The sequence below is a fragment of the Ovis aries genome, chromosome 9 (assembly GCF_016772045.2).
Source record: "Ovis aries strain OAR_USU_Benz2616 breed Rambouillet chromosome 9, ARS-UI_Ramb_v3.0, whole genome shotgun sequence".
NCBI classification, from domain to species: Eukaryota; Metazoa; Chordata; class Mammalia; order Artiodactyla; family Bovidae; genus Ovis; species Ovis aries.
Genome location: NC_056062.1, coordinates 51,679,697 through 51,968,054, shown reverse-complemented (window position 1 = coordinate 51,968,054; position 288,358 = coordinate 51,679,697). Strand labels below are relative to the sequence as shown.

Sequence of the window (288,358 nt, the reverse complement as noted above, 5' to 3'; positions counted from 1 at the left end):
AATTTTGATTTCTTTTAAAGAATATAGGTTTCTAAAAGAGGTCAACTCTAAGATTTGAAACATAAGAATATTCTTACCCATTCATATCCCACACAACTCTGTAGGCTTTTTTCATATCCCTGTCTTTCTTTCTCTTGTTTATATAGAAGTAGTTTTAAAAAATCTATGAATTATTAGTTATTAACTTTTCACAAGTTGCTAGGTGTTGATATATATCTACCACAGACTGCAGATGAAATGTTCAGAGCCATATCTATTAAAAAGTTTTGTGTCATAAATTTTGCGTAAAATAGAACAGTATCAAATCAGAAAGACTCTCTGTAGCCTGTCTCCTCTTATCTACAATCATTCCTTTATGAAGTTGTCAGCCTGAAGAAAATTGTCAAAAGAATACAGTAAGAATCAGCCCTCACTGTCTCCTATAGAGACCCATTTAAAACAAAGTTCAGATCACTACTTTTCTTTCAGATAAAGGTAAAGGAAATAGACTATTTGAATAAAAAGAACTTTGAGGTCTTCATAATCAAGATGAAGGGGGTGTATCGGAAGATAATATGATGTAATTTTTAAAATATCAAAAGGAAACATATTATCAAGATTAGTCTGCAATTCATTTTGCCCAACACAATTACAGAGCTCCAAATCAGCCATCCTTAATTTGAATGAGTTTACTTTCATTTAACTTCACAGATTCAACATTGAGAACAGTGACAGCTCACCTTCAGTATTTAGTCCCTACTACAGTTTGTAACATTAATGTTTTAATGCTGGGAACAGTTGCCCCATCCCAGAAGCTAGATCTTACATTTGATACACTAGTAATGTTTATCTTTTGATAGCAGGTTATTGCTGGGCCTCCCCCCAGTATCTCAGTGGTAAAGAACCGACCTGCAATGCAGGAGACTCAGAAGACGTGGATCATGAAGATCCCCTAGGTCATGAAGATCCCCTGAAGGAGGAAATGGCAATCCATGCCAGTATTCTTGACTTGTGAAATCCCTTAGACACAGGGGACCAGCAGGCTACAGTCCACGGGAGTCACAAAAGAGTCAGACATAACTTAGTAACTAAACAACAATGATAACATGCAGGTTATTCTTAGGGCAATATTAATATTATCACATAAGTAAAATTCAAGCCATAATGTCTTTGAAAGAGGATGACTAACAATGCATCACTTATTTCAAAGTCTACACTTGAGAGATAATGATTTTTAATTTCTTATAAAAACCACAGAAATCTCAATAATATTTCATAGCATTGTTTAGAATAATGAACACTCAGGAAAAGTTAGGATTCTCAGGCACCATTTTAAATGTTTTACATCCCTTCTTCCTTGCCACCATAGTAGCACTAAGGTAGGCGCTGCTATTATGATCATTTTACAGACAAAAAGACTTCCCATGGAAAACTTAATAATCTGTCCAATGTCATTATTTAAGTGGCAAACTAGGATTTGAACCCAGGCTGTTAAACCCCAGAGTTCTTATCGTAATTAACTTTTAAAAATTAATAAGGATTTAGCATATAAAATATGATAGTATTGTAGGCTATTAAGTTCAAAAGTCCACATGCATATCATTTGTTGAAAAACTCTATTGAGTCAAATTTTCAGCTTCAATTCAGAGAACCACCTTGAGAAAAATATGTTCAGTACATCTTCCCAAACATCTCTCCAGATTTATTTTTCAAAGTCAGATTTCCAAAAAGTAGAACTATGTCAAAATTTTAACTTAGCAAAATAAATTCCTAAGGAAAAATATCTATATAAATGCTCATTCTTGAACACAGTTTTTAAATATTTCTGACTGCTATCTTCCAGAAATATATTTTTGGCAATTTTTCTCAAGGTTATCTATTGTAGCAATCATATACAAAATAAATGACATACATAGGAAAATTGTTTTCCATTTAGTTAAAACACTAAGTAATTATTTCATTCTCTTATACCAAATCTACTCAGTAAGGCTCAACTTGATGAAGTATGTAATTTGAAATTCTTAAGTTTGTCATTTGAATGATTACTTTCTCCCATAAGCTTCTTAGGGATTTTTTTTTTTTTTCATTTGTAAAGCTAGAACATTTGGCTACCCAAACATAGCTTCAACAGAACTTGTCATGCAACCCATTGTTTATTAATCATTTTCTACTGATAATCTAAATGATGATTAGTCTTGCCTCAGTGAATTCTCTACTCTTTTAATATACATTGAGTTTAACCCTGTTACATACTCTGATTTGTCATAATTCTGAGAAGTGAAAGTGGAGAATGTTTCTTTAAAAAACAGATGAAAGCGAAAGAAAATACTCTAAATGTGAAAGAAATTGCAAAACTAATGTTTTTTATCAAGGCCAGATGTCATAGATAACACAGGAAATGCCTACATATTTTACAGTTACTAATCCAAAAGAAATCACAAGTTGAAAGCATGTTTCAACCGGGAGATTTCCTTTTAATTTAGATATACAAGCTGTTCATTTATGAACCATTTATGAATTATACTAAATAGTAATAAAACTACCAAATGAGTATGGTAAGCTATTTTTCATGCAAATGACATTTCAGAAGATTGAGGTAAACAAAACTTCCAAGAAATATATTCTGTTACATGCTTTTCAAAAAGTCACCATTGTTATTTGTTAAAAGGGCATAATAGGCAGAATTGGACAACTTTCAGACAGATATAAATTCAATCTGGCAAACCAAACTTTTCACTCTGGAGTAGACCAGCCTTGCATGTACATGGCTAAATCAGCTTTCGACTCCTCCGTTCTCAACACCCCTTTTATCTATGCAGACTCATTCATTATACTTTTAATCTCTCCAGACCAACTCTGTATTGCTTTCTATTTTTCTAGTCATGGTTGTAACAATCCATCTTCCTCTTCTCTACTTCCAGTCTATTTTTATATTCCCTTAAAAACAGTCTCTTCACAAAATCAAATTTTCTATGATTCTTGTTGGAGGCAAGGCTTAACTTCTTTTTTCATTCCGGAAAGAACGAAGTATGAGAAACAAAAGTATAGAATGACAAAATAAAAATATACAATTTTTTAAAAAAAATTTGGAAAAATCTCTGTTTTGAAGCTAATCATCTGCTTGACTAATACAACTATCCATGTCTATTTGATATCATCTCTGAGTCTCTGGAACAAGGACAAAGTACTTCAGTGCAAAGCCTAAAGTACTGGGCTCACCAGGCATTCAGCAAGTGGGAATAATGAGGACCTTGACCTTTAGAAGTTCTTTTACCTTTACTATTTGCCAGAATTCACTCCATTGCTATTACTTGCTTGAATGATTTCACTGAATTTGGAAAGGGTATATAGAAAACATTGTATTTTCAATTCTCTAACTGCCATCTCATACCATGCCTTAGTCAGCTCTAGAGAATAAATGAGTATAAATATTAAAATTTATTTCAATTTATTCTTTTTCATTCAATGAAATTATTCAGATAAAAGTTTTGGTTCCGGAAAGAGTTCTGATGTCTTAATTACACTGATGCTGGTTGCTCGATTAATTGGATCATGGTGATAATGAAGGCAAAATCTTGTGCTGAACAATGGCTTTGCTTTTCCTAAGCTGCCAGCTCTGCCCATAACAGAGGTAGATGCTTAACACACATCTCGATTAGTCAACCGAGCAACAGAGTGTGAATAGATCTGCAAAATCTGTCATCGTCATTGAGGAAATTGTTTGGTATACATGCACAACCAATAGTGAGAGAAAAGCATCTATTTGGTATAAAGATCTGGTTTGTTAGCTTTCAATTATAGTTTAGTTTGAGCAGAGCAATGCCAATGTCCTTGCCATATAGCACATAAATTGTTTAAAATTCTAAGAACCCTTACATAACAGCAAACATTTGGGACATCAATACATAAAAACATTAGGGTCATATTTCCAATTAAAATGTTTACACATCATTAAATGAAGAAGCATTTTTGTCTATTATGACCAGTAGGAATACCCTTCTGCAATTGATAATAACCAATAGTCAAATGGTCCAATAAAGATTCATTGCTTGTGCTGGTGTTGCCTGATTATTTCTAATATTATTTGTTTCACATGGTGGTGGTTTAGTCACTAAATCATGTCTGACTCTTTGCGACCCCATGGACAGTAGCCCGCCAGGATCCTCTGTCCATGGGATTTTCCAGGCAAGAATACTGGAGTGGGTTGCCATTTTTTCTCCAGGTGATCTTCTCTACCCAGGTATCAAACCTGGGTCTCCTCCATTGCATGCAATTTCTCTACCAACTGAGCCACCAGAGAACCCTATCTTTATGATTATATTATATTGATAACATTAATATAAAGGTATCTTTCACTAGTTATTTTATACCTTTGATGCAAATAAGACATAATAGTGCACCACAACCTTGAGAATATTTCTGTACAGTTTTATAATCAAGTAAAATCCTCCAAGGACTGTTTTATGTCTCACTGGGACCCTGAAGCCTAGTTCAATGCCTCACACAGAGAAAACTCATGGAGCATGCTTGTGGAATTTCACAGATCCACTGAAGCATCATTGTACGCTTACAGATCAACAGCATACCTATGAGCTGTGTGTCTGATACTTCTTTGCAGTCCTAGATCCCCAGAAATGTGAAAATTCAGCCAAATTTCTCAAATTTTCATCAGCTCACATGAGAATCATTTGGCTATAGAGAAAGAAATCATAATAAAATCCCTGCAGGGGGACAGGCAAGTAACATAAATCAATAATAGAGGAAAGAGTATGAAATAGTAGAGAATCATTGAAAATGGCCAATTGGAGAGACCAGTCTCTTTAATGTGAGTGCTTCTTAGATTTAGCCAAGCACTGTCAAATCATGAGCATCAAGAATTATCAAATAATCTGACTTCTAAGAGAATTTGGAAATCCAGAGTTCTATATGAAATCTCAGATTATTCAAGTTTGGAAACAACTAAAAATATTTAAAAGCATGAAGGTCAAACAAAGCACATTCAAGCCATAACTTTATGATCTTTTGTGAACTGCAAAGAAAATGGAGTAAGAGTTGTGAAGATCTGGTTCTAAAATATAGCCTAAATTCCTTTTTTATTATGTAAAATAAAGATTGAATTACATTATTTTTAAGATCCCTTTCTGTTGTAACAACTTACCTCTTTATTACACACAGAAAGATATATGAAATATTGACCTCAGTCATAAAATAAGGAGTGTGCCTGAATAATCCTTGGAACATCCAGAAATATACTGTGTAGTCTATCAAGGAAAAAGTCAGGGGGAAGTTATGGGGAGAATGAGAAAGAAGAATAAATAGGATGGCATTACACAAGTAAGTTCTGTGGTAAGTATTCACAAAACATGACTGAACTCGGTTTGCCTGTGGCAGGCGTAAATTTATACAGTCAGTGACAGAAGAGATAAGATTACTTGGAGGGCTGGTGAGAGTCTGTTTTGGTCATTAGACTTTAGAAAAAGAAGGTCAGAGGATTTATTTTGAAAAAGAGGTTTAGGGAATCGGCAATGAGGCTCAATAGTAAGAGATATATTGTCAACAAAAGAAGCAGGAGAGAAAAGTTAAGAACAGGATTGTTGGAAATGCTGGAGCCAAAGGAAGCATTTTAGTTATGGGATAAGAAGAGTCTTATTTAGAAGCAGTGTCCACAGATAAATCAGAGGTAGAACAAAACAATGGGAGCTAGCTAAGTGATTTTAAAAGACTCACTCAAAATTGGCAGGCCTACAAAAATAGTCTGCTTTGGCGGTTTCTTAGAAAAAAATTTGATGAATCTATATTATTTATTCCCAAATGTAATCATTTCTTACACAGGCCTGAAATATGCTGGATACTTTTCTTATGAATTTGGAATAATAGTAAGAATGATTAAGGATTGATTAAGGATAATTGGAGAACAAACAACATATTCCCTTCTTATTGGCTAGATTTTATTCTTTATAATATTATTTATCTAATTTTGATTTAAGAATGCAAAAAAAAGAGTTCACTGTAAAGATAACTATACATATTGTGGGCTCAGTTACTCGGTTGTGTCAAACTCTTTGCAACCCCATTGACTGTAGCCCACTAGGCTCCTCTGTCTATGGGATTGTCCAGGCAAGACTAGGAGTGGGTTGCCATCTCCTCCTCCAGGGGACCTTCTCAACCTAAGGATCAATATGTCTCCTGTATTGGAAGGCAGTTTCTTTACCACTAGAGCCACCTGGAAAGCTCCGAAATGTGCAAACATACTATTTGAGGATTAACAGACAAAAACATGCTGGGTTGGTAAGTAGCAGAGTTCCACGCTGCAGAAGAGGAGATGGATCTGGAAAAGGTAAAGTAAGCTTTATTCACAGCCTACATATATGCTGGGAACTCTGTTAAAAGTTCTATCACTGTTACATCTTAAACAAATGACAGAAATTACTTGATATGTATGGTGAGTGTGTGTGTGTTAAGTCACTTCAGTCTCATCCAACTCTCTGTGACCCAATGGAATGTAGCCCACCAGGCTCATCTGTCCATGGGGATTCTCCAGGCAAGAATACTAGAATGGGTTGCCATGCCTTCCTCCAAGGGATCTTCCCCACCAACGGATTGAACCCATGTCTCCTGTGGTTTCTGAATTGCAGGAGGATTCTTTACCGCTGAGCCACCAAGGAAGCCTGCTATGTAAGGCATCACCACATTTTTGAGAAGAGAACATTGAGGATTATCATTCTTACATAATCTGCCTAAGGTCCCTGGCGGCTGACCAGAATTTGAATTCAGATTAGGTGGATACCAGATTCTGTACTCAAAATTGCTCCAGTGTGTTATTTACCTCCAGTGGGTCAAGAGTAATCATTATTGCCATTCTCAGAATGTTTTTCTATTAAAATGCCTTCAGGTGGTCCACTGACTAAGACCCTGAAGTATTTTCAGGGTGGTCCACTGGCTAAGATTCTAGACTCCTAATGCAGGGGGCCTGCATTTGATCCCTGGTCAGAGGAAACTAGATCCTGTATGCCTCAATGAAGATCCTGCATGCTGCAACTAAGATCTGATGCAGCCAAATAAATACACAAATAAATATTTTAAACAAATTGCCTTCAGGCTTTTGTGCTTACTATCCCTTTTTCCTGAAATGCCAGTCCTCCAAATCCTCAAGTAGCTCATTTCTTTTTCTCAACAGGTGACAAGTCATTGGCCTCCTTCTCTGGGAACCTTCTCTATGTGAGCTATGCCAAGTGGCTTCTTTCTCCAAGTCACTTTCCCTACTCTGCACTGTTTTTTTTTCCACCATGGCACTTTCAATACCTTACATTAATTTAGTCATATTTCATCTCTGGAAACTATCTCCTTCACTTAAAATGTAATTTGTATAAGAGCAGTCTTCTCATATATAGATATACATATGTATATATTTTTAAATTTTTAATTAGAGGATAATTACTTCACAATATTGCGATGGTTTCTGCTACACATCAACATGAATTAGCCATAGGTATACATATGTCCCCTCCCTCCTGCACTCTCCTCCCACCTCCCTCCCCATTCTACACCTGTAGGCTGGCACTAAGCACCAACTTTGGGTTTCCCTGTGTCATACAGTGAATTCCCACTGGCTATCTATTTTACATATGATAATGTATGTGTTTAATTTGATCTTGTAAATCTAACACTTAAAACCATGACTTGCATATATTAGCCACTTGATAAATCTGTGCTGAATTCATGAATAAGGACTGATTGTCTAAGCTTGATTTCTGATTATTTTTGAGGAATAACTTAACTGATAGTTCTGTGAACTTTTTTTTTTTTTTAAAAAAAAGGCCTTCATCTTATCATGTCAGATCCTCAGTTCTTACAGAAGTAAACACGAATAAACAAGGTATACAGTAAATATGTAAAATAGTAAATACAGTAAAACTTCCCTGGTAGCTGAGAGGTTAAAGCATCTGCCTGCAATGCAGGAGACCTGGATTCAATCCCTGGGTAGGGAAGATCCCCTGGAGAAGGAAATGGCAGCCCACTCCAGTATTCTTGCCTGGAAAATCCCATGGATGGAGGAGCCTGGTGGGCTACAGTCCACGGGGTCGCAAAGAGTCGGACAGGACTGAGCAACTTCACTTTCTCTTTCACAGTAAATATCCTTAAGGAGCTTCCTTCCATCTACTGCCACGACTCCGCCCATCAAATGTAACGTGACATTCATGAACTGTGAGTCCACGTCCCCATAGGTCTATTGATTTTCTCAACTTCTCTCACAGCCTTTCCTTCCTAGTGCTTTGCACATCACTCTTCCTGAAATACCCCTTACTCTCCATTGGCTAAATACTACCACTAATTTATACCTTGGACTGCAAGGAGATCCAACCAGTCCACTCTAAAGGAGATCAGTCCTGAGTGTTCTTTGGAAGGAATGATGCTGAATCTTAAACTCCAGTACTGTGGCCACCTCATGCGAAGAGTTGACTCATTGGAAAAGACTCTGATGCTGGGAGGGATTGCGGGCAGGAGGAAAAGGGGACGACAGTCAATGAGATGGCTGGATGGCATCACCGACTCGATGAAGGTGAGTCTGAGTGAACTCTCTGAGTTGGTGACGGACAGGGAGGCCTGGCGTGCTGCGATTCGTGGGGTCGCAAAGAGTCGGACACGACTAAGTGACTGAACTAACTAACTAACTAATTTATACCAACAGATTCAGTTTTTCTTTCCTTTCTCCCACAACTTTGCTTTCTTTCCAACTACAGACCTTACTTCATAACACTGTATTGGTTATTTTCATTTCTACCTCTCACACCAGATTTTGGGATCTTAAAGGCTAGGAACATGAAATAATTGAATTTAAATGACTGTTTTACTATGTCATGCCATTCCTAATGACTAGTTCATTTTGTCTACATTTCAGACTGAACTGATCTCTAAGAATGGTAAGCCAATATTTGTTTCCATAATGAATTTTCTTTTTTGTGTGTCTGATGGGAATTTAAACACTTTTCTGACTGCTATTTACCCATGATTTTTAAAAAATCATGAAGATTGCTACAATCTGGGTGAAGTGAAAACAGCCAGTAGCAATGTGCAAATAACATTCATGAGATGGGTTAGTCATGGAATTTCTGGAAGCCTTTGATATACAGCAGACCACAACTCAAGATTAAAACCACAGTAGTTCTAAAATATCTACAAAAACTAATGCAGGACAACCAGAGTCCTGAATTATTGTGTGTGTGTGTGTGTGTGTGTGTGTGTGTGTGTGTGTGTGTGTAGTGTGTACATCAAATTTATAGGTACACTAATTTAGCTTTTAATTTAGAAAAGAGTTTCTCTCCTACCCCTAAAGTAGCTTTAAGAAGGATCTTGTCTGTGGCTAATAATCTTCCTATTACTTTATCTTCAAAGAATTAGAGTGACCCCTACTGTCCAAGTTAAGTAGATAAAGTCTTCCACTTTTCCTAAGGAACTTTCAAATGCAAATTTTAACTTACTGCTTACAATTTCTAATCAAAATCAGAATCCCTTATTTCACCTTAAACCCATTATTAAAGCAGAATGAAAAGAGACATTTGATGAAAGTTTTTCACCAATAAAAAATGTATGCACTTAATTTAGCCTCACTGCATATTCTACTCTTTCCAGCATGGCAAGCTTTTTTTTTTTTTTTTAATTATAATAAGCAAAGAAAAGAGGAACTGAGGTGAAATGTCAGCTTGGTAGTAGAATAGGCATTTGAACAATTGCAATTGATTTGGGATGTAAAAGAAATGCAGAAAGATCTGATTTTGTCTAAAATCGAGATTTCAGTAATTCTCTATTTTAAAAGACTAGATTAGAAGTACTGGTTTTCTTTCACACTTTTGGTTTTAATAGACATTAAAAGTTAATAGAAGGCTTGGCTGTAGATAATAAAGGTTCCTGTCATTTGTCGAAGTAGTACAAATCAATATAAAAGCTAGAGACCCGCAGTCACAACAAAGACCTCAGTATGGGGCTACCAAGAAAGATGACATCTCAAATTTTCACAGAGAAAAAAAAAATTATAAAAAGAAGTTGTTCTTTGAACTACTAGATATCCATTCTACTTTTTTAAATAATGTGTCTTAATTGAGTTTTTATTGAAGCCACCTTTGGAGACCTTAAGAATTTTTTGGAACTGAATGTATTTTTTTACAAAATGTAATGTACCACATTGACTTGCATTAAAAATTAAAATACTTTGAAAACTTTTTAACCATTTCAGTCAAAATGGGTTCCAAATGAAAACAGAAGGGCTACAAAATATTGCTGTAGAAAAGTATGTCTGTATCCATGGTATCAATAAAGTGTTGATTAATGTTCAAATGAAATTAGATTTGCAAGATCAAAAATGATTTTTATAATTATAGAAGTAACTAAAGTTTGGATGTAATTTTTCATAGTTATTTGCATCATAAGATAGTTGCACCCCAAACTCTGTGATGGTTTAACATAATGATATTGAGATTAAAAAGTATTGGTATAGAAAATTCTTAACACATAACATCTCAAGCTAACTTTCTCATAAGTATTGTTGATTTCTGCATGGGTCCTCCCTAATTAAGGAGCTGCTTTTATTTTTTCTATCTCTTAAATTTTTAGCCTTGATGTTTAGAGATCAATTTGCTTCAGAAGACAATTCTGAAAAATCCATGCCACAATGAATGGGGCCAAAGTAGGTTCTGGACTATTGAAAACACATAGCTTTAAGGAGAAAAAATGGTGACAGAGGTAGGAAATGCTGAAAGACAGAAATATTAATGTACTCTATATTACTGTTACTAAATGTGTCTGTTCAGCATGGTTCATTTGGTTTCTGCTTAAATTATATTGACTGTTATAAATATGTTATTGTACAATTCTTTTTCTTCTTACCATCACTAAATAATTTAAGACCTGTAATAAAGAAAAATGCTGACTCCTCAAACTGAAGACAGTTTTGCTTTTACAAAATTAAAATAAATTTCTTATTTAACAACATATTTTAACTAGAGGAATATCATGAAATATTACATTATTTCATGAAAGTTATCAAATGCTTTTGTTAAAATTTAGATCTATAAAAGGAGGCTCAAGAACAGGAAATTCACATACTTGCTTTCAGCATAAACTTTAGTTAAAAAAAAAATCCATAGACAATATACCATCTGTCTCCTTTACCATGTGAAAAGAAAAGCTTTGAAAATCCAGCGGCTGCTAATGTGACATGTTGAAACATTAATCACCCCCTTAGGCCAATATAATTGTAGCTCCATGTTAATTACCTAACAATTAACAGCAGTAATTTCCAAGAGGCAATCAATGAATTAGCTTGTGATTTTCCCACAGATTTCAGTCCCACACTGCCAATCTGAATGCATTTCAAATTCCTCACTGTGGTTCATCAATGACACTTCTGGTGTATGAAATAAAAATTCATTTGCACCCTTACTAATTAGGCTCAAATATGTCCCTATGTGTATTGCAAACTCTATTCACTAGCACAAAATCTCTGCCACAGGCATTTTTTCCCATTTAAAAATTCATTTTCTATTAAATTAGAAGGTCACCTAGCAGGAAAATGTACTAATCAAGATTTTATCACTAACGAATTAAAGGTTTTTAATAAGCAAGTTTAATTAAGTTATCCTAACAAGTGATAACAGCTATTTACAACTTACGGGAACATGTGTGTATGTGTACACTAGAGTATTGAGAGTTTGAAATCATATTTCTTGAATTCAGTAGATGTTATGTATTCCATACACAGAAGGAAGTTGACTAGGTACATATGTATAAGACTGAAATCGTTTCAAATATAACAATCTCTTGAATTGTTAAGAAGGGAGTTAAGAATGGGGTGCTTGCTTGAAAAAATTAGTTTTCTATATTTTAAATAATAAGAGACTGAGAATATTCAGTTCAACAGAAAATTATCTTCTTTGCTTGACCCTGTATTCGTACTGGTGTGAATTATATTTATGTGTTGTTAATTTGCCTTATATTCTAAATGCACAAATATTATAGCTGATTTTTCTCTCTTGAGATAATGATAAAATTTTTACTTCCAGCCAGTTATATATCATTTGAATAGACAAAAACATCATCTTAATGGAGATATGTTAAGAAGCACAAGTTTCTTCTTAAAGTGTGTTACTCTCCATAGAGTAAAAGTGAAACTTAGATATGATAAATAACCACCTATCTGCTCAATTTCCTAACACTTTGTTTTTACCTTTTAAAGGAAGAAAAAACACAATTGTGGAATTGCAAAACTGCCGATAGATGTCTTATGGGAACTTCACCATTGCCAGTCTTCATCACTTATTATAAAAGAGGATATTCTTTTAGAGGAAGATATCTTTTAAAAAGGAAGATATCTGTTTAATTTCTTAACACTTTGTTTTTACCTTTTTTATTGTCAGGCACATATACAAAGATTCTTGTTCTCTGAAGAATATCTCCTTTTATAATAAGTGATGAAGAGAGAGCAGAGGAAAGATTAACAATATGGCAATAGCAAAGTGCCAACAGGACACCTACATTTTTCTTACTTTAAAAGATTTGCCGATCAGATTCATCAACCCATAACTCAATTCATTCACTCATGAAGCACACACCTCTTTGAATACTATATCTAATATAAATCAAAATGAATATTTCACGTTATTTAATTGTGTCTTGAAATCTGCATGAGGCATGCGGAAAAGTTTTTTAAATGGCGAGAAGTCAGAATTAGCAGAAGAAAGACCAAATCCACTGTCTTGTATGTGGCTCACAATGATTATTAATGAACACATGCACTGGGATATAGATAATTTAAGGAGACTCAGAAAATACAGCCTAGAATATTATCAAATGCAAATCCTTTCATTCTCAGATTCTTTTTTTTTTTTTTGAGCAAGTTTTGACACAAATTATAACTAAATCTTATTACAAGGCACTCAACATTAAATCATACAATTTTTAAACTCAGAAGAACCTTAAAAGGTTAATTTAAAAATGGAAGAACTGAAGTTAAGTGATGTAAAGTGACCTATTTATGGTCACACAACCAGTTAATAGCAGACATAGATTTACTGACCTGTTAGGCCTATGCCCTTTATACCACATTATGCTGCTACACTGTTAGTAATGTCATTATTTTTGTCATTAATGTCATATTTAGCAATAATTACCACATTTTATAAAGAATTTGGGGAGTTTGCCTCTTGCCTTCCTGACCCATTCATTCTTTCCCACCATTAACTGTTAAGTGGTAATACAAAGAACACAATAATACCTCTTTAGTCCTATATGATAATAAGCACCCAAGAAACCCTCATTTACTGGCATTGAAGGCACCCATTAAACTGATTTTCAGTTCCCTATTATCCATCTCTATTTCCTACCACTCCCTAATAATCTTATATATGGGCAGAGATTTGACCCTTCAAATGAAAGAAAAAAAAATGGTACTATAGTCATTTTTAAAATTTTACATTTTACAAAACAAATATACAAAATAACAATATTGGGGATTGCCAAATCTACAGTGACAATTTTTCTATTCATTTTTTTAATTTACAAAATATCTTGTTATAATATCCAGAGGTATTTTAGCCATTCCTACATTTGCTGTCAGAAAAATTTTGCCTTCTTCCTATTCAGCTCCAACATATGATCAAGATGCATGTGCCCCCAAAATCTGCCTTCACTACACTAGGCTTTTCCTATTTTCATAAGTAACTTACAGTTTTTAATGAGTGTATGTCACAGATAAGCTTTAATTACTAAATTTTAATGTTTTCCCTTATTTTTATATAGCTGCATAGTGATATATTTGTATATGTCTCAGCTTAAATATAATTTCCTCAAAGAGATCTTATCTGATCTCATCAAACAATGTAAAATAAAAACTCCAGCCAAAATTTCTATCAATACCATGATACCCTTTTATTTTAATTACATTTCAAACTCTGAAATTGTATTCTCTATTTACTCATTTATTTCGTGCCTTCGCCTTGCATAATGTAAATTTTATTTTAAAAAGTGACCTTACCATTTAAAATAATGTTCCCCTGGATCTAAAACAGGGTCTGCTTCAAATCTTGACTCAATAGTAAAATCTGTTTTTCCTCTAAAACAAGAAGAAAAAGACATAGATATCTACTTTGATTACTTATATTCAACATAGTCACTTATCGCAAGCCTAGACAAAGCAATTATTCAAGAAAAAGAAATAAAAGCCATCTAAGTTGGAAAGAAAGTAAAATTGTCTCAGTTTGTGGATGACACAATCTTATACACAGAAATATTGACTCAGCCAAAAACTTTTAGAACTAATAAATTTATCAAAATTGCAGAATGCAAAATCAATATGTAAAAATCAGTTATTTCCATACACCAACTATATAAAAAGGAAATTAAAGGAATAATCCCATTTATGACAGTATCAAAGAACAAAATATTTAAGAATAAACTTAAATGAGGAAGTGAAAGTCCTGAGTACTGAAAAACTATAAAACACTGGTGAAAAAAATTAAATGGAAATAAATAAATGGACAGATATTTAGTATCCATGGATCATAAGATTAATATTGTTAAAATGACAATACTCCCCAAAGAGATATATAGATTTAAATTCCATCACAAGAAAAAAAACCTAAATTTCTATGGAACTATAAAAGATCTTTGATGTTATACATATCCTAAGTCATGTCCTAAATAGTCAAAAAAAAAAAAATCTGAACAAAGCTGAGAGCATCACACTTTCTGACTTCAAAATACATCACAAAGCTACAGTAAAAATAATAATAATAATAATAATATGATAACAGTTTAAAAAGAGACATATTGACCAAAGGAACAGAACAGAGAGTATAGAAATAAATCCAAATATACATGGTAATTGATCTCAACAATGGTGCCAATAATACATAAATGGAAACAAGATAGTCTCTTCAACAACTGGTGTTGGGAAAACTTCATACCCACTTGTAAAAGAATGAAACTGAACTCATATCTTACACTATGTTTGTTCATCCTAAGTTGCTTCAGTTGTATCTGACTTATTATGACGCTATGGACTGTAGTCCACCAGCCTCCTCTGTCCATGGGATTCTAAAGGCAAGAATACTGGATTGGGTTGCCATTTTCTCTTCCAGAGGATCTTCCCAACCCAGAGATCAAACCTTCTTCTCCTGAAGCTCCTGTATTGCAGGCAGATTCTTTACCACTGAACCACAGGAGAAGCCCCATTTTAATGTTATATGTGGAAATTGACTCAAAATGTATAAAAGACTTAAAAGAATATCCTTAAAATGTGCAACTTATTGAGAAAACACAGAAGAAAAATGTCTTGATATTGCTCTTGGCAATGATTTCTTGGATTTGATACCAAAACTACATGCAACAAAACAGAACATAGACAAGTGAAATATAAAAGACTAAAAACCTACATAGCAGAGAAAACATCAAAAGACAAGATAACAAACAGATTGGAGAAAAGATTTGCAAACAATCTACCTAATAATGGATTAATGTCCAAAATATGTAAGAATCTTCTACAACCTAATAGGGAAAGAAACAAATAACCTGATTAAAAAAAAAATATACAAATGACTTGGGTAGCATTTCTCCAAAGAAGACAGCTGCTGCTGCTGCTAAGTTGCTTCAGTCGTGTCCGACTCTGTGCTACCCCAGAGACGGCAGCCCACCAGGCTCCCCCATCCCTGGGATTCTCCAGGCAAGAACACTGGAGTGGGTTGTCATTTCCTTCTCCAATGCATGAAGGTGAAAAGAGAAAGTGAAGTCACTCAGTCATGTTTGACTCTTAGCGACCCCATGGACTGCAGCCTACCAGGCTCCTCCATCCATGGGATTTTCCAGTCAAGAGCACTAGAGTGGGCTATCAAATACAAAACAAAAAGATATTCAAAATGCCTAATTAATAGGGAAATTCAGAGCAAAACCACAATGAGATGTCACCTCACATCTATTAGGATAGCTCTTATCAAAAAATAGAAGATAGTGTTAGCAAGGAGGTGGGAAAAAAAAAGGAACTCTTATATACTGTTGGTGAGAATATCAAATGGTGCAGCCACTATGGAAGTAACATGAAGTTTCCTCAAAAAAATTGAAAATAGCACCACCATTTGATCCAGCAATCTCACTTCTGGGTGCATATCTAAAAGAATCAAAATCCAGATCTCAAAGGGTTATCTATGCTTCTCCATAAATGAAACTAGAAGACACTACAAAGTGAAATAAGCTACCGCTGAAGGACAAATACTGCATGATTCCATGAATATGAGGTACATAAAATAGTCAAATCCATAGAAACAAAGGATAGAATAGTGGTTATTAGGGGCAAAGAGTATGTGTAAAATGTGAAATTGCCTTCTAGTGGACGTAAATTTTCAGTTACATAAGTTCTAGAGAGCTGCTGTACAGCAAAGTACCCATAACAATACAGTATTTTGCACTTTAAAACATAGAGAGAGGATAGATTTTATGCTATGTCCTTACCAGAAATAAAGAAAAGCAAAACATAAAAGAACTCAAGGAAATTTTGGAGGTGATGGTTTGTTAGTACTTTAGTTGTGGTAATGGTATTACAAGTGTAAGCAGATAGTCAAATTCATCAAGATTTTTACATTAAATGTATGCAATTTTTGTAAATCAGTTATACCTCAATAAAGTTTAAAAAATGATGACTAGCAGATCTGGGATGTTCAAGCTCTGCACATTTTTAAGAAAAGTCTGGCCCTTGACCTGTTTCTAGAAGACAATTTCTAAGCCTTGGAATATGTTGCCTCATACAGTATCCTTGTTTAACTTAGGCCTTAATACATATCAAATAGTTTATGATGACAATGTGATCTATGGTGGGAGTCTTAGGCCATGCAAAACCAGTTTGACCTCAGGTGTGACTGGAGACTGAATACCTAACTAAGGTCAGCCAGGTATATCTGATTACTTATCTATAATCAGTAAAATCCCTGGGGAATAACTCTTGGATAAACTTCCCTGGTTGGCTATATTCCACGTGTGTTGGTATACATCACTGCTAGAATCATTAAGTACTATTCACATGACTCCAGTGGGAGATGACCACTGAAAGCTTGTGCCTGGTCTCTCCTGGACTCTACCCATATGCCTTTTTCTTTTGCTGATTTTGATCTGTATCATTTCACTGTTAGTTGTAACAACTTTTCTGAGTTCTATGAATCTTTCTAGTAAACAATTGAATGTGAGGGTGGCCTTCAGGGCCCTGAACACACTATGTTATTAGTATGGTAAACTTTGTTGTTGTTCAGTGGCTAAGTCTTGTCTGACTCTTCACCACCTCATGAACTGCAGCATAGCAGGTTTCCCTCTCCACTATCTCCTCAAACTCATGTCCATTGAGTCAGTGATGCCATCCAACCTTCTCATCTATCCTCTATTGCCCCCTTCTCCTCCTGCCATCAATCTTTCCCAGCAACAAGGTCTTTTCCAATGAGTCAGCTCTTCACATCAGGTGGTCAAAGTATTGGAGCTTCAGCTTCAGCATCAGTCCTTCCACTGAACATTCAGTGTTTATTTTCTTTAGGATTCACTGGTTTGATCTCCTTGTAGTCCAAGGGGTTCTAAAGAGTCTTCTTCAACACTATAATTCAAAATCTTTAATTCTTCCATGCTCAGCCTCCTTTATGGTCTAACTCTCACATCTGTACATGACTGCTGGAAAAACCGTAGCTTTGACTCTATGGACCTTTGTCAGCAAATGTTGTCTCTACTTTTTAATATGCTGTCTAGGTATCTTTCTAATGTTTAGGAGTATTACAGTGTTCAGTAAACTTTTGAAACTTCATAATTTTTTCCCTGCTACATATACATGCCTGAAAATAAAGTATGCAGACCCCCCCAAGAGGTCTGATGCAACGGTAGGATGGGGCTAGCCCCTCCATATCACAGGTTCTCCTTCCTGTCCTCAACTGCCTGTCACCTAGTAACATTCAAACCACCAGTGAAATCTTCTCATCCTTTTTCTTGTGTACGCTACTGTGACCTTCAATTAAGGTATTCGTCCATGGATCCTGGATCTGCTTGCACGAGCCCTATTCCTTGGCACCCCAACCCCCACCATGTTTGGTCCCTTGTGGCATGTGGTAACTCTGTTTCTCCAGGACCTAAGACTATAGTAAACTTTGTTTTCTGGTACTCTTCCTATGTTATTTCTTGTGGGCATAACTGACTGACCATCTCAAAAAAGAAGATATAAAATAGGAGCTCAGAAATGTAATCTCAAGTATTTTTATTTGCATTGTGTTGGTGGAAATTTATTTGTTTGCCTATTTTTTTTTCTGAAAAGGAATTTTAAAATCCTCACTATCGCTTTTGTTTTCACAAGAAAACAGAAGGGAATTGCTTTGAAGCAGCTTATTGTCTCTGACTGCTTATCATAATATGGCTATTTGCAATTGTTTCAAATCCTAGAGATTGTTCTTCAGCACACCCCATCTAACAATCCAAGTGCAAATACAGCCTTAGGGGAAAGAATGATAATTTAATGAGTGACATCTGAACAAATGGATAACCCTAATTTTTTGTACCCCTGCTCTTCTGTCAAAACCTAATATGAACCTATATAAGAACATAATATATGCATAAAATCTAGGCTCGTTGAACTTGTAAATGTCAATAGAGGTAGAATCACATATTTCTTTTATATACAAATTATCTCTCGGTTTAAATAAATAATTGTATTAGTATTAAACATTTAAGCCATCCAAGCTTGTGAATATCATGATGGTTAACACAATTTAAAACATGTTTAATAGAACAAGGACATTATACATCTTTAGTCTCAGTTTCTGTATACTTCAGTAGCAGTTTTTACTATTGCTATTGAGACAGGATCCCTGATTTTCAAAAAATTTATAAATCCAATTATTTTCATCATCAATTTTTAAAATCATCACTCTTTTGAAATATACCCCCAAGATGAGTCTGTTGTTTGGAGGCCAACATGCTAAATAAGTCCATATTTAGAAATGTCAAAGATGGATGAAATAAAAAAATACATATTTTATGTATTCAAATATATGTACACATTTTATATCACCTGCAGGGATTTCCATTACAATCTGATCAAAGATTACTCAATAAAGCAACACAAGTCCCCAGAGAACTTTCAGCATTGTCTTTGAAAGATGATATTGTAAGCCATGAGAGAAAAGCAGAACTAGATAGAAAGAAAACAAAAATGTAGCAACCAAAACAACCTCTTTAAAATGTAAAATGTAAGGAAAGGGGTGAGATGTATATATTAAATGAAAAATGAATCCCTCAATCGACCTTTTCCCAATTTGATTTTAATTTAATGATTCACAGAATTTCCTTCCACCCAGAAAAGTATACACTACCTCTCTCATGTGTAAAAATATTGCCAGTTCTGAAAAGTCTGTTCAACTCTCTGTTCTTTAATTTTTAAATTACAGATAAGCTCAGAAGTCCTAGTTCATCATCTCTTACTTTCAGCTAGTGGACCTGGAACATGGTTTCAGCCTTTGCATCCTGTAATAGTCACAAAATTTTGTTGCTGTTCTTGTTTAGTCACTAAGTTGTGTCCAGTTCTTTGCAAACCCATGGACTAGAGCCCACCAGGCTCCTCTGTCCATGAGTTTCCCAGGCAAGAACACTGGAGTGCGTTGCCATTTCCTTCTCCAGGGGATCTTCCCAACCCAGGCATCAAACCTGCATCTCCTGAATTGGCAGGCAGATTCTTTACCACTGAGCCACCATGAAAGTCCATGGCTTAGATTAAAAAGTTAAAAATTAGCACGTTTCATTTCCTCTCCGTTAGAAGTCCTACATAACTAGCACTCTGTCTGTAACAGAAACTGGACCTTAACACCCCAGGTAAAAATCTCTGAAGCAAATAGGGCAAGTTTCCAAATATTCTGGTAATCTCTTTCAACACCTAGGAAAAACATTCTCCTAAAAAGAACTGAGCACATTGAACCAATAGCAGTAGTGATGGGATGCATGGGTCCCTAGGATAGATTCCATCAATAGAAAAATCCTTAGAAGCAGGATAGAAGTTTACTATAAACTTCAGAAGTTATAGTAATTAAAATGGATGGTAGGAGCAGGGGGAAAGTCATTAAAAGAAGGCAAAAGAGTGCTAAGTCCACTCAAATCAGGAAATTGTATAGGACATTATGAAAATTTTTTTCTCTCAGCAGTAGATGAAAATAATTTGGCAAAACTGGGATTAAATCAGAGACTGAGGAAAATATTGTGATCCAAGAATTTTATACCTATGCAAGATATTTTCATTATTTTTTATCTTTTTTTCTTAAAAATATACATGGAGATATGAATATCTACAGTGAAAAGGCAAAGAACACTGAAATCAAATACAATTTGCATTGCTTACTGAAATAAAGATATTTTATTCTTGTAAAAATATTTAAATAATTTTATAAGACTTTTCAAAAAGGTGCCTATTTTCAACTAAGTATGTAAGAATCAATAGCTTTTTATGCCAGTAACAACTAATTTGAACATATAATAAAATAGAAAATCCATTCAGAATAGGAACAAAAATATGACATAGTTAGGAAAAAGTATAACTAGAGATACACAAAAATTTACATAAAAAGAATTACACGGCCTTACTGAGGGATGTAAAAGAATTGAATAAAGAGATAAATTATATCACTGAATAGTTATTTTAATATCATATATATATAATTTATTGATACTAATCTATATTTTAATGCAAGCATTTTAAAATGTTATATATTCCCTTACATGTTAACTTGAAATTTTTAAAAGTTTTATTCTAAGGTGCTACTTGTTACTATATATAAAGATATAGATTTACTGTATATAAGGGATAAATATAAATATACTTATTGTGGTGATTTTTACAGTAGTAAAATTACAAAAACAAATTAAATGTCTAATGATACCATACTGGGCTTCTCTGCTGGTTCAGTGGTAAATAATCCACCTGCAATGAAGGAGACACAGGTTCAGTCCCTGGGTCAGCAAGATGCCCTGGAGAAGGAAATGGCAGCCCACTCCAGCATGCACACCTGGGGAAATCCGTGGACAGAGGGGCCTGGTGGGCTACCATCCGTGGGGTCACAAGGAGTCAGACACAATTTAGCAACTAAATAACAACAACAATAGCACACTAGTTAATCTGTGATAAATCTATATACTATAATGAGCATAACCAGATAAAAATTAATAATAGTTTCTTATGTTTGAACATCATGGTCTGTCACAGTATGTATTACAAAATTCTGTATTTAAAGAGGAAATGAAAGAAGTGTCCTAGTGTTCCAGTGGTTAAGACTCTGCCAACCAATGAACGGGACAAGAGTTTGATTCCAGGTCTGGGAAGATTCCACATGCCGAGGAGCAACTAAACCCTCGCATGTAGTTGTTCCACACTGAAGTCTTCTCCTAGAACCTATGCTCCACGACAAGCGGAGCCACAGCAGTGAGAGGCCTGCGCACCCCAACTAGAGAAAGTCTGCACGCAGCAATAAAGACCAAGTGCAGACAAAATTAAAAATAATAAGTAAATAATGTTTAAAAATACAAAAAAAGGTTAAGAAAGAATTGAGTAATGACAAACTTCTTCTTTAAACTAAAGAATGTCATTTGGAATTATTTTCCTCATATAATAATCATTCTTCAGTTGAACAAAACTACTAAAATAAGTTCTCAAGTCATAAAAAATGATAAATAACCAATTGTCCATGGGAAAACTATAAAGTGGTTGTCAACCTAAACGCAGAAATTCATGGGAGATGTGAATCTGCTCTGCTTACTAGTGTATTCCGAAATGTCTTTCTCAGGTTTGGACCTAAAAGGAGCATTTTGGAGAGATGATTGAACTAAACTTGGCACCTTGTACTAGAGAATGCCTGACATTCTCAATACATTATTGACTCTAGACCAGGCAACCAGTGCCGTTTCTCTGCCCCAGATGAGTATGTGTTCTGCTGTTGACCATTTGTGCTACCATCAATAGGACAGTATATATCCAGTGTTGGCTGGTATCAACATACCATACAGATCCATCCATAAACCAGACCTCCAAATATCTTTTGTTACATGGCTGCAAGAACTAGCCAAACACCCAAGGAGAGGTCAAAGAAGGGTAACAAACCAACAAAGGAAGGTACTGTGGATGTTTGAGCCAACTATTTGTGCAATTTGCGTGTCTTCCAAATCCATTATAGTTGGACTGCGTCTTTCATATATGATCCCAATTCAATGGTAATGCATGTCTAATTTATTTATTTATTGGAACAGAAAATGTTGAGTTGGTGAAGGAAACTTAGGCCTAATATTTGGTTGATGTCTTATAGCCAGATGTTCAGTCTTTAATAGTCATTAGCTAGGAGCTGCTTCTCAAATGGAGAATTGTTACTGACAGAGAATGAAAAGACACTGCTCGAAATTATGGATCTGCCCAATGTTTCCCTTACTGGAGCTCGGCAGAGTCTCCATAAAGCATCCATAAGTGCAAAAGACACTTAGAAAGTATCATTGGTCATGATACTCAAGTCTTAGGTGGTTTACACAGCAGCCTGGACTTAAAGAACTCTCTCTTTTTATGAGTCCTACTCCAAACTGGAATCCTTGTAGTTTGCTCAGCAAAATGATCAGAACAGTGTTCCCAAATGTGGTATATGTTGCCTCCAAAATCCAAAAATCCCACTATGCCTCTTTCTTTGTGGTAGACAGTACAAAGTACAGCAATTTACCTTTACATAAGGGCTTCCCTGGTGGCTCAGAGATTAAAGCGTCTGCCTCCAATGCGGTAGACCCGGGTTTGATCCCTGGGTCAGGAAGATCCCCTGGGGAAGGAAATGGCAATCCACTCCAGTATTCTTGCCTAGAGAATCCTATGGACGGAGAACCCTAGTAGGTTACAGTCCATGGGGTCGCAAAGAGTTGGACATGACTGAGTGACTTCACCTTCACCATGGCAAGTCTATTTCAAACAAGCCCCAGAAAATGGAACGTCATTGCACTGATGTGACAGGTGCCTGGAATTTCTTTCAACTTACCATATAACCTTCTAGCATATTTGTACATTGGTGGCTGAGAGGTTAAAGCGTCTGCCTGCAATGCAGGAGACCCGGGTTCGATCCCTGGATCAGGAAGATCCCCTGGAGAAGGAAATGGCAACCCACTCCAGTATTCTTGCCTGGAGAATCCCATGGATGGGGGAGCCTGGTAGGCTACAGTCCACGGGGTCACAAAGAGTCTGACACGACTGAGCGACTTCACTAAGATATTTAAGATACTTATGAGTTCTTGTTTCTCAAGACAAATTAGCGTATTTTCATAGAAAGGATGAATGAGCTTGGAGATCTGTGACATATCAAAAGGCTCAAGATCCTACCAGTTATATGATGACCAAATACATATTGGTATGAATGTAATTTAAAATAGTGAAGATGTACTACTCTATCCAGGTGAAAGTGATCTACTTCTGATTGTCCTTATTAATATAGATAGAGAAAATGGCTTCTAAGTCAATAACTGCATACAGCATACAAGAGGCTATGGAATATCTATGCTCTCTTGGACCCATATCTGAAATGAAAATCACAGTTGAAATCACTGCCTTCCTAAAGTTTATAATAACCTGCAATCATTCCCAAGACCCACCTAGTTTTTACGCTGGCCATAAGGAGAGTGAGCACTTGAGAGATAACATCACTTTTAGCGTCCTTGTTTTGCGATGGTGGTACTACTCAATAAGTTCGTTTTGTTTTGGTATTGTATAGTGTAGGAGGAAAGGAAACCCGATGGGGATGGGGTGGAGGTGGCTTTGCAGGGTGTTTCCACTTTGGTTCTCTTCCATAACCACTCTTACTCCATGAGCCAGGGGACCATTGTTGAGTTTGTACCAGCTGCCAATTATGGTTATGCCAATGGTACATTCAGGAAATATGGAAATAATCAAAAGATGGCACTGCAGACCTACTGAAACACACTGAGGAGGAGATTCTGTCAAGGCTCGACAAATCCTCATGCTGTCCAGTGGCTCATAGATGGTATTTCAAGTCCCCAGATATCTTTGTTAACTCATACTTGTGGTTTAATATTTTAATCCAATACTCAGGGAGAATGATAAATGTGTTTTCATATTATGCCAAATAATTAATACTTTTATGGGTTGTTTAGGTTTACTTTTTTAGTTAATTTTTATATCTTAACTGTCTTCTAATAAACATATTATTTTTAAAATATAAATTTTATAAATGCATATAATTAACAGTTTTCTTTTAATTAGCCTATTCACAAATATGCTCACTTTTCTTTCTTATTCAAGTTTGAATCCTTTTCTGGATCTTAAAAATAGCCTAGTAGACATTATGTGCAAATGCAAAAATAAAATATTTAATACTAAAAACATTTTAAAAATCAATATCAGATTCACTTTAACAATATTTAGACACTCACAGAACTCGTATTTGCCTAATTTTAGGATGCCAAATTTCAAATGACAGAATAGAATAGTAATAGTGTCTGGAGTACCATGTTGAGAACAGTTCTGAAAACATATTTGGCTTCAGCTGAAAAACTCTGCTCTGATGATATAGTGCTATCTGTCATGGACACTGGACACTCTACTACTGACTGATATTCACATATTTGTCATCTAGACCTTAGAAAGTCTGACTGGAAAACTGTCTCTTATGATGTAACATTACAACTATTGTATATGCTATTCTATTTAGAATCAGAGATATTTTTTTTAATTAGAAATATTTGCATGCTTAAAATGCATCACAATATATCAAATAATTCGAGTATATAAAATGTGAGTTTGATTTTTCATTTCTTTCCTGATTTTGTCCAACTGGAGTTTTATGTAGCATCTATATGATGAGCTTCCCTGGCTGCTCAGATGGTAAAGAATCAGCCTGCAATGCAGCAGATTCCCAGTCTCTGGATTGGGAAGATCCCCTGGAGGAGGAAACAGCAACCCACTCCAGTACTCTTGCCTGGAAAATCCCATGGACAGAGGATCCTGGAGGGCTACAGTTCATGGGGTCACAAAGAGTTGGACACGACTGAGCGACTAACACACAAACAGATATGATGTGAAAAGTTTTGAAAAACGTGACTGACACAAATTTCTGGTACAGACTAGCAATGATCTGACATAAACCATTGCACAGGGCTTGAATTGAGTGCTTTTTCCCTTTTGGATCAATAATATCAACTTTCATTCTGGATTGTCTTTAAAATGTTATGTTTAGTAATATGGTTGAAATACTGGTTAGTTAGGCTGTCAAAATATCATCTATCAGCCTATGATTTAGTTTCTCACATTGTCTTATGGAAAATGGAGATTTCTTGTGCAGTTTTCAGTGTCAAAATAAATGTAGTCCTGTCTGAATGCTTCAAACACATTTCCTCAAATTAAATAATGCGCTAAACATGTTGAAATCAGGTACCATTTGAATCTGTGTATCTCCTGATTAAAAGAAGTATTTTGCTAGAAATGTTTCCAACACACTTTATTAGCATATTTTAATTTTCTTTTTTCTATGTTTGCAGAAGGTGTTGTTTGATACCCTTTCTTCATAACATACTGTGTTATCATAATTTGATTAGGATTTAACTTGACTAAATCAGAGGTTAAATGTTTATTAAATGTATAGGAATCTATAAGAATTAACTACCCACCTTTTTCACAGTCTTATCAAGGATATTTAACAAAGTGTCTTGATCAATAAATATCAAAGCTATTTTCAGGTTGAATTTATCCCCTGGTAATTTAATAAAGCCCACTTGGAAAGTTCAAATTATTTCACAAAAATCCATTATTAAAAACAATATTATTTAGATTTTTTTATTGAAGTGAGATTACTCAAAATATTAGTTTCAAGTGTACAACATGATTTGATATTTCTATTAGACACCACAACAGTTTTTTTTAATTGGCTGTATTCCCTATGCTGTAAATCACTTCTGTGTATCTTCTTTATTTATACCTTATAATTTATATATCTCACTTCCTTTCCTCACTTGCCCTTCCCCTCATCTCACTTAGTTTGCCTCCACATTTTGACTTTTGTAAATAATGCTGCTGGGCTTCCCAGGTGGCACTAGTGATAAAGAACCCACCTCCACCTGCCAATGCAGGAGAAATAAGAGATGTGGGTTCCATCCCAGGGTTGGGAAGATCCCCTGGAGGAGGACACAGCAACCCACTCCAATATTCTTGCCTGGAGAATCCCATGGACAGAGGAGCCTGGTGGGCTACAATCCATGGGTTTGCAATAGTAGGACATGACTGAAGTGATTTGGAACAGTACAGCAAATAATGCTACTATGAACATTAAAAGGGATATGTCTTTTCAAACAAGTGTTTTCATTTTCTTTGGATATAACTCCAGGAGTGGAATTGCTGGATCACATGATACTTCTATTTTTAATATTTTGAGGAAAATCTATACTATTTTCCATAGTGGCTGTATCAGTTTATATTCTATCGGTGTTCTGGAGTTTCCTTTTCTCCACATCCTTGTCAACAATTATTTGTTGTCTTTTTTATTTACTTATTTATTTACTACTATTTTGACAGATGTGAGGTGATATCTCATTGTGATTTTATTTTTTATAGATTAAGTTTACTTACTTATTATTGGCTGGGCTGGGTCTTTGTTGTTGCAAGCCAGTTTTCTCCAGTTGCAACAAGTTGGGGCTACTCTCTAGTTTTGGTGCGAGGGCCTCTCATTGAAGTGGCTTCTCTTGTTGTGGAGCGTGGGCTCTAGGGCACTTGGGCCTATGTATCTGTGGCACGTGGGCTCAGTAGCTGAAGCTCCCAGGCTTTAGAGCACAGGATCATGAGTTGTGGGGCACAGACTCTGCAGCATGTGTGCTCTTCCCAGCTCAGGGATTGAACCTGTGCCTCCTGCACTGGCAGGTGGATTCTTTACCACTGAGCCACCAGTGAAGTCCTCATTGTGGTTTTAATTTGCATTTGCCTGATGAGTAGTGATGTTGAGTATCTTCTCATGTGCTTGTTGGCCATGTGTATCTTCTTTGCAAAAATACATATTTAGGTCTCCTGCCTAGTTTTTAATCAAGTTGTTTGTTTGTTTTTGATATTGCATTATATGAGTTCTTTATATACTTTGGATAGTAACCTTTTATCAACTGTATCATTGGCAAATATCTTCTCCATTCTGTAATTTGCCTTTTTGTTTGTTGATGGTTTGCTTTGCTGTACTAAAGCTTTCTAGTTTGATTAAGTCCCATTTGTTTATTTTTGCTATTTCTTCCCTTGCCTGTGGAGACAGATCCAAAAAGATATTGCTAAGACCTATGTTAAAGAGTGTATTACCTATATTATCTTCTTTCTTTGTGCTTTCAGGTCTTGCATTTAGGCCTTTAATTCATTTTGAGTTTAGTTTTGTATACCATGTGAGAAAGTAGTCCAGTTTGATTCTTTAACATACCTGTCAGATTTCCATAGCATCATTTATCAAAGAAACTTTTCTCCATTGTATAATTTGCCTCCTTTTTTGTAAATTAATTGACCTTATGTTTGTGATTTTTTTTTTCTGGGCTGTATATTCTGCTCCATTGATCTATGACTCTGCTTTTGTGCCAGTAACATATTGTTTTGATTACCGTAACTTTGTAGTATAGTCTGAAGTCAGGGAGCATGAAACCTCTAGCTTTTTATTTTTTTCGCCCCTTCAAGATTTCTTTGGCTACTCAGGGTCTTTTGTTTCCAAATTTCCATACAAATTTTAGGATTATTTGTTATATTTCTGTGAAAGATGTCATGAGCATTTTGATAGGGACTGCATTAAATTTGTAGATTGTTTTGAGTAGTGTGGACATTTTAACAGTACTAATTCTTCTAATCCATGATCATGGATTGTCTTTCCATTTGTTTGTATTGCCTTCAATTCCCTTTATCAATGCCTCACAGTTTTCAAAGAATAGATCTTTTATCTCTACAGTTAAATTTATTCCTAGATGTTTTCTTTTTTGATGTGATTGGAAATGAGATTTTCTTGTTTCCTCTTTCTGATAGCTTATTATTAGTATACAGAAAAGCAAAATGTTTCTGTATATTAATACTTTAATCTGCAAATTTATTGAATTTATTTATTAGTTTTAATAGTCCTTGGTAGCATTTTTAATGTTTTCTATATACAGCATCATGTCATTTGCAAATAGTGACAGTTTTACTTCTTTCCTTCCAAAGTAGATCCCATTTATTTCTTTTTCTTTGTCTGATCACTGTTTCTAGCATGTACAATACAATATTAACCAGAAATGGTGAGAGTAAACATTTTTGTATTGTTTTTGATCTTTAAAAAAATATGCTTAGAATTTCACCATTGAATATGAAGTTACCTGTGGATTCCTCATAAGTAGCCTTTACTTTTTAAGATGTATTTCCTCTATACCAACTTTATCAAGAGTTTTTTTTTTATCATAAATGGATGTTGAATTTTGTCAAATGATTTTTCTGCAACTATTGAGATGATAATGTGATTTTAATCTTTCCTTTTGTTAATATAGTGTATTACATTGATTGATTTGTGAATAGAGTTTATACCTCATCAAAAATGCTAATTCTGATGGATCCCAGCTATGGCTATCATGGGTGAGAGTAACATTCTGGCTAATATTCTAATTATTCCTAATTCTCATCCCATCTGGAAAATAAAAGGCTAGTGGATTCATGGACCTTAGGGAGGCTTAAGAAATTTCGTGTTTCAGTATCAGATCTCTAAGGTTTAGTTGCAGACATACTATCTAATGCTGTTTGACTTTCTCTATTGGGAGAGAAACTCAATTGATTATCCCATCTTTTCTCCAAGAATAGTCTAACACTAAAGTGCCTCTCTTGCCATTGATGGAAAATTTGCTTTTCTGTGTAGTAAAAGAATCAAACATCATTAGAATCAAGCATCAATTAGTACAAATGATGGTGTGACCACAGATTTTTGAGGAACTAACAATATGTCTGACAAAATAGGAAGAATAAATGAAGGCCAATATTTAGCTTTTAAAAAGCTGTGTAACACATGTCCAAGTAATTTATTTACATCTTTTCTAAGTGATCTAAAATTATTTAGGATACTATTTTCTCATGCTTCAAAGAATGTTCAAATAATCATATAAAGTATTATGTTCCATGTTCTCTTAATTCATCTTCTGGAAGACAGATGGAAACTTGTCTGTTTTTCTTCAGATAGTTTAGAGAATTTTCTTTCAGATTTTAGTTTATGAATGTAAACCCTAGATTGCACTACGGCAACTATAAGTAACCTTCCAATTTATTGCATGTTTAATGAGAGGCAAATCTTATTGCAGACACTGGTTGACTACTCCAACTACTCCCCTTCTTCCTGATTTGGTTCAAAACTTTGTCCTACACATAAAGTCATATACTCCAGGGAATGTTTTCATTCTAAACCTGTATTAACTAATTATGATTGGGATGTTAAGCTGATTGTGATCAATTCATTCACTTTTAGAGAGATTAGTGAAGTAATAATAACTTGATAAAATGTTTGTCAATGAGACAGAAAGGGGAAAAAAAGATCTAGAATTCTGATACGAGTTTCCTTGCTCTTAAAGTTGCAAAGGGACAAATGACCCTTTTCTTTTGATGAACATTTTTCAGTGCTAAGTGAACAATATAGCAGGGTCTTACAGTCATTAAGAAAAAACCGATATGCTAAGGAACAAAATGAAAAGATAAAAACAACAAATGGAAAAAATAAAACCATGTATGATTGAATCACTGAATTAAATAAACCTGGAGCTGTCCCAATTTTTTACATTTTTCTTATGATTTTATGAAATTTTTTTATGATTTTCCCTAATTGTAGACAAAAGGCATTCCCGAATATTTTCAAAGTTGTATTTTCTCTAATGTCATCTACCTACTAATAAGTATGATTTGTGGAGTGAGTGTGTAAAGAAGATATGATGACCCAAATTTAACTGTAGACTGTCAGTCCTTTTATCAAATTTCTCAAAACCAGTTTCCTCTTTGACATTTTGATTAATGTAATTTTAATGTATTTACTTAAGAAATTTTGAAATTACCTATTTAAAAATTTGATGTGTTACATACTAAAATAGGTTTACTTTAGTCTTTTATACAAAAAATACAATTTGATTACTTTTTCAGTATTCTTTGTAAAATATTTTTATATAGCCATTACTCATAATGTTCTGAGAGGTAATATTATTATCTGAGCTTATTTCTCTGTTTTAACCAAAAATCTTCTGGCTTATTAAAAATGTAATTTGTTAAAACATGACAAACATGCATCTAAATTTAACCCTAATTTGTGAAAATTAGGTGTGTTGTTTGACATTCATGTATCAAGCTTTGGAAGTTTCACATTTAAAATGCAAAACTATACAAGCATCAAAATGCCATTAATCTTCTATATAATGTATATGTTTTACTTTAAAGAGATAGGTGTATGTAATTTTAATGTCAAACTCAGAATCACCAAAAAGTACCCTGGCAATCAGTGGAAAGGTTTAATAGGTTTTCTGTCTTGTTCTTAATTTGCTGAAATTACAAAATCAATACCTTCAGTTGTAGCTGCAGTTACCCGTTTTACTGCTTTAAGATAAAGTCTACCAGAAAGTAACCTTCACTTTCAATTTGTAGTTGAGAACATCAGGTTGTTCTTGGCCACTAGTTAAATAGCCAGTCCTCAGCCATCCTGGGAAAGATATTCCAGATGTTCTGTGGTTCCATTTCCAAGAGGATACATACTAAAAGGAACTGTGATTAATATAAAACAAAGAGAAATTCAGAGTTTTACACTTTCGCCCTTCCCTTTTCTCTTCACAACACTGAAAATATCTTCATTTATTTATTTAGCTTGAGCTCATCTGAATTCTCACTCTAATCTTCAACTCTGTATCTTAGATTGGCATCAAATGTCCACAGCACTCTCCACCAAAATAAGAAATAGTCTTAGTGTGTCTGAACTCTGTCTTACCTCTAAGATTGTTGTTACAAGGGCACATTTCTGCCACTTTTAAGATAAGGAAATTCTAGCAAGTAAAGTCAGGTTAATACAAAATAGACAAGTAAGTACATTTCTAAGATTTTAGTTTGGGGAAAATGTGATAGATTAAACAGTCACTTTAAATGTCAAAGATATTGGAAGTGACAAAGGGATTTTGAGTATTAAAGCTATATGTTTTTTCATTGTAAAGTCTCAGTAAACATAGGCAATATCACTACCAAAACTTCAGCTCTACAGTGTTATCACATAATCTTACATGTATACAGTGTTTACACTGTTTTCCATATTAAGATTTACCTTTTGTGTACCAGAAAAGAAGCAAGAATTTGGGCTTAACTCAAATGCAGGGCTTTTTTCAGTCTCCAAATTCAGAGGTATTCTTCAAGCTATTTAGTAGAGATGAAAAATGTCTAAGTAGAAATGAAGATCTTACCAGATTTGCTTCTATATTGATGTTTTACTGTCAACATTTTCTTTGGCTACAAACACATGAGATATTGCTGTTTCATCTCATGACCACTGTGTCTGAGCTACAATAGTAATAATTACATTCTATTTTAATTTACCTCTTTACATGTTTGTCTGTTCTAATAGATTATAGGTCTTTGAGGGAAATGATTTCTTATTCATCTAGAACAAACCCCATTAAAATAAGGCATCCAGTATATTGTCTAGAATATCAGGAAAAATTAAACAAAATGTGAACCAGAATTGAAATCACCATAAACTGCTGATGAACTCAACGTATGAGAAACAGTAACAATTTAAAGGTTGTCACTTCTAAAAGATTCATAGTATTCTGTCTAAGCAAAAGTGAAGGGGGGGAGAACTTTGTTATAGGATACATCACACAAGTAAATTGTTTTTATCTTATTTTGACACTGGTCCTTAGACTATTGGTTATAACCCAGTAGTGAGTCATGACATTGATTTAGTTGGTAGTGTCCGATATTATTTGTCTTGATAGAGTGGAAAGAATGGAAGAAAGCTAGACAGAATAGAATAGAAAAAAAATTGAATAAGAAAGAAATATAATGCAATGAATTACAATATAGTAAAAGAGAACAGAAGATACCAGAAAGTACTCACTAAATAAAATTAAAGTTTTCTAAAGATTCTTGATTATATATTTGTGTGTGTGTGTGTGTGTGTGTGCTTAGTCACTAAGTTGTGTTCGACTCTTTGTGACCCCATGGACTATACTAGCTGCAATTTTAAATGTGCTTTACAATGACAGTATTGGTCCAAATGTCTGAAAAAACACAGAGTTAGAATATGAGTTTGGCTGTTTTGCCAGACACCAAAGATAATTTTGGTTTAAATTAAAAAGAGGTTGATTTATGTCTCATGTAAGCATCCTGAGGTAAAGAATCCAAGACTAGCATGGCACCTCCACAGGATCAGTTCCTGTTCCCCTCGTACCCTGTTGCTCTGCTCTCCTTAGAGATATCTTTAATCCATGTGATTCAGGATAGCTCACTTCGCTATCCACGTTTTACTCATTAGGAGAGAGAAAAAGGAAATAAGAGAGCATGACTCGGAAGCTACCCACAGTGCTACGTCTACATCAGATGCTATACCTCATTTCAAGACAGATTGGAAATAGGATCTTAATTGTAAGCAGTCATCTATCTAGCTAAAAGCCTAGGTTTCAATTACTTTGTAAGATGGGGAGAAAGGAGATTTGGAGACAAATAGCAGTCTTGCCAGTTCTATGTTTGGTAGATATAAATCAGAAATACACAAATCACTTAACAGACATTTATTAAGCATCTACTTACTAGCTATGGACACTGTTCTAGGCACTGAGGATAGAGCAGTTAACAAAGAATGAAAGGTGTCTGCCTTCATGGAACTTATATTCTTTTATATACTAGGTTATATACTTTTTTTTGGGGGGGGTGTTATATACTTTTTAAACTTCATATTTTCCTGGAAATTCCCTGGCAGTCCATTGCGCAGTGGTAAAGAATTTGCCTGCTAATGCAGAAGACGCCTGAGATGTGAGTTCGATCCTTGGAAAGGGAAGATCCCCCTGTAAAGGAAATGGCAACCCACTCCAATATTCTTGTTTGAGAAATTCCATGGACAGAGAAGCCTGGAGGGCTACAGTCCATGGGGTTGGAAAGAGTTGGACATGACTGAGCTTAGAACTTGGTGCTCTCACTGCTGAGGCCCCAGGTTCAATCTTTGGTCAGGGAATTAAGAGCTCACAAGCAGCACAGAAAGACCAAAAAACAAAACAAAACAAAACCAAAAAAGTCTTCATATTTTCCTGATGCCTCAACACCCCTCTAAACAGATGGTAAACATCCTGTCCAGGCAACTTTGCATACCAGTGTAGCAATGATGGTCCTGTCACGTCCCCTTGCTTATCCTATGCTGACTATGACCAAGTGACATGAAAAACACCAGTGAAACCCTCTCATGTCTTTGACTGTGTGCTCCTGTGTGACCCTTAACAAAGACACTTGCCCATAGGTCCTCACTGTCTCTCTCAGCTCTGCGCCTTAGTACATGCGCTCACTCCCCACAACGCCTCCTAGTGGCCCTCTGAATGGCAAGCTGTGCCTCCCTCAAGGATCTGAAATTTCCCACTTTCATATGCTTTTCCGTGGTGTTACTCTGTGTTCACACCAAACCCAGCATCAGAATACTAGTTTTTAAGTAATTATTTCTTACAACTTAAATACCTTAAAAAATAATCACAAATGCTCATAAAGTAGGATTTATAAGGATGTCCACTGTGGTTTTATTTATAATAATGGTAACCTGGAATGCACTGAAATGTCCATCAATATAAGAAGGGCTAAACTAATTATGATTTCTCTATGTTATAGATAATAAGCTTCTGCTAGAAAGAAAGGCAGAGCTATGAATACTAGCAGAAGAAAAGCTCCAAATTATTCCATCAAGTGAAAAATGCAAGTGGCAGAATAATCAATTAAATAACTGCATGTACTTCTCAATGGAGAAGGCAATGGCACCCCACTCCAGTACTCCTGTCTGGAAAATCCCGTGGATGGAGGAGCCTGGTAGGCAGCAGTCCATGGGGTCCCTGAGGGTCAGACACGACTGAGCGACTTCACTTTCACTTTTCGCTTTCATGCATTGGAGAAGGAAATGACAACCCACTCCAGTGTTCTTGCCTGGAGAATCCCAGGGACAAGGGAGCCTGGTGGGCTGCCATCTATGGGGTCACACAGAGTCAGACATGACTGAAGTGACTTAGCAGCAGTACTTCTCAACAAATATTCTCATTTATTTTTTCAATCTTTATCTCCTTGTCCCTATATATTCATTATATTTGTATATTTTACCTTCGTAGAAAAACTCTGAATCTATACATACTAATTAGTCAGTGAGTTAGTAATGGTTATTATAGGGACAATGAGTGGGATCTGGGAAGAAGGAAAATATTACATTTTTATGACATAAATTTTATTGTATTTAAATTTTAAAGGAAAATGTCTACAAATTGTCATGCAAGCGAAGTCAAATAACCATGCAACACATACTCTCTTCCTGCTGGAACAACAGTCAATGGAGAGAATTGCCAAGAAGAGAAGACTAGCAGGTAAGTAGTTTCCCAGTTCCCATATGTATTACACTGAACAGAGTTCCATTAAAGGTCTCCATCAGACTCCAGTGAGGTACCCTAACACCTGGGGTGTGTGACTTTTTAGCTGCCAGTGTAGGGAAGCCAAAGTCCCTTACCTGGTCACTCAGGAGCCAGGATATAAGAGAAATGTGCTGTGGCAGAATCTTTAATCCAGCACTAGCCCAGAAACTAATTAATTGCAGTAAGAGTACCACTGGTCCCTCTTTGGCCTGATTGCAGGTTAGGGTTCAAGTCTCGCCATTGCCGTTAAATGACATAGCAAAGTGTAAGTCGCACAGTCGTGTCTGACTCTTTGCGACCCCATGGATTGTAGCCTGCCAGGCTCCTCTGTCCATGGGATTGTCCAGACAAGAATACTGGAGTGGGATGTCATTCCCTTCTCCAAGGGACCTTCCCATTCCAGGGATTGAACCTGGATCTCCTGCATTGGTAGGAGTACTCTTTACCATCTGGGCCACCAGGGAAGTCCAAAAATGATACAGCAAACTGGTTGCCAAATTTGCCACATCAGCATTCTTGCTTAGGGAAGCAGCAACTTCTCTGGCATAATTAAGGAGCCGTGGTCTTAACCTCGAGGTTGGTGACGTTTGATTGCCTTAAGCATGGGGATGTAGCCAGTTTCCATGGGATTTTGTAAAAGATCACATTCTTTTACAGGAAATCAGTCTTGGGCATTATTTTTCACATTTATTTCTTAAGAATCAATATATTTCAAAGTGTAATTTAGAGGTAATATGATAGTTGTTAACATATTAAATTTAGATATAGTAAGGACAATGGTAATCTTATAGAAAGTGGTAGGTTTGAGGCAAAAGACTGAGATCCTAGGAGAAAAAAACAATGGCAAATGAGTGTATAAAACTTTGTGAGAAATATGACTTTCAAAGAGGGGTAGCACACAGCTGAGTGGATGAGAGCAGATCCAGAAAGGCCATTTCAGTTGTGTGTGATGAGGGTGTGGGAGAGGCTGTAGAGAACTTCAGGGAGAGTAAAATGAGGAGGAGCCAGAATCAGAGAAGAGAGATCATGATGGGTGAGTGGTGACCATCCATGAGCACGAGAATGTAGCCAGAAGGACTGCCCCTAGGTGGGAGAATGAACTCCTTTTCCATCACACCTGGAGGAAACAGAGAAAGGATGGTGCAGAGGCCAACATTTTGTATATTTTTATGATGAAAAGTGAGGGAGGTCCTATCTTATAGTTTCCAGTTTATCTGAAAAGTTGAATGGAATTCAATTTTTTTTTCTAAGAATCAAAAGAAGAATACTCAGCTTGAAAGAAAAAAAAAAGAAGAAGGTATTTGAAACAGTTGTCATGGAGGTTAAGAGATGAATTTTTTCAGCAGTGTTCCACGTGAATACAAGTGACAACAACTTGCACTATTGTGTGATTTCCCCCAACAGGACTAAACAGGCTGGGTGCAGATGTGGAAAAGACAGATATTTGGACTGATTCAGAATTGGGAATTTTCCAGTTTAGTGTGAGGGGAAAACCATGAGCTAATGCTGTGCCTAGAGCCCAATACATATAAAACATTCAATAAATCTTGGCTATTGAAGCAATCAATGGGTTACAAAAAAGACTCTCCCAAATGATCTGAAACCCAGTGCAGTGGGAATACAAGCTAGATTAGAAATTTGGAGATGCGGAATTGGATTTCAAGAGGAGAGTGGTTTCCAATAAAAGCATAGTACAGGTGGTCATCGGATAAGTAGGAAAAATTATGTTGTGCAGAGAGTCACTGAAAAAGAGATTGACTACTCAGTACTCTTAGAACTTAACAGAAATGGACAGGAGGTCTAGCGTCCTCAGTGTGACTCTTCCCTATTTTTCCAGGTCTTGGGAATTGGTGACAAAGCATAGCAATTGCCAAGGAAATGAAGAGAAGCTCATGGTCTTGGTATTCTGGGATTACCCACTGTTTGAGGGCATTGGATGCAGAGAGGCAGGGTCCCATCTTCCGTGCCTATGTTGTTTGTTTGTTTGTTTTAATTTATTTTCATTGGAAGCTAATTACAATTTTGTGGTGGTTTTTCCTATACATTGTTTTTTTGTTCTTGGTGGTGTTGTTTTATTGGTGGAAAAGGAAAAGTAGATTTATTCAGAAAGTCAGCAACCTGGGAAGATGGTGCACCAATGCCCTAAGACCATCTCCATGTGGCTAGTTAGGAGAGAGGTTTTAAAGGCAGTGTGAGGGAGAGGGCTGCAGGGTGCTTGAACAGCTTGTGCACGATTCTCAGATTGGTTGGTATCAAGGTAAAGTCTCAGGCATCGGCAATCCTCTGACTGTAACTGGTCTGGGATCTACATGATTCTGGTTAGCAGTTTTCATCTGATGGGAGTTCTGCTTCCTGTAGAAATAACTGAGGAGTGTGTGTTAGACCCTTATCTATATCTTTCAGAGAAGTGGGAGTTCAGTGACTCTGCTATGTGGCAAGCCTTTGTAGTTTATTTTTATGATTTGTACTTTAAATTTGGTTTCCTTCTCAGAAACAGTTGCTTTCTCAGAACATTTTAAGAAGTGTTGTGCCATTTTGAATTGTTTCACATCAGAATATTATTCAGTTCAGTTCAGTTCAGTCACTCAGTCGTGTCCGACTCTTTGCGACCCCATGAATCACAGCACACCAGGTCTCCCTGTCCATCACCAACTGCCAGAGTTCACTCAGACTCACCTCCATCGAGTCAGTGATGCCATCCAGCCATCTCATCTTCTGCTGTCCCCTTCTCCTCCTGCCCCCAACCCCTCCCAGCATCAGCGTCTTTTCCAATGAGTCAATTCTTCACCTGAGGTGGCCAAAGTACTGGAGTTTCAGCTTTAGCATCATTCCTTCCAAAGAAATCCCAGGGCTGATCTCGTTTAGAATAGACTGTTTGGATCTCCTTGCAGTCCAAGGGACTCTCAAGTGTCTTCTCTAACACCACAGTTCAAAAGCATCAATTCTTCAGCACTCAGCCTTCTTCACAGTACAACTCTCACATCCATACATGACCACTGGAAAAACCAGAGCCTTGACTAGACAGACCTTTGTTGACAAAGTAATGTCTCTGCTTTTCAATATGATATCTAGGTTGGTCATAACTTGTCTTCTAAGGAATAAGCGTCTTTTAATTTCATGACTGCAATTACCATCTGTAGTGATTTTGGAGCCCCCAAAAAATAAAGTCTGACACTGTTAACACTGTTTCCCCATCTATTTCCCATGAAGTGATGGGAAATAGATGGGAAAACAGTGGAAACAGTGTCAGACTTGGGTTGGATTCTTCTGCCAAAAGTTATAGCTGTGTAGATGTGACAAAACTTAGTGTGTCCTGGAGGTATAAAAGACTGGAGTCTCTGAACACATAGTCCAGACAAGCAATAACATTTTTGATGGACATCTTTAAAGACTGGAAGTAGTTGTGTGGATTGACAAAACTAGTTTTGGACTTGAAGATGACAATACTAAAAATAGACTAAAGGATATAGCTTGGTTCACTGTGCTACAGAATTCCAGAGGGAAAGCAAGTAGCAATGACAAAGTTTATTTGTAACGCCACTTTTATTGTAACTCTAATGGAAACCAGGAATTGACTTGCTTAAGATATAAACCTGATGATTAGACTACATCATCTGGTCTTGACACCACCAAAGCCATTTGTTTCAATTCAGGCTGAGAAAAAGTCAAATCGTTTGTCTAGAGAATAAACAAATGCCAACCAGTTCAATGACCATCCTTCCAGTTTGTTGTGATTGGTCATGTTTTCAGCACACTCATCTCAGCAGGCTCAGAACCCCAAATCTATATTTAATTTAAACATTACACCATCACACAAAAATCTTCCAACAAACTCACTGCCATTTAAAGAGAAAGGACAAAAGCAACTCCTTACCAGAAGTACTTTATTGTCTCAAAAGAAATAATAATAATTACAAATATATAATTTTTAATCCAAGAAAATTGATTTAAAAAAACAATCCTTTTTCTTTCATTGTGCTTCTTAAAGGAGTTAGGAGAAGTTTGCACTGTAACTGATAACTTTAACTTCATGCAGAAAAAGCAAGGAAAATATTACATAAGATTTGAGAACTAAAAATAGACTTAGCTGGCATTTGAATTCAGATTTAAAACCTTCATCAAAAAGACTTCCCAATTATTAAGTGATCGTTTTATCTGTTGTTCATTTCTCTTTCCTGGTAAGAAGGAGCACAACTGGAAGAGATTTTAGAGAAGGGTCTATTAACAGAGGTGTAATTGGGTTTAAGAGAACAAAGAGGCCAGTCTAGTTCTGAAAAAGCAGGGGGAGAAAATTGAGTTACTGGAAGCCAGTGGGAACTGAAGGCATGAGGAGGAGCCCTAGACTAGAGAGAGACCAAGTAAGTAACACAAATTGCTGCTCAGAGCAGGAGGAACAGAGAAAAAAAACATCCAGACTTCTCTTCATCTTCTCCCTCATCCTCCCATCTCATTCTGATTCTTCCCATAAAATGAAACAACCAAAAGTCAGTAGGTGAGGGAGACTAGGTTATGCAAAACAGGTATCACACCTTAGGGAAGAAAGTAGATTCAGGGAGGGACAAGATGGGATCCAGAAGTTCTAGGAGGGGAGAAAGAGATAACCAGAGAATATCAGCCCAGATGGACCAAGTTTCCATGTACCATGAAACAGAGCCTAGCTGTTCAGTTACTGACTCTGCCACATAGTCATTTCATAGACTTGTGCAATCCACCCCCTTCTCTGACCCCTGATTTTCTTTCATAAAGATACCTGTGAGAGGGTTGCATTCTTACAGGATTTTCAAATTTTCCTAATGTTAGGTTTTAGGGGTGGGTGAGTTAGTATTTAAAAAAAGGAAAGTACTTAAATACTGACCATCTAGGGTTGGAAACTAATTTGAAAAAGAAAATAAGAAAGATAAAATGGTCTAGAGGAATTTCCCTGCTGGGCCAATGGTTGAGAATCCACCTTCCAGTGTAGGCAGGGAACACGGTTTCCATCCCTGATCAAGGAACCAAGATCCTACATGCCACTGGCCAGTTAAGCCCACACAGCAATGAGAGAAGCCTGAATGCTGCAAAGAAGACCCAGAGCAGTCCCCCCAAAACACCCCAAAAGGTCTAGAGATGAAATTAGTTGAGGCAAGCACAAATTTGTCACTGTTTGCCAAACGGCGGCATTGATGACTCCATCAACATTCATGAACACCTTGATGTAGCTACCCAGGAAAATAGAAAGAAAAAGGCCTCTCAAGAGTCCAGATTATGTACCAGAGGCATGACACGGCTCTTAAATATTGTACTCATGTTGTTTAAACCCTTTATATTATTTCTATTTTCACTTCCTGCTTTCATTTGAAATTTAATTCACTCATCTATTCACTAGCAATGGAATTAGCATTTCAGTTCAGTTCAGTTCAGTTGCTCAGTCATGTCCAACACTTTGCGACCCCATGAATTGCAGCACGCCAGGCCTCCCTGTCCATCACCAACTCCCGGAGTTCACTCAGACTCACGTCCATCGAGTCGGTGATGCCATCCAGCCATCTCATCCTCTGTCTTCCCCTTCTTCTCCTGCCTCCAATCCCTCCCAGCATCAGGGTCTTTTCCAATGAGTCAACTCTTCGCATGAGGTGGCCAAAGTATTGGAGTTTCAGCTTCAGCATCAGTTTAGTTTGAACAAAATCCTGTACTAGATTCCTAGGACACAAATATGGAAATGACATTATTTGTCACTTGAGGACTTCTTACAGATATAAACTAACTTATAGTTGCAAGGAAAAGATCTGTACTTAATCTGTAAATTCTCTGCCAGCATTAAGGGGAATGTTAATAGAAAACTCGAGTACTGTTGCATTTAAAATTTTTTTCCACTTGCCTGACATATTTCAATATAAATTATTAAATTCATTTACAGTGTGTGTTGGGACTTAAGGGACAAGTTTTTTTTTTTTAATTCTATTATAGTATCTTATCTTATTGACAGAATGGTCCAGTTATTGCTGTTTCTGGGATCTAGAAGATCTTTTGGAATATCTCACAATTTCAGAAGAAGAAAAATCTGCAAACAGTCTAGATTTTCAGCTTAACATAAAAATGAATTCTGAGATGGCAATACCTTGTCTTTAATTATAAATAATATTTTCCAGAAAGCATCTTAACTCTCTCCCCACTGTTAAGGTTTTAAAAAGTTGCCATCTGACATAATCAAATTAAATCTGTTCATATAATCCACTATGATTAAGTTGTCAATATAATAAAATTCTAGATAAATGATTGATCATTGCCCTTTTTACAAAGCATCATGATTTTGTTTATGTTTTGTTGGTTTTATTTGTTATTGTTATGTGCCTAGCTTCGCTTATTTCAGAAAACAAATAAGGCATTTGTAATGATGGCTATTTCCATGAATTTTATTTTACAACATTTTGAATTCATAAAAATAAAACCATTTTACTAGAACCTGAAAATGCAAACAAAATTTTTGTAAGCAATATGATTCTTGTGTGAATGAGATGATAAGTTGATATCTGACATTTTCATTGGATCAAGAATTTAAGTGTATGGATACAGCCAGGCCCAGACAGGGCTGTGATGCTGCATAACTTCACAGGAGCTCCATATTGAACAAGATGGTGCCCAGAAAGGGTCGAACACTACAGCTCAGAGCCAGCATCAACTAGCACAAGTCAGAAATTATACAGTATTTTCATTTTTATTAATCTATGCTTTAATACCCCAGTGATTTGGGGCAGCAAGATTTGTTATTACTGTAAAGGCTGTGACCCAAGGGTGTTTATTTGGCATCTATAGTACAATGGTTGTTACTACCTTGTACTTTTAGATCTGGTCTTAAAGAACTAGCATTCTACCTTGAATTCTTTAATTTACACTCTATTAATTAATATAATCCAGAATCAAAACATATCACCATCATACGTGATGCCATAGGGCTGTGGTGCCACCACTACCACCTTGCTATTTTTATCATTTCAACCATTATCAACATAACTAGCACTAACCCCAAAGTTCAGCAGCGACCTCCTGCTCTCATGCCTTGCCCAGTGGATTTACCTCCTGTGGCTGCTACACCCACTAATCCTATATAAATTTGTCATCACGTTGAGTTGTGTTCCTTTGGCTGCCAGTGACTAGGCTGATTTCCCCAGTACAGTTTTCTATGTGGTTTCAACTTTCTCTGCACCATAGTTCCTAACTGATCCTATTTAAATTGTAAAAGCATTAAGCACCATATCAGATTTAATAGCATTTATAAATGTAAAAAGTGAAAAATCAGGCACTGTAACCTAAAAAGAAGTAGTCTTCAAGTGAATTGGAAATATGATTGTAAAACCAGACATCCACAGACCTTCATTTTGGTCTCTGCTAAGCTCTTTTAAAATATTCCCAATCATAAACCACCTTCCTCTCACCCCTCTGCCATTCACCTCCACTGACGGCACATGCTCTTCTCTACATCCTAATTCTCTGACCTGATGAGATAGTGCCACGTCTTCTCAGACACATCCTGTGCTCCTTGCAAGCAGCTCTCCTTCCTATTTGTAAACTTATCATGTTCTTTCTGACTGTTTTTCAGAAACCCAAATTGGGCAATTGCTGTTTAATATGTTATACTCTGTAAAGGTGGAAAGTATTTTGGGGACATATATTAAGCATTTGGAATGATGTTAAACACTAAGACACAATGAAAGATGTAACATGTTAGGTAATAATTTGCCTTTGGGATGTTCTCACTCTAGTTGGGGAAATAAAACATGAAAAGTAAATAAGAATAAATTTATAATTTGTAATTAAAGATAATAAAAGAAAGATTCTCAAAAGGCTGCACAGAGTAATCTCTTCAAAGAATTAGGGAATAATTGTTGGGACAGTTGAGATGAGTACAGCTGGTAAGTAGGCTGGGAGGAGAATATTCTAGTGCATGCCATATTACAAGTGCAAGTAATGATATAGATGACCGAAAAGGATCATAATGAGTAAAATTTTTACTAAAGAGAACAATTTAAGAAGGAGGTTAGGGAGATGCCAGAAGGCATGCAGTGGGGAGAAGGCAGGATTCAAATTATTCAGAACCATCAGTAATAAGCCAAATCATCTCACCTTCATCTGAGAAACAATTAAGAGCTATGAAAGATTTTGGAAATGGATAGTAATGGATCCACTTATCTAGTGATAGTGTAAAGGATGGTTTGGGTTGCAGAAAACTAGCAGCAAGACAAATCAAGAGGCTATTACAGTAGGTTCTAGTGTGCAGTGATAATTTACAGAATCAACAGAGAAGCAATGGGAAGAGAGAGATGAGCCATCTTGAAGAACTAATAGGCACTAATTTCACTTATTCACTAAGAAAGAAGAAAAAAGGGAGTCAGAAATGATCCTAGAGTTCTTTTGAGTTGAGAAGATGATAGAGCCCTTTTTAACGCAATGGCACCCCACTCCAGTACTCTTGCCTGGAAAATCCCATGGATGGAGGAGCCTGGTGGGCTGCAGTCCATGGTGTCTCGAAGAGCCGGACATAACTGAGCGACTTCACTTTCACTTTTCACTTTCATACATTGGAGAAGGAAATGGCAACCCACTCCAGTGTTCCTGCATGGAGAATCCAAGGGATGGGGGAGCCTGGTGAGCTGCCATCTATGGCGTCACACAGAGTCGGACACGACTGAAGTGACTTAGCAGTAGCAGCAGTATAGTTGCTGGAGAAGGCAATGGCAACCCACTCCAGTACTCTTGCCTGGAAAATCCCATGGATGGAGGAGCCTGGTGGGCTCCAGTCCATGGGGTCGCTAAGAGTTGGACACAACGGAGCAACTTCACTTTCACTTTTCACTTTCATGCATTGGAGAAGGAAATGGCAACCCACTCCAGTGTTCTTGCCTGGGGAATCCCAGGGACAGGGGAACCTGGTGGGCTGCCGTCTATTGGGGTCGCACAGAGTCGGACACGACTGAAGCGACTTAGCAGCAGCAGCAGCATAGTTGCTTTACAATGTAGCTACTGTTCTACAATGTTCTACAATGTTTCTTCCAGTGTTTCTACAATGTTGTACTATAGCAAAGCAAATCAGCTATATGTGTACATATATCCTTTCTTTTTTGGATTTTCTTCCCACTTAGTGCACCATAGAGCATCGAGTAGTTTCCTGTGCTATATAGTAAGTTCTCATTAGTTATCTCTTTTGTGCATAGTATCAGTAGTGTGTTGAGTTGAGAAGATGATAGAGTTCTTTAGACGCCAGCTTTGGAAAGCCATTTTAGAGAAAAATATGAATTCAGTCTTTAAAAAGATACATATTCAGTTATACATATGCATCAAATTTACAAATGAACTCTGAAGTTTAAGAGAGTTAAACTCTCTTAAGGTGCATAGTTTGTACAGTCGACAGAGACGGAGTATTTAAAAGTACAATATGACATGCTGTAAACTCAAAGGGAAGGAACTATAGAGAGATACTCCAACTAGCGTCACAATAAGTGCAGAGTGATACTTAATATGAGTTACTTGATGATCACGCAGCAATGTGAAAACAAAGCTCTGAAAATAGTCTATCATAGATGGCTTCCTTGATAGCACAGTTGGTAAAGAATCCACCTGCATTGGAGAAGACCCCAGTTTGATTACTGAGTATGGAAGATCCCCTGGAGAACAGATAGGCTAACCACTCCAGTATTCTTGGGCTTCCCTTGTGGCTCAGCTGGTAAAGAATCTGCCTGCAATGTGCGAGACCTGGGTTCCATCCCTGGGTTGGGCAGATCCCCTGGAGAAGTGAAAGGCTACCCACTCCAGTCTTCTGACCTGGAGAATTCCATGCACTACAGTCCATGGGGTCACAAAGAGTCAGACACAACTGAGAGATTTTTACTTTCACTTTGAACAAAATCATGATCTCTGTTAGACCACAGACTATGACCTCAGATCACATATGATTTATGACAGCATCTACTACAATTTTGTATGTAGTGCAATAAGTATGCATTCTAGCTGTGGAAAGCAGGGCTTCTAATGAAAACATGGACTTCCCAGTTGGCAGTAGTGGTAAAGAGTCTGCCTGCCAATGCAGGAGACATAAGAGACGCTAGTTCAGTCCCTGATTTGGGAAGATTCCTTGGAGTAGGAAATGACAACTTGCTCCAATAGTCTTGCCTGGAAAACCCCATGGACAGAGGAGCTTGGAGGGCTATGGGCCATGAGGACACAAAAACCTGGACATGACTAAGCAACTGAACACAATGAAAATATAATTATTTATCTAATTTAAATTTGGAAAACTCAGCAGTGGCCACAGGACTGGAAAAGGTCAGTTTTCATTCCAATCCCAAAGAAAGGCAATGCCAAAGAATGCTCAAACTACCGCACAATTGCACTCATCTCACATGCTAGTAAAGTAATGCTCAAAATTCTCCAAGCCAGACTTCAGCAATACATGAACCGTGAACTCTCTGATGTTCAAGCTGGTTTTAGAAAAGGCAGAGGAACCAGAGATCAAATTGCCAACATCCGCTGGATGATGGAGAAAGCAAGAGAGTTCCAGAAAAACATCTATTTCTGCTTTATTGACTATGCCAAAGCCTTTGACTGTGTGGATCACAATAAACTGTGGAAAATTCTGAGAGAGATGGGAATACCAGACCACCTGACCTGCCTCTTGAGACATCTGTATGCAGGTCAGGAAGCAACAGTTCGAACTGGACATGAACAACAGACTGGTTCCAAATAGGAAAAGGAGTACGTCAAGGCTGTATAATGTCACCCTGCTTATTTAACTTATATGCAGAGTACATCCTGAGAAACGCTGGACTGGAAGAAACATAAGCTGGAATCAAGATTGCCGGGAGAAATACCAATAACCTCAGGTATGCAGATGACACCACCCTTATGGCAGAAAGTGAAGAAGAGCTAAAAAGCCTCTTGATGAAAGTGAAAGAGGAGAGTGAAAAAGTTGGTTTAAAGCTCAACATTCAGAAAACGAAGATCATGGCATCTGGTCCCATCACTTCATGGGAAATAGATGAGGAAACAGTAGAAACAGTGTCAGACTTTAATTTTGGGGGCTCCAAAATCACTGCAGATGGTGACTGCAGCCATGAAATTAAAAGACACTTACTCCTTGGAAGAAAAGTTATGACCAACCTAGATAGTATATTCAGAAGCAGAGACATTACTTTGCCGACTAGTGTCCGTCTAGTCGAGGCTATGGTTTTTCCTGTGGTCATGTATGGATGTGAGAGTTGGACTGTGAGGAAGGCTGAGCACTGAAGAATTGATGCTTTTGAACTGTGGTGTTGGAGAAGACTCTTGAGAGTCCCTTGGACTGCAAGGAGATCCAACCAGTCCATTCTGAAGGAGATCAGCCCTGAGATTTCTTTGGAAGGAATGATGCTAAAGCTGAAACTCCAGTACTTTGGCCACCTCATGCAAAGGGTTGACTCATTGGAAAAACCTCTGATGCTGGGAGGGATTGGGGGCAGGAGGCAAAGGGGATGACCCAGGATGAGATGGCTGGATGGCATCACTGACTCGATGGACGTGCGTCTGAGTGGACTCTGGGAGATGGTTATGGACAGGGAGGCTTGGCGTGCTGGGATTCATGGGGTCACAAAGAGTCGGACACGACTGAGCGACTGAACTGAACTGAATTCAAATAGTCAATATATACTTGTAGATGTGAGGCAGTAGAACTAATATTGTAACTGCAGCTGTAAGGTATGTTATTGAAATAACTATTCTATCATTCCCAAAGAAAAGCTGTATTTTTATAAAGATGTCATAGGGTGGTAATGGCATTGTTATCCTCTGATATGTTGATTTGAAGCATATGAAAATTGAAAACCCCAAAGAGTAGAATATTGCTAAATTTATATATTCTACTTATAGCTTACACTCATATCTTAAACAGGTTTCTACTCTTTAAAATTCAACTTTAAAACTTTATAATTATCCAGTATAAATTAGCTGATTTTGCTTTCTTTGACTTACAAATATTCTATTTTCCGTTATATTTGAATCCCAAAAAATTTCTTATATTTTATTTACAAACATAAGAAAAAGATCATACAATGATCATTCTACTACAGAACCTAAAATTAAATAAAAATCTGGTAACTATTTGACTATTTGGACAAAATACACATTTTGACAAGTAGTAAAAACAAAAAGGTATACCTTTGTCCACTTAGCATAGTGTCTGCACTGATCCTATTAACAAGATTCTTCCAAATTCTGTTTCACTTTCTATTCCTTGGAAACAAAGCCAGTTTATTTAAATGTATCAAAATGCTAAACCAAGGGTACAAAAATTACTTCTAAAATATTGATCTATTTTTAAAGTAGATTGGACAGTTCAGCATCGGTACATCATGAAGCTCAGTACAAAACGGATTTTCTTCTTTCAAGGCAGGCACTATCATAATGTACTTGCTAAATGCATGCATTTGATATAAGAAAATTATGGTAATATGACATTCCTACTACATGATGGAATATTCTTTTAGATAGTGAAACATATTAATAACACACATGATAGAGTTCTTTTTGGTTCCTGACATTTAGAACCAAATTTTTCAAAGGTTGTCTTCATTATGTATGTATACAGGAAATCTAAACCACACCACGCATACAAATGCCTCAGCCTTTGCTTCAGTAGAATTTTGCCCAAGTCAACAGGTGATCAAAATTCTCTAGTTCTTTTAAATACAGTTCTTAAAGAAAACTAAAGGAAAGCATTTCTTGAGAAATTATTTGCACTGACACAATCTTTGGAGATAAGCTTGTCTTACCTTGTGATAAAAGCATTTGGGATAAAAAAGAACATTAAATCAATGTCTCCTGTTAAAATTCTGCCAAATAACATGTCCTAGGATTCTGTATGTTTGTTTACATCTGCTCATGAATATGCAGGTGCCTTTATACACAGATCTAACTATTATGTTTACATGTATGTATAGATACGTAGTGGTGGTTTAGTCGCTAATTTGTGTCCTTGCTTTGCGACCTTATGGACTGTAGCCCACCAGGCTCCTCTGTTCATGGGATTTCCCAGGCAAGAATACTGGAGTAGGTAGCCATTTCCTTCTCCAGCAGACCTTTCCAACCCAGGGATGAAACCTCAGTCTGCTGCATTACAGGCAGTCCCTTGCATTGCAGGTGGATTCTCTACCGGCTGAGCCACCAGGAAAGCCCATGTACAGGTTTATATATATATATGTCTTCGTGGCTAAAGTTAAATAACATACTAGGGAAGTCATTGCAAAAGTTTTCATGTCATCAATCTGATCACTTTGTCTCAGATTCTAACATAGCCACTCCCCACAGATAAACCTGTGTGCGCACACCTGCAGCCTCTGTGTGCCATTTCCGGGTTCAGTACAGCTCTGGTGTCTAATCACAGAACTTCCCAGCTGCTGCTGTCACTGCTGTGACTTAGCAAACATGTCTTCGTAGATTTGTTTTAGACAACTTTGTTACTTTTTAAAGGAATAAATAAAATTGCCTCATGTAAATAATTTTGACATATTCATTATTAATACTGATTCATAATTCCCAAGAGGCAGCCATTATACAATGTCACAGAGCCCCAGTTTGGAAGTTAGACCTCATGGATATTTGAACTCCTCTCTCCCAGTGCTGGCTTTATTGATAAGGCACTTGACTTCTCTGTTCTTGGTACCTTATCCTCCAACTATGAATACTAATAATCATATAACATATTCAGCATGGAAAAGTGCCTATACAGCACTTAAATGTGCGCCTGCACTTGAAAACATTAATTATAGAGTGTTATTATTATTTTCAAAGTCTGTCTCTTAAGGCATTGATTTGCTCTGTTTTTGGTTATCATTGGACTATCCTTTTTCATATTATATGTATGAAATATGTAATAGCCTTTTTCATATTACATTATATCCATTGCACTAATTTATAGACTATTAAAATTTCCACTTGCAGTGACTGGAAAAAATTGGAGCCTTTTGGGTTTTTTTTTGCTTTGTTTTACTTTGCCAAGTATCACTCCATGAAATAAACTCATGACCTGAATGAAAGCACAGTAGAAATTGGCATTACCATCAGACTTATTCCACTGCAAAATGTGGCAAGGTGAATTGGAGGTCAAGGCCCATTCTTATACATTACTTTCACTATCCAAAAAGATAGTTATGTTTTATAATTTAAGATGAAAGACACTCTCAAACATATAACATGATGCTTATGCTTTATCTGTTTCCTGAATTTAAAACATTGGAAAGTTTAATAATACCTTTGCCAACATTTGGTAAAAACTTGAAATTGGCTACTGGGTGTTAATTACAAGAAATTAGAAAAAAAACTATCTTAATTTATTCACTTGGATTTTGTTGTAGATTCTATATGATTAGTTAGCACAATATGGAATACAATGATGCTGAAGCCAGACAATTTGGCTTCAACAATATATATCTAGGAGCATAGCACAACACAAATTAATCTATAAAATAATCATTTTCATTCAAAAAAAAATTTTAGTAATGCTGTGCTTTGATAGCACAGCAGCACAAATACTGGTACAAAGGGAGGTAAAGGAAGGAAACAGATTGGAAGATCAGGACACCAAAACCAGTTTGTTTGTTTCTTTGTTTTTCTAGGCAAGGGTTTTCATTTTTCTAAACCTCAATTTAGCACCTTCTACTACAAGATGATATAATTCGACTAGATTTGGAGAGGAAAGAGGGCCCAATGTCGACTCTGAATGGTAACTCCCTCAAGTTGTATTGAGACTCATTTTTAGACTCTATTTCTATCTTGCCAAAGGGGGAATGATGCAGTGGAAGAGGATGTAGGTGGTGACAGATCATGTATCTTTATGACTGCATAATTATATAAATAAATAAGATTCTTTATAGCTCTAAAAAAGTATTAATTACTTATGGCCACTCTGAAAATCATTTAAAATAACACTTTCAGGTGTATCCTTTTTAAAATAAATTTTAATATATAATCATGACATTCAACTGAAATGTATTTGACCTCATAAAGGAAGAAGTATGACTCTGTTTTTAAGTATAAATTTTTTAATTAAAAACATCCAAATTACTCAATATGACTTGGTTTACATCACTTGAAAAGTGTTGTATGCTTGGAAAATTGTTTGTGCTACACAACAGATGTCTGAATCTCCTTAAATAACAAAGCAGAAATGAATGTGGGTTGTGAACAGTGGAAATGCTGTAGATTCAGTAACTTCTTGAGAGCAGAGGCAATGTCTTAGTTAACTTTGTGTCCCTCCCTAGAGCCTAATGTGAATAATATGCCATAATCTTAAAAGATGATGCTGTGAAAGTGCTGCACTCATTATGCCAGCAAATTTGGAAAACTCAGCAGTGGCCACAGGACTGGAAAAGGTCAGTTTTCATTCCAATCCCAAAGAAAGGCAATGCCAAAGAATGCTCAAAACACCGCACAATTGCACTCATCTCACACGCTAGTAAAGTGATGCTTAAAATTCTCCAACCAGGCTTCAGCAATACGTGAACCGTGAACTTTCAGATGTTCAAGCTGGATTTAGAAAAGGCAGATGAACCAGAGATCAAATTGCCAACATCTGCTGGATCATCGAAAAAGCAAGAGAGTTCCAGAAAAACATCTATTTCTGCTTTATTGACTATGCCAAAACCTTTGACTGTGTGAATTACAATAAACTGTGGAAAATTCTGAAAGAGATGGGAATACCAGACCACGTGACCTGCCTCTTGAGCAACCTATATGCAGGTCAGGAAGCAACAGTTAGAACTGGACACGGAACAACAGACGGGTTCCAAATAGGAAAAGGAGTACATCACGGCTGTATATTGTCACCCTGCTTATTTAACTTATATGCAGAGTACATCATGAGAAACGCTGGGCTGGAAGAAGCGCAGGCTGGAATCAAGATTGCCGGGAGAAATATCAATAACCTCAGATATGCAGATGACACCACCCTTATGGCAGAAAGTGAAGAAGAACTAAAAAGCTTCTTGATGAAAGTGAAAGAGGAGAGTGAAAAAGTTGGCTTAAAGCTCAACATTCAGAAAACTAAGATCATGGCATCTGGTCCCATCACTTCATGGCAGATGGATGGGGAAACAGTAGAAACAGTGGCTGACTTCATTTTGGGGGGCTCCAAAATCACTGCAGATGGTGATTGCAGCCATGAAATTAAAAGATGCTTACTCCTTGGAAGGAAAGTTTTGACCAACCTAGACAGCATATTAAAAAGCAGAGACATTACTTTGTCAACAAAGGTCCATCTAGTCAAGGCTATGGTTTTTCCAGTGGTCATGTATGGATGTGAGAGTTGGACTATAAAGAAAGCTGAGCACCAAAGAATTGATGCTTTTGAACTGTGGTGTTGGAGAAAACTCTTGAGAGTCCCTTGGACTGCAAGGAGATCCAACCAGTCCATTCTGAAGGAGATCAGCCCTGGGTGTTCATTGGAAGGACTGATGTTGAAGCTGAGACTCCAATACTTTGGCTGCCTGATGCAAAGAGCCGACTCATTTGAAAAGACCCTGATTCTGGGAAAGATTGAGGGCAGGAGGAGAAGGGGACCAGGGAGGATGAGATGGTTTGATGGCATCACCGACTCAATGGACATGGGTTTGGGTAGACTCTGGGAGTTGTTGATGGACCGGGAGGCCTGGCATGCTGCGGTTCGTGGGGTTGCAAAGAGTCGGACTCGACTGAGCGACTGAACTGAACTGAAATGTGGATAAAATTATACTGTTCAACTGCTCTAACTTCCATTCAAACATTTACTGAATATTCAGCTATTCTAGTACTAAGCAGTGTTATTTGCTGATATAAAAGTTTTAATTTTTTTTCCTTAAACCAGTTATTGACGCTTTGAGATAATTTTCACAGTAAAAACTCATTTGTGAAATTTTTTACCAACATTGTGGTCTAGTTTCTGGCTATACAGCACAGAGGAGAGAACTTAACATTTCAAGATCCTCTTGACTCTAGTTTAGTATGTATTGGATCTTAGCTTTGGGCACAAATTGGATTCCCAGGAAATGGGCTTGGAGATAAAGATTAGCGTGCAAGAAGGTTCTCAGCAAATGTCCGAGGAATAAAACTCTGGAAAGGGAAAGTAGGAAAGTAGGATTGAGAAGTGGGAGAGAGAAGCTCAGATGTGACACATTCTCAATGAGGATTTCAACCATTTATAGCGGAGGTTCAGGAGCTAGGAAGATCCTTAAGCGTTGTCTCAAGTTGAGGCTAAGCTTCCCTTGTGTTTTTCACTAGGAGTGGGTCTCCCCAGAAACCCAATTTGTACTTGGGTCAGACACTTCTGTTCAGGTCCTTAGGGGCTGGGCAGCCGAGACCTGGTTCAGGTGTCATTTGCTGCCGAGAAGGAAGTAAGTCCTTCATTTCTGAAGGGACTTTGCCTCATGCACCACACTGTCTATCTCAGTACAGTGGTTCTCTCTTAAGACAGAGGAAATTGTCTAAGCACAAAACAACACAGGCATAAAGACCATCCCATCATACGTTTGGCCATCATTTCTGAGAATTCTGAGAGAAGAAATGTCAGTTAGTAGTAGGTATAACCCTAATTAATTTGGAATGTTGGCTCCGACTATGGCTTGTGCTGGGCCACGTGGCCAGGGGGGCAGGAGGCATAGAGGTTGCACTAACTTTGCCAGCCTTGCCTTGGTGAGAGGCTGCATCTGCCCAGAGGAAGGAATTGTCTTATTGCAATCTGCTTACCATCAGGTCAATGTATTCAGCTTTTACAGAGGTGCTGGGTGTTTTAGTAAGGGCTCAATCTTTATTGATATTCTCACTCACATATAAACACTGTGAACACAAATATAGCCTACTTTATTCCTTTGTTTTTCTCTTTCAGATGTAAACAATGATTGTGTTGGCAGTGGTAAAAGAATTCCATTTTTTCTCCTATGAGCCTAATGGGTTGCATATTGTCAAGAAACACTATTTTTAACATACATACGTGTCACATGATAGCCTTATTTACATTGCTACACAAAACAATGCCAGAAGAAACATGGCAGTACAAAGTAAATTGTATTACTTAAGCATTTTGAATGATTGCTTGATTTTTAGAACACCTGAACACTTCCAATACTAAATTCCATAGGATTTGAAATTTAAGAGGAGCATTTTGAAAGAAAAATATTAAGTGGTTTATTTTTATATGTAAAAAGGCAACATCTTTATGAATAGACTAAATGTCTACCTATTAATCATATTTATTGTCATAAATTTTAATCTGCATTTCTACTATTTGACATATTGCTGGCTGTATACATAAAATAATACTAAGTAATAATGACAACAAATATCCTTAGAATTTTTGAAGTTTACATCTGTGTTCTCATTTGTTTATATATGTGAGATTATATACAGAGACGACCCATTTCCACTGTTCTTCAAGTCAGATCAGAGTATTTAGGTAACAGTGCCACCTATTGCTATAAAATTGAAGTAACCCTGTTTGTCATCATTCTCGTAGTATTTCATACTACAATTCTTCTGTTTCCTTTAGCCTAAGTTTGCATTTCTATTTTAAAGTAATAGACAATTTCATGTAATTTAAATATATATGATACTTTCAGGAAAATTACATTTAGAACAGTTTTCTTTTGAAGGTTTAAGTACACAAGGGTTCAAAAACAGTATAAAAATAAATTAAGCTTGAATTTTTTGTCTGTCTTTGAAAAGCAATATTATAGCAGTATAGGTCAGAAATTTGTATTTTAATTAAATTTTATGTCATTATCAAGCATAAATAATGATCTTTTTTTAATTTGTGACAAAATATACTAAAATAATACACCAAAGACAGATCTTTAGAAACAGAAGATAAATTTACTTCACTCTGCTAAAAATGAATTTATTTTCAAAAATTTGTCCACAGTATTAATTTGTATTTAGATAAGAATATGTAAATTTGCACATTTGATTTCATGCTTCTATTTTGCAATAAGTCCAAAATTCACTACAAACATACATTCATGTAATTAATATGTAATAAAATTACCTATTCTCAATAACATGTATGTGAATATATTTTTGGATATAACTACATTTTTAACATCAGTAAAATTAAAAAGTTTGTTTGCTTGATTAATTCTTAAAGACTATGAAAGGTCATTTAGATATATTGTGAGTTTTTTGTTTATTGTTTATTTTATTTTAAAAATAACTGTGTAAGGTTTTGTAAATGATGAAATTGTCTTAAAAAATGTAAAGAGAAGTTATGAATTTTCCAGTAGCAAAATCATCAGTGAAATAAAAGAAAAGCAGAATTTCCTTTACCTCCTCAAATGGACTATGATTTAAAGTCATATTTATAGAGTTTAAAAATACTTTATATGAGCAGAAGAAGGGTTGATTTTTAATTTGCTTCTCAGTCTTTAAGGAAGATATTATAAATTATGCTTTTCTAAAACCTAATTGTACAAATTTTATGATTTTCAAAATAATCACTGCAGTTTTATATCATCTTTGTAATTAAACAAAATTTTTTTCAATCTTTCAATTATACCTTTTAATTTTTATTTTCAATTGCAATGAAATGTTTTGTTGATTGTGCAAGCTTATATAAAAACTATATTCTTGAATCACTTCAAATTGTGTCATTTAAATTAAAAGTAAACATCATGAATGCTATTTAAATTCTGAATATGCGGAAATATTGAATCAGTTTAATATCACTAAGTGGTAATACACTGCAGTATATGTTCAGAAGACACTCAAGTTTAGTAAAAATATGGCCAAATTCATATCTAAGTGACCAGGAAGTATTTGTCTCTTTTTTTGGATTCTTAAATAATTTATGCTGTTGGTAAAAATGCAATATAGTATGATATAGACCAGGAATTTTGTACATAACAGCTAGCACAGTTCTTGGCACATAGTAGGTGTTAAAGAAAGTGAAAGTGAAGTCTCTCAGTCGTGTCCAACTCTTTGTGACACCATGGATTGTAGCCTAACAGGCTACTCCATCCATGGAATTTTCCAGGCAAGAATACTGGAGTGGTTGCCATTTCCCTCTCCAGGGGATCTTCCCAACACAGGAATCGAGCCCTGATCTCCCTTATTGCAGGCAGACACTTTACCCTCTGAGCCACCAGGGAAGCCCCCTAGTAGGTGTTAAGCAACTATTTATTCAAAGTTAAAAGAATGAACACAGTTATCATTTGTCCTAGAAGGATCAAAACACATTTTTCTAAATTTTAGCTCCCTTGTGTATAATTGCTATTCTTATTCAACATAATTGATTATTTTAAGCACCATTCTATTCAAGTAGATTGTTTTCAGAAGTATTTTAACTCAGATTTTTAGAAGACAATATATATTTTAAGGTCAGAAAAAAATATTGGAAAAAACCTGACTACTGTTTCAAATATCTTTGTTTTATACAATATTTAAAAAAGACTTTAAAAATTATTGTCTATTAACATCTTCACAAACCTTTAAAAATTCCTCACTCTCAGAATAATTACTTACTGTTTGTCAACTGGAAAAAATAGAAACAAACAGCATAAAATATAAAGGATAGGCTAACAGTGAAAATATCCCAAGCAACTGTTTTGAGATAACCTCATCCTGTAATATAAGAGGGCATAAGAGATTTTGTTTATATAGAACATGCTATTGTCTATAAGAGTAAAGAATACTGATATATTGAGAACAAAAACATGTTGCTTGAGAAAAATAAGCTTACTTTAATGTATATACACTGAGCTTGATAATTCTTGGAATCTGGTTTGACTTGTTTTGTGCCATTGGAATCAAAACAAGTGTTTTGTATAAAGATCTCCAAGTTATTGAATTTAAATTTTGAGACCATGGTCTTGTTTATCAGATTATTATTAGAATATAATTCAATCTGGGATAAAAATGGGGAGGGGTGGATATTTAGGCCTAACATTTAATTATTCATCTTAGCTTCCCCACATACTTTTCTAAGAATGCAGACTTTGAATGCAAAGATAAGATGGCTATATCCCAACAGCTAACATCATCATTGCTTTTACGTCTTGGTTTTACTAGATCATTGCTTTAAATGAGCATCACAAAACCAATGGAGCTTTAGTGTCTGCATTACCTTCTCCTCATAACCGTTTTCAATTTATTTTTTCTCTTGCATGTCATCATTTTAATGTAAATCTTTCTTTTTCTTTCCAATAAACTGAAATGATTAAGTAATTCTGCCTTTTGCATGATTAAAGATGATGGATAAGCTTGGGTGGATAAATATCAAGGCTCCTAACAGAATCTGTACACCTCACATGTCAGATTTCTTCTAGCTTGCTCACTGTTAATGACAGGAAAAATTAGCATGTCTGTGGATAGCCTAAGAAGAATCCAAAGATACGGAAACTATATCACTTTTTCTTACTAAATTTTAAATCACTTTCATATTTTGCAGTAATTAATCTCTACTGTAAAGAGTAGAAATTGAATTGCATGTAAGTCCTAACCACAATGCAGGTTCACATAAAACTAAAAAATCAGTAGTTATTTAATAATGTTTTTGTAAGTACACAAGTATAAGCATATAAAGGATAAAAAGAAAATATTAATACAAGGATAGTTACTAAATCATTGATGATATGAAACACTTATAATAGCACTAGTTTGGTCACTTTTTCATTTAAATGGTAAATAACAAAATTTATATTTACCACTTTAAATATCATAACTACTTTATCTTTCATTTTTTTCATAATTTACTTAGATATATATCAAAAAGAAACTATTGCAAGAGAGCATATATTAGCTTGTCATTGCTTCTATATATAAGTTAAGTGATGTTAAGAATTAGGTTTTTGGCCCAGCACCATCTTCTTGTGATCAATTCAGATTTTTAAGAAATTCATGCTAAAGACCAAGATTACTCTTTTAACACTTCTTAAGGATACACCATATTTTCCTCAACCACTCTTAGTTTTATAATATATTGATAAAAATCACCGTGTTCTAAGCAGAGGCCTGTGACAACAGCAACACCCACCCTGCGCTAGCTTTGCCACCCAGGACCACACAACATTTCCTGACCTGAGTTTTATAGATGTCTGTATCATGGTAGCCCTGATTTTTTTCTTTTCTTTCTTTCTTTTTTTTTTTGACAGAATAATGAGTATTCTCTGATTTTTTTTTTCCTGCGTGTATTCTGGATGGCAAAATTTGGGCCACAAAATGCTAATTTCTAACCTAACACTATGACAGCAATCACAGCCTTCACAAGGATGGAATAAAGAGAGCAATCTAACATCCAGGGGTATGAGTTTCTCATCAGTGGCTGGCAGACTGCCGTGAAGGCTTACAGTAATCCCATTGGACAGCCCCGGTTGATGAAGCCTGGGAACAGGCAGCCACAATGTAGGGAGTTCACAATTGCAAGCATTTGTCCATAATTTAAAGCTATACGAGAAGTGGAGAGCATTCATCTGAACAACAAGCTGTAATTTAACTGGAGTAACATTTACACAGTTTTTAACCCATTAACTCCTCCTTCCCTCATGCACGCTGACTTTGTTGTTTTAGAAAATATATCTTCCCAAAAAAGCAATGTGCAAACACCTAACACAAGCTTATCTGTTAAGCTGTGAAAACCTGCCATAAGAATAAAAGCTTTTTGTTTGGAAACACAGCTGTGAGTGACATTTCTAAATCTCAACCTTGGCAGTTTTTTGATAGTTTCCTCTTACGCAGTGCTTTTAGTACTTGAAATTCATTTTTAGTGTATCACACGCATATCTAGGCTGGTATTTAGCTTTTTTTTTTTTTAATGTGAACTAAGTCTGACCACTTATTCCTCCAGCCCAGGATATTTCCAAATATAAATGTAATAATTCAGGTAACTCAGTTTTGCCATTCACACAGAACTCTGTGTAGTGTGTGTGTTCTTCCTTGCTATTGCCCCAAATTATAGACTTTTGCAATATATGCCTTATTTCTCACATTCCTCTAGAAATTGGACATTATTTCAAGAAAAAAAAGATGCATTTTGTTATATCAATAATACAGACTGATAGTTATGAAATATACAAAGCACTTCTTTTTTTAAGAAAGTTAATGGTTAGATTGTCTATAGGTCATTTTGCATAAAAGTCTGCGATCATCTAAAATTCAGAACTGGAAAGTTAATGCTGGTTTCTCTTCTGATAACTACTATTACAGTCTTTAACACCTTGGTCTTCTGGTCCCAATTACTTTCTCTCTCAATAAATTCTTTGAGGGGTATAATATATCTGCTTGTTTACTAATCCAATCATTTTAAGGACAAAAAAGCTCCTACTTTTAAAATCAAGATCATTACCTGTTGTGTTGAAGTAGCGTAGGTTGCACTAGTGGTAAAGAAACTGCCTGTCATTGTAAGAGACACAGGAGATTTGGGTTCAGTCACTAGGTCGGAAAGATCCCCTGGAGGAAGGCATGGTAAGCCACTCCAGTATTCTTGCCTGGAAATCCCATGGACAGAGGAGCCTGGCGGGCAAGAGTGCATGGGGTCACAAAGAGTTGGACACAGTTGAAGTGAGTTAGCACACAAAAAGAAAGAAAACCAGTAATTCTTTTAAAAATTAGACATTTTATTAGGCACAAATCAGATTCTCTACCATCTATTATTGTTTTTGTCCAGTCACTGTCTTGTCTGATTCTTTCTGACCCCATAAACAGCAGCATGCTAGGCTTCCCTGTCCTTCACCATCTCTTCACTATGCTCAGATCTATTGTTATAATAAGCCAAAGCGTACCCTGGCATTGAACCCAGTGGGGCTGGTGTGCCTAGGTTTTCCCTCTTTCCTGAGCCAGCTGGCTTTTTGTGAAACTGTCTCAGATACACTATGTTATTACACCACAATACCTGTGGTGTCTGATGAATGAGTTTCTTTTTCAAATACAATCTAGAATCCTCAAGAATAACCAAGTATTAGTGCCAGATGGCCCTATATGTGACATTTCTATTCACCTAGAAGAAGGACATCTATTCTCAGATTATCCTTTGTAATTCAGATTAAAGCCTACATTTCTCCAAAATATGTTCATTATATTAAAGACAATCAATAAGTAATTGCACGTTATCAAATTCAGACTCCTTTCCTTAGCACTCAAGGTCCCAACTTTCCTTGGTGGCTCAGATGGTAAAGAATCCGCCTACAATGCAGAATATTTCAGTTTGATCCCTGGGTCAGGAAGATCCCCTAGAGAAAAAAAAATGGCTACCCACTCCCGTATTCTTGCTTGGAGAATCCCATGGACAGAGGAGCCTGGCTGGCTACAGTCCATAGGGTCGCAAAGAGCTGGACATGACTGAGTGACTAACACTTTCACTTTTTCTAAGATATTAAAGACAATCAATAAATAACTGTACATTATCAAAATTAAATTCAGACTGCTTTCCTTAGCACTCAAGGCCCCGACCTCAGTTTATAATCTTTTTCAACTTTTTTATCGTAAAATAAAACACAGATCTGGAAAGCCACACTTACACAAATAGTATGGCTTAATGAAATATTATAAGGCAAAGGCTCTTGTGACCCCACTTAAGTCAAAAAACAGAACTCTGTCTCCCAAGCAACCTCTCCACAGGGTCCGTCCCAGTGGAAGTTTACTCTCTTTGCATTCATTTACAGTTTCATCACCTATGTGTGCAGCCCTAGTCATAAAATATACAGTCTTGCCAAAATTTTAACTTGATATCTCATCCATTAAAAAATGAATCTTTAGATTCTCCTCTCCTATCCTTTTCTTTCCATATAATTTTTCAGGTGAAGAACACACAACTGGTAGTGTCTTAAAGAACATACAAATAAATGAGCTGAGTTTGTCAGTCCAGATTTGCTGATTGCATACTCTTGGTACAATTTACAAGTTCTTCTGTCCTTTAGTTCCTGAAAATTGGCATTGCATTCAAAGTCTCAATCTCAAGACTGATGCCATGGATGGTGTGTTCTTTCATCAAGAGACACAAAATGTTTTCTGTGATGTTTACAAATGGAATGCAAAATTCCCAAATCTGTTAATTCATTAGTAATTGCAAACTCATGATACTCTGATTCTATCATTTTGTCTTTATTTATTAGATGGAACAACTTCATAAGGAGGCTCTGTAGGATAGAGTTAATCTACAGCTGGTCTTGAAAAACTCTCTCTTTATCTCCAGGGATGCCTAGATGTCTGGCTTGACTCTTGACCAAGATAAGTGCACTGAAATTTATGATGTTTGGTTTAAAATCCAAAACTCCCCCGGTGAGCCCCAAATCTCAGAGCCAGTTTGTTTATGGATAGTTTTCTACTGGCATAACTGGTTACACAGCTGGATGATTATGTAACCAGAAGGGCATAAAAGACCTCCTGGAAGCTTCTGCCCTGAGCTCTTTTAAAACCAAAATTCATTGCCCAGATCAAGTCAAAGTGAACGAAAACCATGGGGAGATTTCACCTGAATATCTTTTGGATCCCAATGCCTACCTGTGCTCGTTTTCTTTTGTTGTATTATCCTCTTGGACTTTAGATAATAGCCTTAAATGAGCATGTTCAATTGAGTCTTATAAGTCTTTTCAAATATCCCAAACTAAAAAATACTTCCAGAGACAATTCCTCTCAACTACCAATTTGTTATCCAATAGTTTAGTTCATATAAATAGGCAAGATAATGTTTATTTCTTTACTCTGATTTAACCAGTTTTTCAAAAGAATCAACTCATTTTCTGTTATCTTCAGCAGTAACCAATTATATATATTTTTTACTATACTTTTTAAAGTTGTTTGTTTCAACAAGTTTTAACAAGTTCAAACATAGCCAATAAGTTTAGATTAATTTCAATGTTTATGAAGTTCAGATTGTCCCATTTGTCCCAGTAATCTTTGACAACTTTCCTGCTTGTTATGGCAGCATGGTCTAGAGTCACCTTTTGCATTCCCACCCACCCCCAAACTGAGGTTAATAATATCCATTATTCCAGAAGCACAGTCTCATGCTGGGAATGCTCATTGCTGCAGAGTCACTCGTTGTCTTGAGACCTTTTCAGTGAACAGAACTAACTCGTAAACAAATATTTTAGAATATTTTAAGAGTTTATACTCATGTTCTGAGTTTAAATAAGCCCTATCTTGCACGCTCGCTCAGTCACATTCAACTCTGTGTGACCACGTGGACTGTGACCCACCAGGCTCCTCTGTCTGTGGGATTTCCCAGGCAAAAATACTGGAGTGGGTTGCCATTTCCTCCTCCAAGGAATCTTCCTGACCCAAGGATTGAACAAGTATCTTTTGCATCTCCTGCATTTGCAAGCAGATTCACTATCACTGGTGTTACCTGGGGAACCAACAGGATGTTTATTTAACTTCTTCTATATATCTTCTCCAGATTGAATTCACAATGAACTCGAATAGAAATTTGAGGAGGTCTATTTTTTAAAAAGGAAGTTACAAATGTTTGGCTACAGAGGTAACACAAAGGTTGGGACAATAACCTAGAGCTTATCACAGGTGAGCTGCTACCAACCTAAAGTACAAATGAATGAGTGGAACCTAGAATGATCAAGAGTTGTGTAGTCAGTCACCTTATCAGGAATCATGAGCACAGTCAGTGGACATGATTCAAGAAAAACATTGCAGGGAGGGAGCCAGAAATTAACTCTGATCTCATTCTCTTCCCTCCTTCTGATCTCCTTCTAGTGAAATTCATGTTATACATGTTGTTTTGTAACCTGTTTTTTATCTTTACTCTGTCAATAACTAGTCTTCAAGAGTAATACTTCAATTACCAAAAGATATTCTATTGCACTGTTGTTGTTGTTCAAACACTCAGTCATGTCTGACTCTTTGCGACCCCATGGACTGCAGCACACCATCTTCCCTGTCCTTTACCATCTCCTGGAGCTTGCTCAAACTCATGTACATTGACTCAGTGATGCCATCCAACCACCTCATCCTCTGCTGTCCCCTTCTCCTCCTGCCTTCAATCTTTCCCAGCTTCAGGGTTTTTTCCAATGAGTCCGTTCTTTGCATCAGATAGTCAAAGTATTGGAGCTTCAGCTTCAGCATCAGTTCTTCAAATGAAGGTGAAAGTGAAAGTTGCTCAGTCAAGTGTTGGACTCTTTGCAACCCCATGGACTATACAGTCCATGGAATTTTTCAGGCCAGAATACTGAAGTGGGTAGCCTTCCCCTTCTCCAGGGGATCTTCCCAACCCAGAGTCGAACCCAGGTCTTCCCCATTGCAGGTGGATTCTTTACCAGCTGAGCCACAAGAGAAGCCCAAAAATACAGGAGTGGGTCAGTCAGTCAGTTCAGTCACTCAGTTGTGTCCGACTCTTTGTGACCCCATGGACTGCAGCATGCCAGGCATCCTTGTCCACCAACTCCTGGAGTTTACCCAAACTCATGTCCATTGAGCTGGTGATGCCATCCAACCGTCTCATCCTCTGTCATCCCTTTCTCCTCCTGCCTTCACTCTTTCCCAGCATCAGGATCTTTTCAAATAAGTTAGCTCTTTGCATCAGGTGGCCAAAGTATCGGAGTTTCAGCTTCAGCATCAGTCCTTCCAATGAATATTCAGGACTGATTTCCTTTAGGATGGACTGGTTGGGTCTCCTTGCAGTCTGAGGGACTCTCAAGTCTTTTCCAACACCACAGTTCAAAAGCATCAATTCTTTGGTGCTCAGCTTTGTTTATAGTCCAACTCTCACATCCATACATGATTACTGGAAAAACCATGGCCTTGACTAGACAGACCTTTGTTGGCAAAGTAATGTCTCTGCTTTTTAACATGCTATCTAAGTTGGTCATAATTTTTCTTCCAAGGAGTAAGCATCTTTTTATTTCATGGCTGCAGTCACCATCCGCAGTGATTTTGGAGCCCCCCCCCACAAAAAAAAAAAAAGTCTGCCACTGTTTCCACTGTTTCCCCATCTATTTGCCATGAAGTGATGGGACCAGATGCCATGATCTTAGTTTTCTGAATGTTGAGCTTTAAGCCAACTTCTTCACTGTCCTCTTTCACTTTCATCAAGAGGCTCATCAAAGTAATGTCTCTGCTTTTTAATACATTGCCTAGGTTTGTCATTCTATTGCATACATATGCCACAAATAATGCACTCAAGTAGTAAATATTTAATTTCTCTTTTCTGTTAATTTTCTACTATTATAGAAGGATTTTTATGGAAGTTTGTGTCACATATATTGCTTGCACAGCTTTGTAGCTATATCTTGGTTGTGCTGTGCTGAGTCACTTCAGTCGTTTCTGACTCTTTGAGAGACTATGGACTGTAGCCCACCAGACTCCCCTATCCAAGGGATTCTCCAGGCAAGAATACTGGAGTAGGTTGCCATAGCCTTCTCCCAGGGATCTTCCTGACCCAGGAATGGAACCCACATCTCTTATGTGTCCTGTATTGGAGGCGTATTCTTTACCACTAGCGTAAATTTTGGGTAAATATATTTACCCAAATTGGGTAAATATATTTTTCTATAATATATAGAAATAGAAATGAAATTCTAAGTAGCAAGTATATTTTCAGTGCTCTGGGGATATTTTTTAAAAGTGCTCTCTACAAATATAGCACCACACTATATATCCTACAATGTTTTCATATTGTTTATTTAAAATGTGCTCTCTGGGGACTTCCCTAGTGGTCTAGAGGCTGAGACTCTGAGCTTCCAATGCAGGGGCTCAGGGTTCGATCCCTGGTCTGGGAACTAGATTCCACATACTGTAACTAAGAGTTTACACATGGCAACTAAAGATTCTACATGCAACTGTATATCAAAGATCCCACATGCTGCAACTAAGACCCGATGTGGCCAAATAAATAAATAAAAATACTTTAAAATAATTAAACAAAATGTACCCTCTGATGCCAGATTTTCTGGCATCAGAACCTGACTCAGCCACTGCTTAGCTTTGAGGCAAGTTGCTTAACCAGTCTCAGCGACCTTGTACTGTAACTAGAGTTGATAGTTATCTACCTACTTGTAAGTTTGTTGGAAAGATTAAACAGGATGCTGAACCTTTAAAACAGTATCTGACATATGGAAAATAATAAATGTCAGCTAAATGATGTAGGCACTGAAACTCTAAACTACACGTTTGACAATTTGATATGTATAAAAGTTATTATTGTTTAGCTTGAAATTCTTTAATAATAGCTTGAATTTTAAAACATTTCATTATAGGTGTTAATGTTTTTTCTTTATGAATTGTTTATGCTTTTCACATATTACTTTTATTTCATAGCATTTAGTTTAAATATTAAATAAGGCATACATATGTTAGATGTAGTTTGGATATTACATATGCTTTAAAGTATTCTCAGGTTGCCGTATGGATTTTAATTGTACATTATACATAACTGATTCTATCATTTTTTAAATGATTTCTGATTTTCTCATCATGATTGTAAAGGCCTTCCACAACTTAAAATAGCAGAAATAATCTTTGTATTTGGGTTCAATCCCTGGGTTGAGAAGATCCCCTGGAGGAGGGCATGGCAACCCACTCCAGTATTCTTGCCTGGAGAATCCTGGCAATGATTCTTGCCTGGACAGAGGAACCTAGTGGGGTACAGTCCATGGGATCACAAAGATTTGGACACGACTGAAGTGACTGAGCGTGCATGTATGCTCAGTCATGCTCTCTCATTATGTTTATACCGATACCTTTACCATCTTTGCAATTTTAAAATAGAGAATTTAAATATCATTTATCCATGATGACTAAAGATTATTTTAACAATATTTTGTATGTGTAATATATGATTTTATCACTAATTGCAATAGCATTCTTATTTTACATGAGATTATTCATGTAAATATAAATATAATTCAGGAATTTCTGTCATTTCACTCATATGTCTGTAGCTTTCTTATCTATGTGACTATATTATAAGGTAAAGATTCTTTTTAAAATTTATTTTGAATACTTTTTTTAAAAAAAAGGTCTTCTTTTATAGATTTTTTTATAACTCTTAATCACACAACCCACACAATCACATAATCCATACAATCACATGTTTGGTAAAGTACTATATTTTAAATATAAATGGGTCATAATTCATTTAAGGTTCTGGGAGTTAATTTATCAGAAGTCACTAATGTTTAATAAATAATAAAAATAGAGAAAATGTTAGACTTCATTACATGTATTTGTGGTAAATATTAGTTTACAAAACTATTATTGCCTCTGGGAGTGTGTATGTATATGTGTGCATATGAAATGTCCTAACTCTAAATATGATTTATACTGTATTGTTATTGTTGCTCTCTAGTCACTAAGTTGTGTCCAACTCTTTTGCAACACTATAAAGTATACCCTGCCAGGCCCCTCTGTCCATGGGATTTTCCAGGCAAGAATACTGGTGTGGATTGCCATTTCCTTCAGGCAATCTTCCTCACCCATGGATTCATGCTGTAGATTACCATAAAAAAAAAAAAGATTGAAAGTCACTGCTACAATGTAAATCCTTTAGATACTATTAGAATAATTTTTTTCAAGTTTCAATGTCCCCCACCAAAATTTTTCCATGATATTTACTGGCTTTATGTTAAACATCACTATTTCTACTTTCCATTTTAAAAGGTAATTTTGTCCAAAGTAGTCTGCAAGCTTAATCCATTTCCATTACATTTTAGTATTTATCAACATGTTAAAGAAATCTAATTTGGAACTAATATGGATTTATCTTCTGTAATTTCTTCTCTGCATCTCCCTGAATTTTATTCACTACTTGGTATTGTAACATTTACTCATACTAAATTTACAGCTTCTCTTTGCATCAAGAAAACCTTATTCCATCAGCATGAATGTGAGAGCTTTCTCCCATGCCAAATGAATGGGTAGTATGCCCTCTGCATTAAGTTGCTTCAGTTGTGTTCAACTCTTTTGTGACCCCCATGGACTATAGCCCATCAGGCATCTCTGTCCCTGGATTTCTCCAGGCAAGAATACCAATGGAGCAGGTAGCCATTTCCTTCTCCAGGGGATCTTCCCGACCCATGTCTCTTATATCTGCTCCATTGGCAGGCCAGTTCTTTACCACTAGTGCTACCGGGGAAACCCAGCATGGCCTACCCTGCACCATTTTAATCCTGGCGTTTAAAAAACAATTGCCATATCACTGAAAAGTACAGATAACAATGAAACAGTTTTGTATGCTGAGAAACTGAAGGAGTAAAGCTTTTACATGTTACCTGATGTTATATGAGCTTTGACAGGAAAACAGTAATCAGATTATAATCTTTTATAAACTAAATGAGCATTCATAAATAATTGTCTAAATGTCAAGCCTAGATCAATAACAGACAGATAGCTAGAGATATCTATATCTATCTGAAAATGTAACATTCACTGCAAATACATGTAATAAAGTCATGTTTTCTGTATGTTTATTATTTATTAAATGTTAGTGACTTCCCATAAATTAATTCCCAGAACCTTAAATGAATTATGACCTACTTATATTTAAAATATACTGCTGCTGCTGCTAAGCTTGTTTCAGTAGTGCCCGACTCTGTGCGACCCCATAGACGGCAGCCCACCAGGCTCCCCTGTCCCTGGGATTCTCCAGGCAAGAACACTGGAATGGGTTGCCATTTCCTTCTCCAATGCATGAAAGTGAAAAGTGAAAGTGAAGTTGCTCAGTCGTGTCTGACTCTTAGTAACCCCGTGGACTGCAGCCCACCAGGCTCTTCCATCCATGGGATTTTCCAGGCAAGAGTACTTTACAAAGTATTCACTTATGTTAGTAAGAGTTATAAAAGAATTGTTAGCTAATTATACATTCCTGTGTATAAGATCACATTTATACATACTGCATATCCTTATTTATAGTACCCTTACCAGATCCAAGGCTCCATGTAATATGTGCCTGGTATGGTGCCTTATTCAATTTAAATCCACCCTGTGAAGTTTAAACCCTCATTGCACAAATGGTGAAACTGAGACTTGTAGTTTCAAACTTTGTATGTTTGTGTCCAGATCCTGGGCTGGAAGTCAGAGTTTCTCACTCCGAAGCACTACAAAACAGGTAGAAAAGCTGGGAGGTTTTGTGGGTTCTATCATTTTGGGAAACCATCGGACATAATTTTTTTTTTCTTAAGTCCAGAGTCACTTGCAGCAATTAATCTTATCATTGCCACAGCCTGGATCCGCACTTTATCCCTTCCTCTCAATTTCATTTTGCAGCGGTTACCCCAGTTCTTTTCACTCTAGACATATTGGCTTTTTTTTTCTTTTTTTTTGAAATTCCATTTTTCATGTATAGAACTTTTCGAGAGAATACATGATTCATCTAGTTGAACTTCATACATAGGACAAAGCCAAACAAGTTGAATGTTTTCATTTTTCACTTTGGGGAAAAAAATAAGCTTTTAGTCAAATCAACTTAAGAAACAGCTTGAATTGCAAGATAATACTGCTTCTATAAGTAATTGCTTATGTGCTTGTCCTATTTGGAGTAGAAGAGCTGTGATTTATGAACATTTTTATTTAAAGTATAATCTTGGATTTACTCCAAATAATTGTCATCTTTGAAATGTTGTCAACCTGGGCTAGCCACAGGGATGCCAGAATTAAAGTATTATATCAGCTCACCACATGGTCCACCCATTGGGCTCAAGTATGTTTTTATCCGCCTCCCTTTTATCACATATTTCCTTACTTCACATTTACATTTAATCCATTGACTTCCGTGATTTCTTTTATACCAGAGAGCATGTAAAACACAGGGAAAATGAGTCGACATATTCACTTAGCAGGAGCTTTATTCCTGGTTCCCTTTCTCTCTCTTTCTGGATGAAACTCCATTAGGCAAAAGTGCTCCTGGTATTAATCTAAGATGATTAGCTGTGAAGTGGAATACAAAGGCCAGCCTGGAGTGGAGACATCTGACAGTGGGAAGATACTTTAGAGCAAAAGAATCAAGAAGAACATGAGTTTAAGAGGCAAAACTCAAATAATACTAGGCACAGGAAATAACATTAGCTACAGCTGCAAACCAAATGGGAAAGTACATTCACCAGTGTGGAGACTGTTACTGGCCTTCCATTAGAGGTGCATAGGGCCCAGAAAGTAACATTGGTATATTTCAGTTGTTTTCTTCTCTCTCTCATTCTCCATTTTCTTTTTAAATTTTTATTTTTTTTAATTTTTTTCAACAATTTTTTGATGTGGACCATTTTTGGAAGTCTTTATTGAACTTGTTACAACATTGCTTTGGTTTCATGCTTTGTTTTTTTGGCCATGAGGCATGAGGGATCTTAACTCCCTGAGGAGGGGTCTAACCCACACCCCCTGCATTGGAAGGGAAAGTCTTAACCAGTGGACCTCCATGGAAGTCCCTTCTTTTTGAATTTTTAATCACCTGACCTTGTTCTCCTACACCCCCCAGATCTTATTTCTTCAGCTTGTCTAACCAGCTGTGACTATAACTAGCGTTAGAGGCAGCACTCCTCATCCATAAACTCTGTACTCCCCTAAATAATTCAGCCTCCCTTGCAATTATATTAGGCCAAGGGCTTCTCCAGTGGTTCAGTTAGTAAAGAATCTGCCTACAATGCATGAGACTACCTGCAATGCAGAAGGCGCAGGTTCAAGCCCTGGGTCAGGAAGATCCCCTGGAGAAGGAAACGGCAACCCACTCCAGTATTTTTGCCTGGGAAATCCCATGGACAGAGGAGCCTGATGGGCTCCTGGAGTGCTACAGTCCATGGGGTTAGCAAAAGAGTCTGACACAACTTAGCAACTAAACACCACCACCATGAAGATAGTTCTAGTCAGTACTGATTTATCAGAGGTGACTTGCTGTACTTAGAAGCCAAATATATGAAAGATAGTATGGTACCTCCCTGGGGAAAGGGTGACTGACATCAAAACCTGTAGGGAACCTGGATCCTGGAGTCAACCGATAGAAGAGCATCGCCAGTGACTGGCATTAGACTTCCTATGAAAAATTATTAAAAGCTGTGTATTAACCTATCGAGGGCTTCCCTGGTAGCTCAGAGGTTAAAGCATCTGCCTGCAATGTGGGAGACCTGGGTTCGATCCCTGGGTCAGGAAGATCCCCTGGAGAAGGAAATCACAACCCACTCCAGTATTCTTGCCTAGAGAACCCCATGGACAGAGGAGCCTGGTGGGCTACAGTCCACGGGGGCTCAAAGAGTTGGATACGACTCTTTAACCTATCAACCAATTAACCTACTGAAACTCAGAGATTAATTTTTCCTAAAGCATAGTCTAATTTATAAATTTAGCTACATTTTAAACTAATCTATGCATTGATATCCATTACAGATATGCCAATTAAGTAGAAAGAATGAACAGACCATATATTAGGAGTCTAGAATCTTACTTCTTATCCATTCTACATTCCTTCAAACAATGTGTGGAGTTACTACAGTATTATAATCATTATTTTAGATATGCCTTGGGAATAGTAAATAAGACGGATAAGATCCCTGTTCTCAGATACAGCGGTCAGACCAAAATTAAGTAAATGAACAAATTAGGTAATTCAGAGGTTAGTAATCACTGTTAAAGTTGATACTAATACTGTGATAGACAGGTAATGGGGGGACTATTTAATTGAGTAGTTCAGGAAGACCTCTCTGTCTTAGAATTAAGACATGAATGAAATAAAGGAGCTAGGCCAAATATTTCAGAGAAAAGAACTTGGGTTTATCTATTCTTAATGTATAACGAAAAGAAAGAAATCCAAGAGAACATCACAGTAAACCTGGAAAGAGTAATATTATATGGGTCAAGAGTGATATAAAGCATATTCAATCCACAGGAAGGATTTAAAATTTTATTCTAAAGTTATGAGAAAATATTGGGGAAATTTAAGTAAGAAAGTATTTTAATGGTGTTTACATTTTCATAAGATAATTATAGGCATAGTGAAGAAAACAGACATATTTTAATGTAGAACTGACTAGACTCACTAATAAATTAGATTAGCAAAGTAAAGAAATGAAGAAACCAATAATAGCTCCTAGAATCTAGACTTGTGCAATGGGGTATGTAGCAATGATTTTTACTAAGATGAGGAGGCTGGGAGGAGGATTTCCTTCCAGGTGGGATTTTTGACGCCAATTACATGTCCAAGCAGAAGTGTTTAAAGGAAATTAGATATAAAATACTGGGGTACAGTGTAAAAAAGCTAAGAAAAAATTTGAAAATATTTTAAGCAAGTATTGAAGGCACTGTATTGGTTCAGATCACTTTGGAAGAGAGGCTAGGCAGAGAAGAGGATGAGAATAAAATACTGGAATATTCCAGTGTTTGGTAGTTCTGACCTAATTCCTCCATCTCTTATTCCTCCTCAAAGTGGATGACTCAAAGTTTCTAAGAGCTTTGCCTTGAGGGGTTCCATAAGGAGTGATTCTAGTGAAATATTCGGGTATAGTGATAAGCCATCGGGAGAAATAATATCAGGAAGAGGGCACTTTGCAAAATATCTATAAATCACAGAGCTTATGTAGTTGCTTATTCTATCTGAAACCCTGATTTAATTATGAAATAGCTAACTCACAGAATCCTCATTATATGACTCTACTAGAGAAAGTAAGCACAAACTACTTCCTTTAATATATACTGGGAATACAATCATAAATTTGAAATAAATTATCACCCTGCCACAAATCTTGATTGGATTTCCATGAATAGCCCACTAGTGAAATATTCACTTGGCTAGTCAAGGAAGTGATAAGGGGGCCACAGAAATGAGTAATTGTTCCAAGAGTGATCTGACCTAGTTTGTTCTATGGCTTGGGGACATCACTCAAATTTCCTGTGTGTGTTTTGAAGCAAGTGCTCTGAAATGACCAGCAACAGAAGTTCCATTTACCATCTTCATGGCCTATTTTCACAGGCAAACCACCACCATTGCTCACCAGGTAGCACAGATATAGTTTTTAACAGTAACAAAAGAGGCTTTAGGGATGGGAGCAAAAGATGTCTCCACAAAACAATGATATTTAGCTCTTGAAAAAGCTCTGTTGAATTCCAAAATGCCAGCCGCAGACTTCTATTTAGTACTGTGAACATGGTGTCCAGGCAAACTAGAGGAAGATAGTAAATAAAAGGCCTGTATCATGGTCCTAATCAGCAACCTCATGATCTATCTTAGTGAGAAAGAATTGTTTTAGAAGGAAAAATTAGTCACCTAAATTGTTTTGGTAAATTCCTGGATGTAACTACCAAATCTCATATGTATACACAGTGAAAGTAGATGAACAGAATCAACATGCATTGGTTTGATTACTCATGAGCTATCTCAGGGTCACAGAATAAGTATTGCTTACACTGGATCATTGTGCAAAATGCAGTTGCTACTATAAATCTGAAGAGGAGTGAAGACAAAGAGAGAAGATGGAAAGTGAAGGAGAATAAAGGGGGAGACGATTCCTTACATGAAGTCTCAGCTCTAGGATTTAACAGCTCTCAGCTGGATGCATAACAGGATCCTTGTATTCACTTTCCCTTCTCAAAAGCTTCTTTGGTCCAAACACATGCCTAATTTACCTAGTTATTAACTTTCTATTAGATCTACCAAGTTCTTTCTTCATTTCCCAGTTATACATTTCTTTGCCCAGCAGTCTATTTCACTTCTCTTTTTTTTTTTTTTTTCAGCATGAATTAAGCTGGTTAAGCACTGGATGTTTTTTTATTTTTATTTTTTTAGAGTATAGTTGATTTACAATGCTGTGTTAGTTTCAGGTGTATAGCAAAGTGAATCAGTTATACATATATATGGGTGCATGTGTGTGTGTACACGCGTGCATGCGTGCAAGCACACCGATTTAGTTGTGTCTGACTCTTTGTGATCCCATGAACTGTAGCCCATCAGCTTCCTCTGTCCATGGAATTCTCCAGGCAAGAACACTGGAGCAGGTTACCATTTCCTACTCCACAGGATCTTCCTGACCCAGAGATCAAAGCTGCGTCCCTTGCATCCCCTGCATTGGCAGGCAGATTCTTTACCGCTGTGCCAATTGGGAAGCTCTACACATACATATATCCAGTCTTTTTTATTGTTTTCCCATATAGGTCATTACAAAGTACTGAGTACAGTTCCCTGAGCTATAAGGTAGGTCCTTATTGGTTATCTATTTTATACATAGTTGAGTGTATATGTCAACCCCAGTATCCCAGTTTATCCCTCCTCCTGACTCAAGAATTGGGTTTTTGGGGTACCCCATAGTTTGCATCTGTTACCAGTGGAACTTCTGAAAAACTAAAATAATACCTGGGTTTAGGCTGATGAGTATGGTATATTTTTTATCTTGCATTTATATTTTTGTTTAATTTTTCCTGAACGTTCACATATCAAGCACTTTCATATAGTCATCAATTTATTTATTAAATATTTATTGAACATTTACGTATACTAGAGATCCCTTTATGACATACTAGATACAAAGCAGTGACCAAGATAGACGTGTTCTATGCCCTCAGACAACAGATGATCTCATATGGAAGCATGCATTCTATTAAAAATTACAATGAAATTTGATGACTTCTGTACAGAGCAATTTTGGAGCTCATGACAGCTACGACCTAGAGTATCATACAAATCATGTCTTATTTTAATCTGTAGAAGACCTCTAGGAGGAATGACCTTACACTGTCTCCTGAATTCTGATTCACAGGGATATTTCCTGACTTTCGTATAATTAGTACCATTGATTGTCTTTGTCTTTGTCTTCAAAACAATTTACTAAGGTATTTTCCTGATATACTAACATATGTATTCTGTGTTTCACATCCATGTAAATCCTGAATACATAACATCAGACACAGTAGAAATATCATAGAATAAAAGCCATAAGCTAAATCAGAGATAGTGAAGTGGTTTCAACACAAATGTTGATGTACACTGTGTTGAGAAAGATTCCGGCGTCATATCTGAGATCAGCAAGAAAAAGGACTAATGAAAGTACCTGGGACATGAAAATAAGAAGAGGAGGCATGGCTCCATTTGCTCTCTGTGCTAGACTGAGTGCACCTAGCAGCCTCTTTGACTAGACTGAGACCTCCTCCACAAAACTGAATTCCCTGAGGGCTGAAATTTCTACATTTATTTAGGGGCTGAGTCATTATAAATGAGACAGGAATTTTATGTCGCCTCCTTCTTTCTACTGAAAATTATCAGCTAGAAAAATTTTTTGTAATTTAACCCTATACCACATTTTTTAATCAATTGGAAGAGGATTTATAAGGAGTTTTCTTGGAAAATGACCTATTTCTATTCTTTATTACGGGGTATCAAACTCTGCCTTTCTAATTCATATAATGTCTTTCACATTCATATGCTGATATTATTATTTTCTAAATTCATACTCCACCCAGAAAAGATGGAAGTGCCAAATGTAAAAAAAAAAAAAAATTATATCAAATTAGCAAGGTACGACACGCAAATGACAAAAAGGGGACTTTTTTTTTCCTACTTTTCACTGTTATTCAACAACTCAAGTACTTACAGGATGAAACTTCATAGAATGAAGAAAAAAGAGTAAAAAATACATTAGTACCCTATTAACCCATGTGTAACTCCTTATGAAAATGTTTGTCTCTCAGTCATGTCCGGCTCTTTGGAACCCTATGGAGTGTAGACTGCCAGGCCCCTCGGTCCACGGAATCTTTGAGGCAAGAACACTGGAGTGGGTATCCATTCCTTTCTCCAGGGGATCTTCCCAACTCAGGGATCCAACCTGGGTCTCCTGCATTGCAGGCAGATTCTTTACTGTCTGAGTAACCAGGGAAGCCCAGAAAAACTCTCAAATTCTGTTTCCTTCAGTAAAATCAATAATATGTACCTATAATAACTGAATTTTTCACCTGCACAAAATGGCAAATTGTTGTAACATTTGTTCTAATAACATTTTCCTTTGTTTCTTAAGAAAAAGGTGTTTTCACAATTTTCTCTTTACTGGTGCGTTTCTTAGGTCTTTCTCTCCCGGAGCCGCGCCCCCACGCACCCGCCCCAGGCACTACTTGTGCTGAGTAAAAACTTGTGATTTCACATGCTTATTTGGCACTTTCCTAAGTGCTTATAAAAAGCCTTTCAAATAATCATTCAACCAGATTAAAATTTTAGAAGAGAATGAGATTGGTACTTTTGCCAGGCATAGGGTGGGCAACATTAAAAGAAAATGGTTAATGTTGTCTATACTACTTACAATGATTCATGGTGAAAAATGTGTCTTAGTTTATTGCCTCCATCTGAACAGCAAATCTATGTAGAAAATCTGATCAAAGCATACTCTTTAATAATGCATCATCTCTTACTATTGACATTCTTAAGTTGTGTTGACTTTTACAACACTGGTAATGGTGAGAGAAGCCTAACATTAATAAGTGAACTGATATTTAAAATATATATGCTCCACCTGAGTCTTTGGAAAGTCATTTGAATGCTGTCTTAGGTCAAATATATTGTGGGAAAAAAAATCTCTCCCAGTGGCTGAGGGATAAAAATGTAGCTAAATGTAGACCAGTAATCGTCTCTGTGCATTTTCTTCTCATCTAGTAGAATCTCACTGCTGTGTAGCACGTTTGCACTTTAGCTGTTGGGCACCCAGTGGATTGGTCATGAGTGTTTGATCTGTGAGTGCTGAGTTTTCTGATTTCAACACCAGCAAAGGTGTTCCAAGACTGTTGTCTCCTCCTCGGTATTCTAATGACCTTTCAGCACTGAATTGAGATAAAGCAATGGATGCCACTAATAGAATTTGCTGCAGGGAGGCTCATGGTGAATTGCTGACTTCACCATGAACTCTAGTGCTATAGGACACGAAAACAAAGCTATGGTGCAGGAAAGAACAGTGAATGGAGCATAGGAAAAAAGCACAATTTTTTTTTTTAATTAATCTGAATACTCAGAGACTGTGTAAAAACATTATGTGGTTTAACATGTAACAATTGTGTTCCTGAAATCTGAAGCCAGGCTAGTGTCTTCTTAGGTGAAATAAACCCTATGGCAATGGACATGTTTTTATGCCGTTTTGCAGGGCTGAGGATGGCATTATACATTATAATAAACAAAATGCAGGAATGTCACAGTTGGCTAAATTCCTATCAATTATGAACTTAATTTTTACACACATTTAATACTTATCTCATTTCAGACTTGGCTATACTGAGAAATTTTCTTTTAAAGAAAAATGGTTTATACAGTTCACTTCCTGCCATAATCAAGGTCTTTCTAACCTGATATCTGAAGGTTATGCTTCAGTGAATAATTCAGTAGGTTAGTGAAACTCTGGCAGCAAAGAAAGTGCTAATCTTAGATTGAAGCTGTGAGGGATATTAAGAAACAATTGCAAAAAGTGACATATTTAATAGAGAAAGATTACGCTATGCTACATCTATTTAATTTGAATTGAATAAATTTTGCCAGTATTTTATGAGATGCAGACTAGAAATTATGTGAAACTTCATAGTGTCACTTTACGAGAGAGAAGAAAGGTCTCAAATATATTTTATTGTGATTTTGAAGACGTCTCTGTCACTGAAGAAAATTTTGAGGAAACTGGAAAAAAATTCACTGTGGAACTTTATTCATTTGAATTTTAAAATGAAGAATCAGAGAAGGTGATTTACCAAGAGATAAATAAAGTGCGGAACTAAAAGGAAATCATGTCATATGAGTCCTTGAAATCAGGGAATTCCTTCTGGACTGTGACTGAGTGAGACTGGCTTCCTTCTTCATTTTTCAAGGGAAATTTAGTTGATCTGGCTGAGACAAGTCTGAAATTATGAATAATTGCAAGCGCTAAAATGATAGGGAGCAGTGTGTGACCTTAATCACTAAGTAGAACCTCATATGAACCCATATCCGACATTTACAATTATGTTTTGCAATGTGTACATCTGACCTAATCTCTGAAAAAGAAAACATAAATGCTTCTAATGCTTAACCTATCACTGCTTAAGAACTTTAAAGTGGCATCTTCATTAATAAATTCACTTGAATGATATTTATCTGTGGGGGAGATTGCAAGTATAAATATGTTTCAGAATCTGCTCTCTCTACCCAGACTGTGTTCCATGAAAAGTAGGCGTCTACTTTAAACAATCTTGGGGAAAATATATACTCTATCTTCTTCTTGGCCATTCCCTTCTTGAAGGGATCTTCCTGACCCAGGGATTGAACTCAGGTCTCTTGCACTGAAGGCAGATTCTTTACTGTCTGAGCCACCAGAGAAGCCCCATCTTCTTCTTTGCTGTTCACAATATGATTTAACACGTGAAAAATCTAAAATAGCCTTCTGGAAAACAAATTAAATTTTTCGAAGTATAAATGAACCAAAGTAACATGTTTTAATCTCGCAGTTCCAAATTCAACTTCTACAGTCTCTCCTCTTCCATATAACACCTATCTTGAAAACACACTTTTGGAAATTGTTCCTTATATTGTTAGATGGGTGAAGTCACTCAGTCATGTCCGACTCTTTGCGACCCCATGAACTGTAGCCCACCAGGCTCCTCTGTCCATGGGATTTTCCAGGAAAGAATACTGGAGTGGGTTGCCATTTCCTTCTCCATATATTGTTATAAAGGACTGAATGTTTGTGTCCTTCCAAAACTCATGTGCTGACACCCTAACCCCCAATGTGGTGGTATTGGGAGGTGAGACTTTGGGAGGAAATAAAATAAGGCTTGGACATTAAAGAAACTGCCTGCAATGCGGGAGACCTGGGTTCAATCACTGGGTCAGGAAGATCCCCTGGAGAAGAGAAGGGCTACCCACTTCAGTATTCTTGCCTGCTCCATGGACAGAGGAGCCTGGTGGGCTATAGTCCATGAGGTCGCAAAGATGTACATGATTGAGTGACTAAGGTAAAGAAGCCTTAGAGAGGAAGCCCTTTGATGCAGTCAGTGCCCTTACAAGAACAGGAAGGGCCCCAGAGTTCCCTTCCCATGTGCACAAGCACCCAGGAAACGCCATGTGAGGACACATTAGAAGTTGGTCTACGGCCTGCCAGGATGGTCTTCATCAGAACCCAGCCCATGCTAGCATCCTGATCTTGGACTTCCAGTCTCCAGAACTGAGAGAAAAAAAAATGTCTCTTGTTTAAACTCTTATGGTATGTTGTCACAGCAGCCTGAACAGACCGAGATAATCACTTTGTCACTTTCCATTTTTTATCATATCTTACTTCTACCATATCCTTGAATCACAGATTGTCCTTGGTCCTTAACTTGCAAAGGGATGTGCATCACAATCTTTTAAAAGGCAGAGGTGTGTTAACATGGAAAGGACAATGGCCCAGGTTTTGCTGCTACCTATCCTGGAGTAATTAGTCTACTCACCCAAAACAGTATTAGTAACATTACACAGCTAAAGTGACATAAAGATTAAATAAGTCACCTCATATAAAATTTTAAAACAGCTGGTGCAGTTGGTAGACAATTAGTTTCCAGCAAGACGTCATTATGATCATTGTTAAAGAAAATCTAAAAATGAAGACTACTGGACCTCTGTGGGTGTGCATACATGTGCTATAATGATATCAAAAAAACTTTGCAAACAGATTCACCTGTACCATCCAAAAAAGAGGAGATATATGTATATATATGGCTGATTTACTTTGCTGTACAGTAGAATATAACACAACACTGTAAAGCAAATACGTGCATGTGTGTGCCCTGTCCCTCAGTCTATTTGCAACCTATGGATGGTAGCCAACCAGGCTCCTCAGTCCATGGAATTTTCCAGGCAAGAATATTGAAGCAGGTTTCCATTTCCTACTCCAATCAAAATTAAAGCAACACAAAACAAAAAACAACTTTGCAACATCATGGCATAGTAGGAAGCCTTAGGAAAGAAGTGTGCGGGCTTTCTGATCTCTTTCCTTCTTAGCCTTATGGCAGATTGAGTATCAGTTCAGTTCAGTCACTCAGTCATGGCTGACTCTTTGTACCTCAAGGACTGCAGCACACCAGGCTTCCCTGTCCATCAACAACTCCCAGAACTTACTCAAACTCATATCCATTGAGCCAGTGATGCCATCCAACCATCTCATCCTCTGTCATCACCGTCTCCTCCTGCCTTCAATCTTTCCCAGCATTAAGGTCTTTGCATCAGTTGGTGAAAGTATTGGAGCTTCAGCTTCACCATCAGTTCTTTCAATGAATACTCATGACTAATTTCCTTTAGGACTGACTGGTTTGATCTCCTTGCAGTCCAAGGGACTCTCAGCACCACAGTTCAAAAGCATCAATTCTTTGGTGCTCAGATTTCTTTATGGTCTAACTCTTCCATCCATATATGACTACTGGAAAAACTTGCTTTGACTAGACAGACATTTGTTGGCAAAGTAATTTCTCTGCTTTTTAATATGCTGTTTAGGTTGGTCATAGCTTTTCTTCCCAGAAGCAAGCATCTTTTATTTCATGGCTGCAATCACCACCTGTAGTGATTTGGGAGCCCAATAGTCTTTCACTGTTTTTGTTGGTTCCCCATCTGTTTGTCTTGAAGTGATGGGACTGGATTCCATGATCTTAGTTTTCTGAATGTTGAGCTATAAGCCAGCTTTTTCACTCTCCTCTTTCACTTTCATCAAGAGGCTCTTTAGTGCCTCTTTGCTTTTTGCCATAAGGATGATGTCCACTGCATATCTGAGGTTACTGATATTTCTCCTGTCAATCTTGATTCCAGCTTGTGCTACATAGAGCCTCGGATTGTGAATGATGTACTCTGCATATAAGTTAAATAGGGAGGGTGACAATATACAGCCTTGACATACTCCTTTCCCAGTATGGAACCAGTCGGTTGTTCCGTGTCTGTTTCTAACTGTTGCTTCTTGAGCTGCATATGGATTTCTCAGGAGGCAGGTAAGGTGATCTGGTAGTCCCATCTCTTTAACAATTTTCCATGGTTTGTTTTGATCCACACAGTCAAAGGTTTTGGCGTAGTCAATTAAAAAAAAATCAGCTACAGGCCGACGGCAGACTGAGAGGGAAAATCCTGCCTGTTCAATTACTGTGGCAGATGCTATCAGTTCCTTTGCTATATCCTTGAAACTTACTTGTTTGGTGTGCTCCTGCCAACTTCCAGTTGCTAGCCTGCCCCCTGTGAGTGTTGTATGCCTGAGAGGGCAGCGATCTGGCCAGCTGGCCCACATGAAGCAAGGTGGATGGGGAAATCCATACCAACCCTACTCCCCATTCTTTAAGAAACAACTCTTGAGAGTTGGGTATAAACCTTCCAGCTCACTCGCTGTTGGGTGGGATCATTCTGAGTGCATTTTTCAGATCTGGATTAAGTTAAATCCTTACTTTGTTTTCGATGTTTCCTGCTAGTGGTTCACAGTAACAAACCTGCCTGCAATTTGGGAGAGTTGGATCCCTGGGTCAGGAACATCTGCTGGAGAAGGAAAGGGCAACCCACTCCAGTATTCTTGCCTGGAGAATCCCATGGACAGAGGAGCCTGGCAGACTGCAGTCCATGAGTTCACAGTGGTCACATGCGTCTCACACACACACACACACACACACACACACACACACACACACACACACACACACACATGCACATTGCAAATAAACTATTTGCCCTTGAAGATTTGTCTCAGAATCTGCTTATACCCTTATACCCTTTGTTGCTTAGACCCTGAAAATTTCACTATTTCCCCTAAAGTCACTGCAAGTTATTTTTTCCCCTTTAAGGAGTACTTTGGTGGCACTTCTTTATGTTTTTACTTTTTACTTTATACATATATTGCTAACAGTTTCTTTTTCTAATTATGTTAGCAACCTCCACAGTAAAGGTTTTTGTAATTACTGACCCTCCTCACTTTGCCAGAGTTAATAAAAGTGGTAAAAATTATAGAGCTCAATTCAGTGCTATGAGACAAACAGGTGAACATTGCTTATTAGTTATAAATTTATTTTATGTGAATTAGAAACAATAAAACTATAATATCAAACTCAAAGTTTCAAAGAAATCCATCATATAAGAAGAAACTACTATCATAAAATCTAATTCAAATTAAAATCAATAGAAATAAAAATATTGTAAAGAAAATACTTCTGGCATGGCCAGTTGTCCTACCAAGAATTATAAAGGTGATGTTTGACTGAATAAATGAAATTTGAGAAATATTTCCCTAGAGTAATGGTGATGTGTTTAATAAACAAATGGCTGGGAGACTGTTTGTTATCATTCAGGTCCTGTTTTATTTGTCTCAAAGTTTTATATATTTTTGGAAAATATATGCTACACTCAACTGGACTGTTAAAGTTATTTTAGCAGATCTGATACACTGATTTAAATTCATTGTGACTTGCCACTGTACCAAGTGTTCCAAGCTGAATACTGACCCTATTAAGAAAAGTGATATTGCTCTAATTGTTTTATTTAATAGTTCACACATTTTTGCACACACATACATAGCAGAAGATAGATATATATATAGATAGATAATAGATGTAAAATTATAAGTATAGGTAGTCATATTTTCAACCATGATGCTCTTTCGCTGGCTTCTCTTTAATATTCCCCTCTCAACATATAGTCTTCTACGTTCTTCCAGAGTGAGTCAGTTTCTCTAGACCACTGTGAATTTGAAATAAAAAGAATAAATTCCAGGCTAATTACTATCTCAAAGAAGTTTTTATTTATTCTATGGTTGTTCAATCCAAAATTCTTGTTCTTTGCTCCTCCCCAAATTTCAAAATGCATGACTAAAACTGATCTTCATGCCCCTAAACTAGAACTGCATTATTTAACAGTTTTGGAAACTTTATCAGTTACATTTAGATTGGTCCCTAAAATTGGGGACAGGAGAAGATGAAAGTTATAGCAACTTTCCAGAATGCCTCTGGATATCAGTGGTCTTTCTTTCACTAAATATGGATCTAACATTATGCTTAGATTAACATAAATTAAGACAAAATGAGTCTTGATGTACATCAAAATTAAATTATATTTTTTACTTGCCCAGCTTCAGAGTGAATGCAATAAAGTGCCCACATTTATACTAAATATTAAAATATTTATCTAACACTGACTGAATAGGCTACAGCCTAATTTCAAACTTTGCCATCAGTGCAACTTATTGAAAAAAAAAGAGACTAAAAAAAATAAACAAATTTGTCTCCACCTGTATTTGTTATTACCTTGTCTTTGAACAATATTTCACACTTAAAAAATATTGTCCATATATTCCTAACAAACAAATCAACTGAGTAGGTTATAGCATCACACCAGATTCATCAGTTAGGTCATAGACAGATGAGAGAAACATGTAACTCCTTAAGAATGACAAACACACTTATTTCTGTCTCCATTCCAATCCCTCCTGCTTTGATTACACACCCATCTGGTTGGCCATCTGGTTGGCCATGGACAAGTGGATCTATAATGAAAAAAGAAGTAGCTAGGGCTTCCTGGGTGCCTCAAATGGTAAAGAATCTGTCTGCACTGCAGAAGACCCAAGTTCAATGCCTGCATTGGAAGACCCCCTGGAGAAGGGCAGGGCTACCCACTCCAGTATTCTTGCCAGAGAATCCCATGGACAGAGGAGCCTGGTGGGCTACAGTCCATGGGGGTCACAAAGAATCAGACATTACTGAGTGACTAACTCACTTTCACTTCAGCAGCTAGAGAAGGGGTTATGCATTCATACATCTCAACCATCCAACGTTTACCTTAAAGCAAGTATCCGTCCGTGCCTTCATCTTGTACCTTCACCAGGTAAAACACTGAGCTCATACATTTCCCTAATCACTGCTATTGATACAAATGCAAACAGAAGAATGACCTATTGTCCAAAAATTGTGATTCAGTGGCTCTGTTTAGACACCTCATAGAAAGGACATTTGTCTTTTCAGACACCAGCCTTTCCACTTCTGCCCTAAATCCTGTAATTTTCACTTACCTTCTATTTCATTTCCTCTCCATCCATCCATCTCCTCACTTCTGCCTTCAAGCACACCCAGGACATTTGCTATTAAAAGAAAAAAAAATTCCACACTGTAGCTTCCAACTAGTATTTATTTTATTTTTCCTCCCATTGCATTTTTTTAAGCTTAACTTTCCACAACCTCTCTCTAGATAAACTTTAAACAATACATATTATAAATACTTGAATATCTATAAAAGTTTAAATCTATTAAATAGTGAAAAATCACTCTTTTGACCAGCTTCCACTAGTACCTAGCTCTCTTTCCCAGAGGCAATCATTTTCATCAGTGTGTGTTCTTCCAAAGGTGGCCTAAACATGTTTAAGCATATGTTTATGTCCTGTTTGTTTTTTACACAACTGATTAATTGCAATGCATCTTGTTCCATGTGTTGCTTTTTTTTTTTCAACCTGATGTTAATATACCTTGGAGGCTGCAAAATATCTGTACATATGAAAACACCTAGGTTTATTTTTTATTTGTTTGTTTGTTTTAAGAGCTGCTCAGCAGTCATTGCATGTGACTATTATCATTTAATTACTTGTAAATTAGCACATAGGTGTCTCAAAATTTGATATTTCAGTAATACTGCCATGAATACCCTCTACATAATTCATTTGGCAAGTTTAAGGGGGGCTTCCCAGATGGTGCAGTGGTTAAAGACTTTGCCTATAAGGCAGGAAGCACAAGAGATGAGGGCCTGATCCCCAAGTCCAGAAGATTCCCTATAGTAGGAAATAGCAACCCACTCCAGTATTCTTCCTTGAGAATTCCATGGATAGGGGAGCCTGGTGGGCAACAGTCCATGGGGTCGCAAAGAGTTGGACATAACAGAGTAACTGAGTACAACACACACACGTGAAAGATACATTTCTAGGGATGAAATTGCTCACTTAAAAACAGGATTTAAAAAGTCATTTAACCTTTTCTCTCTGAATTAGTCTATATTCTAGTCAAAATACCTCAATAATCCTTACTACCTAGTTGCTTGCCTGCCTTCTACTGCTTTTTGTGTCCATTTTGTGCACTTCTCTTTAAATGCCCTTGGCACTCTTTTTACAAACTTGTCTTCTTTTCAGTGAACCAAAATCCTTCTCCTTCATGAACCATCCTCTAATTCTTCATCTGGCAAGGACACACCCCTGTTTCTTAATACTGCCATTAAATCTCATTTACAATTAACTGTCATGCCATTTACTACTCTCAACTTGGTAATTTAGCCATTTGCTTTAGTACTTTTAGCTTCCCCCCAAGTGTCGGAGAAGGCGATGGCACCCCACTCCAGTACTCTTGCCTGGAAAATCCCATGGGCAGAGGAGCCTGGTGGGCTGCCATCTATGGGGTTGCACAGAGTCGGACACGACTGAAGCGACTTAGCTTAGCTTAGTGTCTTAGAAGGCAGTCCATCCCTTCTTGTTTGTTTCTTCCTTAGTCGCACTTAGCACAGACCTGTATATTAGTAAATGTTTGTTGCATGAGTATATTATTAAATAAATTAATGACAATGAATAAATGAACAAGTGAAAGAAATCTAAGTTTTGCAAAGAATCACAATTCAGTCTGAGGAGGCTGTGCGTATCCTTCCAGAAGTTTTTTCTTTTTATCTGCCTGATAATTTTTATTTTCAAGGCCACTGTTAGATGAATAAAATCTTACGGTACTTTGAATTCCTTCCAGATTGAGATAAACTGCAATCCCTTCAGGTTTAGCATTACCCCCACATATCTGACATCCAAACGAAGACGGCATTAAGAAAATATTTTTCTATTCTAGTTGTGTATGCAGGGTTAGATATTAATTCCTGTCACTAATAGAGAACAAACGCATAGCTCATGAAGAAGAATCTCTTCTATTCATCATTGTTTGCGGAAGTTTTGCCTTCCCTGCTTGCCTCGGTTATTTTCTTCTGGAGTCTAGATTCTACTGAAGTTTGAGGAAAAAACCTAGACCTCGTGTAAAGCAAACTACAGGGCCTCTGATTAGCTGTGAGAGACACACATTTGTGAGAATTACTATCCTAAAGCATCGCTGACCACATTTGCCACCACTCACTATACAAATAACAGAATTGGGGATTTTGTGGAATGAAACTCTGCCTTTCTCAATAAGACAGACTAAGGCAATAAATTGGCTCAAATGTTTAACTCTTATAAGTATTTGTTTTAATTTTAGATGTTCTCAAATTTTGTCGTTAAAACGGCTTAAAAATGTAGATAATGAGATATTGTGATATTTTAAAAATTACATTAGAAATGACAAGAAGGACTCCTGTCCTAACTCTGCCTCCGTCACATTGTCCGGTCGGTTATCTCTCTGTCCTCCATCTTCTCATTGAATAAATAACGATTTAGACTAGAAAATTTGAAGGTCCATTTAAGTCCTAATGATCTATTTAGGAGTGGAGCTCTGGAGATAGAAAACCTGCCTCCCAGATACAGTTCCACTGCGTCGTGCTAAGTGAGTCTTGGCAAGTTATTTAAGTCTGAGCCTCCATTGCTTTCTCTCTTTTTTTTTCATTTGGGGCTAATGATGCCTGCTTTACACAGTTATTGTGGGGAGCAAATAAAACAAAGTAAGAGAAACGAATTGCAAATTCCAGAGTCACTGCATGCAAATAGTAGTTATGAAAAGAGTATTGGTATTTCTGCCTTAATTATGAATGGAGACAATGCTCATTTTTCTTACACAGTGTTTCATTAGGTAACATGTTTGGTGAATAAGGCATGGCATGGCACACTGTCTCCATAACCTACACTCTATTTTTTCATAAGGTTCAAAACTCTGGGAAAGTCTAGTTATATCTTTTAGCCACGAGCTTTCAATACCCTAGGATACAAAAAATAATCTTTGTTTTTTTTTTTAAGAGAATGAAATAAATGCTAATATAAAAGAAGAGTGTCAAATGCCCTGCAGGAATATTTGAAAATAAGCCAACTAATATCAAGAAGTGCTTAAATATTTTTAGACTCCCTGTATTTCTAATAGTGGGTAATAGTTTACATTTAAGTTTCAGACAGTTTTTAAGGACTTCACGTGCATTAATTCAATTAATTTCAAAATGAAAAACTTATCATTTTAATTTTATACCTGAGCTTAATTGGGGAATACTTTAAATAATTTGATCAAAGTCAGATTACTAGGTAACCTAGTCACCATTTCAATTCACACAATTCAAGTCATCATCAAAGATTATGATTGTACCTGGCTCAGAAAAGGTGTTGAATAACAACAACAACAAAATGTAGCTTAGTAGTAAAAATTACTCCCCACTCAGATATCCTAGAGTCATACAAATAAAATTTAGTGTTAAGACTTATTATTCTAGCATTTTTAAATATAGTTTGAAAAGAATGGAGAGTCTATATGAGACAAGAAGTCTGTATGCAGCAAAAGGAGGTGGGAAAGACCATTTACAAGTTCATGATGATTTTTGTTTCAGGTAAATTAGCCACTGTCTTGCATTTATCATTTCTGTAGAAGATGAACATTGATATTAACTGCTATTTGAAAACCAGTATCAATACCACCTATAATAGTATCAGTATCAAAACAGGTTAGCATTAGTACACAAAAAAATATTTCTGATCATCAAAACTATAAACAAAAATGCACCATCCAATTATTTTCTTTGATTTTTCTTGCATTTCTTAAAAATATTGCCAAAACATTGAGAAGCAGTGGTAAAAAAAAAATATGAATTCTTAACACTTGGCTGCCCTTTGAAGCAACAGTAGTTATATTGTTATTATTTTTCATTTCTTTATAAAAGTATGAAGATTGACTCTATTTATGTTTTGATGATTTACTATGTTTGATTATAAAATGTAACAAGTTCAGCATCAGTAATATTTGTCTCTATTTCAATTAGAAACTAAACGAAAAGTTTAAAACCACCAAACCATTATCATTACAACAATATTACCAAATGGAAGCAACTGGAGATTTTGAGACAATAATTTGCCTTAAATGCTTTGGACTTAAAAAGCTTTTAGAATCTAAGAGCAATTATATCACTGATTTTAACAACATGAATAGGACACTGAAATTGGAAACGGTGGTATTGCTCAGAGCATGATTTATTTACTTTCCACAGATGAAATGTTATTTTATTTAAAAAAAAATAAGGTTGCTTGAAATCTTGCTAGCTAAAGTTACATTGAGCAAGGTAATATAGAATTAAAGGATCAGAAGGACAGACAATCCCAGAAAATGAGAGAATAACGTTTCATCAAACCTAAGACACTGGGTGCATTTACATACTATCAAATATATGGGCTTGATGAATCCAGATCCCTTTGTGTGTGTGTGTTTGTGTGTGTGTGTCTGTGTGTGTGTGTATTTCAACATGTCTTTGGTACAGATGCTGTCATTTACAAATGCACCTTTGTGTGCACATGTCTCAATAGTTGTGAAGAGGTATTGGCAGAAAGATCCTTAAACAGGAGGATTGTATTTCCTGGGAAGAGAGTGAGGGAGGCTATTCTCTAAGCATTAGCTACTGTGCTTGCTAACTCAGAACTTCACTTTAAGCTAGCTTTTGAAATTGTACCCCCCTACCCCCCCGTAGATTTAAGGCAGTTAATATAGGTCCTTTGTTTTATGTCTAGTTTGTTCTTAAGTGGGGAAGAATATCCTTCAGTCTTCTGTCCGAAGAGTTTAAACTCCCCAGTTACCAGAAAGGTACTTGAACAAGGTTCACAGGAAACCCTGCGTCCTCTTGCAAAACAAGAAACTAGGAGAAAATGCAGTGCTTTATTTCTAGCAATATATAATTAGCAAACCATTCTCCGTAAAGCAAGCAAATAGAATATGAAATATAGAAACAAATGGAGTCCTCTTAAAAAAGGATACTCCTCTTATTTCTTGGTTTTTAAAATGAAACCTTAACTCTTTTTTGTAGGTGATGTACACGTGGCATAAACTGCATTATAAAAAACCTCATATAAATGCATATACATATATGTGTACATGTATTTATACTCATCTAGATAGATTTGGATATCCATATGGATAGATACAAATATATATCCACCTAGATGGATAAATAAAGATTTAAATATAAATATACATTAAGAGAAGAAAGAGAACAAAAGAAAGGAAAGAGAATGGAAGGAAAGAGCAAGAACGAAGTGGGGAGGGGGGAAAGGAGAGAGAGAGAGAGAGACAGATTTTTATGAAGAGGGGATCTTGCAGGATCTGAGAACCACTTCATTTGCTTTCATACCCTTTGCTTCTTAGCAGCTATAGAGCTGAGTGGAGTATTCTCACCAGGCTTAGAGAAAAAAGGAAAATTTCTTGCCTCTTTTTCTCTAACCCCTCCAATTAAATCCCTGCCAACAACCTGTGCTTAGTCTCAAAGCATCTCTACATAATGCGGGGGATTACGCTGAACTATACTCTGAAATTGAGAATACCCATTCAGTTGTGTATTTCCATATAGAGAAGACATTATAAAAATGAAACCAATTCAATCAATAGTTTATATTTTAGAATCTATAATAAAACATAGAAACAACAACAACAACAAAGGAAATGTAGATTGATACACAAATACTATTCAGGCAAATATAGATTGACATCACAGTATTTATGAGACACCAATTAAAGGATGCATGTTCTAATTGCGACGATGAATATTCCTTTCACAGAACATCATAAATGCTCAAGTTGTCCTCAACCTAAAGAAAAAAATATAATTATATCGCCACCTAGTGGATACCACTGGCAAAGCAGGTGTAAGAAGTAAAAGCTAAAAAATTGTCACCACGTAACAAAAAGCAGCAAATCAGGCTTGTTATAAAAATCTCGAAAATGAACCCCAAATTAATTTGTGACGTTTTGCTGGCTTTCAGAAATACTAGGGTACTCCTGTTTTCAATGTTTTGTACAAAACAGCGTTATTCTGTCTCTCTGGATTTCAGAAAAAGGTGCCTGCTTCTCTTTCACAGGCAAGGTGTCTTCACTGAGCAGCATTAAGTCAACTTTATGTTATGCATTTGAACCATGCATTGAAGCTGGTCTTAGACAGAGAAATATGTACTTTAAGTGGAACTGAAGATTAATTTGTTTGATTTGCTGTGTTTTGGCAGTATATATTGCCTCTTAAATTTTTGTCTGAAGAACAATGAGCTTGATGATTATCACTAGAAGCCAAAGGATATTCCAGATAAAGAAAAAATTAAAATTATAAAGGGGTCTTTGCATTATATTAAGGACCTGCCTATTAGCAATTATTTTGACATTAATGAGGGGAAAGCTCAGACAAACTCATTCAAAACTAAAGCTATACAGAGAGGTTATTTGGTGCAACTTCATTTCTTTAAAAAAAAAAAAAAAGCTGTAGTATTTTTTAACCAACACAAACATTTTTACTGTAGGACCCAATGAAAAATTTTATTTTGTCTCTCTCCCTTAAGTGTTCAAGGGAATGTTATAAATATTTAAAAGCTGTGATTTACAGCTATAAGATCTAAAAGCAGTGGACTGAAATAATATTCACCATGTAATATGTTTAGCACAATAATGTTCATCACAAAGACGTATATCTGGTGTATGTTTTGAGGGGAGGGTGAAAATGCACTTACTGGAAAGCCAGTGAATAGATAGCAGTAAAATGCCATGATTTCTCAACATTCAAAAAGTATATTAAAATACATCGTTGCTAGTAAACCAAGATCATTGATAGTTTTAAAGAAATTGTTGGATCCAAACTAGGGATGACTTTTAAAAATCATAAATTTATTTTTTTAAAAAAGAATGTATGGAAAAAATAATTGTTTAGAGTTAAACAGTAAAAAGTAGTAGAGCTTATATATTCTCCATGGTAGACAGGGATGAGGACGTGTAATTTATGGACTAGATATTCTACGTATCTAAAAAGTATATTATTAATCCTAGAAAACATTATTCAATAATAAAGTTATACCACTAAAAATTATAGTTGCAGGTAAAAAAGTAAAATAAAATAGCAGCAGGGAAAATAAAATTTCAAAATAGTCCCTCAACTGATATGCTAAGATTGATTTCATTTGTGCTGTTTTTTGCTTGTTGTTTCTTTATATTTCTCCTTTGCTTTTGCTTTTAAGTTTTCAGATCTGAAATATCATGTATTTCTAAGTAATGGAACAGCTTTTGGATAACATTTTCACAATGCTAGCACATTTAATATCCTGCTACCTAACTCTACCATTTTCAAAACTGGTATTAAAAACAATTTTCTAATTTAGTAACAAGTAAAAGAACAAAAACTTATAAAAAATTTTTTCTTAAAGATTCTCTCTTTAAAATTTGACTGGCATGTTTCTGATCCAAAGATCAGAAATTGAATTATGTATATCAGTATTTGGTATAATATTTTAAGTCTGTATCATGGTAACTGAGAAAGCTAATTTACTAATATAGCTGCTTCCAGCATATAAAACAGAAATGAGACTCTTTTCTACAGATACATCCCTGCAAATGTTTTTGAAATTTTTCCCAGGCCTTTGTCTCCTTTCTTGTGAAACTAAATATAGATCCTATGCCTGCTGTTTTCCTTCTACTAAAGATTTAAATTTAAGAAATAATAGATGCCTGTCTAGACAACCCTAAAATTGTTTTACTTACTGATGTATGGATGACTGATAAATGTCATCTTTTCTGCCTGCAGTGCATTTTGAATCTAGTCTACTGACATTTGTCTGTAGGTTGACCTGGGTCTGCATTTTAGATTTACATGAAACATTTAAGTTTTACAACTATAAACCTCTCTATTTCATTGTTCCTACTCTACATCCAATACAATAAAACAATTAGATCCTCTACCATGTTTCTTCTTCCTCACATGGATGTTTTTAATTAAACCAGCAGGGAAGATTGTAATCAAACGAAAGGCAATGGAATTTACTTCATCCCTTACCTAGTGAAACAATTATTAAATTCCCTAGCTTCATATTTCTCATACCGATAAAATTAAATCTGCAGCTCTGCTAGGAAGAGTGGGGGAAAAAAAGAGCAGTGCCAAGTAATCAAAGCCTATAGGTCTTCAGAACAATAATGCAAAATATATAACTCTGTTGTCTGGAAAATTGTTAGCTTACTCCTGTAGATTTCATATCAGTTTTCCTTATTTTCACTTTATTGGGAAGTGTTCCTATATTTTACACATAATAACAGAACAGTAGCCCTTAGAAATGTGGTTATAAGACCTAATTAGGTTATTTCTGAACAATGTTTTTATAGAATAATGGTTTACCTTGAGTTGACCCACGGTTCTATTGAAAGAAATAGGTTTTTTGCTTATGTTATATTATAAATGTGAAATTACCAAGAACATGAATACGAAGAAGTGCTTTGCAAGCTGTGTGTCTATGAGTCTTTGTTAGACATCTCATTACCCTGATACACTGTGACATGTGACATTCCCACTTTTCACCTTTTACACTGCTTACAATGCTTGGACAAGTTTAAAAATTTATACAGAAAACAATCATCCTTACATTTTTAACCTGTAGACAAAACAATTTACATAATCCCTAGCCAATAAAGAAACAAAGAATTTGAGCAGCTAGAAAAGTGATACTTCAATAACATGAACAATGATTCCTGACAGCATTCCATCTAATTTAGGTTTGCACTAGACATTTAGCTGGCAATAACTGGTGAAAACGTTTTTCCTATGTCCATACTTCGTAGCACTTATCTCAAATATATCAGTCTCCATCACTTGACTATGAGATTAAAAGCAGAAAACATAACATTTGTCACTATCAAATGCTTCCCTCATGGTAGGCATTCAATCAATGTTAAATGGATTAATGGATTAATTAATATTAAAGGAATGAATACATATGATGACAGTTGAAATGTTTGATATTATGCCACCAGATCCAGACTCCATCCTCTTTAACATCAAAATATTAAAAAGCAATAGTTGTTGACTTTCTCCAGAATCATATAAAGGACCTTGAAAGTCACAGGTGAAGTTAACCAGCAGATAAAAGCATGAAGACCTGAAAAGAAAAAAAAAAAAAAAAATACTGTCTGACTGAATTGTGTATTTGGATAAGAGGAAGAAAAAACAATTAAGGTAAACATAGCTGCTTAATATTTTAATTGTGAACTTGAAGCTTTAAGCTACATTAATTGAAGGCCCTTAATGAAAATTAGGCTGTAATTCTAACTTCATGATGCTCCTTTATGATTTACTTTGTCTGGTTTCAAAATGAGTCCATGTTCTGTGGGGAACACAGACTCTAATTTATGAAGTGATTTATATGGACATATGCAGACGACGTTGACTGAAACTGGTGTTTGGTCAGGGATCCAGGAGATAGAGTTATATCTGCGGCAAATGTGACTATAGTCAATGCAAATTTTGCAGACAATAAAATTAGTAAGATGATAATGATTTTTGAAAGCAATTTACAAAGATAAAGTATGGTATCTGGCACTGTTTTGGACATAGATTTGGATACAGGAAGTCAAGAAGAGAGTACAGGAAACTTTAAAAAAAAAATCCTTTCAGAATAAAAAGAGAGAGAATATTACCAAAAGGAACATAATGAATGAAATTAGACAAAAGGTAGGTGACTGCATTACTATTCTTCTTAAAGAATTACTTATTATTATTGTTCCATCAATTTCTTGTTTATTTGCTGCTAGTTAATGTAAATGGAAAGTAAAAAAAAAAAAGAATTCCTTAAACTTGCAATCAGAATAGATATTTAATAAATTAGAAGATAGATTAAATGAATTTACCTGAATGCAATTCAGAAACAGAAAAACAAATATGAACCTGATTGAAATTTCAAGGCAAGAAGGCAAAGCCACTAAATATATCTAATAGATGTTGTTGAGTCTCACTTTTGATACAATGGAATAAGTTTGCAATGGACTGACCTTCTTACAGGTATATATTGCTTTAAACTCTGGCCAAAATACCATCAAACAGCTACCTTATGGGCTTGAAGAGTCAACAAAAGGAGGCCTATTTTGAATGAGACCAGATGATTGGAAATATAAACTCTAAAGAGGTGATAGCCTGTGGCTTTAGCCTCAGGGAAGGCTCAGTTTGCGACATAGCATAGGTGGACACAAGCTCCGTTAGAAAAACCTACTATATTTCAGGCCTAAAAACTAGCAAGACAGGACAACCAGGGAAGTCAGAATGTGAGGGAAACACTAGCAAAAAAGAGACAGAAAAGGGAGCCCAGTCCCTTGTGTAACGTCTAGCACATCATAGACACTGATACCAAGCTAACACCAGCAAATGCAAGAAGCAGTCTATAAACAGTCCAGCTAATAAAACCCTCAAACTGAACTGCCCACTGCAAAAAGTTTGTAGTTTGCATCATCACCATGTGAATTCAATGCTAGATCAAAAAGCATCATAACTGTTGGAGGAAGCTAACAGAATCCAGAGACTCCACAACATAATAATCAAAATTCAAGGAATACAGTGCAAACTTGCTTGTTGAACAAAGGTCATCAACATCACCAGCTGTGAGAGGACACAGACGTTGGTATGAGACAAGGATTTTAAAGAAGCTATTATAGTTATGCTCAAAGAGTGAAGGAAAATATTTTTGTAATCAAAGAAAAGATAGTAAACTTTCAGTCAGAAACAGAAACTATAAAAAGAGTTGTACAGTGAATTGAATCATGCCCCCCTCCCCTCAAGTATGTTGAAGTCCTAATCACGGGTGCTTGTGTCTCCTAATCACTGGTGCTTCCTCATTTGGAAACGGGGCTTTTGTTGATGTGTTGTTGTTCAGTTGCCAAACCGAGTTTGACTCTTTGCGAATCCATGGACTGCAGCACACCCAGCTTCCCTGTCCTTCACTATCTCCTGGAGCTTGTTCAAACTCATGCCCATTTGCTGATGTAGCTACTAAAAATGAGGTCCTCCTGGAATAGAGTGAGCTCTATATCCAGTTATTAGATTTTTATATAAAAATAGACTCAGACACAGAAGAAACAGGTGGCAGGATGCCTTGCAAAGGCAGAGGTCGAGATTGGAGTTTTGCTGCCACAAGCAAAGGAATGCTAGGGATTGCCAGAAGAGGTGAGGAAAAAACTTTCCAAAAGTCCCTAGATGGAGCATGGCCATGATGACACCTTCATTCCAGACTTTCAGCCTCCAGAACTTGGAGAGAAGACATTTCTATTGTATTAAGTCACCAGTTTGGGGTAATTAGTTATAGCAGCCCTGAGAAACAAATGCAATAATCAAATGGAAACTTTTTAACTGCAATTTAAAAATACAATTCACGTACATACACTACCATGTGTGAAATAGACAGCTGGTGGGAATCTGCTATCCACAAGAAGCTCAGCTCAGTGCTCTGTGAAGATCTGGATAAGCAGGATTGAGAGGCGGGAGGGAGGTCCAAGAGCAAGGGGATGCACGTATACGTGTAGCTGATTCACTTTGATGTGCAGCAGAAACTAACATAACACGGTAAAGCAATTATATTCCAATGCAAGATGAAATATAAAAGGGAAAAAATTTTGGATACAATATAGAAAGTTTCAAAACGCACTAGATGGGCTTCATAGCAGAATGGAGATGATAGAGTAAAAGGTCAATAACTTTGAAACAAACCAATAGAAAGTAGACAATCTGAAGAATACAGACTGACTTGCAAGAGGAGTGTAACTATTTTGAAAACAACAAAAAAAAAAACTTAAAGGCATAAAATAATCCAAATGAGTAACTTTTACTCTACCCACATATATCACTTTTAAAAAGACTGTAAGAAAGATAAATTAAGAGAAAGTGTGAGAATTTACTTATAAATTCATAAACTTTTTATAAGGGCCAAGAAACCGATGATCAAAAGAAGAATGAAAACATATTTATATAGAAATGAATGTGTGGGAAAGGTACTTAGGAAAAGAGGGTGGAGATGACACTTTCTGCACGATAACAAGGTCTCAGTTATGTATGTGCTGACAGATGATTGAAGTAGTTGAGAAAATTCACTGGAATATAAAGATTTTGGAAAATGGAAAAGTATTAATAATAAAGCATTAACATAGATATTAAAATCACAGAGATTGAGAGAATAGAGTGAAGAAAATAAAATAGGTCTGGCTCTAAATTTCTGAATAAACTCATTTAAATAACAATTATTGAGCTTTTATTAGGTACTGGTCACTGTGCAGGAGAATGTCTTAGGGATTAAATTAAACAGCTATGTGGATGTGCGTTAAATGGATGGGATAAATGTCAACAGAGTTGAGTTGCTGAGGTCTGGTGCAGCCAAGTTCTGGAAGTGGGAATGGGAGACCTCCCTGGCAGTCCAGTGCTTAAGACTCCACAGTTCCACTTCAGAGCCACAGGGTCAATCCCAGATGAGGGAACTAAGATTTCACATATCAGGCAGTGCATTCTAAAATGGCATAATAGTTGAAATGGGGAGTGAGGAATGTTCTCTTCCTGAATCTGAGGATCCAGGGGAACTGAAGAAGCAAAGACTGCAATATTAAAGCGAAGTCCTAGCATCAGAAGAACTGCAAATTAGCACTGAGGGGCAAAAAGATGGAAGGAACAATTATTAATATTTTATTTCAGAGGTGACAGGAGAGACTGACAGCAATATGTTAAAGAATACATAGAGTGGAAGGAACAATGGAAGCAAGGAATTGGTCACAGGTAGATTTTTAAAACAAGATTAAGCTGATTAACACTGAGAGAATAGGAAGCAGATATTTTAAAGTGATGACTCAGTTACCCAATGGGGTATCAGTCAGTTCAGTTCAGTTCAGTTGCTCAGTCAGGTCCAACTCTTTGCAACCCCATGAATCACAGCATGCCAGGCCTCCCTGTCCATCACCAACTCCCGGAGTTTACTCAAACTCATGTCCATTGAGTTGGTGATGCCATCCAGCCATCTCATCCTCTGCCGTCCCCTTCTCCTCCTGCCCCCAAGCCTTCCCAGCATCAGGGTCTTTTCCAATGAGTCAACTCTTTCCATGAGGCGGCCAAAGTACTGGAGGAGTTTCAGCTTCAGCATTAGTCCTTCCAATGAACACCGAGGACTGATCTCCTTTAGGATGGACTTGTTGGATCTCCTTGCAGTCCAAGAGACTCTCAAGAGCCTTCTCCAACACCACAGTTCAAAAGCATCAATTCTTCAGCGCTCAGCCTTCTTCACAGTTCAACACTCACATCCATACATGACCACTGGAAAACCATAGCCTTGACTAGATGGACCTTTGTTGACAAAGTAATGTCTCTGCTTTTGAATATGCTATCTAGATTGGTCATAACTTTCCTTCAAAGGAGTAAGGGTCCCTTAACTTCATGTCTGCAATCACCATCTGCACTGATTTTGGAGCCCCCCAAAAATAAAGTCTGACACTGTTTCTACTGTTTCCCCATCAATTTCCCATGAAGTGATGGGACCAGATGCCGTGATCTTCGTTTTCTGAATGTTGAGCTTTAAGCCAACATTTTCACTCTCCTCTTTCACTTTCATCAAGAGGCTTGTTAGTTCCTCTTCACTTTCTGCCATAAGGGTGGCGTCATCTGCATATCTGAGGTTATTGATATTTCTCCCGGCAATCTTGATTCCATCTTGTGCTTCCTCCAGCCCAGCATTTCTCATGATATATCCTGCATATAAGTTAAATAAGCAGGGTGACAATATACAGCCTTAACGCATTCCTTTTCCTATTTGAAACCAGTCTGTTGTTCCATGTCCTGTTCTAACTGTTGCTTCCTGCCCTGTATACAGATTTCTCAGGACACAGGTTAAGTGGTCTGGTATTCCCATCTCTTGAAGAACTTTCCACACTCTATTGTGATCCACACAGTCAAAGATTTTGACATAGTCAATAAAGCAGAAATAGATGTTTCTCTGGAATTCTTATTTTCGATGATCCAGCAGATGTTGGCAATTTGATCTCTGGTTCCTCTGCCTTTTCAAAAACCAGCTTGAATATCTGGAAGTTCACGGTTCACGTACTGCTGAAGCCTGGCTTGGAGAATTTTGAGCATTACTTTACTAGCATGTGAGATGAGTGCAACTGTGCAGTAGTTTAAGCATTCTTTTGCATTGCCTTTCTTTGGGATTGGAATGAAAACTGACTTTTCCAGTCCTGTGGCCACTACTGAATTTTCCAAATTTTGAGTGCAGCACTTTCACAGCATCATCTTTCAGAATTTGAAATAGCTCAACTGGAATTCCATCATCTTCACTAACTCTGTTCATAGTGATGCTTTCTAAGGCCCACTTAACTTCACATTCCAGGATGTCTGGCTCTAGGTGAGTGATCACACCATCGTGATTATCTTGGTCATGAAGATCTTTTTGTATAGTTCTTCTGTGTATTCTTGCCACCTCTTCTTAATGTCTTCTGCTTCTGTTAGGTTCATACCATTTCTGTCCTTTATCGAGCCCATCTTTGCATGAAATGTTCCCTTGGTATCTCTAATTTCCTTAAAGAGATATCTTGTCTTTCCCATTCTGGTTTGTTTTTTTTTTTTCCTCTTTTTCTTTGCATTGATCGCTGAGGAAGGCTTTCTTATCTCTTCCTGTTATTCTTTGGAACTCTGCATTCAGATGCTTATATCTCTCCTTTTCTCCTTTGCTTTTCACTTCTCTTCTTTTCACAGCTATTTGTAAGGCCTCCCCAGACAGCCATTTTGCTTTCTTGCATTTCTTTTCCATGGGGATGGTCTTGATCCCTGTCTCCTGTACAATGTCACAAACCTCCACCCATAGTTCATCAGGCACTCTATCTATCAGATCTAGTCCCTTAAATCTAATTCTCACTTCCACTGTATAATCATAAAGGATTTGATTTAGGTCATACCTGAATGGTCTAGTGATTTTCCCTACTTTCTTCAATTTAAGCCTGAATTTGGCAATAAAGAGTTCATGATCTGAGCCACAGCCAGCTTCCAGTCTTGTTTTTGCTGACTGTATAGAGCTTCTCCATCTTGACTGCAAAGAATATAATCAATCTGATTTCAGTGTTGACCATCTGGTGATGTCTATGTGTAGAGTCTTTTCTTGTGTGTAGATATATACACAATGAGGTATAGATATAGATAAATAGATGAAAAGAATCTTGTTGTAGGTGAGTGTGCATGTGACCATGAGCATGTATATGTTTGTGTGTGTATGTGTGCATAGGTACACACAACTCTGAATAGTGAGAAATAAGTGAGGTTAAGAAAGATAAAGACTGGAGAGTTAGTGTAAGAAGTACGTTTTTCTTTTAAAAATTGCTTGGGGCCTCCTGGGGCTCTGTGGTGAAGAATCCACTTGCCAATGCAGGACACGTAGGTTCAGTCCCTGGTCCAGGAAGATCCCACGTGCCATGGAGCAACTAAGCCCGTACACCACAACTACTGGTCTCTAGAGCCTGGAAACCGCAACTGCTGAGCCCATTTGCTGCAACTACTGAAGCCTGTGCAGCCTAGAGCCCGCGCTCCACAACAGGAGAAACCGCTGCAGAGAGAAGCCCACACGCAGCAACTGGAGACTAGCTTCCACTCACTGCAGCCAGAGAAAAAGCCGGTGCAGCAATGGAGACTCCGCACAGCCAAAACTAAAGAAAGAAATAGAATTATTTTCTTTTTTCCCCCTTTTTTTAAAAATCACTTTAATATATCCAGCAATTTTAATGCCATTTGTTGAAAAAATATTTTCCCCATTTGAATTATTTGACACTTTGTAGAAAGAGATTGATAATATACATGTGAGTCTATTTCAGATCTATATTCTGTTCCACTGAATAATCACCTATAATTTTCTCTGTACCAAAATACATTGATATATCTTTATATTAAGTCCTGAAATGATATAATAAAAGTCTTTCAAATTTGATTCTCTTTTTGAAAGTTGTTTTGGCTATTCCTTTTGTTTTGTTTTGTTTTCAATTTATTTTTTAATTTTTTTTATTTTTATTTTTACCTTATTTTGCTTTACAATACTATATTGGTTTTGCCATACATTGACATGAATCAGCCATGGGTGTACATGAGTTCCCAATCCTGAACCCCCCCCCCACCTCCTACCCCTTTTAAAGTGCTTGGATTTATTTAATGAAATTTGGTTGGTGTGGAATAGAAGGAGATATTTTTCTAAAAAGTGCTAAAGACAATGTAATGTTTGTATATGATAGAAAGCACTCTTGAAAGTAATTTGATTTTAAGAAGTTTTTATTTTCAACACTCAGCCAATTATATCCATCTAGTTATTTAGATTCAGTGCTTTTTACTTGTACAGTACCCCCTTGTACCAACATAATAACACTTCACAGTTATTTATATATAAAAACAGTATCTGGTTGGAATAAACTATTGTCTCTGTCTTCAGCAAGTACAATTTCACATGCCATTGTGGACTGAAAGTAAGAGCTGATGCAGTGAGATGTAGACGGAAAGGATAAGAGCAATCTCATAAATCAGTAAGCAATCAGTATCAGCACCATTGTTTTCTAAGAAGCAAAATACATTATATTTAAGTGCAATAAAACTTGTTCTTGTCATTGTTGTAGTTTTTAAATCAAGGGCTACATACACCTCAAATTCAGCAGATCCCATTTTGACACCTTTCTGCACATGGTGCTGTTGACCCCATTTCAATTACACTGATTGAAATTGTTTGATCCACTCACTCTTACTAACTTAGTATCTAGTTTCTCAAAGAAATGAAAACTTTTTTTTAAAGTTTAATTGATGCTTTAGATGCTAAGTCAAGTTCGACTCTTGTGACCCCATGGACTATAGCCTTCCAGACTCCTCTGTCCATGGGATTTCCCAAGCAAGAACACTGAACAGGATATCCAGCCATTTCCTTCCCAGGGGACCTTCCTGACCCAGGGGTTGAACCCAGGTCTCCTGCATTGCAGGCAGATTCTTTACCAAGTGAGCCACTCATGTATACTCACCTAAAAACTGGAAAAAAATATTGAAAGAAATTAATCATAATATTATTCCAAAATAAACAGTATCATGATATTTTCTCATATTTTAGACATATTTAACAATGTCTGTCTTACTACATATATGGTTTGCAAACTGATTTTTTTTCATTTTATATTATATTGCAAAGCATTTCTTGGATTTTAACCATTATCTAAACAATGGTTTCATATACCTGAATGTTCCATTACTTATTTGTAAAGGTTTTTTTTTTTTTTAATTTGGGCCCTTAATGAGAAAATTGACTACAACATACAACACTCTCAATATATGTCGATTTGAGCATAGAGAAAGCAACTTATATGCGCACAATACATAGATAAATATGTATGAACTATGGACTGATGGAATTGATCTGGTTCTCTGGTGATAACTGCTAAATCTTTTTCATAAAAATTAATAAATTTATCAGTCAATTGTAGTTCTGGTGGGTGTCTCTGTTCTGATTCTGGGCTGGGTCCTCACATTTTTTGTTCCAACTTCTGGTCATCTACTATGTGATTCTGCATGCCTCACTGGTAACAAGAGCAGTAAAATAAATTTCCAGAGGATAACTTTCTAAGTTTATAAATGTTTAAAGATAATTTTGTAGTAAAATATTTATTATAAACAATATTTTTCTTTTTAACACTGAGCTATTTCTTTCTTTTTTTTTTTTTTTAGTTTTTCATTTTTTTAATTTTAAAATCTTTAATTCTTACATGCATTCCCAACTGAACACCTCTGAGAGGTTCAAAGTTTCAGGATGTCTAGTGCAGGTGACTTTTGAACTGTGATGTTGGAGAAGACTCTTGAGAGTCCCTTGGACTCCAAGGAGATCCAACCAGTACATCCTGAAGGAGATCAACCCTGGGATTTCTTTGGAGGGAATGATGCTGAAGCTGAAACTCCAGTACTTTGGCCACCTCATGCAAAGAGTTGACTCCTTGGAAAAGACTCTGATGCTGGGAGGGATTGGGGGCAGTAGGAGAAGGGGACGACCGAGGATGAGATGGCTGGATGGCATCACGGACTCGATGGACATGAGTCTGAGTGAACTGCGGGAGATGGTGATGGACAGGGAGGCCTGGCATGCTGCGATTCATGGGGTCGCAAAGAGTCAGACACAACTGAGTGACTGAAATGAACTGAACTGAACTGAACTGAGTGCAGGTGACTGGGGTTTTATCTCCCCATGCAACCTGCTGGCTTTTAAACAACTACAGCTGGTGTCATTTGGAAAAACTCTTTCTTCCTTTTTAAAATTAATTTTTATTGGAGTATAGTTGCTTTACAATTTTGCGTTAGCTTCTACAGTATAGCAAAATGAATCGACCATATACATACATATATCCATTCCCTTTTGGACTTCCTTCCCATTCAGATCACCACAGTGCATTAAGTAGTGTTCCCTGTGTTACACAGTAGATTCTCACTAGTTATCTATTTTATACATAATATAAAGAGTGTATTATGTGCATACTCAGTCTTCCATTTCCTTCTACCTCCTTTCTTCCTTGGTATCCATACACTTGTTCTCTAACTCTGTATCCCATTTCTGCTTTGCAAATAGGACATCTATACCATTTTTCTAGATTGAACATATATGTGTTTATATATGATATTTATAGAAGAACCTTTTTTCAAATCTTGGAAATCCATTAGTTACAGTCTGTATTGCATCACCAGCATTCTTTCCAATGACTACAATGATTCTGTGAAAGAGTTCAGATGTCACTTATGGGTTTGTGTTTGAACTCTTTAACATTGTGAATGTACAAATTAATTTACTTTGCAGTGCTCAGCAAAAATATTACTAAATGTATTCCCCAGAATACTATATAAGTATTCCCACCGTTATCCAGAATCAGAAGAGTCACATATGAATTGAGCAGCAGTTAGTCTTTTAGATATTTAGTTCTCTCTGAAAGGAGAACAGGGCTTCCCTGGTGGCTCAGATGGTAAAGAATCTGCCTGCAATGCAGGAGACCTGGGTTAGATCCCTGGGCTGGGAAGATTCCCGGGAGGAAGTGATGGCAACCCACTCAAATATTCCTGCCCGGAGAATCCTCATGAACAGAGGAGCCTGGAGCCATGGGGTTGCAAAGGATAACAAACTTTTTTATAGTTTTAGGAAAAGGATAACAAACTTTTTTTATAGTTTTAGCCTGCAGTCAGTTATGGCTATAAGGGAATATCCAGTACTTAAAAGATGGATAAAATGATATATATCAGAAAGGGAAAATATTGTATACATTTTTCTTGCTGATTTTGTATGTTTTGGTTTGGAGCTTCATTGTCTGCCTGGTCTTACTATAAGTAATTATCTGAAACTATAGCATATTCTTTCAAAGTCTGTCCAGAGTCTGCAGTAAGGAGGGCTAGCTAGTCTGAGACACATGAGCACCCTAATAAGGCTCATAATTTGATATCCCTTCAAAACAAATACTGTCAAACTACAATTCGACATTTTTTAAAATCAGGGGGATGCTGGGATCTATTAAGAGGGAGAAGGGAAAACAAAGAATTGCAGATGGCCATATCATGCTGCCTTGAGGAATTCGTATCCATACTCCAAGTTACAAATAAACATGTATTTTCCACTTTGCAGAAGACTAGACAGTTATCTCCTAAGTCAAGTGTTTCACATGACAAGGAGGATCAGGGAAGTAGTCTATCTTCTAATTGTTTACAGAACTTTCCCTGAAGACAGTTTTAAGAAACACAACCTTCTTCATCCTTTTATATTTCTGGAGATGTTGCAGGTGTTCAACTGTCTAGGCTAGGACATTGAGCAGTTCTCCTTAAAACAGTTCTGATATTTTCAGTTTTATCATAGTTGTCTAATTTTGAGACAATTATTACCTCTATGTATCATAAGCATTATAGACTTGATACATTTTTTAATGTATTTACTTTGTCTAAAAATAAATGGGCAAGTCTCATTAGAGACTGAGGAGATATAAAAGCAGGACAATTCTAAACAGAAGGGGAAATAAAGCTTCTTATACTCATCAGAGGGTTTCCATTTCTCCCTTCTTCCCTCCCTCATTTCTCCTTCAGCAATCTTCCTTTTTTTCCTTACACAAAATCAAAATTTCTTTTTCTGGCTTCATTTCCACATGTTAATTCTTTCAGCTAGAATTTGTCACAGCCTTATCTATTCCCCTAAAACCTATGTTTTGATGCCACATCTTCTAAATAATACCCATGCATATGATGAATGATGACACAATGTGATACAGATGGATTTCTTGGTAATTTGTATTATTGAATTAATTAACATAAATTTAAACTGAGCCAACAATGAGGTTTTCTTTTTTTTTCTTTTCCTCCCAATGGGTAGACCATTTCAAAGCCCTTAAATACGGTCATGTAGGAAACTTACAAATACTCTAAGTAATTATTTATTTAGGTAATGAATCTAAACACCTGCTCAAACATCTCTATTTAAATCCAGGTAGATTAGGATTCAGAATCACCTGCAAACATCATTTACTGACTGCTCTGGGAAGATCATGAAGACACTTTAAGTCTCAATCTCCTCACCATAAAATAGATATTAATAGTATCTATTAATATAATTCAAACATGAGTTTGAGAGTCAAGTGAGAAACATGCAAAGTACTTAGTACAGACTGTGGGAAATAGAGGCATGTAATAACATTATCTGCTATTATTGATATTATTTATCCAAGTAATCATCAAAATAATTAGGATCCTACTGATTTACTGGCCTAATTTTATATAGTCTGTGTTCAGACATTACAGAATACATAAGTAGCAGAGTCTACATATTATATTTAAAGTATCTTTATACCCTGGGGTCTAATAAACTGATTCATACAGCTATGAATTATACTTTTCAATGTGTTCAGTAATATATAATTCTAAAATACCATATTATCAATGTACTTTTCAGCTGTCCCTTTTTTATTTTATAGATTTTTAAACAGCAACCTGGTAGAACGAAAAGCAATTCTAGTGGCAATTTTCTTAATTTTTTTTTTACTTGAGTATCCAATATAATAAATGTGGGGGGGGGGACTGTCTTATTGACTGAGTAAGTGAAACTAAAATCATCATCAAAACAAATGGAGGCTGACGATCCTTGTCATCACTTTAGATGACATAATTGTTAAAGACCAGTTCTTTGAGGATATGTTTGCTGTTGAGCCCTATTGACATCAGTGAAGATGCCTTCATTATCTGGTTGCCTTGAGTAGATGTCCATGCACTGAAACTTAGAAAATGCCAATAAACAGAAACAATTTGATGATTTTAATGTCTGTGCTCTTTCAAAACTCAGGTTGTTTTTCTAAATGGCCAAAGGCAGTAATACCAGACAGGCTGTCCGATTATTTGGTTTAAAAATCAAACTGAACTCTTAAGTCCAGTTATCATCTTTTTGACAGATTTTGAAGCAGACCACCAGAGCTATACTACAAACTGTCAAAAAACAAAACAAAACAAAACAAAAGTTGTGTTTCAATTCTATAGCTTCCCCAAGGCCTGGTTACCATTTGGTATTCTTAACTCACTTATTGAATTTTCACTCAAGTAGTTGATGTTTTCAAGAATTGTCAAGCTATTCCATTAGAAAGAAAAACTTGTTTGTAGAATGTAAATGTGGCTCAACCAGAATTATGTCAGTTCACTAATTTTCACCTCTCACATGAATATATATGAATATAATATAATATTTGAATATAATTGTGACTTGGCTCAGACTAATCAATTTCTGGAGAGATTTTGGTTCGATTGAGTACAGATAAATGAAGACGAGGTTTAATTTTATGTTAAATTTAAATATTTTGTTTCAAATGAAAATATGTATGCTAACAATTGTTTTACATCCTAGGATGTCATTTTTCTAAACAGAGGAAACTTTTAGAACACAATTTTTTCTTAAAAAAGTGAGTGACAGTTGCAATTTTGTTTTACACATTCTTGACATATTTCATTTCCATGGCATTATTTATAGTTTCTTATATTCAGTTCAAAATGGAAGCATTAAGGAACTACCAATTATTAATGGCCTTATCCCTGGGTCAGGAAGATTCCCTGGAGAAGGGCATGGCAACCCACTCCAGTATTCTTGCCTAGAGAATTCTGCGGTCAGAGGAGCCTGGTGGGATATAGTCCACGGGGTCACAAATAGTCAGATACAACGGAGAGACTAACACTTCACACTTCACTTCACTTATTCTCCCGCATTGCAGGCAGACGCTTTACCGTCTGAGCCACCAGGGAAGCCCTAGAAATTCAAGTAATTTATAGTTTGTGAATAATCTAGATATGAATAAAAGGACAAGCCACACTTCCATGTATGTGGCTAAGCATTTGATTAAAATGTTGAAATGCATTTTAGAGACTGAATGGCATATTCTTCCCATTTTACAGATATGAGGAAACTGCACAACAGAAGGTGATTATCCTATGCTCGCTCTTCCTTCTGCCCGTAGCGTTACAGCCACAGTTGTCCTGATTCCCAGTCCTGTATGGTTTGTCATACACTCATGCCACCAGCATGTAATCATTTATTAACCCTCCAGGGCAGGAGAAAATAGGACGACATATTCAAAAGGCTGAAGGAAAAAAGGGTTAACTAAGAATATATTAACAAGGCTGTCATTCAGAAATGAAGGAGAGATATCAACTTTCCCAGACAAACAAAGCTGAAGGAGTTCAGCCCCACTAGGTCCATATTAATAGAAATGCTGAAAGTAATTCACCAAGCTGAAAAGAAATGAAGCTAGTTAGTACCATAAAGGATTATGAAAATATAAAACATATTGATAAAGGTTAAGTATGTAGTCTCATTCAGAATACTCTCTCATTTTAATACAGTGATATGTTAATTGTTTAACTCTAATATAAATCTTAAAGGATAAATGTATTAAAGCATAACTATAGCTTATTAAAGCATAACTATAGCTATAAATAATTTGCTAATGTAAATGATTCTAAAAACATATAAGCTATAATGTCAAAAGCAAAAGTAATAACAGGTAAAGAAGTAAAGGGGTAGAATTTTTGTAGGTGATTTCAGTTACCAGCTTAAAATATCCTATTATTACTGTAAGATGCTTTATGTAAGAATCATGGAAACCACAAAGAAGAAACCTTTAGTAGATTAAAAGAGAAAGAAAAGGGGATCAAAACCACAGCACACAGACAATCATCAGTTTACAAGGGAGGACAGCAAAACAGGAAGAAAGAAACTATAAAATAGCCAGAAAATAATCAAGATGGCATTAGTAAGTCACTATCAATAATTTGTTACTCTAAATATAAATAGGTTAAACTCTCCAATCAAAAGACATAGAGTAGTGAAATGGATTAAAAAAAAAACAAGGCTCAAGTAACATTGTCTGTAAGAGAATCACTTTGAGCAAACATAGGCTCAAAGTGAAGGGATGGTAGAAGATATTTAATGCAAATCAAAACAAAAAGAGCAGGAGTAGCTATAGTTATATGACAAAAAAAGGCTTTAGGTCAAAAACTGTAACAAAAGACAAAGTCAATACATAATGATGAAAAAGTTAGTCCATTCAAAGGTCATAACAATTATAAATATGTATGCACTCAACACAGGAACAACTAAATACTAACATGTCAGGAGAAATGGACAATAATACGATAGTAACAGGGGATGACAATATTCTACTTATAACAATGGAGAGATCATAGAGACTAAAAAGCAGCAAGAAAATACTGGACTTGAACTCTAGTACAGACAGACATAGCAAAACTGCATAGAACATTGTATTCAACAGTAGCAGAATACATGTTCTTCTAAAGTGCACTCAGAACATCATTAGAGAAAGATTATATGTTAGATCACAAAACAAGTCTTAGAAAATTTAGGAAGATTAATATCATAAAAAGTTATATATAATGTACACAATGTGGAAAACCACTTATCAGTAACAGAAGGAAAACTGGAAAATTCACAAATAGGTAAAAATTAAATAACACCCTCCTGAACAACCAATGGGTCAAAGAAAAAAATGAAGAGAGAAGAAATTTAAAAGCATCTTGAGGCAAATGAAAATGAAAACACAACAAACTAAAACCTACTAAATGAGACACAGCAAAACAGTTCTAAAGGAAGTTTATAGTAATAAACATCCATATTACAAAAAAAAAAAAACCCTCAAGTAAACAACCTAACTATACATATAGGAAGGAACCAGGGGAAAAACGGAGAAGGCAATGGCACCCCACTCCAGTACTCTTGCCTGGAAAATCCCATGGACGGAGGAGCCTGGTAGGCTGCAGTCCGTGGGTTCACAAAGAGTCGGACACAACTGAGTGACTTCACTTTCACTTTTCACTTTCATGCACTGGAGAAGGAAATGGCAACCCACTCCAGTGTTCTTGCCTGAAGAATCCCAGGGACGGGGGAGCCTGGTGGGCTTCCGTCTATGGGGTCGCACAGAGTTGGACACGACTGAAGCGACTTAACAGCAGCAGCAGCAGCAAGGGAAAAGAAGAAGAAACTAAGACCAACGATTGCAGAAGGAAGGACATAACAAATATCAGAATAGAAATAAATGAAATAGAGGCCAGAAAAACAAAACAGAAAAAAAAAAAAAGCTGGCTTTCTGAAGATATTTTTTTTTAACTGAAAAAAATTTTTACTAGATTTATCTCATTTACTAGACTAATTCATAAAAATAAGACAATAAAATAAGACATTAAAGAGGAAACATTATAACTGAAAACAAAAATACAAAGGATGATAAGAAAATACTATGAACAGATTGGAAAACTTGGAAGAAATGGATAAATTGCTTGAAACTTAAAATCTACCAAGACTGAATCATGAAAAAATAGAAAGCCTGAACAGACCAAAAATGAATAGGGAGACTGAATCAGCAATCACAAACTTTCCAACAAAGAAAACTCTAGGATATGAATGTTTTACTAGTAAATTCTACCAAACATTTAAAGAAGAATTAAGGCCAATCATTCTAAATGTTTTCAAACATTTGAAGAGAAGGAAATAATGACAAATTCTTTTTATGAAGCCAGCGTTATCAAAGTCAGAAAAAGACACTACAAGAAACTAAAATTACAAGCCAATATCCCTAATGAATATATTAACAGATGCAAATATCTGTAACTAAATACTAGCAAACAGAATTCAACAGCATTACTCAATACTGGTCTTGGCAATTTTTTTTTGTATATGACAGCAAAAGCACAGGAAGCAAAAAAAGAAAAAGAAAAAACTAGTAGGACTACATCAAATTAAAAAGGTTCTGCAAAACAAAGGGGATAATAAAATGAAAATACAACCTATGGAATGGGTGAAAAGATTTGCAAAAATATATCTGAAAGGGGTTAATATCTGAAATATACATATGGAAATCACACAACATAAGGCCAAAAGAAATCAAAATAATCCCTTTTTGTCATGGGCAAAAGACCTGAATAGACATTTTCCCGAAGAAGACATGTAAAAGACCAATAGGTATGTCAAAAGGTGTTCAACATCATTACTCATCAGGGAAATGCAAATCAAAACTATTAAAACTATGAGATATCACCTAGCATCCATCAGGATTGCTTTTATCAAAAAGACACCAGATAATAAGTGCTGGCAAGAATGTCAAATAAAAGAAACCTTTGTATATTGCTGGTGGTAATGTAAAATGAAGCAGCCATTATGGAAAACAGTACTGAGATGTCCCAAAAAGTTAAAGTAGAATTACCATATGATCCAGCAATCTTCTTCTAAATATATATCCAAGGAAACAAAATCAGTATTTAAAAAATGTTTTTGCACTTCCATATTCATTGCAACATAATTCACAATAACCAGATAGGAAATCATAATAACCATATATGGAAATAACTCAAGTTTTCATTCATGCATAAATAGATTAAGGATTGTGATATATAAAAGTACATATATTACATATATGTATATATATATATAAATTTATTTATCACATATTTTTATACATATATTCCACTATAGTATATATACTATTTACTGTTTGTTTGTGTGTTTTTTTGCTTCTTGCCACAAGTTTTATTTATACTCTCAAAAAGTCATTTAATAGTCTTAGCACATTTACTACTCTATAGAAATGCAGCTACTGTTTGCCTTCATTCAAAAAAAATGTTTTTCAGCCAAGTTTGGAAACATCCATGAGGTATATTTAGGGAGACAGTTGCCTATCTTAGTAAGCTATTATCAAAAACAGCATCTGCATTTCTAAGATTCCCTGAAAAATCTCTCTGTCTCTGAAGTATATGTTACATTAGGATGTAAGAGGTTTCTATGACTAATTTAGAATGTTCTTTCTTTGTTTTGGCTTCCCTGGTAACCCAGCTGGTAAAGAATCTGCCTGCAATGCAGGAGACCCTGGTTCAATTCCTGGGTGGGGAAGATCCACTATTTGTTTGTCAAATAATATTCTAAAAATAAGATAATAAATATTTAAAACATTTCTTTGATTAGTGCTTTGCATCATGTAGCTTTTCAGGGAATGTTTAATATCTAAGGATCACAAACTGACATAAACCCTTATAACGGAAAATTCAAATTAGATACAGTAACACGTACCTATTAAGACTGAGACAGAGTTAACTCCCGAGATGTTTTTCTCTCCTTCTTTATGTTGGACTTGCCAAATTTAATTATTTTCATTGATATACTTATTAATTTGCCTAATTGTTTTTGAAGGACAATAACACTATGGCAAACTCATTGAAACCAGCTGATAGACCACTCTACAGAGCTGACATATAGCTCATCAGGCACTTGAACAAATATTGAAATAGAATTGAAATAAAGTAGGATAATTTTCCATTGTCTGTCTCCTCTTATTAGGCATTCTAATATTACTTTTTTGTTTCCCTTCCCTTTAGCAAACACTCTTTCTCTCTCTCATACAATAATCAAAATTCCACTTATACCTTGACAAAACTGAATTTATTTACAAATTTGCTGTTGTTGCTTAGTCACTAAGTCATGTCTGATTCTTTTGCAACCCCATGGACTGTAACCCCCCAGGATCTTTTGTTCATGGGATTTCCCAGGCAAGAATACTAGAGTGGGTTGCCATTTCATTCTCAAGAGGATCTCCCTGACCCACGGATCGAGACTGCCTATCCTGTACTGGCAAGCAGATTCTTTACCACTGAGCCACCTGACGTCGTCGCTCAGTCGTGCCCAACTCTTTGTGACCCCATGGACTGTAGTTTACAAGGTTCCTCTGTCCATGGAATTTTCCAGGCAAGAGTACTGGAGTGGGTTGCCATTTCCTTCCCCAGGGGATCTTCCCGACCCAGGGATCGAACCCAGGTCTCCTGCATTGCGGGCCGACGCTTTACCACTGAGCCACCTGGGAAGCCCTTATTTCAAAATATCAAATTAATATTATATCCTAGCCTTTTGAGTTTTCATGCTTTTTTCTCTGCTAAGATCAACTGCCACACTTAAGATGTGTTCTGTTTGCATTTTGATCAAATAAAATATTAACTCTATCTATCATTTCATTGTTCTCATTCCCTCTATTTACTTTATGACATGATAATGTAAATCAAGTGTTTTTATCAAATATTTTCAAATTTCCTTTTATCACCTAAATTATAGACAAAATTTGGGCTTATATATATACATTATATATACATTAATATGAGTTCATGAATCATAGGATTTTCAAAGATTTTATGGTCTTCAATGAATATCTTATATAACAGGGACTTGTTAGGTCACTCAGTCATGTCTGACTCTTTGTGACCCCATGAACTGCAGCACGCCAGGCTTCTCTGTCCTTCACCATCTCCCAGAGCTTGCTCAAACTCATGTCCATTGAGTTGGTGATGCCATCCAACCATCTCATCTTCTGTTGTCCCCTTCTCCTCCTGCCTTCAATCATTCCCACATCAGGGTCTTTTCCAGTGAGTCAGTTCTTCACATCAGGTGGCCAAAGTGTTGGAGCTTCAGCTTCAGCATCAGTCTTTCCAATGAATGTTCAGGGTTGATTTCCTTTAGGGTTGACTGGTTTGATCTCCTTGCAATCCAAAGGACTCTTAAGAGTCTTCTCCAACACCACAGTTCAAAAGCATCAGTCCTTCAGTGCTCAGCCTTGAAAAACCAAAGCTTTGACTAGACAGACCTTTTTCGGCAAAGTAATGTCTGTGATTTTTAATATACTGTCTAGATTGGTCATAGCTTTTCTTCCAAGGAACAAGCATCTTTTAATTTCATAGCTGCAGTCACCATCTGCAGTGATTTTGGAGCCCTCCAAAAAAATCTGTCACTGTTTCCATTGATTCCCCATCTATTTGCCATGAAGTTATGGAACGAGATGTATTGATCTTCATTTCTTGAATGCTGAGATTTAAGTCAATTTTTTCACTCTTCTCTTTCACTTTCATCTTTAGTTCCTCTTTGCTTTCTGCCATTAAGGGTGGTGTCGTCTGGGTATCTGAGGTTATTGATATTTCTCCCTGCAATCTTGATCCCAGTTTAAGCTTCATCCAGCCTGGCATTTCACAAGATGTACTCTGCATATAAGTTAAATAAACAGGGTGACAATATACAACCTTGACACACTCCTTTCCCAATTTGGAACCAGTCCGTTGTTCCCTGTCCAGTTCTAACTGCTGCTTCTTGACCTGCATACAGGTTTCTCAGGAGGCAGGGAAGGTGGTCTGCAATCTGTCTCTTGGCTTTGTTTCTATTAATGCCACAATGAAAAACTGAATCTGTTCCCTGTGTTAGTCTCTAACCTCTGTTATTATTTGAAAGAGAGTTTAATGCTTGGAAACTTGTTCTGGGACAAATAACAAAATTTTGAACTGAAATGTCCCTTGATTAGCCATCTGATCATCCACTGATCATTCTACCAGTTTTCATCATATACATCTACCAAAATTATTCCACAAATTATTATTCTGACATGGAAATTACCTTCTTATCCGTATTTTTATTTTAAAAAATTAAAAATCACAAGTGAAAATTCAATACAGCAAATCTTACTATCAATGATATTGAGTATATAAGAAATCCCTAATAACATAAATAATGAAAACAATAAAAAAGGAACCAGAAATATTTTTTCACCTTAATTTTGCTGAAAAATTTTAATGATTTATATAATGACATATAAGGTTTTTTTTGTTTTTTGTTTTTTTTGGTCCATGTAGGAACTATTAATGGGTAACCACATTTTTTAGAAATATGACAATCTCATAGAGAATGTTAGTTTTTCCATTAGAACTCAAGCCATTAAATCCATTATCCATTTGTGTTTCCTTGTCAATGCAATCTGTCTCTTTGCTTTGTTCCTATTAACGCCACATTGAAAAATTGAATCTGTTCCCTAAGTTAGTCTCTAACCTCTTTTATTATTTGAAAGAGAGTTTAGTGCTTGGAAACTTGCTCAGGGAAATAGAATTCCCTTCTGAAAATTTTCCACAGTACAAACATCAGTATTGCAAGCATGCTCACTAGTGAGTCCCTGGCTTGTTCTTGAAGAACTGCTGAACAAAATGACTAAGGTCATTATAAGGCTTCTCAGAGGCTCAGCTAATTTATATGTTCCAGGTGATACTGATCCCTTCAGATTAAGAGAAAAGCCATTGCATTCTAAGGCCCACTGTACATGAGGAATATAGCAGTCAGCGGATTGCTTGTCTGGTCCATGTGCTTTGGAACCTCAAGAGAAAAATCTTAATATACTTACTTGCCAGCTTTAGATACCTTAAAATACGTTCCTTTTTTAGTCCAAGGTAAATGAAAATTTTCCATGTTAAATTATTGTATTTATTGTTTGAAGAAAGTATGATATTTATGAAATATAACTTCCCTATGGATCAGCTAGAATAATTCGAGTGCTCAGCATTGAACATGTACTGTGAATGAGGTCATCGAAAACACAAGTCAAGTTTTTTTTTTCTAAAAATGTATGGGAAAATAGGACAGACTAATCAGCAAATTTTAGATACCTTGGCCATGCTGATCTCTGATCTCTGTCTCCTGGTTTCCAACTCAATGAGACCACTCTGCCTGCTCTATGGATTTCTCTACTCTTCCTCCATACAAACAGACAGGTTGGTAGCAAGACACGGTGTCCTTTCAAAGTGATCACAGTCCTGCACTTTTGATCTGCCAATGAAACTACTAAAAACAATAGTTTAATGTATTTTGCCCAGTTTGCTGTTTTTAGTTTGTTTGTTTTACAGTGAAAGAGTAAGTCTGTTCTCATTGACTCCTCATAGCAAGAAGCAGAAATCTCTTTTTATGATGTGAGTTTATTAACCAAATTGAAGTAGCTAGAGCTATTATTGACTATGCCAAAGCCTTTGACTGTGTGGATCACAATAAACTGTGGACAATTCTGAAAGAGATGGGAATACCAGACCACCTCACCTGCCTCTTGAGAAATCTGTATGCAGGTCAGGAAGCAACAGTTAGAACTGGACATGGAACAACAGACTGGTTCCAAATAGGAAAAGGCTTACGTCAAGGCTGTATATTGTCACCCTGCTTATTTAACTTCTATGCAGAGTACATCCTGAGAAACGCTAGACTGGAAGAAACACAAGCTGGAATCAAGATTGCCAGGAGAAATATCGATCACCTCAGATATGCAGATGACACCACCCTTATGGCAGAAAGTGAAGAGGAACTCAAAAGCCTCTTGATGAAAGTGAAAGAGCAGAGTGAAAAAGTTGGCTTAAAGCTCAACATTCAGAAAACGAAGATCATGGCATCTGGTCCCATCACTTCATGGGAAATAGATGGGGAAACAGTGGAAACAGTGTCAGACTTTATTTGTTGGGCTCCAAAATCACTGCAGATGGTGACTGCAGCCAAGAAATTAAAAGACACTTACTCTTTGGAAGAAAAATTATGACCAACCTAGATGGTATATTCAAAAGCAGAGACATTACTTTGCCGACTAAGGTCCGTCTCGTCAAGGCTTTGGTTTTTCCTGTGATCATGTATGGATGTGAGAGTTGGACTGTGAAGAAGGCTTAGCGCTGAAGAATTGATGCATTTGAACTGTGGTGTTGGAGAAGACTCTTGAGAGTCCCTTGGACTGCAAGGAGATCCAACCAGCCCATTCTGAAGGAGATCAACCCTGGGATTTCTTTGGAAGGAATGATGCTAAAGCTGAAGTTCCAGTACTTTGGACATCTCATGTGAAGATTTGACTCATTGAAAAAGACTCTGATGCTGGGAGAGACTAGGGGCAGGAGGAGAAGGGGACGACCCAGGATGAGATAGCTGGATGGCATCATGGACTCGATGGATGTGAGTCTGAGTGAACTCAGGGATGGACAGGGAGGCCTGGTGTGCTGCGATTCATGGGGTCACAAGGAGTCAGACACGACTGAGCGACTGAACTGAACTGAGAGCTATTATAGTTATTATCTAAAATTTTCCCTTTAACCTTCATGCTTTAATTATTCAACAACTTATTCTGGTATAGAGGTACAATCTTCTGATTCTATTTGTCACCCTACTCAAAATTCTGTACATTTTCTTTTTCTTTAGATAGAAGAGTGCTTTTTAACAATTATTAAAAGTCAGGTCTACTGGTGATGAATTCCCTCTGCTTTTGTTTAATAGGGAAAAGCCTTTGTTTCATCTACATATCTGAAGGATAACTGCTGGATTCTTGCTTGACAGTTTTCATTTTTCAAAATTTTGAATGTGTCAACAAATTTTTCTGAATGTGTCATTCTACTCTTTCCTGGCTTATAGAGTTTCTGCAGAGAAATCTGCTGATAGAATGATGGGGGAGTCCTTTGCAGGGTACCATCATTTCTTCCCAGACAGCATTTAAAATTCTTTCTTTGTCATTGATTTTTTGACAGTTTTAATATACTATATCTTGAGGAAGGTCTTTTTGCGTGAAGGTAATTAGGTGTTCTCTTAACTTCATGGACTTGTATATCCAGTTTCTTTCCCATATATGGGAAGTTGTCAGCTATTATTTCTTTAAATAAACTGTTTCCTTCTTTTTTTCTCCTCTGGGATAACCATTATCCTTATTTGCCTTGCCTAAGGCAGTTAGATAGTCCTCACAGAATTTCTTCGTTTTTTTAAGATCTTATCTCTCTCTTCTCTTCTACCTGTATTACTTCTAGATTCTTATCTTCGAGCTCACATATTCTGTCTTCCATATTGTCTCTTCTATTTCTAATGCTTTCTAATGCATTCTTCATCTTATTTATTGAGTTCTTCAGCTCCAGAAGAGCTGGAGCTGTTTGGTTCACTTTTAGAGTTTCCATCTTTTTAGTAAAGTATTCCTTCCATTCATAAAATCTTGACAGACAAGTTCATCTAGAGAAATATAGCAACTGAGATTGATTTACATGGAACAGAAGCTGCTAGAGCCATAAACTGGTAGGCGTATCCAAAATAAAATTTGATGAATTTCTGGAGGCGGATTATGGACCTGTTGAATTGTTAGAATCAAGTTTAAAAAGCTTTACCTACAGAAGACAAGTGTCAATACTTAGATGGGCCAACAATGAAACAACATATGGAGCACACACACAAAAAAGGGTAGCATAATATCACAAAAGAAAACGACGGTTATCCAGAAACCAAGGTTAAAGTAGCAGAATACTGTGATCTCACAGAGAATTTAAAATAGCTGTCACAATGAAACAGCAAGCTACAAGAAAACTCAGAAACACAGTTCAATGAGCTCAGGAATAAAATTGCAAGTCAACAGGTTAGTAATTACTTTCTTTTGTTTTTCAGTAGGTGGTGCTATAGCACAAGTTTTGGCTTCTCTTACCCGGCTGCCTTGGAGAATCAGCACTTGGCATCCTCCACAGCCTCTGCAGAGGTATTATTGCTCAGTGTGCCTTCGTCACTTTTTATGCGTCACTGGTTCCTTGCTGCTGCCGGTGTTACTGCTGTTGTTGACGTTGTCGCCGGGCACTGGGAAGCTGGGCACGTCTGCCATGTCCAGTGTCATTGAGTTTCGGGCTCTGCCTCCATGTAGGGCAGGGGCGTCAGGATGGGGGGGTGCTTCTGCCGCATCTGAGGTTGCTGGATTTGCAGGTGCTGCCATTGCAAGTGGTGGTGGCAACACTGCAGGTGACTCCACGGCTGCAGAGCAGTCACTGCTGGCCCTGCCGTAGCCCGGAGGCCAGAGCTGTGTATATTACCTCTCTTGCTTCAACCATGTTCTCTGGGGCTGCAGGCTCAGCCATTGCGGCCAAGGGGCTGGGGTCACAGGTGCCATCTCCGCTGGTACCCAGCTTCTGCCTCCGCGGTGTGATGAGGTCCACTCACCTTTAGAGCAAAAGGTGTGTGGGAGTCTACAGATTCCTAGAATGTTGGGCAGAGAAACTGTTGTTAACTTATGGACTGATTTTATGGTGTCAGTGATTTTATACATTCTTCCTCTGATGAGTCCAGGAAAAGCTGTTGACAACTCAGTTTGCCTAGTTTTTTCTTGTGAGAGGAATGATGACTTCCAATCTCCTTTTATGTATGAGATGAAGCTGAAAGTCCTTCTGTTTTCAGTCTTGCTGTAAGACAGTTTTGGGGGTGAAATAAACATAAATCTATTTCTATTTCAGATAATTCTAGGTTCAAATTCTGCTCCTCCACGTAATGAGTGACTTGAAAAATCTGTATGCAAGTCAAGAAGCAATAGTTAGAACCAGATATGGAACAATAGCTGTACATTGTCATCCTGCTTATTTAACTTATATGCAGACTACAGCATGTGAAATGCCCTGGTTGGATAAGCACAAGCTGGAATCAAGACTGTTGGGAGAAATATCAATAATCTCAGATATGCAAAGGATACCATCCTTATGGCAGAAAGCAAAGAGGAACTAAAGAGCCTCTTGATGAAAGTGAAAGAGGAGAGTGAAAAAGCTGACTTAAAACTCAACATTCAGAAAACTAAGATCATGGCATCTGGTCCCATCACTTCATGGCAAATATATGGGGAACCAATGGAAACAATGACAGATTTTATTTTCTTGGGCCCCAAAATCACTGCATATGGTGACTGCAGCCATGAAATTAAAAGATGCTTGATCCTTGAAAGAAAAGCTATGACCAACCTAGACAGCATATTGAAAAGCAGAGATTTTACTTTGCTGACAAAGGTCCATTTCATCAAAGCTATGGTTTTTCTAGTAGTCATGTATAGATGTCAGATCTGGAACCATAAAGAAATATGAGCACTGAAGGATGAGCACTGAAGGATTGATGTTTTTGAACACTCTTGAGTGTCCCTTGGACTTCAAACCAGTCAATCCTAAAGGAAATCAACCCTGGATATTCATTGCAAGGACTGATGCTGAAGCTGAAGCTCCAACACTTTGGCCACCTGATGAGAAGAACTGACTCATTGGAAAAGACCCTGATGCTGGGAAAGACTGAAAGCAGGAGAAGGGGATGACAGAGAATGAGATGATTGGATGGCATCACTGACTTCATGGACATGAGTTAGAGCAAGCTCCGGGAGTTGGTGATGGACAAGGAAGACTGGACTCTCTCTTCCCTCTCTCTTCCCTCTCTCTTCTCTTCAGCCTGGACTTAGTCATAAAGAGTTGGACACAGCTGAGCAACTGAACTGAACTGAAACAAATTATTCCACCTAGCATCAGTTTCCTCATTTGAAATTAGGCTAAAAATATGTATGTAGAGTGTCTATTGTTGGCAGTACTGCAAACAATACATATTTTCAAACTAAATCTTCTACTGACAACACTAGGAAAAAGAGAGGGAAAAGAGATGCACTTTAAAAGTTTTATTTTAAGGCCATGAAGTAGTGAGGCATTGTATGAATACAAGCTGAGAAAGGAAGCCAAAGAGGGACAGCTTTTTCCCTCCAGATAATTACTAATTCCAGAGGTGGTAACTGAGAAGCTAAGCAGAATTTTTGTTAGATTCGTAGATGGTGGGGCTGAACATTGAGTTCAAGGCCCTACAAGCAAAAGGGGCCAGGAAAATACTCTAGGAGTTCTCTTGAGAACTTGTAGTTTATTCACTACAGCAGGAAGGGTAACTGGATATAAACTAGGCTATTTTAGGCCTTCATCTTCCACTGGATTAGTGTTATGTTGGGATTTATTTGTGTGGCTTTGAGCTAGCAGGACTTGCTAATTTTTATCAATTTTGCTTGAAGGTTATAAATTAAAATCTTGTACTTGTTAGGAGGCTAATAAAAGGGCATGTATATTATAGGGGTGAGGAGTCTCAAAAAGTTGTAATAGCATATTTCAGTGGGCAAAGTAAAAAAGATTTTATCACACAGAGATTTTGAAACTGGTGATTAATATGCAAATTTTTACATATTTGATTCAGTCATTCTTCCTAATATAATTCAAGGTAACAGAATTATGAACAACACTGGGATGAAGCTTAAAGATTAACTGTGCTGCAGGATTTTATTAGTGGGATCTAAATGCCTAACACTTGTTATGGAAGAAAATGTTCAGAAAGTTGAATTTGAGACATCCAGATCTCTATTGGAGATCATTTCTACTTTTTAAACTTTTCCCTTTACTCCACACCATCCAGGATCTAACTTCAATTCTCATTTTTATTTCGTTCTTCCTGCATGCATATTACCTCAGTGCTTGGAATATAATCTATTATATTATATAAATAATCATAGTGCATGTATAATGCATACTTATATCTATAAACTTATATAAATAAAGTAATATATATAGTTATTTATATAATCATGCATATGACTTATAGATATCTCACATATTTAGTCTCATAAATAAAACTTTAACTTAATTGAACACGATGTAACCCAAAGGTTTCACGATTGGGCACTCCCAAGTCCAAAGTCCAAACCTGACACATGAGTCAAACCGAATACCAAGTAATATCATTGGAAGTCTGTGAGTAAGCCAGTGATCCTATTTTTGTTCTAAAATGGTAAATGCACTGCTTAAACTGGATTATGTCTATACATTAAACTAAGATAAGCATCTGATTAATAAAGGAAAATATTTTTATTATTGCAGATATTTTCAATGAAATCAGTTACAAGTTTTAATTGCTGCAGTGATTATCTAGGTTTTCTAATTGGTTTATGTAATCAGATATCCAGCTCCTACTCTAGAGCCCCTCTCACCCATCTCAGTCCATTTCCCTTCCTGTTCTTACTTTCCGTTATATTTTACCCTCCAAATTAGAAAATCCTCTACTGGGCATTAGTTCCTAAAGGAAATTCTTTCACCATGCAGTATTATAAGAACAAACATTGATAACTCTCTTGATCAGACTATTGGTATGATAGGTTTAGTCTCAAGCTCAAAAAAGCAAAGATTTATGTAGAAGTATAAAGAGCCTGAAAACATCTTACTAGAGCTACAAAACTATACTGTACTTCAACAGTCAGGTGTATCCAAGTGTATGACTCTGTACATCATTCAGTGATGGAAATACAGGATATATCTGAAAGTGAAAGCTGGATAATAGTACAAGAGAGAACATTATAGATTTAAAAAATAGTCTTGGAAAAATAAAAAGATAATACTTAACAAACTCTTCAGTTCAGTTCAGTTCAGTCGCTCAGTCGCATCTGACTCTTCGTGAGCCAATGAATCACAGCATGCCAGGCCTCCCTGTCCATCACCAACTCCCAGAGTTCACTCAAACCAATGTCCATTGAGTTCGTGATGCCATCCAGCCATCTCATCCTCTGTCGTCCCCTTCTCCTCCTGCCCACAATCCCTCCCAGCATCAGAGTCTTTTCCAATGAGTCAACTCTTCGCATGAGGTGGCCAAAGTATTGGAGTTTCAGCTTTAGCATCAGTCCTTCCAATGAACACCCAGGACTGATCTCCTTTAGGATGGACTAGTTGGATCCCCTTGCAGTCCAAGGGACCATCAAGAGTCTTCTCCAACACCACAGTTCAAAAACATCAATTCTTCAACACTCAGCTTTCTTCACAGTCCAACTCTCACATCCATACATGACCACTGGAAAAACCATAGCCTTGACTAGATGGACATTTGTTGGTAAAGTAATGCTTTAATTAGCTAAAAAAATAACTACTGTTAGTCAATATCTTCAGATATTATATTAGATATATTTTTTAATTTTTTTGACTTCTTTTTTTTTAATTTTTATTTTTACTTTATTTTGCTTTACAATGCTGTATTGGTTACATGTATACTATCATGTAAGAAATGAATCGCCAGTCTATGTTCGATACAGGATACAGGATGCTTGAGGCTGGTGCACGGGGATGATCCAGAGAGATGATATGGGGTGGGAGGTGGGAGGGTTGTTCAGGATTGGGAACTCATGTACACCCATGGCTGATTCATGTCAATGTACGGCAAAACCAATACAGATATTATATATTAGAATATGCTATTAAGAATAAATTTTATTTCTTAATTGTAACATCCCTAGCTTTTTCAGTTAGATACAGTTTAACATTTGCAGTTACTTCAAGCCTTTATGATTTCATTGTTTCCTAATTTCAATTTATATCCACTGCCCTTCAGTTAAACTCACACCGATGTTGAAAGTATCAAACATTTCTAAGTTGAAAGACTGCAAGTTTCAGAGACTATAGTTTTGTTTTGTTTTTTTCTCTCTCTCCTCTAGGCTTGAGCACCGGTTTTACTGTGATTTATTAGATACCATCACAGTTTTGAGGATGTGTATCCAAGATTGTTGTTGCAACTTCCATGTCTGCCAACACTGAAATAGTGTTATGAGCACACTGCTTATGTGGAATTAAACTTTCTTAAGATGGAAAGAAGCTGACCTGATACATTATTCTGAGCACTATGCTTCTTTGTAATATGTTCATTTGAGAAATACAACTTTATGACAGTAAGAAATAAATTAACTATTAATGAACTTCCCGGAATATTAGACTTAAATTTACTAGTATTCCTAAATTCTTTACAATAGTTTTCCCTATAGTTAATAAAAGAACAAAGAATCACAGAATATGAATCTGATTTTGAATATCTGTTTCATCAGATTTATTTAAGACGTTTCCAAAATTTTCACATTTGAACTAATAAGATTTCCTGTTTGTGTATATTTGCCATAATAAAGCAATCAAAAGAATATTTTTTAAACTAATTGCAATTGAATGATAATAGATTTAGTATTTACATAAAATAGGCATCAAAAAGAAGGAGAGATCAACAATGTCAAGTTTTGATGTTTATTCCCTGGTGGCTCAGAGGTTAAAGTGTCTGCCTGGAATGCGGGAGAACCGGGTTGGGTCCCTGGGTTGGGAAGATCCCCTGGAGAAGGAAATGGCAACCCACTCCAGTACTCTCGCCTGGATAATCACATAGAGGGAGGAGCCTGGTAGGCTACAGTCTATGGGGTTACAAAGAGTCAGACATGATTGAGCGATTTCATTTTCACTTTTCAAAAAGTAGTATTTGTAGAAATAGAAGCAATAAAAGATGCAGAGAACAAATATGTGGACACCAATGGGAAAAAGGGGAGGTTAGGATGAATTGGGAGAATGAGATTGGCATATACACTACTGATACTATATGTAAAATAAATAAATAATGACAACCTACTGTAGACCTCAGGAAACTAGTGCTGTGTGATGTAATGGCCTAAATGGGAAGGAAATCCAGAAAAGAGGGGATATATGTATACATATAGCTGATTCACTTTACTGTACAGTAGAAACTAAGGCAACATTATAAAGCAACTATAACTCCAATAAAAATTAAATACTAAAAAGTAGTTCAGTTCAGTCACTCAGTCGTGTCTGACTCTGCGACCCCATGAATCGCAGCACGCCAGGCCTCCATGTCGTCACCAACTCCCGGAGTTTACCCAGACTCATGTTCATTGAGTCGGTGATGCCACCCAGCCATCTCATCCTGTGTCATCCCCTTCTCCTCCTGCCCCCAATCTCTCCCAACATCAGGGTCTCTTCCAGTGAGTCAACTCTTTGCATCAGGTGGCCAAAGTATTGGAGTTTCAGCTTCAGCATCAGTCCTTCCAATGACCACCCAGGACTAATCGTTGGTAAAAACCTACAAAATAACATTTTAAAAGACAATGTCAATAAATAAACTTTTATAATTAATATTTTTGTCATAAGCATTACTGTAAGTGATGTAGACCACAAAACTGGACAAGATTTTCTGTGTCCATTTCAGTTGATATTTTTCAAAACTATCTTGTCAGTTACATATGAAGAACTCAAATCAAACTACAGATACAAGTACAGTGGGAATTAAGATATTGCCTTGCTATGGTGTTAAACTGAGTTACTGGAAGCACACTGGCAGAAAATTATCAATTATTATTTGCCTTTTTACCTGCATAGTTCCATGATGGACACTTTCATTGTTATACATCTTTTAAAAGTTTTTATTTTATTGTATTTTAAAGCAGGATTGTCAACCTAATTTTTTGTGCAATTTTAGATTCACAGAAAGATGGAACAGAAAGTTTAGAATTCCTACATTCATCTTCTCCCCATAATGAGCAGTTTCCCTGCACTTTCTACATCTCCCACTACAATGGTTCAATACTTTGATACAGTTAGTAAACCTGTGTTGATACACTTTTATCACCCAAAGTCCATATTTTACATTAGGGATCACTCTTGGTATATTCTATAGGTTTTCACAAATGTGAAATGAAATATATCCACACTCATAGTACCATACAGAATAGTTTAATTGCCCTAAAAATCCTCCCCGCTCCAAAATCCTCCATGCTTTGTTTATTCATCCCTTTCTCCTACCAACCCCTGGCATCACTCATCTTTTTACTATTTCCATAGTATGTATTGCCTTTTCCAGAATATCATATAGTTGGAACACTACAGTATGTAGTCTTTTTAGATTGGTTTCTTGCACATGGTAATATGCATTTAAAATTCCTCCATGTCCTTTCATGGCTTGATAACTCATTTCTTCTTAGTGCTGAATAATATTCCATTGCTTGGATGTACCAAAGTGTGGGATTTCCCAGGTGGTGCTAGTTGTAAAGAAACCGCCTGCCAATGCAGAAGATGTAAGAGAGGCAAGTTCATTCCCTAAGTTGGGAAGAACCCCTTGAAGAGGGCATGGCAACCCACTCCAGTATTCTTTCCTGGAGAATCCCATGGATGGAGGAGCCTAATGGGCTACAGCCTATAGCGTTGCAGAGTCAGACACAACTGAAGTGACTTAGCATGCACACATACATGCTCACCAAAGTTTATTCATTCACCAACTTGAAGGATAGCTTGGTTGCTTCCAAATTTTGGAAATTATGAATAAAGTTGCTGTAAACATCTTTGTGCAAATTGCTGTGTGCACAAAAATTTTCAGCTTCTTTGGATAAATACCAGGAGCATGATTGCTGGATCATATGGTAAGAATATGTTTAGTTTTGTAAGAAACTGCCAAACTCTAAAACTGGCTGTCCAGATTAATATATTACCACAATGAAGGAGCATTCACTTTACATTATGTTCTTGTCAGTATTTGGTATTGTCAGTGAGCCAGATTTTGGCTACCCTAGTAGGTGCATAGTAAAAGAAAGAAAGACAGTCCCGCTCAGTCGTGTCCAACTCTTTGCAACCCCATGGATTGCAGCCTACCGGGCTCTTCAGTCCATGGGATTTTCCAGGCAGGAATACTGGGGTGGGTTGCCATTTCCTTCTCCAGGGGATCTTCCCGACCCAGGGATTGAACCCGGTTCTCCCGCATTGTAGGCAGACGCTTTACCATCTAAGGAAGTAGGTGTATAGTGATATCCAGTTGTTGTTTTAAAATGCCTTTCCCTAATGACATATAAATGATATATCATTAAGAAAAGACATTATATGCTTATCTGTATTTTCTTTGGTCTCTCCAGGACTTTTGCTCACTTTTAGTTGGGTTTGATGGGGGGTGAATTTTAAGAATCTTTGTCTATAATCTTGGTGAGTCTTTTGTTACCATGTTTTACAAATATTTCCTCCTAGTTTGTAATTTTTCTTTCTAGCCTCTTGGCAGTGTCTCTCACATAACAGAAGTTTAGAAGTTCAATTAAATCCAGTTTATCAATTATTTCTTTCATGAATTATGCTATTTGTTTTGTGTTTAAAAAGTCATTAACATATCCGAATTTATCTAGATGTTCTCCTACATTCGATCCCTGGGTTGGGAAGATCCCCCGGAAAAGAAAAAGGCTACCCACTCCAGTATTCTGGCCTGGAGAATTCCATGGATGATACAGTCCATGGGCTTGCAAAGAGTCGGACACAGCTGAGCGACTGTCACTTTCACTTTCTCCTACATTAACATCTCAAAATGTATAGTTTTGAGTTTAACATATAGGTCTATGATCCATTTTGAATTGATTTTTGTGAAGGGTGTGCTATCTATGTCTAAATTCATATTTTTGTATGTGGATGCCTTGTTTTTCCAGCATCGTTTGTGGAAAAGACTGTCTTTTCTCCATTGTATTGGTTTTGGCGCCTTTGTCAAAGACCAGTTGACTATATTTATATGGATTTTTTTCCTAAGATCCGTATCCTGTTTTTCTGATCTGTCAGTTTTTTCACCAACATGACACTCCCTCTCTGGATTACTGTAGCTTTGTAGCAAGTCTTGTAGGGTAGTGTCATTCCTCCAATTTTGGTTTTTTCCTTCAATATTGTGTTGGCTCAGAATGTATCTATCCTGGTGAATGTTCTATGTGAGCTTGAGAAGAATATGTATTCTACTGCTATTGGTGAAGTGCTCTATAGATATCATCCAGCTGATCGATGATGCTATTGAGTTCAATTATATCCTTACTGATTTTCTGCCTGCTGGATCTGTCCATATCAGATGGAGGAATATCAAAAGTTTCTAACTGTAACAGAACATTCATTCATTTCCTCTTGCAGGTCTAGAGGTCTTTATCATGTGTGATCTATGCTCTGCATTCTAAGTTGCTTCAGTCATGTCAGCTCTGCAAGCCCATGGACTATAACCAGCCAGGTTCCTTCGTCCATGGGATTCTCCAGGCAAGAATACTGGAGTGGATTGCCATGCCCTTCCTCCATGGATACTCTCTTGTTAGGTACATACACATTCAGGATTGTTTTATTTTCATGGAAAACTGTCTCAATTTTCATTTATGTAGTGCCTCTTTTTATGCCCTATCATTTCCCTTGCTTTGTAGTATATATAATCCAAAATTAATATAGCTATTCCTGCTTTATTTCAATTAGCATCAGCATGGTATATGTTTCTCCATCCCTTTACTTTTGATCTATGTGAGACTTTATATTTAACATAGTTTTCTTGAAGGCAACATATACTTGAGTTTTGCTCTTTGACCTACTCTGATGATTTCTCACCCAAGACAGGCGGGTCATGATGGAGAGGTCTGATGGAATGTGGTCCACTGGAGAAGGGAATGGCAAACCACTTCAATATTCTTGCCTTGAGAACCCCATAAACAGTATGAAAAGGCAAAATGATAGGATACTGAAAAAGGAACTCCCCAGGTCAGTAGGTACCCAATATGCTACTGGAGATCAGTGGAGAAATAACTCCAGAAAGAATGAAGGGATGGAGACAAAGCAAAAACAATACCCAGTTGTGGATGTGACTGGTGATAGAAGCAAGGTCTGATGCTGTAAAGAGCAATATTGCATAGGAACCTGGAATGTCAGGTCCATGAATCAAGGCAAATTGGAAGTGGTCAAACAAGAGATGGCAAGAGTGAACGTCGACATTCTAGGAATCAGAGAGCTAAAATGGACTGGAATGGGTGAATTTAACTCAGATGACCATTATATCTACTATTGCGGGCAGCAATCCCTTAGAAGAAATGGAGTAGGCATCATGGTCAACAAAAGGGTCTGAAATTCAGTACTTGGATGCAATCTCAAAAATGACAGAATGATCTCTGTTTGTTTCCAAGGCAAACCATTCAATATCACAGTTATCCAAGTCTATGCCCCAACCAGCAATGCTGAAGAAGCTGAAGTTGAATGGTTCTATGAAGACCTATAAGACCTTTTAGAAGTAACACCCAAACAAGATGTCCTTTTCATTATAGGGGACTGGAATGCAAAAGTAGGAAGTCAAGAAACACCTGGAATAACAGGTAAATTTGGGCTTAGAATACAGAATGAAGCAGGGCAAAGACTAATAGTTTTGCCAAGACAATTCACTGATCATAGAAAACATCCTCTTCTAACAACACAAGAGAAGACTCTACACTTGAACATCAACAGATGGTCAACACCGAAATCAGATTGATTATATTCTTTGTAGCCAAAGATGGAGAAGCTCTATACAGTCAGCAAAAACAAGACCAGGAGCTGACTGTGGCTCAGATCATGAACTCCTTATTACCAAATTCAGACTTAAATTGAAGAAAGTAAGGAAAACCACTAGACCATTCAGGTATGACCTAAATCAAATCTCTCTTGATTATACAGTGGAAGTGAGAAATAGATTTAAGGGCCTAGATCTGATAGATAGAGTGCCTGATGAACCATGGACGGAGGTTCATGACATTGTACAAGAGACAGGGATCAAGACTATCCTCATGGAAAAGAAATGCAAGAAAGCAAAATGGCTGTCTGGGGAGGTCTTACAGATAGCTGTGAGAAGAAGAGAAGCAAAAAGGAAAGGAGAAAAGGAAAAATATAAGCATCTAAATGCAGAGTTCCAAAGAATAGCAAGAAGAGATAAGAAAGCCTTCCTCAGCAATCAATGCAAAGAAATAGAGGACAACAACAGAATGGGAAAGACTAGAGATCTCTTCAAGAAAATTAGAGATACCAAGGGAACATTTCATGCAAAGATGGGCTTGATAAAGGACAGAAATGGTAGGAACCGAACAGAAGCAGAAGATATTAAGAAGAGGTGGCAAGAATACACAGAAGAACTGTACAAAAAAGATCTTCATGACCAAAATAATCACGATGGTATGATCACTCACCTAGAGCCAGACATCCTGGAATGTGAAGTCAAATGGGCCTTAGAAAGCATCACTATGAACAAAGCTAGTGAAGGTGATGGAATTCCAGTGGAGCTGTTTCAAATTCTGAAAGATGATGCTGTGAAAGTGCTGCACTCAATATGCCAGCAAAGTTGGAAAACTCAGCAGTGGCCACAGGACTGGAAAAGGTCAGTGTTCATTCCAATCCCTAAGAAAGGCAATGCCAAAAAATGCTCAAACTGCCACACAATTGCATTCATCTCACATGCTAGTAAAGTAATGCTCAAAATTCTCCAAGCCAAGCTTCAGCAATACATGAACCGTGAACTTCCTGATGTTCAAGCTGGTTTTAGAAAATGCAGAGGAACCAGAGATCAAATTGCCAGCATCTGCTGGATCATGGACAAAGCAAGAGAGTTCCAGAAAAACATCTATTCTGCTTAATTGACTATGCCAAAGTCTTTGACTGTGTGGATCACAATACACTGTGGAAAATTCTGAAAGAGATGGGAATACAGACCACCTGACCTGCCTCTTGAGAAATCTATATGCAGGTCAGGAAGCAACAGTTAGAACTGGACATGGAACAGTACACTGGTTCCAAATAGGAAAAGGTGTACGTCAAGGCTGTATATTGTCACCCTGCTTATTTAACTTATATGCAGAGTATATCATGAGAAATGCTGGGGTGGAGGAAACACAAGCTGGAATCAAGATTGCCAGGAGAAATATCAATAACCTCAGATATGCAGATGACACCGCCCTTATGGCAGAAAGTGAAAGTGAAAGTGAAGTCGCTGTTCATGCCCAACTCTTAGCGACCCCGTGGACTGCAGCCTACAAGGCTCCTTCGTCCATTGGATCTTCCAGGCAAGAGTACTGGAGTGGGGTGCCATTGCCTTCTCCGAGCTTCCATTAGATGTAGCCCAGTATATCTCAGGTCATCTGACTTAGTCTGCTCTGTAGAATCTTTATCTTCCAGGGAAATTATGTATTGGCACCACCATCTATAAGGCACATAGCCCAGTTTTCTAGTGTTACTAGACTGATTATCCTCAGTATGAGTTAATTGTTTCCAACACAGAGGAAACTTTAAATCTGAATTACTATAGCCTGGTGTTATCTATATAAATCCATCCCATAATTGTGGGAGATTTTTCCCTCCTTTGCAGAAACTTTTCTTGTTCTGATTGAGCTTGGGTAATAGAAAAAAGCTCAAATTTATGGGCAGAGTCAGAGCAGGCATTATTAATTGGCCCAGTGAGGGGATCCTATCTAGTAATATCACAGTGACCTGAATATGACTATAATCTTTTTTAAGTAAATTTTCTCAGGGCCAGCCAGTTAGAGTCTGGTAGCAGAGAAATTTACCAAGGTAACCCAGAACTAGACACAGGTAATTGGCCACAAACCCAATCATTGGATTGATTTTTAAAACTAGCGTAGGATCAGACCTATGATAGAAAAGCATTTGATTTATATGCAAAGGTCTAAGAAATCAAGCTAACATAAATGATCATATGAATCAGGTCCAGCAATTTGGGGAAGGTGACTACCAATAATGTCGTTGTCTTCTCATCCTGGTGTAGTATAGTTTCTCCTGATAAAAAAGTCCTTCCATGCAGGTTGGAGACAGTCCCTTAAATTACGTCTTTTTCTAGTCCTGGTTGTAGGTCATGAGGCATCTGATCTTCATCCAAAGATAGATTACTGAGATGAGCTTCAGAAACAAACTTAGGGTGTTCTTTAAGAATTCAATTAAATTTTACATTAATATCACACAACAGCAAAGAACTAAGAGATGAGTCTTACTAGATGCAGACCTCCATTAACAAACTGGGATTTAACATTTTTTGAAATATCTTTTTCTCCCTAAAGTTACCCTCATTTTTATCAAATATAACCAAATTAAGGCTAGTTTGTTTGCAAATTAGGTCTGTTCTCACTAAATTTGGTCTGATGATTTACATAACCATAATTGATTATTGAATTTTTATTTTGCTGAAACGTTTATAGAGTCTCAGACTGAACTTTTAAAATAAAATAGGGCTGGGAAACTGCTTTATTTTATAAGCTAGAATTAAGATTGCTGGGAGAAATATCAATAACCTCAGATATGCACATGACACCACCCTTGTGGCAAAAAGTGAAGAGGAACTAAAAAGCCTCCTGAAAAAGTGAAAGAGGAGAGTGAAAAAGTTGGCTTAAAGCTCAACATTCAGAAAACAAAGATCATGGCATCTGGTCCCATCACTTCATGGGACATAGAAGGGGAAACAGTGGAAACAGTATCAGACTTTGTTTTTTGGGGCTCCAAAATCACTGCAGATGGTGACTGCAGCCATGAAATTAAAAGACACTTACTCCTTGGAAGGAAAGTTATGAGCAACCTAGACAGCATATTCAAAAGCAGAGACATTACTTTGCCAACAAAAGTCCGTCTAGTCAAGGCTATGGTTTTTCCCGTGGTCATGTATGGATGTGAGAGCTGGATTGTGAAGAAGGCTGAGCGTGGAAGAATTGACGCTTTTGAACTGTGGTGTTGGAGAAGACTCTTGAGAGTCCCTTGGACTACAAGGAGATCCAACCAGTCCATTCTAGAGGAGATCAGCCCTGGGTGTTCTTTGGAAGGAATGATGCCGAAGCTGAAACTCCAGTACTTTGGCCACCTCATGCGAAGAACTGACTCATTGGAAAAGACTTTGATGCTGGGAGGGATTGGGGGCAGGAGGAGAAGGGGATGACAGGATGAGATGGCTGGATGGCGTCACCGACTCGATGGACGTGACTTTGCGTGAACTCCGGGAGATGGTGATGGACAGGGGGGCTGGCGTGCTGCGATTCATGGGATCGCAGTCGGACATGGCTGAGCTCCTGAACTGAACTGATGATTTCTCTGTTTTAATTGGCTTATTTAGACCATTGATATTTAAAATGGCTATTGATATAATTGGATTAATAACTAGCATCTTCATTATTGTTTTCTAGGTTTTGCCCTTATTTTTATTTCTACGTTTGCCTTGTTTTTTTTTTTTTGCATTTTGTGGGCTTGATGTGCAATTTATGATTCCATTTTGTCTCAGCCTACTGTTCATACTTTTTTACATTTTTCAGAAATTGTCTTAGTGTTTTCGGTATGCATTTAAAATGAATCTAAGTCAACTCTGAAGTAATACTGATACCATTGCACAAGTAGTACATGTACTTTGTAGGAACCCCAAAATCCCTAATTCCTCCCTTCCGTCTGTTATATCATTGCTCTCAGTTCATTTAAGTTATCAATTAGCTATAATAATGGAATATAGCATTGTTATTATTTTCTTGAACAAACTGTTAATTATTATACCAACTGAATTAAACTAAGAATAGAAAGAAAGTTTTCAACTTATTTTCATTTATTACTTCTCTGATGCTCATCCTTCTTTATATAAATATGAGTTTCTGACTTACATCATTCTTCTTCTTTCTAAATAACTTCTCTTTTACACATTTTGCAAAGTAGGTCTACAGAGCTATCTCTGATTTTGAAAGTCTGTCTTTCAATTAATTAATTCAAGTAAGCTACATTCTATGTTATTCTATTAGGGCTACAATTATAATGGACTTGACATGGTTTCTTATCCCAATAGCTTAAATTCTAAGCGGGTTGGTGGGGGAAGAAAAAGTTGACAAATGAACACAAAAAAATAATAAAATAATTGCTAGTTGAGGTATATGTTTAAAGGCTCTCATTATGGTAATGAGAAAAAAGATAACTCAAAAAACAAAGTCAAGTTTCTCTGAAGAGGTGATATACTAGCTGAAGCATAATCTGTTAACATTGTGATAACCATGTGAAGAGTATTCTGAATAGGAAAAACCACGTGGTCAAAAGTGCTAGTTTACACTCAAGTAAATGATGATGATGGTGATGGTGATGGTACGCAAGTCCAGCATAGTGAGTAAAGAGGACTGAATGGGGAATGATTATATTGGAGAAATAGGGTGTATATATTATTTAGGGCTTGGTGGAGCATGATATGGAATTGAATGTTTACTCAGAGTAGTGGGAAACCATTACAGGTTTAAAAGGGATGCTGCCATGATTATTTATTTATTTATTTATTTATTATTATTATTTATTGTTAATTATGGCACACAAATCCAAACTTCCAACATAACACCTTTCTCATTCTAACCTATCATTTGTGCTCAGTTTTACAATTTACCAGGACACCTTTCTGTGCTAAATTATTAGAGGAAAAAATTACTATCTCCCTCAAAAGATATTTTTGAACAAACCAAAATATTTTCATATGTCTTGATTGTAATTTCATTCATTGAAATATACCTTTAAGTAAATAGCTTTTAAAATATTTACTGCTATTAAAGTTTTATTGTTTTTTAGCTCTTAAAATATACAGGTTGAAGAAATTATTTTGTATGTTTTCAAAGATTTTTCTAGGGAAGACTTTTTTTAATCTGATTTTATCTGAATCCATCTGGAAATTAGGAGACAGTTTTGGCCCCAGAATGAATTGCTATGAATACTTGACCAGATCACAAAATCCATGTGTGACTAGCACTTTGAGCCTTTTCTAATTACAGAAAATTCTCAACCTAGAGGAACTAAAGTGATTCTCATTTACAGCACTCTTGCAATTGCACCTGTGTAATTATGGCATATAGAGGAGCAGAAGCACAGGCTATCACTCGGGCTGTCTAGATCTTAAGTATTGCCATATAAAACTTGAATTTCTGGGTTATGTCCTTGGGGTCATTCTAGATATCTGGTTCAGATGCACCATCACTTCCTGGCAAAGAATTAACCACTTCCTTGCAAGTTACCATTTCCTTTCCAACCAGGTATTTCTTATCTAATAATAAGAATATATATTATGGCTTCCCAGGTAACACTAGTGGTAAAGAATCCACCTGCCAATGCAGGAGATGCAAGAGACACGGTTTGATCCCTGGGTTGGGAAGATCACCTGGACGAGGAAACTAGGCAACCTGTTGTGGTATTTTCTTGCCAGGAAAATTCCATGGACAGAGGAGTCTGATGGGCAACTGTCTATGAGGCTGCAAAGAGTCAGACATGACTGAGCATGATAAAAATATGTATCTAAGTAGATATTGTATATTCCCTTTATTGTTTATAAGTTCAAAAAGCTTTCTGATACAACATATACAGGTATTTGTTGGATTTTTTTCATAGTTCAATAATTATGTTTGTTGTCATGTTGATAAACTGTTGGTCAGTAGATCCTTGAGTAGTCTGTGTAACTCTCTACTGCAATGCTTTACCTGAATAAAAGAAGTAATATGCAATACATTTTAAAATGTCTGTACATATTCAAGTTATGGTTAATACAAGATCATGTGGATCACTTTTTAAAGGAGGACTATAACCTAAGTGTTATTTAACTTGTTAGAAAAGTGGATTATTCACCTAAGCTCAATAGAATTATTAAGATGATTCATCATAAATAGCCTGGGTAAGAATCTCATGTTTTTCAAAAAGATATTTGAAAGTTTAATTCCTCCAAAATATGTTTTAAGAAATGAAGGGAAGGGATATGCTGTGATGTGCTGAGTCGCTTCAGTCATGTCTGACTCTTTGCAAACATATGAATGCTAGCCCATCAGGCTCCTCTGTCCATGGGATTTTCCAGGCAATCTTCCCAACCCAGGGTTGGAACCCCGGTCTCTTACGTCTCTTGCATTGGCAGGTGGACTCTTTAACACTAGTGCCACCTGGAAAGCTCTGGAAGGAAGGAATGTGTCAATGTTAAAATATACTTAAAACAAATATCTAATATTTCCATTAGATCATAATTTTGCATCAGCTTCTGAAAATAAACTCTCAGAAATATTTCATATTTCTGTGCAAATATTTTTCAAGTTAGATTCCCTAGTGTTGGGAGAGTGTGTAATTTCCTTGGTTCTGTCTTGCCGCAGCAAAGATTTGACACGGCAGACCAGTGTGGCAGTTCAGTTACAGCTCAGTTTTTTTCAACAAGCAAAGGATAGTACGCCCTCAAGGCACAAGGGTGGGCTGATCCCAAAGGAGAGGCTCAATCTTGGCTCCTCTTTTTATATATTTTGTCTCCTCCCCCTGAGCCTGCCCTATGTAAATTGGGCTAGCCAGGATGGCTGTTTGTTTTACCTGAATTTCTCACTCCAATCCTCAGATTTTCTTTTGTTCCATCTTCATGGGCTTTTTCCTTTCTTTGTCTTTTAGCCACCACCATTTTGGACTCCTTTTTCTTATTATGCTTCCCTGGTGGCTCAGATGGTAAAGTGTCTGCCTGCAATGCTGGAGACCCAGGTTTGATTCTTGGGTCAGGAAGATCCCCTGGAGAAGGAAACGGTAATCCACTCCAGCACTCTTGCCTGGAAAATCCCATGGAAGGAGGATAGTCTACAGTCCACTGGGTCACAAAGAGTCGGACACAACTGAGGGATTTCACTTCACTTCATTTTTCTTATTATAACTACCTAACCCTAGAAATCAGACTGAAATTAGCATGTCGACTGTTTATTAGGAAAGGCTTTAGGGATCCCCTTTTCTGGGAGAAAATAAAGAAAGAAAGAAAAGGGATTTTCCTGGTGATCCAGTGGCTAAGACTCCACTCTCCCAAGGCAGGGGCCCAAGCTTGGTCCCTGGAGAGGGACTAGATCACACATGCCACAACCGGAAGTTCACGTGTTGCAACTAAAGATCCTGCATGCCAGGACCCAGCATAGCCAAATAAATAAAAATAGATATTAAATGTAAATATTAAAATTTTTTTAAAGAAAGGTAAGTGGAATTGACTTGATAATGATACTGAGCAGAACCCTGTGGGGTTCCTGGCTCTAAAGCCTTTTGGGTCCCCTATTTTTTGATTACAGGAAACAGGCTTCATTCAGCCCCCTTGTTCCTGAGTCCCAAAGAGTGCATTCAAATAGCTGCTAATTAGGGAAAGGAGGGGAAATAGTGGAAAAAAAAAAAAAAAGAAGAAGAAAGAAACAAGGGAGGAACAATTTAAAAAAAAAGGACCTATAGTTCAGCCTTGGTCTAAGGTCCTGGTTCCCCCTCAAGTGATATATGTAATAATGACTTTAAGCTATTTTGCAGATACTGAAACCCTCATCAGGTGGGAAAAGTTAACAGCAGCTTGCATGTTGGCATGATCCAGATCTTCATCTTAGGGATCTGAGGCTTTAGTTACTAAGCTCTTCTTAGGTGTTAGCTGATGCTTTTGTCCATTTTTCTTCACAGTTGGCCGATAGGGCACTAAGAGATGGCCAACAGATCACCTGCTCTCTGGTCCCACTATGTGGCAGCAGCTCTACCTCCTCCTGATAATTGGGGGCAACTACCCCTCCTAGATTTCTCTAGTGGCTCAGATGGTAAAGAATCTGTCTGCTGGGCAGGAGACCAGGGTTTGATCCCTGAGTCAGGAAGAACCCCAGGAGACAGGACTGGTAACCCACTCCAGTGTTCTTGCCTGGAGAACCCATGGACAGAGGAGCTTGGTGGGCTAAAGTCCGTGGGGTTGCAAAGAGTCAGAAATGACTGAGTGACTAACACTTTCACTTTTCAACTCTATTAGTAGTATAGTGATTCTTCTTTTATATATCCTGGTCTCTTTCCATATAAAACGGAAAATATTTGAAGGCTTATTCAGAATTACCTCTTTAGAACCAATACTTCTAATCACCAAGGGCCTAGAGTTGTGGAGACATAGAGCACAAACTACCTAAACGGGCTATAAATGATGGTAAATAGGACCATTTTTTCCACCATTTGATTTCCAGACCTAATTATTTTACCTTTTGGGGTGAAGTTAGAATATATAATCTGTCCTGAAGAAATCTATCTTCAAATTTTAGTGTCTGCAAGCTAGTTTCTCTTACGGGCCTTCAAGAAGTCATTTCTTCTGTCTATAAAGACAGTTGCTTCTGACTGAATAGAAATCAGTATGAGCTTGACAAGTGGTGATGCTGATCTAGAGATCTTCAGAAAATATTATGGCAAAAGGCAGGAAAGTCAACATAGGCTTGGATCAACTCTTTCAATGTAGAGCTTTGTCTGTTCCAGATGATAGGAAATTGTTTCCAATTCTGGCAGCCATGGAGCCAAGCCGCCTGGGGGGCAAGGCAGAGCCAGGCAGCTGGTCAGACCCACAGACCAGTGGATAACAGCGCCATCTCCTCCCAGGCTTCGCAGATGGTGCAGCAGTAAGAATCCACCTGCCAAGGCAGGAGACACAAGAGATGTGGGTTCCATCCCTGGGTCAAGAAGATCTCCTGGGATAGGAAATGGCAACCCACTCCAGTATTCTTGCCTGAAAAATTCCTTGGACAGAGGAGCCTGGCAGGCTACAGTCCATGAAGTCTCAAAGATCAACTGTGACTGAGCACACACATCACCTCCTCCCTCCCCTGAGTCTTCTTTTGGATGAGAATGAAAAAGAATGCATTCATTAGATCAGTAGCCACATACCTCATACCTGTAGCCATGTTAATCCACTGTTATTGAGGTTGTTATTTCACTGAAATTTGTGGTAGTCCACTCTTAATCTCCAGGATTTCACTGTCTTTATAGGATCCATTATTGATGAATCAAAGAGAGGTATAACAAGGGCCACTATTCTTGCCATTTACAGATTTTTAAAGGATAATACTTGCTTTCTCTCCATCTCCCATACCTGCTTCAAATAAGATATTTTTTTAGTTATTGATGTTTTCTGCAGAGTGGGAACATTTTCCTAGGCTTACTTCTGGCTTTGCCCCCTAAGATAGTTTTTATCCATCAGGACAAGGAGAAGATGGTTGGATTCCAACAACCTCAAAGTATGTCCAATCTACTGAGGGACTAGAGAAATGATTATCAGATGGACTTTTGGACTCACTGTATCAGTCAAGATTCAATCATAGAAACAGAAACACCATAGTTTATATTCAATCATGAATTTATCTTCAGGGTTAGCTATTACATGGTTTTAGGGCTGGTTTAGTACTCTGTTGCTTCTGTAAATAGTTCTATGGCTTGAAGTCAACAGGATATTAGTTGGAAAGGAAATAGGGACACAAATATGGTAAAAGCATAGATAGACTAAAGTACATGAAGATGAGTTGGAATCCACAAGGGAGATCAGAATTCTTACTGATCACTCATTACCTTCAAGAATCCCACGTCAATCCAGTGAATGACCTGCCTGAGGATCTGGTGTCATTTCTCCAGGAACTAACCTTGCTCAAGGCCTGGGAGTCAGAGAAACAATGGCAGTAAAATCAGCCAGAACTAAGGGAAGTAAGAATGCCTACTTCTCCACACCAAGGTCAGCCAGTAATTAAGTGACGGATGTATAAGCTGCAGATGCACCTGGCGCCTGTACTAATCTTTTGAGCATAGACAGACATGGCTGCTTCTTCACTTATATTTTCCCAGTTCATACAAACAAATTTTCTCTTGTGGCCTAAACTAACCCAGAAATCCAGGGAAGGGAATATCTGTAACAGAATCCCAGTGAGTTATGTTGAAACCAATCCACTCCACTCATGGCAAGCTCATCTTGGGCCATGGATCTATTTATTTTATTTTATTTTTCATGGCTCTGTTTATTATCTAGCTTCCCTATGCCACCAAAATTCTAACCAGGGTCTATGAAGATGTTTCAGGTTTCCAGGTATCAGTGTCAAGCAAGAGCCTCTTGCAACAATTCAAAAAAGCTTATCTATTTCTCTTCCTCCAGTGAATGTTTGAGTAAAAGGCCATAGGTCTGTTTGGAAAAGGACTGAGTGAATCCTTAAAATACACACCTGCTATAGAGATACAGGGCCTTTTTGTCTTGGGGATTCTTTCTCAGTCCATGGAATCTGGATTAGAAAATAGACCCAAGTCTGGGAACGTGGCAAGATACTGCAGTTTTAAAAATCTGTTTGGCAACCCTCAGCTCATTTTTTTTCCTTCCTTCCTTCCTCTCTCCCTTCTTCTATCTCATTTTTCCTTTCTTTCTCTCCCTCTGTTCTTTTTTTCCCCTTTCTCCCTTTCTTCCTCCATTCCCTCCTTTCTTTCTGGATGCATAGATTGAAAAATACCTTTGTTGGCTATGCATCTTATGAGTCTAGTGGCCTCATTGGGTCTAGTCACCATCTCCATAGCTCTTTGCAGGTCAAGCCTCTTTAGCTACTATAACCTTGATGCTCATTAAATGTTTGTACTTTTCTGCGCCACCACTCAGCCTCCATGATTTTAAGGTTCTTGCCAAGAGGCTAAATTCTGTATACTAGTAGATTGTTTCCTTAATATTATTTCCCTTACCCAACTTTTTGTTATGTCCTTCCTTGATCCTATTCCCTGGAGTCTAGTTCTAACAGAACTAACCTCCTGACTGCTGGCATCTTATGTCATTTTGTTGGAGATTTAGATCCTTATTCTCTTAGCAAGCCTAGCAATTCCATGACCTGGCAGTATTGTCACTTAACTCTAGATATTGATTTAACCAACGGGAGCACAGGAGGGGACATGTCCTGAGGGACACATGTCTTGTCTGGAGAAAAGGCCTTTGCTTGTCCTCAAGAAGTGAGTCCTTATTATCAGAAAGTGTCTTACCCCTACTTTTTTTTTTTTTTTGCAAGTAATTTATTTTCAGAACTCCCAATGCAAACATAATACACTGAATAATGAAGCAAAATTATCTAAGATCATTATAAACAGGGGTCAATCAAGCTCGACTTCGATCAAGATGGATTTTAAAATTGTCTTTATTTTCTTTGGGGTAGTAAAGAGTATGACCCGACTTAGCAACTGAATAAAAACAAAACAAAAAGGCCATTTCTACATACTGAATTCCAGAAAATTTGAGATTTTCTATAGAAGTTCCTATCTCAATTTCCAGGTCCCATTTTTCCCCACCAGGACTCTAACCCTGGTGTAGCTGTCTTGGCTCATTTGAGAATTTAACCTCTCTGGGAATTCTTTCTCCACTTCTGATGAAATTGTGGGCATGAATTAAGGCTTCTCTGTCTTCCTGATTGTTGTAATGTTCTGAAGCTAGGCTCTCTTCATCCTTCCTGTAACCAAATGCAGCTCCTCTCATTTGGAAATTGCTGTGTCCCAGACCCTCCTTCATTGATCAGCCAGTCCGCCTCATGGAGATCAGATGAATCTCACTAGGAGTCCTCTACACTGGGTCACTTACCATGGCCCCTGCTGTTCTTTGACTCGACCTCCATTGACTGCTGCCTGCTCTTCCTTGGTCTCAGTCTGTCCTGTTACATCACTGAAGATTTTGTAGTCTCTATTTGCAGAATTTTGTATTGGTTTCTTTCTTTCTTTCCCAGAAACACCATTAAGCCTGTGCTGAATCATAGACTAGTGTGCATTTCCTTTACTCTGATATCATCTGCTCCACATTTTGCAGGAAAGAAAAAAAAAGTTTCAGTGCCTGTATAGATTTTTTTCATTTTCAAGAAGTCTTTCTCTGAGCAATTCAGAGGGATTGGAGGGAAGGGGGGAACATAAGTTAAAATCACCATTTCAAATTACCAAGTTATAAAGCAGGCCAAATCATACTCAAGTATAGGGATAGGATAAACATTATTATTAATATACTTCATGTGTTTTCTTTATTCTAAGCCACATTCCTTTTGTGATTTGGAGTGAGGACTATTCATTCTCTTCTCACTTTCTCTGTAGGATTAGGATGTATTTCTTCGATTCTTCAGAATATAAAATTTACTTATTTCATATTTTAAATGGTGGTTTGAAAAATTATTTAAATAGTAACTACTATGTAAAAATATTGATTTATTAAGAAATTGAGAGAATGTAGTGGCGACGGAGTGGTTGTATACCTATAAGCTCTAAAAATGAAAAAAAAAATTTGCAAAATGTGATAGAAAACATGCTTTCAATCCTTGGTGGAAAATATCAGCTAAACAGTTGCAATATTTGAATATAGTTACTAAAGAGCAGAACATGGAGAGCAGGGGTGTGATGGGATGCAGGACTGCAGGTTTTCTTGTTATACTTGCAAAGAGAAACTATCTCCTGCCATATCAATAAACAAGAAATGTCACAGCCACCATCGGTTTCTGGCCTCCAAATGTGAATGAGGGCTCCCAAAACTGTGATCCAACAGATGCTGCCACCTCCCATGGTGATTGCCGAGGAGTTGGGGGAATGCAAGAAGCAGCCAATGCCACTCTTTAAGATGAAGAAAAGAAAACAGTATTTGGCACCAGATAGCTGAGGTGCGTATGAAAGGAATGAAATCAGTGAGCCCAGAGGCTTGCATCTTCCCATACACTGAATGCTAAATTCCTTAACTTGATACCTGATCTTTAATGTTCAGATTGCCTGCCCCCTATGTTTTAAACTTCTGTATAGCCTGACTTTTCCTCCTGCCTCCTTGGAGCAGTCTCTCAGAACTAACTGAGGAGCTGTGTCCTGAGCTGCAGTCCTTATTTAGTCCCCAAAAAACTTAAATCACAACTCTCAAAGTGGTGTATCCTTTTTATTCAACACATCTTCAGTATAATTTGTGTTTTAAATGGTGTACATGATACCCTGATAAGAGTGAAAATAAAAATAAAACCTAGTAGAATTCTAAGCAGATCAGTCAGAGCCCACCCTTGGAGTCAAGTAGAAAATCAAAATGGTATTTTTGTTTTAGGAGGTTATTCATACAGTTTGACATCATAGGAATATTAGTTCTCTTTCAGTGCAGGTATTGGTTTATAGTTTCTTTTTCCTTTAAAGAAAGCTGGACTGGGTTTTTGGGATGTAAACATGTTCAGTGGCACTAAGGTTTAAAAGTGGGACAGCCTCCCTGACCCAGTGGCATGAAAATCATTACAGAATTCATAGTTCTCCTATTTCTACAATGTGCCAAAAGTCTGTTAGGGAAGCACACTGACTGAAACTGCCCATCCTAGCCAGGCACCATAGTAACCATTTGCATGAGTTGTTTTATGACAGGAGGTCCTGGTAAGGAACATGGAACTAATAAGCCATCACCAACCAGAAGAGTTCAGGAAAGGTCAAAAGGAAACACCACATGTCTGACCACCTCCCAGAATCCTTCTCTCTGGCATCCATCTTGGCTACACGAGGTGTGCACCACCAGGAAGAACTCTGAGTCAGAATGATTGGCTAAAGACAATCCCATCACCATAAAACCTGAGACTGCAAGCCACATGGCAGAGCTGTTCTCCTGGGTTCCCTTACCCTACTGCTCTCCACCTGGGTGCCCTTTCCAATAAAATCTCTTGCTTTGTCAGCACTTGTGTCTCCTCAGACAATTCATTCCCAAGCGTTAGCCAAGAGCCCAGTTTCGGGCCCAGAAAGTGGTCTCCCTTCCTGCAACAAGTCCACATCCCAGCATTTTGTTCATAGGAGAACTGATGCCATTCCTGAGAACTGGGCTCCTTGTTTCCCTTCATCACAAGGGTAGAGTCCAGACTTTAATCACTCTATTGTGTGCTCCCTTAGATATAAAACAGTGGAAAACTTTGCAGCCATAGTTCACTTAAAACAGTTTCAAGCTCACTTGAAGTAATGGGGGTCTGGAATTCTAGGTGGACATGAAGACAAGCCCTTGCTACTATGCAGCAATTCAACCGGACCTTTTTGGAGGAACAGGACTGAGTCTGGACCCAGGGGGACATCAATAAGAAGCCCTTCTCATACACAGAAAAATCCGGGAGACCATTTGAGAGGGCAACACAAGTTCTCAGTAATTGGAGGGCCCTCTCAAAATTCCATGGCCTTACTTTGATTTTGACACCTGCACTGTGCCATTCCTGATGATTCCATTCAGGATCTATATCATCAGGATGCGGCACGAGCCCCAGTACAACTCTTCTGGATTAAAACAAAAAAAAAGAAGCCAAATGAAAAAAATAAAATAAAATCACTGCTCTTGGTAATATAAGAAATGTTACCAAAAAAGCCTTAAATGTGAATGACAGATACGATCAATTAAAACATTTAGGTTAAAATTTTACATGCCAAATTTATGTGTGAAAGTGTTAATCTATCAGTCATGTCCAACTCTTTGTGACCCCATGGACTGTAGCCCACCAGGCTCCTCTGTCCATGGGATTCTCTAGGCAAGAGTACTGGAGTGGGCTGCCATTTCCTCCTCCAGGGCGTCCCTCTGACTCAGGGATGGAACATGGGTCTCTGCATTGGCAGGCAGATTCTTTGCAGACTGAGCCACCGGGGAAGTCAACTTTAGGTAGTGCAGTTGTATCAAATCTTGTTTTAATCACATAAATGTATGTGTACAGTGTTTAATTCAATCTAAGGCATCTATTTTAATTATTGTGACAAAAGTTTCAAGCAAAACTATGTAATGAAAGTGCAAATGAGAAGCTCTCCCTTCAATCAGTGTCTCTAACTCTATGATTATTTGAAGATGTGCTAGTCAATTTTGCTCTAGACTCTAAAGACCAGTATTTGCAAACTCTATGTAAATTTAATTAAGTGACCATATAAAAGACACTATCAGTATCTCTCAAATTATGAAATCATTTTTGAACAATAATGAAGGACCACACTACTTTATGGGTTTTTTTTTCTCAATTTTTATTTAGAAAGTTCAGTGAAACAACGTGGTATCACAGCTTAGAAATATTTTAATCTCATTATAATTTATCAATAAAAAATCTAGCAATTTTTGATTTTAAACAATGAAATTTATAAAAATAATTTTATATTTATAAAATGAATCATTATTTCACAATAAATTATTTTTTTTATTACCTGAAAAAAAGTGTTACATAAGTGTCTTTGTGTTATATAAAAGTAATAACTTCCCTTATCAATATATTGAAGATATGCTGAAAACTTCAGTTACTCTTTGTCCAGAGTTTTTGGCAGTTAAGTATACAAAAATATTATATTACACATTCCCTGACCATGGTTATTAAAACAAATTTGCTAGCAATAATTTCCAAAACATGACTGTTTTAGTAAATAGATGCAGATAAGTTAGAAGGGTCACTAAAAATGAATTATATGTTTTATATTTTAAATATTTTTTTTTAGTATCTTCTAAGAGCACAACAGAAAACTACAAGATGTATTTCCATCTTAAAAAATCAAAAGCATTCTTATTCGTGAACTAGAGACACTAGCATAAATCTTTTTAAAAATGAGTTAATTTTTTTTCTGTTCTCTCTCTCAAAGATATATTTTACAGTTTCCAGGTACCAGCTGTTAAAGGGATTTTATTGATTCTATTAAATCAATGCTAGCTTCTAAGTAATCATTTTTCCATTTTAAGAGTTAAGAAGTTACAGTTACCAAAAGCTTTTTATTTGCAGGGTAAGTGGGGGCTATGAAATCATAATCTTAGAAATTTTGAAAAGTTCTGTGAAAATCATTTAATTCAGCCTCTTGCAGCTTGGGGAACCCTTTTTTATCATTAATAATTACTAAACCAGTTTTTGTCTGCTTCAGCAAATACAGTGTGTGTGTATTTATTTGATAGAGAGAGAGACATCACTTTTTTGAGGCAGACTGTTAATTGTTTTAAAATAAGCTCCGGCTTTAGATAATATCAAATAATTTGGGGCTCCAAAGAACTATATTCCTCAGTCCACTGGATTTTTGAAAATATGCTGTCAGTGATTTTAATTTGTCTGTACTTTCATCATGATCTATCTGCTATACATTTTTATTTTCTTTGTTCGAAAGTTTTTACAATCTTTTCATTTTAGGAAGAAGACTCATTAAAGTTAGAAGATTCATTAAAGGTACAAAAGTGGTTTCTTATTCACGTTGCAACAAATTTACACTCATTTATATGTAAATATGTGTTAACAGGTAACACAATGGATAATATCCAATTATCACTCAACTGCGTTTATTTAAAAACCACAGTAAGAAGCTCACATTTTCATACCACAGATTTATTCTCCTTAAAGCCCATCAGACCTGGGCTAGAGTGCAGCTTTCCTCCTCTTTAGGTTTAATGATCTTTGGTTACGTTATTTAAATCCTCTAAGCTAAAGGTTTCTTAATTTATAAGAAAAAGATAATAATACCTTTTTTACAGGAGGGCTAAATGAGGCAGCAAGTGTGTGACAGATGGCTAATTTGTCTCCTGATATCAGAATCCCAGAGATGGACAGCTTTGTTGGCACTAGGCTTTCTGCCTAAAGACTACACTGCCAGTGTCCCTGAGAACCAGATGTGGGCATGTGCTAAGTTCTAGTCAAAGAATGACTACTTCTAGATTTGTTTTCTGAGAGAGAAATAAATGCCTGTCTTGCTTGAGCCTCTTTTTAAGGGTTTCTTTAATACAATTTAGCCTGTATCTCAACTGATAAAGCTACCATTTTACTTTAACATGCATCTTCAAATATAGGCAGATTTCAAGGAATACCCAGTCATCTTTGGAATGCCTATTTATAATTTTCTAATCTTTTATAGGCATATTTAACTATGGGCCAAAAAGATGCTTGTAAGTGATTCTTCGAAGAAATATACCCTATTCTACAGCAACCACTTTAATTTTCGAATCTGCAAGTTTAAAATTTATTTTTAAAAAAGAACTTGGCACATTTAATATTAATCTGGGATTTCTGATCTACTGTTCTCAAAGAAGAACACTTAGTTCTTCATCATATCACCATAAAGCAATTATTTACAGACTTAAATTAATAATAAGACAACACATGAAAGTAGAACACGAGATTCAACTGGTTCAGGCATAGTACTGGTTTATACTATACAAACGCTTTGAAACTCAGCGATACATTGGTTGCACCTAAAGGTTTTAAACAAGAGCAACAACAAACAAAATGAATATATAAACAAGAAAACAGGATACCGTCTTTATAACAGCACCATGAAGAAGCCTTGGCCAAGAGTCTGCCAAAAGTGCTATCCTGAGATATTTTAAGACCAACAAACTTTTCACATTTATGCAGTGCCATTCAGAAGTAAACATACTCTCACATTTGCTTTTGTTTGGAAAGAGACTGGTGTGAAATGACTGAAGCTTGATTTGCAGCTATTTTGTATGGTTCTTGTCCAGAGCCTTGAGGTGGGGAAGGAAGTGGGGTTTCAGGAGTTGCTAAAAAAGAAACAGAGAATTGTATGTGATGCTGGCAGTCACCCTGGCCCATCTCATTAAGTTTTGCATGACACCAATATGCATTACTTTATTTTGTATATGTTTTTAAAAGATCATATATAAAGTAGTGATTATAATACATAATCAGGTCATTGACATACTACTGGAGATGCACTCCCCTATTAGCATTAAACTAAATCATACTTTAAAATGTTGATAATCACTTTAAGATATCATCTGCTTTTATATAATAGCATTTATGGGCATTCGATTCTCTCATAAACTCAGCAGAAAACAAAATTTTAATGAAAAGAATTAACAGAAAACTAATTTTTTTCCAAGTCTCACAATACAAATTTTACAATATTTGCAATCGAAAAAGCACATAAAATAAAACATATTTGGTTTAGATTTCACTAACTCAAACATTGTTGTTTAGTTGCTTAGGTGTGTCTGACTCTTTGTGACCCCATGGACTATAGCTCACCAAGTTCCTCTGTCGATGGGATTGTCCAGGCAAGGATACTGGAGTGGGTTGCCATTTCCTTTTCCAGGGGATCCTCCCAACCCAGGGATTGAACTATGTCTCCTGCATTGGCAGGCAGATTCTTTACTGTTTGAGCCACCAGGAAAGCCAACTCAAATATTAGATGACATTAACAAAAATAATAATAAGGTAAGGTAACTCTTCAAGTGCTTTGAAATCTATGTTGTTGTTGTTTAGTCATTAAGTCACGTTTGACTCTTGTGAGATCCTTCATGGACTGTAGGCCGCCAGGATCCTCTTTTCAAAGCATTTCCCAAGCAAGCACACTGGAGTGGGTTGCCATTTCCTTCTCCAGGGGATCTTCCTGACCCAGGCAGGTTCTTTACTACGGAACCACCAGGGAAGCTCTTGTTGTAGTTAAAAGCATCTGAAAAATACTGACTTTGTCACTTCAAAATTATTGTTACAATGACGCTTGGCTGTTCCTTACCCATCAATGCAAAGAACACTGAGTAATTTAAAAAATCAGTTATAGTTTGAATATTTCATTGTCTATGATAGTATTTCTATTGGCAAATTTTAACCATATTATAAAATAATCCAGGAGCCATTCTACAATTTTTAAAACTTGAAATATTTTAGTATTCACATTTATTATTAACCCATGCATTTAACAGAATAAACAGAAAATGTTTGATGATCAGACTGAGACATTATCAATTTAATGACTTTATCGATTATTTTTCTGGAATAGTTTTCAAAAACACAAAAAAGAACAGCCCCCTTTTGCCTAGTTTTCTTTAATATATTAACTTTATATTATTACATGAGAATTAGCAATGACTTAAAAACAATATTTTTAGATATAATTCAAGTGACAAAAGAATTATGAAATTTGCTTCAAAAATTATTTCTGGATATTTAGGATGGATCTAATACTGCAGGAGCCTGCTGTAAAAGACCAAGAAAATATGCATAAACTTTAATTTTTATGTGTGCTTGAGTTTAATGCTTTCCTTTGTATCAAATATAAACTGCTTCAAATGACCATAAGCAAAGCAAAGTTTTCCTTTACAAATGAATCTCTTAAATAGTGTGCTGGAAGAGGGAAAATAAAAATGAAAAGTGTGATGATGTGATTCTAAAAAGATTAGGGTCAGCAAGTATGCTTTTAAAATACTAGAAAACTAGCATTTAAAAAGTAAAGGATTTAACCACCAGCAAAATTGTTAAACTTTCTTGCAAGTTGTTACCTACAACGTTCAATGTTTTGTTAATGAGTTTTATTTTCCAAGTTTATGAATAACTGATCTCTAAGAGAAACAACTTCATAGACTCTTTGGTATGGTATTGGGTTTGCCTCTCTCTGTTCTCGACTGTTAATCAAATGAACATGGTATCTTTGCAAGATAGTCCCAGTATGGAAGTTCCTCAACAAATGAAAACTAGAACTACCACAGTATCCAGCAATTCCACTTCTCAGTATATATTTGAGGAACACAAAAACACTAATTTGGAAAGATGCATGCACCTCAATGTTCATAGCAGCTTTATATACAATAGCCAAGATATGATATGGAAGCCACACAAGTGTCCATCAACAGATGAAAGGATAAAGAAGATGTGAGACACACACATACACACACACACACACACACACACACACACACACACACACACACACACACACACACACACATGAATATCACTCAGCCATGAATGAAATTTTGCCACTTGAAATAACATGGCTGGACCTGCAGGATATTACCCTTAGTGAAATAAGTTAAACAGAGAGACAAATACTGTATATTTTCACTTATATGTTAAATTCAAATAAGAAATAAATGTAACAAAGCAGAAACAGACTCATGGAAACAGAGAACAAACCAGTTGCTACCAGTGAGAAGAGGGGGAGAGGGAGAGAAAGCCAAGGGAAGGATAATGAGAGGCACAAACTATATGGTAGAAAATAAATAAGATATAGGATGTAATTTATAATACAGGGAATATAAGCAATATTTTATAATAACTTTAAATGAAATACAACCTCTAAATCTGAATCATTATGTTATGTACCTGAAATCAAAATACTACTGTAAATCAGCTGTACTTCAAGGAAAGAAAGAATGGTCCCAAATTAATGTCTTTAAATTACATGGGGGCCCACAAATTAAATGTACTATATTGTACATTTGTATTTTTTCTAACAATTTCATTTCTGCTTCTGTCATACACTCAAAGAACTTTGTGTTACAGACACTATTTACACATATATCTTTGCATCTGAAGGACAGCAGTGATAGCAGGCATTTTTGTGGTTTCTACTCTCCCTACCACTAGGGAGCAGTTAGATGGTACTCACTAAATTATGGTCACATTGCATTGAACTTTGGGGTAAAACAACACTGCAGCTAGTTACTAAGGGCTATCATAGATTCCGTAAGCAATACAGGTATGCATAATGATATCACAATAACTTAAGGAATCTGTGACATAGCTGGTTTAGTGTTTAGAGGCAGTAGATCAAAACTCAATTTAAATTAGTATAAATTCAGGAGCAATTAATTCTTGATAGTTTGTCTAGTCAAGATTTTTTAAATCTCTGAGTTGACTTGTAAAAATGTAATGTGCTAAATCTGCAATAATATCAGATTATCTACTATCAATCCCTTCAGTTTAGTTCAGTTCTGTCGCTCAGTCGTATCTGTCTCTGCGACCCCATGGATCTCAGCATGCCAGGCTGCCCTGTCCATCACCAACTCCCGGAGTTCACCCAAATTCATGTGCATCGAGTCGGTGATGCCATCCAGCCATCTCATCCTCTGTTGTCCCCTTCTCCTCCTGCCCACAATCCCTCCCAGCATCAGGGTCTTTTCCAATGAGTCAACTCTTTGCATGAGGTGGCCAAAGTATTGGAGTTTCAGCCTCAGCATCAGTCATCCCTAATATATATATATAATCATTTTTGCTCCAAAGAACTAAAGGAAACCTAAACAACTCACACTTTGCCCAATTATGATACACATGAATTCCACTCATCACTGCTTAGTTAAATAGCACTAGTCTTTCAAAAACCTGGTTCACACTTCAGTTAGTATGTTAACTCAAATTAACAGTGAGTGTTGCATAAACTCACAAACTTGACTGTATTGCAAACTTCATAAACTTCACAGCTAACTTTTTCAGTCTACAAATAATTACCCAAATAATGGATGTGCATTTTGATCAGTAACCAATCACACCACATCCTTCAGTCTGTTCATGATTGTGATTGGTCAATGAACATATTTCCTTCAGTTCACACACTGACAACAAAGTGTATAGTTGTGTTGCCTCCTGTCTCCCTCCCAGTGATAAATTCACATGACATTTTACAAACATGGACAACTGAAAGAGAATTGGCTGGAAGGGGAGAGTGGGCAGTAAAGAAACAAAAAATGATAATGCTGGAAGTAAAATTCAAACCGAATGTAAATGTAGTTAATAGAAGAAAGCACAGACCATGGAAATGTTCACATTGTCATTGTTTGAGTCCCTAAAAATACAGCCAAGAGCTTAAGCTGAAGGAAAACTTGTCAACGTTAATGAGGAGCCCAATTCTTTGAAAGGATAGAGAGGTCCCAGAGGAAGTGAAACTGACAAAAAAACTTGCTATCAAATGGTTTCTGAGAGATGATTTCATGACGTTGAAAATACAAAGGATAAAATACTGGAAATCAGACTTCCAAAAGAGTAAATTTCATCATACGTGCTCACTTCCTCTTGTAAGTCCTTGAAAAAGAACATGGCAAGCACTGTCAAAACTACTCTTCATATTTTTTTTTTTACAAAAAATTATAACATTAATTTTCAGTGTTTTTAATATTTTAAATTATGGTGTACTAAACATTAAAAGTACTATTTTTAACTTCCCTATACATTTATAACTTATAGTTAAAAGAGTTCTTCATGTTTTGACAAACATGTTTAAGGGTCATAAGCAATCTTAATTTTTCTCTTATTAAGATTCCTTTGCATGGTACCAGTTTGTATGTCATTTTTATGGTCTTGCACTACCAGGCAAGGCTGAACATCCTATATGTTCTTTTGTACTACCAAACATATGAAGCAGAAAGATTTAGGCACTCATATCTCCATTTTAGGGAGAAAACTCATACATGAGAAGAATAAGTGGCTTGCTTCACAATCTCCCACAATCAAATCCTAGAGAAGAAATTATATCCAATTTTTACAATTCCTGGGAACTAAGAGATTCTTTCCCCAAATTTCACATTTTCTCAAGTAATTTTTTAAGAAATATTGTGTTTCAAAAGTAGTCCAGATACTTACAGATCTGGTCTGTATGCACGAGTGTTGACATTGAACCCAAAAGTATAGTCTGTCCAGTTAATGGATCTTGAGACAAATGTGGGTGCATTGGATGATGGAGATGGTTAGCCTCAGTGGAAGCACCTACAGAAGATAAAAAGATGCTTGCGTAAGGGATATTTAATCAGGAACAGCAAGTTTACCTTAAAACAAGTGTTTTGATTGACAGCTTAAATATTGCTATTTTTGCAAAGTGGTTTTTGGGAATTCAAAAATAAATTAATAGAGCCACTGCTACATTAAAGACAATGTCAGCTTTCACTGTACACTGGCTAGATTAATGTTGTATCATATTATGTTGTATATTAATAATGGACCTTCCGTGCAGTTTCCTGGAATCATTATGTTTGCTGCCTGTTGTTAAGGCAATTCCAAGAATCACTTACCTCAAGTTTATAGTATTTGGGATCACTCTAATAGCATAAACAACTTTTATTTCAGAAAGATATCATTAGAAACACATTAACCACTAGAAAACTAAAACTAAACTAAAATAAAATAGATTTTACAAGGAAATTTAATCTAGATCAGAACACAAAATAAATTATTTCTTAAGTTATTCCTGACATCTAGTGCAGCTAAGAAATCTCATTTTCCCCTTCTCATTGTGTTGTGTCAGTTAATTTATTTCGGGAGCAGAATGTTTATTTTTAAGCTATTTACTTTATGTATTTTTGTTGTTGTTGTTGTATTTTGCCATCGGTGAGCTTTTAGAGGAGGAGAGACATAGAAAAATATAACATACTCCAAGAAGTACCAACAATAAGAAATATATTTCCATTTATCATATTTGGGAAGATCTGAAAATTGAGGTAAGAGGGATGGGTGGAGTAAAGGTGGTGGAGGTTGAGTATGAATGGAGGGGAAGTTTGAATATGTTCAAGTATTTTTGTTCCCAGCCAATAGGTTTTATAGATTTTTCTAAATGCGAAATAAAAATTGAGTTCATTATATGATGGACAAAAAGTAAACAGGTCAAACTTGCTCTAAAGCACTGTAATATGATGCTAAGAAATAAAATAGAAATTCTTAAATAAACTCACCACCCAGTAACATCTCCTGAAGTAAGTTGTCAATTTTAACCATTCCAAAAAGTTTAACAAATTGTATTTGCTCAATCATTTGCCACGTGATGCTCTGCAGCGTGGGCAAGAGCAGAAGCAACTCCCCAAATCTGCCCCGGGAGTCATACTGCCGGTCGTTGATGTAGTCCTCCAAACTCAACTGCACTTGGAACCGCATGTTCTTAATCTTCACTGGGTCACTTAGCCCTTTTGCGTCTAGTACAGGAATAAAAAGAGCAACCTAAATATTCTGTCTTACCAGAGTGTGAGAGTAAATATTCTAATATTTTAAAAGTTGCTGCTGCTAAGTCACTTCAGTCGTGTCCGACTCTGTGCGACCCCATAGACAGCAGCCCACCAGGCTCCCCTGTCTCTGGGATTCTCCAGGCAAGAACACTGGAGTGGGTTGCCATTTCCTTCTCCAATGCATGAAAGTGAAAAGTGAAAGGGAAGTCGCTCAGTCGTGTCTGACTCTTGGCGACCCTATGGACTGCAGCCTACCAGGCTCCTCCATCCATGGGATTTTCCAAGCAAGAGTACTGGAGTGGGGTGCCATTGCCTTCTCCCACTTGGTGGTTTAGTGGTAAAGAATCCACCTGCCAAGGCAGGAGACATGGGTTCGATCCCTGATCTGGGAAGATCCTTGCATGCCACCAGACAACTAAGGGTGTGCACCACAGCTACTGAACCTATGCTCAAGAGCCTGGGGCCACAACTGCAACTATGTGCTACAACTACGAAAGCCTGTGTGTCCTAGAGCTACTGCCTCAATAAGAGAAGACAGCACAACGAGAAGTGCACCAAAGAAGCCTGTGCACCACAACTGGAAAGTAGCCCCCACTCACTGCAACTAGAGAAAAGTCTGCACAGCAAGGAAGATCCAGCGCAGCCAAAAATAAATGAACAGATAAAATTATTTAAAAATAAAACAAAAGGCAGTTTTTCACTGTAATCATTTTTACTGAAACTTTGGAAACAAACCTGGATCAAAAAAGACAATTGCCTTCAAACAAGCATATTCATTATCATCAATCTGAATTTCTTGAAATGGTCGGACCAGCTCATCTAGAACCCGGTTGGCCACACGGCTAATCTCGACTTCACAGCTGTTGCGGTGAATAACATAGTTGTTCCCTACGTTAAAAAAATAATAATAATAATTAAACAATCAACCCTCGCACACATGCAACATTGTCAGATTTTGTTTAAACTTTTATAAACCAATATTTTAAATGATTTTCCCTTGAAGAAACATGAATAGTACTTCCTCTCTCAGTACTGTTGTTAATTATGTTAGGAAAAACTTAACAACACTTACAGAATCAATAACATTGATAATATGATCACATGCATTTTAACAGCCTCGGTCACTGGTGATAATACTAAAGTACAGACTAATAACAAGCTAATTATTGACAAGGGAGAAACAAGATATAATGATTAGCTTTCCACTATGTCAGTTATCTGTTAGTGCCTTACTCATTAATGAGCATGATACAAAACCTAAAGAATCCCTCTTGCTTCTAGTGAAGTAAACTAGCATTCCTTCAGTGGTATAGGTGTTTATACATATAACAACCACTGAGACACAATTTTAATAAGCTTAAATAGACAAGGCTAATTTTTTTAAACTATCAGGTATACTCTTATGAGTTGCTTCATTAAATACTAAATTCTCTCATCCTGGGCTTCTTTAAGAAGAGATAGGAAGATCATCTAATCACAAGGCTAATGTCTGCAACAGAATTCAAGGGAATCCAGAAATTGGATAGAAATCTGGACCACCTAATCTTTAAATATGTTCTACTTTAGAAAGTCTTGGGCTATAATATGACAATATTATAGCTTCTAAAATATTGGAAAATTGTAAGTTTATTTGAGTGCCTAAAATAACTGCTAAATTTTTATTTTCTGGTTTTATAAAAAGCAGAGTATCCTGAATTCTTTCACCAGGCAAAGACAATCTTCAGCATAACAACACAGGCAAAAGTATTTTAAAAAGTGTAGCCCTGCTCCTCTTATGAAAAGTTGAGTTATCTAATTATTTAGGATAAGACTATTTAGAACTATGTGGTAAGATTGTTTTGTTTTCTATGCTTATTATATTCACATTTATAAGGAGAACAGTATTGTAGGAGTGCTGAAATTGTAAGAAAATTTAGCAGAATTTAAAAGCAGTCATATTATGTGGTTTAGAATCCTGGCTCAATCCCTTACTTGCTTTGTGACCTCAGACAAACTTACTCTGCCTTCGTTTCTTCACCTACAAAATAGGTTGAAAATAATAGTACATATCCCTCAGGGTTATTCTGAGGATTAAATGAGAGAGTGTATATATAGAGAGAGACATGTTAAAGCACTTAAAGGCATATATCTTAAATAGTAAGTCGTCAGTTACTATTAGCTATTGTGATATTATGTTCAATTTATTTTTATTTGGGACAAAATATCTATTTAAAAAATGGAATAAGACAATTTAGTTATCATTTTACACAGCCAGAGGGAGAGACAGCTTCTAAGCATTAGAGAGATCTCAGCTCTCTTCAACGGGAAACCTAATTTTATAAGGTAAGTAAAAGGGCAGAATTGATGCTCTCTTAACAGGAAAACTAATTTTCTAAGGTGAGTAAAGGGGAAGAATTAATGATTTTGAACTGTGGTGTTGGAGAAGACTCTTAAGAGTCCCTTGGACTGCAAGGAGATCCAATCAGTCCATCCTAAAGGAGATCAGTCCTGGTTGTTCATTGGAAGGACTGATGTTGAAGCTGAAACTCCAATACTTTGTCCACCTGATGTGAAGAGCTGACTCATTTGAAAAGACTGTGATGCTGGGAAAGATTGAGGGCAGGAGGAGAAGGGGACGATAGAGGATGAGATGGTTGGATGGCATCACCAATTTGATGGACATGGATTTGGGTAGACTCTGGGAGGCCTGGCATGCTGCAGTTCTTGGGGTTGCAAAGAGTTGGACATGACTGAGCAACTGAACTGAACTGAACTGAAAGGGGTGGGGATCAGAGTTCTTCCTTAATGAAGACACAAACTTTTCCTTTGTGCCTTATCCCACTCGCTGTCATAATTTTGCCTGTTTCAGCACTGCTATTTAACTATGAGAATTTTTCAGACATTGTTATGAAATTTTTTATTGGGATTTTGTAGTATATCATAAGCAATGAGATCCTAGGAGATAAACATAATCTTTAGAAGATTAGAAAATGATATATAGTATAATTATTAGGTAGACACTTAAAATGTATGGAATTCCATAAGATAGTGACACAAATCACTAATTCTTTGTCCTGAAATAAACATACCTTGATATTTTGTTTATTGAGCAACATTTCTCTTTTATTTAATGCATACTGAACATCTCTTCTGAACTTCCTTGCAATAAAGGAAAGGAAAAACAGAGCCTCTGACCACCTAAATCCATTGTGAAGTGATAGCACCATTTGACAGTATCTATGAGTGCCTGGTACATATAGAATAGACCCCCTGTAAGTATCACGCAAACATAACTTTTTCAAATTAAAATGAAAAAAAAAAAAACTTACCCAAAAGCAAAATATCTTTATACATCATGGATCTCTTTGTAGCTCCAAGTAGTAAATGTTCCCCTGCATGAGCTCTCAACAGTGCCACCTTAATGAAAAATTCCAAGTTTAACAATTAATTATAAAACAGGATGAAAAGATTTATAATATAAGTCTGATTAACTTAGTGTTCTTTAAGTCTGGAACATTTTTTTGTTTGTTTTAACAAACTACAATATTCATAGATTCTTACCATTATTAAGCCTTCTATTTTAAGCACATGAATAGAGTTTTACTTTCAAAATTTCTAAAACTAATAAGGCAGTAGGATGGCAGCAAGAAAAGGAAAAAAAAAGAATAATTTAGTGTTTGGGAGTGAATGATATTTGAGAATAGAGTCTAACAAACTATAGTTCAAATTCCGGTTTCTCCACTTACTACCTGTTTAAGCTTGGGTTAGTTAACCAGTATGTTTGGGACTCATTTGTTTTCATTTATCAAATGGAGATAGTGATGAAAATCTCAAAGTGTAGTCATGAGGACAAAAGGAGAAAAATATATGTCAAACATGATCTGTTATACAGAATTAAACTGAACAAACAAAAGCAAAGGGTTTCCCATGTGGCGCTAGTGGTTAAAGAACCCATCTGCCAATGCAGAAGACATAGGAGAGGAGGGTTCGATCCCCAGTTCAGGAAGATCCCCTGGAGTAGGGCATGGCAACCCACTCCAGTATTCTTGCCTGGAGAATCCCATGGGCAGAGGAGCCTGGCAGGTTACAGTCCATGGGGTTGCAGAGTCAGACATGACTAAAGTGACTTAGCATGCACCCACAAACAAAAGTAAAGCAAAGAGGGGTGATACAGTGAAATGAGTATGTGGGATCTGGGTTCTGACACTTTCTAGACTGAACCTTTAACTCTGCACTAAGCTCTCAGAAGAGTTGGATTGCCTGCTAAACATCACTAGTAGAAAGAATAGAAAGCATTTCAAGTTTAATTCATCAAAGTGAATACTTCTCCAACATCTTCATCTCCTTAGTTAAAGGTACAGTCATCCAAAATGCTTTTACACATCAAAACCAAGGGTCCATTTGGATCCCTCTCTAATTGCACAGCACATCCTAGCACAGCTTCCCCATTGCTACCACCCCTGTCCAAACCTTGGTCATTCTTCACCTGGCCTGCCAAATACCTTCCAAAGATCTACTAGGCATTCCTGCTTCCTTTCTGGTTCCTCCATCTTAAGTCCTTCTTGACAAACCTTCTAAGATGATATACTGTACAATATTCATCAATTAATATCACTCCTCTGCTAAAATCTCTTTAACTATTTCTTACTGTTTTTAGAGTGAAATCTGAACACCTCAACCATAGCCTCACCTGAGGTGATGGCTCAGTGCTTTGTCCATCCCCCACCGCCACCGCCCACTCTGGTTTCTTCTTGCAACATCCTTTGCTCACTTTTCTCTAGACATTTTGCCTGCCCTGCCTCAAAGCCTTGGAATTCACTCTTCCTGAAGCCAGAATGCCTTTTCCTCTGATCTTGACAAACTTAGCCCCTTGCTACTCAGGTCTCAAGAAAAATCTCTAATTCCCAATTAACTGGATGTGTTACCACTCCACCCGTGACTATTCCCCAACAACTTGTCCTATTTCATTTTATAGAACTTATCCCCACCTAGAATTATCTTACTCAGAATGTGGACATTTTTATTGTCTGTCTCTCCCAACAAGAATGCAAGTTTTATGAGAATAGTGATGCAATCTGTATTTTTCCTGCCATGTAGTCACAGTTCTTAAAACTGAGCAGTAGTCCTAATAACTATTTGTGTGATGAATATATTGAGTGAACTTAACTGATTTATGTCTCAGTTTTAGAAATTGTTAAGTGGATATTATAAAACATGCCCACAGAGCTCCTGAGACTATTAAATTAAATAATGTAACATATAATGTAATTGAAAACTAATATCCAAATCCCTTATCCATAATAGACTCTGCCAATCCATGGCTATTAATGGTATACTGTTAATATTAAAGTTAGTAAATAAAAACTATTATTGACAAGTTACTGGATTTCAATTTCCCGGTTTTTAAATCACTGTCTGCATATATGTCAGCAACTTTAAAGAGTGATAATAAAAATATAAAACTGATAAATAACATAAACCTACTTATATGGCTTGGGGAGAGACAAGTAAGTTTTAGCAATTTAGCATTATTCACTGTGAAATAGCCTTCTGAGCCAAGCTATCTTTATGATATGTCCATAACCATGACTCATACCAGGAAGGGAGTAACAGAACATTTTAAGAATGATTTCAGATTTCACAGTATTTTCTTTTGGTAACCAGGTGAAATGCTCTTCTAGAAATATAACTGCTAACTTCCTGTGATCACTTTTATTTTCTGTTGTATAAATATTTTGCCCTTCTTCGGCTTTTAAACAATCATACACATTTCCCTTTGATTGTTTCTTCATTTTGTGTATCAATGATAAAAAGCTCTGGTAAGAGGGTATAAAAATAGACTGGTTATATTACATGCTATTACATACTGTGCTTTATCTGGGGGAATTGGAAATTTTCAAATTATTTACATCTATAGAATATTATATAATACTTAGAAGAGTTAAAATTGAATCTGAAACTAATAATCCAATCTTTATAGACATTAGAAAATTAAACTTAATTACTAACTAAAATATCTTAACATAAATATGACAAAATATGAAATATATATTACAAAAAGATCACTATATCTGAAATCTATTTTCTGTAGATTTCAGAGCACAATTCTACAGACTTTTTTTTACTAAATAAATAATTTTTATATAGTAATTACCAGAATAAAATTGACAACATGAAAGGCACAACTTTATATGTTAATTGGATGAAAGTGCCTACAGAGACATCAACACAACCTGTGTGTTTTCTCTCTAGAAGTGGTCTGGTATTTCTGAAGAATTTTCTATGTACTTTTAGTAAACACCAAGACATAATGGGTACCATCTGCCTCTGAGACAAAAGTATTCCCATACTTTGTCTTACAATAGCAGTTACCTGCTATCTGTTTTTCTCCCATCCTTAAATATTTTATTCTATTAATATTATTTTTTTAAATTTTGGTCACACCCCATGGCATGTGGGACCTTAACCAGGTATTGAACCCACAACCCATACATCGGAAGGCAGAGTCTTAACCACTGGACCATTGGGAAGTCCCTATTATAAGCTTTTTAAACTTATCCAGTCAATAAATTTCTAAGACCCTTAAAATAGAAATGTTACAGTCTGCCTCTTAATAAAACAGGGTAAATGAACAAGAAAACCAATTTTGTTTCATAAGACCATTTAACCTTTGCCACATATAGAAAATATATTACAAATATAACTAAAAGAACACACAAACTTAGCAAAGTTCAAAACACTTTTTAAAGTTTTGTAATCTCTTATATACCTGATCGTCCAGTGGTAACTCACAAAAGGCAGGAATATATTTAGCCCATTCCACCAAGACTAGGAGCTGCTGTTTCATGGATTCACAGACATCACCAATACTGGCAATTTTCTTAACATTTATGTCAGCGCTCGCACCAGGGCTTGAGACTGAGATCTAGTATTAAGAACATCGTATTAATCTGTCATTGAAAATAACACAAGACCAATATATCTCTTTTTTCTGCCCCTGCAATAAGTAAACACCATTGAAGTGGGCGCTCTTTTTATCACACTATCTTGAAATATACCAAACATTTTAAAACTGATAAATCAAATACCTATCAGTTCAAGTTAGACTGAGAACATTCACTGCCACAGTCTGGGAGCAGTATCTTATTTTTACTGGCCAAATCTGTAAAACAAGTTACCACAACTTTGGGGGAGCTTTTAATAATTCAAAATGATTATACAAAGAGCTGTGGAGTATCCACATTGAACTAAGGCTGTGTGATTTTATTTTTAATTAAAGATGATAGTTCCAGTCAGAAAGTCCACTTTTAGTTTGTTATAATTTATGAAGGAAAGTTTCCATTGGTAAAGTTTAGCAACTGAGGAGAATAGATTTAGATGAGAAGCCAGACTATGTTGCTGCATTCAATGGAAGCCCATTCAAATAAAGTTAAGACAGCACCAATCTTTGACTCAGCAACTTGAAAAACTTAACATACAATGATTAATTTTTAAATGATATACAATTTTGAACTATCTAAGATATAAGTAGTGTTCAAATGCCTTTCTGCTGGAAAATAAATCACTTTCTAAAAGTTACTCTAAGCGTCATTGTTGAACATGTCTGTGTGTGTGTGTACGTGTCTTTCTGCTGTGTATGTGTATTTCCTCACAGTTCCTTTAAGGCCATTCTCAAAATGCTTTATAGGACCATCAAGTAATCTTCAAGTAATGAGGATGATAATGGTGAAGTTAACCTCATCATATTACCCTTGTGTTATCAAAAACGAAAGTAGTTGCACTGACTCATTATAAGACCCGATTAATAGTTAGCTATTTCATAATTTGCTTTACAAGAGAAAAATATCATTAACATTTCTAATAGGGACACTGCTAAAATAAACTTTCTTCAAAAGGTTTCTTTGATTCTTAAGTGATTTACTTTTATTTATACAAATGGTCACTTACATTTTTAACTCTAGAACTGATGTTCTCATTCGAGAAATTTCAAACAATAAACTTTTTCTTGTATTTTCTGAATTCTCGCTGTTCCCTGAAGTACCTGTTTCCAAAGCAGGTGCTAAGGTGAGTTCTTGAATCTAGGCATCATTTTCAAGAAAAAAAACTCTGATGATAGTTTTCAACTAAATACCCTAAAAGCTGTGGTAATTGATTTCCAGATTCAACCAATATAACAAGATATTGCCCCAGGGCATTGTGCTAAGCATTAAGTATTTTAAATCAACCTTGTAAACAAACTTTTAACAATCTTAGATCGAAATGTATCTCATTTTTTTTTCCACTCAAAATATGGGGAATTGCCCAGGAAAAGTAAAAACTAAGTCAATAGTCAACTAACATTTTCAAAGTGAAACGAAGTTGCATTAAGTGGAGTTAATTATAGTAATAGCACATGTGAATGAACTTAAATCAGTTTTGAATTATTCTTAAGTAAGCATTTGATCCTATTAAATAGGGCAGGATGCTGGCGCAGCAATACCTGGCGAGACCGAACTTCTGCTTGTGCCAGTGTGTTGATGGAGGGGATGTTGCTGCCATCAAATGTGCTTCTTCTGGTGCTTATTCTATCACGTTCATTTTGTACAGCTAGGGGAGAAAATCACAGTATTTATTGGTTGGTTTTCTTCAACATAAGTCAGAATATACTCTTTGAAGTAAAAAAAAAAAAAATTAGTATAAAAGGAGAGAAGGAATATTTCTGAAAGACCTGGTAGGGGGTACAGAGATAAGTCTGTCTAAAGATATTTTTCATTCAGTACCATTTTAAAAGTAGGAAGAGCCAAGCTTGTCACTAGAGCACATAAAATACTGCCTTTTGGGACTTCATGATGGTGCACATGTTACAAAGTGGTAGGTCAGCCAGTTCAGCCATGTTGTATTTTCAATAGGTTGGTTTTCCATTGTCTCAAAGTTAATAAAGCCAAAAGATATCTAGGGGAAGAGTACCACCTGTGAGATTGACCAGGTTAAAGATAAGAGTGTATTCACTGTCAGAAAATATAAGTCATATGCTCTGAAACTCCCATTTTTCTTTTTCTTCTAAAACAGCTGCAAAAATGGAAAGTACATTATTTTAGTTAAAGTGAAAGTGAAGTCGCTCAGTCGTGTCAGACTCTTTGCGACCCCGCAGACTGTAGCCTACCAGGCTTCTCTGTCCATGGAATTCTCTAGGTAAGAATACTGGAGTGGGTTACCATTTCCTTCTCCAGGGGATCTTCCTGACCCAGGGATCAAACCCGGGTCTCCCGCATTGGAGGCAGATGCTTTAACCTCACAATCCTATGATCTCTTATGAAGCAATATCTTTGGGACAGTTTAGAGACATTAACAAGGCAGGGGTAGCAGCAGGTAGGGGTCTCTCTTCAGAAAACAGATTTGAATATCAGGAACAATGAAGAAATATTAAGTATTATATGAAAGTCTTCTAAGAAAGAGCTAGATCTCTTTGTTTCAGAAGCAAACAAACATAAAGAATAATGCTTATACCCAAATTTTAAATATAAGGAAGCAGAAGTGGGGTGGTACAGATTTGTATATTTGTTACATACAGAATAATATAAATATGAAGTCAAAGCTGGATTTCAAAACATAAAAGGTAAAATTGTCTTCTCTTAACCAAAAAGAATGGAAACAAAGTCTATACCCTCTAAATTATGTACCCTGATGCTTTAACCCAATTTTGCTGGAAAGATAAGATGTTAACCTATCAGAGTGTATTACTATAAAAGAAATTCACCGATTTCTAACTAAACAAACTATTACCTATCAAATCCATTAATTTGAAAGAGAAAAAACTAAACTTTTTGCCTTTAAGAGCATGCTGCAGTCCATGAGGTCACAAAGAGTCAGACATGACTGAGCGACTGAACTGAATCTTTAGTTGGAGTGAATCATTAATATTTTATTTAAAAATCATATTTACTGGTAGCTTACTTCCTCTTTATTTTTCTTTTAACAAATACTGTCATTGACTTTTAGCCTAAACTGACTCATTTGAAAATGTGTATGTGGAGATAAAACATTAAAATGCAAGCTATGCTTTATGGATTTCATTACATGATCAATCTTTAGAAAATGCTAAAAGATACGGTGACATTTGTAATCTTCCTGCTACTACTATTTTTGACATAAAACCATATTTATGTATGTTTCCATTTAACTAACCTTAAAATTATGCTATTACTGTAAACAAGAGAAGTATATCTACTTTGAAAGCAAAAAATTACTTCTTAATCTATTCAGGAAAAATTAATGCATTATTCTATGAGCAGCATAAGATATGCTTTAACTATTTTAAAACTAATTTTATTTAACAAATTGTAATATTCTTAATGGCGATGTAGAAGTGTTATTTGCTTTTCATATGGTAGGAACGAAGCAGAGACTCAAGTAAAAATGAATGAAGATAATTGATAATGTACATAATGAATGCCAGAAACAACCAAATATGTCACTAGAAATAAGTCATGTTGAAATGAAAGTGTTATAACTTTAATTTTGTGAACTTTGTTTTGCCTTCTTTTTTGAGACTAGCAACTAGTAAAACTAACGGAATTTTTGTCTCTTGAAAATATTGAGTGACAAGGAAAAAAACTACGTTTAAGACAGGTCTGATATTTTTACATATTTGTACTATACAGATGTAATTTGATTTAATTTTCTAATAGTATGTGAAATAGTTTTGAAAAATATCTCCTTATATACGATAGTGAAAGGGACAAGCATGTGGCAAAAAGACAAGCACAAAATCTTATAGCAGCTTGTTGTTTAGTCATTAAGTTGTGTCCGACACTTTCGTGACCCCATGGACTGTGGCCCACCAGGCTCCTCTGCCCATGGGATTCTCCAGGCAACAACACTGGAGTGGGTTGTCATTTCCTTCTCCAGGGCATTTTCCCAATCCAGGGATCAAACCCTACCCTGTCTCCTGCATTGCAGGCAGATTCTTTACTGCTGAGCCACAGGGGAATCTCCCTTATAGGAGCTGCTGCTGCTGCTGCTGCTAAGTCACTTCAGTTGTGTCCGACTCTGTGCAACCCCATAGACGGCAGCCCACTAGGCTTCCCCTATCCCTGGGATTCTCCAGGCAAGAACACTGGTGTGGGTTGCCATTTCCTTCTCCAATGCATGAAAGTGAAAAGCGAAAGTGAAGTCACTCAGTTGTGTCTGACTCTTGGCGACCCCATGGACTGCAGCCTACCAGGCTCCTCTGTCCATGGCATTTTCCAGTCAAGAGTACTGGAGTGGAGTGCCATTGCCTTCTCCGCTTATAGGAGCTATTCCCTGCCAAATATTTAGAAGTGCTAAACACATTTGTTGCTAAATTAACTGTAGTTAATTAACTGTAGAACATAGGATAGTATAATTAGATGATTTCATATGTTCAAAATGAAATTACTGCACTTTGAAATAGAGCATCTAGTCTATGGTCTCTGTCCTTGAAGAGAATATAAGCTCCCTGAAAGGGGGGATCATTTTGTCTATGATGTTCACTACATAGTAGTGAACACTATTATGTACACTAAACCTTGGCACCAACAACAGTGTTTGGAGAGCAGCAGTGCACGATAAATTTGTTAGATAAATAAATTAATATGTGAAAAGTCAGTGTTCAGTTGATGTTTATGAAATAGATATTCAATTGTTATTGAGATTAAAAATGCATTTAAAATATATTAAAATGCATCCTATTAGTATATTTTGCCATTTATCTTTTGAAAAAGACACTGGAATGTTTGTTAGACAATAATTTTGTTGCCAGGGATAATGCAGTAGTGTACAGAATGTGTCAAGTCCGTCACTAGGTAAAAAGATTGGCTCCATCACTTACCAGTAAGTATCAGTGTCCTTGAGTAAATTCTTAAACTCAAGGAATCTCAGATCCTTCACTGAGGAAAATCAGAACTCATGTAAAGATTATTGTGATTAAATGAGAACACAGGTGTATAGCATTTTTCATCAATAATGTTAATTATCGTTATATTACATATTATTACCTTCTTTTTTCATTCCTGCTCTAAAGCATTTTCTTAATCGACAGTATCTACATTGATTCCTTTTGTCTTTGTCAACAACACATTGCCGACTGAACCTACAGTGCCAAAAAAAAAAAAAAAGAGAGATATATTTGCAGACAGTTATCATTTATCAAAAAAGCAAACAGACAGACTTTTAAAAGTACAGTTAAAATTAGATCAACAGAAAAAAATGTATAAGGATAATTATGAATTTTCGAATCTCATGATCAGCATGAAAATACAAGCCTCAACTCTCATGCAATATTTCTAATAAAACAAAACTGAATGGTATCTCACTTTTGGCAAGTATCCATGGTCATTTCTAACTTGTGCCATGAAAGCCAAACTCAGAAGGAAAACTTTAGTATACAGTTTATAATGCTTACTACTAACGGTTTCAGTGTGAAGGGGAACTTCACTCCTCTGCCCTTCCATGATTTCTCTATGTAAATATTCTTCTGTTAGTTTTACCTCATATCTAATTGGAGTTTACTCTAAATTCCAAATTATATATCAAAAGGCAGTTGAATAAAGCATTAAGAATACAGTCGCTGTACAATTAGGTACCACTTCACACCCACTACCATGGCTAAGATCAGGAAAAAAACCAGACAATAACAAATGTTGATTAGGACATTGAAAAATTGGATGGCTCACACATTGTTGGGTATAAAACAAAATGATGTGGCTGCTTAGGAAGAAAGTTTGGCAGTTTCCAAAAAGGTACCCAAGAGTTATCCTATGACTCAGCAATTCGTCTCCTAGGTTTATACCCAAGAGAAAGAAAAACATATGTTCACACAGACTGTTGTACATAAATGTGCACAGCAGCATTATTCACAATAGCCAAAAAGTGGAGACAACCCAAATGCCCACCAGTTGATAAACATACAATGTAAACAAAATATCGTGTACTCACATAATGGAATATTATACACTTGGCAATAAATAAGAATGAACTGATGATACATGCTATAATAAGGATGACCCTTGAAAATACTATCCTAAATGAAAGAAGTCAGACACAAAATGTCACATATTGGATAATTTCACTTATATCAAATGTGCAAAAGATGGAAATAGAAAGTAGATTAGTAGTTACCTCACATTGGTGGGGAGGGAGCTGGGGCAAGTACTGGGAGGTTTCCTTATAGGATGGTGACATATTCTAAATTAATTACAGTGATGACTGCACAACTCTGTGAAAATACTAATAAACTAAATTGTGCACTTAAAAAAAAAAAGTACAGTCTCTGGAGTTAGATCTGAACTTGATTCCCAGTTCCACCATACACTGTCCATAGAACTTGGGAAGGTCATTTAACATCCCAAGTCAACCTGCAATTATAAAATAGGGAGGACTTGCCAGCACAGGTTGTTATCTGCACATACTTAAAAGACTTTGAGATTAGCAAAGCCTAAACTTTAAAAAAACATTTTTTCCCCTAAACTTACATCAATATAAAATTTTCCAAATGGAAACTATCATAGCATTTGCTTTAATATCAATATGTGTAAAGAAGGCTAAGTTGGCAGCAGTATTCATGATGGGGTGTTGGGAGGATAAGGTTGTATGTTGTTGGCATATTTTTTAAATTTCCAAAAGTTGTATGGAAACATTCCTTTCTCACTTTTCCCACACAGGAAGGGTAAAAATCTTGAAACCTATTTGTGTTCAAGAGTCATTCTCTGACTCAGAATTTGTTGTTGGAGTGCTCAACTCCATATTCTGTAATAATCTATCAGGGAAAAGAATCTGAAAAAGAATCGATATCTGTATATGGATAACTGAATCACTTTGTTGTACACCTGAAACTAACACAATATTGTAAATCAACTACACTCTAAAATAAAAGAAAAAAATTAAATGGAAAAAAGTTACTGTTTTTAGTTGCTTGGATAGCCTGTATATACATATATATACATATACACACACACATATATACATATACATATGTATACATATACATACATACATACATATATGTTTCATCTTTGACAGCACATATGATTTAAAATTGTAAAAATATTATTTACAAGTTATTTTGTATTTATTTTACTATTAATCATTTAGAAGCATTGAATATTTGAGGGAATCGTACAGAAAATGCTTTTGATGGAGTAAATCCACTTGATTTCTTTACACCTCTCAAGTTTGGCTGTATATAAAAGCAAGAAATATTTTTCTTTTGCTTACCAAGAAGGTTTTAAAAATCGTTAATTTACATTGTTAAACCTACTTTAAACTCTCTTACAAAAATTACTAGAGAACACTAGTTAGGTATTTGTGAGTTATATATTAACTTTTCCACATCCCTAGAAGTCAAATGTCATCATAATGTGAGAGAGTTAACTTCTTCCTAAATATTCAACTTGTGCCAAAAACACTTCAACAATCCTACACGTGACTTTCAAAGACAGAGCAAACAGATTTCTCCTGTTAAAATCAGTCACCTTTGAATAGCCCATACTTAATAGACCATATCTGCATTCAAGAACTGTTATTCTGAACATTAAAGGTGAAATATCTAACCCTAAATTGTGATGTGATGTTTACCTAGATACTATTTTTTTTTAAAAACCTACTAGAAATGTGACACATACAATATAATTAAATAAATTTTAGACAAAACATTAAAATCAATGGCAAAATTGTCATGAGAAATATATTTAAAATTTTAGAGCTGAAAATTTCATTTTATTTATGAACATCAACAAGCTGCCAAAATCATCTGCACTTTTATAATTTTGTTTTAAAGATCAGGATGTGATGATGCTAAAATGATAAGCAATGTGCAGAAAAACACACAATCTGTGAAACCATTTAAATATAGATTTACCTATGTCTATTGGTATACAGCAAAGAAACACAAGGAAAAGACATCAAATTTCAGATAGTAGTTACCTCTAGGAAAGAGGGGAGGAAGAAAAAGGGAGAGGGGAGGTGTCCACAGGAGGCTTCAACTATATTGGTTTAAACTGGGTGATAAGTATGTGGATTTTTTAATATATATGTCTAAGATGTTTCATAAAAAAACCACCCATGTGAATGCATCGTATACATATCCACATGTACTCACTTTTTTCCATTCTTTTTTTTCCCCCTTGTGCTATACATTAGTTGTAACTAATTACTAGTGCTATACATTAGGTGTCATTAGTTATCCATTTTATATACAGTAGTATATGTTTGTCAATCCCAATTTCCCAATGTATCCCTCCTCCCCCTCCAGGTGTCCGTATGTTTGCTCTCTACATCTGAGTCTCTATTTCTGCTTTGTAAATAAATTCATGTATACTGTTTTCTTCTGGATTTCACGTATGTGTGTTAATATGCAATATTTGTTTTTTCTTTATGATCTCCTTCATCTCTATGACAATCTCTAGGTCCATCCACATCTCTGCGAATGTGACACAAATGTACAATTCTGTTCTTCTATAACGGCTAATATTGCACTGTATATATGTATCACACATACTCACTTTAAATGGAGCTTATACATTTTGTTCTTAGAGTTATAGAAATTCGTAAGCTCTTTATTCCCTTACTTCTTGCATGGCGTTTTGAAACACTGCTAAAGATCACCTTTCTGGAAGGAGCATTTCAAGTACCTGCAGGAATAAACGTGACTCTTGCGGATGCTGCGTCTGAAGAAACCCTTGCACCCATCACAGCTGGAGGCGCCATAGTGCTTTCCTGTTGCTCTGTCCCCACATATGGCACACAGACAGTTGACACCGTTGTCTGTGGTATTCATACTTGTTGTCTCTGGGACAGAACTATCTGTTAAAGAAAGAGGAGAATGCAAGTTAGCACTGAGTATTTCTTATAGGAATGGTCCTGCTAATTCTTCAGGGCTTCCCTGATGGCTGGGTGGTAAAGAATGAGCCTGCGATGCAGGAGACACGGGAGACTCGGGTTCGATCCCTGCGTGGGGAAGATCCCCTGGAGGAGGGCATGACAACGCACTCCAGTATTCTTGCTGGGAGAATCCCATGGATGGAGGAGCCTGGCAGGCTACAATCCACGGGGTCACCAACAGTCAGACACGACTGAGGGGACCAAGCAGGTGCATGCGCAGTAGTTATTCACGGGCATGAAACAGTCCGTTCCTCAGCTCCTGGGACGCTCCACGCCAGCGCTCTCTTTTTAACCACGAGCTGCTTCTGCCAAGTCTCCATTCCAATCTCCCCACTCCTATTTCTGAGGGTTAGACTTTGGGATACCACAGGTCCCAGCCCCTCAACCATACCCTTTCCCTAGGGAAGTTCATCCAGTCCCATGTCATTAAAAATCATTGTATGATGACAAATCCCCACATCTTATCCTCAGTCCTGCTCTCTCCCATGGGTATCAGTCTGAAATACCCACATATCTACTGAATAACTTCACTTTTGAGTTTAATAAGAACTGCAAATTAATGTATCGAAAACAGAGCTCATTTTTTTTTCTTCTAGAACTCATTTTCCATTCGTCTTCCCTCGTCAGTTAATGGTACCATCTGGTACCTACTGCCAATAATCTTGGCCTCTTCATTGAACTCTTTTCTTCACTGCTCATATCCAATCAACAAATCATATTTAAAATACGTATTGCATTCACAACTTTTCACCCTTTCACTATGGCCACCCTTATTCAATTAAATATAACCTTTCCCCTGGATTATTGCACCAGCTGCCTATCTAATTTCTCAAATACTTCCACCTTGGTTCCCCCACTGTTTATTGCCCCAAAGCCTCTAAATGCTCTTGGCGTAAGAAATTCACATTATCTTAGTCTTCTGCATCCAATCCTTAGGTACAGAACAAGCCTACACATCTCCCCCTGGCCTGTAGAGCCCTGAGTGTAAAGGTCCCCCTTCCACCTCTCTGATCTCATTATTTCACACTATTTTTCATCCTGTTCACTAGTCCTCAGTAATGTTGCCTGTTCCCCCGCCCAAGCCTTGAAGTCTGTTCCCATCTCAGAGCCTTTACACTTACTGTTTGCTCTGCCTGAAAGGAAAGCTCTTCCTCAAGAATTTCTATGACCTGGCTATCCAGTTTCTGCGCAAATTTTACATTTACTGAGAAACAGTCTGCAAACACACATAGAATCAGCAACCATCTGACCTCAAGTAGAACCCAGAACCCTGCCTGTTCTTTAAACTAACCACTTCATTGTCTAAAGTTATATTATGTTTTAGTGTGTTCATTTATTACCTATCTTTCCTCACAGAATAAAAACTTCATGATGTCAGAGGACGTATCTGTCTTAGTCATCCCTCTGTCTTCCAGCTCTAGAACTATGCCTGACATAAAGTGATAGCTAATTGGTTTAAAGAAAGAGGCTTTTAAAAACATACATAGATATTTTTACTTATTTCTTAAATTAGTTAATGTTGTTTACTACACAAATGGTTGGATGGCATCACTGACTCAATGGACATGAGTTTGAGTAAGCTCTGGGAGATGGTGAAGGACAGGGAAGCCTGGCAAGCTGCAGCCCACGGGGTCCCAAAGAGCTGGACACGACAGATTAAATAACAACACATCTTTATGGGCTTCCCAAGCGGCGCTGGTGGTAAAGAATCCACCTGCCGATGCAGGTGACACAAGAGATGCAGGTTTGATCCCTGGGTTGGGAAGGTCCCTTGGTGGAGGGACTGGCAGTGCACTCCAGTATTCTTGCCTGTAAAATCCTGTGGACAGAGAAACCTGGCGAGCTATAGTCCATGGGGTCGCAAGAGTCAGACAGGACTGACAACTGAGCACACATCTTAACACGTCTCTATGTACTCAAAAGATATTGAATATATAAGAATATATTATAAACTTTAATTGATCATAACATTATATAATAATATAAATATAATAATTCATTACTATATTCCCATTATAAAAAGATAAAAGACTGTCATGTCCCAACTACATTCTGGGAGAATATATGTATTCTACTTACTAATACTCCTGAGTTGACAAATAGTGTCATATATAACTTCATAAAACTAAAAACTATCTTCAGTGAGAATATATTTAAGGCCAATCATGTGACACTTTAGAATTTAAATGCTAGGAATTTTTCTTTTCGTAACATAAATAGAATAGGTACTAGAAATACGGCAAAAGTGTCAAGAATTGATTGTGTTCTGGAAGATTATACGGAACTACAAAAAAATATTCAACTCTTGATTCCAGTTTATTGTCATACTTACATATTACTAACAAGAAACTTACACATTAATACAAGAAAACAAGTTAGACAACACTTTAGAAATAGCCAAAAAAGTCAGTTGTTTTAGTAAATATGGTAAGTCATTCCCTATTATTTAGTGATCTATAGCCTTTAAAAAATTCATGAGTCTACTGAAGTAAATACTTTATTAAATACTTCTAGTCAAGTCTAAACATAAAGTTTCAAAATAGTGACTTCCTAATAGTTGTACTGAAAATTGATTTTAACTCCTTTGTGGTAAAATTTCATAATTCATCTTCTGAATATTTTTAGAAATCTTCCTACTAATAAATTATTGTTGTTTATTGTTAATAACACTGCTGTCACAGTCACTGAAATTATACACCACAGTATAACCTCAAAGTATCCTGAGTACAAGATATAATTTCAGTCCTGAGCTAAGCATACACATAAACACACACACACACACACATTTTTCCAAAGCATACATAATTAGCACAGTTTAGGAATTCTAACAATTATAACTGATCTTGGACAAGATTTTTACTTGAAAAATATACCTAAATTCAAAGTCAATGGTAAATTGTATTCTATTATATAAAGACATGAGCTCTAAACAAGTCATGTCTTATTTAAAGTTAAAATGTTACAGTAGATAAATACCAAGAGCTTTGTGAGGCTAAACATTAGCTTGTCAAGTACGGTTATAATATAAACCATTCTTTCTTTACATAATTGTGTTCAAGGCAAAAACTTGATAGTAATTTTAAACAGTTTCTCATCAGCAGTCATCGAGAACTAGAATAATAAAAGGAGGAAGCAACCAGTAAAACTCTCCAGGGTTCTAAGGAAACTTTTCTATATGTCATTTAAAATGTTGCATAGAAAATACACTTTACAGACAATCTGCCAATCTAACTCACTACTGTGATTTACAATAAATAAAATAACTGCTGAAACTACTCTTTTTACCTGACTGGCCGATGACAGAATCCCAAGGTTACTTTATGACGCATAACTAAGCTTTTTCTACCTCAAACATAAAATAGCCATAGCATTATTCATTTAAATTTTGTGATGAAGGGCAAAAGCCTCACATTTGCGGACTGAAAAAGCAAGCCCTGAATTCTCTAGCAATAAAACGCAGAGCTGCCCCCTAGGAATCTCAGTTTTCCTTCTCTCGTTATACTTACTTTTCTCTTTATCGGCAAGCAGATGAGAACTTACCATTTGAATTATACAGAATCTGCATAGTGTCAAACTCCAAAGTTGTGTAAGTTGGGTCCAAGACTTCACTGTAATTTGCCATCTCCATGTCCAGTATTGGTTCCGATACCCTCATCATTGATTTAGAAACACACATACAAGTGGCACCACAGGCCCAGACTGCGTGATGGCTGTTGGGCTTTCAATCTGTGAGTGATAATCCAAAGTTAACTGTAACTGAGTGACTTATGTGCTGCAGTGGGAGGGGCTGTAAAACTGTAAACTCCTTCAGCAGGCCATATTCTGCTTACTTCTTTTTCTTTTATGGCAAGCAATTCCTTGTGATAATGTTGGAATGCTTCATGGAATCACCTTATCTGAAGTGCTTAGTGGACTAACATGATTTCCTAAATTGATTTCCAGTAGACAATAAATGATGTCACTAAGAGGATTAAAAATAGAAAAGAGAGTATCTCCAGTTTTGAACCATCATTAGAGCTTGATTTATCCCATTTAAGTGGCTGAAACTGCATGCCACAAGTTCTGAAAAAAAAATGGGACTGACTTGTCATAAATTTGATGTCAAAGACTACAAGTTAACACTTACCATAAGCACTTGATAATTTCAAGTTTTCTTACCCATCCAGTAGAGCTAACTTTATGTTGAAGAAAAACAACTTTGTGATTTGAAATGACAAGGGATTTATTTATGATGCATTCTAGCAGAAGCCTGGACATAGCCCTAATATGGCCTGAAACACATTCTCTTTAACTATCAACTTATGATTCAGTGTTCCTTGAAGGTTTGTAAATGGGCATAATTAGTACAGTTGCGAGTATCTTGCAGGCTTTCAATAAATAATTGTTAGACAACCAAGAGATGTTCAGAAGCTTGCCTCGGTGTGCCACCTGCTTGTGTGCTAATTTGCTTCAGTCGTGCCTGACTCTCTGTGACCCCATCGACTGTAGCCCGCCAGGCTCCTCTGTCCATGGGATTCTCCAGGCAAGAATACTGGAGTGGGCTGCCATTTCCTCTTTCAGGAGATCTTCCCAACTCAGAGGCAGAACTCACATCTCTTACATCTCCTGCATCGGCAGGCCACAAGAGAGCCCTTAAAAACTGCTTTCAGGAGACCCCTTGGAAAAGATGTGCTCGAGGCGGAATACTAGTATGCAATGAAGACAGGGAAGGAAATAAACCATTCCTCCTTCTCCATCGTGGAGAGTCCATGGATAACACTAAAACTAAAAACTCATGAAGCAGTATGTCACTTAAAGTCACGGGCTAATAGTGGGCAAAAAAAAAAAAAAAAAAAGAAAGAAAAAGGAAGGAGGCTAAAAGAAGTGCCTCTGAGAATGATGCTCACTAGGTTTTTTTGTTTGTTTTTTCTTTTGTAGAATTCTTGGGAGAAACATTATAGAATTAGTTGATTCTTAAATCTGTGCTTCTATAACTTCAATAAAAATAAAAACAACAAAAAGTCATAAATAAACAGTTATTCATGCATGAATAAGGTTTCATTTCTTTTTACTTTAAATGCCAATTACATTCTTACAATCTAAGTAAGATTATCCCTAGCATGTGTGGAGGTACACATTCCCATCATCAACTTTCTCACATCTAACATCTATACAGCGCCCTGTATCGTTTATGTGTACATGTGACAAGGAGAATTTAGAGAGTGGGAACGTTTAGAAGACAATATTGAAATAGTGTCACACAGAGTGAAGTAAGGCAGAAAGAGAAAAACAAATATCATATATTAATGCATATATGTGGAATCTAGAAAAATGGTATAGCTGATCTTATGTGCAAAGCAAAAATAGAGACACAGATGTAGAATCAATATATGGATACCAAAGGGGGAAATGGGGTAGGAGGAGTTGGGAGATTGAGATTGATACCTATACACTACTGAATTTATATATAAAATAGATAACTAATGAGAACATACTTTACTCAATGCACTGTGGTGACCTAAATGGGAAGGAACTCCAAAGCAGAGGGGATATATGTGCATGTATGGCTGACTCATTTTGCTGTACATTAGAAACTAACACAACATTGTAAAGCACCTATGTTCCAATAAAAAGATTTTTTTTTAAGTTACTGGAGAGCTACAAAAAGATTATATTTTACATATATAAATATATATTTTTTATTAAAAACATATTCTGAGAATATGTTTACTAATTTTATCTTCTAAGAAAGAATTTCAGTCACATTTACATTATAAAAGACTTTTATTTTCCACATTTTAAAAAGATTACTGCAAAGTAGTATTTCTTATTCAATTTCTCAATACCATAAACCTTGTGACTATTACATCTTAGAAATTATTATATTTTTCATTTGAGAAGACCGGCTTCTGAAATTCAAAGCCATGTGAAGAACTGTGAAGAAAAGAGCAGAGCCATTTTAGCAGTCAGAGTCACTGTATCAAACAGTGATCACTGGAATAGCCCTCTTGCCTTCATAGTCTGTAGCACTCTTAATTGTGAGGATAATATTTGGGGGAGGGATAAATTTCAGGGGCTGATTTTGTTCAGAAGTTTAACTGTAGTAATTCAGTTTTTGAAGGCAACAGCATGCAAATCCTGTGGTTTTCATTTGCATGAAGTAGTTCTCATTTGTGCTGAGGCAGCACACACCTGTTGTGTTACCTGTGTAAACCCAAAGAGTGTATGGCACATTGCCCACATTCTTTCCCATGCATGCGGTGACTGACCAATACTGAGGCATGTCACCAGTGGAAGGGCACCAATAGAAGGAAAAGAGGAAAAGGAAAAGGTGGAGAACCATTCATTTATAAGACTGCAAAATACTTCAGAAAAATGTGATAAAAAGAGAAATGTGAGAACAAGGTTGTCACAGTTGATTCAGTTTCTGTTTCCAGTCGGCTCCATCCTGTGCTCCTGGGTAGCATCATCATGGATCAGGGCATGGCACTCAAAAGGGGAAGGAGCTTTAAATTCATCTCAGCACAAATCCTCAAACTTGGCTTTCAAGATGAAACCCATTTCCCATCTACATTATTGTAAATTATCTTTCTTATTTTATCAAGTAAAAACTTGAGAATTTCCAGAAGATATAGTGGATCTAAATAGGAAGCATATCTCCTCAAGTGGGGGCAGTCTTTCTCCTAATGATATTCAGATGTGGAAATTCCTACAGCATCCAGTCAGCCTCACTCTAGGGAAGGAAAGATTCTCTTTCTTTTCTTTATTTCTCCAAAGAAATTACAAAGTAGAGTAGAATTCCTCTTTATTTAAGTTCTAGAATTAGTAATTTACTGAACAAATTAATTAGTTAGACAAATTAATTGAACAGAGAATCATAAAAATGGTATATCCACAATTAATATGTATAATTGCTACTGTTTTATTAGATAACTAACACCTTTCAGTAAAAATCCACTGTGTGGAGTTCTTTTTTTTAAAATTGAAGTATAGCTGGTTTACTATGTGTTCTGTTTCTGTACACAGCAAAGTAATTCAGTTTTATACATATATTATTCAGTTATATATTATACATATTACATATATATATATCCTTTTTCAGATTTTTTCCATTATGGGTTATTACAAGATATTGAATATAGTTCCCTCTCCTCTACAATAGGATCTTATTATTTTTCTAATTTATATAAAGTACGGTGTACTTGTTAATCCCAAACTCCTAATTTACCTCTTCCCACCTCCCTTTTCCCTTTGGTAACCACAAATTTGTTTTCTATGTCTGGGAGTGTGTTTCTGTTTTACAAATAAGTTCATTTGTATCATTTTTTAAGAGTCCATATAGAAATGAAATCCTATGGCATTTGTCTTTCTCTGGTTGGCTTACATCTCTTCGTATGATGATCTCTAGGTCCACCCACGTTGCTGCAGATGGTATTAGCTCCTTCTTCGTCATGGCTGAGTAATATTCCATTTTATGGATGTACCACTCTAACTTTATCCATTCACCTGTCAATGGATACTTAGTTTTCTTCTGTCTTGGCTGTTGTTAACAGTGCTGCTATCACCATTAGAGTGCATTCATCTTTTCTCTCTTTTTTTAAAAAGACTTTTTGATGCGGAACATTTTTTAAGTCTTTATTGAATTTGCTACGATATTGCTTCCATTTTATGTTTTGGTCTCTTTTGGCCCCGAGGCATGTGGGATCCTAGCTCCCTACTCAGGGATTAAACCTGCACCCCCCGCATTGGAAGGCAAAGTCTTAACCACTGAACCATCAAGGAAGTCCCAAGGGTGCATATATCTTTTTGACTTAGAGTTTCTCAGGCTATATGCCCAGGAGTAAGATTGCTGGATCATGATATTTCTATTTTTAGTTTTTTAAGGGACCTCCATACCATTCTCCTTGCTGACTATACCAATTTATACTTGGATCCTTTATTATTTGTTTTTTTATAAATCCCATACACTGCTTTTGATTTCTCATTTTTTTTTAAAGTGGAGAAAGAAGTCAAAGCTATTTATAAAGCAATCAGAATATGGAGGCCTTCTAGAATTTTATAGTTTTGAAATATTTAATATATTTTGATCAACTTGCTTTTATTCACTTTCAAAGTATTTCCATTAGTGTTCATAGGGAAATTTTTTTTCCTTTTTCCACTCATTTTGTTAGATTATGCAATATTTAACTAAATTATAGAATTAAAAAATAAGAATAAATGACACTAACATGCTAAGTAACAAATACAAGTAACACTTGATAACTATACAGAGTTGATGAGATGGTCAGAGGACACTACAGGACTATTCATAACAACCACAGTGGAAACAGTATAAATGTCCATCAGTGAATGAATGGGTTAGAAAAAAAAAAAAGGTGTGGTATATAATGGAATACTATTCAGCCTTAAATAAGGAATGACCTGATGACACATATGACAAAATGGATGAACCTTAAAAATATTACGATAAGTAAAATAAGCCCATCACAAAAAGACAAATACTGCATGATTCCACTAATAGAAGATATCTAAAATAGTCATCTCTGTAGATTCAAAGAGAGGAGTAGTGGTTACCTGGAGTCAACAGGACAGAGAAAGGAGTTACCAATTGATGGATTTAAAATGTTACTGAAGCAAGATCAATAAGCTCTAGAAATCTGCCATACAACACTGTAATAAATTATCACACAAGAAATCTGCCATACAACACTGTAATAATGTATCACACAACTTGAAAATTTGTTTAAAAGGTACACATTCATAATAGATGTTCTTAGCACAATAAGATCAAAAGATTTATGATGAAGAACTGAACTATAGCATGGGAAAATGACAAACCACATTAGTAAACAGAGAAATGTAAAATAAAACAATTAATAGTCTTTAAAACAAAAAAGATAACTTCTCCTTAAGGAAAGTAACTTACCCTAGAAACTATTAATAATTAAGATCTTCCACAAAGGAAGTTGAGAACCTGAGTCAATACAGAGAGCTGGCTAAGTAGATATTAGTTAGATTTTTCCTTGAATTGATTTTAACATTAAATAATTTATATTTAAAAATTAATCTCTATTCTTCCATATGAAAAATCTCTCTACTTTTAAAATTCATCAGGCTTCATTCAAATATTTTTATTTGCTTAAGGAGGAGTAGGGAAGGACAATGAGGAGAATGAGAAAGAAAGGAAACAAAGAGATAATGTAAAAAGAAAAGGTCACACAGAAATAATTTTAGTCATGGTTACGCTTGGATTTTTGATTATGCAGCATAATCAAGCAAGTGTCACACTTTTTGATATTTTGTGTTTTCCCATTCAATACTGATTATGGCATTTTCATAATTTAGTAACTGATTTTGGGAAACATGTCACTAGGCACAATTGAACAAAATAAAATTATACAGATTAATTGTATAGAATGTAGATGCATAAAACAGTTATGGCATTCGCTTATATATTTTCATATTAAAATTCATTCATTTTCAAGAAAGGGACAGATGAAAAGCTCGCTTTTCATAATTGCTTCATCAGGCACTTATTATGGATAAGTTCATTAAGGCTACATTTAAGTAGCTGTAAGAAAAAGAGTATTAATTGTATCCTTAGGTGATAAAGAAATAATTGTCTTTAATAAATGGGACTTATGTTATAAACATTCAACACAAATTTATGAGCAATTTTAAATTTACTTCTTATGGTTTAATTGGGAGAGTTATCAAATATTCATGCTAATTTCTGACAGTAATTTGTAATAACAAACATTTTCTAAAATAGAGATATATGAACTTAACCTACATGTACAAATATAAATATACATGGTAAACTATGATCTACTGAAAATTCTTTAAACAAAGGTCACTTTGCAATATCTATTTTGTACACTGAACAAAATGTTATTGTTTTTTAGTGTGATCTCATAATTTGCAGACTAAAATGTACCTTCTTAGGCCTAGTCAGCTCAAGTACCTCAGAAAGAAAGAACATTATTTGTAGATAAAGGGTTGATTTTAAATAGCACAGCTAACATTCTAGAAAAAGTTTAAAGCAATTGTTCCTTAAACTGGCATGTGAAATATGGTATTTAAACTTCTCTAGAGCAACATAGCAAGAGATGAAAATAGCATAGTATTTAAAGAAGACAACTCAATACACTATTGACTAACTATTCAAGATAATAGCTGAAACATTTCTATCTTATCTGCAAGACTATTAAGCCTGTTAAACTGTTCTATACTTTATATTTAATTGAATCATTCCTTCAGACCATGATTTAACATAGAAAATAGGCTAATAAAAATCAAAGTTATTTTTATAAAGGAGTTTTCATGAAAATAATTTGGAATATTAATATTAAAACATTTTATTTTAAAGTGAACGTTGCTCAGTCATGTCTGACTCTTTGCAACCCCATGGACTATACATTCCACGGTATTCTCCAGGCCAGAATACTGGAGTGGGTAGCCTTTCCCTTCTCCAGGGGCTCTTCCCAACCCAGGAATTGAACCTAGGTCTCCCACATTGCAGGCAGATTCTTAACCAGCTGAGCCACAAGGGAAGCCCTTTTATTTTAAAGTTTTGTTTAATAAAATTTGTTCTGTAAATGTATTCCTTTGAGATGATTTTTCATTACCCAAAGTACTATACTGATCCCAAAAGCACACTAATCATTTTTTTTTGTTTCCATGTTCCACTTTTCCAAGTATCAAGATCACTAAAAGTTACATGAAGAATAGCAACCCAAATCAACCCAGTCTATTTTTCAATGTAAACAAGAAGCAAAGAGGAGAATGCTACCCAATAAAAAGTCTTGTTAATTCAAAGCAAAGCCACCTTTTGTGTCTCAAAAAAAATCAATTAAAACATCATTATTTTCCTTGCTGCCACTGTCTTAACCTGACCATCATTCCTTTTCTGAAATAGAAATCTTGTCTCCTATCATTTCTGGATGAGGATGAGGGAAAACAAACATACCTAAAAATTAAAACAAATCAAAATATGTATTTTAATCTTCAAAGTAAGTTGCTATCACTGACCTGCAAAGAAAGAAGTTTGAAATGGGATGGGATTTTAGGTTTCAAAGAACTTAATAAGTCCTATCTTAAAGCCCAGACTATATATAATTTTTAGATAACCAAAAAAAATTTTCCTTGTCTTTTTTTTCCCCCCTACTTTGATCCAGCTAATGGTCATGCAATGACCAGAAAAACCATATACCTCATTAGATATTTTAAACCAAAGTCATTACCAACATTAAAAATATATATTATTATTATTGATATATACTCCTAACTTAGAATTGCTGGACAACATTTAAAATTAAACTGAACTTTCATAAATCTTGCTTACAAAGTTTTCTAATTCCCTTTAAACAATTAAATGATTCCTTAGCTCACTGCTCAAGTCATAGTTTTCCAATTCCTGAAGGAAACAATTTTAAACCCTTATTTTAGATCCACCTTCAATCTGATCAATGCAAATAACTCACATCACTACTAAAAAAATGTTAAATAAGTAAATTAGAGAAAGATACACAGCGCCTTGTTAATAGGTGAATTAAGTTACAAACATATTATCCTTTTTATAATCTTCACAGCTTATGTCAGCTCTTCATTATTTTCCTATTTGCTCATTAAAACATCATATTTTTATTTAAAACTAGTTACACAATAAATGTAAAACCCCAAACTAAAGGAGAGTGAAAACTGGTATCATATTTAAATTAGTTGCTGTTAGGATAGACAAAAGGAGGACTGCATAGCTGAGACCTAAATGTAACCAAGAAAATACTCTGAGTAAAAGCTTAGAGGTTACATGAGAAATCTGCATATATTAAACCTACCTTCAAGGTCAGTTGCCTTGTGATTCAAAACAGACTCTCCTTTTCAGAAGATAAGGAGCTGATTATTACTAAATTATTAACTGGAATATAGATTATGCTAGTTAGGAAAATTTTAAAAATCAGTCTGGCTATAAGGAACATGTTAGGATTTGACAGCCACTGTTCTGCACTTGCTTTTTACAATCGGCATTATCATTGTTGCCACTGCAAACTCAGCAAAGTCAGTCAGAATATTTAAGATAGTGGTGGCACTCTGATACCAAAGATGCTGCATTATGCAAAATGATTGGGAGAAAGTTATCAGTTTGGGCCAGTACCTATGTCACATATGTTCTAAAGAGGTATAATGTTTAATAAAAATAGCAGCAGCTCTACTATGCTGAGTACACTGTTAAACTTGAACATTTTGAATAAATGTGTTATATTGACAGTAAACTTATCTGGGAGCCCAATGCATACATACTTACACATACACATACATAAGAATTTTACTGTTTCTTCATTTAAAAAATGCAGTAATAGATTATGTGGGTGTGTGGGCTCAGCTGGGTCTGACTCTTTGCCACCCTATGGACTGTAGTCCGCCAGGCTCCTCTGTCCATGGAATTTCCCAGGCAAGAATACTGAAACGGGTTGGGTTGGCATTTCCTCCTCCAGGGGATCTTCCCCACCCAAGGATCAAACCCACATCTCCTGTGTCTCTTTCACTGCAGGTGGATTCTTTACCACTAAGCCAATGGGAAGCCCCACAATAGATTATATACACAGTCATAGCATCAAGAATCACTCAACATTTCTCCTTAAAGCTTGTTTATATACAAAGGCAGAACAACAACAACATATTAATGTGATATTTGATTTAGATAAAACTAATTAAGATTTTGCATCTCTATTTAATATAGTTTGGTATTTGGTCAACTCAACTGAAATGTTAAATATTTTACCATGTTTTATGTAAATTTCCTTTTGAAAAAAGCAATATTGAATTTTTAAAAAAATACCAAAATGAAGCATATCTTTTGGAATAAAAATACAGACAACCAAAATGATATTAAAAGCAAACAAATATTAATTTATTTTGAACCAAACATCATAGGTAAAGTCATGGCTTTTGGCAATGTGCTAATTTTCAAAATTGAAGTATCAGAAGCTATCATCACTCAAGTAATTTGGAACTGCTTAATATATTAGACCAGTGATTCACAAATCCTGCTGTATATTAGAATCATCTGGGGAATTTTTAAAGATCCCAAGGCTAAAATTGTATCAGATACCAGTTACATTAGAATGTCCAGGGTGGGAGTCAGGTATGTGTGTTAAAAGCTTTAGGAGATTCAATGTGCAGTAAACACACATTTGTCCATTTTTGCTGAGCCAGCCTCCAAGTGTTTATGAGTTATTTTGTTGTTGTTGTTGCTACAGGAAATTATATATTAACTTTCCAATTCTAGGGCCCTGAAAGTAAAAACCCCATTTCCAAATCTTTAATTAAAAAATAAACAAACAAAAAACCCCTAAAAAACTGTAAGCCAGTAACTGCATTGTGATTTCGGGTTATAATAGTAAATGAAGTGCTTGTTCAGCCAGGCAGTGTTACATTTACTTTGTTGTTGTTGCTGTTGAGCCCCTAAGTCATGTCCAGCTCTTTGTGACCCCATGGACTGTAGCCCACCAGTCTCTTCTGTCCATGGGATTCTCCAGGCAAGAATATTGGAGAATCTTGCCATTTCCTCCTCCAGGGGATTTTCCCAGCCCAAGGATCAAATCCACATCTCCTATACTGGCAGGTGGATTCTTCACCACTGAGCCACCAGGGAAGTTATATTCACATTAATCACAGCAATTTAATTTTAAAAATATGCATTATGATAACATAATACTTTTCTAACTGTTCTCCCTTCAGTCATAGTAGAAAGGAAAAAAAAAGAAAAAACAACTTAAGTCAGGAAATGGACCTCTAGAAAAGTTTAGGTTAGTCATGAATGTGTAGAATTTAAATAAATTCAATACATATTTGTATCAAAATGCTAGGGGGAAAAATATTATGTCTTACTTAAGTGTTAAGAACTTAGAATAATTTTTATAGCATTACTACTATTTTTAAAATGAAATGAGTAAAAATAAACACCAAGTCAAACCAAGTAAATATATATATATGGTAAAACTGTGTGGTAATCAATCTGTATTTTCGTGGAAATAAAGCTTACATAATTTTGAGGGCTCTTAAGAAAGAACTGGGTCAGGAAGATCCCCTGGAGAAGGGATAGGCTACCCACTCCAGTATTCTTGGGCTTCCCCTGAGACTCAGCTGGTAAAGAATCTGCCTGCAATGTAGGAGACCAGGGTTCAGTTCCTGGGTTGGGAAGATCCCCTGGAGAAGGAAAAGACTACCCATTTCAGTATCCTGGCCTGGACTGTATAATCCATGGAGTTGCAGAGTCAGACATGAAAGAGCGGCTTTCACTTTCAAGGAAGAACAAATTACTAGACACAGTGTCCTAACCAGGGCTTTAGAAGGGGCTCAGGCAACTGATGAGTCTTAAAATTTAAGTTTCATTAGCTTCACCTGAAATCTACCTCTGAGTTACCAAATACTGGTTTTATTTAAAATTCTGTTATCCTGATTCCATCTTTACCTGTATGGCAACTCCTTTTTGTCCTTCTTCATCCATCTCATAAATGCTCATTCTTTATCTTGTTGCTATTTTCTTTTGGAATATCATGCATTTAAAATTACTATCACTATTTAGAAACACAAATCCAAATTTTTATTATAGCAATTTGTCCATTGCAAAATGTAATTTTATGTCCCCAATTTCTGATTAACCCTTTTCTTTCTGGAATTCATTTTTGTCATATACAGTAAAACCTCAGTGCAATAATGTAATAAGTAAAAGTTGTTCAGTCATGTCCAACTCTGCAACCCTAAGGACTATATAGTCCATGGAATTCTCCAAGCCAGAAGCAGGAACCAAAAAGAGCCAGAATTACTGGTTTCTGATCACTTAAATCAGCCTAAGTTTTAAAGAAATGTCTTGGTAATCTTTTAACTAAATTTCATATTCTCTTCTTATGGACTTTAGAAAGTGTTTTTTTAAGTTATTGGATCTCTTTAGTCTAAAATATTTGCAATAGTTCATTAGTTACATCTACCTTCTTACAAACTACTTTCTACCAGCTTGCTGGTACATTCAACATACCCAAACTAAGATTTACATAGATACTTTCCACTTTTTCATTTGTTGTTCATTATTAGGGTCCAATATATTGGAAAATTAGTATATTATACATCTAGCAGGGAGGTCAATGTGTCTGTATGAATGAGGAAAGAAGAAAATGAACTCAATGATTAAAATTTTTTCTACATGAAGTCATTGCAGCAACAGAGAGTTCTTAGATAGTCTATGTGATAATGATAGAATGTTCAAATGCCTTGATTATAGAAATTGAATTAGAATCTAGGTAAAGCGTGAAGGATAAGAAATTCATTATCCTGTGGTTTCAAGGATTATTCCCTTGTATTATCTAGAGAGAGCAGAGATTTCAAAACAAGCCTTTCTGGTTCCAAAAACTTTGCTTCTTCTCTTACTCACTGTTTGGTGGTATGCTTCAACTCACTTTGTTAAGACAAATAATCAAATTCCAGTGAAAGTATTTATATTATATAGGCATGACATAATTCTATATTTACACTAACTTGTATGAAATACTGCTTCAGCAAAATTTTGGTGGCATATTAAGAAAGTAACCAAGCTTACAGCAATGGTCCTCAGTGAAGGGTAATTTCCCCTCAGCATAGAAATTTACAAATGTCTGGAGATCTTTTTGGTTGTGACAACTAAGAAACAGTGGAAATGCTGATATATAGTGGGTACTGGGCAGGAATGCTATAAACAGAGTGATTATCTATGTCAAATATCAATAACACTCTGACTGAGAAACTTTGACCTACATATAGTAGACTTAGTTCATGCGTCCTCATTTAAAATTAATGAGAATCAATTGTGAAAATGTTCATTCTTTTTGAAAATTATAAGGCTCAATTGTGATAACATGCTTTAGCCTTTTGGAGATTATAAAGAACTGCTTAATCTTTACTTACTTAAAACTTTATTTATTGAAATGTTTTTATAAAATAATGTTCATCAAATATATTCTGGTATAATCTAAGTATGCAGACACAATCTTTTATACTTCATCATAACACCAGTATCTCCATAGTCAACTGATAATATGCACATTTTAAAAAGTTTGTTTAATTAATGAACTAATATACTAGTATAACAACTGTAATTCCTGGGGCAGAATCTTTTACTCAGGATAAAATGAAATTAGTGAAAATTAATACCAAGGAGAAAAAAAACTGGGCTTCCCAGGTGGCCTAGTGGCAAAGAATCTGCCTGCCAATGCAGGAGACACAGGTCTGATCAAACCCAGGTCTCCTGTATTGTAGGCAGATTCTTTATCTTCTGAGCCACCAAGGAAGAATCCAACACTTATATAATAATAAAAGGGTCAATTTTCAAGAAGGCATAACAATTCTAAATATATAACCTCTAAAAGATCTCCAAAATACGTAAGGCAAAATTCATAAATCTGAATAAAGAAATAGCTAAATCCACAACAACACTCCTCTCAGTAACTTATTGAACACGGGACATCAGCTTAATAAAACACAGATGACTTAAACAACATAATCAACCAACTATCTAATTGAATTTATCGAATATACTCCCATCCAACATGAGTGGAAAACACATTCTCTTCAAGTGCACATGGAGTATTCACCAGGATGGACAATTTTCTGGATCCCAAAATAAACTTTAACACATCTAGAGAGTAGAAATCATACAGAGCATGCTTTAGAAATATAACAGAGTTAAACTAGAAATCAATCATAGAAAGATACCTGGAAGGAATACTCTATGATGTTTGGAAATTAAACAACACATTCCTAAATAACCCAAGGTCAAAAAAGAAGGCATAATGAAAAAAAATTTTTTGAACTATGAAAATACAACATATCAAAACTGTGGAATAAAGCTAAGGTAGAACTTCAAGGAAAGTTTATGATATTAAGTGCTTATATTAGAAAAGAAGAAAGATCTAAAATCAGTAACCGTAGTCTCTATTTAGATATTGAGAAACTAAAAACTGCAGAAAAAAGATCAAAGTTCAAACAAAAGCAATGAAATAAGAAAGGTGCAAAAAGTCATAGAGTTATAGAATCCAGGCAGTATGGCTCTAGAATCTGTATGTTTAACTAGAACTGGAACACTGAAGAGACCGGTAAGCAAAGTTATACATAAACACATAAGCATGAACTAAGATAAATTAACTAAAGTAATAACCAGCAGTAATATTTAAGTTAAGAAGGAGGCAATCCTTAAAGAATTTTAAAGGCTTATGCAATTTAGATGATAGGCACATTTATTAATTTCAAACTTAAGTCGAGTAAATAAGTTGTCTTTAATTTAATAAGAAAAATAATATAAATATAATAATATTTATAGGAAGCTAAGGTTAAAAAGTGGGGAATAGTGGAATAAAAAGTAATTAATCAAAAAGAAAGCAGAAATAATTTGGAATAAAAGACTAAACAATCACAAAATATAATAACATGTATATGTAATCATTATAAATGTCAGTCATTTATAGAAAATTCACAAGTTGATAAATTTGCTAAAACAAAACAGTAACAAAATTTTGCTTTAAGTTGTCTAAAAGAGGCAATTCTAATCACAGAAAATTTGAAAGTGAAAGAATGAAAAAATATAGTAGGCCAATAAGACAAAAAAGAGGGCTATGCTAATATTAAATAAGAGGCAATTTAAGAGGGAAAAAAAGGCATTATGAAGATGAAAGAGGACACTATGTAATAGTAAAATGCTATAATTCGTCAAGAAGATGCAAAATTTCTAAGCCTATATAGAGTTAATGGCATAGTCTTGAATATATAAGGCAAAAGGAGCAAGAAATAATTATAAAATATTATATATGAATCATTTTGCAATTGATAGATGAAGCAGGAAAAGTTTAACAAACTAATGGATGTGCATAAATAGAAGTCATCATCCAACAATTAAAAATGTGCATTCCTGTCATTCATTCATGAATGTTTATAAAATTTACCATATAAAAAGTGTTAAAATTAAAGTTATATTAAATAGATCCTATTTCCTGAGAAATATGCAATAAAATTAGATATCAGCAACATAGAAATAATAAAGAAAACCTCACTTTATTTCAGAAATTTAAAAAATATTCTAAGTAACTCAGGATTTGAGTTCAATATTATGAAGCAAATAAGGGGAGGATATCTACTTCATATGAAACTAAGCTATAGTTAGGGGACAATTTACAGCTTTGGTGTCCCATTTAAAAAGTCAGAAAACAAGCAGCTGGAAAAAAATCAGTAACATTAAATAGTGAAAAGAAGCTTCTATTGCTATTAAAATAAAACAAAGATTAAACAAATAGGTTCAAAACAGTCGTTTGTTTTTTGAGTAGATACTAAGCTGGAAATGAACATCTGCCAAGTCTTAGAAAGAAAAAAAAAAAAAGACACAAAGTATATTAGGAACTAAAGAAAGGAATAAAGTAATTACATCAAATATTTTAAAATAATATGTGAACACTGTGAACAATTTTATGGCATTGATCATAAAATCTAGACCATACAGGCATTTTCCTAAACAAATTCAACTTAGTAAATTTGTTCAGAGGAAATAGTAAAGCTGAATAAAGTCATTACTATCTTTAAAATTATATCAATTTATTAAAATCCACAAATAATAAAACTTCAGACACCAGAAGTTTTTCAAGGAAATTATGTCAAACACTTAAAAAGCACAAAAACTCAATGTTTAATACACTATTTTCAAACATATATAAAGAACTTCTACTAATATAGTCTTAATTCTGAAATCAGGCAACAACAGGTTACTAAATATAATTCTTAAATAAAACAGCAAATTAAATCAGGCAATGTAAAAAAATACAGTAAAATATGACCAGATTGCATATACAAGAAAGTCTCCTACATACTAACCTTCAAGTTCGAATTTTCAAAGATGCAAATGTGCATCTGGCTCCAGCAAGAACCAGAACCTGTGCCATGAACACCAGACATGTGTGACATTACAGCTTGCTCTTGTCTCCTACCCCTGATGATGCTTCAGCTCTGTCATCCCCCACATATTCTCTCTCCCCTGTCAGTAACTCTTCTTGCCTGTTCACCAGTTGCAGTCCCTGTATGTCAGCTTTCTACTGTAGTGTAAGATCATATTATACTGTGTAAGTGAAAGATTATACTGTAAGATTAAAATTTTTCATTTTTTGTTTTTTTAATCTATTATTTGTATGAAAAGTATCATAAGCCTATTACAGTACAGTACTATATAGTCAATTGTATTAGTTGACTATTGAACTAAATTTTTGGACTTATGAACAAACTGGATTTACAAATGTGGTCTCAGAATGGAACTCATTCATATGTAGTGGACTTACTGTTAATATTTGAAAATCTATTGATGTTATTCTAATTTAATTTGAAGATTAAATTGATAAAGATTGTAAAGTAGAAGTCATTTAATAATATGCAATATTCATAAACAATAAAAGGTCTTAAACTACAAATACTAGTCAACTTTTAAAATAAAAAGCTTACATCAAATATTATTCTTAACAGTTATTAAGACCATTGGTTTTAAATTCATGAAAGAGATGAGATGGCAACTATCATTGCTTTTTCTTAAATTAGAGGATAATTGCTTTACAATATTGTGTTGGTTTCTGCCGTACAACAAGATGAAAGTGAAAGTGAAAGTTGCTTAGTCATGTCCTCCTCTTTGCGACCCCATGGACTATACAGTTTATAGAATTCTCCAGGCCAGAATACTGGAATGGGTAGCCTTTCCCTTCTCCAGGGGATCTACCCAACCCTAGAATCAAACCCAGGTCTCCTACATTGCAGGTGGATTCTTTACCAGCTGAGCCACAAGGGAAACCCAAGAATACTGGAGTGGGTAGCCAGCCTATCCCTTCTCCAGCAGGTCTTCCCGACCGGAGAATCCAACCAGGGTCTCCTGCATTGCAGGTGGATTCTTTACCAACTGAGCTATCAATCAGCTATAAATATACATATATCCTTTCCCTTTTTACTCCCCCCACCCCGCCCCTCTAGGCTATCAGGAGCACCGAGCTGGGCTCCCGGTGTTGTGCAGCAGTATCTCACTAGCCATCTGTTTCACACATGGTAGTGTACATATGTCAGTGCTACTCTCTTAGTCTGTCCCACCCTCTCCTTCCCCTGCTGTGTCCAGAAGTCCATTCCCTATATCTGCATCTCTACTCCTGCCCTGCAAATAGGTTCATGAGTACCATTTATCTAGACACCATATATATGTGTTCAGTTCAGTTCAGTTCAGTCGCTCAGTCGTGTCCGACTCTTTGCGACCCCATGAATCGCAGCACACCAGGCCTCCCTGTCCATCACCATCTCCCAGAGTTCACTCAGACTCACGTCCATCGAGTCCATGATGCCATCCAGCCATCTCATCCTCAGTCGTCCCCTTCTCCTCCTGCCCCCATTCCCTCCCAGCATCAGAGTCTTTTCCAATGAGTCAACTCTTTGCATGAGGTGGAATATGATATTTACTTTTATCTTTCTGACTTACTTTACTCCGTATATCAGGCTTTAGGTTCATCCACCTCACAACTGACTCATTCATTACTTTAAATGGCTGATATGTACCAAAACTTCTTTATCCCTTCATTTATCAATGGATATCTCGGTTGCTTCCATGTCCTGACTATTACAAATTGAGCTGCTATGAACATGGGGGACATGTGTCTTTTTCAATTATGGTCTTCTCAGGGTATATGACCAGTGGTAGAATTGCACCTCTGATATCTCTTATATTGGCAAGAATATTGGTTCCTTACCATTAGTACAACCTGGGAAGCCCACATGGCAGTTTTATTACCAGTTTTTAAAGAAATCTCCATACTGTTCTCCATAGTGGCTATATCAAGATCATTGCTTTTATTTGATCTTGTACTAGAGGCTCTAACCAGGAGAGGAATATAAGAAAAAATACCATAAAAAAGTCCAATCAACTTATGTCCAAATAGAAAACCCAAAAGAATTTATAAGTACATTATTACTTTTAATACAGTCATTCAAAAAGTTTGCTTATACAAGTATTAATTGTAATAATATATACTATACTGGCAAAAACTGATAAAAGAAAAAAAATATTGGATTCTGAAAGAAAAAATTCTCATGTACCAGAGCAACAAAGATGTTAATGAACTTAAGAATGATGAGAGAATATTATAAAACTTTAGAAACTTATTAAAGAAATGGAGACATATACCATGTTCATGGATATGAACACTGCTCAAGTTAATCTACAATTTTAAGAAACTTCAACACAACTTTCACCCATAGCCAATGCGATTTTCACTGTATTTATACAAATGATTACGCAATAAATGTAGAAGAGGAAAAGGTCCAAGAAAGCCCAGATATTTTAAGAAGAAGTAGAAGGGACATCTCCAATTAAACATAAAGGCACACTTGCATATTAAAAAGGGCGTGTATGATATTATTACAGAAGTCAACATACAAGTAGAAGAGAATAAAACCCTGAAATGAGAGCTATGTCTGAATGAGAAGTTGATATCTGAATGCCATTCTGGACCAATGGGTAAATGATGGATTATTTAATAAATGATCCTAAGACAACTAATTATACCTATGGAAATCATACAGTCAAATCCCAAACACAAAATATATATAAAATAGATAAATGACTTAAATATGAAAGCAAATCTTTTAGAAAAATAAGAAACAGTAATATCAAATAAAGGACAGAAATGGTAGGGACCTAACTGGAGCAGAAGATATTAAGAAGAGGTGGTAAGAATACACAGAAGAACTGTATAAAATAGATCTTCATGACCCAGATAATCATGATGGTGTGATCACTCACATAGAGCCACACATCCTGAAATGTGAAGTCAAGTGGGCCTTAGGAAGCATCACTACGAACAAAGCTAGTGGAGGTGATGGAATTCCAGTTGAGCTATTTCAAATCCTGAAAGATGATGCTGTGAAAGTGCTGCACTCAATATGCAAGCACATTTGGAAAACTCAGCAGTGGCCACAGGACAGGAAAAGGTCAGTTTTCATTCCAATCCCTAAGAAAGGCAATGCCAAAGAATGCTCAAACTACTGCACAATTGCACGCATCTCACATGCTAGTAAAGTAATGCTTAAAATTCTCCAAGCCAGGCTTCAGCAATATGTGAACCATGAACTTCCAGATGTTCAAGCTGGTTTTAGAAAAGGCAGAGGAACCAGAGATCAAATTACCAACATCCGTTGGATCATCCAAAAAGCAAGAGAGTTCCAGAAAAACATCTATTTCTGCTTTATTGACTATGTCAAAGCCTTTGACTGTGTGGATCACAATAAACTGTGGAAAATTCTGAGAGAGATGGGAATACCAGACCACCTGACCTGCTTCTTGAGAAATCTGTATGCAGGTCAGGAAGCAACAGTTAGAACTGGACATGGAACAACAGACTGGTTCCAAATAGGAAAAGGAGTATGTCAAGGCTGTGTATTATCATGCTGCTTATTTAACTTATAGCAGAGTACATCATGAGAAATGCTGGGCTGGAAGAATCACAAGCTGGAATCAAACAGCTAGGAGAAATATCAATAACCTCAGATATGCAGATAACACCACCCTTATGGCAGAAAGTGAAGAGGGACTAAAAGCCTCTTGATGAAAGTGAAAGAAGAGAGTGAAAAAGTTGGCTTAAAGCTCAACAATCAGAGAACGAAGATCATGGCATCGGGTCCCATCACTTCATGGGAAATATATGGGGAAACAGCGGAAACAATGGCTGACTCTATTTTTCTGGACTCCAAAATCACTGCAGACGGTGATTGCAACCATGAAATTAAAAGACACTTACTCCTTGAAAGGAAAGTTATGACCAACTTAGACAGCATATTAAAAAGCAGAGTCATTACTTTGCGAACAAAGGTCCCTCTAGTCAAGGCTATGATTTTTCCAGTGGTCATGTACGGATGTGGGAGTTGGATTATAAAGAAAGCTGAGTGCTGAAGAATTGATGCTTTTGAGCTGTGATGTTGGAGACGACTCCTGAGAGTCCCATGGACAGCAAGGAGATCCACCCAGTCCATCCTAAAGGAGATCAGTCCTGGGTGTTCATTGGAAGGACTGATGTTGAATGAAACTCCAATATTTAGGCCACCTGATACGAAGAGCTGGCTCACTGGAAAAGATCCTGATGCTGGGAAAGACTGAGGGCAGGAGGAGAAGGGACGACAGAGGATGAGATGGTTGGATGGCATCACCGACTCAATGGACATGGGTTTGGGTGAACTCCGGGAGTTGATGATGGATGGGAGGCCTGGCGTGCTGCGGTCATGGGGTCGCAAAGAGTCAGACATGATTGAGTGACTGAACTGAACTGAACTGATTATTAAATATGTTTATTGTCTCAGCATAGGAAATGGAATCATAATAAAGATTTAAAAAAACACAAACCATAAAAAAATATTGATACATCTGATTATACTAAATTAAAAAAAAACTTTTTGTTTGTTTTATGATATCAAAAGATACCATAAGCAAAGCAAAAAGACAAAGTGCTAACTGGAGGAAACATTAAACAGCAATATAAAATGATGATTATGTGAAACTGTAAGAATACTGTGAGGAAGTATTAATTTCAAAATTATATTTAGTACATAGACTTCAATTATATAAAACACACACACAAATACACACATTTAGATGACAGATGCAGATAGATGAGAAACAGGAAAAGAGAGACTCACACAGAAAGAAAGAGAGATACTCACTAATGGGCCTTATCTTTCGACTTTATCTTGCCACCATTTCCAAATGAATCATCATAATACATGTCAATATATCAGTGTCTTATGGTATCACTGTATGTTAGACCATAGAATGTTCAGGGTTTTCACCCTTAACCTCAATTGCTGAATTCCTGTTAAACTACCCAAACCTGACTAAATACCTCTACTTAACCATTGCCCACATATGGTACCCAGAGTGACTCCCAAACTTTGGCGCTTTTTACTTCTTTCTCATGTAGCTTCAATCCTTTGCTCCTTCTCTCTCTCCCATCTTCTCATCTACTCAATAATCAATTCTTGCCACATCAATTTCACTTTTATCCTTTTTCAAAATGGATGCTTTACTCTGTTTATCATATCAAAATTAACTTTAGAATCCCTTTGACAAACTTTTCTCAAACTATTAATTAATTCAAAAGCTTATGAATTATTTACTTAGGTTCATTTTCTTACTCGGGAACCTGGCAGTTCCACTTATTCCTTTTTGTTTTCTTTTAAATCACTTAAATTTATAATTACCTTGAAATTGACACACCTCTGCTTACAATTATTTCCAAACATCATGTATTTTCAAAAATATATAATAATTTTGATGGAATTAGTTAATATATTTTGAATCTGTTTTGTAACTTTATTACAAATATTAGTTTTGTAAAATATATTCTTTCTAAAGAGAATAATAATGCTTTCCATCACCACTTCCCATTTAATTATAAAGCTCATATAAGCTTGATTGAAAAAAAAGCAGTTTACAGTGTAAATAAATGACAATTTATAAGTCAGTTCTTCCCCTTCTCAGTGTCAGTCTCCACTGATAGGGATACAGACACTGTAACAAGTAGGAAGGTAAGTAAATAAGTTATATTAAAAATACATTATTACCTATCTATAATTTCTATATATGATATATACAGAAATATATACAAAATCTGTTTCACAAACATTCATACATAAAATATACATACACATGTAAAATTTTCTATACACACAACCTTTCAAATGCCTATAGAAATTTTCAGCCCAAATAAAACTGTAGTGGTCAACCATTAGGACATGAATATTATTCTACCTTTATATATGGAGATCTATCTCAATTTTAGTCACTGCCTGAAATATATACATATATATATATATATATATATATATATATATATATTTGTTTGTTTGTTTGTTTGGTCAAAAGACATTTCAGTGGTTTCCACCTAGATCACAAGAATTTGGAATGGGGAAGTAAACCTTACAGATTATCTTTTGGTTTTATATAGGAGAAAAAAAAATGGAATTTAGAAACAGCCACTACGTAAACAACATATCTGGGGCTTGCCTGGTGGCTCAGAGGGTGAAAAATGTGCCTGCAATGCAGGATACTCAGTGTCAATCCTTGGGTCAGGAAGATCCCCCAGAGAAGGAAATGGCAACCCACTCCAGTATTCTTGCCTGGATGACCCCATGGACAAAGCAGCCTGGCAGGCTAATACAGTCCATGGGGCCACAAAGAGTCGGACATGACTGAGTGACTAACACTTTCACTTTCAAACAACATATTCAGAAAATATTTAGGAATGGTAATTAACTGGTAGTGAACCAGTTCAATCATGAAATCTACTAAGCAGTGAATTAGAAAGAAGGTCAAAGGGAATGATATTCTATTAATCAAGGCACACTGCCTTGTAGGAACTAAGGAATACAAGAATGAGGTTGTTAATTATTTTCTCTGATTAGGTAACCTATTTCTCCTCATGTGCATTTAAATATTAATCAGAGATTCACTTCAGTACAGGATTGTTCAAAAGGATAAAATGAGGGAAGAGTTCAAGTATAAGATAAAGAGCCACTTAAAGAGGATGATAAGAGTCACCTGCTTGCTAAACCTAGCATTTAATAATTACTAAAGCTCCTTGTAAACTTTATGATAGATTTTATTTTTGCTGTCTTATAAACAGAACTTTTATGTTAGTGAAATTAGTTTAGTGTTTGACTTTCAAACTCTTATAAAAATTATTAAATCTTCTACTTTGAAACCTATTGTTACTTAAGTTTTAGGCTCCACAGTTTCTAATATACTAGAAGATTGGTATGCAGTGGTAGAAAGAACAGGTACAATTCTCTATGATAAATGTCTGATCTTCAATTTACATAATCACTTTTAAAAGCACATCCAGGTTTTTAACATACAAAACAGTTTCTTTTCATTAAGAGATAAAGTCACTAAACTAACCAATTTTAAAAGGGCAATTTTTTCTCCAAGAATCTTAAACTCTGAAGATGTCTTTCCCGAATCAAAAAAATTAATTAGAGTGGACTGTGTTAGTTATTACAACCAGACTGTCAAGGGTCATTCCACTTAAATCATTGAGTAGTAAGCTGAGTTAATTATTCAGAGTCCATGTATGTACAAAATATTTAAAATGTAACTGAGAGTTAAATGGATTCATCACATTCTTTCTCACATGATTTTTTTAAAGTAGATGAAAAAGTTGCAAGAACTCACAAATATATATATATTAATATTTGAAGCTCATATTATGTGCTTTTTTGTAACTCATATTAAGGAAATTGCAAATATTCACACAATATAGCTATCTCTAGTGTAAAGGCACACTTGTATTTGCATATAAGAGACGGGACAGTGAAAAGGACTCAAAAAGATTGCCAGACAAATGTTTTTAAATTGCATGTTGATAGTTTGCTTTATCTTTGTCCATAATTTAGTAAATAAATATAATTTCAAAACACTAGGGTTTTGAGTTTCAAACTTTTGAGAACTTTGTTCTGTTTATCTTGTGCTTGAAAAGGATTAAAGAATAAGATAGGGAGAAAATCCAACTCAGTGTAGACCACAAACAATCTTACATTCACTTGGAAATTCCAAAGGGGTATTTGAAGGCAAGAAATGAACAGTATTAATGAATAAGCATGCACAGCCAGTATGGAGGCTAATTCTTCATTTGCAGTTGAGGAAACAAAGAGGTTAAATGACTTCTCAAAGGTTCACCAACAAGTTAGCAGAAGTATCAGATTTACAAATCAGTAACTAAATCAAACATTTAGTGGGTAAAAATCCATGCCCGCACTTAAAAACTAACATATTTTCAGAGAATATCAGCATAGAAAAACACAGACTATTTCTCTCTAAATCACCAATAAACTATTTATAAAATCCTCTGAGAAGAAAAAACTTTTCCTAGTGATAGTCATAAAAATTGTCGAGTTGAATGTATCCCAGATTCTGGTAGACTTTTCTATAACTACTTACATGAGTGAGGGGATATCTACCCTCCTTTTCACTCATGGATCACCAAATATACCAGTTATAATTCGAACTCACCAGTTATAATTCAAATTCAAATTCTAGAGTCAGATAGATAAGAGGCTCAAACTAGTTTCCATTGTTCATAACTCACTCAATAAGATCCCAGAGTACTTATATACAAACAAGAGATCAAGTTAGTTTATAATAAAAACATCATGAACATAATAAATCATTTAAGTGGGACATAAATATACAATTTAGACAAAGGGAAATATAAATAGAATACCAACATATGGGAAAATATCTACATTTGGTAATCACCAAAGGGCTTCCCTGGTGGCTCAGATGGTAGAGTCTGCCCGCAATGCAGGAGACCTGGGTTCAATTCCTGGGTTGGGAAGATCCCTTGGAGAAGGAAATGGCAATCCACTCCACCATTCCTGCCTGGGAAGTCCCATGGATGGAGGAGCCTGGCAGGCTACAGTCCATGGGGTCGCAAAGAATAGGATATAACTGAGCGACTAACACTTGTACTTTCACTTTTCAAAGGACATTCATTCATTTTAAGACATAATTTTATGCCTAGGAAGTTCATTTCATAAATGATAATGTTATATACATAACATTATATATAATATATATCGGAGAAGGCAATGGCACCCCACTCCAGTACTCTTGCCTGGAAAATTCCATGGGCGGAGGAGCCTCGGACACGACTTCACTTTCACTTTTCATTTTCATGCATTGGAGAAGGAAATGGCAACCCACTCCAGTGTTCTCGCCTGGAGAATCCCAGGGATGGGGGAGCCTGGTAGGCTGCCATCTATGGGGTTACACAGAGTCGGACACAACTGAAGTGACTTAGCATTAGCATAATATATATAACATATATATTATATATAATGTTAACATTACATATTGCAGATAACTGATATCATTCATATAATGCTGATAACAATATAAATTGCCCTCCTCTAAGTGTATATATACATATACAAATATGTATATATCAAGAGCTATTAAAATGCTTGTAAATTTTGACCTAGCTCTAAATTTTGGCCAGTTCAAAGATGTCTTTCTTGAGATTTAATACACAGAGAGGCACTGTAAAAGCAGAAACACTACTGTTTAATATAAACAGTAAAACTCTGTTTTCTTTCCTGATCATGCTCAGAATTTTACTGACTTTTAGGATTATGAGGGCAACTTTAGGCATATGTATTCTGAAAATAGTCTACAGTGATTCCTAGGTCCTTAGATCACCTAGAACTTTGTGTTTACTGACTTTAAACTAGTTCTCATCTATAGCAGAGGATTATAACTTGTGATGACATCATTTTCTCATATGTGGCATACTCCCATGGGCGCACCCTGAGTTGTCAACAATTCATTATGACTGAAAGCAACACCACCCTTTTCGTACTCAAAAAATTATTTCACAATTCAAGAGAATGAGAGTTTTTCATAGGCAGAGCACTGATTCAGTTCTAACATAAAAGAAGCAATCCTCAAAATTTGATAAAGTATTACTCACAACAAACACAACATTGACTGTCACACATCAGCTTGTCATGGCACCACGTACAGGAGGTTCTGACTTGGATCAACAGCCACTGTAAGAACATCTTGACAATATCTGTCACTGGAAGCCAAAAACTGCACACTGAATTTTGTTGTGTTACTGTTACTATTCTAATAAAACAATGCATGGCATTTATTAGATGATAACCCTTTATCAGGCCCTATGGCATCCCTGATGGCTCAGCAGTAAAGAATCCACCTGCATGCAGGAGATGTGGTTTCCATCCCTGGAGGAGGAGAGATCCCCAGAGTAGGAAATGGCAACCCACTCCAGTATTCTTGCCTGGGAAATCTCATGGACAGAGGAGCCTGGCAGGCTACAGTCCTGGGGGTGGAAAAGAGTAGGACTGAGTGACTAAACAGCAACAACAAAAATGTTACTTTACATATTTTATCTTGTTTAATTAACACTTACAATAGTTCTGTAGGTGACCACTATTTTAGTCTTTATTTTACAGAGAGGAAAACTGTACTTAGTGTAAGTAATTGCCCAAAATATAGTAACAAAACCAAATACAAATATAGGGCTACCAGATGTCAAAGTAGTCCATGGAGTCACAAAAGAGTTGGACACAACTTAGCGACTGAACAACGTCAGTCTGTTCTCGTAACCAGTGCTTTTTATTTTTCCCACATGAAATTTCTTCAAGTGTTGAGAATTACTCGCATACGCAGTCTTCTCTATGGCAAGTAATGTCCTTCTCCCTCTAGATTCCAAACTGTGCTTTCTAGCGGCACCATGACTATTTTACAATTATTACGAATTTGTGTGGAGAAAATCTACATATTTTAAAGACTATGTGTGTGTGTGTTTGTGTGCTTTTAAAATATAAACAAATTGAAATCTACATTATGTTTCTTGGTATTTGTTTTCTTAAGAATCTATCCAGGAAATGCTTCCATATCATCATACATTGGGCACTCTCAGTGGACAGTTAACTTGTCTCTAGGTATTTGCTACTACAGACAATATCATCATAAAGAGTCTGCAAATATCTTTGCCAATAATGTGTGAGTCGTTCTAGAGACAGTATCCCTGAGTCAACAGGTATGGATTTTTTCTTTCTTTTTGAGAGAAAAGGTCATATTACTTCAAAGTCATTGTAATCATTTATGCACACACCAACACTATATGGCAATAAAAGGCCTGTTTTCCCACAATCTCATTGATAACAATATTAACAGAAATTTCTATTTTGGCTAAAATGAAGAGTAGAAATATTACATTGTTGTTTATACTTGCATTTCTTTAATTATTTGTAGAGATCAGGCATTTTACCATATGTTTAAAAGTTTATTTTTTTCTTTGAATTACATTCAACTATCTATTTGCCTGCAAAGCTATTTGCCATTATCTTGATTCATAAAAGTTATTTATATATTAAAATTAATATTCATTTTAAATATGTTAAAAATACTATTTATGAATGCATATTTTTAAAAAATTTCATATAGTCAAATTTCATTATTTGCTTCATTGTATACTTTACTGTGTTTATTGTACAGAGGAATTCTTACTAGATTTTAAAAAAATATATTCTTTCTTTCTCACTTCCTCCTTTGTACAAATTTTGTAACTATTATTTTTCATTTACAAATGTATTTCATCTGAGATAAACAACAAGGTTCTACTGTATAGCACAGATAACAATATTCAATATTATATGATAAACTATAATGGAAAATAGGAGAAGGCAATGGCAACCCACTCCAGTACTCTTGCCTGGAAAATCCCATGGATGGAGGAGCTTAGTGGACTGCAGTCCATGGGGTCGCTAAGAGTCAGACAAGATTGAGCAACTTCACTTTCACTTTTCACTTTCATGCATTGGAGAAGAAAATGGCAACCCACTCCAGTGTTCTTGCCTGGAGAATCTCAGGGACGAGGGAGCCTGGTGGGCTGCCGTGTGTGAGGTCGCACAAAGTTGGACACCACTGAAGCAACTTAGCAGCAGCATAATGGAAAATAGTATTAAAAAATATATATATGCATAACTGAATCACTTTGCTGTATAGTAGAAATCAAAATTGTAAATCAAGTATAATAAAAATTTGTTGTTTTATATATATATATATATATGTATGTATATATATATATATAAAATCAGATGCCCAGGATCAAAAGCCTATGCCCATCTGAGAGCTTACCATATATATATATGTATATTTATTTGAAAAGTACTTCTGACTCTGTGCAATGCTTCTTCATTTTCTTGATACTGTTCTTTGAAACACAAAGATTTTTGATTTTGATAAGTCAACTTTTTTTCTTCTGTTGTTTATGCTTTTAGCATTGTATCTAAAAATCCATTGTTTAATCCAACTTCATGAAGATGTAAAACTATGTTTTATTCTAAGGATTGTATAGTTTAAGCTCTGAAGCTACTGATCATTTCGAGCATATTTTTAATTATTTTGTTAGGTAGGGGTCCAACCTCATCTTCTTGAAAATTAATTTCCAGATGCTGCAACACAATTCATTGAAGAAACCATTCTCCTCCCATTGAATAGTCTTAGTATTCTCATCAAAATCAATTGACTAAAATGTATGAGTTTATATTTGGACTCTCAGTTCTATGTACCTCAGTTTGATTCCAGCACCATACAATTTTAATTACTGTAGCTTTGTGATAAGTTGTGGTATGTTTTCAAGTCAGGAAGAATGGGTCATCTAACATTTTTTCAAGCTGGTTTTAGAAAAGGCAGAGGAACCAGAGATCAAATTGCCAACATCTGCTGGATCATCAAAAAAGCAAGAGAGTTCCAGAAAAACATCTACTTCTGCTTTATTGACTGTGCCAAAGCCTTTGACTGTGTGGATCACAATAAACTGTGGAAAATTCTGAAAGAGATAGGAATACCAGACCACCTAACCTGCCTCTTGAGGAACCTGTATGCAGGTTGGGAAGCAACAGTTAGAACTGGACATGGAACAACAGACTGGTTCCAAATAGAAAAAGGAGTACGTCAAGGCTGTATATTGTCACCCTGCTTATTTAAATTATATGCAAAGCACATCATGAGAAACGTTGGGCTGGAGGAAGCACAAGCTGGAATCAAGATTGCCGGGAGAAATATCAATAACCTCACATATGCAGATGACACCACCCTATGGCAGAAAGTGAAGAAGAGCCTCTTGATGAAAGTGAAAGTGGAGAGTGAAAAAATTGGCTTAAAGCTCAAATTCAGAAAACTAAGATCATGGCATCCGGTCCCATCACTTCATGGGAAATAGATGGGGAAACAGTGGAAACAGTGGCTGACTTTATTTTGGGGGGCTCCAAAATCACTGCAGATGGTGATTGGAGCCATGAAATTAAAAGATGCTTACTCCTCGGAAGGAAAGTTATGACCAACCTAGATACTATATTCAAAAGCAGAGACATTACTTGCCGACTAAGGTCCCTCTAGTCAAGGCTATGATTTTTTCCAGTGGTCGTGTACGGATGTGAGAGTTGGACTATAAAGAAAGCTGAGCACTAAAGAGTTGATGTTTTTGAGCTGTGGTGTTGGAGAAGACTCTTGAGAGTCCCTTGGGCTGCAAGGAGATCCAACCAGTGCATCCTAAAGGAGATCAGTCCTGGGTGTTCATTGGAAGGACTGATGCTGAAGCTGAAACTCCAATACTTTGGCCACCTCGTGCAAAGAACTGACTCATTGGAAAAGACCCTGATGCTGGGAAAGATTGAGAGCAGGAGGAGATGGTGATGACAGAGAATGAGATGGTTGGATGGCATCACTGACTCAATGGACATGGGTTTGGGTGGACTCCAGGAGCTGGTGATGGATGGGGAGGCCTGACATGCTGCAGTTCATGGGGTCACAAGGAGTTGGACACGACTGCGACTGAGCGACTACTGAACTGAACTGACATATTTTTGAAAATTTTATAGCTGAAAACTCAGATACCAAGATAATATTAAATGCAGTTTAAGTTTAGCCTCTAAATTGATTTGACATATCATAGCATACGACTCTTCCTTTAATAAAAAAAAAAACAAAACAAGAAACCCTATGAATAAATTCATAGAGTAACAAAAGCAAGGAACACAGGAATACCTAGAGTTTCTTTCATTACTCTAAAGAAAACAAATACAACTAGGAAAGATCAGGGAGCAACCAGGAAGGAAGTAGGTTTGATAATAGGATTTAAGATGAAATAAAGATTTTCTGCCCTGAATTTATAATGATGTGCTCTTCAGTAGCTATAAGAAATAATGTTATCTTTTTTCTCTGTAAGTTATTTACTAGATATATAACTTACCGGGATTTTTATCTCTTTTAATTTCTCTATTATGTCCAGTAGTTAGGAATCCCTTCTGCAAGGACTCAGATGTGATATCCTCTGCCTAATGAAGTTAAATTTGCTTTAACAATGCACAAACACACCCATTTCTTTCTGCCAGTAGAGAGAACAGACTTAGCTTTAAAACTGCTGTTCTGTGTACCTAAGGGCATTTAAAGTAGACCCACATACAAACACACAGCTCTGTTTGGTTCCCAGTCATTAAACTCTTCTCATCTATACAGCATTTATATACTCAGTGAAATCTAGTGGGAAACAAAGGGTTGTGGACACTACTTAACCAAGCTATTCTGTATCACAGGTCAATGGAACTGAGAACACACACTTCCTACAGTAAAATTTGTACTTGCTTGATAAGGTAATGTTTCTAAATCTAGTAAACTGCTGCATTCAATTTTCCTACTGTAAATCTCATAATCACAAAATTTTATGCTGGTCATCTGAGACACAGCAAGCTTTCGTATTAAAACTTATTTGAATGCTATTCACTTGTCTAGTGATAATGTATTTGATGTTGCTCCACTGTAATATAATTTTCACCTACAACATCATTTTTGTTTTCTATATTTTTTTCCCCTCTTTCAGCTGTGGTAACAGTCCTGTTGATTGTCATGGAACAAAAGCCAATATTTGTATGAACCTTTCAGAAAAAACAGTTATATGTTATTGAATGTTGCAGGAGAGGGTCTCTGTATAAATTAACCAGTATGAACAAGTGCAGGGGTCTTTAAGAATTCTAACATTTGACAGTAAATTCCCTCTTAATCTTATAAGGTAGAGAATTCTAGTGCAGGCTGCCTAAAATAATTAGGAGGCTGAAAAATATCTTAGGAAAAACTATAGTAATATCAAACTTTTATTTGACTATGAATAGTTAAAAGTTGAAGGCTGCATGAAACATAAATCAAAATAGCTCAAGTCTTATGAAGGCAATGAAACATCTATACAGTAGAATATTAAGATATATTCAGGAAGCTATCAAAAACCTGTAAATAGGTGTCAGGTAGAGTTCATGACAAAAAAGAAAAAGATTAAAGACTAACAGTGACCAGAATAAAATTTTTAAAATATTAGCTACCTTAAAAAGTAGATATTATTGTAGTTTTATTTTGTAATAATTTTCTGTACTGTCCACATTTTCTTCATATAATTACAATGTTAAAATAGATTTAAAGATAAATTATTTTGAAGAAGTAACAGATTTTACATTCTAGTTTTGATATTAAGTTCTTCTCATGGAATTTCATACATCTTTCAATTATAGATTACTATTAGTGCATCCTTATAAAAATAAATACAAAGACTTTATCGAGGAGGCAGGGAATCTTTTATTGATAAATTTTTTAAAAGGGCAAAGAGAAAATATTAAGTTATTGATAATATTTCTTAGGTAGGGAGGTGGCTATGGCTTCCCAGGTAGCTCAGTGCTCTCCTGCCAAAGCAGGAGATGCAGGAGATGTGGGTTCGATCCCTGGGTTAGGAAGATCCCCTGGAGAAGGAAATGGCGACCCACCCCAGTGTTCTTGCCTGGAAAATCCCATGGACCTCGGAGCCTGGTAGGCTGTAGTCCGTGGGTTGCAAAGAGTCAGACACGACTGAGTACCCGTGCAAACCCATGAATGGCTTCCCAAGGGGCACTAGTGGTAAAGAACCTGCCTGCCAGTGCAGGAGATGGAAGAGACGTGGGTTTGATCCCTGGATGGGGAAGATCCCCTGGAGGTGGGCACAGCAACCCACTCCAGTACTCTTGCCTGGAGAACCCCATGGACAGCAGAGCCTGGTCAGCCACAGTCCATGGGGTCTCAAAGAGCTGGACACAACTGAAGCGACTTAGCACGCAGGCACAGGGAGGTGGCTATACCTTTTTAGTATTATTCTTTATACTTCATATATTACATGTTTTTGTGTCAAATAGTTCCTTCTAAAAATGTAACATGTTATGTCTTTATGGAAGTTATGGTATCTCCCTTATACAAGTTCCAAACTTGACAAATGCTCAAGTAGAGACATTTAAAAATCAAAAAACTGCCACCTCCTCAGCCTAGTGAATTCTGAGGCTTACTGTAATATAACTGGTTGAAGTCCTGTTTAAGAACAACCTCACGTCCTTAACAACGTTAATAAAAGTGATAATAGTGAATGCCATCACAAGGGGTATTACAACTGTAGATTTCTGAGATATGACAATTTATAAAAATTTTCTTTTATCTTTAGATATTCACACAAACAAATATGCACACACTGCAGGCCAGCACCACAGGAGGAGGAGACTAAGGAAAAATCATGTGGTGGAAGGGAAGATTTATTTGATAGTATTTCATATCAAGGAAGAGGACATGATTAGAGGGGTAGGAGGGAACTGTTTCATCTTTAAATGTTAAAACACCTAATCTGTGAGTCAATTGCCAAAGCAATTGATAAAATTGATAAAATAAGCAAAAGTTCATTTTACTCCAAAATCACATCTTTATTTGGTAACATATACAGGCTTACTGGGCTCTCCTGGTGGATCAGACAGTAAAGAATCTGACTGCAATGCTGGAGACTGGTGTTTGATCCCTGGGTTGGGAAGATTCCCTGGAGAAGGGAATGGCAACCCACTCTCGTATTCTTGCCTGGAGAACTCCATGGACAAAGGAGCCTGGTAGGCTAAAGTTCACGGAGTCGCAAAGAGTTGGACACAACTGAGGGACTAATACTTTCACTTTCATAGGCTTACTACTGGATCTTAATTACTCATTAATGGAGATCCAACTTCATGAAACTATACAGTTTCTTTAATATCAAAAACATTGCCTAGCACATAGCTGAGAGGCCATAATTTACAATCAATTTAAGTTAAAATTGCTATTGTCATCTTTTTAAAGTAGTTTGTTGCTAAACTAAAATATATTTTTTCATGTATTTGAGTGCATGTTTATACATATTTTGAGTTAATGACATTATCTAAATTTGGTCCTTTCAAACATTACATTTTACCACTATTCATATATTAAAAAAAATAATGACCGTTTTTATGTTTTAGGCACTAATCTAGCCAATAACTTCAAGGATTAATAAGTCATAGTACCTGCACTTGAGAAAATTGTTTCTAAATACATATGATTTATAATATTTTAATATGTAATCTTTATTTACTACATTATTCAGTAAAACCAAATTTAATCTTTAGTCAGTGGCAGTATTCTCACTGGTCACAAATTAAAGACCAATTTATACAACTATAAAAATGCCTTATTAATGTTTGTCTTATTATTTTAGGCAATAAAAATGACTTAAATTTTCAGTTATCTGCCACATCATGTTTCTTTAGTCTCCCTCCACACTGTCAGCCCTGTGGGGGGATGAATATGTGTGTGTGTGTGTGTGTGTGTGTGTGTGTGTATGTACTGGAAGGGTGAAAGAGAGAGAGAATGCTTTTTAACCACTCCCTGCAAAAACACTTTTTCTGACTTGATTATGTTATTTATTTCATGTTGTCTGTTAGTTTATTGAATAACCTCATTACACTGTTTTTTGCACAAAGGTTAAATATTTTATAAAACCCACATTTTCCCAGTTTTTCCAACAAAGTATGAACTTGATAAATTTTCATAAACGAACTGAAAAGTTTATAACTGTTTAGTCAGCAGTCCTAAAATATATTACTACTTAAATATCAATACAGTGCTGCTCAGAGACCTCAGTCACATTTAAAAAATATCCATATAGCAATCATAGATTGTATTATTTAGCATTGATGACTATTCTGCATATTTGTTTAGAGTGGAAAATACAGCAACAGAGAAAATGAAAGAAAATGTACCTCCAATTACTTGGGACAAATTTTCAACTATTTCTTTTGGAAACAAATCACAATAAAAACATAATAGGGCTTCATGAAATTAGTAGGCACAGTAAGGAATTTTTCTAATTTTTATTAACATCAGTGGGAAGTATATATGCTTCTTAAATGTTGTTTAAACAGGTGAAAAACACCATGAGGCTTATATAAATGAATTTTAAAACCACTGTCGTTAAAATAGACATTACAAAATGTTAAGAATATATACAATTTTGAAAAATAGGAAACACAATTACTAAACAAAGATGAAGAAAATTTCACCCTAAACTGAAAATTATAAAGAGCAATTGTTTTTTACATTTCAAATGAGCCTTTTTTTTTTTAATTACAATACTCAGTGTTAATAAAGATGTAGTAGAATGGAAAATCTCTTATACTTCTGTTGGATATGCTCACTGAACAAACATTTTGCAAAGCTACGTTTATAACATTTCTCTCAAATTGCTCATTTTATGAGAAAGAAGGCCATTTCTAGAAACTCTTCATGGTGGAGAAGACATGGCCTTCCTGTTTCTTCATGGGACATGAAAGAGTTCCCCTCATCCAGTTCAGTCCAATAGCTCCTTTCCCTCCAGATATTTACATTGCTTTCTCCTCTAAAATTTTTCAACATAAGTCTTCTGGCCTATTCCAATGAAGAGATTTTTCATTCAATCTCAAGTTTCACTAAATACATATTGTTTAAATAGTTAAACAAGGAGGCTGTCAGGCTGTCAGCCATCTATTGCTTAGATGACTTATCAAATTCTGTAAATACCTCAATACGAAGAAATAAGAAACCTAAGGACAACCAATCACAAACAGCTATATCTATAAAGCTTGGCTAGAAGCTATAGCCAAGCAAGTGACTGCCTTTATTTGCATCTTCTCTCTTCATTATCTCCGTCTTTCCCTAGCTCTTGCCAGTGCAGTGCTCCTAACCACTTCCGATCTGTCTGATTAGAGAACTGATTTTTGCTCAAATCAACTTAAAATTTTTATTATGTCTTAGTTTATCTTTTAACAATATAAGCAGAGGTAGATATACATTTTCATACATTTTAATAATACATGTATGAACATATATGTGTATATGTGTTTGAAGATACATAAATATATATATGTATATATTTTAATCATGTTCCAACTCTGTTCCCTCATGCATCTCTTGCAGACACTAAGTCACCTGTTTTTTGTGTCAAACCAGTCTTATTCCAAGAACCATCCCCTTCCTCACCTCCAAAATGCAAGAGGCAAAGACTGCTTTTGTGGCTCTTCTCTTTTTTCCAGAGAATCCACCTTCATTGCTTACGAGTTGAAGCTAGAAATGTCTTTGTGGCCTTCCTCATATGGTTCCTGTGAGGATAGGTCAGACCATTCTGAAAGTCAGCTGGGGTTGGCAGAAAAGCAACTTCAGAGGGACTCTGACAAATCATAAAATCTCTTGCAGACTTTGGTTCTTCTCTACAAAATGAGACTCATCTCAAAAGATTGTTTTGAAGAATTAGCAAAATTAATTATATGAAAGTTTTATATACTCTGTGAAGTAGCATGGCAAAGTGAAAGTGAAGTTGCTCAGTCGTGTCCAACTCTTTGCGACCCAACTCTTTGCAACCCTGTGGACTGTAGCCTACCAGGCTCCTCCATCAATGGGATTCTCCAGGCAAGAATACTGGAGTGGGTTGCCATTTCCTTTTCCAGGTGATCTTCCCGACCCAGGGATCGAACCTGGGTCTCCTGCATTGCAAGCAAACACTTTACCCTCTGAGCCACCAGGGAAGGTCTGTTATTATTAGGTGAGAATGGGATATATATATATATATATATATATATATATATAATGAAGGGACAATAAAAGAATCTTCTTGACCCTGTGTGTTTTTAGCTGGGACAGAGATTAGATTAGCATCTAATCTCAGATGTTAGTGATTCAAACTATCAACGCTGTAAGAATTTAGAAAGGGAAGAAACAAGTAGGTGGGAACAACAGGGACAGATTGAGGGGGAGGTGACACTCCAGACAGGTCTTGAAACATTAGAAATAACATTAAGTGAGCATTTCAAACCAAAAGTAGAGTATGAAAATAAGTACAGAAAACTCCTTTGAAAGGCAAATTCCTTCAGTGGTCAGGAAAAGAATGAAACCAGTTCATAACAATACATCTTGGTATAACGCAGGTGGTTTTATACCAGTGTTGAATATTCATTGAAAGGACTGATGCTAAAGCTGAAGCTCCAAAACTTTGGCCACCTGATGAGAACTGACTCACTGGAAAAGACCCTGATGCTGGGAAAGATTGAAGGCAGGAGAAGAGGAGATGGAGAAGGACAGGGAAGCCTGGTGTGCTACAGTCCATGGGGTCACAGAGAGTGGAACACAAGGCAGCGACGGAACAATGACCACAAATAAAGCAGTGGACAAGAAAAGCAGCACTGCCCCGGGGCAAACCTTCCCTGGAGAGGATGTCATTGGAACAGGCTTAAATGTCTGGCCATAATGATTTCATTTGTCTAAAGCTGCTCACTGGTTTCCAACTTTGCTCTTCCTGGGCCATCTCTTGCCTACTGCTGTCTTCCTCTGCTTGGAAATCCTCATAATGGATCTAAACATTTGTCTCCTAACAGATTTACATCTCCATTTCATTGAGAATTACAGTTATCTTAGAAGCACTTTTTCACACTCCTCAAATCTCTATAATTAGGAGCAACTCCCTAACAGATGTTATGGGTTTTATGTACAGTTGTAAACTGCCTATTTTCTATATTCTCAACACATATCTATTGGGATTATATAAAAATCTAAACATCATAAAATTAAGTTCTTTAGCAAAGCTTATATATCAGCAATGTCACAACCATTCATTGTCACAATCATTCAAATTTGCTCATGCTAAGACTCTACGTTATCATTTATTGTTTCAATAACCCTTTGATGTTATTATTTTTTATTATTTGTTTTGCAGTAGAAGAAATTGTTATTCACAAGGACTAAGTTACTTTCCTCAGTCACAGAACTCATCAATGGCGAAGACACGATTGAAAAGCTTATACTCTTTAAACACAAATGTATTTTAAAGACACTTATGCAGCTCAACTCCAGAACTAAATAGACATTTCTCCAAAGAAGACATACGGGTGGCTAACAAACACATGAAAAGATGCTCAACATCACTCATTATTAAAAATCAAAACCACAATGAGGTACCACTTCACACCAGTCAGAATGGCGCAACCTAGATGTCCATCAGCAGATGAATGGATAAGAAAGCGCACAATGGAGTATTACTCAGCCGTTAGAAAGAAAACACCAATACAGTATACTAACACATATATGGAATTTAGGAAGATGGCAATGACATTGAATCTCTATGTGCATATCCCATAAAAATAAAGAATGGATGAAGTGAGTAGCATTTTGGATTTCCAAATTATAAACGGTGCTATAACTCCATCCTTAATTTACGAAGTGTAAACTGGTCCTGGTCCAGTAATGTAGAAAGCCGGGGGAGGGAAGGGAGAACTCATTAAGTACAGACCTCTTTCTGTTGAGTATTTTCACATGCGTCTGTGTGTAGTTTCAGTCAGCTTGTGACCGTAGCCAGTCACAATCTTCAAATTCCTTTGTTTGCTGGACACAGAAGTGTCTCTTATTATCTAAATTATAAACATTAACAATCTTGCAGTTCACAAACTCACAAAAGAAAATCTAAGAGAGAAGAGTTAAGAAAAAGAAAGTATTTGCAATTGTTTTCAGAACACTGAAATGCACTCTACTACATTAGTGCAAGTGAATTAAATATGTGCATGTGCTCTGATAAGCAATTTTTATTAAAGGAACCTGTTTCCTCCATCATTAAACAAACATTCTTCAAATACTTTATAAACTTTTTAGTTTGAAAAAGTGCTAATTAATCGTTCAGTGCTGGGCTCCAAACTGCCATCCTGTCTAGTGCTCAGAATGGAACATGGGTTTATAAGCTTTTAAGATATTTTGCAGGCACCGTATAAGAAACAAGAATGACAAAAGGCGTAATTGTAATATGGGTAGAAAAAAATCAGGTTTGTAGTATAAGACAGGAAGAAAAGGAGTGCGGTGAGAAGGTTGTGGTCAGTATATACACTGAGACTTTCCAATATATACGAGACCTTAGGAATCAAAAGCAAGTCAGGCAAGAAGAAAAGGGGTCTTTACAAAATGTTCAAGTAATAAATAATTTACAAAGCAATTTAGAAACCTCAGCAGTCACCACTTACAAGGCTGTGGTAGGGAATGGAGTCTATATTTGTAAAGAGTGGAATCAATACAAAGAGGACGCTGTCAGTTTTTCTATAGTGTCAATATCTCAGACTGGCTGCATCCACGGGTGCTCCCATGGAAACAATTTCCAAAAGTATAACTATTGAGTGACATGCTGCATGGATTAAATGATTTACTTTAATTCCTGAACTGGACGTTGAAAGACCGATAGCCCCAAAAGAATGCTAGACATGCTGAGGACAAAGCAACCTATAATAACAGTGTGATTTTGGAATGTTTTATACTTAAGAAAACCCCAGTGCCACAGCAAGTTCCATTGAGAACAAGAAGTAAAAATGAGAAGTGTCCATGATAGACTTTAAATATCTGGTTACCAGGAGGATCATTCACAATGTTGAGAGGTCTGATTAAACAGATTTATTGGTCAGCTTTCCAGTTTGTAAGTCATCAGATAAAATGGTGATTAGATCTTAAAACTGCAATGAGCTGTCTTAACTGTTCCCTTTCCGTTTGCACTTATGTGATAAAGATCTAGTAAAAATTTTTGAAGAGTCTTATCAAGCTCAAACAGGGTCTTAGCACTAAATAATTAGGTATAAGAAGGACTAATTTCATTAAGTCGGAAGGCAATAAAATGAAATTGACTGTAAGTATAAAGCAATGGAAAGCTTCAGAGAGTAGTGTAGCAGGAAAACACTTCATCTCTAGCAATGAAGTAGGTTTGAAAAAGATGACTCTCCCAACCTCACTACTGAGTGACTTTGATTTTTTAAATGAGAACATGAGTTCAGTTTACCTCTAGTCCATTCCAGCTCTAATAATTCATTATTATTAACATCAATTATTATTCAGGGTTACAGTACATTGATCTCTGTGAGGTAGGTGTAAATGTTTGATCTTAAATTGAAAGGCACTGAATTATTGGGATTAAAAACTAACATGTAAAAATAAGAATGGGCTTCCCTGGTGGCTTAGACAGTAAAGAAGCTGCCTGCAATGCAGGAGACCTGGGTTCGATCCCTGGGTTGGGAAGATCCCCTGGAGGAGGGCAAGGCAACACACTCCAGTATTCTTGTCTGGAGAATCCCCGTGGACAGAGAAGCCTGGCAGGCTACAGTCTAAGGGGTCACAAAGAATAGGACACGAATGAGTGACTAAGTACACACAAATAAAAGTTTTGTTATTATTATTATTCTTAGCTTTTCCAGATTAGATTCTATCACTTAGGAACAGTCATACACATTTAGAAGGTGGAAGAGACTCAAAAGCTTCACTATTTCTATAGCAGCAGCAGGTGAATAAATGCTTAGGCATCACCATATAGGAGGTAGTTGTGTGAGCCCTTTGCTCTTTGCATGAAATACCTTCCTGCTTCAAATTTATAAAGTGGTTTCTGATTTTCTGACCGAAGCACAGATGACAATGTCTTATATTTTGTTAACACACAGAAAACATCATAACACCTATATTCATTTTAAAGTTTGAGGAAGCAGAATCAGAAAGGATATCAAAGACACTGAGGTAAAAACTATTAAGCTTGTCTGATCTAGGACTTCCCTAGTAGTGGTCCAGTGGTTAAGACTCTGCCCTTCCAATGCAGGGGGCATGACTTTGATCCCTGATGTGGGATCTAAGATCCACACGCCAGGCAGTGAAAAAAAGAAAAACTGGCTGATTCATACTGCTCTCATTTGAATCTCAGCTTTCTTATCTGTAAAATTAAAAATTTTGTATATTAATCCCAAAGACCCTTAATGTTTCAAACACTATGATTGTGTGATTTTAAGTTTACTGTTCAAAATGTCCACTTGTATTATATGACAGTGGCAATTTGATACATGGCTTCTATTCTTAAGGAATCAATCTATCAATATTTGTAGAGAGAAAAATTGGTAAGGTAGCATGAATAGTGAGAAATGAAATTATTCTAATTCTAGTCACTTTTGAAATTCAGAGGAAAATTCCTAATTAAAGATTTGGGTGATCATGATATTAATAGTAGATCTAAGCTGGTCTTTACAGAGTAAATAGATTCTGATTGGTGGACAAAAGAGGACTTGGGGGTTTAAAGGACATGTGGGCCATGTGACTGCATTTGAAAAATGGGACTATATTATAGAGGGTTTAGATGCTGAAACAGAAATTTTCAGATTTATTTCCAGGCATGATTGGAAGCCATGAAAGGTTTTTTAAAAAGTAGATAAGTGATACATCTACAAATCAAATGACACATAAAAATATATATCAATCCTGGAAGTCTTAAATGTGGCAGGTCCTGAAAGCAAGAACATGTTATCAATTTTAATAATAAAACAAAATATTTAAAAATGGGTGATCCACACATAGAATTATATGTAAAAAGACAACCCATCTGTGAGTTGGCAAAAGGAGACTGTCTCAAGGTAAGTATTACCATGAAGGAAATTAAAGTTTGTAAAAGTGTGAGATGTAAAAAGTGTGAAAATTATTACTGAGGAAAGAATGAGTAAACAAAACAAATGGGATATCAGGTTTTTCCATTTATTAAATTGTTGAGATGTTAAGTGGGATTATGAAATTACTCACTTTTGAATTCACTTTCAGAGAGTGAATTTTCAAAATCAACTTTAAAATTTTAAGCCACAAAAGGTTTTTAAAGTTTTGTTTGTTGTTTGCTTGACTTGGGTCAGGTTCTATTCACAGCGGTATAGATAAGCTGTATGGTTCATTCTGCAAATGAACCACAGTAAATTATCACTAATTTAACTAAAGTAAAAATGCTATTAGACAAGGATGACTATTTTCATGTATTTTATCTTCCATCTCAAGGCTTAGTTCTACTCTATACTTAACAAAAGTTCAATATACATATGATCAATGAGGGACAAAAAGATGGCCAAAGTAGGTTATTCAAATCTAGTTATTAAAATATAATATGTATTCTCAAGGCTCAGGGAAAAAGCATGTTGGAGTCTTTGCAAAACTGTCAATGGAAGTTACACTTAATGACATATAGATAATTTTAGGAGAAATAATGGAGCAAAGGCTTGTCCTAGAGAGAATATCCAAAAAAAAAAGGATCATCAGATTCATTTGTAACATCAAGGCCAAGAAGTCCAATGTGAAGAAACAATAGCTAGAGATTAGGAATCCAGTTAAAATAGAGGCTGTCCATTCATTCATTTATTCATAAGATTGGCAGTAAGCCACGAAAAAAATAGGTCCTGTATAATCACTTTGTGTCATATCTGATGCTTTTGATCTAAGACATGATGGGCAGCTGGAGCAGATGTATGAGGAGGTAGCTGTGACAACCCTTAGAATCTACGTGTAGGCAGCATGACTTAATTCTATGCCTATCAAATGTATCCGGATGTGGTACATAAATATAATGGAATACTACTCAGCCATAAAAAGAAAGAAATAATGTCATTTGCAGAAACATAGATGCAACTAGAGATTATCATACTAAGTGAAGTAAGTCAGAAAGAAAAATTCCATATGATACCACTTACATGTGGAAACCAAAAGATGGCACAAATGAACGTATCTAAAAACAGAAATAGACTCACAGACCTAGAGAACTGACTTGTGATTATCAAGGGATGAGGGGTGGGGCGGGGGAGGGAGATGGAGAGGGATGGACTGGGAGTTTGGGATTAGTAGATGCAACCTATTAATATTGCATTTAGAATAGATAATTAACAAGTTCCTACTGTGTAACACAGGGAACCCTATCCAAGCTCCTGGGATAAACCATAACAAAAAACAATGTATATATGTGTATAACTGAGTCACTTTGCTTTTCAGCAGAAATCAGCCCAACATTATAAATCAACTATAATAAAAAAAAATAAAAAGTTTTCTTTAAAAAAATTTCATCCCAAGGTATTTGACACTGTTCTATCAAAAGTATCTAATAAACTATGTTGTCTGAGCCTGGTGCTATTCCGAGTCCTGGCTCATTTTTACCAACTTCAAAGGCAGAGATAATCAAGGGAGCAATCAGAAGAGAATTTTTTTCAAAACGTACAGTGAAAACTACAGAGATAAGTGTTACCTTGGTGAATTTCAGGAAAAATAATTCACTTTTGAAAACCAAGTGTATCTTAAATACTAACGTTGGTAAGAAATAAAACATGTATCTTTAAAAATGGATGCTCTAAATTTGAGAGCTGGCAGTATCTGTGATAGAAAACAACAGAAAGAATGAAAGACATATATAGAAAGAAATATCCCCAACCAGCTCAAAACCTGAATAGTTCTATGGTATAGACCTAATGTGGCTTCCTGTTTTGCAGTCACAGATTTTTACAAAGAGTTTCCAATTAAAATTTTAAAACAGTATTTTAGAGATTTGACTTTGGATTAAATTATCTGGAAAAGTTAATCAATTGCTAATTATATGCCAATTCACAAGATGGTTATAATTCTGCAGTGCAGAGAACTCTGATCCTTCTCTTTCACAGTCTATTTATCCAATGAAAACTCTTTGTGATTGGATGTCAAAAGATCTTGACATGAGAACTATCTCCACCATTCAGGGGTGAGTGGATTTTAAGAAATGCTTTCCTTTTTACAGAATATGATAAAAACAGTGTAGAAAATCTGAAAAATGTAAGACTGAAAAACAAAAACTTCTGCAGTTCTAATGCTATATTTATTTTTATATATTTTTCAAAATTTAAAATGCTTGTAAATTCATTATTATTAATAAATTAATATAAAGTTGGTGGTATTTCACTATCTTTGACTTACAAGTATGAACATTTAATACTGTTCAACAATATACAGTAGACTTATTAGTTATATTAAGGGCAACATTTTCATTATCTGTGTCTAAGAGCATGGGGACTATATTCCAAGACATCAGTTTTTAATTTGAGCTGTTCACTGACTTGCTATACAACTTTGGACAATTTTCTCTAAGATTTAGTTTCCTTATTCATAAAATATGATAGAGATGGCCGTCACCTCATAAGTTTTGTGAAGAATCTTAAAGGGATTAGGTAAACATTCCTTAGCACTGTACCTTGCTTTCATTCATTCATTCATTCACTCATTTCTTCAACAAATATCTGCTGAGTTCATACTATGTCCCAGTCACTATACTAGGCATTGAGAAACAAGGCTGATGCAGTTCCTGCTCAAATGAAGCTTCTAGTCTATTAAGGAAGACATTCAAAAGATTCTACAAAGTGATTGTCACCATAATAAGCATTAAAGTGTTAGGAGAAGATATAACTGGGGGAACACATCTGGTCTGAAGTGACACTGAGCATCAGCAAATGCTTTCCTGAGAAAATAACACTTAATCCAGAACCTGAAAGAACAGTAGTCAAGCAAAGAGATGAATCATGACAATTCAGAGAGGGCCCTGAGATGGATAGAAGCTTTGTGCAGTGGAGAATTCAGGTTTGGGATTCAGAGATATGTTTCTATAATTACAGTCATACCTATTATGCCTTTGTATATCTTGCTTTTATTCACATTATTAACCTGTGAACATTCTCTATGTTATTAGAAAACATGATTTGTAATAGTTGTTTAATGCTCATCATGAAGATAATAAACTTAACTATTTTCCTATTAATCATCTGATTTAAGTTCCTTGTATTTTTTAAAGAAATGCTAAGCCAAAAGCTCATATTTACTTCAGATTATTTTCTAACAATGACATATCAGGTCAAAGGGAAAATGTTGTCAATTTTGCCAAAATTTAATTTCTTTAAAAGAGTAAACATTCACATTTTGAAAAGCAGCCATTCACTTGGTTTCCTTAACTTGACTCTTTGTTAACTTTAGTTTTGAGTCTTTAATAATATCTGTATAACAATAATATTAATAATCGGGCATGATACTCCATTGAGGTATTTCATATGAAAGTGTCATCTGTATAGAAAAGTGTACTAAGAGGTTAGTTATTCTGTTCATCAGTGTTGTTAATTATTATTGGCCAAGCATATTAACACAGAAATAATCATTCTAAGCAACTATGACTAATAATACTTATTAAGATCTTCGACTGTTTAATCCTGCAATAGATGTCATTAAGATAAAATTTTAATGCAAATATCTGCTCTATACTTAGTTTTAAAAATATCACCTACTTTCTATTTAAATATAATCACTTTCCTTAGTTTTAAAGAAAGTAGATCTATCGTTGATAAACCCAGCTTTGCATCAATGATATTGAACTTTAGTGAAAAGCTGCAGACTACGTGCTTTTTAGAGAGAATGAAAGATGAGTGACCTGAACAATTTAGACTGTGAGGCCACTTGGTGAGATGCAGGGGGCAGTGTAACAAAAGCTGAGGAAGGAAATGGTTGAACTGAAAGTGTCTGAGCAGGGAGGGGCCTTGCACCAGCCAGAATTTCCCTGGGCAAAAGAGGTGGATATTTTAACAAGAGAACACCTCTGCTTATTTTGTTAACAAGACTGTTCAAAGGAAAGGTGCTGAGCTCTGAGCCATCAAAACCACTTCAAGAATTACATTTGTGTCGGAAAGAGAAAATGAACTTGTCTTGACTTTAGACAGAATTAGGGAAATTTGTATCTGTTCTAATTGAAATAAAGGAATAAATATTTTAATCAATTAACATACTATGTTTAGAAACACGGCCAATTTCATACTTACTTTAGTAAAATGTTAACATGATAAACAATTGAAATGTTATCATTTTATCATAACATATCATTTCAAATTTTGGGTTATAACAGCCTGTGCCTGTTTGGTTCACACGTCATTGAGTCAGAAGCGTTCTGTCATCCCTCCTGAATGCCCAGTCACTACTGAACACTCTGCTACTTAGTCAAAAACAGAAAAAGCAATCAGATTAAAATTATAACTAGAATATGAAAAATCAATTGGGAATAACTTTAAACAGGAAACAATAATAAAACGATGATCTAAATCTACTAGAAACTCTGTCGCTCTTACAGAGAGAATTAAAATATGAGTGTTTCAAACAGTATAGTTTAAAATTCAAACGTTTTTGATGGGAAACAGAAAATAATCACTAATACAGCAATATCTAAAAGAATATAAACTTACCAGCATTCTCATGTATTTAGCAAGCACATAAGGTGCTCGGGAAAAGCAGCAAAAAAGAAAAGAGCTCTAATATATATTACCTCTTTCAAGATTAACACAAGAAGGTCAGTTTAAAACCCTCCCAAATTTCCAGATGAGACTTTTGACTTCTTCTAGGCAAGTGGCTAATTTGTCTGCTCTTTAATAACTATAGCACAACTGTAAAATGTCCTGTAATCTCCTTGTTCTGGAAGGCATTTACATCACACTGCAGAGCATCAAGTAGGGAATTCTGAGGTTAAGATTTTACCTTTGAAGGTACCCACTTACAATTTGATCATCTTGAAAATATTGTCACATTGCTCTTTGAGAGTTTGCTCTTTGTTCTAGTTTTTAATCAATATCATATTGTTAGTCAAGTCTATATAAAAAGGCTATCTGAACATGTCCAATAAGATTCACTAAATTTTACTCAAAGATTTAGTGATTTTATTCAAAAATTACATGAACAAAGGTACAAGTAAACTACTGGGTTCATGTTAGGCGATGAAAACATGAGTATGTGTGCGATTCAGAGGCATAGAAAGTGGATAGTACATACTTTTTGTTGTTCTGGCACTTTTTGGTTTTTATTTTTGGATGTTTCCAAATGTTAAAATTTTCATTAAAAATTCAGATGTACAATTTTTATCAAAACATAAATAATACTGAGCTTAAATTTCCCTGTGGACAGTGTCCAGGAAATCCCATTCAGGCTGTGTGTTGTGTGTGTGTGTTTAGTCTCTCAGTCATGTCCGACTCTTTTGCCACTTCATGGACTGTAGCTTAGCAGGCTCCTCTCCATGGGATTTTTCAGGCAGGAATGCTGGAGCGGGTTGCCACTTCCCTCTCCAGGGCATCTTCCCAACTTAGGGATCGACCCACATCTCCTGTGTCTCCAGCGCTGCAGACAGATTCTTTACCTGCTGAGCTATAAGGCTATGCTCCCATAACGGCACATGCGCTCTCCAGAGGTGCTCTCTGATTGTGTCATTAGCTTCTACCCACCCCCCTACTCCAGCTAGTCCCTATCGGAATTAGAGATGGCAACTCTTCAAATATATAAAAATCATGATATAATGAAGAACAGGTATATACCTCAATAACAAAGCTAACATACTGTTATTGAAATTCCAAGGAAGGAGAGCTTTTTCTGGCTATCACAGAGACATCCATAGAGTTGGACCTTGAAGAAAGTGGAATTGTGACTGTGGGAAGCGGGCAGATGGGCATTCCCTCTGCAAAAGCCTGGAATGCAAGGCAGTGGTGATCTGTGTGTTTGATTCTAGCAGAGGAATTGAAACAAATGAAACATAAAAATGTTACAGGTGGGAGGAATTCCAGATGTAGTCTAGTCCAGGGGCTTTTCAAATTTTTACCTTCTGGAAGTATTTTCCAAGCTAATTTCAAGCATGTAACCATAGGTAAAATACAGTTTTTAGGAGACTTTAGGAGACTAAAGCACTCCTGATCTGTAGGACTTGGCAGAACATGGAAAATCACCAGCCTAATTCCATTCCCCCATGAGAAAGGAGATCCAGAGAAATGAAGTAACTCACTCAAGCTCATTACGAGGTTTTGAGAACAAGAGTCCTTAACTTACTTTGCAGTGATGTGTATAACTCGATGAATTACCTCAACTATGTTTTCCGGCAGAGTTCAGGAAAAATAAGGTAAAATATTATTCAAATATCATACTTTAATATGAAAAAATTAAGAATGATGGACAATTTTTACATCCATCTGAATTTTGTTTTATTTTAAATCTACCTTTATAACCCACTCTTGATTTGATTGCTGAAAATGATTTTTTAATATAAAAGTGAAAATCAGATATTAGACCTATACTTGCTTTCAAAGCACAGTCACGCTGCAGGATTTGGCCTGTTTGAAACTTTCAACATTCATTCTAGGAGGTTCCATCATGGTTGCACAGCTGAGTAATCAAAATGTAGTGCTGTGCTCAAAGAAGTGGAGATTCTTTTCCCCAAACTTAAATTTAATTTCACTATACATATTTGACACTTATCAATTAACCTAGGAAAGCATTGTGTTGTCATTAATTGTGGAAATCACTTTTTACTATTTAGATTAATAAAGTAAACATTCCCTTATATATTACGTAGATCAATGGACAGCAAGGAGATCAAACCAGTCAATCCTCAAGGAAAACAACCCTGAATATTCACTGGAAGGATTGATGCCGAAGCTGAAGCTCCAACACTGTGGCCACCTGATAAGAGACAACTCATGACAAAAGACCCTGATGCTGGGAAAGATTAAGGACAGGGAAGAGAAGGGAGACAGAGGATGAGATGGTTGGATGGCATCATCGAATTAATGGACATGAGTTTGAGCAAGCTCCAGGAGTTGGTGATGGACAGAGAAGCCTGCTGTGCTGCAGTCCACGGGGTTGCAAAGAGTCAGACAGGACTGAGTGATTGAACAACAAGGCAATTAAGCATGCATTCGCTAGAAATTACACTGTTTTCAAATTCCACAGTATTTTTGCAAAAATAAAACTCTTATCTAAGCACACACACACACACACACACACACACACACACCTAAAAAGAATATTAGGAATTGAAAAGAGTATTTTTAATGTTTTTCAGTTTATTACAATATGTTCTTTTACATTTGCATTCATGATAGTTAAACAAATACAGACTATTTGTCACATTTTCTTTTGCTATCCAGTTTCTGAATCAAAATATTCATTCAACAAAAAAGTACTCATACACGTACAACTATTTCTTTACACAAAACATACACATACTTAAAGTCATTAAAAACAAGTGATGGAGCCTTGTTGATGACACAGGCTGGTATTATTTTTTAGACTGACCTTATCTCTATTGTTTACTGTGGGGTCAATTAATGTACAGCTCTAAACAATCTCCTTAAGTTCAAATTCTGGTTCCACCACTTGCATGACCTCAGGGAAATATACCCAAATTCTTTTCACCTCTATCTCCCCCTGTATACGAAAGGAACAACATCCAAATATAACTAAGCAGTAAATATGTTAACACATGTAAACTGCTTAGTGTGGCGGCTGACATCTTTAAAACAGTGTGAGTTATTACTATTAGTCTGAAACTATAAACAATGAAAAATTCATACATGTTCTTCCTTCAAAGGTTCTTCTTTCTGGATGTTTAGAACATCTAGACAGTCTACATGAATTATAAAACTGTAAAGAAGGTAGATTAAAAAAAAATCTTAAAGAAATGCTTAAACCACCATACAATGTTGTTTTTCTCCCTTCTTGCTTTCTTAGAGGGGGAAAATCTGCTGAATTTGTGACACCTCTTGAAATAAAATCTTTAGGTTACAGCAGAATTACATATCTGGATAAAAGAGACAGAAAGTATCAGAAACTGCTGAACAGTCTCCACAGAAGAGACTATTAAAACATATCCTCTTCTAAAGACAGAGCCCCTGGTTCTATACAGTTTGCATTTGAAAACTGCATCATCAGTGAAATATGCAAGAAAAAAAACGGCTTAACTTCATCCAACGTAGCCTGCTTTCTAGGTGCATGAATCTGCTGACTGTTCAAGGACAATCATTTCTATTTCTTTCAGGTAAAAACAATCATTTGCCTTCATTCATGAGAAAATCTGGGAGATATTATCTAAGAGGTGGACTTATCTCCTTATAGGGGTTGTAGCTTGGAAAGAGACAATTTAGAGAGTTGCATTTGAGAGGAGAATATTGTGCTTAACAGACACTGAGGGATAATTCTGCACTGTGCATTTTGCAAGGCCTTTCTCTCATTTAATCCTAACCAGATTTTATACAGTGATGGGTTATTGTCCTCAGTTTTAAAAATAAGAAAACAGACTCAAAAGGGTACAGTAACTTGAGGAAAGACATAGACTATTCACAATACTAAGATCCTAACCTAAATTTATCTGGTACCAAAATGGATTCCCACATCACCACACCACATTTGGAAATCCTGGAGTCTAATAAGCCACATTCTTTAATTTTTAGAGTGAATTCATAGCTCCTGCATTCCCAAACTCAGCATCCAGCTCTTGCTTAGCTATGAGTTTCATTGTCTTCATTGAAAGAAACATATATGTTAGAAACTCTACTGTGTAAGACCTGGATTTTGGAATCCATACCACAACACGTTTCACAACCTTAGAATGCCTGGGGAAGTCTCAGTGGACCTTTAATATCCATGAATTCCTTAAAAGATTTTCATCCTTTGTCCTCAGAATCATTTGAATTTTAATATATATTTATGTAAACTCATGAACCATCAGAACATCTTTTAATAATTTTTATAGCAGTGTAAATGGTGATACAAATCAAAATGCAAGGTCTAATGGAATAATGAACCCTCAGTTTGGTTTCATTTAACTTGGATATTGATCTTATTTTGAACATTTATATACTTCAGAAAATTCTTTTTCTTTCTTGGATATCTATTGCCTTTCTGCTCCATTTGCATTATGTTTCCAAATTCAGTCAAGTGGATTAACTGTCCTTCAATTTTTACATATACAAAGAGACTTGACTTGAAAGATTTGATTCTAAATATATAATGCAATAGGGCATCACCTGGTGGCACAGTGATAAAAAACCCACCTGCCAACGCGTCTCAATGCAGGAGATGCAAGAGATGTGGGTTCTATCACTGGGTCGGGAAGATCCTCTGTAGGAGGAACCCACTCTGGTATTCTTGTCTGGGAAATCCCATGGACAGAGGAGCCTGACAGGCTACAGTCCATGGAATAACAAAGAATTGCCCATGACTGAGCAACTGAACATTCACGTGTGCATACATAAAGAAATATACAATTGTAATAGTACTTCTTTTCTCCACAGATTTTAACAGACGTTTTAGCACTGAAAGTCCCTGGTTCAAAAAATTAACCTAAAAATCCTTTCAAAATGTAATGGCTGGCTTTGACCTCAGGGAACATACGCACATAAGTCAGGTGGCTTCCTTTTCAATTTCAGGACAATCTAAAATGACAAAATCTGTAAGATTCTTGAAGTTTAACCTGGCAAACAGTTCTGTTTTACCTTACAAACCCTAGTAAAGGTGTTGTTAGCAAAACTGACAAGGTGTTGATAAAGCCAGTAGGTTTGAGGGGGGCTAATTAACTTTATAGCTAAATACAAAGTTTTTAATTTCATTTTGAAATAGATAAGTCAAATCATCAAGCACTACATTAAAAAAACTTTTATGTTTAGTTTTCAAACTAAATCTGCTCATGAATATTAGAAATATTAATACTTTGGTGAAAAAGGTTAAAGTGTTAGTTGCTCAGTCCTGTTACTTGTGACATGCCACGTGTGTTAGGTATTAATACTTTGGTGGGGGTCACTTACTCCTCACCCATTATGTTTCTGTGCAACTGAATTTGTCTCCTTATCGCAGGCCAGCAAAAGAGGTGAAGGGACTTAACTGGTAGGCAAATTTGGGAAGAATAATCAGGGGTGTATAGCCCTAATCATGCCCTCTTTTGGGGGGAGCAAGCTGCCTACAAGTTTCCATAGAGGGTCACACAGAAAGGAATTCCTACTATCTGAATTCTTGATAAACTATGACATGAAGGAATTACAGTATATATAAAACAGCAAAGACAAATTTAAAAAATTATGCTTCAATATGTTATCTTCTCACAAATCCTAAAACACATAACCAGGTTAATTTTGCCAATGAGTTCGGCCTAACAAGTGTAAAAAATCCATACGCCCAATATTGATGTTGATAGTAAGATATATACTCAAACTCAGATGCTGAAAAATTTGCATGAGGAACTAAAGGTAAATTAGAAAGTCGCACACAAAGCGCCAGCTATATATGCTGAACACATATTTTAGTTCCTATTCTACAATAAAATTGTATTTCTACAGTTTATTGTAAATGAAAAATAAGACTGGGAACTGGGTATTACCTTCTTGGCACTTTACAATAAAAACAATAAATGAATAAATAAAAAACCTCATTGAAGCTGTAGGTTTCCAGTGCTCATCAATATAACTGATCCATGAGCCATTAGTGGGTCATAAAATAAGAAAGCTCAATAAAATAATCATAATCTCACATGTTTATTTAGTTCTGAGACTTAAATGATGGACCTTTGTACCTGACCATGCCTAGAGACAGTTTCATTATACACACACAAATGCACACACAAACATGCTTATGCTTAGGGTCTCTCTCTTAACTGTGTAAACTCACATACACACGTGTTCATGGGACATCTAGAAATACATCACAGCTTTTCTTTCATAAACAACAATGGGCTGTTGTTTAGTTTTCTTTTAAAAATAAATAGCTTAATTTTTATGGATTTTATTTGTTTAATTTTATGGATATAATTTTTAAATGTATGCTATTTAAATCATAACGTATAATTCTTGACCTCTGAATTGACTCTGAATGGCAGATAAACCCACATGAAAAAAAGAAGTTCATCTTAGGTGAACACACTTTGACGCCTTATATTTCTAGCACCTGAACTTGTTTCAACACTATCAAGTTCTTTTAAGTAGATTTTCAGGACATGAAATCCAAGATTTTCATATGATACTCAGTCTTCTTTCTACCTTCCTAACTGACACACAGCATGGTATATATAATTGTAATATCTCAAGTAACAGGAGAGTTTAAGACAAGTTGAAGGTGAATCAGGACATGCTTCTTACAAAGAAAATTAAATATCTTTACACACTTAAAAGGTATCTCTTTTTAGTAACACAAAATTAGTAGGCCAGTGCCACATCGTGATTTAAACTGTTTTCCCTGGCTAATCTTCAACTCATAAAAAGCAATGCTTATTGACTGTCTTTCTTCAAGTTTCTCTTATGCACAAGCAATAACTTCTCCCATCCCTTCTGGTCTTAATCATTAGATTTCAAAAAAAAAGGAATTATCTTCCTTCGCAGGCAATCTCTTTCACTAGAATTTTGGTTCTTCTTTGGATTCATTTCTAATCTATATCTAGAAGCCTTCTTCGTTGACTCACCCTAGTTAACCACAAAGATTTTCATCTCCTCTCTACCTTAACAAAAAACTTTATAACTCTATTATCCTACCTTTTTGTCCTTAATATTTTTTCCCCCCTCAGGCAGAGGTTCTAAGAAATTGTTTACTATTTGGGTTCCATTTAATCATCACCCACTCACTCGTTTTTAACCTCTTTCCATCCTAGTCATGCCAAGAAACTTCCTTTACAGTTGTCATCAGTCAAGGCCACAATTTCCTTAGCCTGTGCTGACATTTTTACACAATCCTCAATCTGGTCTTCCCAATTCCAGTTAGATTTATTCTTATCTGACAGATTAATCTTTCTAATGTGTAGTTTGGTTAAATCTTTTTAATGTTGAGACAGTGGAGGACAGAAGATTCTTAATGATTTTTCAATAGCTAAAGATCCAGGAATTGATGATTTTGAACTGATCATGTTGGAGAAAATTCTTGAGAGTCCCTTGGACTACAAGGAGCTCAAACCAGTCAACCCTAAAGGAGATCAGCCCTCAGTCCTGAATATTCATTGGTAGAACTGATGTTGAAGCTGAAACTCTAATACTTTGGCCACCTGATACAAAGTACTGACTCCATGGAAAAAACCCTGATCCTGGGGAAGATTGAAAGCAGAAGGAAAAGGGGACGACAGAGGATGAGATAATTGGATGACATCACTGACTCGATGGACATGAGTTTGAGCAAGCTCCAGTGATTGGTGACAGACAGGGAAGCCTGGCGTACTGCAGTCCATGTGGTTGCAAAGAGTCAGACACAACTGAGCAACTGAACTGAAAGAACCAGATGTATGTTTCTTCCCCTAAATAGGCTTTATCATGATTAACTATTCTTAACACTTCTGTTTAGCAAAACCATTAAAATTCTATAAAGCATTCACGTATCTTCCTCAAATTTTACCATCCCCTCTGTGTAAGACAGTATCTTTCAAACATCTTTAACTATGACCTACAGTGAGACATACATTTTAAGTAGTGACCAAGTATACACAAAATTATACACATGTATTTTACATCAGTATGACATAAATCTACACAATTTTCAGGATATAATGATACTCTGTAACTTTGTACAGGTAAATCATGATCTATTAAACTTATTTCATCACCCAGTAATGAAGTGCAGCCCACTGTTTAAATCTTTGCCCTTTTCCTAGATTTGATTCAATTGAATACTTCATTAAGCCATTCATTCATTCCATTCAAGAAGACAAGTAGTAATCCCAGTTGGAAGTCAGGCATTTCTGCGCACTGGGAACAAAAGGACAATGAGCAAACAAGTCCCCCCCACCCCACCTCAGGGAGTTTGCCATGTCCACCCTCAAAGGATACCAAAGTATTTACCTGTTCTAACCATTTCACAGCTATATCATGCGCCTCTATATTTCCTCATCTTTTATTTCTAAATTCCATCTCCACAAGTAGACAGTGATATCCTTCAAGAGAAGAATCTTAATTACGAGTATTGCCTTCTGGACCATCACAAGGTAAGGGGAACAATACAGTAAGGGCCAAAAAACAACTGAGTGTAATCCTTAGCTCATCACTTACCAGTCTGCAAGTTCAGGCCAGTCACTCAACTTCTCTCAAATGCAGTTTTCTCATCTGTAAAATGAGAGGGTGGAGTCACATAAGCAGTTTTCAAATTTTACTGCATAAAATCTTCAGGACTCAGTGGAGATTCCAAAGTGTGACAATAAAGGGTCTTTGCTCAGAAGAGAGGATCCCCATCTCCTGCCTCAAGTAGAGCTTACAATTTTGTTTTAAAAAGAGTCTTGATGCTTTCAAAGAAAAGTCAGTTTGCTAAACCCCAAGATTTTGCAATCATGTGTTCATCTTGTCCATAGTTCAAGGAAGAATAAGGTAGGAAGAAAAGAGGGACTGCAGGAGGAAGAGAGGAAAGAAGAGAATATAGTTTTAATAGAGGGTGAACTATTATGTTTCAGGAACTATGTTAGGATTGGCATAAATGCTACCTTATTTTTTTCTATTCAACAATTTCACAAGGTAGGGATTTATTAGGCCCCTTTTACACACAAGGAAAATGAAGTTCAGAAATGTCAGAAAACGTGATCAAGTACCTAATATAGAAACAGTGAGGCCAAAATCTATTCTTCCATCATTTCAAGTTTCCCTTAAAGAAAGCTAACACAGATATTACATTTGTTTCTTAAGTTTTTTAAAAATTTTCTTTAGATTTCACCTGACTGGATCGTCACAACTTTGAGGAATATACTTCAGCATTATCCTAATTTTTCCAGTTAAGAATTCATGCTTCAGAGGAATGAAAGTGATCTGCTTAAAACTGAATTCAACGGGGGCAAAGATGGAATGAAATAGCTGAATTAATATTCTGCGCTCTTTCCATACACTAAATTGCCTCCTTTAAAAGAAACAGAAATAGGGAAAAATAAGAGGGAAGGAAGCAGAAAGGATGGGACAGGTGGAGAATTATAGCAATTCCACTGCTTACTTAAGATGGCTAGTGAATCAGATAATTTAATGGAAAGTACCTTGAAAAATCTGAATCACTGTATCAATGTGTCATCTTTATTAACTATTCATACAATGTACATTAAAGATGACATTTTATATGTTGGTAAAACTCCATGTGGTAATTGCAAATATATAAGAGCTATATAATGAATTAATTACTTAGACATACAATAGAAACTCATATAAAAGAGGGACAATCTGACATTCTCGAGATTATGATACAAGAATTGGTTACCTATGCTTGCTTTCTCTTATGATATACAGTCCATACTGGCAGTAGAATAATTCAAATTTTCAATTTTTCTTGGATTTCATCACAAACTCAATCAAAGCATGAAAGTCAGTATTTTAATATCCTCGCACCATGTGAAAAATAATAGCATGCTCTACTACCTGAACTCTTGGAGCATTTTTTATTTTGATTGTCTTCCCATTATACTGAGAGACTGTCAGGACTTTATCAGGAAGATCGCCCAAACAAACTAGAACATTATTAAGGTTCCAGCAGTGCAGTAACTCACTGGATGTATGAGTGATTAAAAGCCATACAGTTGTGACAAGGACCATAAGGAGATCAGACAGAGACGCTACATGTCTTTAAAAGGAAAAAAAAAAAAAGAGGACTAGAATGATTTAACCCCTTGTCTCTTCTACCAGTACTAAAGCTGCAGTATTATTTGATCAATATTTAAGGCCTTGTGTGACTGGATTCCTTACAGCAAACAACTTCCAAAGGTCAAAACAGGAAAGTACAATTAGCACAAAATTATAGCATACCTACTGGCTTGCCGAGTTTCCAGTGTTCCAAAAATCATAGTTAACATATAACATGATGCTCTTACATTAGTAAGACATTACTGCCTTTGTAATTTATCACTGACTACAGTTACACTTTTTTATTTCATTGAATTATTTGTACTTAGAAATATATTTCCATTTCATTTGACATTCAGAAACCTATTAACTAAATACTTCCTACTTGCCAGACATTGCATTGTTCATGGGAAATACGGTGGAAACTGACAATAGGTGCTCTTTGGAGGAATGAACAATTCAGGGTAAGAGAAAAAGAGCTAAATTAATTTTTAAAATAGAATATAACTGAAAAAATGCCTAGGCCATATAGTTAAGTAAACCAATCTTTAAAAACAAACATAGTACCAAAATGTGAACTGTATTTTCTTAAGCAGAGAATGGTGATTGTTATAGACTTTATTTTCTTCTTTACATTATATATGTCACTTTATTTTTATAAAGTCTTTTTTCTTAATACATTTATAATCTAAAGTAAAGAATCCAAGAAAGAAATTCTTTAATGGATATTTGGGTAGAATGCTATGAAAACCCCAGAAAACCCGTGACTGTGAGTCAGGTAAAGCCTGAGGGCAGAAGTGACATCTAAACTGGTTCTGGAAGGTGAATTGGGGTTTACTAAGTAGAGGAGACAGTAGATGATGGTCAAGGACATGAGAGAATGATTTGGAAGGTTTGGAAGTCAGTATTCCACATAGTCTGAGTGGCAGATAGAGAGGAGGTGGAAGTTGGATGTTCCCCAGGTAAGAGATCAAATTCTAAAGAGCTGTATGTATGCAGATGCTATCCTAGAAACCTTCAGATGTCAGTCAATGCAGAGCCACGGTCCTAGCAGTTGAGGCCTCCAAATGTGGGACACTCTCAGATTCTTTTTAAGGTGCTTTGGGCACCAAACATCTGTGAGGAAAAACCATTGATTAAAGATGAAAACTCTGAATGGAGTAAAAATGGAGTGAGGGGATTTGAAAGGTGCACTGAGTTGGAACCAACAGGATCTGTTCACCAGGGATGCTAAAGAAGCAAAACTTGAAGATCCCAGAGAGATCTGGTGATGGAAAATTAAAGAGCAACATAATTAATATAAATGAAGAACTGATGAGATAACAGCGCATACTGAGAATAAGTTCTCTGAAGAATATTGGCTGGACAATTTGAAACACAGATCTTATATTCATGAGACAGTCTGAAGACCTTTCCCATCTGATTTTCACCACTACTCAAGATTGCTGGGAGAAATATCAATAACCTCAGATATGCAGATGACACCACCCTTATGGCAGAAAGTGAAGAGGAACTCAAAAGCCTCTTGATGAAAGTGAAAGAGGAGAGTGAAAAAGTTACCTTAAAGCTCAACATTCAGAAAACTAATATCATGGCATCTGGTCCCATCACTTCATGGCAAATAGATGGGGAAACAGTGTAAACAGTGTCAGACTTTATTTTTTGGGCTCCAAAATCACTGCAGATGGTGATTGCAGCCATGAAATTAAAAGACGCTTACTCCTTAGAAGGAAAGTTATAACCACCTTAGATAGCATATTAAAAAGCGGAGACATTACTTTTCCAACAAAGGTCTGTCTAGTCAAGGCTGTGGTTTTTCCAGTAGTCATGTATGGATGTGAGAGTTGGACTGTGAAGAAGGCTGAGCGCTGAAGAATTGATGCTTTTGAACTGTGGTGTTGGAGAAGACTCTTGAGAGTCCCTTGGACTGCAAGGAGATCCAAGCAGTCCATTCTGAAGGAGATCAGTCCTGGGTGTTCTTTGGAAGGAATGATGCTAAAGCTGAAACTCTGGTACTTTGGCCACCTCATGTGAAGAGCTGACTCATTGAAAAAGACTCTGATGCTGGGAGGGATTGGGGGCAGGAGGAGAAGGGGACGACAGAGGATGAGATGGCTGGATGGCATCACGGACTTGATGGACGTGAGTCTGAGTGGACTCCGGGAGTTGGTGATGGACAGGGAGGCCTGGTGTGCTGCGATTCATGGGGTCGCAAAGAGTGGGACACAACTGAGTGACTGAACTGAACTGAAGGTTAAGTGACTAACTAAGGGCTTCCCTGGTGGCTCAGCAGTAAAGAATCCACTTGCCAAGGCAGGAGACATGGGTTCAGTCTCTGGGTTGGAAAGATACCCTGGATAAGGAAATGGCAACCCATTTCAGTATTCTTGCCTGGAAAATTACACGGTCCGAGAACACTGGCGGGCTACAGTCCACAGGGTTTACAAAAGAGTTGAATGCTATTTAGTGACTAAACAACAAGTAACACTTTTAATCTTGTAAATGAAACTCTTTAAAAATTCTTGTGAAGTTTCTAATAAGGGCAAAATAAACAAACAGAAAGGCATATGCATCAAGAATACTTGTATCTCTATTCATATACTTTCCTCCTGATATAAATTGGATTATTGTCCCAATTATTCAGTTTCTTACACTAGTATCTTACATCCTGTGCTGTTGAATTTTACAGTGCCTCCCACTGTGGGGGAGATACACTTCCTCACCCCACTCATGTTGGACTTGGCCATGCAATTGCTTTGACTAAGAGAATGTTAGAGGACATGGTGTAACAGAAACTTTAATTGATGGCATGGCTTGGCTTGCTCTCTCCTGCACCTATGATCTGCCACAAAAAGAAAGCATGCCACTCTTCTACTGTTCCTTCAGCCTGGACCCCAGGCCTGAAACCTAACCAGAAGCCTGAAGTGTAGACTTAACCCAAGGGAGCCTCGCCTAGATCAGCCACTTTACACCCCCGGGAGTGTAAGCATATATAAAACATCAATAAGTCACTGAGCATTTTATGATTTTGTACTGTAATAACAGCTGATTAGTACAGCTTTTCCTTTACCTCCAAGTAAAGAAAACAAAGGGTTCTTTTTTTCTCCCCTTAATATTTTGGTAAAGACTCTGCTTCCAATGTAGGAGACCTAGATTCAATCCCTGGATCAGGAAGATCCCCTGGAGAAGGGAATGGCAACCTACTCTAGAATTCTTGCCTGGAAAATCTTATGGAAGGAGGAGGCTGGTGGGCTACAGTCCAAAATGTAGTTTGGACATGACTAAGTGACTAACACACACGTAAAATCATAATATACCTGTTGAGATATATATTACGTGAAACAATCCCATGCAGAAAACCCCAAAAGTTTGAAGATAATACCAGCAGATAAAGGGATATGTCATGTTCATGAGTAAGATTACTCAATAAATCAGGGTTTTCACCTCTTTGCAAATTAATCAACAAAGTTATAGCATTTACAATGAAAATGCAAGCATGATATTTTTGCCAATGTCAAAAAGGTCATTCTAAGTATTTTTAAGTTCATTCTAAGTATACAGTATTGAAAAGAATAAGAGTAGCTAAGATAGTCTTGGAGTCAATATCTCATTTGATTTTATGCATAAATGGTATTTTTATAGTTTAAAAATTAATATAAATTCAAAAGTATAAATAATTACAGAACTAGAAAGAGACCTTAAAGATTAAACATACAATAACAAAAACATAAAATGCACCTAAAGACTAAAGAGTAAGCAACAAGAAATTTTTTATGCAGAGATTAAAAGTGGAAAAGGAATAAAAAGATGAAATGAAAGACAAGAGATGAAAACTAATCTAGGACATCCAACTTATAGAGACGAGAATGAGAAAATAAAAACAAAGAAATGGGAAAAAAGAAATCATCAAAGAAAAAACTAGAAAATATCCCCAGATTAAGACAAGACAATAAGTTTCAAAATTCAACAGGCCTACGGGGATTCGAATGCCATGAGTGAAAAAAAGGCCCACATCCATATCCTTTTGAAATTTCGGGCTACTGCATTCTGAGACTGATAGAATAACATGTAGAGCTTCACATGGGAAATTTTCAGGGGGAAAAAAAACCTCTGCGACTTTAAGGGGGAAAATGAAATAAGGATAAGGTAACAGCAAATTTATAGCAGGAAGCAAAACAAAACACAATTCAGGATAAAAATAAACCTGTAGGAAAAAGTTAAGGCCCAGATATAAAGCAAATGTAAATTTGGAATGATGTCAAGCAATGGACTTAAAAAATAGACAAAAAGGAGAGTCTACATAGACATGGTGAACTTTTTTCCAAGTGTGTCCTAGGCTTCCTGGCACTGGCCTCTAAGAACACAGCACACTAGTTGTGACTTGGTGTTACACAATGTTTGTGGAGTGCCAACACTGTTTAAAGGGCTTCCCTGATAGCTCAGTTGGTAAAGAATCCACCTGCAACGCACGAGGCCTGGGTTCAATCCCTAGGTTGGGAAGATCCCCTGGAGAAGGGAAAGGCTAGCCACTCCAATATTCTGGCCTGAAGTATTCCAGGGTTGCAAAGAGTCAGATCTTTCCCACCCAGGAATGGAATCGGGGTGTACCAATTGAGCTATCAGAGAAACCCAGAAAGACAGGACTGATCAACTTTCACTTTCAACACTGTTTACACATTTGCACATTTCCAACATTTAATCAATATGTTTTTTTAAAAAAGAAGACAGTCATAGAAAGAATGCAAATGTAAACACCTTGACAATACAAAAGTCAAGCTGACTAAAAACATTAGCCTGAGGGGGACGGAGAAGTGGAGAGCTGGGTAGAAAGCGAACAGTATAGATTTGTCGGGAAAAAAAGAAATAAACGTTAACCTACATTATTTTGAGTTATAAATTAATTGAAAGAAAAACAAAACTAAAAATATAAATGTCCGATATTGAGAGGAGGGACAAAGAAAGGTGGGGGAAGCGAAGTGAGACAGATCCTCAAGTTTCACATCAGAAGTCAACAATATCAGTTCACAGTTGATGGTCATGTGATCAAGAATTGCAGAGTAGCAGTCCAGAAGAAAACAACTCAAAATCCACAGGTAGGAATTAACCTCTGAGAACATGATTAGAGTGAGGAAACGATAAGGCAAAAACAGTACTTGCCTTATAACTCTCCTAAAACATGAGATTGTGATTTATCTTAATAAAACATTTTTAAAAGACTGACACATTTCCCCTGAAACTACTAGCTGTACACTTACAATAACAAACAATAAGAAAACTTCATCTTAAAAAACTAAGTACCTAAAATGGGATGAGATAAAGCTATCATCAGGTTAATGAATTAATTCAAAATGCCCAAATTTAACATTATAGTAAAAAACAAAGCAGGCTTCAATACTAAAAAAAAGAGAAAGAAAGAGAGAGAGAGAGAGAGAGAATATTGAACAGCAGCAAATTATTTTCAGACCATCTACCAGCTAACTGTTTAAATAGGCTTTCAGTTGTTATAACGGCTTCTCTGGTGGCTCAGATGATAAAGAGTCTGCTTGCAATGCAGGAGACCTGGGTTCCATCCCAGGGTAGGGAAGATCCCCTGGAGAAGGAAATGGCAACCCACTCCAGTATTCTTGCCTGGAGAAATCCATGAACAAAGGAGCCTGGCAGGCTACAGCCCATGGGATCACAAAGAGTCAGACATGACTGAGCGACTAACACACACCCCCACACCAGTTGTTATAAGGATAAACTTGGGGATAATTTACCACCATACAATTCCAAAGAAATGGTACTAAGAGATTTGTCTCAGGTTGTACAGGTAGTCAATGATGGAGAACGAATTTTTCTGAAATAAACCACTTCATTATATACATATTATACACTATATTCATAGTACATAGTACATAATATATATATATTATATACTATCATCATTTTAGTGATCATTAATCTTGCTGATTATTATTTGGGGCTACTAAGCTATAATATCAAGTATTAATTTTAAAATACTGCAGTACGTTTATCTAGATCTACTTTAGCTTCCATGGTAGGTAAGATAATGACCTTTTGAAGACACTCTAATCCCTGGAAGCTGTGATTATATTACCTTATATGGCAAAGTGACTGCAGATGTGATGTGTGTTAGTTTCTCAGTTCAGTTCAGTTCAGTCGCTCAGTCGTGTCTGACTCTTTGTGACCCTATGCATCGCAGCACGCCAGGCCTCCCTGTCTATCACCAACTCCCGGAGTTCACTCAGACTCACATCCATCAAGTCAGTGATGCCATCCAGCCATCTCATCCTCTGTCATCCCTTTCTCCTCCTGCCCCCAATCATTCCCAGCATCAGAGTCTTTTCCAATGAGTCAACTCAGTTTCTCAGTCGTGTCCAACTCTCTGTGACCCCATGGACTGTAGCCTGCCAGGCTCCTCTGTCAATGGGATTTCCCAGGCAAGAATACTGCAATGCTTTGCCATTCCCTTCTCCAGAAGATCTTTCAACCCAGGAACTGAACCCAGGTCTCCTGCACTGCAGGGAGATTCTTTACCATCTGAACCACCAGGGAAGCCCTTGTGAAGAAGAAATGATGAAGAATCTTTAAATAAGGAGATTATCCTAGATAATCTGGGTGGGCCCAACGTAGTTATAAGAGTTCTTTTTAAAAAAATCTTTATTTTATATTGGAATATAGCCAGTTAACAATGTTTTTTCAGGTGGACAACAAAGGGACTCAGCCATACATGTATTCATTCTCCCCCAAACTCCCCTCCCATCCAGGCTGCCACCTAACACTGAGCAGAATTCCCTGTTCTATATAGGTAGGACCTTGCTGGTTACCCATTCTAAATATAGCAGAGTGTACATATCGATCCCAAACTCCCTAAATATCCCTTCTCCCTATTCTTCCCCCCAGCAACCATAAGTTTGTTCTCTATAAGTCTGCTTCTATTTCATAAAAAAGTGTATTTGTGTCATTTCTTTTTAGATTCCACATACAAGAGATATCATATGGTGTTTCTGCTTCTCTGTCTGACTTCATTCAGCATGACATTCTCTATGTGCACCCGTTTTGCTTCAAATGGCATTATTTCATCTTTTTAATGCCAGAGTAATATTCCAAGAGTTATTAAAACAAGGGACAGGGAGACAAGAGAGTCCAAAAAGAAGATGTAATGACAGGAATAAAGGTTAGAGTTATGGGGTTGTTGACTTTGAAAATGGAAGAAGGGGCCATGAGCCAAGGAATGGAGGAGGACCGTAAAAGCAGAAAAAGGCATGAGAATGTGTTCTCCCCTAGAGCCACCAGAGGAATGCAGCCTTACTGACACCTCGAATCTAGTTTAGTCCCTTATAGGACTTCTGACCTCCAGAGCTGTAAAATAATAAACCTGTGCTATTTCAAGCCACTCAGATTGTGTTAACTTGTTACAATAGAATTAAGAAGCTAATATAGAATCTGGTCCAGAATCAGAAAAGATCTGGGCTTAAGCCTTGTCTCTGCTATGTGGTTTTGAGCAAGATTCCTAACCTCTATAAACCTCTGGCTTCTTTATCTGCAAAGGTGAATTTATAAAAGACACGTATTCAAGCAAGTTTGGTGACCATTAGTCTACAGTTAGAGTTCATTAAAATATTAGTATTAAGTCCCAATTGTAGAAGAAAAAAGTACATTTTTAAGAAAAAAATAGTTGATTGTTTTTCGCTTCCAAACCTCCAAAGTTAGCTAGCCAGTGAGTCTTCATAACATATTGTCTACAAGTTGAAATATGAAGAGGGAAAACTCCTCCAATATTGAAACCACTTCATGATTTGAGCTCATTCAGTCTGCTCCTTTAATATCCAGCCTCTTTGGGGAAGAGGCAATATCCTTGACTGGCTATAAATTTATGAGTGTAGTTGTTTTTATGGCTCTGAATGTAATAGAACCTAAGTAAATACTGATAAGTTCTCTATTCTTCTGAGAAGTTTCCACCCACACAATATTGTCCTATCATTGGAAATCCCCACAGTTTTGATAAGAATGAAGGTAAGAACTCTTTTATATATAACACTTGTCAATTAGAATCAGAACAACATTCATCACTTTACTTGGAAAGGCTATGGGGTTTTTAAAAACCCACTTGAAGGCTATATAATGAAATTTTGCCCTTATTGTCTTTTGAGCAACTTCAGCTGGTTTGGGAGGTTAAGGCTGGTTTTCAAGCTTATTTTTTTTTCAAGCATCCTTTAACATGGTTTGCATTTATAGATTAAGTGGTAAACTGAATTAAAGGAAATAAGCATTTTCCATCACCACAATCTCCCCACGTAAATAGACTAAATTTGAAAACCACATTCATTTTCCAATATAAGGCTAGGTACTGTCTTGATGAACTAGGCCTGTAGGGAACTATATTAACTCTTTCAAACCACTTAGTTACCAGTCATTTTCAGGAATTCACAGTGTTCCTGTGAATTGGAACACAGTGTTTTTAAAGAGATTTTTTTTCCTCAGATGCAATGTATTGATTTAACCTTTCTGTGTACAGGACCATAACGTGGCACAAGTTAATTAGTATCCGGGAGACCTCACAAAGAGGTGAATTTTCACTGAAAATCATGATCACTCTAAAAAGTATAAAATATGATTGAGGAAAAATGATTACAAAGTTCCCCCAAGTTCTCATGGCATACGGTTTTTTAGCTGCAAGACCCCACCTATGTCATCTGTAAAACAACTCTTTGGGGAACCATTATTGATATTGACCAAAAGATCTTTCAGATCTACCATGGTTATTTTGCTGCAACTCTAAAAATATTTCTGCTTTGGGCATTTCTTATCTAGAATGTGAGGATGAATTTCATACATCACAAACAGAAAAATCCCTGTATCCTGTATGAAGCCAATAGGTGCTCAATAAATAGTTACAGAGCTTCATACACTTATGCGGCCATATACATGCAAACACACACACACACACACACACACACACACACACACACACACACACATTTACTAATTTAGAGATGGGGAACTTACTCTAGACTGCTAGCACTCTGAAGACAAGTGCCAGTCAATCCCACCATCAATATCTGGATCACTCCAATGGATAGGAGGTGCCATAGACTGAATGTTCATGCTCCTGAAATTCAGATGTTGAAACCATAATCTCCATATAATGGTATTGACAGGCAAAATCTTTGGGAAGTTATTAGGTCATGAAGGTGTAATCCTTATGAATGGGATTAGTGCCCTTATAAGAAGAGGCCAGAAAACTGGCTAGTTGTCTTTCTGCCATGTAAGGAGACAGAAAGAAGTCGGTTGTCTGCAACCCTGAAGAGAGTGGCCATATGCTGGACTTTCAGCCTCCAGAACTGTGAGAAATAAACATTCATTGTCCAGTCACCCCATCTACAATAATTTGTTAGAGCAGCCAGGAGGCTAAGACAGGAGGTTATGAATAAACAGTATATGATTAAACATATAAATGAACAAACATTTCCTGAATGAAGATATACATGAATTAGTTACTTGATTTGTAAACAAGGACACAGCAGAGTTTATTTCTCTTTGCTAATATGAAGCCAAAGTACACAGTTCATTTATAAACACTACTACATAAGCAACATTATGAAGTAAAGACTAGAATAAATATTTTATTATCCAGAATCCCAACAAAGCAGCTATTTTTTCACACTCCTATTGATTTCCTGATCATATTTTATATTGTTTATTTGTTTAGTGCAGAGAAATTAGAATTTTCTACATAATGAGGAACATTCAGATACAAGTTTAAAATTTTGCACATAAATTAGGTCTTAAATTCTTGACAGGCCACAGTGATCTCTCCTTCCTAAGAACTCTTGACACTCATGGATATCATGCTAGTGAGGGATGCAGTCACATACATATTGCTACAAGACACGTTTGATATTATTTAGCCTACATTCTATTCAATTTTATGTTATTCACCTAGCTACTGGGCTGGCTAAAATGCTCACTCTGGTTTTCCAGAAAAACACAAACTAACTTTTTGGCCAGCCCAATACTATGAAGCTCCTTCTCATAAAAGAATAGGAATTATGTATCTATTTATAATGCCACCCTGCCTAGAAGTATGTGAATGATAGACAGCTAGATGACAGGTAGGCATATATATAGATAAACATTTGTTGAATGAACATCAAATGAATGTAGTCATTGTAAGTGGCTACAAAAAAACAATGGTAAAAATTTAAAATGTGTAAAATTTTATATTGTTGTATTTTGAATATAATTACTATAGTTTGTTTAATAATTTTAAGATAAAAAATCATTACTGTCCCTAAAGTTATACATTTTAATATAATCAGAATTTTTACATTCATATTTTATTGAGTCACAATAGCTTGAAATACCAGAAAGTCATTAGGAAAATAAAATCAAGTAAGAGAGGTTATTATTATTCTCTGTAACTTTTGCTTTTGACTTAAAAGCATAGGTGAAATGAAAACTGTTCTTAACTTTGACCCACTTACTATGCTGAAGCAACATGAACTCTGCTCCCGAATGCCAACCTGTAAGTGGAGGTTATTGCCTCTTCCCATGAGGGTGTAAATTCAATCAAATAAATGTAACACATATAATGGGCATTTAGGAAACAAATAAACAATGAACAAACAACCAAACAAATGACGGAGACATAATTCCTGCCTTCAAGGAGCTTACAGGATACTGGAGACATTCATATATTAATATATCTGAATTGTCAAAGTCAGAATAGGTTTTTGTCTTGTGTTTCGGTAGAAATCATCAAAATTTGATCCCTGCTTCCTTTGGAAAAATGAAGCCTTTGAAAAACAGTCTGTCTCTTTTCTTCTCTGTGTTTCCCTTATTTTGACGACTATCTCTCCAAAAGTAGATAAAAGGTAGTTTAGTAAACATACACAGTGGCCTTCTTTATCCTGATTATTTCCTTCCTTCCTTTCTAATTATTTTAAAATTAGGGCCTTTGAGTTTAATCATATTTTCCTAATAATACAGGGCTTCCGTGGTGATTCAGAGAACCAACCTGCTAACGCAGGAGATGTAGATTCGATCCCTACCCCTAGAAGAAGAAATGGAAACCCACTCCAGTATTCTTGCCTGTGAAATCCCATGGACTAGGGAGCCTGGTGGGCTGTAGTCTATGGGGTTGCAAAGAGTTGGACATGACTGAGCAACAGAGCATGCACGCACGAACACACAGGCACGCACACGTTTATACATACATATAAACATGTATGTATGTGCACATACGTATGTATATACACACATGCATGCATACACGTGTATATGTACACACACATCTATATGCATATATGCTTTTAGAAACATAACCATTCTTTCATTTTATATACTGCATCTGGCACAAACTCATTTTGATCAATCCTCAGGAAGGAGAAACTAATTTCTGCTGCAGTAATATCAGTAATGGCAAGTGTTTATTTTCTTAAATATTTCCACTGTCTAATGGGCTTCCCTGGTGGCTCAGATGGTAAAGAATCTGCCTACAATGCAGGAGACCCAGGTTCAATCCCTGGGTCAAGAAGATCCTCTGGAGAAGGAAATAATAACTCACTCCAGTATCCTTGCTTGGGAAATCACATAGACAGAGAAGCCTGGCAGGCTACAGTCCATGGGGTCACAAAGAGTTGAACATGACTCAGCTACTAATATGAGTAACACTACTTGGTAATTCTATCACTAGATTAACAATCCCATCCTGAGGCTTTTGAATCCAGCCTAGAGATGATGCCAATCTCTCCATCAACTCCTGAGGGCCCATGACCTAAAGGCTCACCTGTTCAGCTCTCATGTTAGTTCTCTTCAAGTCAAGGTGACCTGATTGTGCTAAAAAAGGGTGGAGTGACAGGGGGTTAATGCACATCCTTTTCTTCTCACCTTCTCTTAGATCAAGGGTCAGGTAAGAGATACAGTTCTTCATCACGAAAACCAATGCAACATGTATTCTCTTTATAACTGGCTAGCGGAACAGTTCATCACTATAATACAGGGCCTTGAAATCCACTCTGATTACTTCAGATACTTGGTAAATGACTAAATTAATTAATTAATCAGTGGATCTCTTCTGGATATATCAGAGACTTGGTAAATATTTAAACTAGTTAAAATCTAAGATATTTAAATTAACTGATTCTTTATCCTATGTGCCTTTTATAAAGGGTGTTAATTTTATCATTTTTAGAATAGCAAGAATAGATTTGTTATCATCCCAGTAAGAACTATATTTCCTGTACTTTCTAAGGAAATACTGGAGTCAATTCTTTATGTTCCATTTTCTAAAAAAGGAATTAGGCCTAAAGATGGCCCAGATAAGATATAACATCAAGTAAAAACTTGAAATGAAAGCTAAGCAATCCAAGAAAACTCAGAAAGTGTTGTATTTTTCAGAGGATTGTGCTTTATGGAAAATAGAAAAAGGTTTTAAAAAATCTCAAGCATACAAATCATCAAATGCTATCACAGTCGTGTAAGTCTCTCCTTGAACTGGATTACATCTCAGTGCTCATACCACCCTCAAACTTGGGAGGTGCTCAATGCATTCAAAATTAACCTTCTACTTTTTGTTTCCTCCCTTAGTAATAATATGAATGTTATTCTGAATAATTCAGTTAAGGTCTTATAGAGAGAATAAGAACTCAAACGTATAGAAAATGAGTCTTTTAGGTATATGAGGTTATGGGCAGGTTTATAAACTATTGTGTTCTTCAGCACAAAGAAATGTCAAATAAAAAATATATTTTATAGTTTCCACAACCACTTAGTCAATTATGTTCAGAAAACAGAAAAGTTTGTACAACTTTCTACAAACCAGTTCTGATTTAGAATACCTAATTCCATAGACTTATTACTCTATTCAATTAAGACTTTTTGTTTTTGCTTTTGGTTTGGTATCATTTTGGTTTTTTAGGGAGATGAGATTAGATCAGTTTTCATAGAGAAAATATGCAAATATTGCAACTGCTAGTATTTTAAAAGCAGCTAAAGTTAACTTACAGAAAAAATTGTGTTAACAGTGCATGCTGGTCACTTTTTAAAAATCATCTTAACATCCAACCAGAAAATATAGAGGCAATTACCATCTCTGTGCACTTTTTCAGTTATTTCAATGATAACTGAATCACATGGTGGATATGTCTGCAAAAATCAAACACAGAACTGAAATAATTTTTCAAGATAAATGTTAGTAGAACATTTTCTCAAATTACTTGTACATTTCATTTTGCTATCCAGAAAATTATAGTTCAATGTTCCTACATAGCAGGAAACTCCAGGTTGTAGCAATTGATTTAATTGTTCTCTGGAGCATACATTACCTGAACATTAATCACTTCTTTGTTGGCACTGTTGAATATGTGTGTGACTAACGATATTAATATTTCATGAAACATTTTTTAAGTATCAATCATTTCCTATCTGTCTAGAACAATGTGATTACCTAGATACAAATAAACAATATATCTCTAATTAGAGACATATGGAAGAGCTATATGTGATATAACACCTAGGTTAAAAAAAAAGTTCATAAATTTTCTGTTCTCAAAAACTACATTTTGTAACAGAAACAGATGCACAGACTTTGAAAATGACCTTATGTTTGCTGGGGGGATGGTTGGAGAGAAGGAATAGTGAGCTTGTGATGGACATGTATACACCGCTACATCCAAAATGAATAACCAACAAGGACCTACTGTAGAGCACAGGGAACTCAGGTCAATAATGTTATGCGGCAGCCTGGATGGGTGGGGAATTTTGGGGAGAATGGATACATGTATATGTAAGGCTGAGTCCCTTCCCTCTTCACCTGAAACTATCACAACATCATCTGTTATTTGGCTATGCTCCAATACAAAATAAAAAGCTTACAAACAAAGAGACAAACTATATTTGGGGTTCTCACAAATAGTACAGTTATCTGGTATTAATTTTTTTGGAAGTCTCTTACTGTCAGTGTTTCATTACTCTGACGGTTGATATACTTAATTTGGAAGATGAATTATTTGTTTTTTGATGAAATAGAAAATGCATTTGGGCATATGTTATTTGTGCAAAATAGACAGACTTGGGAGTTAAATAGGGAAGGAGGGACTCAATACCAGTATTTCATTTTTCATACATGGTTGACAATCATGTTGTTCCTTCCAAAATCCTAATGTTTATAGTAACATACATATGTACGAGTGTTTCTAAGTAATTCACTTTTTGATAGCAGTATGTTCTTATATGATTCCTTTCATTCGGGCAGAAAATAGGTGTTTCAAGATGCCATAGGCAAGGTGCTCCTCAAAGTGCTGAAGACAGAGCAGTGAATAAGGAGGACAAAGCGCCTACTCTCATGGACCTCATTTTTGTGAGCAAGAAAGTGAAAATGTTAGTTTCTCAGTTGTGTCTCACTCTTTGAGACTCCATGGACTCTAAACCACCAGGATACTCTGTCCCTGGAACTCTCCATCCCTGGAATTCTCCAGACAAGAATGCTAGAGTGAGGTGTCATTCCCTTCTCTAGGGGATCTTCCTGACCCAGGATAGAACTCAGGTCTCCTGCATTGCATGCTGAGACTTCTGTGTTAGCTCAGTAGGTAAAGAATCTGCCTGTAATGCAGGAGACCCTGGTTTGATCCCTGGGTGGCAAAGATCTGCTGGAGAAGGGATAGGCTACCCACTTTAGTATTCTTGAGTTTCCCTGGTGGCTCAGCTGGTAAAGAATCCACCTGCAGTGAAGGAGGCCTGGGTTTGATCCCTGGGTTGGGAAGATCCCCTGGAGAAGGGAAAGGCTACCCACTCCAGTATTCTGGCCTGGAGAATTCCGTGGACTGAATAGTCCATGGGGTTACAAAGAGTCGGAAATGACTGAGTGACTTTCACTTTCTCCTGCATTGCAGGCAGATTCTTTATCATAAGGGAAGCCCCGTGAACAAGAGGGGTACTATAAAATCCATATCAAAATATTAGTCCCTACGTGGCTTCCCTGGTTGTTCAGTCGGTAAAGAGTCTGCCTGAAATGCAGGAGACCCTGGTTCAGTCCCTGGGTCGGGAGGATGCCCTGGAGAAGGAAATGGTACCCCATTCTGGGAAAGCCCATGGATGGAGGAGCCTGGTGGGCTACAGTCCATGGGGTCGCAAGAGTCAGACACAACTAAGCAACTAAACCTACCTACCTAAATACAACAAAGAGAAATGAAACGATGACATGATAACATGAGGAAGGCTATTTTCAATGTAACTAGAGAAAAATTTTACAATTGGCAAGAGATCTCAGCAAATAACTGGGGAGCAAAGGGCTACTGGGGAGAACTCTTCCCATGGTATGCAGCAGCTGCACTGAAGCAGTGGGAACTTCAGGTAGGCCAAAGAGACTGAAGAACAAGAGGGTCGTCGGCTGGGGTTCTTAGGATGTCCTTGGAAATGTACCCATCATTTTACATCTATCTGAACCTCGGTACCATCCTAGGTGGCATACATTATGTTCCACCTTTTACAAGCTAAAACATGAAACACATAGATTAGAAACATGAAATAACTTGCCCATGATTGAGGCAGAACAAGGAACAATTCTAGGAAGTTGAAATTAATCTTATTCGTTCCTATGCTATTCTGCTTCCAGCAAAGAATAAATGCAGTCAGAGTCGACAGTCCTGGAACAAGGACTTGGCTGCAGGTATTAGAACAGCTAGAGTAGAGAAGAGAAAGCTTAAATTGAGGGGGCCTGACATTCTTGCCATTCTGCTGCATGATAGCAAGCCATCATGTCATCTCTAAAATTTAATCTATATAATCATTCATTTCCTTGCTAACTCATTCTAAATGTATCTACTAAAGGGCTAATATAAATTAGGTAATATGGTCAAGAATTATAATGAATGATAATCAAATGTGCCTTCAAGAATCTACATTCAAGTGGAAGACAAATCTATGGATGTATCCTTCAAGATAAAAGTCCAATAAGCAGTTATAAAAAAAAGTGCAGTGAAAATGTCAAGCCAGTAACAATGCTGTCTGGCTGTCAGTTTTCTGTAAAATCTCAAAATGAAGCTGTGTGATCACACTAAGCCTTCCTCATCTTTAATATTTTATTCTATCTGTGATTGAGCAACGTTCTATGCATCCTGTGAGAAAGCAATATTATATAAATTCCCATCATAAAGTTTAAAGTTTTTTTGGCAGACATAAGCCTATACTGGGTTCCTCCTTCTCTCCTGCCTATAACAACTATAATTCTAAATGATTTTTTCTAAAAAATATGCTTAGAAATCTTCACAGGTCATGAGTTTCTTCGCTGGTAACAGTAACAAGTGGAAAGAATTCCACCTAAGTATATAAGTACTGCTGCTGCTGCAGCTGCTAAATCGCTTCAGTCGTGTCCGACTCCATGCGACCCCATAGACAGAAGCCCACCAAGCTCCCTCGAACCTGGGTTTCTCCAGGCAAGAACACTGAAGTGGGTTGCCATTTCCTTCTCCAATGTATGAAAGTGAAAAGTGAAAGGGAAGTCGCTCAGTCGTGTCCGACTCTTAGCGACCCCATAGACTGCAGTCTACCAGGCTCCGCCGCCCATGGGATTTTCCAGGCAAGAATACTGGAGTGGGGTGCCATTGCCTTCTCCAATATAAGTACTGGCCACCACTCAAAAATGAAACATGTCCAAAGGGAAACATTCTGCATATATGACTTTGATTTAACGCTTAAAAAGTAAAGTCAGGTTTTCACAATATGATTTTAGAGGAATAAACTTGAGCTCAAACTTAAATAATTGTTGACATGCATTTCTACTAAAAACAACTGTATATACTGTATATCCACATAGCTTTTAAAGGTTTGAAAAAGCCCAAGAATAATCAAGGAGCCTGACCTGGGAATAGGTATATGCTGGGGCTGACATAATGAAACTCTTGACAAGTTGTAGGAACAAGTCATTAAACCAGAGGGTGAACTAAACTGAACCCAGTAACTCTGTCTTGAAACACCTTTGTCTTTCTAAAGTATGACACCCCTCTTGAGGAATTAAAATCTCATTTTCTCTCCTACAGTGCTTACAAAACAAAGAGAACATGCAAAACTCTAAGAAATGGATAATCTTGAGCCAGAAAGTTAAAAAATCTAGATAAATTAGGAAGTAAAATGTTAAATTTCAAGTTGGACTTATAACATAAACTTACTAATGCTCCAAATGGAAACAAGAAAAATTACTTCCTGCAACCTCCATCTACTTCAAAATAGGACAGAATATTACCATTCTAATAGAAAGAATCAGTAAAATCAAATATTTTAATAGAAATGCTACTAAAAGGGGGTTGTGACTACTTCTTATTAATTGAATAAGAAATCTTCCATTTTAACATTAAAATTAAATTTGACTGGTCATACCAACACTTATTATGTTGACCAAGAAAATGACAGACTCTTGTCTAGGATTGCACAAGAAAATGACAGTTTTTGCAAAAAGGAAAAAAAGTTAAATTTCATATCTTTTTAAATAATATTTGGTGAGCCATTGTGCAGATGACACCACCCTTATGGCAGAAAGCGAAGAACTAAAGAGCTCCTTAATGAAAGTGAAAGAGGAGAGTGAACAAGTTGGCTTAAAACTCAACATTCAAAAAACTAAGATCATGGCATCCAGTCTCATCACTTCATGGCAAATAGATGGGGAAACAATGGAAACAGTGACAGACTTTATTTTCTTGCGCTCCAAAATCTTTGCAGGTGGTGACTACAGCCATGAAATTCAAAGATGCTTGCTCCTTGGAAGAAAAGCTATGACCAACCTAGACCACATATTAAAAAGCAGAGACATTACTTTGCCTACAAAGCTGCATCTAGTCAAAGCTATGGTTTCTCTAGTAGTAATGTATGGATGTGAGAGCTGGACTATAAAGAAAGCTGAGTACCAAAGAATTGATGCTTTTGAACCGTGGTGTTGGATAAGACTCATGAGAGTCCCCTGGACTGCAAGGAGATCCAACCAGTCCATCCTAAAGGAAATCAGTCCTGAATATTCATTGGAAGGACTGATGTTGAAGCTGAAACTCCAATACTTTGGCCACCTGATGTGAAGAACCAACTCATTTGAAAAGACCCTGATGCTGGGAAAGATTGAAGGCAGGAGAAGTGAATGACAGAGGATGAGATGGTTGGATGGCATCACCAACACAATGAACATGAGTTTGAGTAGGCTCCGGGAGTTGGTGATTGACAGGGAAGCCTGGAGTGTTGAAGTTCATGGGGTCATGAAAAGTCAGACACGACTGAGAGACTGAACTGAACTGTGAACACTGATCCACTCTATTACCAACTAAGATTTGAAAGCTCAGCTAAGGAAGCTGAAATCTTATTAGTGCTGTATTAAACAATACAACAGAAAGAACTTCAAAGATATGCCCTTTCCTGGTAGAAATTAACACCAAAAAGAAAATATCAATAATATGGCCTAACAATAGGCATATGAGATGAAAAGCTAGCAAAATGGAAACATAAAAAGACATGAAAAGACACATGAAAAGATTTACTTATACCAAGAATATATACTCTTTATATAATTGAAAACATGCCTATATACAAAATGAATCTCATCTAAGTTTAATTTACTTAATCAGTTTTCTAATAATGTTCATTCTTATTTGATTAACAATGTTAAGCATTATATTAACACTAAATATTACAGACTTGATAGTCATTTTTACCTATTAGCACTGATATTTGAATGTAAACAAAAAGTATGACTGTTACTGAAAATTCTATAAAATATAGAAAAGTATAAAGAAAAAATAACCTATAATTTTAACATTCAAATTACAACTCAATATTTTCTCATATTAGACATACACTTATATTTGTGTACGTATATACATTATATAAATATATGCTATAATAGAATATTCTCTATTTGGAGTTTTTTCCAATTCTTTTCTGTTTGTACTATATTATGTCTTGAGTATTGTCCTATGTCATTATAATATGAAAAACATTTTTCAGTTTCTGGAAAATAAAACTGTAATGAATTTGACTGCATCATTAGTTATTTTAAAAGAGGAAAATACCCTAGAAACAGAATTATTGAGTTAGATGGTATAAATTTCTGTATAGATTTTGACCTACAGTGTTAATGCACTGGACACAAAAGAGGTCTGATTTCTTATTTTCATTATACACTAGAGAAGAGAACGGGCTTTGGGACAGGGGTGGCTGCAGTGAAATTAGGGCTCCAATGCTTCCTAATTGTCTACTTTAGTCTTTAAATTCTTAAAAACTCACACATTCATTTGGAAAATGGTGATGATAAATATAACTATCTTCTGAGCACTGTTGTGGATAACAGGATTTGAGGCTGTGTTATGGCTAAAGGGTGTTGGGTACTTATTAAGATACCAATAATTATCTGCTATTATAAAAATTACTAGTAATGGTATAATGCCAACACTACATATTAAAATTTGTGTTATTTGATAATATTTATTTACATCATTTGTTATAAAATTATGAAGCAATTTTGAATTTATTTGACTACTAGTTTGGGAGACACAACTGGCAAAGATATGTCCCTCCTTCCCCAGCAAGAGGTTTATAACTGGGCACTTTGGCATTAGAGACTATGTTTCCAGGCCACCTTTGCAGCTGGGTAGTGTAGTTATGTTTGCATCAGTGGATTGTGATAAAAAATAATGCTAGCTACATATGTGTCTAGGCCTTAAGATACTGTGCATAAAATCCTCCAGGCTCTGTTCCTTGCAATCTGGGATACAAATGTGCCTGTGATTTAGCATCAACCAGGCAGGGCAAGACAAGACAGGGCCCCAGGGCAAGGGTCATAAAACTAAAGAGCAACCTGGTTTAGTAACTAAAGTTTTACTGGAACATAGTTATACTTGTTTATGTCTCTATGGCCACTTTTACCCTACAATTGCAGAATTGAGTAATTACAACAGACATCATAGGGCCCCAAATCCTACAATATTTGTTATCTGGCCCTTCACAGAAAAAAAAATGCCAACTACTACCCAAGGAGATAACCAAGCAAAAAGAAACCACCAGAGTCTCCCAAATGACCATATGAAACACAAATATCATTCAGCTCAGACCAGGGACTTTGGGGTTGTTAAGTGGAAAACAAACAGATTTTTATTTTAGCTGAGCAATTGCTAAGGGACATTGAGTTCTACCAGCATAATTTTCATACCAAGGAAGATGAGTTTTTATAAAATTGTGGTATTTAAATACATTAATTTTATTAAAGTTTGAGAAGTTTTCTTCTCAATTTATGGAGTTCTTTGTGTGTTAAGGAGTTAAACCCAAACCTGTAATATTTATGGGAAATAATATCCATAAGTTCTTTGATTTTTATATTATGATGTTTCTGTATAATTTATACAATACTTATCTTCTACAATATCTATCATTGCTTTCTTTTAGTTTCTTATATTTCATGCTTGTATATAAAGTTTTCCTTACCCAAAGACCAGATAGATATTTGCTCTTTTCTCTCCTTTTTCACTATTTTTATATTTCACTAATACTTTTTCATTTCAAATATATCCATAAATACTTTCTGAATAGTTTTCCATAGATATATCATAGTATCTATATATTATATCTACATATTAAGATTTATATCATATAAAATATATGGCCTGGCATGCTGCAGTCCATGGGGTCACAAAGAGTCGGATACAACTGAGAGACTGAACTGAATGAATTTTTAAAAATTAAGATCTGTTTCAGAGCTCTTATATTGTTCCACTGCTCTAGTCTTCTTTTCTCAATCAGTATCACAGAGCTTTAACTATTATAATTGTAAAATTCAACTAATATCCAACATGGAAGTCATCTACTCACTCATATTTTTCTAACTTTTGCAGGGGATGGAAAGAAGAATGCTTTGTAAAATTTTATCAAGTGACATATATAAAATAAATTTTAATTATTTAAATTTATTATAGCTACAAGGAAAGACTGACATAGAATGTTCACAACACAGAAAAAAATCACACTACAATGTTATGAATATCATATTCAAAAGAAAACCTGCAAAAAAACCTTATTTCATAGGATCTTTTATTATCATAAAGGTAAGACAAATACTTTTTGTCTACTAATGTATAATATTAAACATATGTTTTCTCTCAGACTTTCTGCAATAATTCGGAAAAATTTTTAATACTACTGTTCTCTTAATTTTAGATACCAGGAAATACCAGATAATGCAGTTAAGTGTTCTGATTAAAATCAGGAAGTCTTACTAAGTAGCAGAGTGGAGATTTGGCATCCCTGTGTACAAGCGCAATTTTCAGTCACATGGATCTCAGCATTCATTCTACAAGTGTCTAGCTAACTCACTGAATGTAGACATTATATTACATATTTTTTAAATCTCTAAACACCTTAAGAACAAGGTTTTCATGTTGCTGCAATTAAATCCACACACTGAAACTCAGTATAGAATAATGACCTCTTGTCTCTCACATGCCTTTAGATATTTGTGGGTATTACTTTTTGAATTTTATTTTATTACTTTTCTGATTGGAATTGGGTCAATGTACATATGCACATGGACTCAAAGCTTTATAATTCTGAGCCTGCCCATTGAGGAATATCTTCCTATTTACATGGTTTATAGGTCTCTCAGAAAAGTCCTAATTTAAATCTTGCATATTTACAATTTTAGTAATTTTATATCAAATCTCAACACATACAAAATAAAATTTAAAATCTATTTCTTTTAATAATAATAATAAAATAAATATACATTTGTCCAGTACTGTTTATGATGTAGAACATAAACAGTTCTACCCCATAGATGGTAGCCTACCAGGCTCCTCCATCCCTGGGATTCTCCAGGCAGGAGCACTGGAATGGGTTGCCATTTCCTTCTCCAATGCATGAAAGTGAAAAGTGAAAGTGAAGTCGCTCAGTCATGTCCGACTCTTAGTGACCCCATGGACTGCAGCCCACCAGGCTCCTCCATCCACGGGAAACATGACTATAGCATATTCTTTGATCATTTTTTCTGAATATTGTATTTATGAGATTTATCTATGTTGATAGATAGAGGAGTGATTGATTTACATTTCTTCCAATCCTTGCAAAAAACCCCAATGAAGTTGATTACTTGTAAGACAGGTATAGTGAGAAAGAGATAAAGAGATACAGAAGACAGTGTGGCTTCTGTAACTAATCTCCATATATATATATATATATGCACATAGTTTTCACTTTTGAAAGCATAATACACATACGGAAAAAAATCAAAGTAAATAAGAATGAAAAGCAGGAAAAAATGAAAAATAAGATGAAACAAATGAAGTTAAACTGTATTTCTAATGAATATCATAACCATGTTGAAGGACAAAGAAGGAAGGAAGGAGAGGAAGGGAAAGAAGCAAGGGAGGGAAGGAAGAAGGGAAATTTTAAAAATATGGTTTCTTTGTCCTGATCAGCTTGAGTAGCTCCCCTCAGGTATAATCAGCAGTTGAACTGCTGGCTGCATCTTATTGCTTAATTTTATCATTAATTTCAAACAGTCTTCTAAAGCATTGTACAATGATACACTTCACCTGTCACAATGTATGCTGGTTCCTGTTGCTCACTAATGCTGATGTGGTTATTTATTCCTGGAAATATGGGGAGGTGTAATAGTCAATGCAGTTTAAATTTGCCTTTCCATTATTAGAGATTGGTGTCAGTGTATATACAAATATTCCTTGGTTATTTTTATTTCTTTTTTATGAAATGTTATCCATGCCTTATTCCTGCTTTTCTAATGGTAATCTTTTACTTATTAACTGATATTACTTGTATATATTCTAGATTCTAAGTTGAATTGATTATGAGCAGAGCAACCATTTCCTTCCAGCTTTTAGACAACAGTTTTTATAAAAACAGTGCCTTGCCATGGACAAAGCTCATAATTTGAATGAAGTGAAATTTATCAACCTATCTCTTCATGGTTGTGATTCTTTCTAAAAGTAATCTTTTCATGGAAAAGAAGATCAGAAAGATATTCTCTTATGTCTCTTTTCAAAAGTTAATTTATTAATCCAACTGAAATTGATTTTTATGTTAACTATGAGGTGGGATTCACTTTTATCTTTCCCATATGAATTGCCAATTTCCCTAACTCTTGTCCAGAAGACTAAACTTTCACCACTGGTCCACAATGCTGACTAAAAGAAAAAGTTTCTATATATGTGTGGGTTGTTTATGAGCAAAGCATTCTGTTCCAGAAATCTATTCTTGAACTAACACACTGTAATAATTATAATGGGTTTAAAGTAGATCTTGATATTTGATAGAGCAAGAGGCTATTCCTTGTACTTTTTCAGAAAAGAATTAGCATTTTTGTCCATTTGATCTACCATATACGTTAAGATGAGCTAGTCAGTCTTCATGAAAAGTCTTGTCGAGACTTTACAGAATTCCATTAACTCATAAACCAATTACGGAAAATTATCATTTTAAAAATAGTGTTTTCATATCCATAATGTGATTCTCCATTTATTTGAGTGTCTTTTAAGGTTTTTCAATACAATTTCATAATTTTAATGAAAAAAGCTTACATTTTTTCATTATTCTGAACTGTCTTATAATTCATGTTACTATTATAATAGAACATTTTTCCAAATTAAACTATTAACCAATTATTAATATATAGAAATGTACTTAACTTTGTTTTTTGATTTTATAGCTGAAAGTGATTAATAACTTTTAGATTTTTTTTCTAAATAGGAAATCATATCATCTATATAACAAATTAAATTTTAGTTTTTTCATCTCAAAGTTTACTAAATTTTATTCCTTCTGTCTTCTTTTTGCCCTGGCTATAATATGCAGTACAATATTGAACTGATGTGAAAACAGGCATTATTGACTTCACTCTGGATTTTAATGATTCACCACAGAATGAGATGTTTATTAAAAACTTTTAGTAGCTTCACTTTATAGCTGACTTTTTCTGTACTTATAAGATGATATTGATTAATATGATGAATACATTAACAGATTTCTAATGTTGAATCAACTTTGCATTTCTATAATAAACCCAAGATTGCAACAATGTGTTATATTTTATAATCATTATTTGGCTGCATGACATTAGTCTTTTAAAATTTGTAAGATTTTCCGTATACTAACTGTTTTAGTGACTGGTCAACAGAAGAATTACTAAGACAGTTGTGTTAACTCTTTCCCTATGATAGTATATTAAAATGAGTATAAATTATGACCTAGTTTATTCTGAAAATATAGTAGGAATCATGAAGGCTTAAAGTTATATTAACTTGTTTAGTCGAAATTCTATATTAGTGTGTAAGTTACTGTTGTTATATAATAAATTACTTCCAGATTTAATAGCTTAAGACAACACTGAAAATTATTAGTTCACAGTTTTTCTCGGTCAGGAATTTAGGAGCAGGTTAGCTTGGAGGTTCTGTCTCAGAATCTCTCATGGTTACATTCAAGTTGTCAAGGATGCAAACAACTGAAGGCTTGACTAGGGAAGAGGATTGTCTTTGAAAATAGCTCACTCGAGTGGCTGGTAAATTGGTATTGTCTATTGGGAAAAGGTCACAATTATTTAAACACCTACTTCTCCACAGGGCTGTGTAAATGTCCACAAAGCATTGCAGTTGATTTCCCCAGAGCAGTGCTCTAAGAGAGCAAAGTGGAGAGGTGACACCATCTTTCATAACCTAATCTCAGAAATGTTATATTGCGTTTCGATTTACTAGAATATCTTACTAGCTAAACAGAGCATGTCTATACATTCTTGGATGAGACTAAACAAAACCATAATATCCTCACAAGGATCAGTGGGGGCCACCTCAGATGCTATCTACTATATAGAGCAATACTTTCTGCTTTAGAATTTCCTTTCTCTGTTATTTTTAACAGTTTCTGTATTCTTTAGTTTAGGAATATCTCCATAAACAATAGAACTGAGATTTCCTCCCATGGGTTTTGCTTTGTGCCTGATAATTTCTCTTAGCTAGAAATTTTAACCCATTTATATTTATTGTGACACTGATACATTTGGATCTATTTCTACCATCTATTACTGCTCTGTGTTTTCCTCTTAACGTTTTTTCTCCTTTCTTCACCTTGCAGAAAGTTTGGTCATTTCATCACAATATATCAAGGTGTTCTGTGGTTATAATACTATAGTGTATAATTGGCTTGATGTATGTTTTACTTTGTGCATATGAAAACTGATGACTTTCATTAATTCAAAAATCATTTCATCCATTATCCCTTTGAATATTGTCTCACCCCTATTTTTCCCATTCCCTCTTTATGATTCTCCAATTAGATGTGTTGTACTTTCTCTTTCTAACCTCCTTATCTTTTAAAGTCTCTTTCATATTTTCTAGCTTTGTCTCCTGGAGAAGGAAATGGCAACCCACTCCAGTACTCTTGCCCGGAGAATCCCATGGTCTGTCCTATATTCTATGTATCATTTTCAGATCTATCTTCTATTTTAAAAATAATTAATTTTAAATACAGTTAATTTATATTCTATAAATAAAAGTTCAAATAGCTACCATCTTGCTGGATTTGTTGTTCTAATTACTTAGTGATTATATTTTAAGGCAATCTCAAGGTCTTTGAAATTTTATCTGTGGGAATTAAAGCTGTGTTTTAAATTGTTTTCTTTTCCTCCTCACATTTTTGCTTGCTTCTGCCAAGCATATTGGGCTATGACCAACCTTAAAACTGAAATTTTATCTTTAGATGTTTTTACGTTACATGTGAACCTGAATTACATAAGGGTAAGGTTAGGAATTTCATTCTGTTGAAACTTCTTCCACTTTACTCAGAACCAAGACTAAGAAAGTTAACTATTCTCACTCTCTCAATAGCATTTGCTTGCTTGCACTCCCTATCTCTTCTCTTTCTTTCACTCTCTCTGTCTTATTTGCTTCATTTAACTCACACTAAGAGTTACCTTCTAAAGACCCTATTTATGCAAAGGACTTCCAGTCTAACCTACCAATTTTTGCCAGCCAAAGCTGTTTTTTCACTTATCAAAAAATGCTCCCTTATCCCCAAGAAAAATGTCTGTTTCAGTGCTTGCTTATTTTTCCTGATTTGTGATTTCATGCTGTTCACGGACTCTGAGAAGTCCCCTTACTTTCCCATGAACTCAGCTATGCAATTAAATAATTTAAATATACATATATTTTTTCTGAATTATATATCTATGTATATTATATATAGATCTGAAGGTCAAAAGTTACAAACTTCTAGCTATAAGATAACAGGTAACTAGGGATATAATGTACAAAATTAATATAAGTGATACTTCTGCAAGTTATAATAAAAGTTGTTACAAGAGCTCTCATCATAGGGGAAAAAACAGCTTTTTCTAGATGATACATGGTCACTAAATGTTTTGTGGTCATCATTTCATGATGTATGCAAGCTATAGCTCAATAAAAATTGAAGAGAAAACAAAACAATAAAAATAAATTTTAAAAAATTAAAAATTTATATATAGAAAGCATATAAACCAGTGTACAACATATAGTAGCCAGTTAATTAAATGGTGACTCTATATTTATAATTTAAAAAATCAAAGAAAGAAAGAAAAATATATTCTGTCTGGCATTTTTTAGTTTTTACCAATGAGAAGGTTTCTCTAGACATATAATCTACCATATTGTCAGAAATTAAAGAATAACCATAGGATTTCTGGTTGAAAATGAGAACAATGTAATTTTATGATTGTAGCTTTCTTTCTTAAACTCATACTTTTGGTCCTGATCACCCTCTGCTCTTCAGAGGGAAAAACATAGAGCTACCCTTCAAATTATCACACTTCTATGAAATGCCGAGAAGTGTATTCCTCAATATTGGGACAAGCCTAACACTAGACCTACTACCTTCAGTATTGAGAGAGGGTATTATTTTAATCATGGTGAGCTGCAAAGAACCCCAATAATCCTCTCTTATATTGAATCTAAGTCTGAGATCCCTATGGGTAATGGTTGGAAATTAAAATGAAAGAAAGGAGATAATAAAGACTTCCTTTATATTAATATATTTCTGTCTGTTGTTTAAAAAATAAGAGAAAAAAAATGTTCTTACCCCATACTGAAAATTCAGTTCAAGACATAATACAAATATAGAAACATATTTTCAAAAGTCTAATTAGATCACTATCTCTCAGAGGTCTAAAATGCACACATTTAATATGTACAAATCTGAATAAACAATCTAGCCTATGGCTTCTTCCTATATTCCTTCTCTCAGTTAAGGGTGCCACCAGCCATTTATTTAGGCAATCTAGAAACTCAGAAACCATTTTCGAAGTATCTCCTGCTGCTGCAGCTAAGTCGCTCCAGTTGTGTCCGACTCTGTGCGACTCCACAGACGGCAGCCCACCAGGCTCCAGTCCCTGGGATTCTCCAGGCAAGAACACTGCCATTTCCTTCTCCAGTGCATGAAAGTGAAAAGTGAAAGTGAAGTCGCTCAGTCGTATCCAACTCTTAGCAACCCCATGGACTGCAGCCTTCCAGGCTCCTCTGTCCATGGGATTTCCCAGGCAAGAGTACTGGAGTGGGCTGCCATTGCCTTCTCCGGAAGTATCTCCTACCCACCCCCATATCCAATCCATTACCAAATCCCTTACATTTGTCCTCAAAAATTTTCTGAAATCAATTTGTATCTTATCATCTTCCCTACCAGCACTTTCATCCAAGCTATGTGTTACTGGGACCACCACGTCTCTGGACTGATCTACTCACATCTGGGCTTCCCTAGTGGCTCAGATGGTAAAGAATCTGCCCGCAATGCAGAAGACCAGGGTTCAGTTCCTAGGTCAGAAAGATCCCCTGGAGAAGGGAATGGCAATCCACTCCAGTATTCTTGTCTGGGAAATCCCATGGGCAGGGGAGCTTGATGCTCTACTGTCCATGGGGTCTCAAAGAGTCAGGCATGACTGAGCAACTAACACACACTCATATCTACCTTTGCTCCAAACCAATCAGACATCACCGACTCAATGGACGTTAATTTGAGCAAGTTCCAGGAGATAGTGAAGGACAGGGAAGGCTGGCATGCTGCAGTCCATAGGGTCACAAAGAGTCAGACATGACTGAGAGACGGAACAACAGTCATTCAACTGCAGCCAGTGACATATTCAAAATGTAAAATTGTTCACATCATCTTTCTACTTAAAACATCTCAACTTCCTCACTCTGAGGAAAAACAAAAGCCTTAATATTATCTACAAGATACCGGTTTTGACACCTACATACCTTTTGAGTAATATTCTTCACAATATTCATTTTTCCCTTTGCAACACTTACAATGATTATGCTTTCTATCTTCATATTCACAGTGCTCCCTGCACCCAAAAGCCTTTGCTTATATCAGTTTCCCTACAAGGATACTTTTACCTTCCTTCCTTCTTTTCCAAGTTAACTTTGACTTAGTATTTAGATATTAGCTCAATTCTCTCTTTCTCAATGAATCTCTTTCTGCACTTCCTTGATTATATCACATCGCCTATTTCAGTCTTTTAGTACCACATACTTCTCATTCAGTAAGCCTAGAGTAACTGTAATTATTGAATTAATGTCTGCCTTTACTCTAGCTGAGGCTCCAGAATACAAGGTTATTGCCTAACACACTACAGTCTCTAAGAAATAGTTTATTTTATTTCGATTGTAAAATGTATTAGAAAAGGAAGCATGTATATAATTCATGTATTAATATTAACAACAAATCAATGATATTAATAATTATATATATAATCCATTCATTAATATTAATAATAAATGAAACTTTGAGTAACAATACCCAAATGAAGAAAGAGAACACTGCCAGTCTGAAAACCTGATTTGTGCTTCTTTCCAAACATACGCCCACCTGCCTACTATATACTAAATTACTAAGCATTAACTGGAATTCTGATCACTATTCTAACTCTTCCCTTTACAGAATACAATTAACAATATTAACATTTATGTGTTATGTAGAAAGTGTTTATATTTTCTAGCTTTTGAAATCATGTGAAAGGAACAATACTCAATACATCCTTCTCTGATTTGCTTCTTTGTTATGTTTCTGGGATTTAACCATGTTGATGGTGTACCTCTCATTCATTCATTCTTACTAAAATATAGCATTCCACTGTATAAGGCAGTGCTTTATTTGTTGTACTAGTGACGGACATTGACACTGTTTGTTGATTTCTGCTATTAAGCATTGCTGTACATGACTCTTCCTTTACATGGGCAAGAGCTTCTCTGGAGTACATGGGTAGGAAAAGAACTGCTGGCTTAAAGTGCTACATAAACCTTCAGAGTTCACCTAAATTGGTAAAGTGTGAGTTATATGCCATACTATGCATCCACTGGAGTGTTATATAAGTTTTACTTATTTTCTATATTCTTTCCAACATAGCCCTGCTATTATCTAAATGGTCAACCTTCCAAAAATTTTCTTATATCCCAAATATAGTCATCATTAATCAAATATTTATTGAGACATCCACTAGGTGTTAGGTGCTATTCTAAATGATAAAATATTCTTAATTTCATACATCCTTATTCCAACAGTGAGAATCTGAATGCTTTTCAGATGCTCAGCACCACAACCCACTCACTGATCAGAAGGAAAGGTTCTTTATGATACTAAGAATCAGAGTGTAAGCATGAGTACAGAAATACCTGCAAACAGCCAGTATGTGGCATGTTGTAAATTGCTGATAAAACTGTCCTAAAATAATTACTTTTTATTGCCTCACTTCTCATGTAATAGCAATATCTTAAAACATTAACTCTAAAGCTTTTTTTTCAACAGCAAAATCACTTAACAATTTGGAAAAGAAAACAGATTTTAAAATGTTTAAATCTGATTTTTGTCTTATTTTACAAATAAATCATTGCATTTCTCTCCTACCAGCTCCCCTTCCCCTAAAGATGACCCTCCCCCTCCCCACAAGCCTGGAAATAGCTTTACATGACAGAGTTTGAACAAGAGACTGTAATACTCCCGAGTACTAAAATAAACATTAACACAGTTTGATCAGTGTCAGAGTGTTCCACAGCACTTAATCTTTATCACTTCCCATCTACTGTTTTTTCTTTACATTCTTTTACCTTCCAATAAATAAGAACTGCAATAATGGAAACATTGTGTGGCCTGCACCTCAACGATATTATTAAGTTTCAAACCGTCACTATAATTTGGGTGTCACAGAGAGAAGATATTCATGGCTGACACACCCTAACAAATAAAAGCTGCTTAATGACAATGCATAAGGCCTGTGTTGAAGGAATTTTTTTGCGCTGACTTCCTGATTCAGAGGTTTAAGAGACGATATAAAAGAATCACCAGAATCATTTCGAGAAAATTTGACTATAAGATGAGCACAACATAAAATTTGTAAGAATAGCTTAAGTTCTTTAAAACTTATTGTTCTCATAACCCTACTTAAATAAAAAGTATGTTTTCAAAATCGTGCTCACTAATACCCAATAAAACTCAGGATTTGTGTGTGGCAGTCTCCATGTACACTGTGTCTGCCTGAACAGTTCTCGTGAACTCTACATTAGACAAGGAGCATGGGTATGGTTTCACTGGGTTCATTAACATAGACAAATACTTACCTGTCAACTGCTGCTGTGCAGTCAGTACTTACTAAGTGTGAAGTGATACACAGAGCACAATGGAGAAACAAACAGAATACTGATGGTGTGATTCTGGGTAGACAAAATGGCATGAGCAAAATCCAAGAAGAACAGAAGAAACGGGTATTTACAGCCAATATAGTAATGATAGTTATACATCAATTACATCTCAATAAAAATAGAAACAAAAATAAAAGTCTAACATTTTAAGGACTTCCCTGGTAGTCCAGTAGTAAGACTCAACCTTTCCACGGCAGGGGACATAGATTTCATCCCTGGTCAGAGAACTAAGATCTCACATGCTGCACAGCAGGAAAAAAAAAAAATAATAATAACTGTTTAGAAATTCGTTTCATGAGCTAACAGATATACAGTTTCATGTATGATTAAATTAATACAGGAAGAAAAGGAATCAGCAAAGGTAAGTGAAACTTGCTAAGTTTTGCCACCAATGAAAGATGGTGGCAAACCATCTAGACTCAGTTCTGTTACTGCTTTCCTAAATAATTCTCTTTCCTTTTGTATGACAATATAATATTCTGATCAATTTATAATCTAGAAATAGTTTACTAGTATTTTAAATAAATTTTAAACTTTAAGAAGGTAATATCCTTGATGATCAGTAATTTCACTCTTGGGAATATACCCTTCAGAAATGAAGGCTCAGGTCCAACAAAAGGCATATAAAGTGTGTTTTAAGGCAGCTTTATTGTAGTAACCCAGAAACATTTGAAAAGAACCCAAATGCCCATCAATAATAGACTTAGTAAACTGTTCTATATTCACCCAAAGGCATACAACAGAAAAGCAAAGAAGAAGCAACATACACAGTACCCAGTAAAACAGGCACAATTACTCTATGCCTGAGCAGAAGCCTAATGACAGCTTTTGAAAACTGGAAAAATCCTATTTTAGACGGTAATGGTTACAGTTGACATATGTAAAAAAAATTGAGCATACACTTTAAGATTTGCTGCTGCTGCTAAGTCACTTCAGTAGTGTCCGACTCTGTGCGACCCCATAGATGGCAGCGCACCAGGCTTCTCTGTCCCTGGGATTCTCCAGGCAAGAACACTGGAGTGGGTTGCCATTTCCTTTCCCAATGCATGAAAGTGAAAAGTGAAAGGGAACTCGCTCAGTCGTGTCCAACCCTCAGTGACCCCATGGACTGCAGCCTTCCAGGCTCCTCCATCCATGGGATCTTCCTGGCAAGAGCACTGGAGTAGGTTGCCATTGCCTTCTTCTTAAGATTTGCTACAACTCAATAAAAAAATCTTGCCAGTTAAAAGCAAAAGCAATTTAACAGTATGTATCAAAAACTAGAAAAAGGCTGACTCGTTGACTTAAATTAACTTATATAAATTAATAGTACAAGAATAAATCATTTGTTTAAAAAGCTCTGTTCATGCACAAACATTCATTACAAAATTTCAAACAGGAAATGATTAAAGTCAACCTTTCAACAGCAGGAAAATGGCTAGGTAGATTGTGTTATTTCAAGTAACAGAATTTTTATGAAATACTACAAAGGTAGTTCTAAGGACAGCTCTAAAAAGAAGAAAAAATTTAATCCACTAATCAGTGAAAAAATCCAAACACAAATCACTCATGGTGGGTAAATACAAAATGTATGTGTCCCCACAAAAAAATACGTACAGGAGGCTGGACACTAACATGCAAAAAAAGTAATGTGCATGCATGGAATAGTGGGCGGGTGATTTGAATTTCATTTTTAAAATTCCTTGAATGTCGTTATTATTCTGTTTTGATAATTAAGAGCAAGTAGAGTCAGACACGACTGAAGCGACTTAGCAGCAGCAGCAGCAGAAAAATATTGAAGAGTTTCCAGAACTAATTAAGGTAAAATGTTACTAAAGGACAGATATAAAGGAAAAGAAGAGGAATTATACTTTCAGAAAAGCTGAATGGCACAGAGGAGACACAAAGGGAAGTAAACGTACTGAATGATGTGAAAGAGAAAAAATTCCAGGAAAAAAATTCAAATGGATGTGTAGTTGGATATCAATTTGGATGTGTAGTTGAATATAAACAGAATGGAGGAAGATCAACAGAGGACCATGTCTCAAAAGAACAAAGTAAGGCAGCTGAATCTCAAAAGAGAAGAGGACGTAATACATCAGTTAAGAATTTCAGAACATCATCCCTGCTAACTGACTGTGTAACATCTATCTGTATAATAAGACCAATAATAATGGAATCATTAGGTCGTTACAATAACTGAGTTAATAAAGGCAAAGCATTTAGATCAATGCATGCCAATAGAAAGAGCTCAGTAAGGATTAAATAATGCAACAGAAAAATTTAACTTTGCAGAGAATAGAGACAAGATTAATTTCTTCATTTTTTAAATAAATTTAGCCTTTAAATTCTTTTTCAAATTAATAGCTTTATTAAGGTTATATTTAGTTTGATAATAATTTTTCTCATCACGCAGAAATTTCACACTAATTTTATCTGGAATTCACAGAAGTCTGATTCACACAATTGCAGCTTTGTAGAAATTCAACATAACACAGTATGAGCATTATTCTTTTCATATAAACAGTGGTACTACTTCCATGTGAGCCTCAAAACTAATTTAGGATTTAGAACTTAGAATGACTAAAAAAACAACGGGGAAAATATTTGACTTTGGGTTAAGTATTAATTTAACAGAATTATTATTGCTTCAGTAAAAGTCTATCATCTCGACATAGAAGATAGATATTGTTCCCTACCTCTCAAAGCAAAAGAGGTAAATACAAACAATAGTCACAGATAGAATGTGCTGCTCACTGATCTTAGTGCTGTTTCATTAAGAGTTTTCAGTGTGGAGATTCCTTAAAAAACTGGAAATAGAACTGCCTTATGACCCAGCAATCCCATTACTGGGCATACACACTGAGGAAACCAGAATTGAAAGAGACACGTGTACCCCAATGTTCATCGAAGCACTGTTTATAATAGTCAGAACATGGAAGCAACCTAGATGTCCATCAGTAGATGAATGGATAAGAAAGCTGTGGTACATATACGCAATGGAGTATTACTCAGCCATTAAAAAGAATACATTTGAATTAGTTCTAATGAGGTGGATGAAACTGGAGCCTATTATACAGAGTGAAGTAAGCCAGAAAGAAAAACACCAATACAGTATACTAACGCATATATATGGAATTTAGAAAGATGGTAACGATAACCCTGTGTGCGAGACAGCAAAAGAGACACAGATATATAGAACAGTCCTTTGGACTCTGAGGGAGAGGGGGAGGGTGGGATGATTTGGGAGAATGGCACTGAAACATGTATGCTGCTGCTGCTGCTAAGTCACTTCAGTCGTGTCCAACTCTGCGCAACCCCATAGATGGCAGCCCACCAGGCTCCCCCGTCCCTGGGATTCTCCAGGCAAGAACACTGAAGTGGGTTGCCATTTCCTTCTCCAATTCAGGAAAATGAAAAGTGAAAGTGAAGTCGCTCAGTCATGTCCGACTCTTAGGGATACCATGGACTGCAGCCTACCAGGCTCCTCCGCCCATGGGATTTTCTAGGCAAGAGTACTGGAGTGGGGTGCCATTGTCTTCTCCTGAAACATGTATAATATCATATAAGAAACGAATCGCCAGTCCAGGTTTGATGCAGGATACAGGATGCTTGGGGCTGGTGTACTGGGATGACCCAGAGGCATGGTATGGGGAGGGAGGTGGGAGGGGGGTTCAGGATGGGGAACACGTGCACACCCGTGGCAGATTCATGTTGATGTATGGCAAAACCAATACAATATTGTAAAGTAATTAACCTCCAATTAAAATAAACAAATTTATATATTTTTTGAAAAAGCATTTCCTTTTTGAAAGCTGTCTTTGGTTCTCTTCTGCCTCCCCTCTAGGACTCTTTTTGCCCCTTGTTTCTTCAAGTGGAATACAGCATTATTATGAATGGATAGGTGACCTCCTCCATCCACTATCACCCCCAGGACCTTCCCCACCACCTCCACACAAACAGAAACAAAGTTTTCAGGGTTGGCATCACCAGCCTAGGAAGAAATGAAAAGTGTTGCTCAGGACAATGGTGGGATGGGATGGGTAGGGGGAGAGGATGGGGGGAGGGGAAGGTGATGTCTGCCAGTAACAGCCTCCACCAGCTGCAGCAGAGATGGAGATTCTCCACCCCAGCCCGGACCTACTGAGCCACAGTCTCTGCGTCGCAGCCCAGTACTCTGTTGACCACTGGCTCTTAAGTGAAAACAACGCCTCCTCCACTTGGACAACCCATGGCATGTGCCATTCTCATGCCAACTCCTCCACAATTAAATCTTACAAGTAGCAGAGCGTCTGGCAGCATCATCAGCTCTCCAGAGCAAACTAACCCCCGTCAACTGTACTTCTCTTCAAATACAATAAAGAGAGAAGTGATAGGTTTTGTGTTTCCAGAAAGGTGAGAAAATATTTTTCTCATAAGTTTATTCAGAAGTCTTTGAAAACAGAAAGCTGATGTACCTAATCTAAAAACAAAAACAACAACAACAACAACAAAAAACCAACAATTCAGTTAGATTGTCACAAAATTAAATTTAAAAATCCTCCCACATGATGAAAGAGGAGTATGGATGGTAATCTCTTTTGAATAACCTTTAAATACACACTGAGCATCCACGGAGCATGCGGCCACTGAGCACTTGAGCTGTGACTAGTGGGAACTGAGATGTGCCAAAAGCTTAAAGAATACACCAGAAATCAATGGCTTACTATGAAAAATGATGCAAACTATACCTAACTTTTACATTTATATTGATTATATATTGAAGTTATTATACTTTGGATGCATGTATGCGTGCTCTGTCATTTCAGTCATGTCCGACTCTTTGTGAACCCATGGACTGTAGCCCACCAGGCTCCTCTGTCCATGGCATTCTCCAGGCAAGAATACTGGCGTGGGTTGCCACGCCCTCCAGGTTGCCCTCCTCCAGGGGATCTTTCCGACCCAGGGATGAATCCCTTGTTGCCTGTGTCTCTTTTATTGCAGGCAGATTCTTTACCCACTGGGCAACCTGGGAAATTGGGTTTAATAAAAGAGGTTATTAAAATTACTCTCCCTTATTTCTATTTACTTGTAATGTGGCAAGGCGAAACTTTTAATAGTACACATGGGGTTGCATTATCTTTCTACACAGAGTGTTGTTTAGAGTTCTAAACTCTAGTAGTTAGTAATAATTATATCTTAATACAAATTAAAAAATTATGTCATGAAATATGTTTTCAAGTTATATATAGAATAATGTCAGACTTCTTTTTTTAACCTCATTTAATATTTAGTACCCAGACTGCCTTTCTTCTCTTGCTCTCCTAGCCTTTTGTTTTACCCTTTATTTCAACGTCCACTCAGGCTTCTGCTGCTCAGACCTCCCATCCAGCTGAACTGATTGATTATCCCCAATCAACAATAAATATGAAAGAAGGCACGTTTACAAATCAGAGGAAACTCTAAGAAACCTCACTGTGGAGGCAAAATTTAAACTGAAAAGTAAAGAATGAAGACAGTCATGTGATGTTAATGTGTGGGAAGTGGATGTGAGTTTCGAAGGAGTATTGAATGCAAAAGGCAAAGGCCCTGAGATGAAAAATAACTTGACATTTTTTGAAAACTGAGAAAATCTGGATATGGCTAGAACCCAAGGAGTAAGAGAAAGCTGCAAGAGTTAAGAATGAGAGAGACAGGAGGAGCCCAGAACTTCAAAAGCCTCAAAGGGACAAAAAAGAGCCTGCACATTATTTCTGGTACAATGGAAAACCAACTGGATGGGTTTAAGCAGGGAGATGATATGTTATCATTTACATTTTAAGAAGATTACCTATGTAGTCCACTTACAAAGAGTTAGACATGACTGAAGCAACCTAGCACCCACACATGTCCATTTATTAAGTCACTCACAAATACCAGAAAATGGTGCTGGGTGATATCTTATATATGTTGTCTGATTTAAGATTCTCAGGAACCTGAAGATAGTTGAGCTATTATCCTAGATTAGAAATGGGCAAAATAAAGCACAAAAAGTTTAACTTGTCAAGTGTTACTCAGTAGCTCAGTCTGCTATCTAACTCCTTCTGACTGAAGTGCTTTATACACATCATACCATGCCAGGACAGATAATTTTCTGTAAATCAATGAACTGACTATCCCTAAGATATTTATTGCAAGACAGCTAAAGACATAGTACAACTAATCTTTCACAATTTTAAAATAGACTCACCATAGTGAACACACTGTTCTAAACGCCCATGATTTGCAGTTATACTGTCAGTGAAATTAAAGTTTTGCAAGAGTGAATCATAGGGCTTTTACTGCAATCTGAGTTGTTCGGACTCTATCTGAGAAATTCTGAAACAATCTGTTTAATGCATAACTTCAAATGCAGAAACTGCCCCTTTGAACCTAAAAGGCTGAATGTGTTTATCTCTTTCAACCAGGGGAGAGGAGACTGGACCATTGAGAGCATCCCTCAAAATTAGTTTGACATTTTGGCACTTTTGCTATCAGCATGAATGGTGCTTTGCTGTATGTCTCTTTTCCATTAACTCAAGAGATACACAGTTTAGCAGTCTCTGAATTATTGTATATACTCCTCTATTATTTTCATGCTTTTATATAACCAAATTAAGGTGAGGCATAAATGTCTACACAATGTCCTAGACCCAGTAGGGAGTAATAAGTCTGAATGAAAGACACATTAAAATATTTTTCCAAAACTGCAAACATGTTCTCTGCCCTTCTTTGGAATTCAGCTTAATTTGGCTTTGTTCTTTGAATTCTGATAGTCTCAGTGACACAGACATGCATACCCGGAGGACTTCCTTCTATGGCTACTTAACCCAAACATACCCATTATTCAAAGGCCAAGATGTGGAAATAGTATAAACATATGAAACAGATATAGGAATATATATTTTTAATATCAAACATATCTCTAGATTATTCAGAGAAGATTTTCTTTCTATATATTATTCACTGACTGCGTGGATCACAATAAACTGTGGAAAATTCTGAAAGAGATGGGAATACCAGACCACCTAACCTGCCTCTTGAGAAATCTCTATGCAGGTCAGGAAGCAACAGTTAGAACTGGACATGGAACAACAGACTGGTTCTAAATAGGAAAAGGACTACGTCAAGGCTGTATATTGTCCCCATGCTTATTTAACTTCTATGCAGAGTACATCATGAGAAACGCTGGACTGGAAGAAGCACAGCTGGAATCAAGATTCCTGGGAGAAATATCAATAACCTCAGATATGCAGATGACACCACCCTTATGGCAGAAAGTGAAGAGAAACTAAAAAGCCTCTTGATGAAAGTGAAACAGGAGAGTGAAAAAGTGACCTTAAAGCTCAACATTCAGAAAACGAAGATTATGGCATCTCATCCCATCACTTCATGGAAAATAGATGGGGAAACAGTGGAAACAGTGTCAGACTTTAATTTTTTGCACTCCAAAATCACTGCAGATGGTGACTGCAGCCAAGAAATTAAAAGACGCTTACTCTTTGGAAGAAAAGTTATGACCAACCTAGATAGTATATTCAAAAGCAGAGACATTACTTTGCTGACTAAGGTTCGTCTAGTCAAGGCTATGGTTTTCCAGTGGCCATGTATGGATGTGAGAGTTGGACTGTGAAGAGGCTGAGCACTGAAGAATTGATGCTTTTGAACTGTGGTGCTGGAGAAGACTCTTGAGGGTCCCTTGGACTGCAAGGAGATCCAACCAGTCCATTCTGAAGGAGATCAACCCTGGGATTTCTTTGGAAGGAATGATGCTAAAGCTGAAGCTCCAGTACTTTGGCCACCTCATGCAAAGAACTGACTCATTGGAAAAGACTGTGATGCTGGGAGGGATTGGGGGCAGGAGAAGAAGGGGACGACTGAGGATGAGATGGCTGGATGGCATCACGGACTTGATGGATGTGAGTCTGAGTGAACTCCGGGAGCTGGTGATGGACAGGGAGGCCTGGCGTGCTGCAATTCATGGGGTCGCAAATAGTCGGACACAACTGAGCGACTGAACTGAACTGAACTGAGATACCACCTCAAGTTACTCCTATAATATGTGCCATTTGTCCTGGCCAGAGGGACTGCTCAAAAGGGAGGAAACATTAAGGGACCAGAACATAGATGAGAGGAAGTGTAGAGAGAGGAAGGCTTTTTAGAGATCAACATAAATGATTTGGGTTTTGGACTCAGTTGATTTAATTTAGAGACTAAAACAAAAATATACGTGAGCCTTAAGGAAGATCTGAATATCTAAGATTATAATAAAACTAAATACTTTGTTACCCTGCTGCTTTGAACTGAATTGTATCTCCCCAACCCTCAAACTTTATAAGTCCCAACTTCTAGTACCTCAGAATATAACTGTATTTGGGGATGGAGCTTTAAAGAGTGAAAGTGTCAGTCACTCAGTCCTGTTCAACTCTTTGTGACCCCATGGACTGTTGCCTGCCAGGTTCCTCTGTCCATAGAATTCTTCAGGAAAGAATACTAGAGTGGGTTCCCATTCCCCTCTCCAGGGGATCTTCCTGACCCAGGCATGGAACCTGGGCCTCCCTCATTACAGGCAGATTCTTTACTGTCTGAGCCACCAAGGAAGGCCCTTTAAAGAGTAGTTAAGATAAAATGAGTCCCCATGGGTGCATCCTCCATTAATCCAATATGATTGGTGTCCTTATGAGAAGAGATTGAGATACCATCACTCGGGAAGGGAAGAACATGTGACGATACAATGAGAAGATGGACGTCTACAAGGCAGAAGAAGAACCAAACCTGAGAGGCAGAGGGAAGGACGGCAAAGCCAGGAGCAGGACAATGGGAAGAGAATATACGGAATGAGAAGATTATGTTTGAGAGCTTTCCATTATCTTTGAACTTCTCATGAGGAACTAAAAAACTAAAATTCAAAAATGAAGAACTTGATTATACTGTTTTTTTTCTACCTTGGCAAATTAACTTATACACATGTAAGACAAACGCAATTCCTTATTCAGTAGAATGTTTACAGAATCTAGAAAATCATCTGAGATTTTGGCAATTTTGTCAAATCACTCTATGGTAACTGTGAAAGGTCATTTTCAAAGTATTAACACTACAATTATACAATCCCCAACCTCTATCAGGGTCTACTGTACCATCTAAGGGAGCTCAGGAGGACCCTGTCCCTCCTTATCTGAACACTGAACACTGTTAAGTGTTCATTCGCCTGTCCCTGCAGATCAACCCAGCTATCACTTTCACACATTAAATGTACACACACACACAAGCCAAAAAAACATTTGCTCAAAACCCCAAAACCCATATTTAACATTGTGTACACTTATCTCCCTGGAGAAGGCAGTGGCACCCCACTCCAGTACTCTTGCCTGGAAAATCCCATGGACGGAGGAGCCTGGTAGGCTGCAGTCCGTGGGGTCACTAAGAGTCAGACACGACTGAGCAACTTCACTTTCACTTTTCACTTTCATGCATTGGAGAAGGAAATGGCAACCCACTTCAGTGTTCTTGCCTGGAGAATCCCAGGGACAGGGGAGTCTGGTGGGCTGCCGTCTATGGGGTGGCACCGAGTCGGACACGACTGAAGTGACTTAGCAGCACACTTATCTTCCATTCTCAGTATCTTTTCATGTTTGTCACAAGACAAATAATGTAGAGGGAAACATTACAAATTCTGCATATGAACGAATTTTATAAACTGTGAAGTTCAAGTATCATCAACATTGTTATTGTACAGATATTTATTAATGTTAGTGCTATCTCACACACACACACACACACACACACACAGAGTCTAAATTCCATAGTATGACATCAAAAAGCCTCTATTTTCAGGTTTCTTCTTACTTTCGTGAACTCACTTTCTATCATCTTTTTCTGTTTTACACTGGAGCCTCATGAAACTACAAAATCAATGCTATTCCTATTTAAGACTAAAATATCCTTTATTCTTCTTTCAGTCAAATCCTACCCCTTGTATAAAAGTAAGTTCATTTAGGGAGATAATATTTTAAAATCTCATATCTGAAAAAGAACTTATAATATACATAGAACTCTTACAACTCAATAATAATAAGACAAACTGCTCAATTTTAAAAAGACGGATGGGGGAGAAATTCCCTGGCAGTCCAGTGGTTGGGACTCCATGCTTTTACTCCCAAGAGTCAGGGTTGTTTCCTGGTAGGGGGCTTAACATCCCACAAGTCATGCAGCACTGTCAAAACAAATAAATAAAATAACAAAAAGATGGGTGGGTGGGGGGGCACAGATGCATAGGTTTGAACCACCAAAGAAAGCAGCTTAATGGTACCTAAGCTCACGAAAAGATGCTCAGCATCATTAGCCATCAGGGAAATGTAAATTGAAATCACAGTGAAATCTCATCAGATACTGTTCAGAATACCTAAAGTTAAAAGACTGATCATACAAGGTGTTCTTAAGGATATGAGGACACTGGAACTCAAGCATTACTGACGGGAACATAAAATGGTACAACTACTGTGGAAACCTGTTTTTTCCATAAGATTTAGCCATTATACTGCTAGGTAATTACATAAAACAAATGAAAGCATTTATCCCCACAGACTCTTTTTAAAAGAAGGTTCAGAGCAGCTCTATTTGTAAGAACCAAAAACTAGAAACAGTTCAGATGTTTATCAACAGGTGAATGAATAAACAAATTGCGGCATAGCCATACAATATTATGCTATTCAGTTAAAAATATATTTTTTCTTTCTGGCTTACTTCACTCTGTATAATAGGCTCCAGTTTCATCCACCTCATTAGAACTGATTCAAATGTATTCTTTTTAACGGCTGAGTAATACTCCATTGTGTATATGTACCACAGCTTTCTTATCCATTCATCTGCTGATGGACATCTAGGTTGCTTCCATGTCCTGGCTATTGTAAACAGTGCTGTGATGAACATTGGGGTACACATGTCTCCTTCAATTCTGGTTTCCTCAGTGTGTATGTCCAGCAGTGGGATTGCTGTGTCATAAGGCAGTTCTATTTCCAGTTTCGGTGTTGACCATCTGCTGATGTCCAGGTGTAGAGTCTTCTCTTGTGTTGTTGGAAGAGAGTGTTTGCTATGACCAGTGCATTTTCTTGGCAAAACTCTATTAGTCTTTGCCCTGCTTCATTCCGTATTCCAAGGCCAAATTTGCCTGTTACTCCAGGTGTTTCTTGACTTTCTACTTTTTCATTCCAGTCCCCTATAATGAAAAGGACATCTTTTTTGGGGGTTAGTTCTAAAAGGTCTTGTAGGTATTCACAGAACCGTTCAACTTCAGCTTCTTCAGCATTACTGGTTGGGGCATACACTTGGATTACTGTGATATTGAATGGTTTGCCTTGGAAACGAACAGAGATCATTCTGTTGTTTTTGAGATTGCATATAAATACTGCATTTCAGACTCTTTTGTTGACCATGATGGCTACTCTATTTCTTCTAAGGGATTCCTGCCTACAGTAGTATACTTATCTCAATGCAATTATACCTCAATATCAATAAATTATATCCCTTGACTTAAAAATAAAGAATTCATACATCCTGCGTAACCTAATCCAGGAAAAATTAGTGGGCCTTCTGCTACATTACTACAATACTTCTCCAGCACTCAAAACTTACCCTTATAATAATGGGCAGTTATTCTTTAAGGCATATCCCTAACCAGACATGAAAACGTTAGCAGAGAATTTCCAGTCATTGCTTAATACCCAAAATAGAATCTAGCTTGAAAATTAGGTTCTCAACAAATGTTTTAATTCTACTATTGATATTTCACATTCCTTCTTAAAGAGGAATACCAGACCACCTTACCTGCCTCCTGAGTAACCTATATGCAGGTCAAGAAGCAACAGCTAGACTGAACATGGAAAAACTGACTGGTTCAAAATTGGGAAAGGAGTACTTCAAGGCTGTATATTGCCACCCAGCTTATTTAACTTGCAGAGTACATCATGCAAAATGCTAGACTGGATGAATCACAAACTGGAATCAAGACTGCTGGGAGAAATATCAACAACCTGATATACGCAGATGACACAACTTTAATGGGAGAAAGTGAAGAGGAGCTAAAGAGCCTGTTGATGAGGGTGAAAGAGGAGGGTGAAGAAGCTGGTTTGAAACTCAACATTCAAAAAACAAAGATCATGGCATCCAGTCTCATCAGTTAATAGCAAATAAATGACAAAAAAAATGAAAACAGTGCAAATTTTATTTTCTTGGGCTCCAAAATCACTGTCGACAGTGACTGCAGCTGTGAAATTAAAAGACACTTGCTCCGTGGAAGAAAAGCTATGACAAACCAAGACAACGTATTTAAAAAGCAGAGACATCACTTTGCCAACAAAGGTCTGTATAGTCAAAGCTATGGTTTTTCCCATGGTCATGTACAGATGTGAGAGTTGGACCATAAAGAAGGCTGAGGGCTGAAGAACAGATGGTTCTGAATTGTGGTGCTACAGAAGACTCTTAAGAGTCTCTTGGACTACAAGATCAAACCAGTCAATCCTGAAGGAAATCAACCCTGAGTATTCATTGGAAGAACTGATGCTGAAGATGAAGAACTAATATTTTGGCCACCTGATGTGAAGAGTCAACTCACTGGAAAAGACCCTGATGCTGGGAAAGATTGAAGGCAAAAGGAGAAGGGGGCAGTAGAGAATGAGATGGTTAGATAGCATCACTGACTCAATGGCCATGAATTTAAGCAAACTCCAGGAGATACTGAAGGACAGGGAAGACTGGCATGCTGCATTCATGGGGTCACAAAGAGTCAGACATGACTTAGCAACTGAACAATAATCTCCATTAAAGCTACTGATTCATTCAGTGAACACAAGCTCATTGAACCTCAACTAAATGCCCAAATAAAGAAGTGAGCAAGAATAACATATTTCTTATTCTCAGAGGTCTAACACTCGAGCCTAAGAGAATCATCATCAAACATGCAACCACAGTGTGTGATGAAGGTGGTAAATATGACAGGGAAAGAACAAGATAGAACTAAATTGGTATATTGGGGCAGGAGGTCAGGAGAGGTGGTATTTAAGCAAAGACCCACAAGAAAGGTGGAAGGTGACTAGAAAGCAGGGAGGGAAATGATGATGACAACAGCAGAGAGTTTTCCAAACAATAGATACAGCACTTTTGAAGGTGCAGAGCATGGTGCCTTTGAGGAAACAGAAGAGATTTCTACTAAAAACTACAGAGATGTCAAGAAAAGAGAGATGAAGCTTGGAGTGGAAATCCAGACCAAGTCACACAGGGTCTAGTGATGTAAACACACTTGGAGTTCATGATAAGGGTATTAGGAAGTGAATGAATGGTTTTAAGTAGAAGAAAAAAGACAATGTCAGACCTGTTTTCTCTATATCATTCTAACCACTATCATGAGAAATAATTGGAGTTAAGACTAACCAGGAAGGAAGAACAGTTGGTTACTGCAAAAATTCACATTAAAAATAGTAATGCCTTCGCTAGAGAAACAAATCTTCTAGACAAGAGAACAAACTAGGGAAACAATCTTCTTCCTAAGTACTTGACAATCTGGCTCAAATGGCCAAATGAGGTTTAGTTTTGCCATACAAGCTAGGTTTTAAAATATGGACAATTTTTAGGACTATAATAGTTGAAAAACTACAGATCTATAATGACCATGATCAAATCAAAGCTTCCTGTACAACCCTAAAGATTTAAGGTCTGCTTCAATCCTTCATACTGTCTCATCGTCCTTATTCTACAGTTCTTAAAGTCAACTGAAGGAGCTTCAAAAGATCTCTCAAGTCTACGTTATCCTCTTCATATCTCCTTTCCATTGGGCAATTGAGAAAGCTTCCTACAAGTCTCCTGTCTCTTATCTGTGCCTCTGTGATCCAGCCTCCAAAATGTTGCCAATCAATTTTAAAAAAGAAAAAGAAGACAGAAAGCTTTCCTAACTCAACCTACTTATAGACTTTTGATGCTCCCCATTACCTACAGGACGTAGCTCAAACTTTTGTTATCCACGTTCAGGATTGTCAGAATGGCTCAGTGCTCCTTCCCCAGTTCATTTCTTGCCGTTCCACTTATTTCAAATGTAACCTCCTCTGCCCCAAACCCCTTCTGATTATTCTCTATTCAGCAAGAGCTAATCGGAAAACCACTTATTCTTCCACGAAATCTCTCTAGGACATTCAAGCTAAATGTTATCGTTTGTGTTTCCCTTTTCCATGGTATTTCTATTTACTGCACTAATATAAGAGTTATCACTCTATGTTATAGATGGTTATATGTGTTTGTCTTCCAAGCAGATTATCTATGTTTGAGAGTGGAGACACTGATTTATTTATGCCCCTATTCCAGGTGTTCTTGCCTGGAGAATCCCAGGGACGGGGGACCTTGGTGGGCTGCTGTCTATGGGGTCACACAGAGTCGGACACGACTGAAGCAACTTAGCAGCAACATTCCAGGTATCTAGTACAGTGCATATAATTCCATTCCACTTAAATTAAAATGCAAACTTTCTTTGCAAACTATAGCCATAATGTCAGAAACAAGAAAAGCAAAAGGGAAAAAAAAAAAAATACTGGGACAGACTCCATAATCTGACCAAGCACACACACAAAGTACAACACACTAGGCAGGCCGAGAGAGACAATAGAAAAAGATTAAACATATTTTAAAAAATACTAAATTACCAGACCTAGATAGTGGTATCAGTAGATACTTTTAAATGAGATGGGAATTCACTATCTAGATGTCTATAACAATTTTTCACTATCATCTATAAATGCGATTTTTCTATACTGAAATAGAGTGCAGAGAAAGGGTCAAATGTTCAACAAATAAAATGCTTGACTTAAGTAATACAAGAATTAATCCACATATACTTTAAGAATAAAGACTGTTATTTTTACTTTAAAACTATTTAAACTGAGGCACAGAAATGTTAAGTGGCACACAGGGATACACAGCTGGCAGAGGGCAAAACTGAGATTTGAATCAAAGTTTTGATAATTCCTCAGCCCATGTTCTAACCACTGAACTAGATACTCGGGATGTTCCTTGTCTACACTGTTCACCTAAGCACTTCATGAATTCAGGGACTGTGTCTCTTACTCATCACTGATCTCTGAGGCCTATTAGAGGGGGTGGCCAGGGGTGCAAGGGCCACCATAAAACTCTTGAAGTCTTATGCAATTTGTGTGCGTGCTCCATCACTGATGTTGTGTCCGACCCATTGCGACTCCATGGACCGTAGCCTGACAGGCTTCTCTGTCCATGAAATTTTCCCAGCAGGAATACTGGAGTGGGTTGCCATTTCCTCCTCCATGGGCTCTTCCCAGCCCAGGGATTGAACCCACATTTCCTGAGGCTCTTGCATTGACAGGTAGATTCTTTATTGCTGAGCTACCTTGGAAGCCCCTATGTATAATTCCTTTAGAGAGAGGGTCAATAAAAGAGGATGACACTTGTTAACTTACAGCATTATAGATGAATTATCGCATTCTATCACAACAATAACAGCAACACAGAATACATGTCAGGTACCTAGTATATGCCAGGCATTGGTCTAAATGTTTACATGTATTATTAACATATATAATCATTATATGAATTCTATGAGACAGATGGTATAGTCACATATACTTCAAAAATGAGGAAACTAGGCTTCAAAGAGGTTAACTTGCCCGAGTGCCCCAGCTTTTGTCCCTCTTTTAGTAAACAGCTGGGCAGGAATAGAAGCATCCCTATGAGACAACAAAGCAGTCTCTCTAGGCTTACATCCCATGAGGTGGTCATCCTCAAAGACCTGCAGGTCCCCCAAAATGTTAAGAGAATCACACACAAAAAAAAAGACAAAAATTAATTCCCTATGCATTTTCCATAAGGTCATCTTGATACAAACCAAAGGTTTTCATAGCAACACAATATCAGAAGCTATGAGCTAATTCTCCCATAGAGAGAGCATTCTGTCTCCTTATGTATCAAATACAAGGTAGGAAGTACAAGTATAGCACAGGATAAGATGGTTGGATGGCATCACTGACTCAGCGGACATGAATTTGAGCAAACTGGGAGATAGTGAAGGACAGGGAAGCCTGGCACGCTGCAGTCTATGGGGTCTCAAAGAATCAAGCACAACTTAGCCACTAAACAACAACAACAGAAGTCCATATTGTAAAGAGAAAGTTTTTCTTTAAGGTTATCCATGATGAATGGGTAAGATAGTACTGAGTTTCAAAGTTACTTACATAAACATGCAACTATGCATACATGGAGCAGGGTTGTTGCTGTTCCTTACAGACTTTTGTGACCTAGAAGTGCTTTCCCCCAGGAATACTTAGTCAAGAATAAGGAGATATGGCAAGGCCTGTGGGGTCTAATCAAGGTATCATTCCTCATGTCCGCTTCAGCTGGGCAGTCCTGTACAGTGAACAATCAAGAACTTCTTGAAGGTGCCAAGGTTATTCCCATGGCTGAGATTCACAGTGCCTGGACTTGAATCCCCAGTTTGATCCTCTATAGATGTGTGTGACCTTAGTCAAGTTTTTATATTTCTCTGCCTCACTTTTCCCATCTGAAAATGGGGAGAATATTACTATTAGCTGCATAGATTTGTTTAAAGAATGTAAGAGAAAAAATTCATAAGAATGGCTTAGAACAATATGTAACATGTATTAAGGATTCAATAAGTTTCAGCAAAACACATATGTATTATTAAGATTCCTAAATAGCTCTCCCAAATGTAAGAGGAAGCCATATTTGAAGCACATTATGAGTCTATGTATAAGCTGATTAATACCAATAGGGGAAATTTTCTGTGGGGAGAGTAGACAGAGCAACTCGGCAAGGATGTGTGCATGTACCAACAATGACGTATCACTGTACACTCAGTTGTTCTGTTTGCATGTATAGTTGCCTAAGGATTCCAAACGACAATATCTCACTTAAAATTAGGTTTCATTTCTAGGGATGTGAATCCTCTTACAAAGGTAGCAAACACTTAAGTCAAGAGCCACACAATCACAACAGCAACTATTAGGCTCACCAGAGTCACATGTTTGTAACATCGAAATTCTCACTTAGCATGCACCAGTATCTCTAGCCATTCAGTAAATGGATAGTGACTAATAGAGTCAAATACAGTCTTTTACAAGCTCAAAATAAGAGTGATATTTTAAAATGTATTTAATTCCTTTTCCACTTTATTACTATATTTTCAAAGCAAAATTCTAAAGCTCTCCAAGTTAGATGTTACAGGGCTGGTTATATAATTTCCAAATATCCAACTCTGTCAATGAGAAATCCACTTTTCAACAATCAGACTGGCAACATTTTAAACAAATCATTACTATCCAGTGTGGGCAAGAGTAAGGTAACGACACTGTGGGTACTTAGGAAGGGTCTTTACAATATCCATCAAATTTAAAGTGAACATCCCCCTGGAACCGGTAATTCTCTTCTCAGAATAAATCTTCTGTAGTATTCTTGCAGAGACAATGTACACAGATAACCACTGCATCACTCTTTGTAATAATAAGAAACTGAAAAATCCAAGTGAATATTCTGGGGGATATTGGTTGGCTGGTTACATTAGGTAGATACGTTTAAAAAGAAATCTTCATATATTGACAGAGAAATATTTGAGAAATATTACAAGAAAGCAAATTTCAGAACACTGATAAGTGAACCATTATCCAATTTTTTGAAATAATGAAAGATTCCTGTGGTTATACATGGGAGGGAATCCCTGATGGCTCAGTGGTAAAAAATCCACCTGTCAATGCAGGAGACCAGGGCTCGATTTCTGGGTCAGGAAGAGCTTCGGGAGAAGGAAATGGCAACCTACTCCAGTAGTCTTGCCTGGGAAATCCCATGGACAGAGGAGACTGCAGGCTACAGTCCGCAGGGTCGCAAGAGTCAGACACAACTTTGCGACCACCACTATCATACACATAAAGGAACACAAGTCCAATTCAACAGCAGTTACACATACGGAATGGAATAGGAAAGGGGGTTCACTTTACATTTTACTATAATTTTCTTGTTGCTTTTTGAGCAAGTAGTACTTTTAGAATTCAAAGAAAATAACAAGAATTTTCAAAAGATACAGGGAATGAAAAGTTATTATTTGCATTATTATTTGCAAGTGTAAAAAAAAACTTAGTCATCCCCCAAATTAATTTCTGCTGTCACATATGCTTAAAATGACAACTGAATAAAATGCTTATGAGATCTTAATAGACACACTCTAGTTAAAAAGGTAGCTCAGACAGTAAAGAATCTGCTGGTAATGCAGGAATCCAGGGTTTGATTCTAGAGAAGGGAATGGCAAACCACTCCAGTATTCTTGCCTGGAGAATTCCATGGACAGAAGAGCCTGGCCAATTAATGCATGGGGTCACAAAGAGTCAGACATGACTAAGTGACTAACATACACATACCTTCACAAAGCATGATGAGAAACATTCCCTATTTGTAGGCCTATAAATGGAGCTGAGGAGGAATGGGAAGAAGAGAACAGCCCTCCACCTACACTTTTGAAAAGTGAAAAATAAGTAGTTTACCACCACTGGTCACCTTCTTTCTCCACCTTCTCACCCAAATGGTACCAGAGAGGAGACCAACCCTTCTAGGCCACTGACTTCAAACTCACAATAAATAAATAGATCAGGTGACTTGACTGATAGTACTGAGCACAACAGATGAAACCAGAGGGAAGTGTGCTGAGAGGGTGGGGACAACAAGGTTATTATGAAAAAACTGGTGCTAGCTGGAAGGGAAGAATATTGTACCAATGAAGAGAATATACATATGAAATGAACGGAGAGCAGGAGAAAGTAACAAAACACAAGCAGAAAATGTTCCTATTTATGAAGTGTTTCCTTTTCAGGACATCCCATGACGTGGACAGCGCTGCAGTCTGCATTCTCTAGGGCTGCCCTCGCAGGAGAGCTGACTGAAGGCAGATTGCTTGTTGGAGAGGGGTCCTGTAATTGTTTAGAGCAAGTCTTAGAAGAGCAGCACATCAGGTATGAAGCCCATTACATTCAATTCGAAGATCTTATCACGTGCTGGGCTATTCCCGTTAGACATGGAGTGATTATTGCTTAACCTGTACATTGTTTAAACAAGCTTCCAAAGAACATTTCTTCCCTAAGGAAGCTAAGGTGATTTAAACTGAATTATGTATTATATAATTCTATATAACGATTATATATATATATATATATATATATGCACATACATGTATAGACAGACATAAAGACATACACCTACAGTCTTCATATAATCGCCCCAGAGGCATCACCTGAAGATACCCACTCTCAAAATGTGTCTAAGAGAGAACTGGCAGAGGCTGAGACGGGAGCAAAGGCCTATGGTGATGCTCTAGGGCCAAACACCTTCCTACAAACCTCCGAGGTCCATAGAATATCCCAAAGCCCTGGCCTGGCCCCAGGCCACAAAAAAAAAAAAAAAAACACACCAACTCCACCAAAGCCCCCAGAGACCTGGCAACCACGTGACTCGCCGACACCGAAAATTCCTCTACCAAACACATCCAACTTTTATTTTCTCCTTTTCCTGAGTGACCGGCTGGCGCATGCCCCCGCTGCCTCACCTCCGGCCCTTTCTTCTTTCCCGCACTTCGGGCTGTGGGAGGCCTCGGGGTATCTGCTTTCAAGCTCGACTGGCCTAGGGGGTCCTAAGGCTCAGCGTCTCCCGGGCGGGCGTCCCTGATGCAGCCGCGGGAGGGGAACCGAGCGTCCTCCGGTCCGACCCCGGCCGGGGTCGGCAGGCTGGGGCTCAGCCGCTGGGCTCGGGGGCGCGGCGGGGAAACTCACCTGCGCGGAGCGGCTCCCGGAGCTCCCGCGTCGCCGTAGCCGCGCGGCCGCCGCCGCATCTCCCGACGGCAGGTCCCCCCCACCCGCCCCGGCTGCGGGGGTCCCGGGCCGCACTTTTCCCAGCCTGGGAAGGAGGATTGCGGGCGCCGAGGTGGACGGTGGGGGTGGGGCGGAGTGATCGGGGAGACGAGGCGTAAGGATGTTGTTTTGTTGCTGTTTTGTTTGTTTGTTTGTTTTTCCGGATCGCTAGCAGAGACTTTAGACCATATGCTGGGAGAGTATTAGCTCGGCTCAATGGCGACAGAACAGCGGCCTGACTCTCACCGTCCGATCGATTTACTAAACAAACTGAAACGTGGGTGGGGATGTTAAACAGTAACCAGCTGCCTCAATGAAAACTGAAAGCGGCGAGGCCGCCACCGCCTCGGCGCGCTGGTTTCCCGGTTCCCAAGGCCCCGGGGCGAGCGGCGGGCGGGCTGGCGAGTGCCGGAGCTCTGCCTGCGTGGACCCGAGCGGCTCTCCCCGGGCCTCCCGGAGGCCTCCATCGCGCAAGGCGCACGGCGGCTGGACCATCGGAGCCGGGTTCCCTCTCTCCGCCTCCCGCCTCCTGAGGATCCCCCCGGCCTGAGGCCAAGCGCGGCCCGCGGGGCCGCCGGCACAGTCCCCCTCCCAGCCCCAGGTCACGCCTCGCCCAGGGCGGTGTCAGCCCTGGGCCAGTGCCTCGGCACCGGCGGTAGCGCGGAGAAGCCTGCTGACCCGAGAATGCTCCTCTCATCCCGAGCCAATGAGGTCCAGAAAAGGGCCGGAAGTATTATTAAAGGGAATTAAGTAGGTTCCTAGGGAGAGCACTGCGGCCGCACCACTAGGGGAAGCCGCGTCGATCTCGTTAAACTGCACCTTGGGCCACTGGGGTTAACTTCAGCCTTGCGGCTTGTGACCACCTTGCTCGGCCAGAGTTCTGGGAAGCAGAGGGAGCCCGGTTTTCCATTCCCGGTTAACCTCGCCACCTGTGGCTTTGGTCACTTAGTACCTCTTTACAGATGTATCTGATAGAAAACTTCCTGTCTTCCTCCCACACACTAGGAACCGTCACAAACTTGAGACTTGGAGTAGTGATGCCCAGACCCATCCGAGATGCGATGGTCATCCGGATCAGGTTTTTGTTAACCAAGCGATATAGCCAGAAGCAGTGGCTCTTAAAAACATCTCAGCAATTTAACTTCGTGGTTTCAGGAATGAATGACTTCGGGTCAAACAAGTAATTATCTTCATGAGATAAATAGTTACTTAATCCCTAAGGTTTTTCTTTTCCGACCGGGGGGTGGCGGTTATTTTAAGCCTGTAATAACAATGCCAGGGAGATCAAAGGGCTAGGTCTTTTTTCTTTTTCTTTTTAGATCAGGTTTACTAAACTTTCTCGGTTTCCTCCTTCTGAATCTCTTGCTGAAAAGCTCCTTTAAAAACAAGTAGTTGGTGTTTCCCAAATCAGAACAAAGAAGAGAGATCATATACTATTTTCTTTAGGTCTACCTACTTGCGCAAAACACATTCTTTTGGTCTCATTGCCCACGTGGTCTGCAAACCAGGTCTCCAAAGCGGCCTCCTTCTGTCCAAATCCGCTCCAGGAAACCCTCCGGAGACAGCCCAAGCATAAGAATAACTATTAACCGGCTGTATTTATTATGCAAATCTTTCAAGGATGTGTTGTTTAAAGATCACCAATGGTCATTCTCAAAAAATATTTCCACATACTTGGATAATGAGTGTAGGTTGTCTTACTCTTGCCAAAATAGAAATATACAGTTCCCATAAAAGGCTGAAAAGTCTGAGTTAGAAACTGTCCATGCCTGTTCTCAGAAACTTTGATGCCATTTGACATCTGTATTTCCCTGCAGAGAAACCAGAGTCTCCGTTTATTTCGCTTTTAACAATCCCTAATGTCAGTGGGTTCGATTTGGGATGATCAATTTCTCATCCATGTGTGGTAGAATCGCTAATCTACCAGGAAATGATCATCATATATTCTGTATCAACAATTATTTTTACACAATATGTAAAACCTCTGCCAGAGAATTTTATTGTCACAAGGATTTTGACTAATAAGGGAAATAACAGTACATTCAAGGAAGTATATAAACTCTTAAGACAGTTATTATCTAAGGGAAGTATCGGGGCTTCCCAGATGGCTTAGCGGTAAAGAATCCGCCTACCAAGCAGGAGAGGAGGGTTCCATCCCTGGGTGGGGAAGATCTCCTGGAGGAGGAAATGACAACCCACTCTAGTATTCTTGCCTGGAGAATCCTGTGGACAGAGGAGCCTGGCAGGCTACAGTCGAGTCACAGAGTCGGAGGCGACTGAACACGCACAGAGGAAGCATTGCGTCTGTTCAACTTAGAAAAATCTGTATGAGTGTAACACTGCCAGTCCTCTCTCACTCGCAGCAAGTAGGGAGTGGTTTCAGGTAATTAAACAGACAAATAAGCGACTCTGTGAACTAAAGGAAAGTATGAGAGGTTGACTCAGCTACAGCTTTGGCAGTTTTTACTAAATCAACCAATGTCAACTGACCCAGCTTTAGAGCATCACTTATATTGTTCCTGAAACTAATTTATTACGATTCTCCATGGCATGGGTTTATGATGCTGAGAATGAAAAATGTGCTCTATGGAGAGTAGTCTCTCCTGACCTGACACATGGCAGGGGTAGGGGTGGGCGGAACAACAAGAGAAGGAAGAGATCGGAATAATTTTTTAGGGCAAGGTTTTCCGAAAATACAAAGTTCTGTTTCAATAGTTAGTATTTAGGGAGAAATCACACACATATGTGTTTATGTCATATCTGCTTTTAATCTGAAATTAAACACCGCAAAGTGGCCTCATAAAATTCTTTGCCTGGCTTTCCTGTTAAATGTCTTGTTTAACCTGGGCTTTTCCTTTTTGCTTTGATCAACTTTTTTACACGATTTTTTTCCCCCTTCCCAATGCCACCAGACCGTCTGGATAAAAATTCCGGGTTTTCCCAGAAGCGCTTCTGATACTATGAATGGAAAGCTGTGGCCTCTGGCAGAGCGGTGGGGAGGGCATGCGCGGGCGGGCGAAACCTGCGGGGAAAAGGTCTTGCAGATCTCAGCTCCTAGAGGCCCTGTCTCCGAGGGCAGCTCCACGCCCTCCGCCTAAACAGAAACCTTCCCCAGACGGGAGGTGTCCACTTCCTGCCCAGGTGCTCCACCTCTGTTGACCCGGTGTCACAGCCGTCGCACCCATATTGGAGCCGGCCACCGCCTGGGAGGGCGCAGTTAGCGGCGATGACCGCCCACCCGCACGCACGCTTCCCTGCCCGGGGTTAAAATTAAAAAGGAAAACTAAAAAACTCGCACAGTTCTCCACCTGCCGGTCCTTTCTGGATTGGGCAAAGCTCAGAGACCCCTTCTAAGCCACTCAGATGTAAAGAACCGCAGGCGGGATGTGGCCACGGGGTTTTCAGGGGCAATTCTAAGGCTGGAGCTGAGCTCAGCGCATCCCCCAACTCAACCTTTGGGGCTACGTTTGACCCTGGGGGCGAATCAACGGATAAAGCAGCTTCCGCCAGAATTTCAAAAACTCCCTGGACTCCACTGAATGTTTTTTGCATCAGAAGTAAAGGATTCCAGTCAGTAGGACTGGCGTGGGGGTCGGGGGTTGGGGAGAGGAGGGCGCCGCAGGTGGAGGTGGGGTGTGTGTGTATGAGAGGAACATTCTAAAGCCATCCTATCTTGGAGTGTAGGGCTCGGGGCTTTTTCTCCCGCCGCCGCTCACTGCCCAGTAACCCAGTCTCTCTCCGGAAAAGCACAGCCCTTTGGTCCCTAGCGCAGTCCTAAGCGAGGCACTGCCGAAGCTTTAAAGCTGCGAGGCCCCCGACTGTGGGAAAGGGGATGCTAAGCCATTTCATCGCCGCCGACCCTGCCTAGTAGCTTCAGTGAGGTCTGCCCCTCCCGCCTGGAGCAGTAGCAGAGTTTGTCTCCGAATCCCGGGCTTTGGTATCCTCGTCTGTATTTGCTTTGTCAGACTTTTCACCGGGCACCCGTCTTTAATGCCTTGAATTTAAAGTGGAAAAACACTCTCCTCTTCCCTAAATCTGCAGAATGGGCAGATTAAACACGGAGGAGGGGGGCTGATTAGTGTTCCCCCCAGCCACAGCATCACCAACACAGTGTAGGTCCTAAAAAGCAACCTCCAGACCCTTGCCTGGCTCTTTGGAGAGCTAGGCTCTTAAAAAACAGACTTCGGAAAAGCTGCAGGCAAGGCCTCCATAGCTAGGCACCCTACTTGCCCACACATTGGCCCACATAAAAATTAGACTTTCTTTTATGGCCTCATCACTAATGAGCACCTAGAGTAAACCCGTGTAAATAAGGCCACAGGACTGTTTCCATTACCTGTTAATCTAAATGAAAAAACCAACATTTCAGATTAAGTGACTCTGCGGACACCTCTGGCTGAGACACTGTCAAAAATCGAACATTCATTAATTCTCAATGTCAACCTAGGGTTCCTGTGCCAAAAAAAAAAAAAAAAAAAGTAAAACTGCTAGGCTGGATCTCTTCCCCAGCTCCTCTCTTTGTAGATTTCCTGCGAAGTATTGACTGCCAAGGTCTCTGCATGATTTGCAAACTTTTACAGTCATTTATGGTACATGCAATAAAAAAGAGGTGATATGAACACGCTAGTTCAAGGTGTAATGCAAAGATATATTCCGTGCCCTTGGCAACTATCTGTGGGACCTATTTGTCTTTGCAGAACACACCCTTCTCTGAAATGAACCCTTCTGTAACAAAGATTGGCCCTTTACATTTCCAGGGCATTGGCCCCTGCATGGAAAGGCATGTGTTCAAACCAGAAATTTTGATTCTTTCTAACTCATTTCAAACCAGGAAAAAAAAAAAAAAAAAGATTCCAATAAAAACTGGGGGAAAAAAAAGAAAAAGAATCTTAAAGTTCTCTACTTCCCTACTCTCTCTTATCATAAAGAAGATAGGGAGGAAAAAAAAGAAAGAAAGAAAATTGATTGCCAAGTTATAATGTAATCTCCAACTGCCCCTTCCATAACAGAGATCCACAGGAACTTCCTTGTTGAGAAAAATAAAAGGATTTAGATTATTCAGAGAAAACACACCATTTTAGATTGTAGGTGCCCAAAAGAGAAAAAAATTGTAAATGTTTTTGCAAAAATACATAGCTAGTCAAATACAGATTTGTTGCTGGATTTTAGTTATACAGTTTTCAATAAAGAAAATAAATTTGCAAGCGTTCTGTTGTTCTACCCTGTAACTGTAGATAAAGACATAAAAGCCTTATTAGAAACTCTACACCCTTTTACCAGTTTTACCAGTCCTTTTTTTTTTTTTTAAGGCTATGTGTGGGAGATTGAGGAAGGTGAAAGAAAAAGAGACTCATTTCCAAAATGTCCTACTTTGAACCAAATCGGTTTTCTCTTCTAGTGTTGCAAATGAGAACAGCTTACACATAGTTTCTGAAAGGCATTCTGAATCCTCTACCTGCCATCTAGTGGACATAAGATAAAATGCTGATTCTAGACATCTTTGAAAGTTTTACGGGTCTTTAGCTGTTTTCTTATTTATAAACCAAAACAAGTCTAAGAAGTGAAAAAGAAAATATAACTTTAAAACTTAAAGGAAATAAAGCAAACAATTGTGTTATGTAAAATAACCACTCAATTGCGTTCCATTTCCTTCTGCTTTTAATAATCAGTGGGGTTATCAATCTTTGCTGAGATGATCAATTTATTACTATACTCACTTTCCTTCTGCATATCCTCTGCACATAGATTTTATGCTGTTTGTCTTTTCAATTAAACTCATTATCAGTTTTTCACCTAGTTGATATTCAAATTTTTTAAAATTCAAAAAGAACTTAATAATATTCCATTTCTATCTGGACTCTTAGAATATCCACAAAAAGGATTCTCCATTTTGTAAGACACAGTGAAAGAGAGAGAGAAAAGAAAGGGATGAAAGAGGGAAGAAAAAAGACAGAGAAAAAAGATTGAGTTAATTGTATACTTGCTTTTGACACTGTGATACGTATTATACTCCTTCAAAACTTAACTTTATCCAATATCAAAAAATAAGTAGGTTAAAATCGAGTTGCTTTATGGCAACTTACATTTCCTTGAGGTTAACATTATAAAATATTGAGCTTATGTAGGAGGTTTGCTGTATGAAATGTTCATTAAATATTAATATCATCACCATGTTTTCATGATAGCTGACTTTTGGGAGAATGTTTGCACTATGCTATGCATTGTTTTATGGGCTTTTAGTCAGTTTACACATTGAGTACTTACAAAAACTCTAAAAGATTTGTATTATTAATATCACTATAGGTGAGGAAGATGAAGACCAGAATTATGAAGCTGGTAAATTCAGAGCTAACCTGGTTCCAAAGTCAAGGCTGGCATTTTCCTTGTCATCCTGACTCTCACAGAGAAAAGAAGCAAAAAGAGACCACTGCAATTCACATTATGAGATAAAATAGATATAACATACATATATGAGGGAAGCCCTTATATGTGTGTGTGTATATATCTGATATAAAATATATATACATTTGTTTGAATATTTAAATTTGGTATGCAAAATATCAGACATCCAAATGAGAAAAAAAACTTAATTACCACTCATAAAACTCAAGTACTAAGAATAATATATACTTATAAGTAAATAACATGTTCATTTACCTCATCCGTTTAGTATAATTTCGCATAATTTGTGACAGATATCCTGCAAACCATTATTGCAGCTTTGTCCTACAGTCCATGGCTACTTGTACTTTAAGTAATGAAGTCAAACAGTCCTCGCAAAGCCCTCCAAGCATACTACCAAAGATACAGCCCTGAATTTAACTGGCTCTGTCAGCCCAATTATATTTACTCCTTGTCTCATTATAATTTCAAGTTCCATTTCCTAAACAAAAATGTATGTACTTTCTAAACGTATATTTTCCTCTCCTATAATTTTCAATATATTCTCCTCTTTTCAGAACAGCCATTTTACAAATGAACTAGTTCAAGAGTCAAGAACCTTAAATCATCACAATTAAATGTATTCCCATTCTCTCCATAACAACTCTATATCATGAGATCAAGCTTTCTCTTCTGGAAGCATATTGATCATTTCAGAAACTGTAAGTGAATGATCTGTCTGACCTACCGGGCCTTCTGCTGGTTTTTTTCAACCCACGACATTTGAAATACTAAGAAGCGTTCTATCATGTAGGTATGACTTTAAGATCAGTAAATGTTTTCAGGCTTCCCTGGTGGCTCAGGAGTAAAGAATCTGCCTGCCAGTGCAGGAGACACGGTTTGGATCCCTGATCCAGGAAGATTCCAGAAAACTCGGAGCAACTAAGCCCGTGTGCCACAACTGTTGAGCCTTTGCTCTGGAGCCTGGGAACCTGAACTATTGAAGCCCACGCTCCCCAACAAGAAAAGCCACAGCAATGAGAAGCCTGAGCACCGAAAATAGAGAGTAGGCCTCACTCACCACAACTGGAGAAAAACCAGTGCAACAACAAAGGTCCAGCACAACCAAAAGTAAAACAAATTAATTTCTTTTTTTAAAAAAAGTAGTGAATGCTTTCAAAATCTGACAGCAGGTGCTCAGGATTCCTGCCATGGTTTCATACTCACAAGTGAAGTCACCAGTTCTGCCTTCCTGATCTCTTACATACCTCCAATCAAGACCAGATATCAGATAAAAGCTGGAGACAACAGTAGTCAGACCCTTTGTTTCTCTCTTGTGTATCCACATAGATCTAAGTGCACCTTCCCCTTGATGCTATCACAGGAAGAAGAGATTCAACTCCTGTTTAAGGTTAATCCCTCCACCTGTGTTCTTGATCCCATCCCTTCCTGCCTATGCCTGGCCTTGCTCTATCAATTATTTCTTTCCTTATATCTTTAAATTCTCTCTCACCAATGGCTTCTTCCCTGCAGGCTATACACATGTTCAAATCTTACTAATAACATAAAAAAAAAAAAATTAAAGAAGCCAAATTTGTTCTCTATTGTGTTCCCTTCAGGTGTTGCCCTATTTTTTGTCCTTTGCAGCCAAGAATCACTAGCCAAGACAATTGACAGTCTCTTTATCAACACCTTCCACTTACTCCTCTGCCCACTATAACCTGGCTTTCACTGGTTCCGTTCTATAGACTGTTCTTTGGAAAGGCCTTATGACTTCTGGCTGATAATCCAATAAGGATTAAACATGTTCAATCCTTACATTAAGCTCACCAGAGTCTATGCTTAACCTTCTTGAACATTCTTTTATCTGTATTTCTTACCACTTTACTCCTATCATCCTGTAACTAATTTCCCAAGATTTTCCCTTTAGCGTTCTTATCTTCTTACTCTGTATACCACTCCTGGGCAATGCCAGGCACTCTAACAGTCTTCCCTATCACAAAACTGGCTATTGGTTCTTTAAATTATATTCAAACTCAAATCTTTCTCCTAAGTAACAGGACAATAGCAGCTTCGGGTGTTCCAAACACCACCTAAACAGTAACTATTAGATTTCTCACATGCATTTCAAACTCAGTATTTCCAAAACTTTCTTATCTCCCCCACTTTTTTTTTTTGAATATACATACACACAAAATGGACATAAGTTCCTCCCATTCCTGTAAGCACTGGGACTGCACCATGCTTTCATGAGGAAGTAGACTCTGGAATGCAGATAACATGAAGGAAGCATACTGCAACCAGGAGGATGAGTCCCACCCTGAGGATGGTGGGATGGGAACACACAGAGAGCTGGAGCCCTGAAGACGCTGTTTAGCTGCCTTCCCAACTGGAGACTACTCACCTCCAGACTTCTCATTACATGTGAAAGCAAAACCCTTATTTTAACTCACCAGAGCAGATTAACTGAAATACTAACTCAAGGTAATGGAAAAGTGGAATCACTAATGGGCTTTATGTCACTGGCTTAGGCAACTGGGGGAATAATGGTTTCATTAATTAATGCAAAAAGAAAAGCAGGTTTGGGAAGAATATATCTTAGGAGTGTTTTGGAAATACTGAGTTTGAAGGGCATCTGGAATATCTCCTCCTTTTTTATCTTTCTGGTGAACATTTACTCATTTTTTGAATATTGCTCTTTCTATAAACAATGAATCTTTCCCTGTAGTCCTTTTATTAAGCTCCTTCCAACAGAGTTTATCAGTTTTTCCTTCTATGCTACCTCAGTCTTCTTATATATATATATATACTTGTCTTATTTCTATGTCACTTGAAACTAATTGTTGATATGTATGTAATCCTCGATAATACATTTTGTGACTACAAATTAATAAATTTGGCTTTCACTATCAGAATATTTTATTCTTCCATAATTAGAAGATATACTTGAAGTTTTTTGTACATTTCTTTTCAACAGAATTTTATGATATGTAGTAGAGGTTGTTCGCCTTTTGACTGCTAAAGCCTTCCTTTCAGAAAGTACCTCGTGCTCTCAAATTTATTTGTTTACCTTAGTTCATAGATAAACTGTTGATAGAATAGGAGGAATTCACTTATAATTACTGATCTTTTAATGCTTCATTTCTTCCAAGGATATCTGCATTTTAATAGGGTTAGGAAAAGATGTTAAATGGAGCAAATAAATCTTGAATGGTGGAAATACAGGTATCATCAAGAGTGAGGGCAATGATGAGACTACCTTTGTGTCTCACTCTTTCTTCTCTCACCAAAGTTATCAATAGTCCTATTTATACACTGCTGACATGGTAGATTTAAAAAAAAAACTTAAGGGACCAGTGAATATTCACAGGGCTAACTGTCAGTTCTTACAGATGCATTTGTGGTACCCCAGAAATAGTATTCCTGCTACTACTACATCTCCACAATTTCACAATGTTAATAACTATCAATCAAAAATGTTTATGTTCCAGACACTGATTAAGCACCTTATATATTATTTCATTTAATCCTCATAAGAGCACTATGAGGTTGTATTAAAGATGTAAAAGCAGAACTATCGAGGATTAAGCAACAGGCACACATGGATATAGTCAAGGTTTGAACCCAGCAATCACACTTCGTTTTTTGTAAACAGCGTTGTTAATGTGACTTGTTCCTGTAAAGATTGGATCTGACCATGCAGGACATGATAAAACAGATCAGCTTCTCTCCAACCCCTGGCTACATCAGTGGAGACAATGCTCTCTGGCCCTCATGCTTGGCCAACATTTTATGTAGTTCAGAAGAATCTTCAAGCTGATAGAAGTGTCTTTTCACTTCCACTGTGGCTTTAGATTCCTGATGCTCGCTTCTCTCCCAATTTATTAGCCATGTTATTCTGCTACATTTGACTCCACAGTGAGTCTTCTGAGGATCGTTCTCACCAGAACCTTAATCTTCTTACTTCTTGGCCTTTGGTACTGACATTTATACCAGTTTAGTCTCTTCTACTCTTGTACATTTCCTTCCTGGCCTCAGAATTAAAGGTTCTTTCACAAAAGCAAGCTTCACTTCCACACCATAAATGGAGGATTCAACAGAGCCTCTGAAGGTGTGCATTTTTGTCTTCTTCCTTTCTGGTCACTCCAGGTCCCCACCAACCTATTGAAATGTACAACCTCAACCTCTGACGCAGTGATTCATTCATACAAACATTTTTATTTATCATTTGTGCCTCAGTCACCTTGAACCATGTCCCAAATTTCTTTGGCCTGACTTTCTTTGCAAAAAAAAAAAAAGTTAATATTTATTTTATATTTATTTTATTTGGCTGCTTTGGGTCTTAGTTGTGGCATGCAGGATCTTTGCTGCATCATGCAGGATCTTTTGTTGTGGCTTAACAGAGAGTTGTGGCACGTGGAAACTCTAGTTGTGGCCTTTGGGCTCCGTAGTTGCAGCATTTGTGTTCTCTAGTTGTGGCTTGAAGGCTCCAGAGCATGCAGGCTTCAGGAGTTGTGGCATTCAGGCTTAGTTGCTCCACAACACGTGGTATCTTAACTCCCTGACCAGGAACTGACTCCCTGCCTTGCAAGGCAGATTCTTAACCATTGGACCACCGGGGAAGTCCTCAACGTGACTTTCTTGAATTCCAACTTTATATTGCTGTCTACTTGGGAACATCTTCATCTGATTGCTCTCTAGCATCACCTAAGTGGAACTCTGAAATAGTGTCTCTCCACAAAATTCCTACTTCTAAGAAAGTTACCATTGTTCTCCTTATCATTCTTGCGTGAAATCTCATGGTGGTGGTTGTTGTTTAGTCCCAAGTTGTGGCTGACTCTTTTTTCAACCCCATGGACTGTAGCCCGCCAAGCTCCTCTGTCTATGGGATTTCCCAGGCAAGGATACAGGAGTGGGTTGCCATTTCCTTCTCCAAGGGATCTTCCTGACCCAGGGATTGAACCAGCATCTCCTGCATTGGCAGCAGATTCTTTATCACTGAAACCTCGGAATAATCTTAAATATTTCCCTATTCCTGGCTTTTCATGGCCACTAAACCACAAACTTTCAGTGTTTTTCTATACAAAAGCTCTTGCATCTGGTTTATCCTTTCCATTAAATCAATGGAGGCCATGGCAACCCACTCCAGTATTATTGCCTGGAGAAACCCATGGCAAGAGGAGCCTGGCAGGGTATGGTTAATAGGGTTGCAAAGAGGTGGACACGGCTGAAGCAACTTAGCACTCAGCACGCATGGACTGGATTCTTTGCTCTGTTTCTTCCTTTCCCAAACCAACCAATATATGGCTAGTTTGCTGCTGCTAAGTCACTTCAGTTGTGTCCGACTCTGTGCGACCCCATAGACGGCAGCCCACCAGGCTCCCCTGTCCCTGGGATTCTCCAGGCAAGAACACTGGAGTGGGTTGCCATTTCCTTCTCCAATGTATGAAAGTGAAAAGTGAAAGTGAAGTCACTCAGTCATGTCCGACTCTTCGAGACCCCATGGCCTGCAGCCTACCAGGCTCCTCCATCCATGGGATTTTCCAGGCAAGAGTACTGGAGTGGGGTGCCATCACCTTCTCCTTTGTCCTAAAACAAAAATATACTTTGTTTCACTTTGTGGCCTCAGTATTTTAAATGACATCCAGAATTTTAATGACTCAAGACAAATATTATAATATATAAGAAGAAACATACACGAATGTCCACATTTGGCCCCAACCTATTTCTACAGCTTTTCGCCCTATATAAATTAGGGTAGGCTGAACCTGTTGAAGTGAAGTGAAGTGAAAGTCGCTCAGTCTGGTCCAACTCTTTGTGACCCCATGGACTATACAGTCCATGTAATTCTCCAGGTCAGAATACTGGAGTGGGTTACTACTCTGACCAATGTAACTTGGAGAGCTTGCTATTTTCCTCGAACTTTTATAGAAATTCAAATTTTATAGAATTTTTTTCTCTGCCATTCTTTCTGTGCTATGCTAGTTATTGATGATATTCTCTGAATATTTCTAATTCTCTGTTTTCTGTACTTCCTATGTCTTTAGGTAGATAGGGCTATGTGACTAGCTGTGAGCAGAAGTGGTGTCACTTGTGGGCTGAAGCATTTAATTGATGCTATGAAACCCTTAAGGGCTCTCTTTCTACTTTAGTTCATTAGGTGTGATCTAGAGAGTGGATGCTCCATCAGCTTTGGTTGTAAAAGTGAGTGCAGTATGGAATATAGTCTCTAGCTGCTCTACCAGAGATTTTTATATAAATGAGGGAAATAAAACCTTTGTGTTTAAGTGGAAATCTGTGACTTTGTTGACATAGCCTAATCTAGCCAATTGGAACTGAGACAAATTGGTAACGGAAGTGAGATGCTACTGTGTTGCTGTTGTTTAGTTGTCAAGTCCTGTCTGACTCTATGCGACCCCATGGACTGCAGCCCTCCAGGCTCCCCTGTCCATGGGATTTTCCAGGCAAGAATACTAGAGTGGGTTGCCATTTCCTTCTCCAGGGCATCTTCCCAACCCAGGGATTGAACCCACATCTCCTGCATTGGCAGGCAGATTCTTTACCATTGAGTCACCTGGGAAGCCTGGGATGCTACCTTACAGGTAAAGCCTGTGGAAAAGTTAGAGGGCAGGGCATTCATACTCAGTAAGGTTCCAAAAACTGAAATCCATGAACTGCGTCTGTGATACATGTGGTGAACTGATTCCATTAACTAGGAAGTTAATTTGATTGCCAAGAAGCACAATCAGAAAGTAGATGCTAGAAACAATGTTTGTTGCCATTGGCTATGTTTGACAAGCCATTGCAAGAAAAAGATAAGAAAAATGATTTTGCTGATTGCAAAAGTGAAAGGAAAAATATTTAGGGGACTTGTAGTGTCGGAAAATTCAGATACTTCTGAACTCCAATGAGTGAAAAATAAAACTAGTTCACCTGGCGTCTGTCAGGTGAGGACGTCAGACTGGCTGGTAGATGTGTGTGTGTGCACGCACATGTGTGCCCAGCCGTGTCTGACTCTTTGTGACCCCGTGGACTGCAGCCCACTGGCTCCTCTATCATGGGATTTTCCAGGCAAGAACAGAAGAGTAGGTTGCCATTTCCTACTCCAGGGGATCTTCCCAACCGAGGGATCAAACTTGCATCTCTTGTATCTCCTGCATTGGCAGGTGGATTCTTTAACACTGTGCCACCTGGGAAACTGGTAGATGCAGTTTAGGTAATGCTTGGCACAAAGCAGGAGAAGAATTGCTCAAGATTTCACCAGTAGTGACTGGAGGATTCCCTGGTGGCTCAGATGGTAAAGCGTCTGCCCACAACACAGGAGATCCGGGTTTGATCCCCGGGTCGGGAAGACCCCCTGAAGAAGGAAATGGCAACCCACTCCAGTATTCTTGCCTAGAAAATCCCATGGATGGAGGAGCCTGGTATGCTACAGTCCATGGGGTTGCAACGAGTCGGACACGACTGAGAGACTTCACTTTCCTTTCACTTTCACCAGCAGTGACTAGGGAAAGGTCCTAGTGGAAGGAAATGTTATGGAAGATATGATAATGATACAGGTATTTGTAAAAATAAGGAGGGGAGGGGCAATGTTTGCAAGGACAGCTGAGGTTACTTCCTTCTGTTAAGCTGTATCCATATCCTGCAGAAGAGTGATGAGGCCCTGAGAGCTGATAACCAGCAGTTAGTACCAAAGAGCCTCTGTCTTAGCTTATGAAAAGGCCCTTATCACCTGTAGTGGAAGGGCAGATACAGTTTTGGGAGGCCTGAAGACCTGCTAAAATTATAGGACTGCAGAGATATCTGACTGCTTAGTCATGGCAGGTCTGCTACACAGAAGTCAGGACACTAGTCGGGGTAATGTGCAGTCCTGAACCATGGTGCACACGATACTTGGTACACATGGGAGAGCAAGATGCATGACCTTCAGAATGTTGGCTCTGTAACCACCCTGAACTCTTTGGGGTTCAGTGATTTTTGTCATTGAGCGTTATTATTATTTTTAATCTAGCAACCAGGTATTTGAAACCTGACTGATTAAGGGGGAAGGATTTAATGAAAGAACATTGTCATTAGGTCCATTTTAAAGCTGCAGCAGACCAATAGATAAAGAAAGCATACATTTCTTAACCTTTATGTGAGTAAACCTGTTCATGAAAATGTCACATGCTACCAATTACTGTTCTTCTATCAGCCAGCATTCAGTACACACAATGTTAGCACTCTTTCATTCTCTGTTAACATCAGTAGAGCATAAATTGGTAATTGTGTGGTAACTAGGCAATTAACTCATGTCATCACTGTACCTTTTCATTAGCATCACCAAGAGTAGTATTACCCTCTCAGTGACCTCAGCAAAAGTGATAACATCCTTAGCTGTTAAAGTGGAAAAAAAAAACCCTTAAGTGAGTTTAGTGTTGTGAAGGGTGATGGAGTGACAGACAGCCTTAGAGACTGGAGCCCTTTTTATTTGTCACATGGCACAAATAGTGAAAATGCAAGCCTGTCTAAGTAGCCTCATTAGTACATCTCACCTCTTTTCTCTAAGAACAGAATGTTTCTTACTTATTCTTTTACTTGTGGAGTTACCTGTAGCGTTCATGATCTTTCCCATGAAGAATGATGGCTGTGAGAGCTCTGCTAGAGTCATCGGTTTCATTTGCCCCACTCAGACAAGACTCGGGTGAACAACTACATGCGGTATATACATTCTTAAAGCACAACTTTGGAAATCCTTATCACTGATTCTCATTTGTTAAATGTGTACTTGGGGTATAAAAGCCTATCAAAAGTTAAATCGCTTTTACAGAAAATTCATTTTTACATTAACCATTGGACAGGTTTT

At 36.7% G+C, this 288,358-nt stretch overlaps 1 protein-coding gene across 4 annotated transcripts; it reads right to left on the bottom strand.

The window, feature by feature from the left end:
- Window positions 1–135,928: 135,928 nt before the first annotated feature.
- On the bottom strand, window positions 135,929–273,369 carry HNF4G (hepatocyte nuclear factor 4 gamma). Of its 4 annotated transcripts, XM_060393445.1 has the most exons (12): window positions 273,055–273,369; window positions 221,004–221,057; window positions 167,964–168,149; window positions 164,174–164,345; window positions 160,541–160,635; window positions 157,024–157,130; window positions 155,314–155,469; window positions 151,874–151,961; window positions 149,301–149,453; window positions 148,299–148,535; window positions 147,217–147,339; window positions 135,929–142,400 (listed from the first exon to the last, which is right to left on the bottom strand). In XM_060393445.1, exons 3-12 carry the CDS (start codon window positions 168,097–168,099, stop codon window positions 142,279–142,281), a joined length of 1,389 nt encoding a protein of 462 aa, XP_060249428.1. In that variant the 5' UTR covers window positions 168,100–168,149; window positions 221,004–221,057; window positions 273,055–273,369; the 3' UTR covers window positions 135,929–142,278. The 4 variants fall into 4 exon arrangements, with proteins under 4 accessions (XP_060249428.1, XP_042110280.1, XP_042110279.1 ...); XM_042254346.2 differs by lacking the exon at window positions 148,299–148,535; XM_042254345.2 differs by lacking the exon at window positions 167,964–168,149.
- Window positions 273,370–288,358: the final 14,989 nt, after the last annotated feature.

Excerpts from the sequence above, each read along its gene's own strand:
- HNF4G (XM_060393445.1), bottom strand. The coding sequence starts at position 168,099 with ATGTGTGTTTCTAAATCAATGATGAGGGTATCGGAACCAATACTGGAC. Across the intron at positions 164,346-167,963 it reads GATTCTGTATAATTCAAATG|ATAGTTCTGTCCCAGAGACA; the intron begins GTAAGTTCTCAT and ends TTTCTTTAACAG. Across the intron at positions 155,470-157,023 it reads CAGAAGTTCGGTCTCGCCAG|ATCTCAGTCTCAAGCCCTGG; the intron begins GTATTGCTGCGC and ends TCTTAATACTAG.